Below are 287,387 nucleotides of genomic sequence, written 5' to 3' on the forward strand. Positions count from 1 at the left end.
GCTCCTATCTGAAGGAAATCCATCTCTCAGCTGGTGGCCTGACCCCCAAGTTTTTCTGCATGTCATACCCTTGTCTCACCCCTGTTTCTAAACAAAATATCTGTATCCATAAAAACAAAACAAATAATGTTTAACAATATCGGGTTCGGATGAGGAAATGGCACCAAAACCGGGGTTTGACATGGAAACGGGGGAACAAGGTGAAAAATGAAACTCTGACCCATTGATATTTTAATTCCAATTGCCCTGATTGTTTAACTTTCCCAGAGCCGTTGAGCAGACCTTTCACGCCACGGCGAACCCCGGTCTCGCTCTTTTATCGTGCAGAGTGATGAGACTTGAGCACCCCTGCCTGGGATTGTCTTGCAAATGGGCGTCTCTGCTGCGCACACTCACATACGCAGGTAAGTTTCTCTCCAGATGGGGAGGAGTTAACAACTCTACACCTGTCAGACACCTGTTAAGCTGCCTCAGCCAATCAGAAGAGAGCGTGGAAACTCTACTGCCAAGAAATAAATCTGGGCCGCTTTCAGAGGGAATCAAAACAGTCAACTCATCCGTGTTTCACTACTTAGCTGTCAGCCCGGCAGTCTGGATTACGAGAGAAGACGTCGGAGAGTTGAAATTAAAGAATCTTATTCCAGCACAACCGGACGTGAGACATGACCAAAGAGACTGAGTAAGTATTATTTCTATATTTTCCTCGAGATTACATTTAGTATATTCATTTTTCTTTAGCGGTTCTTTACTTTTTCTTTGACTTAGTTTGGATTTGTCTTAAATATTTTTCTGGGGGTTGAATATATTTCTGTGAGTTTCTGGGGACAAGCCCCCACTCCCCCTTTTCCCCTGTTTGCAACGAGATTGCATGTGAAGGATCCCTGATCTAAAAAGTGGGTGTTTTGCTGAGAAACTGATATGGACAGCTTTAAAGCATGCACACACACACACTCATACAAACAAATTCACAAAAAGTCAGGCCTGTGGTTGCAGTGTTGTCAGTCACCCAGGGGCCACCGAGCACAAAGGGGAGCAGGAAATAAGAATCTCCTCTTGAGGTGTCGGGCAGAGACAGAGGGCAATGACAGCATGTAATGCATTGAATTACATAATGGAGAAATCCTAGAAGATCCCCCGCTCCCCACCTTCACTACCCTCTCCCACCGTTGTGTAGAAAAAAAATCTGCACTTGCCAATGGAACCTTGTCTTTGTTTTAGTTGAGTTGCGTTTCGCTGCTGAGGATGGGACTGTGAAACAAGCACGACTTGGAAATCTGATCGTAGCCGTACAGTGTCATGAATCACATCAGGTTTTAAAACAATGAAATAAATGATTCTGCAGGCAAACCCCGTTTTAGGGAGAAATCCTTGGATTTGCCTCTACTGAGCTCACAAATACTGTCAGCACATCTGATTGGTCGTTTGTCCGAGGTAAAACTCATCTGGTGAATCAGAGTTCGAAGGGCTTTAAGTCACTGTCTGTCTTTTCCAAAAACGTCAAAACCCTCCAGATGGCAACTTCTCTTTAGGCTCCGAACAGCGAACCAGTGGTCCTCAATGACAGCATTCCCTTAATTGCTTTCCATCCCATTCAGATCTGTGCGGATGATTGTGCTCGGACCAGGTTTCTTTCCCATGCCTGAACGGATCTTTGTTTCTGTAACGCCGGCACCTTTTCGGGGATGTTACTTGTCTTTGTGGTTTTGCAATCGAAACCCTCTGCAAGTATGTGCGGTGCCCTGAGGCCCCGGCGCTGTTGTTACAATTCTGTCTTCCGTTTATGTTAATTTTCCCGCTGGACTCTGATTTGTTGCTCTTCCTCACACTTATCATGTTGTCAGTCTGACCCCCACTCTCTGATCCTCTGCATAGGACCCTAGGACTGGTCTTTCAGAGTGAGAACTTCAACTACAGCCGTTATAACACAAACATGATGAGCCCCTGGTCCAACCTGGATGGGCCTGTTACAGAGGACAGTCACCCCAAACCAAGACTTCACCCGGGAGACGACCTGGCGGCCTTGACTATGTTGTACGAACAGTGCAAGGTAAATGTTTGGCAGTTGTGGAAAAAAAGGAAATTCTGAATTCAATCTTCATTTTTATAGAAAATTAGTTATAAAACAGTCTTTGATTTATTATCTCCCCCCAGAGCCAGAAGGACCAGAAGACCTTCACCCGTAATAATAGCCTCTGCAGACCGACAGAAAGGTGAGTTTAGCCCGGACGAAATATATGTGTATGTATATATGTATATATGTGTGTGTGTCTTTTGTTGATGTGGTAAAAGAAAAGATGAAAATGAGCAAGGTCAGAAACAAGCGAGAAACTAATCCCTAAAACAAACACAAGTCAGCAGGGTCTGTGTTTGCCCCTCCACTCGTCTATCCTCCCTCTATCATCATCCGCACCATGCTTAAGGAGTTTCGCAACACTCGGACAGACAATTGTTTCTCCTCCACGCTGAGGTTTCTTGTGCCAACATCTAGCGAGGTGATGAGAAACGTCCATTGTCGGGGTGCAGTGTTGTTCCTTGCGACTCTTTAAACATTTAGCGGAGAAACTCAAATACAGAAAAGAGAAAAAAAACAAAGTTGATCAAGACACAAATACTGCCCGCCCTGACTCGGTTCAGTTTGCGGTAGCGGTGTGTGCACAGAGACACAAGACAAATGAAGTGGTTTTACCTACTGCTGTTGTTTACACAAACTGAATACAAATGGTGGACCAGGTTTCTGTGCTCCATTCAGCCTCTGTGGATTAACTGTGTGGAGTATCGTGCAGTAGCTGAAGTTTGCCCCGCCCCCACCAGGTCTTCATCCAACGACCTTGTCACACTGGAGAATTCTGCCAGCGTCATGAAAATCCTGTCAGAAAGCCCTCCGACCAACCATCTGATGGAGGTCCTCGCATCCAAGCCATTAGCCATCCCCGCCGCCGCCGCAGACACCTTCTCCCCCCTGACCAGCGTGGGGACCGAAACGTACGAGAAACAAGAGTTCCACAACCTCTTTGACTCCTTGCTGCTCAAGTGGCCAGAGACCAGCGCTTACCCCGAACACAGCAGCGAGGTAAGCCGCCGCATTTGAATGATGAGATGAGAGTCCTGCGGGGTCGGCTCCCACCTCTGACTCCCAGCCCTTGTGTTTCCTGCGGATGTCAGACTCCGTCTTACAGCGAACCCTTCCCCGAGAGTCACTCCAGCCCCGTGTATGCTGCTTCTCCGACCAAGAGGCTCAGCAACGAGTTCCAGTTCTCCCTTGGCGCCCCTGCAGCCATCCCCTGTAAATCCAGCCAACTGCCCATGGTCTACCTGAACAAGGGCCAGTTCTACCCCATCACCTTGCAGGGGGCGGATTGCGGCAACTGCCTCAGCGCCACTAAAGTCAAGGTGAGAGACAAAGATGTTTTCACGTATCTTTCGCTTTCCTATATCTGCATGTCGGTGAGCACATAAGCAATGAATCAGGAAGTTAGCGACTGTTGCCTTGTCCCTCTCCTAGCTGTTTTCATTGACATACATTGTTTGCATACTGCAGAGCCAAGCCTTCCCAAAAAGTTGTCCCTCCCTTGGAACAGCTCCTTGGTGACTAATATCCCTCGACACGCTGCACGTAGGACTGGTAAAACTTCCATGATCTGCCCTGTTTAATTTTCTTCTTGCTCTGATGCAATGAAGCCAGGGTTGCAAAGCTCGCTTTTACCAATTTGAGAAAAATTGGACGCACACGCCCTCAAAAAAAACAAAACACGGGGAGCTGACACTGACTGGGAGGGTGTTATTTAAAGACGAAGGCGACGATCCAGTTTTTTGTCATACCAATCTGAGAACAACACTACCCACAAACACACACTGACACACACACTGTCTCGCCGTAAATAACTGATGACAGTGCGAGGTAGAGATAAGGATTCTAGCCGATGAAGGAAGTGCGATTGCTCTTACAGGAGGATTTCTAGACCAATGAACTTAATCTTCTCTCGTTTTTTCTGTCCTCTTTCTCAACCTCAGACTGTTGTGATGGCTGTGTTTGAAAATGACAAGAGCCCAGAAATGCAGCTCCGCTTCTGGAATCACTGGCACGGGCGACAGCCAACGGCCAAACAGAGGGTCATTGACATCGGTACATTGTTGATACTCGAAAAGTCGCAGATGCACAGCAAACACCGTCCAGGGAGTTTTATTCCAATGTTGAAATGTTTTTTTTTCTTTCCTTTCTTTCCTAAACAGCTGATTACAAAGAAGGGTTTAACGGCATCAGCAACATCGAAGAGGTGGCTTTCAATGCTCTTTCCTTTGTATGGAACACCAATGAGGAGGCCAAGGTAAAAATACACACTCCCACAAGGACACACATATGCATACATCACTGTCAAATGTTCTGATTTTGAGTAGAACAGGTGGAGGATTTACAGGAAAAATAAAGGTGCAAAGGGACACTGAAAGAGGGAGTGGCTGAGCAGGGAGGGGAAGAATCCAAGCAATGTGTTTTGCCCCGAGGCTCCATCATTACAGCAGGCGAGAACTGTAGCGGCTAATTCTCACTTAGTGGGCCAAAAGAGCTTGGGTGGGGTCAAAAAACCCGCTGGGGGGCCAAGGGGAGCGGGTCAGCAGGGGATAATCCTGACTTGGGATTTATTGAGAGGATGAATAGCAAAAAAAAAAAAAAAAAAAAAAAAACAGCAGCGGAACATTCAAACTGTTTTCAAGTGATGGTTCCAGCCTCCAACTGTCACCTAGGACACTGAGGGAGAGATGCAATCCTAGGTTGCCAAAGGCACAATACCAGACTTTGTAGTCCCATGCTGAGGATGTTTGGTTTCTCTATCCGCAGGTGTTCATCGGCATCAACTCTCTGAGCACTGACTTCTCCTCGCAGAAGGGGGTCAAAGGCCTGCCGCTCACTCTCCAGATCGACACATACGACTTCAGCTCGGGATCCAACCAGCTCATAAACAGAGCTGCTTGCCAAGTCAAGATTTTCTGCGACAAGGTGTGACACCCGCGCTTTCTCCCGCCGCTGACGTCTGAATCTAACTGATGGAGTTACATTTTAACCGTGTGATTTTTGTTTTTTATTATTGTCCCCAGGGTGCTGAGAGGAAAATGCGTGATGAGGAGAGGAAGAGGAGCAAGAGGAGGGGAAAGTCTGCTAATGATGCTAATGGTGCGGCAATGCAAACAGCCAATTGTGAAATTTCTTGTGACATTAGACAACTCACACGGAGGTTGGAATCAGAATCAGATCATCCGCTCAAATAGGGACCTTTTTTTTCCAGCCAACAAATCTGTGGTGAGCAGCTCGGTGGGCGGTGACTGCACCTTCTTCCAAATCATGGATGACCATACCACCGTGCCGGTCTTCTTCATCCCAGAGGCCCATCTGTCCACCTTACAACGCTTGGTGGGTCCACCTACTTTTCATTACTACTGATGTGCCAAAGTGAGTCACGTCTCCCGCCGAAGGCAATGGGAGAGATACGTGAGCGGCAAGGAAGACTGTGGGAAAATATGTTGTGGGAAAAGGGGGTTGGGGAGAGGAGGCATCAGGGAAAGTGAAGGACACACACCAACAGGAGATCAGATGAGCTAACTGGAGTCGAAACTGGGCACGAATACAAGCTACTACTGCAACCGGCGCTAATCTTAGGTTATGGGGGCTTGCACACCTGAGCACCACCCTCATCCCCTTACTATTACACACACACACACACGCACACACACTTGCATAAACATCGAGGCGAGAGCTGTGTTCAGACAGGCCGTTTTTCCCATACTCCGGGATCTAGAGGGTGGGATAGAAACACAACTAGACGGTTGCAAGAGTGCGGTGGAGCACTTTCTAAAAGAAGTACATGTTGACGATGTGCCAAGTCTGAAGAGCGTGCGGAGGGTGAAAACAAACAAATGTCACAGCATCGCGGTGGACATTCGGGGAAAAATGAATTTTAACACATAAACAAACTGATGTATCACAATGACGTGCAACACGCTGTGAATGAGTGAGGATGACACATATAGGTGAGATGATAAAGAGTAGGATTGTTCCATCTAGGTCTACACGTTGCTCTGCGTTTCTCCAACGCTGAAGTTATGGGAAATGCAGTTTGAGAGCGACGATAACATTCCTCGTTGAAGTTATTTCACACAGACAATAGAGGGAAGCGGCCAGTGGGGTGTTATGCAATAGCTTTTATCTGCCACGCCCTAACTAATCAGATCGCTTGTCCTCTCCTTGTCTCCTCCAGGCCACTCTCGATGAGACTGACAGGTAAGCGACAACGTCAAACAAATCACTTTTGCAACATCGGCAACAATTCGGTCCCGACTAGAAATAACGTTTCGTCTTCGCCTGCTTTCCCTGCTGTCAGAAGCTCCATGAAGAGATTGTACCCGGACAGAGACCACACGGGCTCCCCCCCCAGTAAGCAGAGCCGCGGAGAAGATTCCCAGAGAGGTAGACCAAACATTTAGATTATTGCCGTTTCCTGAAACGGAAGCTATCACAATGGCTGTCACGAGCAAAGCAGGTTGCTGATGTTTCTTTTTCCTTCATAGTCTTAATGTACGTGAAGATGGGCAATGAAGAGGTGTTCGATGCGCTCATGCTGAACACGCCCACGCTGTCGGGCCTTCGAGAAGCAGTAAGTGGTGAACAATTACTCAAAAAAGCGCAGTCATTTTACCTCACAAACACGATACTGTCACACGTTAACAAACCGTCGTATAAATCGTGCTTGTGTTATCATTTTTGAGTGTCGTCTTCCGTTCGCCAGAGAGTCACGCTTGTGTCTATTTCTTCCTCAGATTTCAGAAAAATACGGCATGCAAGAGAACACCATTGGGAAAATCTACAAGAAATGCAAACGAGGGTGAGAATCTCATTGTTGTGGCACTCCAACAGCCATCTTGTCCGATTGTTTCGCGCTAACCTGATCGAGGAAAGTCCAGTTGAAGTGGTTAAATCTGCATGGATTCGGGGTTTTCTTCTAATATCATCTTCCTTTTGAGGAAGCTCATGTTGACAGACCGGGCAGGTCGGTTTGCCGGCCTCACCTCATGGAATGCATTAATTGCACCACCACCCTACCCCCAGCCAAAAGGGAAACAGGTGACTAAGAGAGGATGAAAAGACTTTGAAAGTCCTGCAGATGACTCACAGCTGATTGCGGTCCCAAATTTATGTTTACGGACACATTCGTCGGAGCATCTGACGGTTCGGCCACGCGGAGACAAAGCTCATGAGCAAGTGTAATTAGTTGTCCGGATAAAGCACCGATGGGAGTCGAAGCAAAGAATTTATCTATTTTCTCAACAGCAGCCAAACTCAGTTCTCGCTTTGTGGAAAAACACACCTGTAATTTGTTTTATTTATAAGACATTTTTAATGCCATATTTCCTGCTGCCTTGATGGAAGCTGTCACTGCTCAGGGAGCGACTAAGACAACAGGTCGGGTCACATTCTGCCGATGGTTCACTCCCTCCGTGTTTGAGTCTGGTCTTCAATCAGCCTTGTCCCCGCTGGCGTGAAAGCACAGCGGCTGGCTAATTCAGTCATTGCGGCTGTAAAGTTCCCGAAGCGGCGTTGTTGGGGAAGAACAGACCTGATTTACCATCACTGATGCAGCAGATAGGGCTACCTGCCGTTAACCTTCGACCTACATCTTGCAAACCAGTTGCGTGTCGTTCTTTCCATTTGTTGCTGTCGCTCGCCTCTATATTTGCGGAAATTTGTGTACTTTTGCCAAAATCATTCAACACGCTCTTTTAACAGGGACAATCTAGGGTTAGCCAGATATATTTGTGTGCTTCGTATTGTTTTCCTTGGCTGCTCGTTCCAGATCATTTCTGATAAGTGAGAAATGTGAAAGTCCAAAGAGCTGCCATGGTGGAATGAGCTATGAAAAGAAAAGAAAAGAAAAGCAATTTTGGAATTTAATTTATTACCTATACCTAACACTGGGGTAAAACTTGTATAGAACTTTACATATTTGGGAACCTGGTTGCGATAATAACCCCCACCGTGCCCAGTAGAACATCTCTGCCACATTTGGCTTTTAAAATATAATTGACTGCAAACGTAAACAGAGGATGTCTGAAAAGTACATAAAGAATCATAACAGTCGAAATGATAGACCATTGATATTATAGAGGGTGATGTATTCCTTGTGTAACTGAGTATCGGCTCCCGAGTACTCCAGTATCTATTGCCCCCCTGTTCCTCTCCCGGTAGCTGAGTATTTTAGAGAATGGTATAAACCACTCAGCTGTTGCGATCACCGGATTAAACTGCGCTTGTCTCTCCAGCATATTCGTCAACATGGACAACACCATCATCGAATACTACTCCAACCAGTCGGCGTTCCTCATTGAGATGTCCGAGGCGTCGGTGGGTCAGATCCAGATCACCCTCGTGGAAGTATGAAAAGAGGTCAGCAGGCCTTCGTGTCTTTGAAGGATGAAGCAAAAGCTGCCGGTTCGATTTGCGTTTTAAAGCACTGCCCCCCCAAAACTGAAGCTGCCCGGACCAGACGGAGGCCTGGTCCCAACCGACCGTCGTAGTTTTATTTTCACAATTTCACCAGAAGAAGTCAAAAACTGCTGCAAATGTCTTTGTAAATATCAGTCGCCCCCGGTTTGTGTGTTTTCATGATATGAATTTAATATTGTAAAGTAAAAGCAATTATGGCGATATGATACGAACTGCCTGTAAATATCAAGTGTACATAGATTTTTAATATGGCTGTGTTTTATGGACTCCCGTGTGCATATTGCTATAGATTTTTCATTCATCATAACATATTTCAATTTGTTTTTTTTCCACAAAATGTGCATGAATCCTGTGCAATTTTCAGTTCACTTTCCTTGCTGCTTTCATTGTATTTGTCATTTCTGACCCACGAGACGTCGGTGTGTTTTCTCACCCGCAGCCTGCAAAGAATCTTTTCACAGTTATGTGTTGTTCTTTAGGTTCCTGTTATTTTCATGTCAACAAAAAAGAGCAACCCGTCAGTGGGTTCTTTTTCATTCACATCCAAAGTCACACATTTCCCTCTATAAAACACACCGGACCAAGTGTTGGCCACTGTTTAGCCAGAGGTGTGGACATTTCCTGACTGTTTGGTGTAACCTGCTGTCAGCTGTATCCCCCCAGTCCTTGAGGTCTACCTATGAGTTTCATGGTATACACCTGTATGAGTGTGTGTAAAAAGTAAGAGGATTTTTTTCCTTATATTTTACGCATCATTTCAAAGCAAAAATATATCCCTGTGTTATTTCATTTCTATACTTTGACAATTCTGGATATATTGCCCTTCTTCTTTTTATACAAGAATAAAAACAACTGTGTAAAAGTTCTGCATCCATCTCTTGGTTCTTGGGCTTTGTGTGTGTGTGCGCGCGCGTGTGTGTGTGTGTGTGTGTGTGTGTGTGTGTGTGTGTGTGTGTGTGTGTGTGTGTGTGTGTGTGGAACAGTAACATTGGGTGAATTGCTTTGGGTGGAGTAGTGCATATTGAAAATAACTTGAAAACGCTTCATTAGTCTCATATTTGCAAATAAACCAAATGGGCTAATTTATATAGTATTATTTGTTATTATTATTATTATTTCTTTATTTTATTGATATATAAGCGATTATCACGTCATTGCAGCTATTCGCATGTTACCATTAGTGCTAACGTTATAAGCTTCCGCTAGTCCCTATCACACTCTTGTTGTTTATCACGCTCCTTCTCTCTTGCTCTCTCTTTTTTTCCTCTACTGGTCGAGGCAGAAGGCCGCTAACACTATCGCCAGGTGCTTGCTCATGGGAGAACTTTGGATTTTTCTGCCCCATCTTAAAGCATCTTAAAGTCTCATCAGATTTGCATATAAATAGAATCTGACTGCACGGCTATATTTGTAACTGGGTGTGTGTTCTTATGCACAAATATGCACAACAAAATAAAAACCAAAGAGCATTCGAAATAGAGAATCTCAGCACGTCGTCTTCTGGTTACAGTGGAAAAGCTCCTTGTCCTCGATAAAACGTAGACATCCTTCAGCTTATCACACTGAGAGGCACTCGCACACACACACACACACACACACACACACACACACACACACACACACACATGCAGAAAGTGAGACGGAGCAGCCAAGCGGTGGGAGGAAGGAAAGAGGGGGAAAAAAAAAAGGAGACGGACGCAAGGACGGACACAAACAGCGACACGGAGGGAATGAAGAGACAGGCACAGGTGAGAGGGAGGCAAAGATAGATGAGAGGGAATGAAGAGGTGGCTGCACCATCTGTTACATGTTAGACATGTTAGCTCTTCAAAGGGGAGCATGGAGACAGCCAGCGGTCGGCATTGAGATCCCCACATTACCTACTGAATGGTAAGTACCTGCGACTCCGGTGGCTGGGAGTTTGTGCACCTGCATTTCCCTCCAAACGTGCATTTGTCGAGGGACAGCTGGCGTGTTTGTTTCCGTGTCCCGCCGCATGTTTATCATTGTGTCCAGCCTCTGTGCCGTGCTGCCCTACACGTCCCTTCATAAATATCTCCTTGCCGTCTTGCCAATCAGATCGAGCCTCTTGATGAAGAACGCGAGGAAAACAGGAGAACGTGTCTTTGAATTCTGACCAGAAGAAAAACCCGCGGTACCAGTGAGACTCACCTCAGACCACAGGGAGGAAGTCAATGTCCTACAGCTGAGTCACCTTTCACATCTGTTCGTCTGCCCAACCCCCCCCCTCCAGAAAGAAAACCAAAGGAAAAATGAGAGAAAAAGAAAAAAAAAAAAAAAACTTCCCGAATATTATTCGACATGTTTAATTTACAAGAGCACAATATCATGTGACTGCATTATGTATTCATTTCCTCATCACTGTCTCATAGTACCTGATTGTGGTAGATATCGATTTCAAGCCTTGTCTAGACATTTTGCTCTCACATACACCTGTTACAGAACAATTTACTCAAGCGGTTTAATTCCTGTCAACCAAACTAGAGCAATTTCATATTCACACCTGTTGGTGTGAACACACATCCTCAACCCCTGCGCCCTTCTGCACGGTCAAGTGAACAACTGACATTTTCTGAAAAAAATCTGATATTGCATTGAATGTAGTTTTCAAATGGGTCAAGAGTGTTTTTTACTGCAGAGTAAAGAAATGGAACAAGGGTGCACATTTCAAGTCTCCTTGTTGATTTGTGGTCACTGGATGTGTGTGCGTCTGAGTATGTGTGTGTGTGTGTGTGTGTTTGTGTTTGTGTTTGTGTGTGTGTGTGTGTGTGTGTGTGTGTGTGCGTCAGTCTCATACCTCTGAGGCAATATGCCCTCCTTTGGACATGGCGTCCTTCGGAGACACTGTAAGCCGACTGACTTTGCATTCAGATACTTGTCCAACTTAATTACTAAGTAAATTCTTCAAGGTCATACCTGACTGTCAATCGTCGGGCTCGGAAGAACAAACAAAAAAACTACACAGACATGCAAACACACAGACGACATTCAGTCATTTGCGGGAATCTTGCCACGGCATGTCGACAAAAAACTTAAACTGGGTAAACAGAATCAGAATCTATATATTCAAATTTGGAATATGTAGAAGAACACACAAACATTCCTACAAACACACACACAAACACACATGCACACACGACACACACTCACACGCAGCGCATATGCCAAGGTTTGGATGTCTTCGTATCAGGTCGTACGTAGGTTGAAGCACTTCTTATTACAAACACAGCCACAAACATTGTCATGGTGAGCCTGACCAGGTTATTGTTTCCTAGCAACAGAGACGGCACGACCATCCGGTGTTTTCCTATCCGGAGCCGACGCCATGCTCTGCTTTCTTCAGCATATGTTTTTAGCTCCACTTCACACCTCATCTTTCTAACTCTCCCCGTTATGGCGTCCCGTTGTGAAATCTAACAGGATTTCTCTCTGTCTTTCTCTCCCTCTTTCTCTTTTCCTCTCAGTCAGAATGAAAAGTCCTTGGTCAAATCGGGGAGGTAAGGGATGGATTTCCACTTTGTGATACGCAGTGTTGGAATTGCTAGATTTAACGGCTGCTTTCTTTATAGATATACCTTAATAACATAATAAGAATAAATTCGTTTTTTTTTTTTTTGTTGTTTTTTTTGGCATTCCTTACTCACTAAAGGCTTTTTCATTTTGCAGAAATATTCCTGTGTTTTTCAGTTAAATCATCTGAAGAGTTATGGTGCAGACTCCAGCCTCTATGGTGATGGGGATCGTGTTTGCTCCGCTGGGACTGGTCCTCCTCTTCACGGCCGCCATCACCCCTCAGTGGAGAGAGGGGCAGGCGCGTCTGAGCGTGGCGGGACCGGGGTCCCTCCTCCGCTCTGGAACAAAGGGACCTGGAGCGGGGGTCAGATCCGGGTCAGCGGAGGCGCTGCTTCTACTTCGCTCTGACGGATTATGGGAGAGCTGCCTGCAGGTGCAGCACTCCGAGCTGAAGCAGTGCTGGCCTGTCAAAGGATCGTATCAAAAAGACCCCCACGTTCGTCTGGCGCAGGGCCTGGTGCTGACCTCCTTGTTCCTGTGCGGCACTGGCATCGTCCTCGCATGCATTGGGGTTCGATGCTGGACGGATCTACCGCTCAAAGGTGTGGCAGCTACGGGCGGACTCCTGGTGGTGACGGCTGGGCTGCTGAGCATGGCAGCGCTGGGCGTTTACACCCACAACCTTGGCAGGCTGGGGTTGGAGGACGCACAGCACGTGATCATGTACCCCAAATTCCCCCAGCTCACCCTGCGCCCGGCCGGTTCCCTTTACTTTGGGTGGCTGGGTTCGTTTTTGCAGGTGCTGGGAGGCGGCGCCCTGCTGTTCAGCTTCAAACGACCGCAATGCCCGACCTGCCCCCCCTGCTGCAAATGTCCAGAAATTAACAAGACGGACACCGATGTTTATGAAGTCAGCTGTTGAAAAAAAGGCCGTACAACCGCTTGTGAATCATACAGTATCGTAGCAAAGCTGCCGAGCTCTGTCCGTGAGTCACTTTATATCCGGTCATGAATTTCCTGCTGCCTTTGAATGCAAGAGTCACATTATGCAGCGCCCGTAGACATACCTTTAAAACTGTTTGCAAAAACATCCTTGTGTCCAAACTGTGAAATATATGTGATGCATCATCGGAGCAGGTGTTCAGGTGTCACTGTTTCTAGGATTAGAGATCTTCGGCAGTAGATGTACATGTCCGCACACAGGGATGCTAGACTTGTGAAGAACCTTTAATTTGAAATAGCTATTTTGACATGTAGATAATCGTCAGATAAATTTCTATATTTTTCTGTGAAAACATTCACTGTCTATTTATGCAGTTGACATTCGCAACAGCCATTCGTACCTTTGTTGACGCAGAGTGGGTCTTCTCTGATCCAATAAAATCAGTGGGAAGAAAATGATTTTGGAAAACGTATTGTCATTGGAATTTTGATATAAAGTTGTATTATGTGTTCATATTTGTGGTGCATTCGGCATTAAACAGCTCATTAAAATAAATGTGTTCTGCAGTTTTAATGTTAAAGCAAGGCGAGGTGTGTATTTGCATACATATGTGTGTTTATTAAGGACAAAGCCACGTTGTTCTTGAATGCATACATACATCTATTTGTGCAAAAGCTCTTTTGTTCCAGAGCAATTCAAAATCAGTCTCCACCCGAAGCTGAGAGGCTGACATGTCACTTTGGCCCACGCACGGCTGTTGTTTAATTGAAAAAGCTCTTTTGTGTGAGCAGCTCGTGTCGTTTGCTGTGACAACCGGGTGACACGCAGAATCTAAAAGTTCAATGTCACGTTCTGACGCTTCATGGGGTTGAGGTGCTTCAGCTCAATATGACAGAGGACTGCATTCGCGCAGGAGGAGCTTTCAACAGCTTGCCCAATAAAAAGGCCAGACGTTTCCGATATGCTAATGCAATAAGATGACAATTAGTCGGAAAACGTGTTGAATTTTGTTTTTCTCTGCAATTAAACCTTGTTGCCCTCCAGCTGAATAGCATGCAAGTAAGATGCTGAACTTTGTGAACTGCACGCTGTATAAACTATTTTCCTAAAGCAATTTCAAATGCAGTATGTCTACATTCTGGGTAGTTATGTAAGCACATTTTGAAATGGGGGGTCAGTTCTCAGAGACCAAAAAGGCCCTCAGCTCATCCTGTCATGTCTCACGAAGCCCAAGCTTGTTGAAAAGCTTATTCGCATCATCTTGAAAGTCATTTTGAAAGAAAATGTGTGCAGGGGGCACGGTGGAGCAGCGGTCCTCTCTTCCACCTCACAGCAACAAGGTTCCTGGTTGATTTCCATGCCTACATAGGTTTCCCTCAGGTTCTCTGGGTTCTTCCCACTGTCCACAAAGTTCTATGGAGAGCCCTGATTGTCCAGACACGTGAATGTGAGAGTGAAGGGTTGTTTTGTCTCTTCATGTGTCATGTGGTCCTGTGACAGGTGACCCGGTCCAGGAGGAACCCATTGGACTCCAGGCCCCCCCACAACCCGGCATGCGGGAGCGACCGCACAGAATTAATTATGAATTAATTAATTTTCCGAACAAGATTTTTTTTAAAACGTAGTTTTAATTCGTGACATCCTTAAATATATACAGCGTGGTAAAACTGTATTTACAAATAACATTAAAGAGGCACATCTTTCCTTGTGAAATCACCTCAGGAAATGTTTTTTTAAAAGAATCAAACAGGCTCTCCTTTCCCTACAGACACACGTCATTTAGAGATTTGTTCTTTTCTTATTAGAAAGTGTTCGCGATACAAGCTCCTGGGTTTCTTCTTTTGTAAAAAGAAAACAACGTGTTTGCTCAAAGCATTGATTTAATAGCTAATTTAACTTTAAATGTGAAGTCATTTGTAGCCGATTGTATGCAAAGTCTCTCTGTCGCGTTTCCAGTAAACAAGGCAACAAGGCATCGCTGCACTGGTTCTGATTGTTTAGGTGTGGCCTCAGATATAAAAGTAGTTCTCCGCAGCTTCTCCGCTCTCCACCATGGCGTTGAGCTGCTGGTTGATCGATTCCTGCAGCGATCCCAGCGAGAGCTCCAGCACAGGAGTGGTGTCTGCTGATGGAGAACCCTGAGGGATCTCCAGGAGCACATCGGAGGGCTCCGCATCCACCAACTGCTCGCCGTCGCAGAGGCTCAGTCTATACGCGCCTTTTGTCTCCGCAGTTGCCGTTTCCCTGGCAACTGTTTCCAAGGCAACATTATCAGAGGGCGTGTCCTGCACTGCGTCATTCCCTGCTTTTGAGGTCTTGATAGCGGCCAGTCTTGTGATTTCTTGGACTAGTTCCTCGTTGTGCTCCTTCCACTGTCGGTACTTGCAGGCCGTCAGATCGGAAACCTCCAGGATCTTGTCGATCTGCTGCAGTTCTGCCTCTTTGGCCTGCAGAGGGGAGGGACCTCACTCACTACGCTGATGCGCCCAGACCGGATAACCGTCCTAATCTTCCTTAACTTTGCACTTAACACTTAGTCGCACTGATTTGTATATTTATCCCAAATCAAAACACATCTTTGCAGGTATTTCCTATTACCTGACTCAATATCCATTTAAAACAGTAACATGGTGGTTTCTGGGTTACCAGCAATTTGGGAACTTCATCAGCTCTTTTCTTTTAATATTTTCAAGCCAGAGTGCCTTTGTCTTTTTTACTTCAGTTGGACTCGGTTATAGTCTATGCACTGTTACTGACTTTGAATTACAGCAGGATTATATCCATTCGTTTCTTTAAACACATATTTACTTAAAGAGGACTTGTCCTTGAGTCTTTTCACTTTCTTACAATTACTTGATGAACAAGCAAATTTCATTTTACTGCACTTTTTATCCAGCATTTCATTCCTGCAAAAAGACCTGTGATGACTGGCTTCTTAAGAAATAGTCCAAAAATGCCTAGGTTACCTTCAGGGTGCTCTGCATGGCCCGCAGTGTGTGAACTTTTTCATTGATGACGGGATTTTTGTTGCGCCGGATGAAAGATTTCCTGAAGTGGTCGTGAGTGAATGGCTGCTCCTCGCCCATCAGAGACACGCCTCCCTCCTTGATGTTGTTCAGCATCTGACCCATCTCATCCACAGGGGCACCTGCTCACATTGACCGTCATTGAAACATCAGACACACACACACTGGTAGTGTATTGGCCACCAGCTGATAAGTAAGATTATCCCCAGGGTAGATTGAAGACGACTGGATGTTACGGCGAGGACGCACCACATCCAAGCACCACATTGAAGCATTTATATCTGGAGCTTGAAAGGAGTCTCGACTGAAAATGAGGCATCACATACCCGCCGCTCTGCTGCCCTCTGTCACAGGACTCGACAACGGCACCTTGCCCACCTTCCCTTTGGGGCGAGGCAGGGTGTTGGACTGCACCTTCTGGGAGACGCCGTTGAATGAACGCTTCAGTCGCATTCGATATCTCGTGAACTAAGTCTGAGTGACCTTTTCTTCACACCGACCTTAATTCTCCTGCGGGGTGAAGGAGATCCCTCGCTCTCTGATTCAGTCTCACTGTAGCACTCTGTTGACATACAATATGTTTAATGAAGTAAGTTACATGAACGCAACAGATTTTGCATAAAGACGCAGTAAATCATCATAGATTTTCCCACAGGTCCCTCATCTGCCTGCTGTTTTGAAAGATAATATTACTATTTAACATCATTTGTTTGTACTTTAAAAGATACTGTCAAGTGATTTCACCTTTGATTTCATACGCTCAGATACATTTTAATTGTTTTCCATTTAAATTGGCCTCCGGTCTTTAATTTCAACATAGGGGAGGCCACATCCTCTTCAATCTGACTGCCAATCTGTTTTAATCACATTGTGGGATTTGAAAAATATATTAAATTGTCATCATATAGTTGACAATATGTGATGACCCATTGCGTATGTACACTTTTTTTTACTATATCAGTGCACTGCCATGCCGTTAATACTGCAAAAGTATTTAAAGTTCACTGAACAGTATATACAAGTAATATAAAAGTAGAAGTCATACATGACCGGGTGTCACCGTGTAAACGTACCTTCTTCACTGTCTGGATCTGTGTGGAGGGGCTTGTGCTTCCGTATGGCTGATATGAGGCAGTTGATCCACCTGAGGAGAGGACACACAGCGCATGAGGTTCTCCACAGCAAACTGCAGAGGGCAGTGCAGATCAGCATCTTGGATCAACTCCGAAGCGCCGAAGTTCCGATCTCCTCCAGAAGCCAGTCGGTCTCGCGGGCCGAAAACTTCAGAAACACTTCAGAGAGATTAAGATCTCCGAGCAGATGAATCCCCGACGCTACTTACTTGCTCATGTCGTTGACATTTTCAGCGGCGAAGAAGAAGTTTTTAAATCGCTGGTGGCACATTTGGAACACACTGGTGGAGAGGGAAAAGATGAAAATCAGGAATGAATTGAATAAAAGACACACTTACAGGCAATAATCAAAGAGGGGGTGATGGAGATAGTCGATGAGCACGTTTTACAAATGTCTGACCTTTTTTTTTTTTACTTTGTTTAATTGTTTTTATTTTATTTTATTTTTTTAAAACCTGGATTTTTTTTGTATATGTCTGTACAGTGTCCTTCAGGGTCGAATAAGGTGCCTTAAATCAAAATTATTATCATTGTTATTACAGACCTAGGTTGATGTCCAGCTTGATAGATTGATAGATTATTCAATATAAATATCTAGTTTTTATTTATGCATTCTTGACACAAATGTAATAGTAAAATTAATAAAAATATCCCCCGCAACTCCAGGAAGACGATGGATGGATAATGTAATGATAACAATGCGTAGCACGTTGGCTAGCATGTTCTCACAGTAGCCCCTCGCCAGTTTCTCACTGTAAGCCTCAGTCCAGCAGGGCATGCACTGCATGCTTGGGGATCAAAGTTATATTTTGGCCCGAGCCAGCAGACGTCCAATCACAAAGCACCCGGGGAATGTTAATGCGGACGTATGAGGGGGCCAATCGGGGGGTTTTCAGAAGCCTGACCAGCAAACGTGAGTTGATTAAACATCAGCTTGATGGGGGAAAAAAAGGAAAATCAGCTTCAACTGCACCCAATGGTTAATTTGTGTAAGACTCAAAATAACAAAGAGGGATTGAACATTTTATACAAAGGGAATCTGTGGCTTGTTTCAAATCAAGGTGTCATAGGCGGATGCCTGAAGAACCCACACAGAGTGAACTCATGCTTACTATTTTCTCTTGTGCTCCCCGGCGCTCTCTATGTCGTAGCTTGCTATATTGACAATACCCTCAGCCTTCTCATCCTGTAAGAAACACACACACACACACACACACACACACACAGGTGTTGTGATTCCATCCAAGCTGTGTCCACCAGGGTGTTTGGAGGAGCAAGGCTTCCCCGTCCCTGTCCTCACCTGCGGGCTGGTGTACCAGTACAAGCAGGGCCCCTTAAGGACGAACCAGAAGCGCTGCCACTTTTGGGCGATGAAGACACTGGTATCTTTTCGCTTCTTCCACAGCCAGCCATCGCAGTCTGGGCGACCAAGCTCTCGACAGGACACGCGCCGCCGGCTGAGCCCTGCAAAACAGGGGTGTCCAAATACGGGTCAGATCGAGGGCAACCGCAGTGGAGCTGAAGAGTATTGTCGGGTCTCTTTTACATTTACATGAATTCCGTTCACATGACTTACCTTTATAGGAAGTCTTCTTTGGGTCCTTATTTCCCTAAAAATAGAAACCAATCCATTTAATGTCAGAAGTGCTCATTCAAACCCTCAAACATTTCAGAAAAAAGGGGGTCATCTTACCATGTGTCCCACCATCTCAGGACATGAAACAATGCTCGCCCTGTCCTGGTTGGCTCCTGGAGGAGACGACCTCCTGAAGGATCCCAGGGGCGAAGGGCTTCTGCGTCTGTTTCTCCTGGTTGCAGGGGAGAGCCTTGAGCCGTCCGAACCCCCGACCTCTCCTGCAAGCACACACACACGTGATAAAAGTACATATAAATAAAGCACTATGGGCAGATTAACAGCGATAAACCAGGACTGACGTGTCTTCTAGCAAAGCCTTTGAATGTAGGGAATGTGATGTAACATCCAGTCACACACTGGTGCAATTAGGAGCAAGCAGAGTTTCTGTATCATCCAAGATTGGCAAGGGCAGAGACGGGCGAAGGGAGCAAATCACTGACCCCTTGCTTGCTTGCCTTCCTTCCTTTATTCATTATCCAACTATCTATCTGTCGTATCCTCGCTGCAAGAAGGAACGTTACCGCTAGTCCTTCATTCCACCAGCTGTCAGTGTTCAATACAATAAGCATGTAAACACTTTTTCAGCATGTAATAAATTGCCAATCCTGCTCACAAGCATCCAAAAATGCTCTTTTTTGGCACTACCCTACTACTGCGATCCCATTTTGACGCCCCCCCCCCACCTCTAGTTACCACTCTTAACAACAATATTTAAATGAATGTAATATCTATACATCCTCCAGGACACCTTATTCATAATAATTTCATTTTTTCAACCCACACCTGCTGTACAGCGGTTATTTCTGTAATTCTCTGTAAAAGGCATTTCTTTTGCTTTTTTCAAATTTTGTTTTCTATTATTTATATTGTACATAGACTGTTCATTTATGGCGGCCACCCTTATTTGTATACGCCTCTCTATTACCACTTTTCTATCACTACCACTACTTTTCTATTCACACTTTTCTACACTGAAATATGCTGCTGTGACAACTGAATTCTATCTGAACTTATCCAGCTTATCCTGCACCCAGAGATCCAACCATTCACCCCCTCATTCGCACGCCATATAGACTAACATTCATTCACTCTCTTATTCACGCGTTATGTGGAGACATACAGCCATTCACTCTGTCATCAAGAAGGCAGAAATGTGCCCTCCTGCTCCAGCTCCTCACTATGGTATGAAAATGAGTGGTTACATCACACAGCACACTCACTTCAAACCATTTTTTTAAAGGTGCGCACCCTCGTCCGTCTCCTCGTCCAAACCACACGTACGCATGTACACAGGAATGTGCGTGTGTGTTTACGCTGATGAGGACCATCTGAGTTTAAAATCCTCTGGGGAGTAATCCTGAATGTACTCTCTGGATTATTCAGCCGGATATTTTGTTTTAAACAAACAAGCTGCTCCTCTTCCTCGACCGAGACCTGCAGCAGCTTTGGTTTGAGCTTTTCACCAAGGGAGGTGAGCCGAGCCCCCTCCCCCCAGAGGAGGCTCAGTGAATATTACAGGATTTATTACTGTGGATATCATAAGGATCTTTTGTCAAAGAAAACAAAAATTAGCTAGTTAGTGACAGAAAGTCACGAGATACAAAAGATTTTTGAAACATTTTTTCTTCTGTAACAAATACATTTCTCGCACGGCTTTCACAAGATTTTGATATCAAAGAAGCCGTTAGGAAGGTTACGGGTTAAACGCGGAGCGTTTCCTCCATCCCGCACATTTTAAGATAATATTTTGTGTAATGCCTACCTGGTGCTGACAGCGGCGAGAGCCTGCCCGGCTGGTTGGGATCTGCGACGAGCGTGAGCCGCCCCTCGAGCTCCCTGTCAGAAGACAACTCTGACTCCTCCTGTCCCATAGGCGCCTGCTGAACCTCGGGCCCCTGGATGGCTCTCCTGGAAAGGCAGGCGTACGGGGACAAGTTGTGGAAAGTTGGCGCAGATAAATAACACACAGAAATGAAACGGTGGCTTCTATGAATTTCAAGGTGAAAGCAGTTGCGAGAGCATGAGGGGAACATGTAGTGGGATGTTATAGCCTGTGTATTTCCACAGGAATATCTGACTGGCACTTCACTTCCATCCGCCTGAGTGTGCCTGTTCTCCATCACCCCCAAGTTGCTCTTTCTGCCTTCACTCCCTCTCTCATTTCTCTTTTCCGCTCCTTGTTGGAATCTTGGTGCATCCGTCAACCGCCCCCACCCGTCTCTCTCCCCGATCTCGTCAGCTATGCGGCGGCTGGGCGTGCTTCGTGGAATTTGTGGCATTTGCGCTGTGACTTCATCGCTAACCTACCAGGCCCTGGCAGATTAACAAGGTCAGAAGGTACGTGGGAGGTCCATTCCAGGAAACGACTGCAACTCCCTCCTTGCCGGTGCCCCGGCGATGACCATCAGGCCTCTGGAGCTTAATCAAAAAGCGGCCTGGTGTTCAACCGTCCCAAATTCTCCCACACAACTCCCCTTCTTATGTCCCTACAATGGCTCCCGGTAGCCGCCCGCATCAAGTTCAAGTCCCTGGTGCTCGCCTACCGGGCAGTGAAGGGGACAGACCCATCTTATCTCCAGGTTATGGTCAAGCCACATGTCCCTACCCGTCCCGTCCGATCTGCCAGCTCTGGGCGACCGTCCACCCCATCACTCAGGCTGCCGATCGGACCGGTCTCGGCTCTTCTCGGTCTTGGCTCCTCAGTGGTGGAATGAACTCCCGAAAAAGGTCAGAACAGCGGGGTCACTGCCCATCTTTTGCCGTGAGCTGAAAACGTACCTCTTCACCAAGCACTACCCTACTAATCGCACTTAGCCCCCAACCCTCCCACCAAAAAAAAAAAATTGTGTGTATATATGTATGTATATGGTGCTGAGATGGCTATTTGGTTGAGTGGTCACTTCTGACTTCCGACTACTGGTACTTGGGATCTTCTGTGACTGAATTGCACTTCTTGTAAGTCGCTTTGGATAAAAGCGTCTGCAAAATGACTGAAACGTAATGTAAAATGAGGAGATGCCCAACCTGCTTTGCCAACATCCATACAGACTTGCCATGTTTGTGCGAAAGTAGCCAGTTCACGGAGATGATGGTTATTTTTAATCACATGTACAGGAAACAAAACGAACTGTAACTCAAGATGGCAGCCAGCGGGAGGAACAAAAGGTGTTTTTGTTTGTCAACAAAAAAAGGTCTAGATCTTTTACAAATAACTGTAAGTGTATTACAATTCTCTCTATAGTTTAAAATGATGAATAATTAACGAATGCTGGTTGAGGATAAGGGAAATTTGCCTGACACTTTCTTAGAGAGCTGATACCTCATTTGATTCTGAGACATTGCTACATTAAACATAAATGTTAACTTATTTTACAAACACAAATACATATATAAATTCAAAATCTTTTGATATACTGTAATATGCAAAGTTTTACATTAATATTGTTTATTGATTTCCAGCTGTTATTGGGCGACAGGTAGGGGTCACACCCTAGACTGCACTTTGATAGTGTAAGGTGTGAAAGTGCCCTACAAGTGGAGACCTACCAGAGTAAATGTACTGTATGTACGTACATGATAATCCACTTTGCACTAACTGTATGCATTGCATGCCAGGGCTGAACTCATTTCACAAAAATAATTTGATGACGAGTGATTTCGCTCACCTAAAAGACAAAGACCTCACAGAGGCCGCGACCCTCTCAAATATGGAGTGCCTCGGATTCTCTTCCTCCCCCTCCTCTTCCTCCGATTTCTCTTCCGCCTCTTCTGTCTGCGTGTGTCAAGAATCAGCAGATACGCAAACATGTGAGTGTCGAATCTCTGTGTGCATTTCAAGTCTCGGGGCAAAAACATGAATTTGGTCTGGTTTTCGATGACAGTAGTCTTCTACATCCGCGCGGTTTAACATCTGAAAAAAAAATTACAGACTCTCACAGAAAGCAGGAAATCCTATAAGGGCAGAGCAACTTGACACACACGGACGATTGAAGGCTTCTTGTGTGTGTTCCTTTGCTCTTCGGCGTGCCCTGGGTCCGAGGTTTCGTGTGGCGCCGGTCACGAGGGGGAGGGGAGGGTAAAATCAGAGCGTTTGTTAGCACTCCTCTCAAATGTAGTAAATCATACTGCGTGTGTATGTGTGAATCGGGAACAAAAAGCAGTTGGCATAGCAACCGCTGAGTGCCTGCTTACGGGAACAAATAGCAAGACGTCTCCGGCTCCAGGGTCTAACTATCAAGAGCTTAAAGCAAATGGAAGATTTTAACAGTTATAAAGGCGAGTTAACACTCATACATATATATATATATATATATATATATATGAATGATTGGTTGGACTAAAGAAGTGAATGGAGAAGGTCTTGAATGGCACCTCACCTGTGCAGGTGAGACTGGCAGGTTGGATTGTTTGTGCCGGCCGGCCCCCGGGATCTTCTTCAACACCAGAGTCACCCCACCAGGATTTTCCTGCAGCTTCTTGAGCAGATTGGCTCGGCTCCAGCCCACCTGCCGCATCACAACCCAGGGTTTGTTTTTTTTTCTTTCTAGAACGTACTTCAAACTGACGGGCATCTCGCTGTCCATGGTCAAAACTCACCACTATCTGGTTATTGACTTGGATCACTTCATCGCCAGCCAGAATCTTCTCATAGACATCAGACGTGGGCTGGAGAGGAACAAGAAAACGAAATGAGCCCATTGATTATGATTTTATTTGAGGCGGGGTACGTATGCTGTGCAAGTTTGCTATGCCAGAAACTACAATATTCGGAACTTTCTTTGAACGAGCACTTGAGGATATCAAAAAGTCATCTCTTCGCTGACATCATGAAAAACCTGCCTCCTCATCCCCGCCTGCGGACACTGATGGTTCCTCCTCCACTCGTCTCAATACAAACGCCACGTCTCCAATTATCTCCAGCCTCTCAGTTAAACATTCTTCTCCAGCGGTCTAATTTTGTTTTACTTAGTTTTTTGTTTTTTTTTTGTAATCGGATTAAATACAATCAACAATATTTATAACAATATAAATCATGAGACTAGTCCTACCACAATTTGGCATCGGTGAGCGTATGGCAGCTGTGATTGGCTGAGAGATGGGGTTCACCCTGGATCCATCACAGACCCACATATAGACATACAGTAGTCCCTTGTTTATCGCGGGGGTTACATTCCAAAACAAGACACGATAAATGAAAATCCGCGAAGTAGCGATCATATTATTAACCGTTTTGATGACTACTGATGCCGTCATTGTGGCCTATGGCAGCGAAGCTGCTCCTTTGCTTGCAAGATGTCGAGAAGTTGCACTTTTTCTACGATGGTTAGCATCTTCCTTTGCAGCTCAGGTTCAGTGCCAGATACCTTAGAAGGTGCAGAATGTTTGGGCGACATAGTCGAGGATTAAATAAATTATAAAACTTTAACGGATAAATCACAAAAACACAACTCTGTGGAGTAACGCTATGAGCAGCAATCACATGTTGAAGTGAAATGGATAAAGCGAGAAGCTGAATGCATGCTATGCGCAGGAGACGCAGAGAATGATGCTATGTTTGCTGAGCAGGTCAGAGCCCAGGAAACAGAACACCAGGCTCTGGTTGGTCCCCACCCAGGAAAATGCTTATTTCGCAGTAAAAAAAAATGTAATTAATAAATATATAAAATACATTTATGCTGCAAAAAAACAATGGTATAGTGGATAATCCGCAATATAAAATTAGTTAAAAAATCAGTGATACAGTGAGGCAACTCGCGAGTTGGTGAGTGACTAATGTACCACCATTCACACCTCACAGAGAGACATATGAATATCCTGCGTGTTTTTGGATTGTGAGAGGGAACTGGAGAAACCAGAGGAAACCCAAGCAGACTCGGGGGAGAACATTGAGACGCGGCGTGGAAAGGTTGGTTCCCTATAGGAATCTAACCAAAAACCTTCCTGCTGTGAGGCGGAGCGCTAAACACTGCGCCGCGGTGAGACAAGTACTTATTTGATTGCGGATAATCTATATTTCTATCCACGTTGACCTTCGAAATACACGGTTCTGTTCAGATTTGTTGCCTAAATCGAATTGACTCTTCTTGGCCGCAGAAAGTACAAGGATGTGAGAGTGTTTTGTAAATAGATCCTTTGAGCTGATTACTTTATAAAATGCTCTTTCATCAACTTCAAAATGAAAGAACAGTGGAATGTGGAGAGAAATCTGTGCACCGCTGTTTGATTTCTGTTCACAGATCATTAAAGTCACATTAAAGTAATTAAAGTTACAAAAACTAAACTTGGTCCTAAACTGAAATTAGATCCTAATTTCTCAGGATGAAGCTAACGCGTCCTGGCTGCCGTTGTGGAAAGATTTGGTTTTGCAAAAGTTTTCCCGCTACATCAATTATCTTATACACATGTCATGAAGCTACAGGTGTTAACTTGAATCTTTCATCCACTCATACATTTATTATCTCTGCCACTTGTACCTGGAGAGCCCTGAGGAACCCCACGCAGACACGGAGAGAACGTTGAAACTCCACACAGAAAGCCCTTCCCCCCAGTGGGAATCCAACCAGGGACCCTCTTGCTAAGTGCTAACCGCTGCACGACCATGCCATCCACATCTGAAGCGATTTGGAAAAAGACTTGAAACGAAGTTTATTGGATCCCTGACGAATACGAAACCACCTGACTGTGGTTAAACGCGGAGTACAATGGGATGCTGAGGTCGTGGTGTTCAAACAGTGCGCGGACATGTCACTTTTTGTGAAGACAGAATAAGTAAACAAATGGAGGTTTATAGCGAAAGATACGAGGACTTGTAGCTGTTCTTAATGTTCTCACAAAGGACAGTGAACCCTATTCGGAGTTCACTTTTTCATCTTGGGTTTATGAGAATGGGGAGGTGGGGGGTTTTGGGTATAAGTACCGAAACGGCGACGCCAAGCAGCGAGCGGTTCAGGGATGAGTCAACCGAATAAGAAGTGAAGCAAAGATAGGAGTCTGACCTCAGCAGCCGTCCCAGACACATAGTGGTTAATGGAACCCGTGGACGTGATCTCGATGCCCTGAGATGGAGAAAAATACAGCGCATGGAACTATGAAGTTCAAATACATAGCCATTATTTCAGTTATTCATTTCACATTTTCAGGATGCAGCATTGACATGCTAATGTATGTTTCCTCGGCACATTTATCCTAATCATTGTGGGAGTGGAGAACAAACCTGCCTTAGATCTGTGTTTGGTTTGTCACAAGAGATGCAGTTATCTATTTATCACATGTGCACATAAATATATATAAATAAATATATATATTTTTTTTAATCTTTCAGAGAAAAGCAGGTCTGCCCGGAGGAGTGAGCCTTGCAGACGAGTGTGTGCTATTTCAAGATTTGAAAGAAAAATTATAATCAGCAGCTTGTGGCCACTTCATCTCCTAACTAATTACTTTTACATGGCGCCGGCTTTTGCCTTCAGCCTGAGCTGCTCTTAACATTGAGTAAAATTAGGTGATATTTGCTCTCTCTTAAAAGGAAACCTGCAGACAAATCCAATTTTGCATCTGGGACACAAACAGGAGGCACATGAGGCTTCACCAGGGGCTAAAAATGATAACACGTTTCAGAAAGCTGTAGATGGCGACGTGCACAAAGAAAGGCGGACGCTATTATCGTCTAATAAGTGAGATTTCACCTAATGAGATGAGTATTTAAAAGAGAACGAAACATGGAAATTATATTAAGTAAAATTGCTGGGCACGGACTCAAGGGGGAAAAAGACGGTGGATAATGTTGTGAAAGGAGCTCTAATGATTGTACGTACTCTACCGCCTGCAGATTAACCAAGGAGATGGCAAGAACAGCGAGGTTATTATCAACAGGCATGTGCAATGAGGGGGCTCGAGGAGATGCCGAGTACAAGCGGAACTTTAAGTTAGCCGGAGGAAGGCGAGAGCAGAACTAAACGATGATGTAAATTCACTGGTTGATGAAGGATGAGTGAAGAAAATACACACCGAGATCATATTGATGGACGGGGACACTGACAGATTGTTCAGGAGGCGTTGGAGCCCCCGAGCTGTGAGAGCTTTTTAAAACTATAGTGCTAAGGAGTCCTTTTAATCCAGTGTTGGGGGTTAACGGGAAGCCATCGTTTATTATGATAATCGCCGGCTCTTGGGCCAGTCAAAGCTGAGCTGACAAATGGTCTCAGCTGTCCATTTGGAGGAGTGCAAAAGTTGTCATTACCAGCTGATCACCAGGAGACACGGGCACTAGGTCGACACTCTCAAGCTGAGCGGTGTGGGTCAGGAGAGCAGCGGGGCTGGTATTCAGAACCTCATCGCAAACCGCCACCAACTGACGGCACTGAAAAAAAACCATGATTTAGTGAGAGGACAGGTCAGCACACACTACGTTTGATAATCGCTCCTTGCGAGACACATAAAACGCCAGGACTTTTGGTAGACACTTGGACTGACAGAAGACCCTAAGACTTACAGTAGACCCTTGAACTTGCAATGGACCCGAGGACTTCTAATAGACTCTGGGACTTAAAGTAGATCCTTGGACTGACAGTATACTCTTGGACTGACAATAGACCCTAGGACGTACTATGAACCCTAGGACTTACAATGAACCCTTGGACTTACAGTAGACTCTAGCACTGACAGTACACCCAAGGTACAGTTACGTATAAAAAAACATATGTATGAAACTACTTACCACTGCAATAATGTCCTTTTCCTTTTCATAGACGGTTGAATCCTGTTGGAATGAAAAGACGGGTAGCGTCATCAGACCACTCAAAACCAACCGCAGCCTTCATAGAGATATTTGTCAATGATACTCGGCACAAAATGGTATAATCTTCCTTATGCCGTGAATCAAGAGGTAAAAGCCTGCAGAGAACCAGAGGCACCAGAGGCGGCCACTCCAGGCTTTTCTGAGAAGTAGGTTATATTATTAGTACCCTTTGTCTCCCTGTACTTGAACTGGGAGTCAGAGGCCCAGTGACACATCCGTCAACTAGTGGTGCGAAAGTGGACGTGAGCGAGGAAGATTGAAATACTCACTTCTCTGTCAATATTAGATTATTTTTCTTTTGCAATGGAAGCAAACAGAATACCAAGCAGATGTAGCTTGTACCACATACTTCACTGAGATGAGTAACAAAGGAGACTTCTGTTCCAGTTGCAGGGCTTCCTAACCGTAGGTATCTGCTTTTCGCTGGCACATTAAATACTATCAAAATGAAGATAAGGCCGGCTGCATATTTCAAAGCCCATGACAGAACAAAAATAAAAGCTGCTTTTTGAACGGCGCACCTTATCTCTTTTCCCTCACACTGAGAAGGTTCCCGGCAGGATCCCGACTGTGGCTTTTCTTTGCAACATTTGCAGGTTCTCCACACGCATTTTAAATTCACCAGAAGAAAATATTGATCCCATCTGATGGTTTTTGGTGACAAAGCAAGGCAAAGATACACCGGAAGAGCTAAAAACACCTTATCGGTCTTCTACTCTCTTAATGCTGAGGAGATATATATAATAGAAAGATATGAATTTCTTGCCTTTAACGTTCACTTACTCTCAGCATTCGCACTAATCTCCATGAGTTGAAAGCCCTAATCTTGGATTCCTCAGAGAAAGGTTATCTACTCTGAGGATCATCCAGGGAGTCTCACCAGCTTCCTTCAAAACCATGGGCTGAGACATGAAATAGGACGGCTGGAGGTCAGGAGGGTACGGATTTCACAGCACAGAACGGTTTGTTGCCACATCCCACATACTATTTTCATGCCGATTTACAGGGCCTGGTGATGAGGTAGATTACGTCAAGGATTTTAAAGGGGAGTCGACCTTTGAAATCCCTTGTGAAATGTACCAATGGCTTGAACATGCTCGGATGTCTAGGCTAATTTTGAGCGATGACACAATGCTGAATGAACGGGGTGACGAGGGAACGCTATGTTTACGCTGGCTGCTCTGCTCAACGTGTCTGTCTGTGTCTGTTTGTTTGTGTTTGTTGTGCCTTTAGATTTTTGAGCTGCTGCACTAGCCCTGATTTACACCGACACCGTGAAATGGCTCGGGGGGAGGAAGACGACACCTTCAAGAGGTCCTCCAAGTCTGCACCGACCAAGCCGGGAAGCTAACATCGTCAGGGATTGCAAGTTGACAAACACATAAGGGGATCTTCCTTTTCGATGGCTAACTTTCTTTAACCTTCAGGCACCACCACCTCCGGAGGAGCATATAAAGAACTGCAAAAAAAAACCTGGAGCTACAAATTTGTTGTTTCGCCGGAAACAACAAATGTTGGAACAAAACAAAGACAGACAGACTGTAGCTACAGGATGTTCTCCACCATTAAAGCCGCAGAGCACAGAGTTTACTCTTATTTTTATCTATACTGGTAGGGTCTTATCTATACCACTTATCTACCAGTCAGGGTCGCTGCAATGCCGGAGCCTATCCCAGCTGTCATTGGGCGAGAGGCGGGGGAACCCCTGGACCGGTCAATCACAGGCCCAAAAAAAAGAGACAAACAACCATTCACCCTCTCATTCACAAGTTAGGGGTTTCCAATGAACCCTCTGCATGTTTTGGGACTGTGGGCAAGGAATGCCACACAGACGCAGGGAGAACATGGAATCCATGTCAGAATCCAACCAGGGACCTTCGTGCTGTGAGGCGGAGGCGCAAACCAGCTTTATACAGATATCCAGAAAACAACCAACAATGATAATAATATCTCGGGTTTCAGAGAAAATGCCACTTCTTGCCTCCTACTGACTCTCCTGGCTTTTTCCTCTCTGGCTTTTTTTTTTGTGTTAATTTCACCATGTGTTTCTTCTCTGACAAAGGCTAAAAGTAGAAAACACCTCAGTATTCTGTTGCACTAACATTCCCGCAACACCAACTCTGATCCAGAACAGGAAATTATCAATCATGACGTCGCGTGGGGTTGGAGACAGGAACTCTTCTGTCCTGATGGGCTTGCCGAACAAATCCACACTTCTCCTATTTAGCCTTGTAAAATCTAAAATACTCACTCGGAGGGAACCAAATTCTGGGGAGGAGAGAGGAGGAGGACAGCCTCCGGCGTGTTCATGCAAAACTCCGCTGCTCTTGGTTTTCCCAAGACACGCACCGCAACATTTTGCTCGACAACATCTGCCACTGTTTCAAAAGAAGCCCTCTGGTTGTGCAGGTTTCTAAAATATACCCGTCGGACCGGGAACGGCTGTGTCAGATGAACCACTTGCAAGGAAACATCAAGAACAACGGGGGGGTGATAGGATGCACATTTAGTGACACGCACAGGTGTGAAACCAGTTCAGAAGCTGTTAAACCACAATCTGTTTTGCAGCACATTTAAGCCACACACACTTCCAGACACAGACATTCTCCTCGGGTCACGTTAGTGCCAGATTAAGGTTAAGTAACTTGAACCTTAATCTACCGCTTACAGCCTCCCATGCCAGGCAATCCTCTTGAAAATGGAGACTCCCGCAGTAAAAACAGACATGATGTACATCACGGTTTGAGCCACGACTATGACCAATTCATTTGTAATCAAGGCTAAAAGTGGTTATTCAGTTTAAGAATCGATGGATTTCAACGTAAACTCGGATGTTAAGCTTGCTCATCGATACCATACTGATCGGATCGGTGTTGTGTTCCTTTGCGCGACTTAATCAGTGACGACCTGCAGCCAAAAACGGATCTCCCTTCAGTTGTCAAGGCAACGGAGACAATCTACGTGGGTGTTACATTCTGACAAAACACACACACCAAAACACAAACACAAAACAAGACGGCACGGGCGGCACACGTGGACTCAGAAGCACCTACTGTAAGCCTCAGCCGGACAAACGGGTCTTTATCCTGCTGTCTTTGCGACCGGCAACTTTGAGTCCTTGTTCCGAAGCTGCGTGGGTGAGCGTCTGACCGAGGGAAGCTGGATCGCACGCTCGTGTGGTGACACACTTAGATACCGTCGCTTTCTCCCCAGGTCACAGGATGGCTATAAAAAGCCTGGTATAGATGTTAGCTCTCTAACACTTGCCGCTCGTCTTTCCCGTCCTCTTTTCCTCCTCGTCCTACCGAAGCCCCGCAGGGTTTCTTTATCCAAAAGCAGCCGAAACTGTGGCTCCACCACTGTTTAACAAAACCTCTATTATCCGAGCCATATTCTTCATCACTTTATCTTCACACAACGCTCTAAGCGTCTATTATGCCCCACTCTGGAACAGGAAAAGTTCAAACTAGGGTTAAAGCTGAACGTGTGCCATACGTTTCAGGCACTTCTCATTTTAACAGCTCATTTTAAGCTCACATACCTTAGGATTAGACCTGCAGGTGATTTGTTGTTCTGATAAATCCAAGAAAATGGTGGCGTTCTCCTCCCTGCCGCCCGGTCACAGGCTCGGCTCAGGGCAGACAGAGCCCAAGCTCCGGCAAAACTCGAGACTCCACAACTTCTGGTGACAGTTCCCAACAACACCAGCTGACTACTGACCTTGATCACCCTCAGGGAGCGGCAACACGGCAACACTCACACACACTGACAAAGAGTAAATAAGAGTCCTTTCTTCACTCTGAGACATGTGGTGCGCACTCAGCGGGAGCGAAAAAAAAAAAAAAAAAAGCAGGGACAGTGAGTAGACTGTGGCTGATAAAACGAATCGCGGCTAATGTGTGACCTGTAATGAGGGCGATTCACCAAAATGTGTCGCAAGTCGGTGATGCAGTCCACACTCACAGCGTAAGCGCATTCTTGCAGGTTGATAATGCTATGATGACAGCTGGATGGGCAATCTGTTCGCATTTCATATTATCTCCTCCACTCACCTCACAATCTGACCTTTATGCTCAGCGGTGCAGGGCGGACGGGTTAAAAGAGTATAGATGCAGCACCTGACAGCGTATCAAAAAAGTCATTTCACTTCCTCTTGCTTCAGGTTGGCACTTTCCAGATGATATGCTTGAGGGAGGAAGTGCGAAAATGAGCTGTTCGTCAGTTTCCACTTTAACAAGCAACTTTGTGAGCTGAGCCTTCAGTTGTTAGAATGAAATGAGCCCTCGCTCCGTCAAACACACAAGTCAAAAACAGGAACCGCACCAACAATAGGCAGCCATTACTAACCAATGGACCTCCGAGATGCCCGTCAACAACACGCTTTCTGCTCAGTCGTCACTTAGAAGCCAGGCGGGCACGCTCTGATTCAGCCGACAGATCGGGAGCAAAACATCCCATAAGAGTCAGCGAGCTACACCCGCTGCCTGAAACCACCACTTCCTTCCTTCCTTCCTTCCTTCCTTCCTTCCTTCCTTCCTTCCTTCCAGGCAGGTCGTTCCACATCTCCAGACCTAAGGGGGTCTTCTGACCACGAACCTCCGTTTGTCTTCCTCTGAGGGTCACCTGAACAGGTCGCCCATAGAAACTCCAAGATCTGCCTTCCACGATGAATATCAAATGGAAAGACCTTTTATTTTCCTTTCTTGCATGTGAGGGTAGAGGTCAGCTCGTCCCAAACATCCTCTTACACATTGAAGTGGCGCAAAAGAGTTGAATTAATTAACACGTTCAAATAAACAAGATCGGGGAAAGTGACAAAAGGAATTTGTGGCCGGGGCGGGAACCTGCTTCATGTCCCACTTTCAAATACCGTTCCTTTTATTCACCACGGTGCAGTGAATATAACAGGCTCGTCGAGAAAAGCCCCGGGTTCTCGTCCCGCCTCCCTTTCGCAGGGCCGGAGGCGACGCTCAATTTCCTCATCCATTCTCTGAATGAATTCCCTTGCACGCCAAGAAATTGCAGCATTCCCTTTTTTTTTTATTTTGCAGGCTTTTTTTCCCTCACCCCAGAATCTGGGATGGACTTCCTACGTGAGCTAAAGAGGATGCGTCGATGGTCATTTCAGGTAAAGTAGACACATACCAGCGCATGAGAAAACATCCCACGCGTTTCAAGCCGACACAAAAGGATAAATCAAGGTCAAGCTGCGGGGAATTATCCGAGATAAGAGGTGAGGGCCGTACCTGTCGTGCTGGGCTGCCATCCAGAAGTGACTAAGGCAACCTATATATACACTGACTACACTGCTTACCGTCTCTCTGCATTTCCCTTATTGCCCATCATCGTCACGCTACCCCTCCACGCCGTCCCCGAGTCTTCTCTTCATCCGTCGCTTCTGCCAGGCTTTCTAGCTCGTGTGGAAAAGCCTCTCTCTCTCTCTCTCTCTCTCTCTCTCTTTCCGGACACGAAGCTGTGTTTGGAAGTGAGCGCTGCCGTCCGAGTCAGAAGTCATTTGACGTGAGACTTTTCTGTCCCCCCTCCTTCTTTCTCTCTCTTCCTCTTTGATTCGCGGCCCGCGCACGTTCCTCCCTCCCACAGCCAGAAACACCACAACCGGGCCTTCCCCACTCTGACTACCTGTGACCACTTCGCTCCTTTCCCCTCATGAATATCTCCATGTCTGCACATCCGGCCTTTTGCCGTCCAGAAGGCTCGGCCTGACGCTTTCTGCCCCTTGTCTCTGCTGCTGCCAGACCGAGAAGCCTTTGAGGCAGAGCTGCCTTCAAATATGCCAGGAATGTAAAGATAAAGAAAACGTGCATTACCCGGGTGAAGCCGGGGGGGACGCAGGGAGCGTGTTTGTGCTTTGGCTGCCATCCCTGTGTTTCGCAGTTAGTAGGAAAACAGAGGTAGTTGTTCTTCTGAGGAACAGGCGTGTTTGACAACACGTTCGGCGTTTCCTCTCGACAAAGGAAGTGTCAAACAGAATAAACCAACCTTGTGCACAATCTCTGCTAGCGTTCTGCAGCCGCTGAAGATCTCCTTGCTGGAGGTGCAGCTGCTGAGCTGGGAAAACTGGTATCTGAGGAGACTGGTTTCAGTTAAGAGGCCAGAAGGACTCGCCTTCGGGTCAATTCAAAGATTGCAATTCCAAATCCGAGAGGACCAAATCATTCAGGTGACAAATCGTGTTAACACCATCATCGTCACGGTACTTTTTTATACCTGACAGAGAAAAATAGAACATCAAGTGTGCGGGCCGGTTAGATAACTCCTCTTCACAGACCTGTTGAGCAAAGAGAAGAGTCCTTTGGCGGAGGCGATGAGTTCCACCACCACCTGCAGAACCACACATGGCAGCTTGGTGGCGGCCCGCCCGTCGTAGCTGTTCAAGCGCCAGCGGCTCTGGATCCCCATCTGCAGGGTGTGAGCGACAGCTCGCAACTTCTCGGTCAGACTCTGCAAGCTCTCCCCGCCGATGCCGTACGTCTACGGAGCACACAAAGGGGAAAATCAGAGCACAGATCTCCGCTTGGAAGGTCAATGGATAAATGAATGAATGAATGAAATCTTTAAAAAGAACGATAACTATGTGCCGGGATTTTCTCAATGAGGTGATTCATAATCACTGACATACAAGAGAGATGAAGTGAAGGACACTGCTTTTACTGTATGTACATACGTATGTTTCACCAGAAACAAGTCACAATCATAAAGTGACAAAGTTGTTGTCCATCATCCCAAGTCTCAATTAAAGGTAATTAAGCAACCAAAGATGATAAATGGCTGTTTTTTTAACAACAACAAGAAAAAACTCAGCCGCACATTGATTCTGGATCCCATTTTTTAGATTCCAGATTCAAAGTGTTTATTGCCACATGAACAGTGTAGAAAGTTTATAGTGTTTATAGTGTTTCCCTATACAGTGAAACTCCTATGTTACTGTCCACAGTGCATTTAGATATGTATTGATAAGAAATAATGATAGTGTAAATATTATCATAAATATGAACAGTGTTGGCAGTGCAATAAGACATTTGAGTGCAGCTTGGTGTGCAACTCACAAAGTGCAAATGCAGTTTAATCGGGCAGCAGTTCCATGATGAGTGCAGCACTGACTGTGCCGAATGTAAGGTGCAGAAAAAAAGAAGAATGAGTGTTTAAGAATCTGAATTAAGCTGTCCAGTCGATTGTCTTGCTCCTCTAAATTGCTCAGGAGTTTTTACATTATTTTTTCCGGTTATCTTTTGGACTCTTTGGGTAAATCCCGAACAGCCTTCCTCTCTGAGCGAGGCTTAATCGAGAAACGCCAAAGCCAGCAGGGTTCCAGCCTGGGCGGAGAAACAGTCTGCGGACGGTAGGCTTCGGCTTCAGCGGCTTAAACCACTTGTCCCTGAAGTGACTGCTAAAGTAACCCAAACAGTGATTAGATTGAACCACTGTTTATCTAAACATCTGAAGCTCAGATTCTTGTGTAAGAAGTTGGGGGGAAGTGCACGCCGGGGATCACGAGAAAGTTCCAGTTTAATCCTTTACATTGAGTGTACAGCGAACACATATGCCTTGCTCCCCCCCGCCGCCCATCTTAATGCCCTGTGAAACCCAAACACTGCGCTTATTCATGGAAACAACCATCAGACACTCACATGGAAAAGACCAAACACATTCAAGTACACGGTTACATAATTAAGTGCTGCGTTGTTGAGAAGGCCATGAAACATTCATGGCCACTCATTGACGGGGGGCTTGTTCCAGCAGGTAAATGTCCAATGACAAAGCCCAGCAGGACCGAACCTCTTGACCGATGACGAGTGCGTCACGACATTAACCTGCTCCGTCCGCGGCGGCTGATTTAATGGAATTCGGCTGTACTCAGTCCCAGCATAATGGAGCTTTTATCTCTATCAAGATAAGGGATGTCGGGATTTAAGCGCTGTTTAAGTGTAGTTCCCTATGAGATCAATATTTTCATTTTCCGCCATTTCTAATGTAGCTTCAGAGGTCAAAAATACCTGCCTACTGTCTGTTAGGCCTTAAGGGGGGCTTTACAATATAATGTATAGATGATTATTACGATTAGATTGGAATATCAATTCTGAATTTGTCTTCCACATCCATCTATTAAAGTATCGATAGAGGAAATCAGTAAACAATGAAGGAAACCGCCATTAAATGCTATAAGAAACAAACTTGAACTCACCAAAGTGTTTGGGAGAGGTTTGTGAAAAATGCAACACCAGAAATATCAGAAGATCATTTAACTAATAATAAAATCAAATTCCTTCATTGATTTGTTTTTTTTCTATCTATCTATCTATCTATCTATCTATCTATCTATCTATCTATCTATCTATCTATCTATCTATCTATCTATCTATCTATCTATCTATCTATCTAAAATCCTATCAATTATTTGATATTATTGATTTTTCAATCTTTCTGACAGAATCCAAAATTCAGTGGAACAGCTCAGTCAGTGTGAAACCCAACAATAACAATGAAAAAATAAATAAATCATTTTCTTCAAGTGAAGAAGATTAGGATACAATTCATTCAGTGTCTGTACCGCCTGTCAGGGAGGCTGTGAGTCAGAAGAGATAACCGGCGAGCTGCCAAGCTGCACGGCGGGGGGGTTAGGACTTGAAGGACTTGTACTGCAATAAGACTTGGATATAGTGGGTTGATGTACATAAGACTGTCCAAGTCCTCCTGGTTCCATGATGCATACAAGGGATAAAACAACCAACTGGGTGCAGAAATAGTGCTTCAATGTGAAAGCGGCCTTCGAAAGGTGACTGGCCCCCCTAGTCAAAGATCCTCGGATCTGCGCAGCATCGCCGTGGGCACATATTGTACACAAAGAAGTTCAATTCCACCTCCCCCCCTCACCAAAGAGCAAAGCTTCTCAACGGCCTCCAGGATCAGCTCCTGATGCCCGATCTTGTACACCCCCAGCTTCTCCAGTTCCTGCGAGGTCAACTGCAGAAGCTCCAACCCCGACAGATGCCACTCGGAGACGTGGTAGTGATGCAAAGGGGCGTCCAAACCTAGCAGCGGGAAACAAGCACAGGATGGATTCAAATATATGGGCCAAAATATCACATTTTCATTCATTATCTATACCCATTATTTTGCACGCAGGTTTGAAGGATTCACATCATATAAACATTCATGCTGTCAATCAAACATATTACATCTTCTTCTTCTTCTTCTTTTGGCTTTTCCCTTCAGGGGTAACCACAGTGAATCAACCCTCTCCATCTAACCCTGTTCTCTGCATCCTCTTCTCTCACAACAATTACCTTCTTATCCTCTCCCGCTACATCCGAACACGCCTTCCTCCTCTCCTTCTTTGACCTACAGTAGCCCAGTTTCCATTGGTTCAAGTTTTACGCCGGATGCCCTTCCTGACATAACCCTCTGCATTTATCCGAGCTTGGGACCGGCTCAGGGAGACACCGACCCGTGCCGCCCTGAGGATGCATTATTCAAACATATTACATACAGTATATAAATATGACTGCTCTCCAACCGTACTGCATCACTGAACTGCCCCCCCCCCCCACACACACAGTACCACATAATACAACACTATTTTAGCAACTATCTATTTATTTATGCATTATTTGATGTCCGTTTCAACCTGTTTTTGTATAGCACAACTTATCTCTACATTTCCTGTTGTAAATTATGTTCACAGTTTACATTTAATGTGGATATCCATCTGAATGATATGCACATAGCACCTAATTTGGAAATCACCTGTATATAATGGCGCTCATTTATTCTATCTGCACTTGTGGTCCAATGGTAAACTGCGTTTCGTTGCCCCGTACTCAATAAAGTTGAATGAATAGAATAAAAATGAACAACGATACGGCCTTACTTTCAAAGTATATACGCATTCTGATTTTAGGATTTCCCCTCTCACTCTTAATCTCTGCAACCGTATTATACACAGTCACGAAATAACTAAATTCTAGTCGTGATAAGAGGAAAATTGTAAACATAACATATAAGCAGATGGACAGGAAGTGAGAGTTCGATATAAATTCGAAACAAACAAAAAGTCGAGCAGGAAATTGCGCACGGTTAAAATATCTCTCTCCCTTTGGAAGAAAAACAAGGTGGGGTTAAAGTACTTGGAAAAGGTTTCTGGTCGAGTTCCCCTAAATCTGGTGGTTTACTACACAGAAAGACGTGAAAAGGCATTCCGGAAGGAAAATGGAGCTTCCAATGTGTAATTATATGTAATAGATTACTTTATTGTAAGGTGCGACATGGGAGAAGGGCCGTGCACGGAGGGCCTGGGATTACCAGCTCCGTGCACGCAACATGTCTTGGCACTGATCGGAATAAGTGGCTCCTCGGGTCAGCACTTCCTCATTCCGCGTCCAAGAAGAAGACGATTTGCGAGGCGCGTCTATCCCGACTCCGAGCCGCCGCCGCCGCCGCCGCCGCCGCCGCGGCCGCGGCCCGCAAGCGGCCGGGGCCTGCGCTGGGGAGCGGGTGGCGCGGCGGTCCTCACCTTGCAGCCAGCCGCCGACTCTCTCCGCGCTCCACGCCGCGATCGGCTCCATGCTGGGCGCGCTGCTCCAGTCGCTTCTGCAGCTCCGCGCCGGCCTGGCGGACCTCTCCCTCTCCGGGCTCCTGGAAGACGGAAGCGCCGAGCCGGACGCGCGGCGCGCCTCCCCGCAGGTACAGGTGAGAGTCCCCCTGCTGTCAGCTCGGAGAGCGGAACTGTCAGGCGGACAGACCCCTCCCACCCTATCCCGGGAAGCCTTCTCACCTGGACGGAGCGTGTGTTGGTTTTCATGCACGGTCATGCCAGGAGGAGCGTGGATAAATCAATGCTTGCACAACAGCATCCTGTGAAGGAGTCTGAACGCACGCTGAAATTTTGTTATTTGATTGCGTCTTTTTAAGTTCATAAACCGTCACAAGATTTGAGGGGGGAGTTTAAGCAGATGTAATCCTCTTGGCCGCTGTAGAAGCTGCTCTCCTGGGAATTCTCAGGAAACTGTTCCTGTTTTAACATCTGACCTGTAGTGACCTCGGGATCCCAGCGTGAGAAAGCTGCTTCTCACACAGTTTACGCAGCATTTAGGGAATACGTGTGTATAGATAAACACGGCAGGTGACGGCGGAGACCTGAAGGAACCCAGCGCTCATTTGGGGTTTCACCATTGAGGTCCACGGTCTTCAGGTGGATATACAGTAAAACCTCGGTTTAAAAATGCTTCTAAACCTACAAAAAGAGAGTAAGATCAAATTTTGAGTCAAGCCAAGTAACTCACAGGCTTTTTGTGTTTACCTCACTCAGCCCTCCTGTTACAATGCTTTTTTTCGGTAAATTGATGGACCTGCACGCAGACACAAGACTCTGGACCAAAAGAAATAGTTTTCAGAAAGGAAGAGTTTACTTAGTACAGTTACTTGGCGGGTTGGGAGAACTCCGGTAGCAGGGGAACAGCCGGACGTTGGGAGAACTCCGGCATCCAAACTCGAACGAGGGAAAAGTCCAGCCCGGCAAACACTGACGACAGGCGAAGGACGCGACTGGTTAGGGATGGCGTGGGAGACCGAGAGAAATTACGCGTATGACCCGGGAATCAGTGAAACCAAAGCTCCGGCCACGGCCAGCCGTTCGCTCTGAACATGAGCCTAACCTTAACAGAAATGTGATTGTTTTTATGGATCAATTATAGACAGCTTGCTGGAGATAGCATTAGCATTAGCGAGGGTCTCGTATGCGAGACGGCGTTACCTTTGCTGATTTAGTGAAGAAAACCCCGTACTGGCAGGAAGAGAAAGAACACCAGAGACACAGCAATTATTAAGGTTATCTCTAATTCCTTCCAGTATTTTTCCTTTCGATTAGTTTCAAAAGAGTGCAGAATATAAAATATACAGGTACATATGCACATACACACACATACATTTGTACAGGTTGCTTAGAATAAAGAACCTATTTTGAAGTGAAGGTATAACATGATGTGTGCGTGTATGCGTATGTATGTGTGCGTGTGTGTGTGTGTGTGAGAGAGAGAGAGAGAGGGCTTGCAGAGAGTCTCTCCAGCCGATGCAGTCAGTAAATAAACCCATACATGGAGGGAGTGAATAGGGTTGGCTTCAAAGCGGCTCACGACTGAAAGTTCCCTCTGAGTAAATGGCAAAGCTGGCGGAGAGGCCTCGGGCAGCTGCCCTCTGATATCTGGCACCCCCTGCTGTTGCTCCCTTTGGAGCGGCGCGTGCGGCGAATGGAGCGCCAAGGGGTCAGCGGCACAGGGGCGAGTCAGATGTGAGGCTCACATCTGCACTGGGCTGCCGGGAACCTGCCGTCACATGGACGACTCTTTCACCCAGAAGACATTGGCAGCAAGATTAAACATGTACTATTCAAAACCTGTATCATTTTAATTCTATATATGCATATTTTTAATACATTCAGTTTCTTAATGTAAGTCCTATTTCTATTCTCAAATATACAGTATAATTCTTTTGCTTCTTTTGCTTTGTTATTAAAGCATCGATGGAGGAAATCAGTAAACAATGAAGGAAACCGCCATTAAATGCTATAAGAAACAAACTTGAACTCACCAAAGTGTTTGGGAGAGGTTTGTGAAAAATGCCACACTAGAAGTATCAGAAGATCATTTAACTAATTACAAAATCAAATTCCTTCATTGATTTAATTTTCTATCTATCTATCTATCTATCTATCTATCTATCTATCTATCTATCTATCTATCTATCTATCTATCTATCTATCTATCTATCTATCTATCTATCTATCTATCTATCTATCTATCTATCTATCTATAACAGTAGAATATGGCTCTTTTTGATTAATACAAGTTAAGTCATATAACGACATGAGATTTTTGTTTTGTTTGTTGGATTTTTGTGTTGTTGGGGATATGTATAATGATCAGAAGATATATTGGTTTTCCTGAATGAGTCAGACTTGGAAAGCGCTTAGTACACATTTCTGTCATTTTCAAACCTAGAAACATCATTTACTCAGCAAGAGTGTAATATTTTGTTTTCTGAGAAACGTGAATTGAGCGGGAGAGCTGAAGCTGTCTGATGTTATGCAAGAGGGAACGTGCCGGGATCGTAGGAAAGGCACGGAAAATAACCGGGTGCCAATGAGTCACTCAAGCCGCTCTCAGGTAAAATTAATTGAGCTGCAAAATTCCTGTCCAGTGACGCCTGAGCGCCCTGCGCTCCCACTCACCCGGGTGCAGCACACCAACCCTGCATCGGCACGATGCACGTAAAGCCAGATGGAAACTACGACAGATTCTACAAGTTCGGTCATCTATTTGGAGCAGTGATGACGAAGAAAGTTTCTCCCCTGGCTTTTTTTTTTGTTGCATTCCTGGCGTTTGGTTGGAGGGCAGGCTCACCCCTGTATCATAGACTGTTTGTCCTTTTTAACCTTTTTAAACTTTTAAGCTTTTAATTATTTCATACTTGTGCATGGAGTGTCAGGAATCCATGTTTTTGCCTGCATTCCCTTTATTTTGTAAATTTCATTATCTTTGAAGCTGTAAGGTTGACTTTTGTTGCTTGTATTGTAATAAAAAAAAAAAGAAAAACACCTTCTGCTTGCGGTGAGATCCTGCCCAGCCCAGAATACCTGAGATACAAACTCAGGTTCCAGCATGTCACTCTGCTTACATACACATAATCAAGCCCCTGACATTTCTAACTTCAGCCTGCGCTGGGCTCCTCCACACAGGACCGCCAGAATCCACCGGCAACATGAAATCGTACATCTGCTCTGCCTTTGCTTTTTCTCCATCCAATTGACAAATGGTGGAACTGCTAATGTTTGAAATACAATAACCCTCTCTGTTCATCATTGTGATTTCTAACCTTGAGACCATCACCTTCACGTCCATTAAATCACCTTGAAGATGGTGTTGATTCTCACAGACTAAGAATCAACACACTGCGTATTAGATTCATCATGGAGATGAGGCCTTCGGGGATCCCGGCTCCGTCCAAGCGCTTCGTTTTATCGCTGTCTTTACCTTTGACTCCTCCCTGAACTCGTTTGAATGCCCCGTCTTTTTCCTTTTCACAATGTAGCAGCAAACAATGAAACCTCTGGAATGAACTCTGTCTGTCATCCTTGTTATGAAAACTAGCTCCGGCAAACAAACTTTTATACTATACTAAACGCAACAAATACATCACAGGAGTTTCACATACTTTCATCAACACTTTGCAGTGGAAAGCTGCTGCAGCTTAGCTGGCAGAGTGAGTCTTGTCCTGTCGGAAGGCCAGCAATTTGATTCTCAGCTCCTCCAATCTAAAATGTCCTTGGACGACACGATATCATGATATCAGTGTGAAAGCAATCTACTGCAAGTGCAGTATAAGCCGAGACCATTCCATGGTGTCATACATCGTGTGTATGCCACGCCACCCATACACCTTAAGATGGAAAATATCTTTGTCCTACCATGCAATGTTTTTTCAGAGCCTCTACAATTTCAGTCCATCTCTCTTTCTTTTCAACTCAGTGCAGAATTGACATTGTCCAAGCCGGGCTGGTCTGCTCACAGCTCATGTCCTTCGTTCCGGTTCATCCTTACAGCAAGAAATACCGTCTCTGTCACTAATATCGAACTGGTGATTATTTGTCTACCAGGTTTCCTTTTCACGTTTTTGTTGGAGCTCATTTATTGGTTGTTGATTGTGTCACATCACTGGAAAAACTGGAAAACCTGGGATGTCAGATGTGTTTGATATGGTCATAAGCCCAAGACTAGGAAAAGACTGACCTATGATTGCTAAGATTAACACCTAACACTTAATGACTGAGATGACAGGAGCGCACTGCGACTCCAGTAAGACTTCAGAATTCCTTCCAACTTTAAGTTTCAAGTCTGCAACTGTGAAAATTATTAAAAGTCAGCCCAGCATTAGCTTGTCTCAGTTGTCTGCACGCAACAACCGTATTGTACTTCTTGAACTCATACGAGTGGCTCGTGTGTGTTTGTGTGTGTGTGTGTGTGTGTGTGTGCAGTCTGAGTTGTCCCGTTAAGTGTGACCGTCTCTATGGTCGACCCTCCGGTTCCAGCCCTCCCTCAACCCTGTGCACAGGACCGATGGCGTCGGTGACGAGTGAGTGCGTAATGAAATATCGGGCCTAGCTGGGGTTCGATCTGTGCGAAATTGAAGATGTCACAATATGTATCGGTATCGGGACAGATGGGTTCAGACTCCACTGTCTCACTTTTCCACCATGAATCCTATAATCAAGAGTAGGAGATACACTTCACAAAGAATATCCATCCCATAATTGTATGTATCTTGGGAATGCATTTGAGGTATGCAATAGCAGAAATGCTTTTTGTGTCCAGTAAATCCTAAGGTGCGGTGCTTGTGCACTCTGTGTTTGCAGGATGTGGATGTCTGGTAGCTGTTCTGTGAGTTAATGTAATATGTTTTGTTACAGAATCAGGTTGTCTTAGTTTTTTATAGCCCCAAAATATTTATCTGAAAGGGAACATTATTTATAAAGTGAGTCCTGTGGTATTTGATTTCAAATTTGTTGCAGACTATGTGTCCTAAGTGGAGGGTCCTTTTCACTGTGGACCCAATATTTTAACAGTCTCATCCTGTTTCTGAGCACTTTTTTTTTGAGTCAGCGCAGGAAGACTCTGTAACTGCCTTTTTTAATTAGGATGGCACAATTCATCATTACTTATCCATTCCGGAGAGAAGGAGAGTATTGTCAGTGGTCAGTCAGACCCCGGACTTCATCTCTCAAGGCAGATCACCTCCTGCATGGGATCAGCCTTGTGTTCCATTGTTTTTTCTTCAATCTGAATTGATGGACGGAGTGTTTCTTTGTTGATGTATCACACCATATGGTTGAGGATAGAGCAAAACAAAGCCTGGGCGCCAGAATGGTCTCGCTCCTGCAGGATAGAGTTGTTGTTGCAGGATAGAGGCGTTGTTTGCACACCTGCTTCTTCTCCATCCGAACTCGATGGGCTCCAAGAGGAGCTCCTTCAGTAGGTGCTTCACTGCTGAGCTTACAATGGGACTTGTAGCTTCAGCCAATCCATGTTGGATACTTTATATTGTATACTGTGATAGTCGGACACTAGGCTGCAGCAAAGTGAGCGCTCAAGGAGTGGATAATGTACATGTTACGGATACATATGTCTGTTAAAGATAGTAAATATCAATGGATCACAAGAAAAGCGATGGTTATAAATAAACAGATGCATTTTTGAAATGCTAATTGAGCACAGCCTACTTGGCCCCATTATTTTCAGCATGCATGTTTTTGCATATTAATGGCACCGTTATTTATTTTAGAGGAGGGACATGCTTATGCAAGATTTATTGATTTACCCTCTGCACACGGGGCGCTTATCAAACAGAAAAAAATTGAAAATTGAATCAGACACAATGTATTTATTGGTACCAACCTCTTTACTCTAGCTCATTTTCATGTGGCTTCTTAAATGCATAAAGATAACTAGACAACTGTTAATCTTCTGTAGACCCTCATCCACACACACACACACAGACATATAATCATACACATATACACATACACGTACACTCACACACACACAACCAATTGCATGCTAAGTCAATATAACAGCAGCCCAGGGTGCAATTTTGGTCCACTGTAAATGTAAGGCCAGTAAGACGGAGTCATATTAGCCATAATGCTTCATGTCAGGCCGATGATGGGGGTTGTGTGTCTCTCCGGTGTCTCTGTCCCTGATTTCCCGCCGGTCTCTGAGTCATCAGTGTCACGTGGATTGTCATAAGGAGAAAAGGCTCCCTGCAGACACCGACAGTGGCTGTGTCACTCCGCGTTGGTGACGATAGACATTACGTTCACCGGATCTCCCCGGGTGCTGCTGCAGGACCGTCTGCAAAGATCTGAGTTAAAAACGCTTCGTGCCGTTGGACATCTTGACATGACTTTTCACCCCGCTCATCGTCTGCCACTCTCCCACGTTACAGTCACAGGAATGTTCAGACTGAGAACGGTCAGTCCCTTATATCACAAGGCAGGAGCTATAAAATGTGATATATATTCACCATCAATCCTCGCAGGAGCGACGGAAACAGCTTTGGTCGGATACATAATGGATATGGGAGGTAAAGGAAAGAGGGGATGTTTTACAGCGCAATACAACAATAATACAGGATAAGTGCAGTGGAAGACAGAAAACAATCATTAATATGGCAACACAATATGACAAAGGCCAGTGCAGCCTCGTGAAGTGTTTGCTGCTTATTCATCACCGGCGGTGAACGTGACGGTTACTTCCACTGTTACGTCAACCGTCTTCACAAGCCGCACCTTGCGATGGCAGAAAAGGGGATTAAAAGCTAACAGCTGACATTTCATTATTGGCGATGATGTCCGCGGCACGTTCTGCGGCAAATCGTCCAAAATGGGCCGTGGGCGACCAAACCTGAGCGTCAGGTGGGCAAGTTTATTGCCAACGGCCTGCAACATAAAGTTCAAGTGTCACAGATGTTGAGCGGGCGGCGTGTGATTGCGCAGGACGCTGCTTGTTTCGCTCTCCACTTTCAATCACGATTGACCGCCATCTTCCTCGCCGCCATTGGCGATTTTGCTCGCCGAATAGGATTCATCAATGAAACGTGTCATCAATTGTCTACTGGAGTGGTCCCTCACTTTTGTTCCCTACAATTGCCCCACCCACCCTCATTTTAATGTGAATCAAAATTGTATGCAATGTTTGGTGATGTAATTTGATGCTTCCCAGTTGCCATTAGTAACAAAACGTGTTGGAGAGCAAAATGCACTTAGCTCTGAATAAAGCAGAGAAGTGTTGAGGGAGGAAGGGTACGTTGAGAGGGCTGTTGTCAATGAAAAGACGGACGCGTCCACTTGACGCGCGCACACACACACACACACACACACACACACACACACACACACACACACACACACACACACACACACACGGCACTGGTCACAACTTAAATGCAACTCCCCTTATTTGCTATTCTCCGTAGTTAACGTAATGCATGCGTTGTGTGTGATGTATTTTTCCAGCAGTGTGTTTTGAGACCCAGAGGATGTGATGTGTGTGTTTGTGTGTGTATGTGTGTGTGGGGGGGGGGGCATTTTAGAGACGTCAGGAAACATAAAGTGTCAGCTGGTGATGACAGGCGTGGAGGTTGGACATGCACCTGCTGCACACAACCGTGGAGGGGGGGAGGAAAAAGCAGGCCGTCCATTGATGCAAGGCTCCATCTGCATGACGTATTTGCAGTTCGTGCGTGAGCCGGACGGTGGCGCGGCTGCAGCGGCGTGGAGTGGGGTGGGGTGGAGGGGTTGAAAACCTTCCTGGAGTCCGCCAATGGCAGCTCGAGTTGGAAGCTGCCCGGAACCTACTACACTGATCCCTGCACGCATCGATCGCACTTGTGGGGAACCTGACGCACGGTCACACACACACTGGGAGGACTACGTGGATCCGACGCGACGCCGATTGTAAGGACAGCGGGAACTTTGGCTCATTAACGAGGGTTGCAGAGCAGAGCCTTGCAAGAGGAGGTGGGACCCGACCGCTCTCCTCTTCCGCTGTCAGAAGAGCCGAGCAGCCGAGGCTCTCACCTGGAGGAGCGAGCGTGTTCATGGTGTTTCCAGCCGGATTACCACTTTCCCCGCGTGTTTTCCGGCCACAGACTAAGGGATTACCCGTCCGCGCACGAAGCTTCCCTCCCGGCTGCGCGTCCCGTCCTTCCGGCAGAGACAAGCGCCGAGAAGATCCGCTCCATCCGAGGACCGGAGACCGAATTTCACCGAGAAGCGAGGACCCCCTCCCCGGCCCCGGTGCCGCCGCCACCCCTCCCCCGCCAGCATGCCTCTCGCACAGATCGCGGAGCCGTGGCCCACCATGGAGCTGGTGCAGCTCGAAACCGAGGTAATGGGAAGTGGGAAAAGAGAAAATGTTTTCTCCCCAAAAAAAAAAAACAAAAAAAATCACACTGATCGATTGCTGAACTGATCGCGGGTCGATAATGCACCGTGCGTAAAGTGACGGTCCGGACGCGGATGCAGGCAATCATTGCGGCGCCGGGGCCTCCGCTCAGCCAATCAGCGGCCGGCTCTCGGCTTCCTTTTATTTTAGTGAAGTTTTAGGAATCCTGCCTTTTTTTTATTATTATTTTCTTTTCTTACGTCAACTCCGAGGGGAGGAAGGAAAGAAGGAAGGAAAGTGTGCGGGATTAGAAGTTCACCACCTTTTCCTTGGGATTACCAGCCCTCTTTTAGGAGCCACAGTCTGCAGTCTGTCAGCTGCTGAGCTGCAAATGTATGTATAAACATGTCCAGAATGTGTGTCAGGGGAGAAATATGAAATAGGAAATAGTTGGGCCACAGTTGGGCCAGGAGTGCACCGTGCGCAGTTGGGGCACGGTGGAGCCCGGGGTTCTTCCATTGTATGAAAGACCGAGGTGTTTAAATCAGGATTTTAATTGTATTAAATGAAGGAAATGTGTGACCTCCAGTGCAAAACCGCGACCACCTGTTCAGTCAGGGATCTGCATGGAGGCAACCTGTTGCCCCGAGCCCCCCCCCCCCCCCCCCCCCCCCCCATTTTTTCTTTTTCATATCCACACACTGGGCCGGCTGCAGCCATCGGCTCCCTTGCATTATGCATGTGAAAGCTGCACGCTCGGTGTCCGATCCCTGTGATGAATGGCCCCCATCTTCAAAAGTTACACCATGTCTTCGATCAAATTAACTCAATAAATTAATAAACAAACCCTCTTTCTAGCCCCCCCATCATCTCGAGTGATATTCTAAAGGCCAGTGGGTGAGGTGGCGGAAGGGAAGTAATAAAACGGCTTGCATGATACGACTGAGTTGACTACAGCTCTCAGAATGTGAATTTGATCATCAAGAGTGCAGAGATGATTCATGACCCTCCAAACAGATGAATCTTGAGGTGATGTGGCCTCTAGTTGTACTCTCATTGCCATGGAGACCAGGCTGCGCTCATTCAGCCTCAGTACCTTCTCATTGTCAACGTGGATGATCCCCCCCCAAGCTTGGACCGTTTACGGTGTTTCGCAGCAAGTGAGCCCACTGTGGTTTTTATCGCAACGGACCAGATGGCGCGTGATCCCGCGAAGAGTGTTCGGTAATTTCTGTTATAAAAAAAAAAAAAACAAAGATCCACAGATAGCACTTCTGTGTACAGCAGGTTATTTATTGTGAGAGGAAAACGCAGCCTCAACGTGGCTGTCAGTCCTTCCCTGCTGCAGCCCAGGGTGGGATCCAGGCCATTTGTCTCTGACGCCCGTCCAACGGCCGTGGCGCTCACCAGTTCCCCGATGATGATGATGATGATGATGATGACGGCGCTCAAGGCTAAGATTGATTGGTCAGAAAGTGCGAATACGGTCGCCTGGCCTTGCGAGGGGAGGGCAGGGCAAGATCCATATAACAGAAAGAGTTTCATTCAATTGGGTTTTTATTTATTACATTTTTTGAAAGATGATAAATTGCCAGTTCATTCACTGTAAATCAAGTTTCGTCATTCTTCGTGATGTCGCTGTCCGATGATATTTGATTGTGTGTATCCCAGCCCTCTGTGGGGGGGAACTGTGGGCCGCTGGGCGGCTGTGGGCTCGGCACGTTGTGTTTCTATCAGAAGGTCGGAGGGCCGATCTCCGGCTCCTTCTGCCATCGCCGTGCCAATGAGTTAACGGGATCCAGTGTAAAGTGTTGAATCTGCAAGGTGGGAAAGCGTTCCTTATATTTGCAGCCGCAGAATTACTGAATGATAGCATCGTTAGTTTTCGTCCGCACCGTCCTTTTGGTGTTTGCGTGCGGAAGCAGAGGAGGTGTTCGAGAGAGAGCGGCGGAGCCATCTTTGCTCCTGACGCTGCCGTAAACGAACGCGTGCAGGAAGGGAGGGCTAGCAAAGATGAATTTGCTGATTCCTTCTTCATTTACCGTGAAATCATATCTGGATTAGCCGATCCCATGTGAATCATCCATCTCAGATGACTCAGCACCGACTGCGGCGACCGCGGGGCATTGCCAGGTTGTTCGAGGTCCTTGAAGATCTGAATCCCGCCGTGGTCAAACGTTCTACTGTGTATCGGCCTTTTTCTCCGTTCCTCCCATTTCCAGGTCTAGAACCCAAGTGTCTGGGCCTTTGTGAGCATGTTTTAATCTCATAATGAGAATTAAGTTCTGTGTCGGCGTGAAGCAGCCTGGATTTATTGAGCAGGGTGGTGCAGGCCCAGATGGTGAAGACCGTGGAAAGAAACCTGGCAGAGCTCAAACTACTTCCCTGATTATTATGTAATCCGTTGTACGCGAGAGAGAACAGGGTTAATAAATGGAATGTATGCCGTGTTTGTGATGGAGGCGTGGTGAACACTGCAGATACGAGTGCTTTTGTAAGTGAGCGAGCACGCCGAGGTACTGCTCGTACTCAGACCTTTATCTTGAGTGGAGGTTTAGCAGCAGCTAATCTGGGTGTGACCTGTGGAACACCTGAGCAGGACAGCAGCGCAGACATGTGATAACACGGCCCTGAGACTGATAACTGGCCACAGAAGGTGAACAACCCCCTTTTTTTTTTTTTTTTAAATGGTGCTCGTGAAGATGAGATTCCTGCTGCGTTCGGATCCCGCCCTGATGTCCTATTCGTTACAGGAACAAATGCATTAGCGGTTGTCTGCCCCTGTTTTAAGAATATCTGGTTTAACCCGATACGGAGAGCCATGAAGCTTCAGTCAAATGCCACTGCTGGGAGAAGCAGTGAGAGACGCCGTTGTCGAAGAGCGATTTCAATGGTGCTCGCGCAGAACGCGCATGGTGTGCGTGTATCGGCAGCGGACTGTCAGGGGAAAAAAAAAACCTCAAGAAATCGCCCATCCCTGATTTCTCACAGAGCGTGGCGCCAAAATTGGATTCGAGATTGATCCATTTGCACACATGGCGAATTATGAGGTTGAAGGAAATAACTGAATGCATACAACTTTTAGCATTTTTGTGAGTGTGCTGGATATACTGTTTGTCATTGCCGCAGGTATGGCACAGTATGCGATTTTATCGACAAATCATGCAACTTTGGAAATGGGCAATGTTAATGTAATGTGTAGCACTTAACAACACTAAATTGACATTAGGAATGATAATTATTTTTCATTTTAGTCATCTAGATCATTGTAAAACAGGAAAGGAAAGCCCAGACTGTCAGCAAGTTGACTTCCGTGAAACATTTTACAAAGTACACACTTGTGTGTAGTGTAGCTGAGCAGCGTAGAGCAGATCAGGCTGTAGTAGATCGTACTTCTGCGTGCTGGTGCGGGCAAGCCTCAGATTTTTTCCAACATCCGTCACTTTAACCTTGACTTCCCGATGGCTTGTAACATTGCACCACTTGGAAGTCGTCCGAAGAGCTCACAAAACAGGGCGACAGGTGAATCGGTGAAGCGGCTGTCTATCATCGTCGCCATGGAGCGCGGCTCAACCCTTAGCCAGACAAAATTCTGGTTTTCAGATTTTTCCATTGAGTAAAGCCGCCATTGTGGGTTTTGCCTCCTCTTTGAGTTCTATTGAACTGCCTCAACACGGGGCCTCCATTGTTTTGAACTAAAAATGGCTTTCTCGCGGTTCTCACATCCAACGCAAAGAGAAGGGTCAATACAGCTGGCTCAGCTAGAAGCACCTAGTTTGAAGACCGATTGTGGAGTCATTCAGTAAGAATCCCGCTGCCTTTTTAAAAGCGACACACATGATGGAAGTGGATTTTTTCCCAACGATAATTTCCTCCGTCTCAGTGTTGCTGACGTTAATGACAAACCTTCAGCGAGGCTGTTTGTTTTCTGGTTGCGAACTGCGGAGGACTTTGTTAATGTGACCTGCTGGTAATACTCAGTAAGACACCGGGAAATTTAGGCAGACAGGCAAAAGGATGGTTATTGTATTACTTTGTTGCTTGGATACGCGGCAATGCAATCTGACGTTTAAAACACAGACTTATCAGCCCATCACATATAGAAGTAGTGCTCTTTGATTGCATAATCACATGGGTGAATCCTGTGGGAAATTAAAAGTGCTTGTGTGTAGCCTGGTAAATATAATTGGTCCGGAAACCTGTTTACATTTAAAAATTCTCCCCCGTTGGACTCCCTTGATTGTTTTTTTTATTTTTCCATAGGTGTTTTGGTGCAGGACAACTCATAAAGAACTGCGCCTTTTATTGCAAATTACCCTAATTCATTCGTTGATTCATCATGCAGCGTATTTATATAGCTAGTTGTGTGTGTGTGTGTGTATGTGTGTGTGTGTGTGTGTGTGTGTGTGTGTGTGCATGCATGCCTGTGCTCTCATTGACGGAGCCCAGGGGAGGGGGGGCACCATTAACTGGGCCGCTTGGATCGGCCGTGGCAGCTAATGAGGTTGAAATGTGTTGAACAGTGACGGTGGGACAACATTGCTGAGCCTGCATTAACACGCACACACACAAACACACACAATCTTGGACGGTTTTGTTGCGTGTTGGTCATCACCATGTTGGATTGATCAAAACCAGATTATGTATACTGAAAGAACGGAAGGAGGCAAGAAATTGGAATGAAGTGTCGACTATAAAGTTTTGCAAGAACAAGACATTGAATATTCCCTTTGTGATATTGAGATGGCTGATTCCAAAACGTAAGTGTAAACTGTACTGCTTTACTTAATTGTGTCATGTCTTGAACCCGTGATGTTTTGTAGCTACTGGGTTTAGTAGAACAAGAAAGCGCGTGCACAGAAGACACAAATGCATTTCTGCAACAGTTTTTTCCTGTCTGAGTCCATCCTGCTGAGAAGCTCCTCTCGTTTCAGTGTGCAAAAAGCTTGCAAAGCTGGTCTTTTGTCATCGTTTGCCTCCCCCAGCATCGCACACTGTACAGCTCTTCTGTTTTGGGTCTGATATTCAAGGCCACTGTTTGTCATTGTGTGTCGACCGCCAGTCTTATTTTGCAAACGTCTGCAGGAAGGGAGGCGGAAGAGACCATTGAGGAAGTGACCTCTTGGTCGCCCTCCTGTTGAAAACCAAAGCGAGATGTGGAAGAAAGGAAGGTTTAAATCGTTGTCTTATTGGATTAGATTAGATAGCAGTGTCTTTCATCGCACGTGTATTTTCACAGGGACATCATTCTATACACGGTCAAACACAGCTTAAAAGGTTGGCTGAAATAATGTGGTCAAGCGAGAACCTCATCCTCCCCCAGTCAGTGCCAATCCCTATTTTTAGTCATATGGGACTTTTTTCTGAACAAAAGATGATCACAGATGCATTAGAAATGGAGACATGCGGCGTCCGCAGGGACGCCTTTTCAAAGTCTCCTTTTGGCAGCATTATATGCGGTAAAAGATGTCATTATATGCGTCGATGAAGAGTCTTTCATAGCTAACTTAAATTATCCTTGATGATACCGAACCTTTTGGAGGCACCGCACATCGTGCGGATGTGTTGTGAACATAGGCAAGGTTTACTCGAAGGTTGTTGCATATAAAGCGTCAAAAACATGCCATTGACCAAAACACAAGGAAAACTTGAGAGCTTTTCGGTGTTGCTGTAGCGCCAGTTATTCAGTCATTCTGTTTCACTCAGCAGCCTCAAATGTAGTGTCCATTTTGGACTCAAGCAAAAAAAGGTCGAGTCCCATGGATTCCACTGAAGGATTTTTTTTCCTATTTTCTGCATATCATTGAGTTAGTGACCCTCTAGATTCGCTCGGACAGTTGGTTGCTGTTCACGTGACTGTCTTCAAATCACAGAGGCACAAGTGGCAAAGGAACTGGAACCAAGTGACAGAAGTCCAGAAGTTGATCTTCACAAAGTGGTTTCTGACCTGTCAAAAACGAAGGTGCCCGGATTTAAACTAGACGTAGATTTTGTCCCCCCGCCTTATCTTGTTAAAATTTTTAGACGCATTTTAAAAAAGCTCATTCTTACCTCTTTCCGCTCGCAGACCTCCCCCTATCCTTCACATGAAAGTGGCCTCATAGGTCACGGGATCGATTCTTATGTTCTGTCTCTGAAACTCATTTTCAAAGCCAGAGGTGAGATTTCTTTTCCCCAGTGGCATCTCAGTGCACGCTCGACTCCTTTAGATACTTTCTAACGCAGCGATATGTATGAAGCTTTCACACATGGCAGCATGGCTTTATTTTATTATCTCTTTTATGCGTCTTGATTTTGTCGATGATTCTAAAACTGTATCAATAAAAGGGATGCTACATATATAAGCTTTACTACTCATGACGAATCCTCTCAAATAGAGGATTATTTTGGTGTTTAAAACTCTTAGTCTGGCCAGTGTTTGGATGAATAGGATGATATCTCCACATCTTCGTCAGTGTTCAACAAGATGACTGGTTACAAACAAAACAAAAAAAAACTTTAAATGACATTTCGGGTGGCACGGTGGTCCTCCTGTGTTCAGCGCTCCCGCCTCGCAGCAAGAAGGTCCCTGGTTGGATTCCGCCAGGTTGCCTCTCCCTGTCGAGTCTCCATGTTCTCCGGTTTCCTCTTGCACTCCAAAAAGTCGTTCAATGAAGACCCTGTATTGTCCAGACATGTGAATGAGAGGGTGAATGGTTGCGTCTCTGTTTATGCGGGCCGGTTATCGACTGGTGACATGTTGAGGGTGAATCCTGCCTCTTGCCCAAGCTAGGATCAACTCACGACCCCCAACACTACCTTTACTGCAGGATAAGCTGTTGAGATAATTAAGAAATTAATGAATGAATGAATTGCAGCTCAACTTTTTTCCTGCCGTCACTATCAGGATGGGGAAAAATGTCATCCCTGCTTTGGTTTGTGGTCCCCTTTGAACCATGAAAAGCAAACACCGCAGCGTTCAATCATCAGGAAATTAGGAAAAAAAACACTTCCAAATAAACAAAAAACATCTTATGGTCTGTCTGGAAATCCCCCCCCCCCCCCCCCCCCAAAATAAATAACCTCAATAATCCCATGATAATTTATAACAACCTGATCCCTGCAGCCAGTGAGTCTTGTATGTTGTTTGAGCTGTGAATCCTATTTGGATTATTTTCATATTTTTGGCCTCAATGTGCCACAAATGGAACAGAACAGCCGTTTTTCTGCAGAGGGCATAGCCTGATCTCTACATCTCTGGATCCTCTGCGTGTGTCGATGTCATGAGTCAGCAATACTAGATGTATTTTTACCCATTCCTCGCTCTGTGTTCAGAGCAAGCATTGACGGGAAATCGGAATACGACTTGACATCACGGCCGATACCGTGACAAATAATTTAAAGGGTATAAAAATAAAAAGCAATCCAAACACACCTATTGTCTTACAAATAGCAATAATTAGCCTTTTTCAAGACGGCTTCCCTCCTGCACGTTGGATGGCAGATGAAGGGAAGGAGGCGCACTTGTGTGTCAACCCTAGATTAATAGGTCTGCCAGCGAAGGAGCAATGCTCTGGATGCCTCGGTCTGTTGCCGCCCACGCAGTCTTGCTTTAGTCTCACCCTCCGGCCCCCCTTTCCCTTAATACATTCAAACACATAGGGAACATGTGTTTTCTCACATTCACTGACTGTTTCTCACGTCTGTTCTCTTGACAGAATGGACAGAGCACCACCGAGGATGGAGTCACGTCTGCTGTCAAGGTATTTTTTTTTTACATCTCCACAAAAGCCCCGGCTGTGTATTTCTGATTGTACATGTGCGTGAGGGCCAGAAGGCCAAAGGTGTGCTTGATTTATTCAATCAGCGTGTGAATTGGCAGCCCGCGGGGGGGATCAGGCGGCAAAGAGAGGTGAATAGTCTGCCATTAAGGCAGCACGCGGCTACCGGTCCAACATAACCGGGCTTCGCTCATGTTGCGTGGATTCACCTGCCTGCGTGTCAGTTTGCAAATGCACAAACGATGGCAAGTAAAGACGGCAAAGTCGATCGGGATGCTTGAGTCTTGACTGAACACAGCACATTATTGTCCTGTCCTGTCCTGAACCCTGATCTGATTTCCTATTAATCCTCAGCTGTGTAGCAGAAGAGAAGGAAATGTTCTTCCGCTTTGCAGCTCTGTTTTTTTTTTTTTTTTTCGTTTTTGTTTTTTTTTTTGTCTCGTCCGTGTCTGAAGAGCAGTTCTCACAGAGGAACATTTCTTTCCGCTCAGAACAATGTCCTTTGGCGTTGAAGGAGTGCTGAAGGGGTTTTTAGCGGGGGATGTGGGTGGAGGGGGTTCCAGTTAATTCCGTCGGCACTCTTGCCCTGTTCTCAGTTTGTGTAGTGGTAAATAGCACGGCCCTAAAAATCCAATAGATAAATATATAAAAGCTATGTGGATAATGATAGTACTTAAGAGGCGCTCGGGCCGGAAAATCACAAACATGTCACAGGTTTGATGCAAAACTGGAGAACATCTTAATGATTTATAGCTCTTCTGGTTCATTACTATATAATTTCTGAGGACAGTTCACAGTTGCCGTTGGAGAAACAAGCATGTTGCCTGTCTTTCTCCTTAAGATCCAAACACATTGGTGCACTCTTTCATTCATTTGGAGATGATTTGCTAAATGGACTGCCATCGTTTTGTTATCTAATGACATTGAGAGTCTGCCTCTATTATAATACCTCTAATCCACTTCATAGGTCTGGGTTAATGTGATGGACGAATCAGTTTTGTCATGCCGAGTGAGCGCTGGATGCGGAGGTTGGCACTCACAGCAAGAAAGTTCAGCCTCTCACACCTAAAGACTAGTTTTTAGAGTTTTAAGCCTTGTCTCAGACTAGGCTGAGACTGACATGAAACAGAAGGTGTATCTAAACATCTAAAGCGTGAAAAGATTCGGAAAAGCTAGATTTTTTTTTCCCACCATGCGATGTTTTCAGTTGGTATTTGCAGAGCCTCTGCTGAGGATGATTTGGACGTCGTTCTTGTACATCCGTACCCCCAACCGTCTTTGCCGCTAATTTTGCTCTGGGAATTGTTTGTCTACCAGGTTTCCTTTTTCCCTCTTTATTGCAGCTCAACTATTGGCTGCTGATTGTGTTATGTCACTGTAAAGCCTGAAAAACTTGCAATAAGTTTGATATTGTCGTAAGACCAAGACTAGGAATAGACTGATCTAAGACTGTTCTAAAAAAACCTTAAGATTACCACCTTTCACTTCATAACCGAGATGACGGGAGTGCTCTGTGACTCCAGCAAGGCTCAGTTTGAAGTCTGCAACTTAAAGAGTAAGCTCAGCATTATGCAGAGTTTGCATGATCTCATGTCTGCGTGGGTTTTCTACAGGCTCCCTGCTTTCCTTCCCGCAGTCCGAAACCATGCATAAGTTAATGGAGGGTGTGAAAGTTTGTCCGATTATGCGAATGTGCGCTCCATCGGCCCCCATCCCTCACCCAGCAGCCATAGCAGCGCAGAGAATGCTGCAGAGATGAACTGCCGCGGGCTATTTCTACATTTGTCTCTATCAGATATTGTCACAGGATGGTTTTAATATAAGGAGGTAGTCAGTTTGTAACAGGTGCCGATTCCTGGTTATCGTGATCGATCTTTAGCCGGCTGCACCATGCCGGCAGGATAGTCTTATCCAGGCGCGACGACAATCAATGCAGAGTAATGGTAGGAATCTGATCGCGCCCGATGGTATCTGCTCCAGCCAAGGGTGCCACCTGGCTCCGGCAGACCTGATGGAAGGAGTGGAAATGGAAGGGCGATTGGTGCAGGGTTGCATAGGAACCCGGACCTGTGGTGAGATAACGTGCCCGTTTGTTTGGTCTGTACTCTGCAAAAAACATCATGACACCGTTAAGCCATCTCCTGTCTCATAACCTCTCTCTTTTCCAGCCTCTCTCGCTCCGCACATTGTGTACAGAGCATACCATCAGCCAGTAGTTCTACTATTGTTCCTGCCATTCTTTGTCTAAGCCATTAACCAAATAATAAGGGCAGCTGTGATAGAAAATGCATCCTGGCATGGAGCTGACTCAGCTGTCTCTTCTACCTTTTAACCACCCTTTGCCTTTATTTTGTTTGTCTGGTTCATGGAAAAAAATGTCAATAAAGAAGCTGCCAGCAAGGCATAATAGCACTCACTGGGGCATCAGCAGTTCACAACATTTCACGGGGATTTAACTAAATTCCTTTTTGAAGTCATTTATGTTACATATTGGGATTTCTGGAGGAAAATGAACAAGCAAGGCAGGCTGTGGTTGTATACAATATGGCAGAGTTTGCATGTGAAAATAGTCTTTTAGATGCACAGCATGGATGCAGATTTCACTGTGCTTCGGGAGCAAAGATACTCGTTCGTCCATTCGTTAGTTTTTAAAATTGAAATTTAATAAATGTACAATTCTGAAGGAGCCATCTGAAGGTTACTTTAAATAGCATTGCTGAACTATTGTAACAACCTTTTGAATAACTGAACCAAATCGAAGTAGATTTGAATATTTTTTTTATATTTTTTCGAAATTATTTTATCTTTGTCTTTTCGTATTCATCACATCTCTCTCTGTGAATATTTCTTGAAAGGATAAAAGCTTTAAAAAAAGAAATAACTATTTCCAATGCATTTTCCATGAATAGCAGCCGGAGATCTGCTGATCAGCCATGACAGCCCTCCCACCTGAGAGGTTTGATGTGTTTTGCTGCAGGGGTGATGATATTACCAGCCTGCTGCTTGTCAATAAGCGCCGGGCGTTCGATAACAGCCTTTCACGCATGTGTGGAAATTGGTTTACATGCAGAAACATAACACTAACTTCATTGCGTTCAATAATTTTGGTAGGGAAATTACAGGAACCGACAACTGTGGCGTCAGCCCACAGGTTCCTGGGGCAGGGGCCGTACCCGGACATCAGATTCTTACGAAACGGGAACCGTTGCCGAAATCTGATTTGCTCCTGTACAGCCGTATTGGTCTATATTATTAGAACTGCGAAGGTCTCAAGAGAGTAATGTATCACACTTAACAGATTTGTCCGAGCCGCACTCTTTGCAAATAACATCACATCTAACTTAATCTTTCACCCAAAAAAAAGAGGAAAAGTTGATCGAGATCTTTCTTCCATGACCTTTAATGAGTTTATACCAAAAAGGGATGGCTAAGCTGCTCTAAAAGAGAAAAAAAAAACTTATATGATTGGGTCAAGAAAAGTACATAATAATAATATTTACCCTGCACATATTTTAAATTAGTCTAACAAGCTGCCGGACATTATGTGGCAGAGTTTGGATCACCTAAAAACAGTACCGGTTGTTTCAGTGTAACAGTTTGTGCAATACGCAGCTACTTCTGGTAATTTTCTCCCATTTAGAGAGGATGAAACAGAGATTAGAATGTGTGAAAATATTATACAATATCTTAAATATCAATCGGGAAACAGAATCTTACAAGAGACTTTCAAGATTGTGGCCTCATGTGAATGGTTGGATGCCTATATTTGATGGATCAATGAGTGGATGAATTGTTGTATGTTTCTATAACGCATGTTGTCAATCCAAGGGGAAGCGAAGTACATGATAATGATTATTCACGAAAGGGAACGGTATACAGTATGTGTGCTTTTATAGAGTCATCTCATATCTTAGTTGCACTTCAGTATAAACTCCTACCTTGTAAGCCTGAGGGCAGGATGACGGCAGAGGTAATTCATTTTCCGTCAGCGTTAGAGACATCTTTGTTTTTATTTTTGCAGCCTTAAGTGCAGGTAATGTTTTTCTTTTGCTACTTCTAGTAGCTGAGCACTGTGGAACAGAGGCAGCTGCAAGGAAACTGAGCTTAAATGCGAGGAAAGGAAGTGGCACAATATATGAAGTAGATGCGGACTGTGTCTAAAACCTGGAGGTGATCAGTGTATTCTGAGATCTTGCGCTGTATCTTTGTGTTTTTCTGCCTGTTTCGGTCCGCGAGAGAGTTCAATGCAGCTTGGTGTCGAGCATCTCAGGGACTGATTAAATATTTACCAGCAGGGACAGCGTGTGGGCAGTGGTTGCGGCATACATGAAGATCTTCTTGACCTCTGGGCTACCTTAGGGCTGACAAGTCGGGAAACAGGAAAGTCACCCCCCTACCCTCCAACCCCAGCCGTTTGTGTAACCGTAAGCTTCGGTCTGTGCTCATTACATTACATTACATTACATTACATTGCATTTGGCAGACGCTTTTATCCAAAGCGACTTACAATAGAGGACATAGGGACTGTAAATACACTTGCAAATACACGATGCACAGGAAATATAAAGAACAGTAAGCTTGGGTTAGTGAGTTTTTTTTTTTTTTTTGGACAAAGACATACACAAACGTACACACACACACACACACTGCATAGCCTAACTTGCTGCCTAACCTCATCTGGGGCATCAGCACAGTAAAAAGTCCTGAAAGAGAACAGTTTTTACCTGTTTCTTGAAGGTTGAGATAGATGATGTGAGTCTTGTTGCTTCTGGGAGTTTGTTCCACCACTGAGGTAGTAGAACTGAGAACAGTTTTGCCTGAGATCGCTTAGAGCGAGCAAAAGGTACTGCTAGTAGGTTTGTATTAGAACATGCTCATGCATGTTGTTGGCATGAAAGTTTCCCTTTTTTCTCCCTACAGACATGGTTGAGTACTTGGGTTATGTGGCATTATCTCTCACCACACTCTCTCACACACACATGCAGCAGAAAGACAAAGCCGTCCCGTTCGATTCTCTTATTATCAGTGCATGTAAAATCCTGCAAATCCTGCTGGATAAATAGAAGATTATATGTAGGCGATCGTCCACGTGACTCAACACATGGACGTATCAACTATACGTGGATGCAGCTCAAACCTCCTCGACCTCAAGCTAAAGCCTCGTCTGGAGGTCATAATGGTACGGCATTAGCTTTGGAACATCGTTGCATTCTAGATGTTAGAATATCTTAGCACAGCGGTGTAATACAACTACCAACATGTACGTCTTTACCCTTGAGCAAAACATTGGTTCGAAATAATGGAGTTATTTCCTGACCGCTGCATGCTCTTTGAGAGATGAGTTAACAAATTTAAGAGTATTTCATCCAAAGACAAACCTCCTCTGTTCCCTCCAAAGTAAGTCCTTTCATTTGTCTGAGGTGAAAGAAGTCACCTTGTTTGGCCACTTTTCTTCTTAAATTGACAGATAGAGACCTTGAGGGCATCCAGACTTTGGGGTAGGAACAGGGGGGTCGTTTGTTCTCTCCAGCCAATCGCTTATTCGGTTCAAATGTTCCTCTCGAGTGACTCGGATTTGACTCCATCAACAAAATGCCCTTCCAGCTGTAATTAAAAATGCAAAAAATAAATCTCCTCATTCATCTTAACTGCATCTCGACTGCGTAGAAAACAGACCTCACTTTGTTCCGTGATAATTTCACCCTAATTATATAAAACCTATTAATTATATCAATTCTGGAAATTCCAAACGCTTGTCTGTTTTATGTGCAGGGTGATTACACTTCACTGTATGTGTATATTACCGTGGAAGACACAAATTGCGGGATAGCATTGCATGTGGTTCATATCGGTATTGTGTGTTTCGTCGACCTACAAAACCTTGGCATTTTAATTCTAGAGAGGAAATGCCATTTTAAGTTTGGATGTTATGGACGGATCTTATTTTTGGAATGACCGAGTGAGACCGAGTGAGGGAAAGCCAGCACGACGGTCACCCCAAGATTTACTTTTAAGAAGACAGGACGCCGCTTCTGACTGCTCTGTAAGACGAGGTAAACTGTTCAAATTCCTAGAAGAGTGACTGTATCCTGGGTCAGAGCCGCATGGTTATTTTAGGATGTTGTGGGGTTATACTGTAAAAAAATAATCATAAAATGCAGCCGTACTCTTTGATGAGTACGTCGAAAGGGTCGTCAAATGTGACGCAGGTCACACGCATGTTTACGCCGCTACGATAATGAGGCCACATGTGGCCCAAACCACCTCCGGCTTTGGTCAGTGACCGGCTGCCAGTGATTTCCCGAGTGCTTTCACTTGTTCGTTTACTAGATTGTGACTGGATGGTTTTGGATCCAGTCCATCGGGAGGACTTTTGAACCAAACCCAAAGCTGATTTCTCCTCCTTCCCCTCTCATCTTTCTCTTGAACAATAGATTTATTGTCACTATCCATCAGTTACAATCTACCTCCCTAAGTCACAGAGTATGACTCATGGTTTTATGGTAAAGCTGTTGAAAACTATTTTGCAGTACTCTGCTGCTTTCCAACTACTACAACAGATTCAAATGATTCAAATGTATAGAAATATTTGCATGCAGCTCATTTTTAATAGTGTGGTATTTCTGTTTGTAGTAGGTTTTTTTTTGGTCAAAGGCTACTAAATAAAAAGCGTGACATCCATGTTGGAGGTCCATCCATAGTGTTCGGGTGCCATGTTGGTGTCCAGGTCTGCGCTGCTCTTGTGGTTTCCGATAAAGGGCGACTCTAGGGATGTGATGGTGGTTCATTCATTCACCGGCCACTTCAGTCTCTGTCCTGATCTCTACTGATGACGCTGCTACATTCGGTCTTTTCGTACAGCTCTGCATTTGTGGTCTTGTTTGGCAGAAAGATTTGACCACTCCTTCTCAAGCAGTTTTTGTGAAATGCAGCAACTTGGCTATTCTACTCTTGCTTTTGTAGATCTTCACCTTGGTTCTGATTGAGTACCGTTTGAACTTTCAAATATTCTCGTTTGGAAAAGGCATTTTGACAGTCTGTCTCTAAAGTCTCAGCTGGAACCCCTGGCCGTCGCTTACCCTGCTACCCTGGTAGACAAATACATCCATTTCCTCATGCTGTTGATTGTTGACTGTGCTGTGCTGGTTCTGGAGGGTTGATAAGCAAAAGGAAGTTACTCAACCTTAACTTCCTCCGGCAGATCAGAAATCAATTTTTTTTTTTTTCCTGCACTGAAGATACATGCTGTCGGATATGCATGGCCAGAAAGCTGCCGTGAATTCTCCTTCGGCCTCCTGGAGAAGAAAAGCATGAAACTTTCATCAGAAAGCAAAGCATTACAACTTAGCGGCTGTTGAACCGTAATTTCTACCTCAACCTATATTTTACTTATTTTTTATCAGAAAGTTTGAAATGGAGTGTAAAATCCAGCCGCCGGTAGTAACATACTATATGCTCATCCGCTTGGTTAAGATCCCACCAAGCAAAGGCTTGTATTAACAAGGTTTGCTTGAAAAAAAACACGTTACATTCCAGTGCAGGGGTTAGAGGGAGGGCTTTGCACCGGAGAGCAGGGCAGGGAGCTGTTTCTGACTGATTGTACCTCCTCTGGCCGCAGAATGCGGCCCGGCATTTCATGTGTTAACCGTCCTGTCTCAGCGTCTGAAGCGCTGCTGCGGAGTGTCTTCAGCTGTGGTATCGCACACAGGCCGACCCGGAGGAATTTGAACGGATTCCAGGGCGGCGACGTGCTTCTGCTCCTCCTGCTGCCAGAAACCACAAATCCAGCCATATAACTTTAATGCATCTTGCCTTTTTTCTTTTTTTTTTTTTTTTTGCATCTTTGTATACGCATTTTATGACTTGGACGCAGTGCGTCAGTGTGGTAAACAAAATTTCAACACTGTTGTGGTGATGGGAAGCGCTGATTGCAGCACTGCAGCGCACACTCTGAGGGGAACAGACACATCACAGATGTGGCTCGTGTACGTGTATGCAGTCACTTGGCCATTAGAGCAGCACACGTGCGCAAATACGGTCCATGTGTCCTAAAAAGTGTTGAAAATAATTTATGAATAATCTTGAAACACAGATATGTGACTTCCCCTTATGTGTCTCTTATTTTTAGACAGTTTTTTTGTTATTGTGCTGCGCAATACAATTAAATCAAGGTGCATCTCCAGTCTGTTGTCTCGTACATGCTGACACTCCACCCGCGTGTACACACACACACACACACACACACACACACACACACACACACAAAATTCAGCGAAATATACCTCATTATAAACTAAATGTAAGGGTACAGAAGTAAGGCCCAGTCATAATTTTCAAAATTCACATTTACATTGAATATTGCTCATTGGGGCAGCAGTATTAATGCATGTTAAGATGGTGTGTATGTATGTGAAGGTGTGTGTGTGTGTGTGGATAGATTGATTGATGTGAATTGTATGTGCAGACATAAGGATCTCTTGAACTCAACCTTGTTGCTTTTTGAGCCCTTTATTATCTATGATAAAATTGGAGGAGGTAGAGCAAGGTGAAGACCTGTTTCCACTGCATCCATTTCACTGTAGAGCTGCCAGATGAACCTCGTGGCCTGATAAGCGGTATATTTTATTGCCTGGCCATCGATGGCCCATGGCCGCATGCAGGCAGAGAAAATGCTGGGTTTCTTTCTCCTGGTGAAATTAGGATTTAACCGTCTCTATGTTTCTTTCTTTTTGTCCTCACTTGACTCTTGAGTTAACGCGTGTACATGAAATGACTGTCGGGCAGGATTATGTGCTCAGCTCAGAGTTGACAGAGTTTATTAGTCATTGTAGTCAAAAAAAAGGCCCACTGCTTCCTTTGTTGCTTTTATATATTTGGCAGCATCACAGCACTTCGAACAGTAGCGAAGATTTTCATTTCCTGGTGTGTCATTGATTACCTTCAAGCCCGCTTCTTTGGCGATGGCGGAAGGATTGCCCAAATGGGTTGGCATGCCAGGCGCTCGAAGTGGCTGCAAGATGCGCAAAATGTCTCACTTTATTCAACAGAGCATGTCAATGACAAACAGGTTTGTGAAATTGATCAGAATTATGTTTTTTTTCTTAAATAGGCAGAATCAGAATAATCATAATCAGAAAAAATGTTATTTGTCCCCAGGGGGCAATTGGGAGGCACATGGGGTCGCAGGATCAAATTGTGAACATTTTTCATATCTCAAATATAATTTCAAATAAGGAGAAGGTTGTTTTGAAGAAATCTTTCAAGAGACATTTTTTCCCGGTTATATTCAGACTTGAACTTTTTTCATTTGTCTCTGACACCCAAATTATAGTTGATATATCAACCTCCAAGGCGTGGGAATGGATGTGGCCTATTTGTTTGGGACTGAAATGTTTTCAATAATAAACTCACAGCCGAGAACGCCACAGCCAGCGTGATTGTACTTGAGTGGGATGTTTAAAGTTGGTTGATCCAGACATTTTAGACCCCATATTTAATTGGCAGTATTTTCCTTGTAATTGGGCGGGGGTCGCTCTGGTATCTCAGCCGCATTCCACTTCAGTTGTGAACCCTCCCTTTGCCGGTGCCATCAATTCACCTGAAATGCGTGCCAATGGAACTTATACGGGAAGCACAAATTGTCCTTAAGGCTGAGGGAACCTCAGTCTGGTCACCTTTCGACTCCCTGAGGGTTATGTGCCACTGACATCGGCTCATCTCCCTGGCAGAGATGAGCCGATGTCGCCGCCTCCCATTGGGGACTGACCGGTAAATGGATGGAGTTGCAATGGATGGTGAATTAGACGCAAGGAAAGGGGACGCCTTTCTGGATGAGAACAAATTCAAAGTTGTTTTTACAGAATTTCCATTTCGGAGAAGACCACAGGAAAAAGAGAGAAGAAGAGCGACCTTTTACGTCATCCATCTTTGTCAGAATATTTATACAAGACTCGTCTCGATTCACACAGAATCTCACTGATGAAGAATTCAATGGACGACGGAAACAGTCCAGAATTTACGCTTGTGTGAATTCTCTCTTCTATATTTGTGTTTTCTACTGACATGGCAGTACTTTTTGTGTCGCTCCTTAAACTGCCCCACTGAGGGGTTCATACTATCTGTGTAATTCAATTAAACCGTGTTAGATCTTTGTCCGAATTTGCATCATCACAAATGCCAATTCCCTGGTATAACCACAATGTAAATGGGAAGTCAGTGGCCAGCAGAAGGTATTTCTTGTATGATTTACACGATGCAGAATTCTCTGTAATTGTGTCACATTTGAGATTCTCCCTGAAGGTTTTATTAGAACAGTTTTTACCAGATTGCAGAAAATGGCTCCAGCTGTGAGAGGGTTTGCAAGTGGTTTAATTGCTTTGGGATTTGACTGGTTTGCAGTTTTTGTGCTTTTTTTTTTTTTTTTATAAGTTACTTAACAATTCTCCCTGCACATTTGGAGCTGGGTAACTCTTCAGCTGTATGCAGGTGGATGGGGGTGGGGGGTGATAGGCATACTCCAAATACCTCCAAATATTTTTTTAGAAAAAATCTGCCAAAAATGCAAGTCTTTATCTTCCTTTATTGCCAGGCAGTCAGACATGATGGTACTTTCAAGAGCATTTGAATACATGAATATCCTGTGTGGGTAGCTTGTGTTCTCCCCATGTCTGCAGGGGCTCCTCCGGGTTCTCCAGTTTCCTCCCCACAGTCCCAAAACAAGCAAGAGGTTCTTTGGAGACCCTGAATTACACAGATGTGTTAATGAATGGTTGTATGAATGATTAAATGAATGGTTGTACTTCTACTTGATGTGAGAATGACAATGCGAATGGTTGTACATCTCTGTATAACACAACATTACATTTTAAGATAATCATTGCGAAGGCTCATTTTAGCTATTTTTTGCAAATGTAGAAGCATTGCATTTTCCTTTGATCATAATACCATAGAAATGAATCTGGATAAAGATAGTGTGAACATTTGGGAGAAAAAAGCAAGAAAACACAATTGTGTGTATTTGATTAATGGTCGGTGAGGCTACAAACAGTATGAGTGCACTAGTATCGGTGGCGCTGATGGTTAATAGTGGTGGAAATGTTGGGACAAGGCCAGTAGTATTGGCGTCAACAAGCTTCTTGAATTTGTCTAAAATGCCAGTTATTCCCCTTACTGTCAATAGCTGCCTCAACCGTTTCCGTCACTGCCTCTTGTCTTTTAATTTATGACAGTGACATTTAACACGTCGATCCCGAATCTTCTTTTTGGAGCAGCGTGACACTGCCGGCCGCCATTTGTTTTATTGGACGATCCGTCACCTCCGAGAGTGGAAACAGCCTCTGGGTTCTGTCAGTGTTGCACACTTAGTGGGCCGAGGTGTGCCGATAACAGGGAGGGAACCCTGGTGACGCATGTACCTACGCACACGCCCCGTAAATGAGAAAAACCACCAGAGCTTGAAGATGCCTTCTATTCCCCTCCCCGCTCCCTTCCCAAGTCCTTCTGCTCTGCACATCGCAGTACATCATCCGCCTCACCTACACATCACCCTGGCCTCGTCAGCGCCGCTCCACGGTACTGCACCCAAGTGGAATTCATCATGACGTTGTGGAGCCTAAACACGGCCCGGCTATTCAGCCAGTTGTTAGGCGAGTGTCCCCGGCTGACCTTCCCCTTTTTATCCTCCTTGTTTTTGCTGAAGTGTCGCAGCAGGACATGGCAGGAGACTTTAAAAAAAAAAAAAAAACATAAAAAAAGGAAAAAATTCCACCAGATTCTGAATGTTGATATCTCAGCCAGGCCGGACATTCTCTCGGAAGACTTTTTTTTTTTCCCCCCCAAATCCGTGAATAGTTGACACTTTGTTTGGTTAATCTGTCATGTATAAATAGTTTTAAGTGCTCCTAGGTGGTTAGCCAGAGTTAGTCACACGCACAAGTGAATGGAAAATCAGCACCATCACGCAAGCTAGATGGACTTTGCTCGAACACACAACCCCCGCGTGCAATCTACCGGGTACAATAAAGCAATCTGCCAACTAGCCTATCTATATGTAGACACACACACACACACACACACACACACACGCACAAACAACCTCTCACATCTGATCAATTATGAGTCACGCAGTTTGCATTTAGTGATCTTTTCAATTTTTTTTTAATTCAAATAAAGAAAACATAATAGTGCCTCAATCTTATCAGTAGCTAACAGATCATGTTATAATTGTTTCTACAAGCGTGCGTGCGTGCGTGCGTGCGTGCGTGCGTGCGTGCGTGCGTGCGTGCGCATGCAGTGGTTGGTGTTTGATTGAAACGCCTGTCCGCCGGCTGCACTCTTTATCTGCCATGATCATCAGCAGAATCTGATGTTAATGTTCAAGAGAAGCTTAGGTGACCCATGGTGCACGTGCGTACACACACACACACACATACACACACACACAGTGGCTTTGAAATGGTTTATTGCTCAATTATTCAGCCTGGCTCTGTGCTTGAAGGAGGCAATAAATCTTGGCTTCTATTTTTCACAATATAACGTCCAGCAGTTTCACTACCTCTTTTAGCTTAACAACTTTGTAGTTGACCCTTCTGCTCATTCACCGAGACCCAAAGTCCTGAGTTTACGGGCTGGGACGCCGTCTCCGCAGTCATTTAGGATGGTTCATTTTCCCTGCCCTCGCCGAAATTAGATTTGACGATGATGTGCTGAAGATCAGTGTTGTGACCACGGCTCCAAATGTGTGACTTCACCCAAGGACATCCTGGAGAAAGTGACCTTTGTTAACGATAAGTTACGTTGCTTTTGGAGCTACAGTGCAACGTCACACGAGATCCTCTGTTAATTTCTAACTTAAACGTCTTACACGTTTTAAACTTGTGAATGTATTGACCACATGTTAGCACTAATTAATAGCCTAATGATGGATAAATTCTGATTCAGGAGCTGTCCTTGGTATCCAGAATGAACTGAGAAATTGTATGACAGTTATTCTCACATTGACATACAGATATTGATTCGAGTGAGCTGAGTGACATACTTTATTTTTTTCAAAATATGTATATTTGTGGCTGATAAGGTGCTGCAGTTTTTACCAGATGCCCTGATTTGCGTAATCTATAAGTCTACCAAGGAATTTCGGGATAGGCTCAAGCCACTGTTCATAGATAATGAATGAATGAAAAAGTAGAAGGAAAGGCAAATTCTAAGAATGGATATTCACATTGTGACTCTTTATCGCTTCAGTATTCCAATACTGATGCTATACATAGTTGCACACTAATGGGCATGCAATCGGTCCAGTCCCTTTTTCTGTCTGATCGCCTCGGTGCCTTTTTCTTTCTCTTTAGCTGCTCTGAAAGCAGAGGAAGCAGTTGCGTCTGTGGGAAAAGTCTCATTCATTCTTTCACCAACACGGTGAGGACGGCAGAGGTTCAGAGACCGAACATGTCACAATGAAAATTGTAGCAGGTTGCCGTAAATGGATTTTGACATTTGCCAGAAGCACAGAATTTACCGACGATTGTTAAAAGAGTGCCGCTTTCAAAGAGTGAACTGTGCACATCAGCTCCAAACAACTTGATATGGCGGTTTCAATGTCCCTGAGTTGAATGTAACCTTTCAGACTGCAATTATCTTCATCTCAGATTCATGTTCCATCCATCTATTCAATACATCCACTCTTCAATTTATTAATGGCTGCTGTTGTCATGGGTACTGTGTCCTCAGCCTCTCAATGCATGTTTGCAACTTGAGCCAGTGGGAGGTGAAAGGGTTTTGATGTATACAAACGCACGGGGAACGGATCTTGAGCCGTGTCCAAAAAATCCATCTGTGCGCATTGCGTTCTTCCCCAGGAGACAAACTTTGTCTGCAGGATGATCGAGCGCGGCGCCATCTGTCACGCAGGCGACACGAGACTCTGTCACGGTCACATCCGCCCGACACGAAAGGTCTCTGATATTAGAATCACGAGCCACAACAGCAGGCTTTAAAGGTCAGTGTACAATGTAACTTACATAGTGAATGTAAATGTATTCCGTCGACAAACTGTGTGTGTGAAAGGACAGAGGTGCGTGCACAGCTCGTGATGATGGAGGTTTGCAGATGTTGCCTGGAAGCGTCATTCAAGAGATGTTTCCTCTTTCTGTATGGCCTTGCCATTTTTTTTTTCTCACAAAGCAGGCGCCTGAGGATGGAGAAAGAAAAGGCAGTTGCCATAGTTTCACACTTTTCCCTCTCTGGGTTGAAGAAGAATACTGTTACAACCATTTCCCATTCTTATCCATTATTGTCCTCATTAATGTGGGTGCTGATGTTTATTCCTTCTCCTGTTTGTGTTCTACCACACCACTCTTCATTTATTTCATCCAATACATTATTCCCTTTGCATTTTTCTTTTTTTCCTCTCTCTCTCAGCCGTGTTGTATCTGAGAGTGTACAACCTCTCGCACCGGTTGCCATGACAGCAGTGTCATTTGTTGGGAGAAGAAAATATAGAATTTCAATAACACAGTTTAAGTGCGTCTTGTACTTAATTAATTGGAAAATCCAGAGGGATTTCTGAACACGTGCTGTGATTTACCTCACTGCTCTTTGAACAGCTCCTTTTAAATATTTGCCGGGTTACTTTTATTTGTTTCTTTCCCCTGAGTGGCAACAGGCTTCCACCTGTTGCAGCGAGCATTACAGAATCCCCTTGGCTAAGCATCGAGGCTTAAGACACAGAATATGGACAGGAATGGCTCACAATTTTCATTCTAAATGCTGGACGGTTGTGATCCCTGTCAATCACATCTCTAGCCTGTGCAGATCGTCTGTATTTACACGCGGGCTCCGAAGCACTTTCGTCACGTAATACGACAACGTCACCGATGGTGACGCTCTTTATGCTTTGTATTCCATGAATCACATTACACTCCGCTATCTCCATTCTTCCCTGCTCTGCAAAATACTGTCAAAGAGAAGCTGTTGGTTAAGGTAGTAATCCACAGGTTAGTTAAAGGCTTGGTGATCTTGCATTTGGAGGTGTGATAAATCAGCGTAGCCTCACCTTTTCAATCATGTACGTGTTCATTTGTGACACTTTTAAGTCCTCTATCTATCCAAGACCTTCATTTCCTTGTGCCATCTTGTAACATTTTCAAAAACGAACGCAGCTCACAAAGCAGTACCACCAGAAGTTGTAGGGGGCAGCGCTAAAGTGCAACGAGCGAAAGGAACAGAGAAGAAGACAACATGGCATTGATTAAACCAAGGAGAAGAATTCTTCGTCCATGACATGCCATGCATACGGCCGGCACGTACTGCGCTGTACATTATTACAGCTCCTCCGCCATCGCTGCAGTTATTGTCTGAAATGGAAAATGTAACTTGAAAGTGAGGTCTGCACTGTCCTCTAGCGGATGGATTGCTTAACAACCATGACAACGTAAAGCACGGTGGTGTTTGACTAGCTTATTGGGCCTTTAGTTGAGCCTTGTGACGCTGTTCCCCCTCCAGTGGTGCAGGTCCATATTTGATGGGCGCTGACCCTTGTACCACCTTTGACATCTCATTTCAGTTTAATGGATGAGTGAGAAGTAACTGATAACGCCGAACCGCTGCTGCAAAAATTCCACGCAAATTGATTGCTGTAGCTCCAGAGCAGCAGCAGAGTAACCCGAAACCCTTCTGGATCCTCTGTAGGAACCCCAAAATCACCAAAGTTCCATAAATCTAGACCCGACAGGATCCTGGTGACTCAGTTGGTCGGTCGCACTAGGTTGGCGGTTCGATCCCCCGCTCCTTCTGTCCGCTTGCGGTAGCTTCCTTGGGTGAGATGCTGAAGCCCTTCAGATGGTCTGGTGGGCACCTTGCATGGCACCCATCCTTATGTGAATGGGTGAATGCGAAATCTAGCGCAAATCACTTCAAAAGCCGAAGCTGACGAAAGCACCTTTTTCCCCCAACGGGGATTTGAATTTACAGCTAAAACAGACCGTAAAAGACACACAACCTTGCTATGAGCACACTGGTTGTTGATCACTGTTTATTTATGGTTGATATATTAATGTTCAGCTTCAATAAGCACAGTAATATTCAGATTCTTTGTACTTGGGTGATAAGTTTAATCAAAATATCAGATGTTAAATAAAGCCATTTACTTACGGTTTATCTTTAGCAAACTGCATGTATTTGTGAATCACTGCAATGTTTCCTGCATCTTATCATAAAGAACAGAGTGCTGTGGCAAGAAAAAACACAATTTTTCTCCCTATCCGTGTGTTCGGAGCGAGAGATTGTGGATGGCGGCTCGGCTTCTATCTGATGAAAGAGGAGAAGGTGGGACAGGGGAAGTATTGACAGAGTCACGTAGTGGCTATTTTAGTCCGATCTATCCAATGCAGAGATTTTAAACTATGAGAGCCGGCTTGGTCACGCGAGGGAGACTGGAGATCAGCGAAGAGAGCCGTCGGGTGTCGTTATTGTCTTTACATCCGTGGGGCTTTGCGTCCCTGCAGGTCATTGTCTCCCTATATTCCCCCGCATTACATCGCAGCGCTGAGTTTCCACTGCAACCGGACAGCTAAGTTTAAGCTCTGATGACCTCATCATCTGTGCTGTCCTCTCCGGCTCTGACTTTACTGCTCCCACTTATCTGGATCCCTCTCATTTGTTCTCCCATGTTGCTCTGGGTTCGATCCGTCCCTTGCAGATACTTTAGGTGTCAAAATGACTTTGTGTCAACTCGTATTGCCCTTAACTGCCTTTCATCCTGCTGCTAGCCGTGCTCACGCTATTAATATTACACATGCCAACACAGGATTTCCTGTATCGTACATGCTAATCCTGCGCTATGCTGGTAGATTTCCTGCAACGTCCGCGCTAATCCCGTTCTACACTGGTAGATTTCCTGTGGTACCCACCTTCAACTCGTCCGTGGCATTTCATATGAACTGCAAACTGACAAATTTTTTTTTTTGCAGTTAACATTTAAACTTCCTATTTTCCAAATCCTTCCACAACAGTGACTAATGCACTGATCGCAGCCCTGATTGTCATGACTGCTAATATCAAAAGCAAACGGTGGATTCCCTTACGATCTAACGTGAGCTTTTCTTTCACAAACTTCCCCTTTGTCTCCTCACAGCTGCTGCTCAGATTAAAATCCCACGACTCGTTGGGATTAAAGAGACTGCTCCGACAAAGCGGGCTCGAGTCGTCTTTGCGTGCGAGGTCTTTAATGACTATCTTTAGCATTGCTCGCTTGTTATGATCAGTTTATTAATGCTGCTCACAAAAAGTCAGCGTTTTTTGTTTTTTTTTTCTGTGGATTTCTCACTATAAAATCTCTTTTCTGTTGGTTTGCAAAATGCACCTGCAAATATCCACGCAAAGGTCTGATTCCCTTCATCTCTGCTCTCCCCAGTGTGTTTTCTTTTTGTCATAGCCTGTCAGCCATGTCACAGCTGGTGTTGCTAGAGAGCGAGGGGAGGAAAGTGTTCCAGCAAGTGGGAAATGACAAAATGAAACTGGACAGAGGGAGGTGTTTTATAGCAACAGCCTGTTCAACAAACTGAAAAAAATATATTAGTGAATGGGAAAGAGGCTGGCTAAATGAATGACTCAGCTCTGAAATGTGCTGCAGAAGCCTTTGCACCGTATCCTCTGGGAGATTTGTAAGGAAATCTGGTAGATGGAAACAGTCCTCTTCCTCCCCTGATGGACTTTTGTGCTTAATTGAAAACACGTCCAGACGCAAGTTCTGAGAAGCATAAACAAAAACCTGGGACTCTCATGAGAGAAATCACCCTGGAGCTGCAACAAGGCACATGTTCATGTAATATCTATCATCTTTTGATTGAATAGCAAACTATTTTAACAAGCGCTCGGTCAGTTTCTGGAACAGAAAATCTCCAACTTCCTCCACGATTCTTGACATCTCAGTGACGTATCTTCGGGTCGCGGTTTAGTGGAGCTGTAAACACCCCAGTGCTGATCCGAGCAGCGCATTACCGATACTCTTTGGACCCGCAGCCCGCAACAATACCAACATCCTCCTTGAGCTGTAAATGTTTATGATGCACAAGTATCACCTTTTGGCCCCGTCGTGTGATTTCCGTTGTATCCTGAGTGATACTTCAGACAGCCTCTTTATCATTTCACACGTTTTTGGTCACGCAGACAAAATCTAGAGCGGGGTATTTGTTTTCACAGTTACACGGCTACAGGTTTGCTGAGGTGGATGTTTAAACTGCTGTCTACATGTGTACACTGTTCATTTTCTCTGCGCTCCCTTTTCCCTCATTCAAGGCTGTCACACAGTTTTCACAGGCTGCCTCCATTTTTCCAGGAAAAGGGAGTACGAGGTGGTGAGTGAAAGTGCCGGGTGTTGTAAGGGACCCTTTTTAACTTAGGGGGCCGTGAGCCATTTGGTCCTGTATTTACCTCCCCTGAACCTTCTGGATCTCCTCGACCCGCTCGGGACTTGACCGCCCTCTGTAACGTTGTCTACCTCTGACACTCTTTTCCCTGCTCCAATGGACGCGACCGAAGTCAGAAGCTACCCAGAAGGGGCCGAAGCCAACAGCCTGAACATGTCCTTACTTGGATAAATCTCTCTCCAGCACGAACAGCCCCGGTCGCTGGAAGACCTGCACTGGCCCCGTGTGTCCATGACGAGGCATTACATCCGTTCACGCTCCCACAGGGGTGCCCTTTCTCCTCGAGGTCTGGGGCGTCGCCAGTTTAGCGTGTACTGACTTAAGCAGGTTGTGCGATAGACCGACTGGGTGTGTGATAGTGACATTTTTATAAAAACGGAAAACTTCCCCAAATAGTGACCGCCTTTGAGATGATGTCATCCCGGAGGGAAATGCGAAGCGTAAATTGAAATTGCAACATCTCGACAGCGGGCGAACCCCCCAAACACTCACACACAAGGTCCTCAGTGTGACCTCACTAGGAATATTCTCATCTGATTTGTTACTTCTTCCACGCGCTTCCTGCGCCTTGAATTCCACCATCAATTGGTCCTCGTCCCTCCCGCTCTCAGCCAACGAGGAAAATGCTTCTAACAGCAACTTCCTGGAGCCGTTCCCTCCTCCTCTTTCCTCGACAAGTCTGCCGCTCACATCTTTATAACTTGACTTCCTATTTCAGTGTGGGTGTGTTGCTGCATGTTTCACTGTGGTGTTGCACACAACATCATTGCACACAACAACTCCGATACAAATGGTGTGAATTTGAGAGACTAGAGCGCGGCAGAGTCACTGACACCGGTGACAGCATCAGTGACATGGACGTAGCCGCACAAAATCATGTGGAGGCTCCTATTTCGCACCAAAACCCGCACAAAAGAGGCAAGTCGCTACTTTTTTCCTTTTTGCAATGCGCGGCTCAGAGCGAGTACGTACGATGTAGGGATTGTCGTGTGAATGTTTTGTATTTGAGTGTGATATTTTGGGTTTTCTTTTGTGGGAGTTACTGAGTGAACTCCTGCTGAGGTGTGAAGCGGAAACACAAGAGGACATGTTTGTTGTCTTGGACCAAAAACATACCATGACGACTATACGTGGTTCATGTAAACTGCAAGTTCGGTCTTTCTTCCCGTTTCTTTCCTCCCACATGGCCAGCACCTCTACAGCTAAATCTTCCACCTTAGGAATTCTTCTGAAACGCAGCCAATCCAACAGAATCGGGAGATGTTAGCGCTCCGGCTCGCTTTCCGCCATCGAAGCTTTTCGACATAACGCTGATGTTTTTCGTCCCTGCGGCCGTCGGGTGTAAATCAGCCCGGCGGTGGCAGGTGATAAGGAAGGAAGGGAGATCTGTGTGAGAAAAGAGGAAACAAGACATTTAACGAAAGAGACGTTTCCTGTCACCACCATGACAACCATCTACCATCTTGTCATTTTCTGTTCCAATCCGTGTGTGTCTGAGTGTGTTAGTAGGGTTCTGCATACACATTTAAGGTACATCTAATACCTTAATGCCAATTGCACCTCTACATTTGATGCAATTCCTCTCGTAATATTGACTTCTCCATTCCAACCTAACCACACCAGAAAGCGTCACAAATCACCTGGATACAGAAGGACTTTGCCAGTATTAGGACCCAGGTAAGCTCAGACTCTTCCCACAAGCTACCCATCACCCTTTCCTTCGGCCGGCTTGCATCAACTTTGCTCCAGCTGCTTATCTTAAGTGAATTGTTAATCAACAACCCAATCCAAAGTGTATTTATTCGTTCAGAAGTTCAGAAGTTGAGGGGTATTTGTAAGGAGGTTCAGAGTGAGGGAGAGTCAGGGGGCAGTTTAGAAGCTGTGGCTGTTTCAGAGACAGGATGAGAAATAGACCATAATAAGAGGGAAAAGAGGGACATGCCTGGACATAGACAGGAAAATCATGAGTCATCTGAATCATCCCTGTTTCCACTTGAGAGGGGGATACCTCACACCAGGTCCTCTTGTCTTGTCTCCCAGCTTCCACTCTGCAAGATAAGATAGGAATTGAATCATGACACCAAACAGCGAGCATCAATCACAATCTGCCTTTCTGTTTTTTCTGTTTAGCTATGTTTGGGTGGGGGGGGGGTCTTCCTTCTTCCTCTGCAGACGCTGAGAACTCGTCAGGGTAACTTTGCACGCAGAAACAGGAGACAGTGGAAATAGCGAGGAGCATAATGAAGATCTAGAGATGCCTTCAGAGAGCATAGTAGATCGAAATGAGGAAGGCGTGCGCGTGTGTTATCATGGATGGGACAGTCAGGCAGATCTTCTGTCAATGTTGACATAGAGGAAGGGGAAGAGAAGGGTCAACCTAGTCCGCCTGCTGACCCTCCACCTGTTTGAAAGGAAAGCAGTCCTGACAGGCAAATCTGCTCATTGCAGTGGCTGCAGACCAGAAGACAACAGCACATATGCTTTACCTTTACCGTGGAAGCCCTGGATAGTAAGATCAACTGAACATCTTGGTTACATTTCGCTTCTCACTGGAGGTTTTTACACGGAAGTGCGGTCTTAAAGTCATCATTCTCAAGAGTGGAGTTGCGCAGCTGCGTCTGCACATCGCTTGTTGTTTGGAAATCACATGTATCTACTGGTTTCCTGTTGTCAAACAGAGCCACAGGGTTTCATGATCTGATGTGGTAGAATACACTGAATAATATTAACCAACTATACATGGTTGAAACATCCTTTTTAAGATAATGTCCATCTTTTTTTCGTGGCGTATTGCTCAGTATTTTTACGGGTATTGTACTGGGTCCCCAGCAACTTCAGATGACACTAACTGATGTCCCAGCGCTTTTGTGTTTTGTGATTCGGTGTACTTCTAATGGCTCTCCTGTTTCGAGTGGTTCGGTATTCATGTTCGGTCAGGTACGTTTGGGAGTTACAAAACCTGAGAAGGTGTTTCAGACCTCCTGAGTGGGAAGTATATTGAGTGACAATGAAATGTATGTAGATCTCATTACAAACCTTGTGCTTTGAATTTGGAAACAAGTGCAGAAAGTCCTGGGTGTGTTCTGCAGGTGTCTGTGAGCTGCACTGAATGTTTGTGTTTTGTAGCTGCAGCAGTGCCGGCCCTCCACCCTGCACATATGGCCTCTTGAAATTGTCAGCAGAAAGTAGGGTGTGACTCAACTTTCTGCCAAAATAAAGAAAAAGGAACCACCCATGGGTATTTTGCATTGCAGATTTTTAAAGGTCCAACCACAGTTTATCAAAAGTGGTTCAAATTTCTCTAAATGCAATGCTGCAACCCACTTTTCTGCACTTCCCTTTCATCTTTGTTGTTCCACCACAGTTGGAAGAGTTAAGAAAAATATATGTATAAAAAAAAAACAATCTTTTTGCCTTCTCTGCTAAGCAAAGCATCCTTGATAGGGCTCACCAGAACTACGTTAGAAATACACAAAAGCTACTCGTGTCCCCGTCAATTTGAGGGGACACCATCAATCTAAGATAGGCTATCCATCAAATGATTTTTGCTATTTTTGTCATTTCCACTTTTCTTGAATATGCATACCTTGCCTATTCTGTAATTTTTTTTCTTTGCATCTCTGACTGTTTTGTTTTTTTCCCCACACTTTTAAAGGATGATGATGACATCAAGGAGATCAACATTACCCACGTGGTCAAAGAAGGCTCTGAAAAAGCCGATGCCTCTCAGTTTGAGCTCCTCAAAGTCCTGGGACAGGGATCCTTCGGCAAGGTGACGCACGGTTGCTTTCCCAACTGTCAGCTTCTCCCGACTGTGCTGGTGTATTCTCCCTCGTCTTCTGCTCCGTCGGACTGGAACCCTGTGCTTTGTGTGCCTTTTCAATGCAGGTTTTCCTGGTGCGAAAGGTGACCCCTCCCGATGCCAACCAGCTGTACGCCATGAAGGTCCTGAAGAAGGCCACACTCAAAGGTAAAGGGCGGCGGTACACTAATTGAAGAACACATGTTTTGGGGCATTTAAGGTACATAAACTGACTCAAATGAGTCAATTCTGCTCACGCTCATCCTACAGTGAGAGACCGGGTGAGGACCAAGATGGAGAGGAACATCTTAGCAGATGTCAACCATCCATTTATTGTCAAACTGCACTATGGTAGGTCCAGACGGATATCCACTTTGCTTACTTATTGAGTTTGCCGATTTCACTTGTTTTGAACGTTTTCTGTGTTTGGGTATGCAGCATTCCAGACTGAGGGGAAGTTATACTTGATCCTGGACTTTCTCAGAGGTGGAGATCTGTTCACCAGACTTTCTAAAGAGGTACACAATGTTCAGACAAGTGCGGTACGCGCTCCCTCGCCAACAAGTACCTGCCGCTTCAATCCTGTGTTTGTCTCTGCTTCGCAGGTGATGTTCACGGAGGAGGATGTGAAGTTTTATCTGGCAGAGCTGGCGCTGGGACTGGACCACCTCCACAGCCTGGGCATCATTTACAGAGACCTCAAGCCAGAGAAGTAAGATGCAACTGACTCGATGGAAGACAATATAAATCAAAATTTGTGACCCCTTTTCTTCAGAATCCTTCACAATTACACTGACATTCTGGGAGAATAAAACGCATCCACAATGGAATTATGATGGTTCTTGTGGTCTTGATAAAAAAGCCTGTGATTGCTTCGGAGCTGCTCCCTCACAAGGTGTTTGTTTACCAGAAGTGAATGGAAGGTTACTTACTAAGAGCCCGGGGCAAACAGCAGTGTTAATTTTTTATTTACTCCTTTCAAAAAAACAATCTCAAGGGAAGTGTCCAGGTGGGAATGATTTTCTTTTTCCCTGCCATTTATAAGAGCGTTTCCCAACTCAAACCAGAATTCATATCATTGTACCAATGATGATTTTCAAGTCTGTTTATTATTATTTTTATGCTAATTTTGCACAATTTTGTTGTCCTCCCCTAGTATCCTCCTGGATGAGGAGGGACATATCAAGCTTACAGGTGGGTCTCTGCTACTCTGTTCATTGTTCATCTTTTTTAATAGCCAACGACCAGATCTCTATCTGAACAGGAATGTGTGTGCGTGTGTGTGGAGATGAGCATATGAGGTGGAGGTGAACATATAACCATATGTTCACCTTGTCAATTATTGACCGTTTTACATGTTTTCCAAAGCTCAGTCTAAGCTCTTAAAGAAAACCCGAACCGTGCTGATTATCTCCAAAGACAAGAAAGCCGGAATATAGTGAAACATTATCGGTGTATGACGGTCGTTGAACTTTTTGACTGACAAGCTGCTTTCCTGTCATAGTGATTTAATGTGCCACATACGGTATCGTTTTTAGATTTCGGATTGTGCAAAGAGGCCATAGATCACCATGAGAAGGCCTATTCCTTCTGCGGTACGGTGGAGTACATGGCTCCGGAGGTCGTCAACAGACAGGGGCACACCCACAGCGCCGATTGGTGGTCATTTGGTGTACTGATGGTGAGGAAAGGCAGTGCACGGGTCATTCAGCAGGAGCTGTGCTTCCCTGCTTGTGCCCTGAAGTAACGGCTGTATATTCTCTCCTCCAGTTTGAAATGTTGACGGGATCACTGCCGTTCCAGGGGAAGGACCGCAAAGAAACTATGAACCTGATTTTGAAGTGGGTAAACTTGGTGTGCCACAAGCCAACGCGGTTGTGGCGATGTTTCCAAATGCCTCACGTGTTGTGTAGTGAAGTAACGGAGACTGTGTGTGTGTGTGTGTGTGTGTGTGTGTTTGTGTGTGTGTTTTCTCCTTCAGAGCGCGCCTGGGAATGCCTCAGTTCCTGAGCGCTGAGGCCCAGTCTCTACTCAGGGCTCTGTTCAAGAGGAATCCTGCCAACAGACTGGGTGAGTGTCGGCTCATGAAAACCACCTGAGACCGCGCTTGCACCGTATGATTTCTTGAGGCATTTCATGTTGATCATCCAGAGATCAAATCACAGACCTAAGGGAGCCAGGATTGTTGGATTGCCGTTAAGTAAAAAGAATTGGCCGAGTTTCCAGTTCATGAGTTAATATTTACAGAAATATTGGACGGTCTGATAGAAACTGTTTCAGCTCTCTGGTCCACATTTGAAGTCAGAAAGCCTTCAAATTCACATTGAAAATTTTTGAGTTGACTTAGAAGGGACGAGGTGAAAACCAAGTTGGAGTTAAAATCCAGGCCTGCGTTATTAATGGGAAGACATTGAAAAAAACATCATCTTTCTCAATTATACTTTGGGAAAATACGCTATACAATGGCACTGTAGTGGATTTGATTGACAGCACAGCGGTCACCATGTCCACCTCACATCAAGAAGGTCCCTGATTGGATTCCCACAACGGGATCCTTCTGTGTGGACTCTCCATGTTCTCCCAGAGGGGCTCCTCCCGGTTCTCCGAGTTCTTCCTACAGTCCAAATACATGCAGGAAGTTTATTGGAGACCCTTAATTGCGCTGACATGTGAATGAAAGAGTGAATGGTTGGATGTTTCTACGTCACTTGTGATCCGTTACATTTGTTGATAAGCTGTATAGATAATGAATGGATGGATAATTTGATTTGAAATCACAATCTTCATTCAGTCACTGTGTATGGACAGCTGATGTCTCTCAGGAAAAAATGTACAGCGAAATCCTAAAATCTAAAAGTATATAATATTGAGACATGACGTGTGTGTGTGTGTTTTTCACAGTGGCATGTCTGTGAAAGATTGTGATCGTCCGATGGAATCGGGTGGATTATTTGATTTCCGCCTCATCGTTGTTGTTGTTCCCTTGGCAGGCTCCGGGGCAGACTGTGCGGAAGAGATCAAGCGACACGGGTTTTTCTCCACCATCGACTGGAACGTTAGTACCAGGCTGTTTTTCCACAAAGACACAGTTTGACTTTTTCCTTTATCCCCGTGAGACGGGGATCGACTGTCGCGATTAAAAGTCCACCACCGCTTTCAGAAACTCTTCCGCCGAGAGGTCAAGCCTCCGTTTCGACCGGCAGTGGCGCGTCCAGACGACACATTCTACTTCGACTCGGAGTTCACCTCCCGCACACCTAAAGGTGAAAGATGTCTAGCACCCTTAAGACATCTCACTACTGTATATGGCTAGCATTTGTGAACTTGCATCGTGACCAAGAAAACTTTACTCATAATCCCTTAGACTCTCCCGGTGTGCCCCCAAGTGCCGGAGCCCACCAGCTCTTCAGAGGATTTAGCTTCATCGCGTCCACTCTGCTGGAGGAGGAAGGTTCAGTGGAGCCGGTGCGGCCGCCGCCGCACCCAGTGGTCCAGGTAAGCAGCAGGCAGGAGATTGTAGACACGTGCAAGAAGATATTGGCCCAGTGAGGGACATGTGGAGTCTTAAATCACATGTAAGAATGTAGACACAAGGTTATCCTCCAAAAGTATGCTAATTTCTTGTAGCTGCATAAGTAGTACAATATGTGTATAGTACTATTTATGTGTTACATATTATGTGTTCTTTATATACACTGCTCAAAAAAATAAAGGGAACACTTAAAAAACACATCCTAGATCTAGATGAATGAAATATTCTTATAAAATACTTTGCTCTTTACACAGTTGAATGTGCTGACAACAAAATCACACAAAAATGATCCATGGAAATCAATTGTATCAACCCATGGAGGTCTGGATTAGGAATCACACTCAAAATTAAAGTGTAAAAACAAACTCCAGGCTGATCCAACTTTGATGTAATGTCCTTAAAACAAGTCAAAATGAATCTGTGTTGCTTCCTGAGGGGACACTATGATTTCACAGAAGTGTGATTGACTTGGAGTTACATTGTGCTGTTCAAGTGTTCCCTTTATTTTTTTGAGCAGTATATATATATATATATATATATATATACACACATATATATATATATGTGTGTGTGTGTGTGTGTGTGTGTGTGTGTGTGTGTGTATGTGTGTGTGTGTGTGTAAATATAGTTATACATATGTATATATGTGTGTGTTTATTTGCAGATATATATGAGATGAACTTTATTTATCCCGAAGGGAATTGTTGTGCCAGAGTTTCAAGTAGTAGTAGTAGTAGTAGTATATATATATATATATGTATATATATGTATATATATATACACACACACATATATTATATACATATATTTGTGTATATTTAAACATATATGTGTGTATATACATATGTGAAATATATTTACATACGTATATATGTGTGTGTATGTATATATATATATACATATATATAAATGTGCATGTATGTGTGTGTGTGTGTTTGTGTGTATATATATGTTCCATAAACCACATATGGTTTGACAGCTCGTCTCCTCATCCTCTAATCCTCTCCATCCCTGCAGCAGCTGCATGGGAAGAACTTGTTGTTCAGCGACGGCTACGTGTTGAAAGAGGACATCGGCATGGGCTCCTTCTCAGTTTGTAAACGATGCGTCCACAAAACCACCAACACCGAATACGCTGTGAAGGTACCAGTACGCAGATTGAACGCGTGAAACCCCCCTCTCCTTGATACTTTTCTGCAAGCGGGTTTACAACTCATCTTGACAGTTGGTGATTCTATGATTGACAGATGATTGATAAGACCAGTACAGACCCCTCAGAGGAGATTGAGATCCTCCTTAGATACGGACAGCATCCCAATATCATAACACTGAAGGATGTGAGTACTAAGAGGTGCAGATGAACATCCCAGATGTGCACCGAGTGTCGCGGGTAGTGTTGTGATGATGCTCGTGCATCCTCGCCTCAGGTGTACGACATCGGCAAGCAGGTTTACCTGGTGACGGAGCTGATGCGCGGCGGCGAGCTGCTCGATCGCATCCTCAAGCAGAAGTTCTTCTCGGAGAGGGAGGCCAGCGCCGTGCTTCACACCATCACGAAGACAGTGGGGTATCTGCACTCCCAGGGGGTGAGGATGGCCATGTATTATCTGCCTGCATTCTGATTTTTAGGATGTTATTATTAATTGATATCCACTAAACAACAACTATGTGTACTTTCGGAGTACATTTTCCAACGTTATCAGGAGGGCAGTGTCTTTTTGGCTGGAGCCATTTAGGAGTCTATCCATCCAAATTTACAATGCATCATTGTAATGTTACATGTTATTATTTCAATCTTTTAAGCAATCACAACAGTTAACATTCAGCATATAGTAGAACCTCAGCTTACGAACGCCCCTCATCGCGAACAAATCGGCCTACAAGCAGAGTTTTCAATTGGATTTTGAATCGAGCTGTGAACAAGCCACAGTGCACGAGCACAGAAACAAACGCTGTCTGCATTGTAGTGTAGTGGCAGTCGTGCTTTTTGTGCTTTTCTTTCTTGGGAAGTTAGACCTCCTTATGACTCCCAAAAAAGTTAAGAGTGCCGTTGCTGATGGTTTTACGAAGAAGTTAAGCAGTACAGTCGACCCAAAGAAACAAATAATCGCAAAAGAGAGTGGAGTTCATGTTACAGATCTCGCCAAGCACTTGGACATGGCAAAGTCAACTATCTGTATATTAAGAGGTACAAAGATGCGCTAAAGACCACTGATGTGGCACCTTAGCGAAGCAAAGGTCTCGAGTCTTTGAAGAAATAGAAAAGTTATCGTTAGTGTGGATCAATGACAGACAGCTTGCAAGAGATAGCATAAGCAAGGGTTTTATATACAAGAAAGCTTTACTTTTTGGGATTTAGTGAAAGACGCGCAGAGTACAAGTACAAGTGCTGGCAAGAAGAGAAAGAATGCCAGAAACACAGTAATACTTAAGGTTGTCTTCAATTCCTCTCCGTGTTTTTGCCACAAATGAAAAACAAAAAGAGTGTAGTATAGTTTTTGGGGCTGGAGAGCAGATTAATGGGATTTTCACTGATTCCAATGAGAAACATTGATTCAGCGCGCAAACGGAGTCAAAGAACTAATTCAATACAGAAGCCGATATTCTATTGTATTCATATGATTACACAGGTAAACGTGGCATACGTACTGCATGGTTTGGACTTTCAAGCTCATTGGCCTTTCCGTGTCGTGACTACCTTCTCCTTCCCCAGGTGGTGCACAGAGACCTGAAACCCAGCAACATTCTCTATGTCGACGAGTCCGGAAACCCCGACTCCATCCGTATCTGCGACTTTGGCTTTGCAAAGCAGCTGCGCGCCAACAACGGGCTGCTGATGACTCCGTGCTACACCGCCAATTTTGTTGCTCCCGAGGTGAGCGCAGAAGAGAAGAAAAGAGAAGAGAAGAGATGTTTTTCTCCAGATAGTTTTGGAGACTGGAATGAACAAGTTGTGTTTATTTCTTGTCCCGATTATAGGTGTTGAAGCGTCAGGGCTACGATGAAGGATGTGACATCTGGAGTCTGGGGGTCTTACTGTACACCATGCTGGCGGGGTAAATGGCAATATTCAAAATCTTGTCTCCAACAGACGTTTCTTTGTGCGGCTCATCTTGATAGGTGCCGTTCATTTTCCTCTCATCCAGTTTTACTCCATTCGCTAACGGACCTGAGGATACGCCAAATGAGATCCTGAACAGAATAGGCAATGGCCACTTCAGCCTGACTGGAGGCAACTGGGACACCGTGTCTGATTCCGCCAAGGTAGAACTCTAAACTGAGCTGACAGCTCGGTGTCTCCAGTCCCCCAAGCATTGACTCTAACTATGTTATGCCTTGACTTGGTCCTCCTTTTAGGACCTTGTCTCCAAGATGCTTCATGTGGACCCTCACCAGAGACTGACTGCCAAGCAGGTCCTCAAACATCCCTGGATTGTCCAGAGAGACAAGTTACCCAACAGCCAACTCCCACACCAGGACCCAAAACTGGTGAAGGTAACAGAGCATCCATGTTTATTTATATATATATATATATATATATATACAGTATCAATACATTTAAAGTTCTAAAACCCCAAAAATATGCAATTTGGGGGGTTTTATATATATATGATTGTATATATATTGTTATATTTATATATATATATGATTGTATATATTATTTATTTTATTTATTTATTGCATTTTATTTTTACTCCACTGAATATCAAGGATGATCTGATCTTTCAGATCATGGTCAATCAGGGCTTTGCCGATCAAAGGGTATCCATTTATTGGCACTAGATGTTCTGCTGCTGAGGCAGATGTGCTATAAGGAAAATGCCCGCCCAAAAGCATCACTGGGCAAATATCAGTTTCATTACAATATCAATAAAATATCAATTGATAGATGTTACATGGAAAATTTAATGTAGCTCAATGTGATCAATTAAAGTGATCAAGATTAAGATGATTATCATCATCCTCAAACATCTTGGCCAGTGAGACGCTACCAAGTTCTTTCTTTCCGTGCAGGGCGCAATGGCTGCTACCTACTCTGCACTGAAGAACTCCCAACCAACCCCAGAGCTCAAGCCCATCGAGAGCTCCTTCTTAGCCCAGAGGCGTGTCAAGAAGCTTCCGTCCACCTCTCTGTAGAGACTAGAACCAACACCCTGCTCACTAGAGACTGCACCAAACCGCATCTCCCGGCTCCAACCTCCCAGACGGCTTGCTTGGGGACCTCCAGCCAAGGATACAGACTATGGTTCCCCCATCTTTTGACATCCCACTCTTGCTACCATCCTCCTTGTTCAGGCACGTCGGCTGCCGTTTTCCGATGTCCCCGGGCCATCGGACGATTGTGAAGGTTGATGGGGTTGGGGGCGGGGATGAAGCCAAAAATGGGTGCAGGTTTTTGGCAGACACGTCAGTGCCGTGTGAGTGTGCATGTGTGTGAGTGGTTCATGCATGACTCGCCAAAGAGCGGGTGCAGCCACGTTATTAAGATGATGAAAAATTTCTCTCCTCATGATCGTTGTGATTGGTTGTCATTCAGCTTGCTGCACGCCTCGCCGTCTGCCTGGTCCGTTGTCAGTCTCCCTGTTGTTTTTGTAAAATTGACAAGCTTTATATTGCCAGTTCGTGCTGCCAAATCAGCCTGTGCCGACAGCACGAGACCACAGTACTGTCCGAATGCTGTTAAATGTTTCGAAAGCGCATTATTGATATTTAACATTTCTGCCATAAATGCCTCTCCTCAGCTTGGGTACAACCACAACACGTGGATTCTGGGAAACGTCAGATGTTTTCCTTTTCTGTTAATGTCAGCCTGTGGTTGTTTTGTGTGTGTGTGCGTGTGTGTGTGTGTGTGTGTGTGTGTGTCTGAGTGCGTGCGTGAGAGAGACAGAGACAAGGGAGCAGCTGCATGACTTGCAAAGTGTGTGTGCGTGCGCGCTGCACTGTCATGTGCATTGTCAGTGGCGTGATGTCATGTGACGTCCTCTTTTTCTCTCCTCCGTTCCGACACTTGATCAACCAGCTGGCGGCCACGTGAGATGTCCATTATTTTTTATGACTTTAAAAATAGTATAAAGAAAAATAAAAAAAAACTAGGTGGCTTTCTGTGAAAGAAACTTGACCAAGATCTAGTGTGGCATGCGTAAAACTATATTTGCTTTGTTTTCTTGTTTCTTTTCTGTTTCAGGGTTCTCATTTTGTTTCATATGGGGTAACGTTTCCTGTGTTGGCTGCACTGCTGTTGTTTTGCTTTCAGTTTTGTCCGCAGAAAGAACATCGATCTGTAGAGTTCAAATAAATAAATAAATGGATTATAAAAAAGAAAAACTTCTACGGATTTAACATTAAAGGGAGGCGAGGCTGATCGTCTTTACGGAACTGAGCGCTCCGACCGCAGCTTCTCTCTCCCTTTAAAAATATTTGTCAAGTCACTGGTTGTGAATATCACGAAGCAGTGTTGTGTTTAACTTCTTGTTCATGATATTTGGATTTATTTCTCATTTAATTTACAAAAAAAAAACTAAACAAAAGGAAAAAGTCTGAAATGTGTAAGTGGCTCCACCGGGTAGGGCTCGCTCCCGGCCTTAAAGTGAGTCAGAATGTCTTTACACTGAAAAACACACAGAGACAAATCAAAAAGTTTTCGAAGGGAAGATGCGTATGGCTACATGACCTGCGAACCAGCTGTCTTACCTCAAAGGGGATCAAAGTTATAGAGTCATTGTTTGGTGGCAAATTATCCCTTCTCTGTCATAATCTGTGGTAAAAAAAAAAAAAAGAAAGAAAGAAAATAACCTATTGTATGATAGAGATGACAATTTTTATATCCTAAAGATATTAAAGACTCAGTTGCTACAACAGCAGTCTCTCCTTTTCCTTCTTTGTCATCCTCCTCCGGCATCTAAGCCTCAAACAAAAGTTTTCATCAATTTTAAGGTGATCCTGGACTTATTTAGCCTCCTTCATTGTTTCCTCCTCCACTCTGGACGTGCATGGTCTAGTTCTCAGTAGGTTTTGACTTTGTGATTTGCAGACCTTTATCTTTAATTACAATTCAATGCATCTGAATGGGATTCAGGTTCAAAGCAGCAGAAAACAAACACAAATGAAGACTAGGCTTGCTTTCGTGTGCACGAGCATGACCCTGTTAAAAGAGGGTTTGTGGATTATCTTGAGTTGTTGGCCATGGTTTCCATAAGGGGAATAAAGCAATGTTGTCAGTGTGTGCTGTATACTTTCCTTGCGTTCAAGAGAGCCTGAGGTAAAATTAATGAATAAATCAAAATGAAAAATGAAGTAGTTAAAAACACCCTACGGATAACCGTGCACTGAAATATGCATGTGATTATACAAGCTGCACACGGGCATTCAGGGTTTTGAAAAAAATTAAGCTATATATATATATATATATATATATATAGATGTGTGTGCTGCGGCCATCTTATCCCGAGTCCCCGAGCTCTTTCACTTTGCAGGTTGCAGGGGTGTGGATGTTATATTGCATATTGTCCAACATTTCTTTCATGAATATTAAAGGTGTAATTGTGGCATTTCAGCCATCACCCTCCCTCTTCTGGTCCCCCGGCCCTTGGCCTGGCATGTTTCCTTCTCTGGTCACTGGAGGGAGACAAAGTTTTTTTTTTTGTTTTGTTTTTTTTAAGTAAAACTAAAATAAATCCAGGCCAAGCGCCAGTGATCTGTTCTCACAGCAACATTGTATCTATTCAACCTGCCGTGTGTTCAACCCACCTATTTGATCTTGTCTATTTACATGCCACTTTAACCAGGCAGCTGTTGCTGTCCTGTGAAAGCACGGGACGGCACACCATGTTCCATCTGTACTTTGATAAATTTGATGAAAATGAATGTGTATTTACTTACACAACGGTGGCATGGGGACTTCTTGCGTCTGGACTCTTCGTGGTAGCATTTCACCGGTTGTGAACACCATCAAACCACTAGCCATGTGGGCAGAATCTGGTTAACTTGTATTTCCATGCAGTACTACCTTCCTCCACCGCACTGCTCCCTTACATAGCCATCACACACCTCTCTAGAATGAGGTTGTCATTTTTTTTTTCCTCCCTTAAAATTGAATCTACCAGAAGTCTACTGCAGTGGATACATCCTCCCCGTCAGAATAAATTCTGAGATGATTCTGTTTAGATGTGCTCCCTCAGCGTCTCCAACACATATGTGAAAGTCACATTCCTCTGAGTGACTTCCTGATGCGTGCGGACTGACAAAGCAGAGAAATTAGCTTGCTGGAATGGATTATTATAGAGTGGTGAAAAACCAAACACATCATCTGAATCCTACAAATCGATCAGTTTTTCTCAAACATGAATGCAAAAAGAAACCTGTGTGATATTTACAAAGCGCTGATCTAAGATCAGTCATCAATGCAGTGAGAGCTTCTTTGGATTGTCATATCATTGCTGGGGTGTAAATATCCTATCTGGAAAAGTAGCAAATATTGAGATAGACGTTAGGAAAAATGAGGTGGAGACTTAAAATGTATCTAATGTAATTAATTAAAAATGAATGAATGAAAGATCCTGACTGGCCAAGTCATGCTGTCCCGGTGATACATCTACAACGCCCAACTCAGCACATAAATTTATAGTTTGAGCATAAAACAGACTCACAATGTAAAGGTCCACAGATGGTATCTCTCCACACACACTCACATCAAATACACACCACAGATTAAAGTAATCTGCAACACAAATGGCAATAGGGAGAGATTTGGGACGGGCTGTCATCACAAATTGGTGTAAAAGGCAGACATTTATTCAATTTTTGAAGGACCCAGCAAGTTAGTCTAACTTGTCGAAGGTTCTGATCAAGTACTTGTTTGAGCCTGTCAAAACATTCATGTCATTGTGTGCATACACACACACACACACACACACACACACACACACACACACACACACATGCATACACACATCCTGCTGCAAAGATATTTGTCAATGAGTGTGGCGAGTGCATCTGTGCGTGCAGTACTGTAAACACCACATGGGATTAGTTTGGAGCGAGCAGGGAATCTTGCGCAATCAACATAATCTTCCAAAAATGGGGATCATGTTAATAATTCCCAGCCAAAGCATCTCATATTGATTCTCTGAATCTTTACATCCTTACTCAATACTTTAGGAAATGTAATAACACCTCATCACAAGAGCTGTATGACACAATACTTCAAGTTCTGTTTATTTTTCAAAATTTTAGAACTTCATGGTACCAATGATATTCAGTGTTTTTCGCACACAATGCTAACATCCTACGTATGAAAAACTCAAAATTAGATAACATTTTGCATCCCGCTTCTCTCCCATAACTAAGTAAATATTATATATGAAGAATAAAATAACTAACTTTTATATGCTTTTGGTTTTATTGTCATATAAGGAATGTATGAAAGGGAGCTGTGTATCCCAGTATTACATTACATTACATTACATTGCATTGCATTTGGCAGACACTTTTATCCAAAGCGACTTACAATAGATATACCAGTACTCTAGTATATAGTTACTAGTTATTTTTCCTTAACACAACCATAACTTTAATAGCACAATATCTTTTTTGATTGCCGGGAAAACAATACAATTTGGTATTTATACAGAATTAAATGAAAGTGGCTCATGTATTCTATGGAAGACGTGACAGAATAAGGACTGCTGTACTGGTCTACGAGTAAGTGCAATGTTATTAAAAATGAATAAAAGGATTGTAGCAGGATGACAGTCTTTGTACTGTTTATATGTCAACATCCTCATCGGTGAAACTGCATCAGCAGTACAAAGTGTGTGAGCAAAGTGGACACTCAGATCGGACTCGTATACAAACAAATGGCCTCCAACAAGCTAAAAGATCCACTGTTCTTTGAGGGTGATAGCTCTTCAGCTGCTATTTAAAGCATCACTTCTGGGTGGTGCAATGCATCAGGGTAATACTGTACTTTCCACTCCTGTGTGTGTGTGTGTGTGTGTGTGTGTGTCTGTCTGTCTGTGTGCGCGTGTGCGTGCGCGAGCTCGAGCTCAAAGTCGATCTGAGTGCACTTATCTTGTATCTTACATCACACTAGGATTATATCATGTGTGCGATGCTTTTTCAACTTCGGTCAATATGTTTCCAGACAGGAAATGCAATGCTCTTTTGTTTATTAACGATTATTAAAGCAACAGAAAGGGGAAGGAAACAAGGGTGAGGGACCAAAAAGGGAAAATGCTAAAGACAAATGTGGAAAACATTCATGTCTTAAGTGGTTTTAAACCTTTATGCTTCAACTGCTACACTTTCAGCTATTGATTATGATATTTAGATATTAGAATCCTAAAGGTACTGAAATATTGTTTTACACACAGCATTAGGAAAGATGATCAACTAGATACACTGTAATATACAGATTCTAAATAGCCACACTCGAGGAAGCACCGGCAAAAACTAGGTACTGCTATGCAGTGGCTGGTATGCAGCATCATATGTACATACATACACCATATGGCCAAAAGTATTCACTCACCTGCCTTGACTCACATATGAACTTAAGTGACATCCCATTCCTAATCCAGGGTTCAGTATGACGTCGTCCCAACCTTTGCAGCTATAACAGCTTCATTTCTTCTGGGAAGGCTGTCCACAAGGTTCAGGAGTGTGTTATGGGAAATATTGATCATTCTTCCAGAAGCTCATTTATGAGATCCCTCTCTGATGTTGGATGAGAAGGCCTGGCTCTCAGTCTCCACTCTAATTCATCCTAAAGGTGTTCTGTTGGGTTGATGTCAGGACTCTGTGCAGGCCAGTCAAGTTCATCCACACCAGGCGGTCATCCATGTCTTCCTTTGTGCACTGGTACACACTCATGTTGGAAAAGGAAGGGGCCAGCTTCAATCTGTTCCCACAAAGTTGGAAATATGGAATTGTCCAAAATGTCTTGGTATACTGAAGTTTTCAGAGTTCCTTTCACTGGAACTAAGGGGCCAATTGCAGCGCCTGAAAACAACCTCACACCATAATCCCCCCTGTCACCAGAATTCACACTTGCCACAATGCAGTCAGACACATACTATTCTCCTGGCAATCGCCAAACCCGGACTCATTCACCAGATTGCCAGATGGAGAAGCGCAATTCATCACTCCAGAGAGCATATCTCCACTGCTCTAGAATCCAGTGGGGGCGAGCTTTACACCACTGCATCCAACACTTTGTATTGCACCTGGTGATATTTGGCTTGGATTCAATTGGTCAACCATGGACATACATTCTATGAGGCTCTCTGCACGCTGTCTTTGGGCTAATCTGAAGGCCACATGAAGTTTGGAGGCCTGTAGCGATTGACTCTGCAGAAAGTTGGGGACCTCTTTGCACTCTTCCCAAACACTTCCATGTTCTTATAATGCAGCTGACAGTTGACTGTGGAATATTCAGGAGCAAGGAAATTTCACTTCTGGATTTGTTACACGGGTGGCATCTCATTACAGTTCCACACTGGAATTCATTGAGCTCCTGAGGGCAACCCATTCTTTCACAAATGTTTGTAAAAACAATCTGCATGCCGAGTGTGCTTGGTTTCATACATTTGTGGTCATGGAAGTGATTGGAACACCTGGTTCCGATTATTTATAAGGCTGCAAAAAAAAATAACAAGACTGCATGGACTCTACCCTTGGTAACCTGCCATCAATTAAGCAGTTAAAAGGTCTGGAGTTGATTCCAGGTGTGGCGTTTGCATTTGGAAGCTGCTGCTGTGAACACACAACATGCGGTCAAAGGAGCTCTCAATGGAAGTGAAAGAGACCATCCTGAGGCTGAAGAAAAGAAGAAATCCATCAGAGAGATAGCAGAAATGTTAGGAGTGGCCAAATCAAACGTTTGGTACATTCTGAGAAAAAAAGAGTGCCCGGGTGAGCTTGGGAACTCAAAAAAGCCTGGACGTCCACAGACGACAACAGTGGTGGATGATTTCAGAATCGTTTCCATGGTGAAGAAAACCCCCTTCACAACATCCACTCAAGTCAAGAACCTTTTCCAGGAAGTAGGTCTATCAGTATCTAAGTCTACTATAAAGAGAAGACTTCATGAGAGCAAATACAAATGATTCACCACGTGGCGCAAACCATTCATCAGCCTCAAAAATAGAAAGCCCATTTGACTTGAAAGCAGTAGAATATTCTGCAATGACCGAGTCAATCACCAGATATCAACCCAATCGAGCATGCATTTACTTGCCCAAGACAAAACTTAAAGCAGAAAGACCCACAAACAAGCAACAACTGAAGAAAGCAGCAGGAATGGCCTGGCAAAACATCACAAAGGAGGCAAAGGAGGAAACACGGCGTTTCATGATGTCCATGGGTTCCAGACTTCAGGCAGTCATTGCCTGCAAATCAACAAAAGATTGAAAAGTAACATTTTACTTAGGGTTATGTTTATTTGTCCAATTACTACCACATTGTAGTATCCAGTGTGGTGGCATGCAGAGCTTGAATCATGAAGATTGTGTCAAAGTCCAAATATTTCTGGGTCTGACTGTAAATACATAAATGCATTAACATTCATTCATTCGTACATAGATGAAGAGTTATTCATACACAAATACATACATACATGTACAATCATTCATTCATTCAAACGTACATACATTGATACATACATAAAGACATTCACATTTGCATACATTCATATAACAATTCATACCTGCCTACATACACATATATATACACACATACAATCATTCATTCCTTCATGCAGACATATAAATATTCATACCTGCAAATATAAACAAGCACAATCATTTTTGCATATGATAGGTAAGAAAGTTTGATGCATAAACACTCACAGCCATTATTGATAAAAATAATGTATTAACACCCGACCTGTGAGTGAGCTTTGACAGATGCAAAATGCAGTCGAAGAATTCTACACCAGTCCTTTTTCATGTCTGTTTTCAAAGAGCACACCGTGACCAACCTTTTTCAAATGGCACAACCGCAGAACAACTTATAATGTTGGATTATTTAAAACTGTTTTTTTTTTTTCTTTGTGTGATTTACGTGTTCTCGAATTTTCTTCCCAAACCCTTTAGAGTGAATCCACACATGTGTGTTACTTTCCTTGATTTTGTATCTGTACGTTGCCGAAAAAAAAAAAAACAGGTAGTCTCACAGACAGATGGAGATATATGGCTTACGGGAAGACTGGGAGCTGTAAAATAGGTCAAAGAAGGGGGGTCATTGTGAGAGGGAAGGAGTGCTGCGAATCATGATAATATTGTGCAGGAAGGTGATAAAGAGAGAGTGAAACTGGAGCATCACCCCTCCCCTCCTGTTTTAGCCATCTGAAATCAAGACAAGTTGCCATGGGCAACCATCCGAGTGATAAAGAGGGAGAAACAGGGAAATGGAGATGCCAGCTGGTAATAGGGGATGGAAAAAAAAAAAAGAGTGAGAGAAAACGCTGGGTGCCAAACAGCATCCGCGAATGGATGGATGACCGTCCTTCCACAAATCTTGCCCTCACTCTGTTTTGCTTCGCTGAGCAAAGCCGATCGAGGCAGAGCTTCCAGATGACGACAAAGCAAAACAGTCAAGTGGCAGGAACGACAGCCTGCCAGCATCGGTGGCGGAGAGGCAAGCTGCCCAATCACCAGCTGACATGCTCATGACTTCAGCAGCCAATGAACTGCCGGGAAGCTCCTCCCCTACACAACCACTCAGGAGCAGAGACGGCAGCGGCCGAGCTCAGATCTCTTATTAATGAATGGAGCGGATTCCAGGCAGCATCACCGCATATCTCTGCGCTCTCAGCTTGGCTTCGCTCTACGCTGACACGGGATAGCAGGTGGGAACGGTCGCAGCGATAGAGGACGGTGGGAAAAAAACGCACCGGTCATGAAAGGACGACAAAGGCACACGGACACCCACGATGAGGACATACCTGAGGAGGACATGGCTGCGGCGACTCAAAATACAAAACCAGATCCTGATGTTCGCCCGCCGGATCTATCGTCATCGTCGTCTCCACCTCGTGCCATGCCACCTTCCGTATCTTCGTCCGCTCTCCTTGCAATGGCCTCTCCGGCGACCAGGCGCTCCATTTCCATGGGGGACTTCAAGAGGGTGACAGGGGCGCTGCTGGCCGGTTCCGAACCCGCGTCAACCTCGGCCACGGCCCCGTCATCCAAGCTGGTCACCCCCAGCTCCAGCATGGAGTTCGAGGCAGCTCGGCGGCGCCTTCTGGAGGTGGAGGAGCGTCAGCGCGTGATCAGAGAGATGGAGCGCCGGCTTGAGGAGCTCAGGGAAGTGTTTGTCCGCTCCGAGCAGGAGGTGGTAGTTCATGGCGAGCTGGTGTCGCGGATATCTGGCGCGGCGCAGCAAGGGGAGCTGTACGTGGCGGAGAACAGCCAGCGGCTGAAGAAAGGCCTGAAGTTCAAGAAACACCGACCCACGATCATCTTCTCCTCCATGCTCGGACTTCGAACATGCCTGCCCTGGCCTGTGAAGCTCAAATAGAAGAGTAAAGTGCAATGTTTCCGCTATCACTTTCCAAAGGCGCTTCACTCAACGGGAGGACACACCTCCATCTTCTTTCGGTATCGCTCACTGATACGGCTGCTCTCCAGGTCTCACCTTTCTGCTCTTGTATCCTTGAGGCTGGTCCTTTGGGTTTTTAGACGTGCCTGCAATAATCGACAACGTTAGCAAGGAGCTCAGAGTGCGTCCGTGAGGAACTGCTGGGCAAGCAAACCAATCAAGCTACTGCTGTTGCGCAGTGTTGTCATCACGACTCCATTGTTCTACCGGATACTTGGTCGCTGGAGGATTCGCATTGCTTCAAACTCAGCTTGGGTACAAGAGATTGTTTTCATGATATACGGATTGAGTCATTTTCTTTTTATGTAATATGCAAGAGAACGTGATGTCTCCTCTTCACTCAAGGAGCGAGGAGGGCTTGAGGGTAGGGTAGTCGGAGGAAAGTGCATTGAGCGGTCTGCTTCCCCAACCTGATCTGGAGGACGTGATGGGGACTGATAGAGAAGTGTAGCTGTGCCATAAGGTGCTGCAATGTTATATAAAAGTGACGATGCAGAGACGGCACGGACTGAAAATGAGAGAATGCAAAGACCGAACTCGTGCCTTGGCTCCCCTGGTTCCACTCACCCACTGCCACAGCTCACGTTTTCTGGCAGCGTTTAGGAAAAAATAAATTAGAGGAGTAGAGTTCACGCTGGGACAATGCACCTGTGGCCTCATTTTATTTAGTCACCTAGCAACCGCTTACTGCTCTAAATCCACGTCCACAAAGAATGTATCCACTTTTAACTTTGCTACCACTGGATGGCCAACGATATAGTGGCGAAAATCTCTGGCGTTCTATTACAAATATACTGATCCGGCTGCGTGAACAAAAAAACGACAACAAAAAAAGAAAAAAACCAGCTCATTCTAGAAGGTCATCATTTTTGAAATCATTAGGGCTTGCAATTAAGTTAAGCTGTGACAGCGTGCTTGGAGAATTCATCTGGAAGAGAGGCGCGGCGGGACATTAATAGAATCCATTCAGCTTTTTGCAGCAAGTAAAGCATAGATAGGTCATATACTGTATGTATACATATATATAAGCTGTGTGTGTGTGAGTGTGCTGGGCCGAGATGATATTCTTCGATGGATTGCAAAACCTCCCACACACATTCATGTAGTTCTCCCACACGCACATGTGACCCGATTTCCAAATTTAGCTCGCACTCGTATGCCGACGTCTCCTTCCTCCTCACACCTCATTCTCTCCGGAGCAGGAAAATTCGAAGAATCTGCCGTTCAGCCGCCCCTCCCATCCATCGCTTCAACCGTGTGCTCATACCGAGGGTATCTATTCCCAGCATTTGAAGGTTACGGTGTTTCAGCTCTGCCTCGCTCGCAGATTTGAGAGAATGTTGGCAACTGTCTACGTATGCTGCATTTTCCTAAAGGAGCTCAACTTTGTCAATGTGGAATCCCTCACGGTGCTTTGTTTGCTCATGAGTGACGACTGAGGGAGACTCATCACTGGGACACCGATGCTTTTTGCTGTATAACTCTTGAATATCCATTAAGTCGTCACGCATGCTGAGATTTTCTGACGTTGTATGTATTATCGGAATGTCACCATCTCATTTGAGATGAATCGAGGCTTCTGTTTCCTCATCGATGGCGGTATTCTATTACTCTGGCGCAAGGCGGCCTGTGTCAGGGACCCCGCGGGCGGGCCTGAAGATGAATAGTAAAGCGCTGCATCTAAAATGCGGTGAAGGACTGTATCCGCATGAGCAAATGAAAATAATGACTGTACAAATTCAATGGGACGGTTTCTCGACAACAAATTTAAGGGCTCAAAGAATCGGTTTTGTTAGTTTGGCGGTCGGACTACAGTTGTAATCTCACAGGTGTTGCTGAGTGAATTGGGTCAGTGATTTCCTGCGATTTTGGACGACCTTACAATTAAACGCTTCACAGGTAACTCCGCGTCACTGAGGGAAGGCTCGCTTGTCATCTTTGCACATTCTAACCAAACCGTAACACAGTTGAAAGAGTGTCCAGATTAGAAGGTTCTAGTAAGCCTTACACCTCTATCCATTGTTATGCGTTAAGAGCTGGTGTTACTGCTAAATACCAACAGGCTAATATATTGCTTTTTATGCCTTATGCAATAGCAAGGACAATTATAATGGAGAAAAACAAACGACAAGGGTGATGTTAAAATCATCTCTTGCACAGCTGTGAAAACGCTCCTTTTGGGTTTTTATGAGAAGATGTTTCCCAAAGATCTCTGGGCCCACTTGCAGAATGAATGTAGAATTTTCTTGCATTATTATTATCATTAGTATTATGTTTATTTGAATGTTTACCATAACACTGGATGTAATCTTTTGTATCATTTGTGAGTTTTAAACCTTTGCGTTGTCTCCAATTTCTTTGCCTCTAAAGAAAAACGAAAGATAATGCAAACGTGACTCTGCGATAACTTTGACATGTTTGTAAAACACCAAATAATTCTAGTCTGTGGAGTGGTCTAATATTTTAACCCTTTCTTTCTAATAGTTCATTAGCTTTAACCGCAGTATACGTCTGTAGGCCGATTAGTTGATGTTAGCACGAATGTTACACTTTGGTTTTACTCAGTAATTGTAGGTAAGCAGTCAGTTGGCTTTCAGTTTCAAATTTGCAGCTTTTGCATAAATTAAAGAGCCTTAATTCCAAATTATCCTCCGCGTTTATTGCAGTATGTGTGTGGATTTTAAGAGGAATGAAAATCAGCCGTAGTTGTTCCCAAACCTTTATAACACACTTCAAACACTTCTGGAAAGACATCCCTCTGTAACAGAAACTACGAATGTTCTATTTTACATTTACATTATCTGGAAATGCAGTTGAGCAGAAAACAACTGTGTGCAAAACAGAGGGAAGAGTCTTGTAAAATACACTAAGTTATTAAATAAACTTGCATGAAATACTGCAGAGTTTGGATTGAATGTTTGTTTTTGTTTGATTTTTTTATCGTGTAACATGATATATCTGCAGGCAGGAACTGTATAACTGGAAATACAACCCTCCTCCAAGACGTCATTATAGTGAGCCTGGATTTGCAAAGTTACATTAAGCTGATGTTTTTCGCTGTGACTCACTTAATGGCAGGCATTAACCTTTTGATGGGGTTTTGGTCAGGCTTGTCTAAATGGGAAAATAACAGAATATCCTTTATGTGATATTTTTAGAGAGCGCAGATGGCGATGCAAACTTAAAAAAAAAAATACTAATGACCAAAGCCATGTTTATGTGAATCCTGAGATTAGCAAAAGGCTTCGCTCTGCATCTCATGGATTATTATTATATTCCAAAGCATTTACATTAATGTTGTAGTCTTTATGAATGGGAGAGGTCCCGATTGTTGATTACAAAAAGCGAAGGCATTGGCTGCGAGCATGTACGCCGAGCTGACGAGAGGAGGAATAGCTCCGTCAGCCAACGGGCTGCTAGCCAAGTGGTGCGTTATGTAAGTGACAGGTTGGAATTTCGTCATCCTAGGTTCAGGAAATATTTAGGCAGACGACATGATGGGATGTGGAGAATGTACAGAGACCTGAGAGATGAAGGAAGAGCTTCGAAAATGAAGAGTTATTTATAAGGGCAACTGTCAGAATGTGAACCACTGAAACTATATGCTGTGATTGTAGAAGTATTTCAATAATACTATCAAAAATAGCTATGCGGGGGTGGCACAGTCACACAGTGGTCAGCACATCTGCCTCACAGCCAGAAGGTCCCTTGTTGGATTCCCACAGGAGGGCATTTCTGTGTGGAGTCTCTAGGTTCTCCTCATGTCTGTGAGGGGCTCCTCCAACAGTCCAAAAACATGCAGGAGGTTCACCGGAGCCCCTACATTGTCCAGATGTGTGAATGAATGGGTGTCTCGATATATGTGAATGGGAGGATGAATGGTTGGATGTCTCTGTATGTCTCCCTGTGATTGGTCCAGGATAAACCTCACCTCTTGCCCAATGACACATGGATCGGCTCCAGCACCCCCGAGACCCGGAGTGCAGGATACGTGGTATTGATAATAAATGAATGAATAACTAGATGTTCCTCTCCAGCCTGCACATAGTGGACTCCTGACTTTTAGCATTGTGGTCATGGCTGTATACTTGTAATTTAACATCTAAAATAAACCAGGGTGAACAATCCTATAGTTATGTATATATATATATATATGTGTGTGTGTGTATATATATATATATATATATATACACATATACATACACGCATACATATATAGACATATAGACATATATATGCATACGTATATACACACACACACACACATATATATGTACATGTATATATACACATACATATATACATACACATACACACACACACATATATATATATATATATACACACACATATATATGGGGTTTATATAAATATCTACATACATACATATGGGTTTATATATATATATACACACACACACACATATGCATAAATATATATATATACACACATACGCATACATAAACTTACATGTACAAATATATACACATATGCATAAATATATATATATATATATATATACACACACACACACATACGCATACATATACATACATGAACAAATATATACATATATGCATAAAAAAAAATATATATATATGTATATATATATACATATATATATACCACTGAATGGTGTTGATTCAACATTCTGGGCCCAGAAAAAGGTGTACGGTGTACGGAAGACCCGGGCAACAGATCTTGGCTGGGAAAAGAGTCCAAGATCAGCAGCAAACCGACTGAATAATTTAAAAGGATGTGCAGCTTCAACTGAGAGCAAGGCACTCAGGGCATCTTTTCCCTTTAAGCTGCACATCTGTCTGCTGCTCTCACTCCCCCGACAGGAAGCCATCACATGCTGCTTGTCAGTTCCCTGTGCAGTTCTATTCAGGATTATGTAAAATACTCACTAAGAAGGGGTGTTCCTTGTTATATTGATGTACAAGATCTTGTTTGTACAATTGTACACCTCTCGGGTCCATCACACAACGCATTTCTGCATTCGTCTGCTCATTTCCATCTCTGTGACCAGACAACTGAAGCAGGGACTGACAGCTTGCCGCCTCTCCCGTGTTCGTAATCAAGTAAACACCTGCTGCCGGCCTGCCTTTGGCCGTCACTGTCAATGTTTGTTTCCAATTAAATGAAATGAGAGCCGCTCTAAATGCAGCTTTCTCCTCTCGCGCTAAGGATGGAGATGGGAGGGAAAATAGCGACATTAAAAATCGCAACATCTGTTCATAATACGCCTTTAAACATGCAAAATGCAAGGAAAAACAAGACAGATATACACATCTGTGGATATATTTAGACAAGTATTTACACAGAACGGCGCGCAATTACATGAAATGTTACTTTACAGGAGATTTTACTGGAACAGAAAATGAGCAGTTACATCCAAACTCCCACGTCTTCCCTTAACATTCCTAAATCCTGGATTCTTCTCTTTATGTACAGTAAGTGCAAGTGCGCTGGTGTGTGTCTGCTGTGATACCACCTCGCCTCCAGTGACAGAGCTCACTAAACACACAGTTGCAGGGGGGGTGCTGTTATTAACGGCTGCCCTCCACATACCATTTTCTGGTGAAACGGGGAAGAATCCTTCTTCCTGACACTCTGCCGTTACTTCTGGGAAGGAGGGCCTCTGGGGGCCGCCACCTCCTACCAGGAGGAAACTGGAGCCGCGGGCGGCCCTGGTGCCAGCTGGCTGTGCCCAGAATCAGCGGCGTTCAGGTTTCAGATCACTCCCGTGTTTCCCGGCTGGCCGGCGACAGACTGGCAGGCACTAAAAGCACTTAGACGCCGAGCAGCACATCGTGACTTAAACGAATACGTGGCTGTATTTGTTTTAGTCTCAGAAAAGCAGCTTCTACATGTTTACGTCCCTTTAGATTTAAAGTGCCTTAAATGGTTTTGCTCCAAAGGTGAGTTTTTTTTGCACCAATGCAGGAATTCTACACTGCTTAGACACACAACATGCGAATGTGCCGTGGATGGTTTGCTGCTGGCGCCGTTGTGATCAAAACCAACAATGCATTTGGACTTTTCAATAACGTCTCGTGGTTTTAAGCCTCCAGGAAAACACGTCGGGGGTTAAAAAAACCAACGGGGGGGAAAGGTCCCTGGGCTGGAGGGCGTACTGCGGTGGAACATATGCTGTACGTTCCCCGGGTAATTTGGAGGGCGGGTGTGTAAAAGATAAAACAAATGTTCTCAGTTGCAGCGAATCTCCTCACTGAGCTGTTTCGAATCTGCTCAAAATGGTCCCAGCTCAAGCGGATTCAGGTTGCATCCAGGAAAAGCAGGCCCCGTCGATAAAATCCAAACTTCCAGAGGGTAATATTTTCCAGAAAACCATCCTCTGCTGGTTTGCCTCCCCGAATATCACTGTTCTGTTAGTTTGTGAACGTAGTTGACGGGGAACGTCCCATTCCTGGACGAGTCTCCTTCAATGTGACCAACCTGGAATAAATAATAGACTTTAAAAAGGGGAAAATTTTAAATGTTCCACCTTGCAACAGCGGCGCTGACATTCATGTCATGATAGTTTATAGTTACACTTACCCACCAGTGGGGGTCATTGGAGGCCGTGACCACAATGATCTCATCCTTTAGAAAGGCGAGCTGTTCCGAGCTGACGGCTCGATATTCCGCCAGGGCCTTGACCCGCCGGGGATGAGGCCTGCTGCCCGAGACCTGTGCAGAACACGTAACACCGTTTCTCACTTTCAATCGTCGTACGCCGAGCTGAAGATACGCAGAGAGCTCCTTCGTGGGTATACCATGGCATTCCTGCGGGGTCGGGGGGCAGAGGCGGGAGATGATGATGGCGCCGGTGCCGGAGCCGCGCACAGGACCGGGTTGGTCCCCACTAAACTGCAGTAGAGCTCCTCCTGGCTTCCCACGCAGCCGGGAGACAAAAGCCCACACTTCCCCTGGCTGCCTCCGCCACTGCTGGTCCGGCGGTATGACGTCGTCTTCTCCGAGCTGGAAAAGCAACGCTGCTTCCTAAGAAGGGTTCGATGAGCGGGGGATTGTTTCGACAAAACGCGACCTTACCTGACGGGTCCTATGTGGTTCGGAGAAGTGTTGATTCGAGATGAAGAACCGGCATAGGGCGGGCTTTCCAAAGTCTGCCTCTGTCCTCTGGGCGGTCCAGCCTGTCCGTGGGGAGATCGTAGAGTTCTAATGCCGTGGCCCGGAGCATCTGCGGCGGCTACGGAGGGAGAGCCATGTTTTATCTGCGTCTGCGGGCTGGAAGACTGGGAGGCCGGGGTGGAGCAGTGCCGGGAGGGCGGGTTGACCTCCTGTGTTGTTACTGAGATCTGCGGGTCCGAGCAGCCTGAGGAGGGAACGATTCAGTGATTCAATCACTCTTCTTGCTACGATACTTTAAATTCATCCATCCATCCGTCTTCTGCTGCTTATCCTGCACTCAGGGTTTCTGGGATGCTGGAGCCGAGAGCAGCTGACACCCTGGATCCGTCACATTACAGGGACACATGTAGAGACATTCAACAATTCACACGTCACATAAAGACGCGCTAACATTCACCACCGTACTTTTGCTTGTTTCCAGTCCATTTCATCTGCTCATCCACTCCTGTGACTCAGGGGTCCATTCATGAAAACATCATTCTTGACATCCGGTTTCTAATCACCGACTCAGCCACAATTCTGAATGATATGACGAGTGAAGGAGGACCACTGCCTCCGCAGGCTCCGCTTACCCCTCTGAATGGATTTTGCGGGCAGCGGCGGTGGCAGCGATGCTCCAGAGGGGGCACTGTTGGCCGGAGGATTCCTGTAGAGGAAGTCCAGGTTCTCGTAGGTCTGACAGGGCCTGCTGCCCGCGCCGCCCCCAGCGGCCACGCTCCAGCGTGCAAAGGAAGCTGCACCCCCTCCATTTGAGGGCAGGGGAGAACGGTTTTTAGGCAAAGGGCTCACCTGGAAAGGGTGGAGATGCTTAATTTATGTGCGGAGAGGAAACGATGTGCGGAGAGAATGAGGTGGTTGAGGACGTTCACCCTTTCATCCAAGTCATCTTCACTGTCGTAAAGCTCCTGAGACAGAGTCTCCCACATGAACTCCACGTGAATCTGAGAGTTGAACTTGCCACTCTGGGCCAGCTCCAACTAAAACACACACACACACACACACACACACACACACACAGAAGAGGAAGTGAGGAGATAGAGATACTGTTATCTGCAGACCAGACTTCTCCAGTGTTACACACTCAGTCATGACCAGACACAACAGACTGCTATTTTACCGCAAGTGGAACCATTTGAAATATGACAATAAAAACAAAATAGAACCAAGAGTGGAAAATATATACGGTATATTTTTTTAATTCTGTGAAGATGAGTTGTCTGTAGCTTTTTGTCTTCAGGTTAACCCGTGTGTGTTTTTCTAGGCTGTACGCAACGGGACTGTAAAGCAGCACGATGTTACAGCAGCCAGGTCTGACACAGCAGGTCAGGTGGCCACTCACTAAATAAATCTAGTTTATGAATAATGTGCCGAGGGACCTGACGAAGATAGGACTCTTTTTCCACGGAGTCTGCCCAGCATCCTTGCGCAGGGAGTTATTCTAGGGTAGGGTTTCAGTGACGGCGGGGTGGGGGGTGTCCCTTTTTTGGCTCCTCGGCTAAAGAGTTTCTCTTGCGTCTGGACACTGCGTTTCTTCAGCCGAGTCGGGATTTGACAGGACTCGTAATGAAAATGTGAAATCAAAACGAGGAGGGAAACGTGGGCCTCACCAACTCGACGCACTGTGAATGCTGCAGCCTCCTGGCGATGTCCAGGGCCGTCTCTCCAGCGGAGTTGACTGTGTGTGATAGATAATAGATTGTAATAGATTACTGAGGTGACAGCACATCGTGATGACAAGGAAGTACAGTCAGTGATCCAAAGTACCCGTGTGCAGAGCTGCCTTTGCCTTCAGCAACAATTTGAGGGATTCAGGCTTGTGGTGGAGGACACTGTAGTGCAGAGCTGTGTTTCCTTCTGTAGTCCTCTTCTCCAGACAGTTGCTGAGAACACACACATAAACTATATTAACCTACGCAGGCACACTTTTCCAGCATGCATCCTCTTCTCTCAAACCAACTAACTTCTAGTCCTCTTGCCCTTCATCCACAAACCTCCTCTCTTGTCTTCCTCTAGTCCTCCAACCCAAGCACCCTGATCTTCACCATCCCTTTTCTGTCCAGGTCCAAACCATCTCAAATTGACTTGTTTCTCCTGAACATCTACCATGTGTAGATGTCATCTACACGTTTATCATCATCTTCATCACACATGACTCTCCTTCAGCTGTTCATACTGTAATTTTGGCAGAGCAGATGCGTTGACAAAAACTATGCGTTCTGACGTAATGTGTATTTCACGCAGTGGCCACTGGGAGAGTTCAGTGAGTTTCCGAAAACCAATACAAACTGTCCTTGAGCCTGTGAGGCGCATTATCCCGACCACTAATTCTCTGAAATGTCTGTTTTCATACAATAAAACGCCACGTAAAAATACCTGGCAAGCTGAGTGGACTGATTAACCAACATCCTTTTAGTCACTTATTTCCCGGAATCCTAAAAACACTGAAAATGAACTGGCTGAGGGGGAAAACAAAAAGATAGTAAAAATAAATAAATAAAAAACATGATTACAACCATAAGCACGCTTTCTGAAATAAACTGAAAAAACCAATAGGAAGTGATAAAGACTTACCTGCAGATATCAAAGTTTGAACATTTTTAATATCACCCAGCCTTATTTATTGACTTTGAAATTCCCTGATTTTCCCCCCCAGGAACGTTCTGACCTCGCAATCGCTGTGTGAATGTCTGACCTGTTCTGGCACAGGAAATCCACCAGCGCCAGAGAGCTTCTTTCTTCCAGACGCACAGCGAGATGGAGGGCCGTCTCTTTGATCCCCTTCAGCAAGGAAAAAAAAATAGGGGTCAAATTATTGAAGAGATGTTCTCTCTGTTTTGGTTTTTATTTTATTTTGTTTTTGGCTTCTGCACTGTCTATCAGTTTCTTGTGCAACAATTTGCGTGCATTGAAGGTAAGTGAGCGATCTCCCCAGCTCTGAGCTCCACATTTATATATAAAATATATATGTATGTGTGTAATACATGACAGAAAATCAACCTAAAAGAAAGCACAGAGGCATTTGCCTAATTCAATGAACATGTCTTGCTTGTCCTCAGGAGACGCGAGCTCTGACCCCAAAGCTGAAATAATAAACGAGGGGCTGACCAGCATTAACACATTACAGTGCACGCACACACACACACACACACACACACACACACACACACACACACACACACACACACACACACACACACACACACACACACACACACACACACACACACACACACACACACACACACACACACGCACGCGTCGGATGCTCTTTTTTTAGAATGAGGGTGTTTCAATGCAAGATGTAGAGGCTTTAAGGGATATTGCAGATGAGAAAAAAAGAGGGTTGGGGAGGGGCGGTACATTCTTGATTAAAATGTGTTGGGAGTGTCTCAGGCTACCCACACACCCTCACACACAGACACACATAAGGATAACTAAAGCATAAATCACATTCTGAAACCCTGCAGACACCTCCTACGGATTCCTGGAGATCGAACGGTGGTTTGAAGTCACGTGTGGCACGTTAGTTTTAGGGATCGAGGGTGATCTGCAAAGATCTATGATGCATTGAAGTTTCACATCTATATTCAGTGCGCTACATTCACAGGTGGAGTCAACAGGGATTACTGTGATCAAACATCTGGTTCCGAATATTCATATCTGGATGAATTGATTCTTTAGAAATAAAAGGTTTGACGTTTAACATTTAATTGATATTTTCTAATCACGGCTGCAATTCAGAAGTGATGGGAAACGTAGATCTTTTATTTTTCTCAGGTCGGTTTCTTGGGAAACATCTGTGTTCTGAATGTTGTTGACGGCTGACCTTTTGTCCTGTTTCAACCTTTAACCCTCACACACACACACACACACACACATACCATGGCTCGATTACTGGCTAAAGCAGGTGGCTGTTCTTTGTACGCGCTATATGCATGATCCAGCCGAAATGTTAACAAAATCCAGTTCTCAAATTGAATAGCAGCTGATATGGACGTCCTTTGGAGACGCAACCCCTCCCTGTGACTTCAGCCGATGACGTCACATCAGAAGGCCTGGCCCGCCGTCTCCATGGTAATTCATCCCGAAGGTGTTCGCCGGGGTTTGGGTCGAGGCTCTCCTCTGCAAAACTCACTCAGCCGCGTCCTAATGGATGGTGGATTGTACACCGGGGTCCAATCATGATGGGCGAGAACCCCCCCGAAATGTTCCCATGAAGAAGGAAGCATAAAGTTGTCAAAGTTGTTTAGTGTCTGTTCTGAATCACTAAGATCCCCCTTGCCGGACCGAGAGGTCATAATCCCTACAGAAAATTATCCCCTTACTATTTTTACTCCTTCACCAAAAAATTTACAGTTCGCATAATATAGCTGAGGAAGGAACTTTCTCCTAGCATTTAACGAACCAAAACGTACTGCTCAGACCCCTCTGGGGAGACACCTGATTGGTCAGCGACAGCGTGCTGGACCTGACACCATGGCATTATGCTTGTTAAGACATTCACTAACCATTCACTCATTCTCATCGACCATGTAGGTTCGGTCATGTTTTCAGATTGTGGGAGGAAACCGCAGAACCCGGAGGACATTTCATTCTTCTTCATGCATCAATCCTGCAGTCCTGCAGTTCGGTTATCCTGCACTCAGGGTTGCGGGGATGCCGGAGTCACTACCGGCTGTCATTGGGCGAGTGGCGAGGCTCGCCCTGGATCCGGTGCCGGTCGATCACAGGGCGACATATAGAGACATGCTAACGTTCACCCTCTCATTCACCGATCGGGGCAATTTACGGTCAACTGAACCTCCGGCATGGAGCATGGGAGGAATCTGATGAGGAAGAGGGAATCTGTGGCATTGAAGGCTTGGAAAGTCTAATCAAAAAAAGTTGTACTTTGCATGTTCAGCTGCAGATCTGCCCGGCCAAGACATGATAACCTCTTTGCATGCACACAACTTTTACCCTACAAGGACATGAACATGTAGATCAAGAGATCAGGTTCATATTCACACAAATCACACAGCTCTTATTACCACTACATTCCCAAAAGGAACTCATTTAGAACAAGACGGTTTAAATCCACTGCTGGAGAACGGCGATCACCTGTTCATCTGGCGCTGTCAACGGTCTGGCGAGCTCCGCCCCCTCAGCGTACAGCTGCAGAAGAAAAGCGAGATCTCGACTTTTCACAGCGTCATAGAGCCGGCAGGGATCCGCCTCCTCTCGCCGCAGGACGTACTTCCGCTCGGCATACTTGGCGACGATGTATTCTTTTCGGGCGTTCCTGGTGGGTGAGGAGGGATTATTACAAATTCAACTGCAGTCGTGAATTTTTTCTTCTTTTTTTTTTAAATGACTCACATGTCACTTTGTGGCAACGGTTTCACGGAGTCAGTCGGCAGCGAAGCCTCCATGATGTCATTGAATCTGGTGTTGCCAATACTGACGGCCAGCTGCCCACAAAGACACGGACATTTACGCAAAGAAAAGACAATTACGTAAATCAATTCAATAAATGACCGGCGGCTGCTTGTGGTACCAGGAGCTCCGAGGTGCTCAGCAGATCCAGGGTTAGAGACTGGATCCTGGAGTAGTGAACCCCCAGCTCTCTGTGGATCCCCGAGCACTCTATACAGGTCAGGATGCCCAGGTTGGTCGACAGCCATGTCGGCGCTGAGATGAATGCAAGAAATTTTTCAAGACACTATTAAAAAGTGGAAATCCAAAGGCTTAGGATTGCGAATTTAGTGATGAACCGGTGTTGGGGACCTGGAGCACCGCAGTCGGCGCAGGCCTCGTTGCCTGGCATGTGGAGAAGCCCCGCGATGACATTTCGGGAAAGTTCCTGAAGCCCGCTGTCCTGGAGATGGAGCTGGTCTCCTCCCAGCGCCGTATTCAGGGCCTCCTCCTTGCTGTTCTGAAGCACGGACATCCATCTTCAGGAGAAAACGGGGAGGGAGAAGGGTACGGCGACGTTAACATTAAGGGCGTTCATGTTTCCCCTGGACCAGTCGCAAGTCAATCACACGGCCACGTCTAGAATTAACCATTCACCCTATCATTCGCACGTCATAAAAACACAAAGAAGTATTAACCTCTGGTTCACCTCACAAAGAGACATTCAAGCATTCAGCCTCTCCTTCACATGCCTAAAATCCATTTTTGATGTGAAACCTTCGATACTGATGTGATGGGAAACAACAAGAGAATCGAGCAGATACTGTTTTTCCTGTCAGGGAAGCAGCGGGCAGCGGCACTGAGCCCGAGACCTCTGCTCTTCCTCGCTGCACAACATCCAACTCCATATGGCCCCGAAAACTCTTGACATCAAAGAGTCAAAAGACCCACACACATGTGCACATGCATGTACACACACGCACGCACGCACACACACACACACACACACACACACACACACACTCACACACATGGGAAGAGCAGAAAACCCAAAAGACACCCCTCTGTATCCTCCAACAGCAAGAGTCCCGGCCTGGATTCTGGGGTTTGAGGGAGGGAGACAGAGAGAGAGAAGAGGGAAGGCGAGAGAAACAGAGGGAGAGAGAGCGAGAGAGGGATATCTCCCGCCCAGCAGCAGCTGGGCCAAAGGGGCTCTTCAGGGAAAGCTTTTTCCATTCAGCACCACAACTTTCTCTCGCTTTTTCTCTGCACGTTCTTCTCCTCCTCCATCCATTTTTAAAACCGCTTCACACCGAATGGTTTGGTTCCTCTCCTGCGTGTCTTTCATTTTTAAAATGTATCTTGAAAAATCAGGATGTGTTCAAAACACAAACACACACACAAGAGGATAAGTTGAAGATGGGCGCTTACATCACGCATTCCTGCTCGTCCTCTGCCTGGAAATGGTACGTCCGATTATCTGGGGAGGGGAAGAGTCACAGTTTGAGAGTGATGCATTTAATCGGCTGGACACGGGAAGGAATACGGCTCTGGTTAGCAGAGGGATGATGAAATCATCAAAAATAAGTGAAATTTGGCTCTTTTCTATTTGTTAGTGGTAACATGCAACGGTTCATACAGCTGCACCATACGGGGTCAAAGGTCAGAGATGAACCTACGCGTGACCAGGTCAAAGGTCCTCCTGTCCTCTGGGTTTGGTCGCACCTGACAGGTCAGGAGGTTCAACTTGGCCGGCGGTCTATTGATCTGCTCTCACACACACAGACGCACACGCCGGTGATTACTTGACAGGTCAGCAGACAAAAATAATCGCAGCCTTTGGCAGACGGCGGTTAACCCGGGCGGCGCCTGGTGTGACTCCTCACCGTGCTGTGAGAGATGGTCAGGCAGCCAAATTTGACTCCACACTTCCTCTTCTGCCACACCTTTCGGATCCTGCAGGACGAAACCCCACAGGTGATTTCCGGCCGCCATCTCTTAACACTTCTTTTATCATCTTGTCTCAACCAGGGGGGAAAAGGTCGAGAAGAAGTTCTGCTTTGTGTCCCCGGCTTCTCCCGACCACATCCACCTCTATGTAATAGCTGTATCTGCATTTCAGAGGCGTGTGTGCGTGCATGACGAAACACTTGGACCCGTCCAGCGAGCACATCTGCCAACAAGCTCCGTGGAAGGGGCCCCGACTCGGATCCTCCTCTCACTGTAATGAAGAGCAGCTGGGGCCGACGGCGCTTGCTTAGCCGGCCTCTCGGCTCGCCGCTGCCTTCGAGCGTGCACTTACGATATTATCATGTGTGAGCGGCTGATAAATTTTTCAGAAACATTTCAGTGTTGATCGATTGATCGATCGGTCACGGGGCCGCTGGAATCAATGCATTTACACACCCGTCGCTCTTTTTGAGCAGGAAACCAGATTTCTCCGTGCCGTACTTCTTGTTGCCTTGCGGCTGGTGGATGCTGTACCCATTCCCGGAGTTCTTCCTGTTTAAGTACTCCTGGGATACGACAAAAAAAAAAAAAAAAAAGGAGCACGAGATTGTTATTCAAATATCTAGAACTGAATTGCAAAACAACATCATCAATCTGAGTAATAACTTTGTAGTGACAGTATTCCACACAAACAATGGTTGCAGCATTGGGTTCTGGCTTGAGTACCTCCTTTCCTTCCATTTGCAGAAGCATTCTGAGAGAATCTCTGAGCTGAGTGAGTTTTTTCACCTCCTCGTCCTGATCCAGACGAACCTACAGCAGAACCAAACGCCATGAATGCCAGAACGGCCTCTTGCAAAGACGGAAAAAGACGGAAAATAAAGCCGGTCGGAAGAACAGCATGTTTTGTTCGAGTTCATTAGCTCACGGGGAACGTTTTCTGGATTTGATTCCCAAACCTGGGCGTGGAAAAGAAAATGGCTTTGTGTAAAGCTCCAGATAACGCAGAGCAGAGCTCAGAACTAGTGTGTGTCCGTCCTTTGTGCTTTTTATTACAGTAGCAGAGTGACTAGTCTTTTGTGCAACACAACTTTCAGCATTTTTCCTCAGCGCAGATTTCCTGGAGCCTGGGATGTGGCATGCCTGTGCAGAACCGTTCTGCACATGCAGAACAAGAAAAACGTGTCGCGCTCCTCACGTCTAGGCAGCATGCTTCCAGCGGTCTGTTCGGGGGGGGATAAGCCAGCCTCGGGGGACAGGGGATGGTCATGTTTATTTAATACACATAGGTATTGGACAGGTAATGATGGGTCTATGGTGCTAATATGCAATTGGTGTTTGGCTGGAATACAAAACAAAAAAAAAAAAAAAAAACACTTACTATAACATTTCATGGAAAAATATCTAAAAGCCAGAAATGATGATGTTTAATTTCCAACAAGAGCTGAGGTCAAATCCAGTTTGCTTTCGTGAGATTCCCCCACCATTTCAATAAGCAAAAGTTTCTGAGGTTGGTTGGATCTAGAGGGTGGAAACACTCAGGTGGTTTGGCTGCTGTAACGGCATATGGGGTCTGAGAAATCTGAGAAGAAGGTTTATAGTAACGTTCCTGGATATGTACGACTCATTCATTCATTTCATTCATTATCTGCCCCACGGGCGCTGACCTTAGCAGGGACTGCTAACAGGCCAACATATAGAGACACGCTACCCGTCACCCTCTCATTCGCACGTCATATAAAGATAAACTGTCCAAGCAGGGATCTTCTTGCTGTGAAGTGGAAACGGTAACCACTGCACCACCGTGCCGCCCCGATGAGGTCATTCATTTCCCAATATCCATGATGGGTGAAAGCCTCAAAAAGTGAACGCATTTAATAAAACTTGATCACGGAGCCACGATTGCAGAGACGAACAAGCATTCACCCTCACACGCACGCGGGCAGTTTAGGGTCTCCAACATGAACATGCTTTTGGACTGCGGTAGGAAACCGGAGAACCCAGAGGAAACCTCTGAGAACGTGCAGACCCCACACAGAAAGGTCGGAAAAGAACCGCGGATCTTCTTGCCGAGAGGCAGACGCGTTACTAATGTATGACACTGTTTTCTTCATTAGTTTGGCTAGGGAGCAAGTTGTCAGACAAATAAGCAATTAGGTGTGCGTCTGATAGGCAGGTAGTGCACTGAGAGACATGTAAACACCGATAAAGTACATAACTCGAGGTGTTTACCGTATGGACGGAGGTGGCGAGCTTCTCGATAAAAGGTGCCAGATTCTCGGCAGCTTTCAGTCCATCCTGGAAGAAGCTGAAATTCGGAAAAGAGATGAAAGAGGCGACGCAGCGTCGTTACGGCGTTTCAGTCCGAACATCTGAGTTTGAAGCGATCAAGAACATCACATGCCCGAGCTGCAGAAGCAATACATACCCGCATGAAACCACCGCCATGACTCAGGTCAGTTAATGATTCACCGTAGTAGAATTTGGAAGGAAAGGAAAGGAAAAGCAAAGGGCTTCGCTAGATGAACTACATAACAGCGGCAGACACTGACCTGAGCTGTGCTTGAAAATACTTGATGAGGCTCTGGAGAAGATCAGGTCCCTGACGTACCTTCAGCTCCTGGATCTTCAGCAGATACTAAAAAAAAAGTTTTAAAAAGAAGCTTAAAGAGAGAGTGGAAATGTCGGAATTTTCCAAGAGAAACCAGAAGTGGCCCGCAAAACCTGGAGCCTGTGTTTGGAAATAAGGCACATCACGTCTTAAAGCCTTATTGTGAGGCGGCCGGCGCTCACAGAAGCAGCAGAGCCTCGTGCAGAAATCACAATCGCTTGGTTTTCTCAAGCAGGAACTTCAATGTTACACAGACTCTTATTCCTTAAATGGAGAGAAACTCTGGAGCAGGTTCTTTTCCAGAGGAGGAAACGATTCCCTTCCAAGACTCAAACTCTTATCTATTAGTCTTTGTACATCTGAGACAGTGGTTTACGCTCTTAGTATAGATGTGTGTGTGTGTGTGTGTGTGTGTGTGTGGGTGGGTGCGTGCAACAAGTGGTAATCCCATCACCTCGGCCTTGCCGCTTCATCTCAGCAGCTGGTCTCAGTTAGCATTTGAAGGCAGCAGTCAGACTTAAAGAGATCTATGTCACATTCACTGTCAGATAACAGCAGAAAGCACATCGAGTCCAGATTAAACATAAGGGGTGAAAATAAAACTTTTCTAAAACCACTCTAGTCAAAGACGGCAACTGCAAATCCCATGTGGCCACCACAAGTGTGTGCATCTTTAGCTTGGATATTACACATTAGTTCACGTAATGGGAAACACAACATCGACATCAAAAGAGGCCTGTCTGACTTTTAAGTTAAAGAAAAAAAGCCACTTCTTAAGAGCCATAATTTGAGAGCATTGATTGATCATAACCATTAGATCGGAAACAAATAGCTCTACGATGTTTATTTACTTTGATGCAAGAAACGCCGCCGTGGTGGAGGACGGGTCGGCGTTGGGCAGCGGCTGTCTTTAGCCCTAACAGACGGTGCATCTTCAGCACATTGAAGTACACAACATCTGGATTCCACCGACGTGTGACGGGATCACTGTGTTTCAATAGGCGATAGATAATATCAAGAGGTATTTTAGTCTAGTAATTAATAGCCACTTTCACAACGTAGGGACTTTTTGTAGTTCTCAGAACCTTTTCAGGAACAAGGTCTTTACTTTGAGTATTCAGACAGCAGGGGAACCAGGTTACCGCCTCCAACGCCGGGTCTTTTTATGGTTCCATAGGAACTCATAAGCCACAGTCATTTCCAGATACTTCTTGTGTGCCGCGGAGTGTCATTTCGATAAATTTGGTGATTACTGGTCAGTTGCTTTCTTGCGACAAAACGTCCGGTGCCGTCGAGAAGAGATCCGAGCTCTTCTGGCCTGCTGCCCACAGAGGGGTTTCCAAGACTCACAGTGACGTCGATATTTTGGCCGGAATAAGTGAGACGTTAGGTAACGACTAACAGGGGTTCTTCACACGGTGAAGCCGCGCAGGGAGAAGATGGATACACTGTAACCCATCTGATGGACAATGGTTATCATTCTATGAATGCTGTGGTAGCTTCCACCTCCATGTTATCTGAGTCGCCATCCTCTTCTTGTTTGCACTGTTTTTTTTTTTTTGAGTGCGCAACTTAAAGTGCATGTTGCAGACACCGTGGTCCCTTACCGCCTCTGGGAATGCAAAACTAATGGTTCCCCTGGAGGAGGGGAGTTCCAAGAACAAACCAGTTCTCAGAGCTGTTGTCCTCAAGCAGCTGCTGCCTGTTGGTTTTGGGCACTCAAACTCCGCAGCTATCGCTCTGTGTGTTCTCACGTGTCCTTTACTTGTTGCGGGTAAACGACATTCACGCTAATCGCACTAAACGAGACGTGACCAGCCTGAGCTCCGACGCATCAGATCCCCCTGTTTTTACATCCCTCCGCTTTCACGTACGGGTCAAATAGCGGTTTCACAACCAATTACGATCCATTCCGACACTCAGAAAGAGATTTTCCCCGCTTTAGAAGCAGCTAAGAAGATTCAACAGGTATTATCTTGGCTTTCCCTTCAACCATGGATGAAATATAGATTTGACTCGGTGGACCACCCGTGCAGGCTAAACAGGCGGGCCTCAGGTATGTGGAAGGTGCCCAGGTCTGCTGTTTTCTCTGGCTCTCGTTCCTCACCTCACACATCTGCAGCTGAAAGGTCCTCCTCTCTCGCTCCATGTCTTCCCCTCCTTCGGACCCCTCCGTCCTGATCAGCCCCAGCTGCCTCGTCTTCTCCCTCCGCTCCTTCTCCGACTTCCCTCTGATGGCAGCGCGGGGGACGAAAACAAAGAAACGGGGGAAGGAATTAAAACAAGATGGCGAAGGGGGGGGGGGGGGGGGGGGGGTCACGGAGACGAATTGAAGACATTAATTGTTAAACCTGAGTCACTGTTCTTGAGCAAGCATCCGTCTCACCCCTCCCACTTAGGCTCTTGATTTGTTTCAGATTATTGGGGTGAATGAGAGCCTCCATGGCAGTGCAGAGTCATTATATAACACGTAACCGCTGGCAGGATGAGAGCGATTTGTTGCAAATTGAAAGTGTCTCGGTTTGGTTTGCCAGCGATGTAGCGGACAATCGCTGCAAGAACCGGGCTGTCGTCCCATTAACCTCTGCAGTTACCAAGTAAAAGACCGGGAATGACGACAGATGGGACTTTCCTAAAGTCTCTCTGGCCTCGGACTCACATTAATCAAAAAATGAAAATGCAGAATTACATTTTGATGTCGTACTCCTTCCAGCTCCTTTCCATTTGCTTCTTGAGCTCCTGGAGGAGAAAGGAAGAAAGAAAAGGATATTTAGCTGAGGCGCTAACAGGCCACTTCCTTGTGGAGGAGGGAGGCATCATCCGGGCAGGGAATGACAGTTTGTTAAATTGTCAGAGGGCAAAGTACAGCAGGTGAACTATCTGTTTACAACAGGACAGTGACAGAGTTTTTTCCATGAGTCTCCACCAGCTCGGTGTGGATTTCTATGTATTATATTTGGACAGCTGCACAGGGCTGGTACACTTGGTGCTTTTTGGTGTTATTTCCAAACTGACTGGTTTCATTAAAAACACAATTATACGCCTGATGCGTTCACTCACTAGTCTGCCATCACGGAGCTCTGACTTCAGGACGTTCTCCAAGGGAAACGCCATGATGTTGTTGAGGTTTTGTACCTATAGCGTGTGAGAGAAGGGTTAATGGTGAAATGAGAATCACGTTTGTTAATCGGAAAAAATACCCCACGTGAAATATGGATCCTGGACGAAAACACCCGGCACGCCACATAAATAACATCAAACCAGTTCAGAGCGTGGACCGCGGCGCTGACCTTGACGTATTTGCACAGCGACCTCGTCCCAGTGTTTTGTTTGGCAAGCAGAGAGCTTAGTTCAACGACACAAGGAGTTCTGAAACAGCAAATTTCCTGAAGCCGGAGTGTCAACACGGCCAAACATGACTCAGCCTCGGCGCGGGCGTCGCTGAATGTCCACCAGATTGAATTACACATTAAACCTGTGTTTACGGCTGATCTCTCTCTGCCTTTGGGATTTGCCTTCTATTCACGTGTGCGAGGCCCAGGAGACCCAGGATGGAGAGTCACAAGCGGAGAGCATCAGAGTTCACCTACACAAGGAAATTGTCGCAGGGAGGGTTTAGAATTCTGGATTTGGATGCGCAAACATGGAATTAAGCTCGTGCTTTTTTTGGTGCGGGCCCAATGTGCGTGCACGCGCACATACACACGCACACCTTCCACATGTGCGTTATCAAAATGTGCCATATCGAAATGACTTTTTCAAAATGTCAGATCAATGTCTTCCTTCCATGTGTCCTGTGTTTCACTGTCGAGTCTATCCTCACCAGAGTTTCATTCAGATTGTTGTGCGGTTTTGGATTTTCTAGTTGAGACAGCGCATTTTTAGAAAAAAAAGAAAAAGAAAAGAAAAGCAACTTCTTCTTTGCTTTCTCTTTCCTGGAAAACCCTCCCCTCTTTGCTCACCAGATTTTTTAAGAGAGCAGTGACTTCTCTTGTGAACACGGCCAGGTTGAGGAAGCCTGTGGAGACTTCGTTGTTGTCCTGAGTTAGGTGGCTGTTTCCCAAGTTCTCCAGCACCTCAATGTACTGCTCTTTGTTCTCCACGTGCGCTGAAAAACAGGAGATATGCACGCATGGCATCAGGGAACAACGTCGGTTCAGCTAAGGCACAGCACTAACAAAAGGAAAGGGCTACATGTGGGATAGATTAGCATTTGGTTTCCGCCCATGCCGGTGCAGGAGGCAGCCGTGCAAACACACCCGTGTTTCTCTAAGACATGAAAGGTAACTTAACTAAAGGGTGATTTCAAATTAGGTGGATTTATAAAAAAAAAAAAAAAAAAAAAAAAAAAAAAAAAACACTAGAAATGTCTGCTGATAACCAAAATGTATCAAAAAGATGCACATCTAAATAACATTAACACTCCAACTGTCTACATAGCTTTTATTGGAAATGTCTGCAAAAAAACTCAGACATTTGACACATATGGGTTGAAAACACGTATTAAACAGTAAAAGGAACGTATGGCTGTGCCCCCAGCAGACTAAACAGAAATAAGCAGAGAAAGTGCAGCGGGTTAATATTTCCGCTTTGGGCAAACGCAACGCGGTGCGCTGACACGGCTCGCACAGCGGGGCGAACGGTGGGAAAAACACACCGGCGCACGGGTGGATATTAGCGCTGGGAGGCTATGACACACTGTAAGGCGGAGGAGGATCCGACCGGCCGCGCCGGTTGTTGGTAATCCAATCCACCAAGGAGTGTATGTGGATCGGACGCAGGTGGCTCGCAGAGGGATGACTCCAGCAAGGCTTTAACTACACAATCCCAACAGAGTAACTCTTTCAACTTCTCTGCCAGGACACACACAGACTCGCAGGCCACAACATCTTGGCAGAAATATAGCTTCAAGTAGCTTATGGGAATAGAGGTCGAAAAAATAAGAGGGCAACCTCGCGTGTGTGTGTGTGTGTTCACATGTGTGACCAAGTAACAGCCAAACGTAGGGGGGAGGAGCAGGCACACAGCTGTGGCCGTCTCTGTGGCAGTGAGTCACACTGTGGATTAGCATCGGCACTGATTGAGGGTTTCAAAAACATAATGAGTGAATCCATCATCGTATTACTGGAACAAACCTACGCAATTCCCCTCAGATACAGACTAAGGGAAGGGGAAAGTCGCCGCCACTTTCTCGACCCCCGTGCCCCCGGTCAGGTTGTTTTCCTAACAACGGCTCTTTGACTCACTCGTGCTCTGAATAATGACTTAACGCATGAAATCGGAGGTGGCCGCGTTGGCAGGCTCTGAGAAAACAACTCCAGGATATGTCAACCAGTTCCTCTGCTTCTCCAATGCATTTTTGAGGTGAACACTCACGCCATGTGCACGTTCCCTCCAGAGAGAGAGAGGGCAAGGTTGAAAATAATACTGACGCAGATGGGCAAGCACACACGTACGCACGCACACGCACACACACACACACACACACACACACACACACACACACACACCGCTCACGAAGGTCTGCCAAATCACAATAAACTGAGGGCCTTGTTGATGAAACCAGAAATACCATTTACCTGAAGAGACACTCAAAACAGAACCACCAACTCCACATGTATGTAAACACAATCAGACGGGCCCCGTAACAAGGGGCCTCTCTCATAAACACCGCTGCCCACATCAGGACGGTGATATCATCTGAGCCGGCCTTGTGCAGTGAATCATGTGGAGGCTCCCCTGTCGATGGGACAGGCCCGCCTTTTATTTCAAAAGCAGCTGCTTTGACATAACTTAGGAGCAATATTTTATCCAGATCGCGTCAACGGTGCCGTTTGAATATGGATTCCACAGATTGTTGGGTCGGGCATTTCACGGCAAGGACTTCTGGGGATCTGCCGGTGTGAGACAGACTCAAAGTACTCCGGTGCTCACGCAGTCCTATAACATACGGGAGGTTCACAAACGGACAAAAGATAGCAGGCATAGGGTCCAGCCCCTCCCCCCGAAATCCTAACTGCAGGATAAGCGGTACAGATAATGAATATTGCTTGAATGATGCAAACTCCACTTTGTTGCTTTGCTAAATTTTCGAATATACCGTCATGGACAAAAGTCCACTTTCAAAGCAGTGGGCAGGAGAACTCGCGCTTTCAACATGTCAGCAGAAGGGAGGTCGAGGAGGACCTTGAAGGAAACGGGAGGAGAGGAAACACTCACTGATTCCAGAGTTGTGGATGGCCTTGATCATTTTCTTCATCCTCAACAGAGTCGTGTGATCCACCTCCAGAGACTAAAAAAAGGAAATGACACCAGCTTTGATTTGCAAAATTGAAATTGCCTCCTATCTCTTGGGTGAGGATACATGTATTAATACCGTATAGGCGCAATAATATAATGCATTATTAAAAGCAACCTGGACACCTCGACACACTTCCTGCTGATCAAATAGCCAGTTGGGAGTGTCTGTAACACAGCTGAACAAAATACACTCAGACGGTTTCTGTATGTTTGGGTTGTGTGCTTTTTACTTTCAAGGTCTACCTGATGTATTTGTTGGGATTATTATTCCCACAGTGTGTGACTAAGGCAGCCAGGTGAGTCACAGCGACGACACATAAGACAACGGCAAAAAAAAAATATGATGCCATCAATTTTCTTGTCTGGCTGTCAGTTTCGCTTGCTCTAAAGGCGCTTTCTCAGAGGGAGACGAGAGCATGGAAGCCTTAGTATTGCAGCATTCCAGACAGGCTTCAGCCTCGACATGCATCTCCGTTGATGCGCCTTCACCGAGTCTCCAATCAGAAGCGGTGCCTAGAACTTCTCATTTCAGTTTAGACATTTAGAATGAACCCAATTAGAAAGGATCTGTATTTTCCTTTTTCGGCACAAGGTAGGTTACTAAAGTGAAAACAGGCCACGATGCAAATTCTGGACGTTACAATCCTGCAGGGGAAATGGGTTTTGTATCATACACCTTACAAAAACATCACAAACAAGCACTTCATGAATTTCCATAATTGAAAAAAAAAACAATGCTAACCCCTTCAAAAAAAAAATGACAATGAAAAAAAAAAGTTATACACAATTTGGATGGATAATGAAAATATCTCAAAGACTGCAGCTCCACTTCGACAAAACAATCTTTCTTTAAGAGGGATAAGGATTATCTAGACAATAGTTTTGCAGGTTATATTAATCTTTTTAATACAGGTTCAGCCTCTAAAATGATGAGCCCGTTGTGAGGAAAATGCACCATGTGACCAGTTCCATGGAACCCAGGGGCCGAATGTGTGCAAGCATTGAGCTTCGCTACTGAAAGCTCCCGTCTGAATATCGGGATGGAATTATGGAAAAATCTGGGGTGCGAGACGGCAAGGTAACAGCACCTGCTTCATTCCCCTCACAGGGGCCGCTTGTTTCCCGGAGCGCCGACACTCCACCTATTTGTCACCAGAAATAGCTTTAATGAAGCAGTAATCCGGACTAACGGAGACTCCTCACAGCCAGACGGGTTGTTTACTCGCCCCCAGGTCGAGTCCACACCCCGAGTGCGAGTTCACTAATTAAAAGGTGGCACGAGGGAACCAGCAGTGTGACGCCAGAGACAATGAGTAGGGACAGGATTCGGAGACGTGGTTGTTTACTTTTTTCCCTTGCTCAGGCATTTGTTTACAGATGGGGAGGGCAAACGGCGGATGCGTGTCGGTGCTGATCTGTGACGCGTCAGTTGACTTTTGCAAAATAAAACCCGGGCACTGGGACAAACAAGCAGACCAGGCAAAGGCAGTTGACACCAGAGTGTGTTCTTGTGTGTCGGGGTTGAGGTCGCCGGCAGTCAGAGGCGCGTGGTTCACCACTAACGGTCCAGTTTAATATTTCACCCCAGCGTGATCTATCATATCTGACCTGCTTTCGTTTTTGGACGCCAAAATCGTTGGAAACAGAGGGAGCCGCCAACGGTGGTTTGACAGCAACAGGAAGTAAAACATCTTCTTCCTGATTGTCTCTTAATCATTGTCTCTAACAGGGAGTAATAAGTAACAAGCAGCAGATTGCATGTGTGTGTGTGTGTGTGTGTGTCTATGACCATACATTACCCTAGTTATTTTATCACACATGTCCCCTTTGAGCAGGCTGACTATATTGGTGTGTTATTTATTGGTGTGCAAACCCATTTGTCTGTGTGTGTGTGTGTGTGTATGCATGCGCGTGTGCAGGATTCCAGCCCGTCCCTCCCAAGAGCAGCTATTCAAGCTATGTATTTTCCAGCGTGTCGCGACCATAAATAAGAACATATGACATGATAAATACATCAGACAGCTGTCTCGGGCTGCTTTCTTTGCAGAGCCCCGAGCCGGGGCTCCATCCATTTGGGCTCAATAAAAACCCAGTTTCAACATGGAAAGAGCCTTCTAATGAAGCCCAGATGACTTTATGAAAACACGTATCGGACGTGTTCAGATAGCCAGTCTGTTGATTTTGCATTTTTGCATGAAAAAAAGGGTTTTCTTTTTTTTTTTCTTTAAAAAAAAAAAAAATTCTTTACTTTTATGAATGAATAAATGGAAAATTCTGCTTCTAAGCTTGTTTTCATTGAGTCCTCATTGAATGTATCATGAGTGCATCATCACTTGTTTGTACCCCCCCCGTTGCGTCAGCTGGCTTATTCTCCAGGATTTGACCCGGTCAAAGCTCTTCATCACACATTCAGATGTTTAGTGTATTTTGGCATTTCTCCCTCCGCGCTCTTCAGACTGGATGCGACGCAATCGCAATGTGAACCCACAGCCCGGATCCAAAGCTGGCTGCCCCGAAGCTGTTTGCAGAGTTGGATCATTTGTTTGAAACTGCAGCTTCCCTCTGCTCAGTCCTCAGCCTGGGAGGGTTCGACCCCACAGACACACAGGGTGTCAAACCTACAAAACTCAAAGATTTCTTTGCAAACACTGACAAATGTGCAATGACAAATAACACTGATGCAATGGTCTCCTCTCTCCTTGTGCTTTGGTGAGAGTCCTGGAAGCCGCCCTAAAACTCACTATTCAAAGTGAGGACACAGAAAACCCAAGCTGCCAGAAAAATTTCATTGTAAGGCTACAGAACTCTCAAAAAACCTGCAAATCATGCTTTTAAAAAGGGAGTCGGAGCCTCTCTCCAGAGCATATCCACATTCTGTCTGTTCTTTGCACCTGCTTCTCCAAACTTTGCTTGGTGTTTTCCACCTCTGGGCTGCTGTAGAGTCACAAACGGAAACCTTGTGTGTCAGAGACACACTCTCCCCCTGCACTGCGCTCACCTGGAAACTATGCTGTTCAAAGGAGAGGGGGGGCGGCTGTGTGTGTGTGTGTGTGTGTGTGTGTGTGTGTGTGTGTGTGTGTGTTAAAGCCAGCTTAGAAGCGGTCTATAGGTGTGTGCAGAGCTGCACGGACGGTATGTGAGCTCGCAAAAAGGTAAACAAGGGCGAAAAGGTGGAGCCGTCGGTCTGTCTCACCCACCTCCTCCACGGCGGAGACCGTGTTCCGACAGTCGCTCATCCTGGACTGGAAGCCCGACGTTCCCGGAGAAGACAGATCCTCGTGGGTCAGGACCACGAAGTCCGCAATGCTGATGCGCTCCGGCATGTTTGAAGGGGTGTAGGGGGATTCGGTCACTGCGGACGGAGGGACGCCAAACTTTCACGGGCGTGCGTAAATTCCATCTGAAGTGAGTGTGTGTGTGTGTGTGTGTGTGTGTGTGTGTGTGTGGGTGGGTGTGTGGGGGTGGATGTAAGTTGTCCAGTAAAACAAAACAAAAACAAAATCCCCAGGCAGATCCGTGGAGCCGTGACCGACTTCAGCGTCGACCTCGCGAATCTGGAGGTGGAGGCGGGAGCTGCGGCGCTATTGTGCGCCAGTGGAGGGAGGAGGAGGGCGCGCACACGCACACGCACACACACATTGGCGTCACGTGGGAACGGTGGCGCACTGTTTTGGCACACTATGAGAGAGAGAGAGAGAAAGAGACATAGAGAGAGAGAGGGAGGCACACTCCTGCTTTTCACCCGCGCTCCTCTTTTCCATGCAAGTCTGCGGAGGGTGTGCATGGTGGTCGCCATGGAAACCCCTGAAAGCTTCATTCACACACTGCAACAATCCGGCCCTTGAGTACATTTTTTTTTTCATGTTTATCCTCCTCCTCTTTTTGCACCTTCATCCTTTGTGTGTGTGTGTGTGTGTGTGTGTGTGTGTGTGTGCGCGCGCGCAAAGCAAATCTGCTTCCTCTTCCCGTTCCCATGACAAAACACACATTCTGAATTCCAGCTCTTCTTTCTGGAAGGGAGAGAAAGGAGAGGTGCTGGAGAGGTGGAAACCCTCGCCACAGGCTCGTCACTGTCGAGGCTTATCGCCGACCTTTGCCCCCCTGGGGAGGAGGGGGAGGTGAGGTGCAGAGAGGTGATTCCAGGAAGCACCAGGAAGCCTCATATTTGCGCACAGAAACTTCGAATTTCTCTTCGACTTTGTGAAAACACACCAAAGTTCACACGAGGAACATGTGTGTGGAAGTTCGGAGGGGCACCGCAAGAAAAAAAAAAACGTCAAACCGGGCGAACGCCCTCTGAGCCGGATCGTTCCACGAAGCCTCACCTGTCTCTCTTGACGACGAGAGATGCGGGAACCACCCCGTGGTGGATTCGAGCGGTTTTGCCCCGTATAGGTGTTGCTTTGCGGGATGTGCGACAAATGTCTGCCTGCGTGCATCGTTTCTGCAGGCTGATGTAATGCAGCCTCTCCGAGCGCCAACAATACCCTCCTTCAGATTCTTTGCCCCCCTTCCTTTCCCATCGGCCCCCCCGACCCTCCCTTTGTAAAGAAGCGCGGCCTTTGTGCAGTCGCCAGCCGTCAGGCCCGGCGCTGCTGTGAAACCGAGCGGACCGGTTTGCGACGCTGGCAATACAGGAGAGAGGAAGGCAGGAGGGGATTTCACAGGAGAATAATTTGCGGAAGAGGAGAGATTTTGGATGATAGAAGACAGGATGTGGAGATAAAAAAACCCGCTCTATGTAAACACAACCTGAAGTGACTCATTTCATTTCACTCTTTGTCTCCACCCGTTTCCTTCCTCCCAAACACATCCATCCACCGCTCTCGGTGTCCTCGTCGTCCTCTCTTATCTGCTCATTTCGTATCTCTTTTGAGCCAAGTTGCCCCGCCGAGAGTGACGCTGTGACTTCCAAACAAGTGAAATCCACTGCGCCTCGCCAGCTAGCTTTTCCTCCGCGGCACGCACACATACGGACACACAGCGCAGCAGAGAGGTTGGCGGGACGCCTTCCAGTAAAGATTATAGCTGCCAGGATTTCCACGCTGCTTCCCAGCAGCCCAGAGAAATACGCAAGGTCCGGCACCCCCCCTTACGCCCCCCAAACGTTTCCCCTCCCCCTTGCTTGTTGACTCAGCTCCACAAGCTCTGCTATCAATTTACTACCCATGTCAAGGCATGAGGCCCAGGCTTACCGTAAAATAACCCCCCCACTCCGACTCGGTCAACCAAAAATGAGAGGACGGCAGACAGAGAGCAGGCAAGGAGCCTGTTTTATTCTCTCTCCGAAGTGTTTTGAACAAAGTGTTGGAAGGCGGCCTACGTCAGTGACATGCACAGCTGCAGCCACTTGGAGGTAATGCAAAGAGAGCTGTCACTTTTCTCTAATGGAATACAGTGTACCCTCGCTACTTTGCATTTTTTTTTTTCTTTTCAGTTTTCGAGATTTATCATTCCTTGACTCTTTTTTTGCGCTTTTTGAATTTTTCGTGATGAAATGGCCTAAAAAGAAAAAAACGGTTAAAAATAAATTTAATTAAATTGAATTAGTAAATGAAATTAAAATTATTTTTTTATAAAATAAATAAAATTCGAGATCTCCTTTGCTTCTTTTTCTTCTTCCTTCGGCTTTTTCCTTCAGGGGTCGCCACAGCGAATCAACTTTCTCCATCTAACTCTATTCTCCGTATCCTCCTCTCTCACACCAACTACCTTCATATCCTCTCTCACTACGTCCATAAATCTTCTCTTTGGTCTCCCCCGAGACCTCTTGCCTGGCAGCTCCAATTCCAGCATCCATCTACCAATATATTCACTATCCCTCCTTTGTACATGAGGGAACCATCTCAGTCTGGCTTCTCTGACCTTCTCTCCAAAACATCTTACATGTGGTGTTCCTCTGATAGACTCATTCCTGATCCTATCCATCCTGGTCACTCCCAAAGAGAACCTTCGCATCTTCATCTCTGAGATCTCTGACTCCTGTCTCTTTGTCTTTCATTCCTCTCCTTTCCAGAGCATACCTCCACCTCTCTAGAATTTCCGCTACCTGTTTTCTGCTCTCACTACAGATCACAATGTCATCTGCAAACTTCATGGTCCATGGAGATTCCTGTCTAACATCATCCGTCACCCTGTCCATCACCACTGCAAACAAGAAGTGGGTCAGAGCTGATCCCTGATGGAATCCTACCTTCACCTTGAACCTCTCTGTTACCCCCACAGCACACTGCACCACTGTTTCACAGCTAGCATACATGTCCTGCACCAGTCTAACATACTTCTCTGCCACTTTGTGAAACAAAGATACCCAGGATTGCAGTCTCACTCCTACCATTGTACCAACGCGAGATCTTATATGGAATAACAACACGCTCTACTGTGCCCTCTATGCCAAAAGTCTAAAAATCTACCCAAAAGTCTGGTTTAGATCCCAAGCGTAGTACCTAGATGCTAACTATTGCTGAAAAGTTAAAACTTGATACATTAAAGGAGGGCAGAAGTTTTGGTGAAGCTGGCCGCCATCACACCATTAATGTATCTACAGTTCGCTTCATTAACAAAGACGAGGCTCACATTCGGAAGACAGTGACCGTAAGCTTCAGTAAAATGGCAAGAGCTCTCATTTGCTCTGCGGTGCCTGATCAGTATTCATCGCCACAGCTACTGTGCAGCAAATTCCTCATCATTCAAGTTTCAGAGCAGCAAGGTCTTTTCAACGGGTACCCTAAACAATCATTTATTAAGAATATAAAATCTTATTTCTTTTCCAATAAATTTCCATAAATAATTTCTATTTACTTTCTATTTAATATGATTTTAATTTACTAATTAATTGTACATTTTGTGTTGTATTTCAATTTTTATTGTCTGTTACAATTATCCAAAAGTGTTTCGCGTACTGTATAAGAGTGCGGGAAGCATAATGCAGTCAATGGTGGGTTGATAACAGTTTGTGGGATGTTCGTGAAGAGTTAGGTGAGGTTCGTTGAGGGTTAATATATCTGGAAACACCATCGAAATGATCAAGTCTCTTCTTGGCAGAAATACACTTTTCGCGGGGGGTCTTGGAACGTAACTCCCGCTAAAAGTGTGGGTACACTGCACTGGCCCAGGAACCCCAATAAGATATAAATCCCCCCCCATCAGAAAATAAGATGATCAAAATTTTGCAGAGGTTTGGCCTCCCAGACAAAAGGTTGTCGGACTTGTTTGTGAATCAGCATGACGCATGATCCCATCCCTTCAGACGTCAACAAGTAATGCTGTCACAGTTACTTCTCTGTTCCTTGTCCCAGATCTGAAGAGGGAATTACTTCATGTTACTTTTGTTAACTTTGAGATCATTTTTTTTTGTGTGTCGAATAGAAGCCCATTTTCGCTCGAAAACAACATCACAAACACCTCTCCAGCATGTCAGGCTCAACCTGCCCGGGGAAAGAATCTAAGACTCCAATGCAAACAAACATTGCAGACGCCCACAGCTTAATATGGCAGCATGTGTGTGTGTGTGTGTGTGTGTGTGTGTGTTTTTGCCCTGCACGCCCTGCAAAGAAAACTAAAACCAACAATAGTCATGAAAAAGCATTTACCCTTAATGCAAGTAATAATAACTGTCTTAGAGAAGAATGCCTGGCAGTGTTGTGGCAGAAACGGCCTCTGCGAATCAGTGACCTCTGACCCTTGCCGCTCCAGTGCACAAAGATGGATTTGTGCAAATGGCGATTTAAAAAGGGCCGGATCTACCACGTCTTCTTCAGTCTGCGGCCTCTTGGTTGGCCTGACGCACCGAGGAGAGCCAGGCCACTCTTTGTGGTCCGGCGGCATCCGTCATTGTAGTTTACATGTTAAACACATATGAGCCTATTACGCAATTAGCAATAATGGGCACTGAATGTTCGCCAGAGCGGGAATTTGCAGGAAACGCGTTCCTTTTTTCTTTCTATATGTTGTTTGTTTGTGGCTTGTCCTCTGAAAGCATCCCTTGTTTCACTGCGGCCAAGCGTTTTGCTTACTGATGCCAATCACACTGCCGCCCTGGAGGCACTTCATGACGTAACATCAGTAAATAGTGCAGTACCTATACCAGTATATACTGTATACACACACACACACACACACACACACACACAAATGGAGAGCAGTTGTTAAAAAGTGCATCCCTCTGATCCTGAATGAAGCGTTCCACGGTGACCCGCTGAACTTTGACCTTCTGGAAGTCCAGGACTTTTTGTCAGCTTGTTTCCAAAGCAACTCTCACACAAAGGACTACGTGTGTGTGTGTGTGTGTGTGTCTTTTTGTCTGAATGTGCAGAGTTAGGGCCTCGTCACACTCGACATCAACCTGTTCTCTCCGGTCAGGGAAAAATGTCACTGTTCATCATATCAGTAAAGCTCAGGAGTCTGCAGTCCAGATGTGTCCAGAAAACAAAAATGTCATTCAACAAAAAAAAAAAAAAAAAAAAGAAGAAAAGGATGGATCCAATTCCAGGCCATATGTAAGGCATGCATCATTCATGCACACATTAAGTTCAAAAAAAGAAGATATGTGCCTTAGAATGTAGTTGTGCTTTTATATGAGCAACAACAAGGATCTGGTAGTTAAAAACTTATACAAATATAGCCTGATCCCTTGTGTAAACCATGGCTTCGGTATTTATTCAGTTTCAAACGGACCACACAATATCATCAAATATTAAGTGCTGCATGTCATACAAGCACAGCTTGACCTTCTTCACAAAGACCTGTATGATGTTGAAAAAAACATCTGAAAAATAGGTATAAATACAAAACCATTTATGTACAATTACCAGAAAAATAATGCTCATTGTATAAAAACAACATACTACATATTCTGAATTCATTTTTCTAAAACTAAACTTAAAAAAAAAAAACCCACTCAAACACACAAGGAGGCCTGTTTCCCAAATTATCAAATACACACCCAAACACACATTTTTCAAGTTTTGTTAGGACAGGACACGGTTAGCTTATCTCTGCAACGAGACGGGAAGCTGAGAACACAGTTATGGAATTCACACTTCCATATTCTACACACACACACAAAAAAAAAAAAAAGCCCCATGAAACATTGAACAGATAAGAGTCAGTGCTGCATTGAGCTCAGCTGGAAGTTCTACCACAGTATGTGGGAAATGAGTTGACGGGCTTCCCATCTGAACGGCTTGGATTATTCCTCAACGCTTCGGGCTCAGAACGGGTAAACACACTAGAATTAAACCTTGATTACAAAAGTTACTGTCCCTCCTACTGCGATACGGCAATGGAAACACAACTGGCATCTTAATCATCTAAGATAATCTATTAAGAATAATTTATTAAAAAAAATATATATATATCACGTCACAAAGAGGATTGGAAATAAAGCTTCCAAAGACCTGCTGATCACCGACACCCAAACATGAAATCGTGTCGGAGATCCTAAAACCTTCCAAATGTCCCTCCTCTTCTTGGTAGGCTGATGCTCAGCGACTATCCAGTGACAGGATTGTGTAAAGCCGCTCGGCAGTTAAAGCTGTGGCGGTAAGAGTCTGCCCCCTACGGGCTGCAAAGCGTGTCGCAAACATTTGAGACCTTGGAAAATACCTGAGATAACACGCTAGGAGCAGTGCCTAGCACATGAAAGCACCTCGGTAATGAAACAGCCCCACAAAGTATTTCAAAGATTAAAATTGGGAACAATCCCAGAACGCCTGCTGGTTTGAGAACAGCAATAATAAGACAATATTTAAAAAAAAATTAAATAGAGAAAACGCATTTTTCTCGTTAGTCACAGCAGGGGTCTTCTACTCATAATGCAATGGAAGTGCAATGTAAGCATTTTTACATCAAGAGAATAGTTTTCTTTGTATAAATGCCAAACTCTGAAAGTTGCAAGGCCCGACCCCTGCTGCGCGACCTCCGATCACTAACTACCTCGAGCGTTTGTTTGCCAGTTGAAGTCGGCGACACATAAATGAAGAAACGAAGAGAAGGTCCTCTTGTAAACAATTTGATTAAAGCAACGACTTCATGCGGAGGAATTGGCTGGAAGACTGTAAACGCCATTGTTTTCTATTGGTCAGTCTCACTTCCCCTTATGTACAACGGACTATTTTATACAATTAAAGAAGGGTCATCCTCCTTCTGGATCAGTGCCATTTGAAAGAGATGGCTTGGTAGTGTAACGTCCCCGCGCCCATCGTCTCGGTTCTACAACAGATCTCCCAAGTTGTAGGTATCAAAGAAATCTGACACTCCGTCGCCGTCCTCCAGACTCCAGAGGTAGTCGCTGTGATCCAGGGTCGGGGAGAAGCTGACGAAGGAGGCGTTGGCGTCCGCCGAGAACGATGTGCCGGGGAGCTGGTCCTCCGTGATCTGCAGCAGGCTGGGCGGCAGGCCGAGCAGACCCTCCACGTCCAGGAGAGTGGAGGCGGGAGCGGACGTGGATGCGTCCGCTGCATTTCAGAAAAGGACATAGAAGGGTCAGAAGAAGAATAAGGACAAGAGAAAAGCTCAACTTCATATGCATGATCGTGGGTGTGATCATTGTGATAATCCTTGTTCTTTCATGCAATCAATAAATAATTCATGTACAATATGATTTATTTCAGTGCATTCACAGAGGTTGTATCTGTAAATACTAAGCTGCAGAGCTTTTGAATAGACTTTTAAATAAAGCCTTGAGTCTCACCTCGCAAATCTGGCTTTTTCAGACAAAGCGTTTCTTTAATCTATACACACTGCACCCCAGGTCCTCTGACAAACCATAACACACGACACAGACATTCCCAGTGTCCGGACAGAAGCCCAGAGAGCAGAAGATTAACATTATGAGTGTGATTTTGTGGATTTTTATGTGCACATTCTGATCCGTGCCATTTGAGATTTGTCTTAAAATATTTACAGTTATATTCATTGATAGTTTTATATTCATAGATAGGAAAAGCAGTTAAACGAGCACTGTGGTAAAAGATGCTCTGCCTGAAATGGGAAACAGGGCTATCTGTGGTGCTGCATTTCAGCCACTGAGTGGCGCCACTCAGAATACTAAGTGAGGAACAGGGAAGATTTCGGAGGCAGAGGATTGCTTCACAGTGACCGGGCAAGACGACTGATTACATTTGCTGCAGTGAACGTGTGAATTTGACTATTTTGTATGAACTTGCATATCTTTTTATTGCTCGTACAACTTTTTCAATGTTAATGCCTAGAAAACTGACCATGTTCACTCAATAATGTTTTCATTTATGTAGGCAGAACATTTAGTGCATTGAATGTTATGGAATTTGGGAATACTTTTACAATGCTGACTAGACAGATCATAATGAATTTTGCCAAAAAAAAGGATGTATAATAGATTTGGAGCACAAAAGAATTGTTAGTGCAGTTATTGCTTGTTCTGTAAATAATAGTGCCGTCACCATGTGAACTCTCTCACTAAACATTTTGCAGCAGGTTTAACCCTCTCAGGCTCAAATTAAGTTGTAGTTGCAGGAAAAATCTGATATTTGGCTGTCGCAAATCTGCAACATCTGCCTGGAGAAGGTTAACACTTAAAATGCAGGGAGTTGTAGGTCATGTCTATTTCTATTTTGATTTAGAATCTGCCATTAAAACAGAATTAAAACAGTAACAAAAGCAGATTCTTCATCAGTTGATTGACTTTGTATATGTATGTGTGTGTGTGTGTGTTATTGAACATGCGCGCATTTCTTGCAATTGATTCCTCCCACAGTCTCAATGTCTGCCTCCCCTCCACCAAGGCCTGTTTTCACTTTCCCAAAACACACGACTATTCATTCCTGTTCCGGCTCCAAACTTAAATGAGGTCCTGACATTTGGGCAGTGATGTAATTCTGACGTCTGGCACACAAACCTTGCTCTTTCCCCATGTGAAAACAAAGACGTCTACTGCAGAGCGAGATCGTCCTCGGGAGTTTAGTTTGACATTAAATATATGCATTTGTTACTGACAGGGCACTGATGCATAATAGTTTGCCTGTTGTGTGTTTCTGTGTTGGCGGTGGGGGAATGAGAATACTTTGCTTGTTTTTGGTGACACTTATGCAGGTGTCGCTTTGAAACAAGCAAGCCATTTGTGTTTCATTGTAATGGAATTAACAAGCATTTATCTATTCATTATCTATAGCAGTCATCCTGCTGTCTGAGTTGTGGATGGGCTAGAGACTATTCCAGCTGTCATTGGGCGAAAGACCGGGTTCACCCTGGACCGGCCCATCACAGGGACACATATATAGTGGGGCGAAAAAGTATTTATTCAGCCACAAATTGTGCAAGTTCTCTCACTTAAAAAGATTAGAGAGGCCTGTAGTTTTCATCCTAGGCACACTTCAACTATGAGAGACAGAATAAGAACAAAAAAAATCCAGAAAATCATGTCTGAAAATAACTTCTATTTTTGTCTGATTTTCAAAGAATTCATTTGCAAATTATGGTAGAAAATAAGTGTTTGGTTACCAACAAACAAGCAAGATTTCTGGCTCTCACAGACCTCTAACTTATTTTTTATAAGGTTCCTTCGTCCTCCACACGTTGCCTGTATTAATGATACCTGTTTGAACTGGTTATCGGTGTAAAAGACACCCGTCCAACCTCAAACAACGTCAAACTGTCACACCCCAAACTCCCAACTCACTATGGCCAAGACTAAAGAGCTGTCAAAGCACACCAGAAACAAAATTGTAGACCTGCACCAGGCTGGGAAGACTGAATCTAGAATTGGTAAGCAACTTGGTGAGAAGAAATCAATGATGGGAGCAATTACTAGAAAATGGAAGACACAAAAGACCACTGATAATCTCCCTCCATCCAGGGCTCAACGCAAGATCTCACCTGTGGGGTCAAAATGATTGCAACAACAGTGAGCAAAAATCCCAGAACCACACAGGGGGACCGAGTGAAGGACCTGCAGAGAGCTGAGACCAAAGTAACAAAGGCTACCATTAGTGACACACTACGCTGCCAGGGACTCAAATCCTGCAGTACCAGGCGTGTCCCTTTGCTTAAGTCAGTACATGTCCAGGCCCGTCTGAAGGTTGCTAGAGAGCATTTGGATGATCCAGAAGAAGATTGGGAGAATGTCCTAAGGTCCAATGATACCAAAATTGAATTTTCTGGTAAAAACTCAACTAGTCATTTTAGGAGGAGAACGAATGCTGAGTTGCATCCAAATAACACCATACCTGCTGTGAAGCATGGTGGTGGAAACATCAGGCTTTGGGCTGCTTTTCTCCAAAGGGACCAGGACTGAAGCGTGTAAAGGAAAGAATGAACGGGGCCTATATCATGAGATTTTGAGTGAAAACCTCCTTCCATCAGCAAGGGCATTCAAGATGAAACGTGGCTGGGTCTTTCAGCATGACAATGATCCCAAAAACACTGCCCGGGCAACGAAGGAGTGGCTTCAGAAGAAGCATTTCAAGGTCCTGGAGTGGCCTAGCCAGATCTCAACCCCACAAAAAAAACTTTGGAGGGAGTTGAAAGTTGGTGTTGCCCAGCAACAGCCCCACAACATCACTGTTCTCCAGGAGATCTGCATGGAGGAATGGGCTAAATACCAGCGACAGCATGAAAACCTTGTGAAGAGTTACAGAAAATGTTTGACCTCTGTCATTGCCGACAAAGGGTATATAACAAAGTTTTTCTCAAATATTTATTTTCCACCATAATTTGTAAATAAATTCTTTAAAAATCAGACATGGGATTTTCTCCCCTCATAGTTGAAGTGTACCTATGACGAAAATTACAGGCCTCTCATCTTTAAGTGGGAGAACTTGAACAATTGGTGGCTAACTAAATTCTTTTTTGCGCTACTGTATGTAGGGGTCTACACACACACACACACACACACACACACACACACACACACACACACACACACACACACACACACACACACACACACACACACACACACACACACACACACACACACACACACACACACACACACACACACACAAGCGTTATGAATCTTCTCACGCTCTTATTAACCTTTCCCACAATCTTAGAAACACTTCCTATACCCTTAAAGGAGTAGTGATCCCAAGGTGAGATACTGAATGTATGCTCTGTGCAGGATATACAGAGAATGATGCTACAGTCGCTGACTGAATCGGGCTCCACGATGCAGAACACTATGCTTCGATTTGTTACAACCCTAGAAAATGCTTATTTTACCTTAGGAATAATTGGAATGAAAGTACAGAATACTACATTTATACCACAGAAACCTGTGGTAGAGCAAAAACATCTGCAGTATTAAGCCCTTTCGCAAATTTTCAAAAAAGGGATTTTTAATCTGCCATACCATTTTATATCTTTTATATCTATTTTTTGATATAACATAATTTTATATCAAAGATTAAAAATTGGCAATACAGTGACACCGCGAAAGGTGAACTGCGGTATGACGAGGGACGGACGTACAAACATTCACAAGTCTGGACAATGTATGGTTATAGGGTCTCCATTGAACCTCCTGCATGTTTTTGGATTATGTGATCATCTTACTTTCCACATGGTCACTTTTGACGCTGAGGCCCAGCTGCGCCGTAGGGGTTCCCTCCAGCGCTGCCCTGGGCTGCGGAGACTCCTTTTTGGGAGTGACAGAGGTTTTAACAGGACTGGCATCCTCAAGCCCCTCCTCCGGACACAGGTAAACCTCAATGGGACCGTTTTTGCTCTTCAGGTAGATCTGCAACGATCCCTGCCACGGCGATAAGGAAGGTAAAAACGACTCATGCATGAACTTATAAACATATGATTAAAGGTTAGCCGGAAAAGACAGGACCTCAGAACAGGGGCAAATTAGAAGTTATGTAACAACGTGTTCTCACCTCTGCTGTGTCTGGAACTTCCAGCTTTGTCTCCGCGGGGGCCTTGACGGCGATGACGGTCTGGTCTTTGAGAGTGGCGATGGACTGGATGTCCTGGTACATCACATAGCCCAACTTATAGCGTGAGGTCAAGGGGTAACGACAGCAGCACATGGAAAGCATGTTTAGTTTGACACGCGAGTTCATCTGCACGATGGCGAGGAAGGATATTTTTGATTGTCTTTGTGCTCAGTGAGCTGTTTGAGTTGCACGGTGCTGGAGTGGATCAGGTCATTCAGGCACCTCTCCGCTCTCTCCAGGTCGGAAAGTTCTTTCCTCAGGGCGCACGCCTTTGCCCCTCCACCCGCGCCGCCCTCAAACACATCCCCAACTCTAGGAAAACACAGGAGAACTGGCTTGAGTTGTTTTCCCACTGCAAAAAAAATGCAGTGCGTAACAACCAAATATCATTCCACATAACTTCTGTGTAAAGTCAACTTTATTGTCAATTTTGCTGCATGTACTGGACATACAGAGGAATCAAGAAGACGTTTCTCACAATCCCATGGTGACATGAAATTAACAAAATAATAATAACAGAGTGCAATTTAAATAGTAGAGTGTAGCATGACATGAAACAGTGAGCATTAAAGTATTAGCTATAAAGTATTAAGTGCAGGCAGATACCAACTGCTGGTGAGGTGAAAAGATGATAGACATTTGACAGCATGAGAGAGAGTAGCAGTAGAGGTTTTAGAGGTGTTTTTTTTTGTTGTTTTTTTTATTCTTGTCCCGTCCGTCCATGACCTGGATGACTGAGAACCTCGACAGATGTGTTTGTTTTTTTTTTAATCTGACACAGATGCATTAGTCCTCCCTTTTTACCATCATGCTCACTGCACACACATCGATCACAACACAGCTGGATGGAAAGGTCTACTAAAACAGTTGACTGACATTATCGGGGCTCTGTCTTACTCTTCTCTTGTATTTGTACTCACAACCACTGGATGTTGTTCTTGGACTTCTTTCTGATCAGCTGCACTCCTTCCAGGACGTTTGTGATGTCGTATATCCGTCTCTTTTGGACTTCCAGGACCTCGGTGGCCCAGTTGAGGTCGAGGACACCGTCGGGAGACTCAGCAATCAAGCCAACAAACTTCTTGGTGAGGAGGCCCAGAGAAGTGTCGTACCGCGTCCGCTCGCCCGGAGACTTTGGCGCTGGGAGCGAAAACACAAGCAGGAGTTACAGAGCAGGGCCTGTGTAGGTGCTTTCACCTGGAAGATGTCAGTCGATTACTTGCATATGTGAGACTAACATAGGATGGAGGATTTCTGGTTTTAAGTGGCATTTGTAAAACTACCTAGATTATGTTTTAGGAGAAAATATCCTAATTGCTGTTTCGCCACAATGCACCCATGGTAAGCTTTTGCTACACTTGGTGAAGCTTGTAAAGTCATTTACAATGTCAGGTTTCAAAACCAATGTTCTACACAGCCATGAGAGGAATGTTAAAAATGTAGCCCTGTCACTGAATCAGTGTAGTTTGTACGATCCCCGATGGTAACGCAAAACGCCCGGCTGTCCACTCACTCTTTGGACTCGGTATTCGTGCCGCTGCAACGCAGGCTTTGCCTTTCGGCGTGCGAAACTCCTGCAGATAAAGAGGGTCCTCCAAGTCCAGCTTTCTTTTGGCCTGTAGAGACAGAAGTTGGCAGATACGTTGGGGGAAAATAACACAAGCCAAGAGCTGATACTATGAAGTTGTTTTCCATGACATATCCGTCGTAGGAATAAATAATGGTTTTACTCTGGGGCTCATCCCCTGTTGTTTGTCCTGAGCTGGAAACAATTGTCTGTCCCGCTGGCTTTAAAAATCCCCATTGACTTTAAATAATAGCAAGTTAAGACTTAAGTCATGGAATTGTGACATCAATGCTGGCAAACGTGTTAAAGAAAGGGCTGTTGAAAAGTGCTGTGTCATAAATGTGCCAACAGCCCTCGAGTGCAGGAACAAAGCATCCCCTCACACTTTCCCAAGCAATTCAAGAGGACTAATCTGAGTGTGTGCATGTGTGAGAGTGTGTGTGAGCGTGTTTGAGCTGGGTAATTGTCCCCCTGCAAAATGCCAGGAAATCACTGGAATCACTCAATGACCTCTTCTCCCCCTGAAAACTCTCCCTCTTTTCCCTTTTCTTTTCCACTCAGCCAAACGCAGATTCAATAGAACGTTCGGCAGATTTATGACTTATTAAATACGATTTAATTTAAATGCATCGACATTTATTGCAAAAGTACACGTGTACTTCAGACTGCAATATGAAATTAGCATATTTTATTTATAGTAGAAATTTCCAAATGGAAACCTTCAAGTTGCACTGTGACAGCTGACACTAATTTGCTCATAATCTTAAAATGTTTTTCAATTCATAAGCCTTGCGGCACGAGTTTATTTTGTTTGCTTGCAGTTGGTGTTTTGTTTGGAAAATGAGACGGATGTTATTCGATCCAAAGGGTTTGCTCACATTTTCTGCTGAAAATAAAGTTGGTTCTTGAGCTCCGCATTCAACGCGAGTTACATCTCGTTGGGATTTCTTTGATTTTAACAACAATTAATTTGGCTCGGTTGGCGTCCCCCCAGTCGGCAATTCAATTCCCGGTTCCTCATATCTGCATGTAGAAGTGTTCTTTGACAAGACACTGAATAAGCTACATAAGGAGTGACCCTTTAACCATCCACTGCTTTTGCCCTTAAATGAAGCGATGTTGTTGCAACATGGATGGAAATCCCAGTGAGAGTAAAACTCCTGTTTTCCCTCGAGCGAGACATCCTCAAACATCCGTGTGAGACAGCCGCTAACCTCTGTGTCGGATGTTGGGTTTCAGATTGCACGGGCCTCTAAGCATTCATGCGGTCAGACCTGCAGCAGATACCAGTATCTCAGTGAGGGGCAAATATCTGCCAGTAAAGATGCTGTATCCATAAACACCAACAGGAGCACCTCCCTGAGTGGCAGTTTGCGCCTCCCCCTCGGTCGTTTCCTCTGACGTGAAAGAGACATGCTAATTTTGCGACGGCGCAACTGGTCGACATCATTTTAAGGCAGGCAGACGGAGCAGCAAAAGGACAGTCGAAGACGACGTCAATGACAAGATTGACTCCTGCTGTCAAAATCTTGCTGTATCCACTGAGCTGCTGTCTGAGGTCTCACAAAAGTCTCGGGTCTGTTCAATATACAATCAATATCGACCAATTAGATACAAAAGAGGCTTTGGTTTGCATCCAAGAATAGAAGAATCTCAAAAACCGACATCTGGAACAAAGGTCAGGGAATCGAGCAGTGAATGCTCATTTGGTAGCATCCGTGACGGAAGCAAGTTCACTTTTACTCAGACACGGACGTCAATTCAGCTTCTTTTTGAACTCAAGAGTCTTTGGCACAAATCCCTCTACTCTCTGCAGTCCGGTTGGATAACCCTCGGCATTGACTAGTTCAGCGATGGGAAACACATTCAAGTGACCAAAGTGATGTATGAATATGCCTGTATGTGAAAAATTAAAGGCCCTTTGTCTGGTGGCTGCTCTCGGACATGTCCACCTGTCTCAGACCGGCGACATCTGGAGCAGCGCAGCAAATGCGCCGGTGAGTGCCTGACCCGATTCTAATCCCAGCAATTTACGCAAATGAAAGACACAGGCCTGACTGGGGACCCCGGCTCCTGTTGGGACCTCTCTTGGAATTGCAAAACTACTCGCAACTCCAAGTACGTTACAAGACTTTTCACAAGACTGCAAGAATATCAAACGGCAGAATGGAAGAGTCTGCACCCATGCTAGCAGATGTGTGAGGCAGGGGCACTTCGAGCATGCCGATGTACACATAACAACAATGCTAAGATGATTATGTTAAGCAGGAAATCCACATTCACCTAGATCGGCACGTCAGCATGCTAAATGAAGGAATTACCAACTCCAGGGCTGATAAGGATGTTAGTTGGGGCTTTGCTTTCAAAAAACAATTTGGACAAATTTGTTTATATTTCTTCAGAAAACCACAAAAGCAAACATTGTAGCAGAACTACATACAACCGGGGGCATCACAATATACACTGGTGTATGTTATCAAAAGATAATACTTTATGGATCCCCATAGAGGAAATTTGGGTATCGCAGAAGCACAGGGCAGAGGACAGGGTATCACACGACATTGAACAATAATAATAAATTAAAACATTAAAAAGAACAGAGAAAAGAACTGTGCAAGGCTAAAAATGAACAAACTATTATGTGAGGACTCCAGTAAAGTGACATGGGTGAGTGTTGCAGGCAGTGGCCAGTGGTACAGATGCGACTACAGCCAGTCAGTCTGATAACCGTGGGCATAAAGAGAGAGAAATCCAGCTTGTGGAAACTTGATCAGCTTTGACTTCCTTTATACATTCGTAGTATGTTTTTGATTTTCTTGGTTATGTTATAGATACAAGACGGGTAAGAATAATATCAATGCTGCACATTGACATTGACCCTGTCTGATCGACCCATGCTTAGTTTCTTTAAAGAATCTCTGTTTAAAGCTACAGGGGCTGAAAGACGAACTGGAAAATACCTAGGTAAACTGTTCTTCCCTTCGCTTATCTGCAGGGCCAAGATGCACGCCCCTCACGTTTGCCCAAGCCTCGTCCGGTTTGTCCTGTTAGACCACGCAGCTCCACACAGCTCCTTCTGTTTGCTTTACATTCTTTGCACGGTTCCTGCAAACTTTACTATTGTCTCTATACATCTAGATGATACTTTGTCATGCTCACAGTTGTGGTCACGTGATGTACTGCTGCAACCAGGGACCATCAACACACCTGGCCTGTCCGACCACACGAGACAATGCCCAAGGCAGGTTACAGTATGCCTCAACCACACCCCCGCGAGTCAATAACAATAACTGCATTAACGATGATTTTGTCAACTTGCCTCCAGAAGTTAAAAAACAAACATGAATGATAGGATCTAGTGTTTGGGGGTTTGGTAGTGCAAGTGAGGCTGCTCATGCAAGACTCCACCTATGGACTAAATTGTGCTTCAGGGATGGCTCTGGAAATGCGCACAGTCGGTGTGGTGGCTAACATGACTCCAGCAATGGGACATGAGAAAAACAGTTGAGATAAGAAGTATAGGAATATTGTTTAATTCCCAGGTATCAGAGAGGACCATTCATGAGTACTCTTGAATTTTTGGCACCAAACTGAACTAACGTAAACCTGGAAACTCACAGGCATGACATTAGCGGGGACCGAGTGTGACGGCAATGAGTCAAAGTGACATTTTCTTCAAGCAAATCTGGCGGGCTTGTGTCCCAAACAGTCAAATGCGAAAATTTTTCAGAACAACATTCAAATTTCCCCGGACTTTGGAGGCGAGGCCTTGAGCAACACATGATCATCCTACAAGGACACAGCGGCACAAACACTGCGGCAAATGCCGATTTGCATTTTACTGCACTTGGCATGTTTTCGAGCAGGACACCGCAGCTTTATTCAGCAATAATAGGTCAAACATAACTCTTGCTGCTGGATATGATATGCACTCGATCTAGGGGTAGAGTAAAAGTTCGTTGATCAAAAGCAGTGAAACTTATTGAGCAGGAAGGGTTTAGTTCAGCTTGAAGGAAGTGGGACACACATGATGAGGCAGGCATTTTGTTCTCTGTCCTCATTCTCAGGAGTCAAGATGATGAGTCAGCAGCCCACAGAAGACTCACCCCTGTACTCACGTACTGAGATGTAAACACGTGTAAATCGGTGTCTAAACAAACAATAGACCATGTGCATAAGGCCCTATAGACGTGCAAAGATAACATCTAAATATATTAATTAAATATTCATTTAACACCAGTGCATAGGTGTCAAAGCCTGGCCAGTGAGGGTGGAGAAGAAAGAAAAAAAAAATCAGTGTGGTTTATTTTATATAGATTTAAATGTTAGCATTTGAGAAAGCTTTATTGTGCAAGCTGGTCTTGCACGAATCTGGATGAGTCATGACATCACGCCCTGCAGTTAGTTGTTCCATTTCATAATGTTAGACATCGGTTTTGTCACAGTGTACAGCTTCACCAGCACAATGAAATCTTGAAACGTCTTCCAACTGAGGGCTGGCACCATTCCGATATTTCGCAATTTAAAAGGATATTAATATTACCCTTATTTCAGTCTTTCAACCTCACTTTGTGCAACCGCACAATCCCAAAACACCTGTCTGCAAAATAAAATCCAATCAAGTTAACTGCCTCACTTTATCCCTCATGTTGGTTATTCGGCAATGCACACACACACACACACAATGCACACACACAACTGGCAAGGATGCTAAATCAAAGCAGGTGTCGATATCTCTCTGCCTTTGTCCTGACAGTTTGTCTATTTTACATGTGTCTGCCAAACAGAAGCCCCTGAGCTCAAGAGGATCTCCTAGACACGGTTTCAGCATCGCTGACTTTCTGGAAACCTTAAAATGTCTTGGTCGCGCATGAAATGTCATTTTTTTAAAAAAATTTTTTTATGTCTTTTGCACCAGTGCATTTTAATTCATTTCTTTTTGGCAAGGTGCCTCCAGTATTATCACTCTGGCGAGTGGTGTTTTGCAAATTATTGCGTGACTCTCGCACCTCACGGTTAGTAAAGGAGACAAATGAACCCGATCAAATCATATCATCCATTCATTCAACCATCCATGCCGGCAGCGCCAACACGCAACTTGGTAGAATGGAAGAACACAACGCAGATTCAGACTACATTTACCGTCGCATCATCGGCCAGGTGGCAGCTTCTCTCTCACTTTACTTACATCCAACTAATCCTCTTCTGAGACTTATTGGTGAATCGGGGCCCGAGGGCGGGGGGTTAACTAAGATTTGAAGACCCCGCACACACTAACCCCTAACCCTGTCAGCCGACTAGATCCATGAGCATCTACAAGATCTACATTTAAAATGAAAATCGACACAGTTTTGCTCCACTACTTCTGTCCGTGGTTTACGTCCATCCTGTTTCGACCTGACTGTGACCCCGAGCAGGCAGCATAGGTCCTGCAGGGCCTGGAGGATGAGTGGAACAGGAGCAGGTGCCGTGCAGACACACATGCTACCAACAGCTGGAAGGAGGATCATGGAAGGGGGGGGGGGCAGCCATTCCCGCGCCATTTCCGACCTCCACAAACTGCATCATTCTTCCATTCACCAGCAGTAGAAGCTGCATTTCCTAACAACACGACTATCGCCGCTGCTCCTCCGAGGGGGGGCGCTTAGCCTTCCTCTTCTCAAGAAAGGGGCCCCGAACATTGTTCAAACACTAGCTGTAACCCTTGGCCCCACAAACACACACGCACACACACACCGCCCGGCGTGGACAGGCTTCTGATGCACTGAGAGAAAAGATGTCACACCTAGGAGGACGAAGAAGAGGACATGAAGAAGGAAAGATTTTTTTGATTTTTTAGAAAACAAGTTGTTTACATGTGGAGACATGGTAACAAAGGCATTAATAAACTTAGTGAAGGATTATTGTAAACTCTAGCAGTCCTTGTTGGGACCCCATTGGTCTAAAAATGTGCTCATATTCCCTGTGGCCTTGTGGAAGGTGAACTCCAACTTCAACCTTGCCTTCACGTTTCACTTCCACAAGGTCACAATGTCCAGTTGAGGGGCAAAATGCAATATGTCCCCGAGTTACATAAAGGAGGAGAAAAAGTAGGGGGAAGAAGAGAACAAAAAAGAAAAGGAGGAGAAGAAGACGACGAAGGAGGAGGAGTGGGGGGACATTCAATGTTTTCCACCAGATGGAAGATATTCTGGACTCATAACTTCAGACGTGTGTGTGTGTGTGTGTGTGTGTCATTGTTTACCGGCAGCCGCCCGGTGGATGATCTCCCGGGCTTGGCCTCGGGTCCATGGGGGGTGGAGTACAAGCTGTGGGCTCTTTGTTCGGCCGCGGCCGTGTTGCCGATCTGGGTGAAGTACCCGGCCGGCACCGAGCTCCCTGGCGGGCTGGAGACTCCTCTGCCGAAGAACTCGGTCTTCACGGCTCCAGCGGACATAAGGAGCATCTTCTGCTGGGAGCCGGGGAGCCCGGCGGCCGGGGACGCGCCTTGGGGGGGCAGCCGCAACATCTGCCTCCACGGTTCGATCCGTCAGGAGTCCGAAACGAAAAGGAACACGCGTTCAAACACACACACACACACACACACACACACACACACACACACACACACACACACACACACACACACACACACACACACACACACACACACACACACACACACACACACACACACTTGGACTGTCACGCCGGCGCTGCGGGTCTTTGTCCGTCCGCCCGAGTCCGGACTAACCCGTCTCAGAAGTTCCAGAGAGGCGCGTGGGTTGTCCGGGACGGACGCCCGTTTCTTCGTCGGTCGAGCTCGTCCCGAGCTGCCGGTTCCCGGTTCCACCGATTTGGAGTCCGAGCCGGTCCGAGGGGCGTCTAGCTCCGAGCCGCGCTGCTCGTTCAAAGAGGGAGCGGAGGGACAGGGGGGACACGGAGCGGACACGGAGGGGAAGTTTAGCGCCAAAGTTCGTCGCGCGAAGATCTCCCGCGGTTGGAGCTCGACTCTGATTGGCTGACGGCACGTTCGGCTTGTCTCATTTGCATAAAGCAGTTGTCCGCGCGCGAGCGGGACTCTCTTAAAGGGACAGGAGCCTCCGCTTCTCCCCGCAGCTCCACCTGCTCTCTGCAACACTCCAGTGCTACAAACAGGCGACAAAATGCAGCATTGACCCAAACTTCGATTATTATTATTATTATTATTGTGTGAATCATCTGGGGAATGAGCTTACCCCACAAAATGACCTGCAGGGAATTACAGTATTGGAAATCCGCAAAGACGTATATAAAAGTTTATGACGTTCAATGCAAGTTGGACAAGTGTTTGATGTTTGCTAAGTCAATGGCATTTTTGGTTTATCAAGAAAATAGATAAACACTAACATATATTAGATGACACTAATTTTCCTTACTCTCATGTTATCTATGTATGTATGTATGTATGTATGTAAGTATGTATGTATTCAGTCATGCGCGCAGTGTATTTGTATGTATGTATTCATGCATCCAGTTTTTATACAGGAAAATATTTATTCATATATGTATCATGGAGAATTTAGGCCAGGGATATTGATTATTTTTAGCTGTTTTTGCATTCCCATCCACACTTTCACATTTGCCATTACTCTATGCTATTTCATTTAATTTCATTTCATTTTATTTCACGTGGACACAACAATAAAGTAATTTTGAAAACTTGATACTTAAGTGCTTTTGTGCCGATAAAGCTGCGTGTGATGGGGTTTGACGTCGCAGTGTGAGAATAAGCAGCGAAGAAGGGTATTTTCAGAAGTTATCTCATTGAATGAAAGGGAAGGACACCATTTGCTGACACTAGGGAAAGTATCCGGGGGCGATGCCGCTGGTAGCAGGGTGTCACCAGAGATAGCAGACTATTTGATAATTGGATTCACTCACGACCACTCTTGCTTATTGGCTCAGAGGAGATATTGAAAGAAAACAGCCCCACCCCCATCCATAGCAACCAGAACAAGCCATATGACATGACCTCATTGGCCAAAGCGCAGAAGACTCCTACCAAGTCCTTTGTCATCCTTGAATTTGAAATACATATGAGGAGAATTGTGTCACCGTGCAACCATTCGTTTATAGCAATTAAAATCACGAAAGGCTGTCGGTGGAGATGTTCTGTTGTGCACATGTTACATGGATTAGACACTGGAAAAGCAAATATAGTCCCGGATATCTCGACATGGCGCGGCTCAAACGGCCGACCCTCTTACTCTTCCTGTTTTACTACCGCATGCGACCGAGCAATCAGTGATGTGTCACAATCCAGAGTCACGAGGGACTCCTTTGTTTAGTTGTAGGAAACTGGCAAATAGATAAAGGCGGTTAAGCGTATGACATTTATTAAAATAATGGATATGCTTTGCGGGCTTTTGAAGGCCACATCGAACAAGGCGCCGGCCTGGATTTGGACCCGGGGGCGGCAAATAGGAGGTGCTCACGTCTAGTGCTGACGTGGTCCGAGAAAGACAAAGGACACACCAGGCCGAGCTTGAAATTCAACTGACAGTTATTGAAATTGTGAATCAATGAAGCCCCTTCTTATTTGTCGTTGTGGGAGTTGAACGTGACAGTGGACTCTGGTTTACAAGTTGATAGTTGCAATTGTCAAACATGTCAGATTAATAGGAACACTGAAGGCATGACCTGCACAGTGGTTGGTTTTGCCACCCAAGGACAAAGGTGAACTCGTAACCATTCTTGGCATGGTCAACTATCTGTCGAAATTTGCCCCCATGCTATCTGACATTAATGCACCTCTGCAACATCTGTTGAAAGAGTCCAGTGAGTTTGTTTGGGATACACAGCATGACGAAGCATTTAGAAAAATGAAAGACCTTGTAACACGCGAGCCAGGCCCCGTTCTTGCTTTCTATGACCCCAAGAAAGAACTGAGGCTACAGGTCGACGCTTCAAAGTATGGTCTAGGAGCGACTCTGCTACAAGAAGGTAAGCCCATCGGCTATGCATCCAGATCTCTCACAGACAGTGAAGTGAACTACGCACAGATCGAGAAAGAGCTATATGCCATCTTGTTCGGATGCAAGCGTTTTCACCAGTATGCGTATGGGCGTCAGGTCATCGTGGAAAGTGACCACAGGCCACTAGAATTCATTCTTTGCAAGCCTCTCACTGCAGCTCCTCCGAGGTTGCAACGAATGATTCTCCAGTTGCAGAGATACGATTTCAGCATCATTCACACACCAGGCAGAGACATCCCTCTCACAGATGCTCTCTCAAGGAAATCACTCCCTGACCCTGATGACAGCCTCAAGGAAGGTATGGATTTGCATGTGCATACAGTGTACCAAAGCTTACCCGTCAGTGACTCAAAACTGAAACTGATACAAGAAGAAACAGAAAGGAACCCTCAACTGACACTTCTGAAAAGGACAATTCAAGATGGATTGCCTGAGGAGAAGAAACAGTGCCCTCTGCGCATTGCGGAATACTGGAACTATCGTGACGAACTGTCTCACATAAACAATATCCTTTTTAAAGGGGAGAAGATAATAGTGCCAGAGTCACCCCGCACAGAGATGCTATCCAAAATTCACATAGGCCATATGGGAACAGAAAAGTACAAGCAAAGAGCTCGTGACATAGTGTTCTGGCCAGGGATGAATATACAAATAGAAGACATGGAAGACATTGGAGCACAGACCAGCAAACACCAAGGAGCCCATGATCAGCCACCTGATCCCCAACAGGCCATGGCAAGCGGTTGCTACCGATCTTTTCACCTGGAACAACGACAACTACATTGTTACCGTTGACTACTACAGCAGATATTTTGAGTTGGACAAACTGCACAACACCACTTCGACAACAGTAATACACAAACTCAAAGCATCGTTCGTAAGGCATGGTATTCCTGAACTTGTGATCTCAGACAACGGCCCACAATACACAAGCAAGGAGTTTGAGGCATTTGCAAATACGTGGGAGTTCAAACACGTAACCTCAAGTCCACACTACCCACAGAGCAATGGTCTTGCAGAGAAAGCTGTCCACATCGCCAAGACACTTATGGAAAAGGCCAAAGTTGATCACAAGGATCCTTATTTGAGTCTACTTGAATACCGCAATACAACCATTGACAATTTCAAATCACCGGCCCAGCTGCTGATGAGCCGACGCCTGAACTCAATTCTGCCATGCACCTCTCACCAGCTAAAACCAAAAGCGGTAAGCCACAAAGCTACTCATAGCATCAGAGCCTCTCGCCAAAGCTACCAAAAGAAATATTATGATAGATCCTCAAAGCCACTCTCAGCTCTTCATCCAGGACAAATGATTCGCTTTCGGGACAATGGACGTTGGAAACCAGCTGTTGTTGTGAGTGCAGCAGACAGTGCCAGATCATACAACATCCAAACACCAGACGGAGTTCAGTACAGGAGAAATCGTCGCCACCTGATGGACTCTGAAGAAACCGTTCCCACTTGTGACCACTATGAAGTTCAGCATGTACCTGAAGGGACTGACTGTAACTCGAAGTCACCACCAACTACTAGCTACCATACTCGTTCTGGCCGTGAGGTCAAACCTAGAGTCATTTAGATCTCTAGCCTTTGTCTATGTTTACCCGACATTTTCAGTCTATTTGGATAATTGTTTAGTGTTGTATACAGGCCACTTTTACTATACTCTATTTTGTTCCGCCGTAAGCTTTACCACAGAGACTTAGTGCTTCCTTTAAAAGAAGGCGGATGTAATATTCCGTAGGTATATATTGTTGCCTTAATGTTGATGTCATAAGGTTTTTGGTGCCTTAATGTTGATGTCATAAGGTTGATGCCTTAGTGTTGATCCTTTAATGTTGAGCCTTTAATGTTGATGATACGTATACTAAATAAGCGGTATCCTCCAACCGATATTGGGGCTTCTTCTTCTTATTCTCACTCTGGAATGTGCTCTGCCATTAAAGCCTACACCCGTTCTAACGTCCCACGGATCGTTCTTGTACACACGGTACATTTCTCAAACCGAGAAACATTACACATACCAAGGCCTGAAGCAGGTTTGAAGTTCGGTGAACCTGAATTCGAGGTTGAGATGTTACGCAACTATATATAAATATAGTGCATGATATTCGGGATCTTCAAATTCAAAGCGTAAGCTGTTGTGTCGCTTTCCGGTTCCGGCTGCTGTCAGATGGGAAGACACTGAATGTTAATAGAACAGCGCCATCTTGTGGCAATTACTGGTACCGGCACTTTAATAACAAGGTTTGAAAAACATTAAATTATAACTTAAAATATGTTTGGAGTAAAATCAAAATGATATTTGAAAATCAAAATGATAAATGATTGTTACTGCACAATAAACAATCGATAACGATAAGCTTTAAATGCTTGTGTGGCTTATCAAAGGGATCATTGGCACATTGAGCGCGCATTCAGAAAAAAAACACAATCTGTAAACGGTCAATAAAATCAGTCGCTTTTCAAATCGAATATAGAAGACAAACATGTTATCTCGATGTGTTGAGAAAAGAGTCGCTGAGAACTCGAATACAGACATGAAGTTCCCGGTGGGCACACAAGGTGGAGCAGTTTATTCAATGTGTGAGCGAGTATCTGTGAAATGTATGTTTTAATTGGCCTGTTTTTACTTGTATGGTCATTTTTTGTTATTTATTTTCGTCATTTTTCTTCACAAACATGTGCACCTATACTGACACATTTAATCACTGTATGTACAGGATGTTCATCGCTTTGCAAAGGGATTTCAGCAGATGAACATATGATTCCATCAGTTGTCTTCAGATGTCGAAGGAAAGGTCAGAGCAGCTGCTCGGCCGCCTTTCAATGACATAACATCCTCTTTTCAGTGAGTTTAGCAACTTCGGTGATTGTGAGCAGAAAAAAATAGAAGCACGCTCAGGAACTCCCCTTTGTTTGATTTCCAGCCACCCGACCTCAAGATTCATCTGAACACATCCTGTCGTATCAGCGTTTCATCACAATTCACCCTCCGACGACAGCATGAACAAATGCCACCCGTTTAAAAAAAAAAATAGAGGACGTTTGGAGCCGTTTCACATCTGTTGTTTATTCAATTACATAAGAACATACAAAGCCAACTTTACAATAAGGAGTTTATGAAACTCACAGCACGTTGTCTGTAGAAATAGTACAATCCCTACAAACCTTTACAATTCACTCTAGTATAGAGTTCTGATTATATCTATGAAAAACTAAACTGTCACCCCCCCCCCAAAAAAAAAAAAAATTAAAAATAATATAACAAAAACATCCACTCATGCCTCACATACCCACAGCAGATATGTACACATTCGCATGAAATTGTAACAGTTTCCAAATTACTAGAAAACTATTGTGGGGTGGAGGGAGGGGGAAGGTATAATGCAGGGGTTGAGTATGTGAGATGAGGTGAGACGATGTATAGAAATGGTACAAGTTGGGTGTGGATAAATACTGCGGAGTTCACCCCCACCCCCTGCAATGTTGCGTGGAATGCAACGCAAACAGGGAAGAGAAAGGGAGGGAGGGGGGAACCGGTAGTTCTACTTCTAGCTACGGGAGGGGGGTATCCCAGGTTTGCAGAGCGGAGCTGGTCGTGGTGAGTTTCCAAATCCTCAAATCCTTCTTTTTTTTTTTTTTTTGCTTTGGTGTGTTGATTTGTCTTCTCAAAGACGGGAGTCCCGTGCACCGCCAGGAAACAGTCCGCTCTGTTCCTTTCTTTTTTTTTTTTTTCTTCTTGTTGTTCATATTTCTCATTATTCTCTTATTCCTCAAACCCCTCCGCCTTCTCCTCCATCTTCTCCCTCTCTCCCAAATACCTATCCCACCCTTTTTCTGCCCCTCTTGTCCTCTTGCCCGGAGTGAAGTGGAGACATGTGTTTCCCTGCACCTGCGTGGAGAGAAAGGAAGAAAAGTGAAGTCAGATCTCTCCCTCCAGCTCTCCCTCCTCCTCCTCCTCCTCCCTCCCTCCCTCCCTGCAGAGGGGAGCAGACAGACTGGCGCCGAGCATGGAACTTTCATTAACCCCAGGCAGATAGCAATGAATCCGCTACACATTCACGGGGCCTGTCTAATTAGCGGGCATGGTGAATGTGGAGAGCAGGGAGACCTCCGCTCCCCCAACACATCAATGCCGACACTATTCTCAACGGCATTTCTAGAACTTTAAGTTATTTCACAAAACAAAACAAGACACATCTCTCTCTCTTTCTCTCAGTGTCTCTCCCCCTCTCCTCTCCCCTCCTCTCCCTCACAGCTGGACAGGGGTAGTCCCGCAGATAAGACCGTTTTCCGCGCACACTGTCTTGTGATTTTTCTTTCTTTTTTTTTATCTGCAAACGCATGGAAATACGCACCGAGTGTCTCGCAGGGGTCCTCAGTGGCACAACCGACCCCCGTCTTTGGAGAAATTCCGAGTGAGGTCCGCAGTCTGGATGGAGAGCAGAAAAAGAAAGAGGTGCTTAAGGATCTTGCAACATCCGCGCTGTATGTATCTCTCTCTCTCTATATATAGAGAGAGAGATATGTTATAGATAGATAGATAGATAGATAGATAGATAGATAGATAGATAGATAGATAGATAGATAGATAGATAGATAGATATGTATATATATTCATTCAGATATGGGTTTGTTGACGAGCCTCCGACTGACAGGCGGCGTCTCCCCTCACCTTTATGGCCAGGACGACCTCCGGCGCGGCGGCCGCATCCCCGGCCTCCAGTGCGATCTGCAGGTCGAAGATGTAGTCGATGACGTGCTGCAGGATCTCCACCTGACTGACGGACTTGTTCTGGGGAATGCTGGGCACCAGCTCCTTCAGTTTGGAGTAGCAGTCGTTCATGTCGCACAGGGCGCCCGAAGGCTCCTCCAGGAACGGGTGCTTGTTCCGGCCGATGGCGATGCTCTGCTCCGAGATGCAGCACACGGCCTGGTAGCAGCTCCGCACCGAGCGGACGGGGCTGATGGCTTTCATGGCGGAATTTGGAAAATAAAAATGATAAAATAAAGCAAAATTAGAAAAAAAAAAAACAGGCAACACCGGCGAGGGTTTTAGAGAGCGTCGAGTGTAACACCGTCCTCTTCCTGGGAAGCGCTTTCACCGCCAGACCGACGTACAGTTAGTTTTTATATACCACGCGATTGGATACGCCCCCGACCTCGCACCGGGCTCTGATTGGCCGATGCAGGGAGGAGCTCATGTCCCATTGGCCAGTTGCCCCTCGGTGGAGGAATCGGAAAGAATGAGGAAATTGGACTTGGATGCCTGAAGGGGATTGTCAATCAATTACCTCAGTTAGTTACCCCCTTTCAGGTGGTGGAATTTATTTGCAATAGATAGCAAAGTCCTAAAGTAGGGGGGATCAAGGAAGATGCCCCCCCTGGAAAACAATAATAACAATAATAACCACAGTAAATAAAAAACAATTGATTACTTTACATCCCCTTGTTGAAATGCATTCACTAACGCTCTCTGTCCTCCTCCTCCTACTGCTAGTACTACTACTGCTACTATTACTGCTACTCTTATGACTACTACATCTGCTACTGCTACTGCCACAGCTGCTGCTAGTTCCTAAATCTAAAATTTAATCAAATCCCCCCCGTGGGCCTCTCAGTCATTATAATCTACAGAGTTGATGGATAGATAGATAGATAGATAGATAGATAGATAGATAGATAGATAGATAGATAGATAGATAGATAGATAGATAGATAGATAGATAGATGAAAAATCAAATATGATGTAGGGCAAACGTCACAGGAGGGCTGACACGGTTCATTAACAAACTGTTATTAACATCATGTAACATAATGAGCAATACAATGCTTGGATGAGAATGAGGCGGCAGAGGACCGTGTGTGTGTGTGTGTGTGTGTGTGTGTGTGTGTGTGTGTGTGTGTGTGTGTGCAGATACACTTCTTGTAATCTATCGCGCCTCCAGCTCAGCTCCAGTATCAAGGGCACTCCGGCTGTTTTCGAAGGTCTGACCGTTGAAGATAAAGGCTGTTTCGGGATAAATACATTTTCAGGACGCATCAAAGCGCGTCCCGTTCTGCTCCTATTTGTGTCTTATTTTCCCCTTTTCTCACAATCCTGTTTTGTGGAGGAATGCAGGCCCGGGCCAGCTGTGTGTCCTATCCCGGCCCAGCTGTGTTGATCTAACGCGCCAGTCCCAGACATGCTGGCGCCAGCCTCCCGACGTCATCCATTCACCCCGACGCGCACTCCCCTCTCTGGCAGACGGCCCGCCCTCCCCGCTCCGCCCGCACGGGAGGGAGGAGGGTGTTGCGTGTGTCCGTTTGTGTGTGTGTGTGTGTGTGCGCGGAGGCGCTCGACGAGCTGATTGGTCAGTCCGGCTCTGTCCGTCGTGCGCACACGCACCGCGAGATAACGCTTGAATGTTCATGCGAAAAAAAAAAAAAAAACCATCACAATGAAAAGTTCCCACTGTCAGCGCCGGTTCGTGAACGTTTCATTTGGAGGACCTAAAACGCTGGTTGGAGGCAGAGCGGAGGGGGATGGTGCGTTCACGGCGCCCTCCAGCGCCACGGACGGGGCGGTCGAGCCGGCCGGGGGGCAGATGAGCCGTGAGACAGGGGCCCGGGACCCGGGGCCAACGAGGGGGGCTATTTTGGACACATATTGTGCGGGCGGCGCGCAGAATCCAAACAAGACTTTGACCTTACATGTCTTTTTTTTTTTTTTTTTTCCCAATCTTCCAGGTCTGGTGGGAAACGCTTGTTTGCTTTCGCTGAGCGGCCAGAGCCGCGTTTGGGGGATTAAACGGGTGTCAGGAGCCGTTGTTATTTTTATTTTGAAGAGCTGTCCCAAAAAAAATGCAAACAGGACGTGTCGCCTGGATTCCTGCCGCATACATCTGTGGGACACACACACACAAACACACACACACATACGCACACAGTCACACACTACCAGACACACATCCACTAGTGTGTTTGGGCAGGGATCAGGTGCTTGTCGCAAAGGCCCCGGACACAATCGGGTCTCTCTTTCAATGGATGGGAGAATTCCGAGCCTGGCGTCAGTGAGTCTGCCTCTCGCCCATGCAGCCTCCTCTCCTCCAGCCCTCCCTCCCTCTCTCACTCTCTCTCTCTCTCTCTCTTTCTTTCTCTCTCTCTCTCTCTCCCACTCCTCCGTGCAGCTGGACGCAGACAATCAAGCCATCAACAATCGCCATGCATAATTATCAGCCCCCCCCCTTCTCCTCTTCTTCTCCTCTTCTCCATTTGCACTCAATTAAATTTCAGCCACGCATGTCGTATTGACAGCCAAATTAGAGAAATATTATTACATAATAATGAGCATAAACATCTGTCCTCTTCCAATGGGTCGGATCAGAGTGTCATGCAAGAAGGGGCACCTCAGGCCGACACACACAAACACACACACACACACACACGGGGAGGAATACTGATAAATCCAATAAGCCACATTGTCAACGGGAGATATTTTCACATGGATGTTTAACGGCGCCGCAAAACTTAATTATTTGGATCGCTGGTGTCAGCCATGACTCCTTCTCCTCCGGCCGCTATCTGTATTATTGTCTTCATGGAAGGAGCCACAGTGTTCGGGCAGCTTTGAACAGCCCACGGTATCTACAGCTTTTCTTCTTGCCGACCCGCGCCGCAACTTGACATTTGCCGCGAGACGTCCTCTCGCACAGGATGCCTTTCATGCGTCCGTTGCTTGAGTCTAAGCATCATTATGCAGAAATTCATGCACCTCGCTTTTGCTGATGAGAAGGAGCCTCACGGGGTCAAGTATGAAATTGCTCACATGCATACTTCACTGATTTATTCGCCGACCCACCAAGAGTCCATTGTGACCACAGAAGTCACATCAAATCCCACGTTGTTAGATAAGAGTGTATCCGCGTAGCTGGCCCATCGTGATCTACAGCAGCTCCGTCACAGCGGGAGAGTGAAAGTCATTGGACTATATCTGACTGCTGAGACCAAATGCGGTCACAAAGACAGTAAACTTCCAAATATAGACAGGAAGTGACTTTTCCATTGAGGACCAACCATTGAGGAGAAACTGCTGTACGTGAGCCTCCGACCGAGGTGGGGCAACACAAAGCCCACTCCTCCATCAGTTTGTGTACTTTTTGCAGCGTCATTGGTTAAATCGAATCCACTCTTTGCTAGGGTGAGTGTTAAATCTGGAATTTTCCACAAAAAAGAAGAGACTGCCCATGGTTACCAGTAGTCCAGACGATGTCATCGCTCTGAACATCCCATGGTGGAAGACCTCTGATACCAAGCACTCCACAGCATCAGTGTTGTGTTATTATGTGAAGGTTCTTGCAGAGAGGCGGTCAGTCAGCAGCACTTTTCGGATATATACTGGGTTCGTTAATCAATCAACCATCACTTGCATCATGGGTAGTTAATACAGACGGTTGGTGACTGACATTCAAAAATGAAATTAATGAATGACGTTCAACAACAGATATTTGTCATAAAGTTCAAGTGCGTTATCAGATTCAAGAAACACAAAGTAACACTGCTACATCTGTTACGTGCAGAGTAGCATCCGTAAATAGCACAATAACACCTGTTGGTGGTTGTGGTTCCCCCAATGTGGACACCATGGCAACCAGAGTTGACAGACAGATGTACTGTCACTTCTTTTTTGGAGTTTATTGATTGGTTAATCTGTTTCCTGGGATATTCTGATGGAAATGGGAAGTGAGGTTTATGGTTCCTTAAGGGTCCACCTCAAAACAATACCAAAAACAAAAGGGGTCGTGAAGAAGTGCTTTGGTTTTTAGATAGTGTGACTACACGGTGTGGGAGTTGAGCTTTTTCCAATAAACTCATATCAGGGGGCTCTGCCCTTGTCCTGTAGTTGGAATATTCTCCCGGGCTATCCGTGGAGGAATCAATGGACGCCGTCCGGCAGGTGGCGCAACAGCACTGATGCCTTTGCTTCGGGGTGCGGTCCAGCGATTGAACAGCCAGCTGTTGGTCACACCATTGTTTTGTTGTTTTCAACGGCCGTGGCCGAAACTGACCGTTCTTCCTCCGCCGTTCGAGCAGGTCAAACATCTGGCCCTGTGGGATGTATAAATTAATATTTTCCTCATTATCAACACTTTATGAACAACATCACCCGCACTGGCCTGCTTATATGCCGTAAAGTCGCACACTGATGGCAGTGGTTGGCGATCGGCTGATGTTCTTGGATAGCAGATGTCAACAGTTTTAGGATCTGTAACAGAGCCACATCAAGTAGATGAAAGAGTCTCAGCTCTAAAGAGACCAGTGGTGCTGACGTTTGCACTCTTGAAGGAACGCTTTTCTTGCTAAGCTCTCTTCCGCCATACACATCGATTTGCTGACTCCTTTGGAAAAGCGACTCTGAGAACACATTCGCTCACCAGTGGCCAAACATCAACAGTCAAATATGCTGGTTTCGAATACCAACAGCCAAAAAGTTCAATTTATTAGAAGAGTAGCGAACCCATCATTTTGGCAGAAGAGTGGGTCGAGTCTAGAAATGACTAGATCCCACCATGAGGAAGTGAGCAAAGCAGTAAATGTCATCTAACCATTTAGGACAACACAAAGCCACTTTTAGCATTAATTGCTATTAGAAGTACATTTTAAGGAGACATGAATAAGAGAGATCAGGACATAGGAGGTAAATGCTGATGTTATTTATATCTCTGTATTTTTGCTTTCACCTTTTGATTGACCTTGCGTGCACTAATGAGCCGCACCAGTGCAAAGGGTCTTCCCTCCTATGCACCAGTCATCTGTCAGACAAAGTGTTTTGTGGCAAGTTTCAAGCCCATCATTTGGCCGAGGCACAAGAATCACGAGGCGATGCATCGGTCAACCGTTACCGGCGCTCGCTCCCTGATGTTGGTTTGTCTTCGCCCCATCTTGCCCTTCTTTCTCTTGGCAGCCAAAGCTGCATATCACGGCCAACATCTGGTGTGGACAATGGAGCAAGAATGGAATTGTGTTTTAAATTTGCTCTATTAACACAGCTGTCAGCCAGACCACACTGCCAAGCCGCTGCAGTACTGATAAAAATCATTATTTGCGATTTAGGAGTGGAACAAAAATCAACAAAAGCTCTACTTTATGAATTCTGCAATATTGACTTTTCACTAATTCAAAGACACATAAAATCATTTCAGGTCGCAACTGTCAAGTGTTGGAAGATGCAGATGGTCGCTCAAACTAGCAACTACAACCTACACTAGAACTGCGGAAGTGATGGCGAAGCCCAAAACAATAAGGAAATTATTTAAATAAATGGTTGTATGTCTCTATACCTGATAGCTTGATAATGCCAAATTGTATACATACTGTTATGTATCACTCTTAATTGCTCTCGCAAGATTGCCTTAATTCAGCATCACTCTAGAATGTTTCAATTATTAGAATTCTGAGAGAGGTGTTGAAGTGAGAGAGAGCATCGGACCAGGGGAACAAGATGGAGATACGGACGAGGAGATAGGACAGACAGACGGGACTGTGGGAGAGACCGGAGGGCAGAGGACAAAAAGGAGAGGGGGACGCTCAGGCTGCCAAAGAAAGAAAGAATGGGTAAAAGAAAGAAAGAAAGAAAGAAAGAAAGAAAGAAAGAAAGAAAGAAAGAAAGACAGGAAATCTGACGTTTTCGGCTGCAGGGGTTCAGCTGGTCAGATTTCACAGAGGCGCAAAGACAGAGGCCATTAGATCCCCGGTGGGTATCTCTGCACCTGTGTGTGTGTGTGTGTGTGTGTGTGTGTGTGTGTGTGTGAGAGACGTATTTCTAGGTCAAGTGGGTCCCTGAAGTCTAAGATGAACTGCAGTGACATTTTCCTTCTGATACTGTATTCTTTGAAACACTGCTTCCTTTTCTCCACATTCACTCGCACACATACATACACACACACACACACACACACACACACAAACACACACGCACACACACACGCACACACACACACACACACACAGACATCACTTCTTTTGTGCTGATGATGAAGCGTAACAGTGGGGACTGAGATTTGATACACAGCTGATTCCTTCACGGACACACACACACACACACACACACACACACACACACACACACACACACACACACACACTTACCCTTTCCTAATCTGGGTCAGTGGTGCCTCTCTTGGTCACCCCTGGCGGAGCCCTCCAGACGGAGGGGGCAGAGTGGGAGAGGAGTGGTCTGGGATCCCAGTGACCTGATTAGAAGCTCTCACAAGGACTACACAAGAACCGAGGTCCGTCAAGCACACACACACACACACACACACACACACACACACATTTATCTGATCTGCTCGTCACAGAGCTCCTGAGGTCCGTGTTCTGTCATGAGCAGGTAGAAGCCTGTCTTGCGAGGCTCTTCTCCCTCTCCAGGCCGCGCACTGCGTCTTGCAAACGCTCAGGGAAAATGAACTCGCCGCCAGCTGGTCATCTCTGCATTGACACATTCAGCTGGGCATCGAGGAGGGGGTTCTTAGGGGGGGTTACGTTTGAATAACCACACCTATGGTTTCACAAAGGTTGAGACGCTCCAGTGTGTTTCACTCACGCGTTTGTGGGCTGATAAAAATATTGATGTATTATTGTTGTGTTATTTATAATCTCTTGGACTAATAGCCAATCATGACTCACTCTTAAGGAAAGTAGCCATTCCAGGAAATGCCTGCATCTGTTTAGTTGTGTCTGGTCTGTGTGTATTGTATTATGGACATTTCCTGCTAACATTCTCTGGCATTTACTGAAAATATCTCCCAACGGCCAAGAGTCTGGTCTAAGAGGAGGGTCAAAGATTTCTAAAAATGTTGAATCCCCTGATCATCTGGGGGAGACGAATGCGTCCCGTTACATCTGATCTCGCTGAACTCAAGCCGACGGGCTTCGGAAAAAAGGAAAATAAAAAATGAAAAAAAAAACGGATTTCAAAGTGTCGCCGTACTGGCAATTTTCCAGACTGATGTGTGTTGATTTTTCTGGACTGAAATCTGGAAATATATTTGTCACTGGAGAGTGTAACTCAAAATACATGAAGAAGCACGTGCCTGCTAGTACATTCATAAACACTGTACTACGTCACTGAACACTTGTACAGACTCATCATCTTTTACTGAGGCAGATGCCATTGAGTAGAAACAACATATGCATTCTCAATTTAATGAATTACAATATACCTTTATGTAGCGAACAGTTGTATGTCTTTATGTGATGCATGAATGAAAGGGTGAATGATATGGTCCTATTTTCAACTGGCAAGCAGTGCAGGGTGAGCACCGCCTCTCGCTCAGTGACAGCTGGGATAGACTCCAGCCCCCCTGTGACCCTGACCACAGGATAAGCAGTATAGATAGTGAATGAATGAATAACCCTCCGGTTATTCTTCCCGCTGCAACAATTGGGTGCTTGATTTTGGTGATTCATGTAGAATAATACGTGTCCAGATTTCACCATCTTTTTGAAAGTGTGAATTATGTCAACTAAGAATTCGATTTAAGAGGCCCGCGTTTGAACACACACGCATGCACACACACACACACATACACACACACACCATGACCCTGTGTGCAAGATAAGTGGTGCAGATTATTCATCTTGGATTCTTATTATGAGTGAGATATACAAACGTGGAAGAACAGCGAGATAAAAGATACTTCAGGGAAAGTGAAAAGTGAGGCAACAGAGTGTGGCAGGGTCGGAGACGGTGGGGTCCAAAAGGTAATTCAGATGAGCACTTCAAACACCGCTGATAAGCTCCACAGAGATGGACGCAAAGCAGATCTTCTGGCCAAAACATGGCAGGCCACATGGAGTCCAGTTCCGGGGGGGGGGGGGGCGAAACCGCTGACCATGCTGTTTTTTGAATCTGTACGCGGCACTTTTTTGCTGTTTTCCATGTGGGTTTAACGCTGGAAGCCCTCTGCGAAACATCGCTTTACTCATTTTGTGTTAAAAATGGTAAATGGCGCGGTTTCAGCTGAAGGAAATGCGACAGACAAGCCATGACAACGTCTGTTGTCAATCAAACCGGTGTGTGTTCATTCTCATCACAACAGCCCTGTAATGACTGTTTAACAGCCCGGGTGCTGCTCACCTGTGTCAACGCGCAGAGTGACTGAGTTAATTATTGCCCTCCAGACGTCTGCGAGGGGTAAGAAAGACAGGGAGATTACAGAGGACAAACTGAAGATTAGATAAACAAAGAAAGTACCTCTGTCTTCCACGGGGACAAATTGATATCCAGATTAATGTTCCATTCTTTCGGTGAAAAGCCGCAGATAACGCAGATGAATCTGCGCCGTGATTCACGCTCCTTTTGAATAATGCTCAAAAATTACTTTTCTGTTCGTGCCAGATGTGCCTCCCCCCCTCCCGTTAAGAAGGCAGATGATTCCACCCTCCCGAACCAACATCAACACTCCAATGTTGGGCTAACCTCCTGGTGACTTTGCCGCAGCATCTGGCAAACGTTAGGCTTCACCTGAACCCACCCTCTCTGCTGTAATCAGCGCGGCCAACGTACAGATGAGGCTCCGTGTGGCAAAGCTTAGTGTGTATTGGTGCGATCATGTATGTTCTCCTGCACGTGTGTGGTATGCGCTCTGGGGACAAAGCCCTGACGGCTGCATTTTCATAAAGACAATCGCTCGTGTCGGGACGGGAACCAAAGAAGCCGGTGCACGCACAGCAGGGATGCCCTTCTTACGGCGTACACAATAACCATCCCACCTCCGGAGAAACACCGCGCCTGGCGTGCCTCGCGAACGCAAAGCAGCGACGGCGTGCCGCACACGTAGCCGAGATGGCTCCGTGCATCCTTTTGTCAGCGGCGACCGATAAGCAAAGGAGGAAAGCTGAAATAGACAAGACCTACAAGACAATAACGACACACTCCCTGCACAGCTGGCATATTTTCTGAGAAGCTATTTCCTGTTAAAATTCTGACAAGGGAATAATGATGGCTTTGATTGGGCCCCAGTTAACGGGAGGCACTTCCTGTTCCTTTGTATTGGTTTCATTGTGAGGCGATGGGGTGGGAGGGAGCGAAGCGGGCGAGACAGGGTTCGAGGGAAACAGCTGCTGGAGATGACACAGTCGAGAACATCCCCGTGACCCCCCCCCCCCCCCCCCCCCACACACACACACACACAAACACACACATATACACACACGTATATCACACATAACCAAACCTGGGAATTGAGCTGTAACCTGATTTCTCAGCCGCTGACTCAGTTGAATTGAAACTGAGTACATGTGGGGAAGGCTGAGGCATCACTCTTGCAATTCCAGTATCACGGTGAAACATTTACCGACAGGCTCAGGGGAGTCATCACCTTTGAGGCAATAATGGAATCTCGAGTTTAATAAGACTGATGGTTTCTGTTTTTGGTGTCTCCGGTGCAGACTGATGCCAAACGGCAGTCGGTTGTGGGTCATTCTTGGAATGAACGAACAGCTGACCTTCATCTCAACATCCTCATCTGCTCTGTGAACATGTCTTTATCACCGACTGCTAAAGTAAAACTAAAAGTAAAAGAACCCTGGCTGAAAATTACCCGATATACTGTCAGCAGGTTAACTGTGGTGAACTCATGCATTTGAATGAGGGCTGGTTTGCCCTCAAAGAAGACTCAAGCTATAGACTGTGTCAACTTTCAATCAGCGAAAGCTGAATCTCACTCAGTACATCTGCAGCTCATCCATCCCATTCTGGGTATATAATATTCAACCTCTTTTAGTATCTATTGGTTGCCTTTAACCTCAAATGCAATTCTCTGCCTCTCAATGAATACAGTTGTAAGTTTGTATTGCTGGAATTTTGTAGTCCTATGTAATTTTTGCTATAATTCTTTTAAGGCGAATGTCATGAGACATGTGATGTGGGATCTGTGAGTATTTTATTATTTTTCTTTTTTCCTGCATACAGAGACATACAGAGATGCATCGTTTTTCATTGTGCTCCTGAGCGAAGACAATAACGACATTTATTACTTCATTCCGTCTCCATATATATGTATATATATATATATATATTAATCCATCTCTTTCTATTTATATAACTCCACCTTATTCTGTACATATGTATTATATCCATCCTATCCTGTATATATATATATATATATATATATGTGTGTGTATGTGTGCAAAAATATATACATATATGTATATATATACATATATGTGTGTCTTTGTATGTATATCAATCATCTCAATCATCTCTGTGTATATGTACCAATATATATTCTATTCATCACTTTGTGTGTGTATTTATATGTATATATGTATACATATATATACATATATATGTATATCTTCACATTCTTTTTATATAGTATCCATCTCATTCTGTACATATAAACAATATCCATTCTATATGTGTGTGTATATATATATACATATATGAGATGGCTATATAATTATGTATACGAATAGAACAGGATGGATATTTCATATATATATAGACATAGAACGAGATGGTTTATAAATATATACAGAATGGATGAATTGATGTCTTTATTGCTCAGGAACACATGAATATTGTCTTACTCTGTTTCTATATTCTGTTTATATATCTATTCCTGCGCTGATACCAATCGTAGGTTATGCTCCCTCTTATAATGCATCTATCTTTTACCACACCACTGCAGTGGAAATATACGGCTCCAACAACAGTAATTAAGTGAATGTTATTTACAGCCAAGTATTTTACACACAGTGTAACAGTAGTTGTGTTTTTGTTTCCTTACTTTTGAAAGGCTAAGGTTATTTGTTGCATCCGTCCTCGTCGTCTGCACGCGTTGAGGCAAAGCGCCGCCTCGATAAAGGAAGGCCTGTGGTTTCCACTTAATTGCTGAAAAAGCAGATATACTCGATGCTTAGAAAATCTCTCATAATTCCGGTTCACCTTGGCTTTGGTGTGCCTGTTACTTTTCTCCTGGCAAGATGTCATCCACTCATGTGCAGGTATTTGAAAATACACACACACACACACACACACACACACACACACACACACACACACATTTATTCTCTCATACATACACACCCATGTTTTCTATATGAGTGAGGTTTTCCATTATTGTTTCTGCAGAGATCTCAGGTTGCTCTGCTTCCTGCCACAGACAGGGTTTCGCCACAGACAATAAGTAGTGTACATCTCTGCGCTGCATTGAAGCTGGTAACTAGGAAAGCATCGGCAAAACACCCACGCAGACAAATCTACCACAGAGACAGATGTATGAACACAAATGTTTTCAATCAGAAGCAGCTTGTATTGAACAACTGACATGTGACTGCTCCAACCTTCATATCTTCACTTGTCTAGGGCTCTGTCCCTTCCTTCTCCTCATCTGTGTGTTTACTCTCCTCCTGATTCCCACCCAACCCAACATTAGTTATTTTGTCTATTTTAGACACTCTCAGTTTTAGATTATATATATTTCTCTTTCCTGTCTGGGTCCATGAGGCCAACATTGTTGTCACAGTGCCGGGCTCACGGACCCAGACAGTGTTGTTTTTGACAAAGCTTAGAGTTAGGGCTGTTTCAGGATTGCTGGGAACCATCCGGTAGATATGTTGCTGTAGAAAGTGGTTCCCAGGGTTCGCCCATAATGCATTGGGCTCTTTTCCTCCTATTTTACCAAACACTCATTATGGCTTTCATAATATCATAATTGTATAAATCCATAATATATAGTACAGCTGGCGTTATCTTATAATTATGGGGCTTCATTGGAAGCTTCTGACCCCTTTGAGTCACAACAGGAATGAATGAATTGAATGTGTCTTTAGTCATTTACAAATATATGTATATATATTCATCATCATCATTATTATTTTGACTAGTCTGACTAGTTTGCACAGCATAAATTCTATGAGTAACAACAACACAAAAGGCAAATAACTCCCGCACCTCTGTCACGTGACACTTGTCAAAGCAATTGTTAAACTAGTCGACACGAGGCTCTATGGCCAGGGTCAAAGGTCATCAGCTCTCATAAGATACCGTCCTTCGAAATGAAAATCGATTAATCTTTCAGAATGCTTCAGCTTCACTGCCTCCTTTCAAATGGGAATTCTTCTCCTCATCCATTAAGGTGGTACATCTCCTCCTCCAGCTCCCTCCCTCCCTCACGCATCATCCAAAGGACACAGCCACTTCGGTGAATTCTACGAGATCCAGTGGGGGAGTGTTTGTGTGTGCGTGTGTGTCTGGGCGCAGCAGGGGTCACACCATGAAATTAGGTTGCATGTCGAGCCTAATTGAACTCAGGGTCGCCGACGTGCATTGCTGACTGTAAAAGCGGGCTTGCATATCTTAACGTTGCTGATAAGAACGCGCGTGAACTAATTTAGAAAAGTAGATCTAAACTGAATAAACATCTGGGCGGCAATTAGACGTGTGAAGAGCAGATAACATTTAATGGCTTCGGGTGTCCTTTCACTGTACGGGAAAAAAACAGCTGAACCAGGGTCAACTGATTGATGATGGTCGTAAAAACAGATAAATAAAAACCAGGCCCAATCTTATATCAGTATACCATGGAGATGCTGACATCTAGATTTCATCGCAAGACGTATTAAAAGCAGCAGTCACGAGGCCAGAAAATCCTGATGTAAACATCGGCAGAGCCTAAAGCTGATCTTTGTCACTTCTCTTAATGTTGGCTGTCAGCTGCTGTAACATGCAACAGACCGCAAATATTTTGTAACTCAATTTTATACATTTGACACCCAAAATAGAAGCTCCTTTACAGCTGTGAATGAAAACCAGCCGCATCCAAACCACTCAGAGTCCACTCTGTGTCCACACATGCACACGCACGCACACACACACACACACACACACACACACACACACACACACACACACACACACACACGCACACACACACACACACACACGCACACACACAGACATCACTTCTTTTGTGCTGATGATGAAGTGTAACAGTGATTTGTTGTTTATCTATTCAAAGGTCACAGTAGGTAGCGATTGGGGATTTTCAAACAGCTGCTAAATCCACTTTGTTGTAATTAGAGCACTTACCAGTTCGCCAATGTGAAGCGCATTAGTGCAGTCACTTCTACACAATTAAGACTTGTTTCATCTTAACTGTGAGCCTCAACTGTGAGCCGACGTCTCTGATATCTCATTCAGAGGCAGGTATTTCCTAAGAGGATTTAAAATGTTTGCAAAGTTCTTCCCAGCCACCTTTAGCCACAATGAGCTAGACGGACGGAAAACAGTGTACATTCTGCACTGGAGTAGGAGTGGAGACGCTGGTTTAGTTAATAAACTGCTTAAAGAAAAAGTTCAATTTCTACACAAGAAAAAATATTTGCTTGCAGGCTCTGAGATGAACTAAAACATATTATATTTGCTATTTCTGACAAATATATATAACATATATATATATATATATATATATATATATATATATATAACATTTTTCTTTTGCTCATGCAGTAAGTGCAACATTTTCACATTCGTCCTCTGCAGTTGAATCTCCATTGAGACTGTTATGTCACATTTGCGGTGTTTAACCGGCTGATGGGCCCCGAGGTATTATGTTCAAAACGCCTGCATTTAAAATAATATTCATATTATTATAATTCCCCTAAAAGGCAAAGGCTGAATGAAACTTTAACTGCCAAATTAAAAATTCCAAATAATGCTGAAGTGCACCTCATATGGTTGACTTTAATAAAAAAGTTAGCTCTGCACGCTTCTAGATTCTACATTTAATGGTGAAGACCTGACAGAGGTGATCAAGACGAACGTTAACAAATTCAACCTTGATGATTAGTGATAAAATAATCTTGTGATGACGCAGCCGTGTCCTGCACGGGCCTGGCAAAAACAATTTCTGCGCTGATCTACTCAGTTCATGCTCGCCGATGATGGGAAAGTGTACGTCATCACTCTAACGCATTTATGATACAAATGTGCTCATTGGTTTATAAAGGCTCTGCTTGCGTGTTCTTTATTACGGACGTCTGCAGCCTGACCTTTGCCTGGGTCGTTTAACCTCCAGTGCTTTCAGATCCCTGCTTAGGCAGTTGGGAAACTGTGTGTGTGTGTGTGTGCGTGTGTGTGTTTGACATCTGTGCTCTCGCAACGTTCTGGAGAACTTCTGCCTGCTCGCAATGAAAAAAAAACTCAATAAACACTCTTGTTTGTTTTCACTTTGCTGCACACTCTGATTATCATCTGCTTTCTTGCTCACACTGACATCTACATGATAAATTCTCAGGGACTGTCAGCTCCTCGCGGGTTCCCCGTCAGATTCTTTGCCCCCTCTGCAGAGGAACACCGGAACTACATTCCATCGCACGCAAATGGTGTCAACTCAAGATTACAGAGCCGGTAAATGAAGGAGAATTGGAACACTTGTTTGTCGGCTCCCCCGCAAAAACATTTAGTCAGCGGATCTACGTATCAGACAGAGTCTAATTCAAATTCTCTCATTTCTCTTTTTCGCGGTCCACTGTGAGGATTCTCACTACGTCTTGTTTTAGCCGGACCAACTTTTAGGAAAAAGTGCGCGCCGAGGCCACTGTGATAACATTGCCGGAAATCAGAGACCCTCAATTTCAGCCGTCTCTCTATTTGAACTCGCCGGGGTCCCCGGTTCAGCACACAGGGCCCCCTTTTCGTCTCCTCCCATCCCTCTCTCTTTCCTCTATCTCTTCCTTTCTCGCTCTACCCCCCAGCTAAGATCCCCACAGCTGCGCAGACCAGGTGCGTTCCGCCCCAACACACACACACATACACACACACACACACACACAAACACACACACGCACGCACGCACGTGTGCGCACACGCACACACCCTCACACCCACCAACGGACACAGCAGGAAATGCTTAATACTAGTTTTAGAATGATGCCACTATGCCAGTTTGACGAGGAGGCTGCAAGATCTGTGTTGAGAGAAGGGAGCGGAGAGAAGATAGGAGACAATGGGAAGTCGTGCGTTGGAGTTGACTGGAAAGGAAGACGACGGAGAGAAATTCGGGTTCACTGCAACCGAAGGTCCGTTTCAAGGAACTCAACGCAGACTCCGAAAAACGCCGTGCTTCCAAGTTAGCTCTCTCCAGGGATGGTGGAGGAGAAGGGACCGTGTGTGTGCGTGTGACTGTGTATGCATGTATGACTTTATGTGTGGGTGGATGCACATGTGTTCTTATAAAAAAAAAAAAAAAAAAAAAAAAAAAAAAAAAAAAAAGAAAAGTACCAGTTATTTTGGTCTGTGGCTCACCACAGCTCACACTCTCCCCCGTCTTGTACTCATCTCACATGGCCCCGGAAGGAGAAAGAGGAGACGATGAAGATGAGAGCGTTCAAGACAAAGGCGAATGAGCGGGAGGAGAAGGGGCTGAGGAGGAACATGTCGCCGAAGAACGCGTTCTCCGCGTTCTCCGCTTTTCCCCGGCGGTCCGAAAAGATAACGGAGCTTCATTGGAGACCCTGAATTGTCCAGATGTGTAAATGAGAGGGTGATTGAACACAGGTCTTGAAATGACCCTTGAATGGCTGCATGTCATTATGGGAGGTATGAACGAGAAAATAAATAGTTTAATGTCTCTATATGGCGTGGGAGTAAGAAGGTGAATGGTTGTTCGTCTCTGAATGCGGCCCTGTGATTGGCAGGCCGGTCCAGGTCCTCTCGTCGAATGACAGCTGGGAAAGATTCCAGTTACTCTGACTTAAAGATTAGCGGTATTAGATAATGAATGACTGAATGGATCAGAAAATCTCCATTTCTCCCGCCAACCTCACGAACCCGACAAGCCCAGACCCCGAATGAAGAGGACATGACCTCGTGTATTCAGATCACGGTAAATGAGGTCACAGCTCCTGCGATTCAATTCAACGTGAGTTAGATTTTGCAACGAGGCCAATTTGGCGCGCCAGATAAAGTAAATAAAAAAAAAAACTGTACATTTTTCATTGTTTCAGCCTTTTGTTAGTTGGGTTCACGTGTTGTTAAACCGAGGTAAACCATACCCTGTGGTAAATTAGAGGTCAAGCGGAAGAGCTCTCCAGTGGAAAGAGTCCGTTACAATTGATACACTTGCACGTCATTGTGATGGAAACTCGAAACAGCCACAACACACATCAAGCACGCAAACACGAATGTACGCGGGACACATCAAAACTACACACCGCTGTGTGGTCACACACTTGCTTCAGACCTTTCACTCGATGACACCCAGGACAGAGTTTCCATCTACCGGCGGATGTTTTTTGAGGCCAGTTTCTCTTTGAATGAGAAGAAGAAAAAAGAAAAAAGAAAGAAAAACATGCACGTCTTCAGCCAGATGGGTGAAACCTTCGGTTATTTTAGACTCAGTCATCTGCTGGCTATCTGAGCCCTTTCATAGTGTTTGTCTGAGGCCCGTGAGAATTAGGTATGTGAAGGTAAGACACAGAGAGTGTATGCTACACGTGTGAATGCAAGCACACACACACACACACACACACACACACACACACACACACACACACACACAGTGTGTAGGCGTGTGAGAGCAGCTGTGTGGAGGAGCATCAGACAGCTTCCTCCTGGTACAGCCAGCATCATATCTCCTTCATTCTTCCTCCACAGAAGAAGTCTTCCCGTCATTTTCTATTTCCTTCGGCCACTTAGGGTTTCAGAAACATGCTGCCGCCGTGCTGCCTTACAAAACTCTGGTTTTCCCCTCTCCAATGGAATGGCGACACATCAGCATTTTTCACCTGAGAGCCCAAATGTTGCACAATGCTTTCCTGTGTCATCTCTAACGGGGCTTTCAAAACTTGACGCAGAAGGACGGAGGAGATAAAGAAGGCGATGGAACGACGGATAAAGGTGTTTTGGAAATGTAACTGGGGTCTGCTTTGTATTTATGGCAAACGTGGAACATTGTAAAAATGCAACGTTTGGCTGTTGAGCAACCCGTTCTCGGTGGCTTTATTGGGAAATAAAGGATGTGCAGCTTTCCGAGCCAAGGGTGATGAAATGTTCCCCAACTGCAATGCAGGCACCGTGGCATCTTTCTGTTTTACATTCATTTTCAGTTTTCTTTTTGACACACGGCCTCCCCTGGTCTCCTTCCCGGCCAACATTCCACCGGCTTCTTCTGTCCTCCTACGGTAGAAGGCAGATATTTTTTCAAACCTCCTCTGATAAACGGCGACTGTGATAGAGAGATGCCGCAGTTATTTGCGCGTTTCCTGTGTGTCATGTGGTGTTTCGAGCTAGCTAGCACGGCTGACACACAAGCTCCCAGGTGCAGGGTGTCACAACGTGGGCCCGCCGCCAGAAAGCCAGTGGGCCGGCGAGCCAGCCAACTAGATCCTGCAGCACGTGCTGCCCTCCGCCGCTGCTCTTAACCCATTGCTATTCCCCGCTGGAAAGGAGAAACTGGCGTGTGACATTTTTATTTGGGGGGGGGGGATCTCTGTTTGAACACGTGCGAGAGAGCGAGGCTTCGAGCCACTCCGAAGAGAGTTGCGTCAAACTAAAAGTTTGAAGAGTCACAGCTGAGACACGGATGCTCCCGTGGTCGAGGGTGGAAGCGCTACATCTGAATATTGTGTGTATTTCTTCTTCCGAAGTGCATGAGTCAGGCCATATTAAGAGAAGAGATCACGAGTGTAACCAGCGTACACCAGGCGCAACAGGGTTTGCCCTCTCCCCCAGCTAGCTCCCAGGCTGCAGATGCATCAACCCAGACAAGGCTGCACTTCTCTGGGCAACACAGAGAGACTGCTGTGCTCCGGTTCCTGGAGCCCTGATGCTCTGATTGAGGCCCTGCGCCCGTGCAGGAACCAGAGGGAGGGGAAGGGTGAGCGAGGGAGGGGATACGAACACATCTGGCATCTGCGAAGCCGCGCCGACGACGCTCGTGCCGTCAGGAGAGAAATGGATGGAGGGTATAGGAAAGAAAGCGTTTTTTCTCACACGAGGACGACGCCACGCACGCCAACAGACGCCCGGTTGTTTCCCCGCTACCTCGAAAATATAGAAAAGTCAATATGTGAGAGGAGAAGCATCACACCAAGTCTCCAGCTGGCAGGACAGTAGGAGCGCAAAAACAGAACACAACGCTGCTCCATTGTTCCATTTATAATTCACAAAACAATACAGTGGAGTCGTTCGGTGTCTAAAAAAAAATAATGACTTTGCTGCCTATGGCGGCATCGAGATAGGAAGCCGCATCAAACAATGGCGCTTTCAATTAGGCTAAAAGACACACTGCTGAATGTGGATAAGGACTTTAACGAAGAACTCCAGGGCAGGATACGCGGCAAGAGAGAACGCAAGAGAGAACATATCAGACTGCAAGAAATGTGTGTGGGTGCAAAACTCTGCAAGGTGAATTTGTGTTTTTGCGTGGGCGTTGCCTTTTATATCGGGCGGCAGCGGGGGACTGGGTTGAAGTAGTGGAGCGGGACGTACGTGTTTCCGAATGTGCGAGTAGGTACGAACCAGTCCTCTCGGAATGACCCCCATACCCAAGCCTGATTTACCACTCCTAATTTCGCTTAAAAGCGAAATAATTTGATGAGCAGCAGCGGATGTTCATAGGGGTGTAAAAAATGTCCGGGTCGTGTTATAGATGCGAGATGCGTCTGGTCTGGATGTGGCATAGGCTGTGGCAGTGAGCTGCAGCGGTATGCGGTCTGTGACCAGCTGTGGGGCCATTAAAGGCCCATCTGCAGACAATAGGCTCTGTCTGAGGGGCTCACACAGCCTGGTTCCTGTCCTGCCCTGCCTCGCTGCATTTGTGTATGGATGCGTGTACGAGAGTACCACGCGTTTCCATCCCCCTTCGCAATCAAACAAATTAGAAAACACCCCTTTACTCAAACTGCTACTGCTTGATGAGGAGTCACAGTCAAGGTCCTCGAGCGAATCTTGGCATCCTCGCGGATGGTCTAATAAAGTTTGCTTCTCTGTGTTATGTGTTAATTCTCCGCAATATCGCTGGGTCGATGCGGAACGGCTGATTTAGATCAAGATTGAATGTTTCACGGCGGCGTCCGTTGCAAATTCAGGAAACGCGGGTCGCTTTATTGAAGGATGTCTCATCTGACGTGATGTAGCACATCTGCATGCAAAATAAGAGGCGATGGAAAGAGCTAGCCGTCCCTACCACACACCGCTAAGTGTGGTTTGATCAAGCAAGCCACAACTTCACATGCCCCAACACACACACACACACACACACACACACACACACACACACACACACACACACACACACACACACACACACACACACATACCCACGGCTGCTGCATGTAGACACATGCAAAAATATCTGCCCCAATACAGAAATAGGCCCCAAGAGGTTGCACCTGCACCTGTGCCCTGGTCCACACCTACACACAGGTGTCAGGATGTGACACACACAGACAGAGAAAGCAAGATAGAGGAGAAGGTGGGGGTTGAAGCAAAGCGGGTGAATCACAAAACTGTGGTCGACCAAAGAACTTTTTTGTAGATATGATCTGACTATTTTTGAGCGTAACCATGTGTGTGATTTTCATTTTTTAAAATAGACGCTCAGGTTGAACCGTTAAACTTTAATTCCTCATTAAGTGCCGATAATGCAAGATATTTTTCACATTATTTTCAAATTTTTGCATCTTTATTACAAAAGAAAGAGAGCTCGAGTGATATTTCACAAGTGTCTCATTCCGCAATTGGTGATGACTGATCTCTGGTACTCGGTTCTCATACGTCCCCTCACAAATGAGGCAGAAGTAATCTTAAAAACTGGCTAAGCTTTACCGCGCATGAATGCATGATCAGAGCAACACACGCACACACACACAAACACACACACCAAAGTTTATCGGAACTTAATCTAATTCTTTCAAAAGCTACATGCAACAGAAACGCTTGATTCTGGTCAACATGTGTTTTAATTTGCAATTAAACATTAATATCAAATCAATCCATTAACACGGTATCTGAGATATAATCACATGCTGATCTCTGAGGTTCGAATCTCACATTATTTTTTTTTTTTTACTACTTTGTTTGACTTCTCATCTACATCACATTAGGAGATGCTGTCAGAAGAGGCTGCCCTCCTGCATACATTGAGATATGTCGCCATCTAGTGGAAAGTTCCCGGTTGTAGCTCGAATGCATCAAAATTTGTCGAGCATTTTCATCTAAATTGCAAAGTAACTGATGTTGTTAGTCGGTTTAAAGAGGCGGGTCTTTGGTTTCACACAACCACTTATTTTCACATCCATGCCAAAAGGTCAGGACAAACAGTGAGGATTTAATAACCGAGCAGCACGGCGGTGCAGTGGTTAGCGTTTCCACCTTGCGGCAAGAAGGTCCCTGGTTGGATTTCGACCTTGAATGCACGAATGAGTGAATTTAATAAATTCAAATAGCTCTAAAGCCTACGGAGCTGATCTGTCACCCTATTATGAAAGGACCCTATTTACACTGCAGTTCCCTGTAACGTGTGGTGACTTTTACCTTGAACTACTTGTCTGCCCCAGCCGAAATTCCTTTAGGAGACCGGGGTGAGCTGGGGGCAGCTCTGCGACGAACAGCCTGCATTGTGGCGGGTGTATCGGTCAGACCGACAGGGACGCTCACTCGCCTGGAATAGACGTCACGTTCGACCACATGTCCTGCAATACCTCGCGGTGCACGGTGTAAGTGAGTGCACTTTTTGCAGCCTAGATGGCGGGCCAATCATCAGCCTCGCCATTTGTTCACTGGATTATTGTGCGACGGGGCAAATTAAAGCGGTGATCAGTCATGGGATAATCCACAGGCTCCCGCTTCTCACATCAAAAACTTTCCCCGCTGCTCAGCAGGAGAGCAGCGACCGCGGGGGCCCGGACTCCGAGGGTTTCAATGACTCATGTGAAGATAATGTTGACTGCAGAAGCTGCAGGAGAGCCCCCTCTTCCCCGAATCTCGCTAGTCAGAGCAGAATTACCATGACAGACAGACCCATGTGAGAACCTCCGCCCATCATGTGATAGTACCTCCTTATAGTTCATCCTTCCCATCGAGGGGACACGAGACCCCCAGGCCCTTCAGGCCACAATAGCCTTTGGGCACCTTCTTAAGGTACTGCTGATGATGATCCTCAGCATAGTAAAACTCTTGGGCTTCCAGGATTTCAGTCGTGATGGGGCCGTGACCCTTTTTATCCAGCTCCTGGGAACAAAACAAACCAAACACTGTTATTAATAGAGAACATGTATCTGTTTCTAGAAATGATTTTCTAGAAAAGCCTCTCCATTAAAGCTCCTCTCCATCCGTTTCTCCATCGGAGGGGACGTGGTTTCAAAAAACATGCACTGGATTATTAATTCAGATTATTTGAATTGCCCGGACGTAAATGAAAGAGTGAACGGTTGGCCGTCTCTGTACGTGGCCCTATGACCGACCGACCGGCTCTCAACCCCGCCTCTCGTCCAATGACAGATAGCCTCCCTGCTAATTCATTCAAATGTTAGTAAATAATGGGATGCCTCGTACTCCAGTGCATGCAGTGCAACACGGGCTGAAACACCAACATCGAGAGTACCTGTTACGTTTTGCTCGGATAAATGAATAGGCAATGCGAATATGCAATATGTTACAATATTGAGATGTACACGGTGTAGCCATTGTGTCCCGAACCTGCAGAGACAAGCTGACACTCACTATGACCCCTTCCTTTCACAAAGGGACGCTGTTTTTCACTTGGCCTGTCAACGGCTGATATTCTGTGCATAAGAATGGCCTTGTGACGTGCAATATTGTCCCGGATATCCAGACTACATTTTCCAAATCTCCCGTCCCCCTGACACGGACTGCGACTGAGAGAGCTGTAATTGGAATTTATGAAAAACACGATGATGGTGAAAGTTCAAAATCTGCTCCCGAGCCATTGCTTGACTTGATCCGGCTGTTCATTTTCTTCAGTCGGGCTCCGGCTTGTTTTCCAAGAGACGGTGCTCATCTTCAGGTGATTGTACGACGCGGCTGTTTTGCCTCGCTAGACCTATAAAATACACATTGAAGCATTTCCTCAGGTCTTTTAACCCCCCCCCCCAAAAAAGCACACCTGTTAAATGCTGTTTTATTCCGCTGCGTGTCGGATGTGAACTTTTCAATACCTCGCACTGATACAGTAAAGAGTTTCTGCTCCTTAACAAGAAAAGCAGGGTGATGGAGTGACAGAAGAAAGGAACATCTTTTCTTTTCTTTTTGTAGCGCAGCTCGCCTCCGTGGCTCTCTCTGTGGGACCCAGCATCAAAGAGGATCCGCTCTCTTTGAGAACTCCTTAAGACACTTTGGTACTAACGCTTTGGTAAACGCCACGAGAGGAGGCTTCAAACGCGCTCGGAAAAAAAAGTGCACGTTTAAATACACAGGAAACACACACTGATGATGGTATCAAAGGTCCACATTGGACTGCTGGGGTCGCTTTCTCCGTCTGATACCGCCGGGGCCCCTCTGGATCTCGGCTCTTGAGAGCTGACAGAACAACAAGTTGGCGGTGCAGCCGGACCGGCTCTGGGCGACAAGTCTGCCCCTCAGAATGGCGCAGCGGGGGGGCCGGGGGCTCTGCTTTGCGGGGGCGGCGACCGGCTGAGGTTCAGCGGCGGCTGGCAAACAGAAGCCCCAGACGCGTACCTTTTTTCAAATAATGCACTCGAAAGCAATTTGGAAGGGCTTTTATGCCATTTGGTGCTGTCACTTCACTGCCTGCGGAGGGCAGGATATTAACGCTGTAACGCACGCGATGGAGCTTTCACAGACAGGGAAATCAAAATGATAAAAAACTGAATTTATCAAGTAATATAATAAGGTTGATATTATAACAGACCAGCTTTAGATACGACACGTACCACATTATTCCCATTATATCCTTAACTTCTCCAATGGGCTGCTCCCTTTGGGGGCCACAGCCAATCATCTGCCTCCATCCAATTCTCTGCACATTCCTTTCTCACACCAACTAACTTCATGTCCTTTCTGGTCTTCCTCCAGACTTCCTGCACGGCAGCTCCAATCCCAGCATCCTTTTATCCAGATCTTCACAATCCCTCCTCTTTCCATGTCCAAAACACCTCAGTCTGACTTTATCTCCAGAAGATCTAACATCATCCAACTCTCCGTCCTCCTCACTCCGAAAGCGAACCTCCTCACGTTCACCTCCAGCTCTGCCTCCTGTCTGTCTTCTCCTCAGTGTTTCCAAACCAGACAGAGTCTCTGGTCTCACCTTCGTCTTTTCCACTCATTCTGGCTGATACTCTACTTATCACCCCTGACATTTTCCTCCACCTGCTTGAACCTGTTTCTTCACCTCTTGTCCTCCCTCTTCCCTGCTCTGGCCTGTTGACCCCCGGTACTCACTTATTATCGCTCAAGTTGCCGTTATTGGACTAGGAAGAGGGGGAACAAAGGGCCGTGAGTGAATAATTGATTTTAAATTTTGCCAAGCAGGTGGCACATATTCATCTATCCGGGTTTTCTCGAAACTCCCCACAGATGTTTCTCATGAGAAAACCCGAGGTGGTACTAAGGTCCATTACTCAAACTGAGGCAGGTTCTTTCTACCTGGTGCAGCAGTGTGTGTGGCTGATCTTGTTTTTTTCCTTCTGTGTCCATATGTGTGTGTGTGTGTCTGCCCATGCAACATGTGTTTCTTCAGGCACCTGCTGCGGCAGATGTTGTTTGCAATGCTGTTTTTTCACAAGTCCATTTTATCTCAGCACAGCTTTTTTTTCTCTTTCGCGGTGGAGATGGAGCGGAGGACTGTGCTCAGGATCCCAATAAAGGTCTGAGCAGCCACGCCACATGTAAATTATCTTCCTCCATCTGACCCAGGATCCACTTCTCACACACTCACTTCCTGCCCTCTACCCCTCCATCCATGCCCTCGGCACTCTTCTACCCAGATCTTCACCATCTCTCCTCTGACCATGTCTATGTCCTCTGTCCAAAATGCCGACATTAAAAAAAAAAAAAGCAGTAAAATTGCGAATCTTTCACCTAAATCCACATTAAATCACTGAGCAAAAACATTTAAATTACACACATCAATAAAGTGGAAATGTTTTATTTAAAAGTGAATTAGAATTGATTCATTCATTCATTATCTGGGGGCTGTGGCAGGGTGGCCGTGTGATGTGTGGGCGTCCGCCAATCGGAAGGTTCGATTCCCGCCGCTTGCTGTCCGCATCCCAAAGTGTCCTTGGGCAAGACGCAAAAGACCGAGTCACTCTGGACGGTCAGGACAGGTCAGTGCCCTGCTCTGCTGCCAGCGGTGTGTTTGTGAAGGTTTGTGTGTCTCTATATGACGTGGAATGAGAGGGAGACTTATTTGTCTTGTTATGACATATAAATGAGAGGGTGGATGGTTACACGTCTGTCTGTGTGGAGTCTCCGTGCTCTCCCCGTGTCTGCATGGGGTTCCTCCGAGTTCCTCCCGCAGTCCACATGCAGGAGGTTCATCGGAGACCCTGAATTGTCCAGACGTATGAACGAGAGGGTGAATAGTTGTGTCTCTTTATAAGTCATATGAATGAGCAGGAGAACAGTCACGTGTCTCCATAGGTAGCGTGAACGAGAAAGGTTGTCTCGCCCGATGACAGTTGGGATAGAGTGCAAGAGCGGTATAGAGAATGAATGAATCAATGAAATAAAACCCAGGTCATTAATGTGACTTAAAAACCTGCTGATTATTTCTATCCATTTAAAGTAAATAACATTTTCAGCCCGTGCAAGAACTTCCGAGCACGCGAACGCCTTTCCCGGTGACCTGAGCTGGCCGGCTCTGACCACACGGAGGCAGTGTGGCTCTGGATATGCCAGTGCTGGGAGGCGTTGCAGTGGAGTCCGTAAATCAAAGCTCCGCATCCCACAGAGAAGCTGAGGCAGCAGCTGACCTCCGAGTCCTCGGCTGCTGCTACAATGTGAGGGTTCTGATCTCCCAGTAGGAAGGACTCAACATCCACAATCCACAAGGCCCTCGACACAAAACACACACTATTCGCTGGATTTATCTTTTCAATGCAGTCTGCAAGGCGCGCGCGCGCGTGTGTGTGTGTGTGTGTGTGTGTGTGTGGTTACCCTGCCTACATCCAGTAGTGTTATAGCCAACCGATGATGGGCGCAGAGCCTGACACTCTGTGGCCTAATTAATCAGTGATCACTACAAAACCGCAGGAGTCGCCGACCCTCTGGGGCAGGGAACGCTTCATGCTAGAGCACAACATCCAAGGAAATAACCCCCCCCCTCCCCGCCGCCCCGACAACCCTGCGCCGCTACCTCGCTCCACATCCAGTCCTCCACAGCAGTCACAACACGGCGGCCATTTTAGATCTATAAATCAGAATGCATGGCGTCACACCACTGTGTATCACCTTATGTGGCTTTGCTCTGTCTCTCTCTCACACACACACACACACACACACACACACACACACACACACACACACGCACGCACACACACACACACACGCACGCACACATACTGCAGCAACAGCGAAGGAATGTAGGAAGAAAGACTGGAAGGATGTGTAGGGTGCAAAGATTTTTTTTTTACAGGGGAAGTGGTGTAAATGAAATATGAGCGCCTTTGGGCGACTGATGCTCAGATAAAATACAATCTGTGAACGTGTGTGTGTGCAAAAACATCGAGCAGCGAAATAAAACCAACCTAGAATTTCAAAAACTGGGGTTAAAAGCAAGTTCATTTGGGGCCCGGCTTATTGATATCAGTTAATGTTAGGGTTCAGGAGCCATGCTTCAATGCTGTGCCCTTCAAAGTGACAAAAATGACGTGTGCATGTGTGTGTGCATGTGTGTGTGTGTGTCCGCGCGCCGCTGAGCTCACTCAGCGCGGCCAGCCCTTCTTTTCTTCATGCTTGTCGGAAATACTTCCCTGTCAAAGACATGGCCGAACGGGTGTATTTCTACCTCTCTCTCTCTCTCTCTCTCACTCTCCGGTTGAAGCGAACCGCAGCTTCGTGCTCCGCGGTCCTCCCTGCTCTCCAGCCAAGCGCAAGAGCCCCCTCTTGCCATTGCTAGAGAGACGGCCACGGGACACAAATAGGACGTGACACCCCGAGAAAGGGTGGAGGAGGAGGAGGAGGCCGTACTCCCGTTTCTACCCCGCTGTCTTGTCTTCCCCCTCGCCGGCTCTCTCCGAGGGCCTACAGCGGCAGAGCGGTGGGGAAGAGACGCGCACTGACGCGGAGTTTGTGACACAAGATGACTCACAGTGAAGACATTTGAAAACGGATACGACCTTAATTTGGTGATTTATGTAATGCTCCCCCTCCCCCCGCTTCGGTCCGCTGCTGATTTGACTGAATCCGTGGCTGATTTCGGATTATTCGTAGAAAACGCCGCGGATTTTTGCGAACGAGGCCGCAGATCCCCTGCTGCTGCCACTTGCACCAGAGCAGTTGACCTCTACAGTTTAAATCCCAGATTTAATTAATAGCTGTAACGTATTTTACCAAGTTCATAATTCAGTATCCAGATCTGACATTTCCAGTATCATAAAAATTTCAAGTGTGCAGGCTTTACCTAAACCTTTTCTTTTAAACTTCAAAATTCAGAAAGTCAACATTTTGCAGATTAATGAAGCCAGAGGGCTCAAAACGGCCCCCCAAAAAATACTGACTTTTTGTCCGAAAAAACCCGCGGACAAGCCGGATGCGACGCTTATCGAACTGTCGGCACCTGCCCCTCGGTGACCCCGGGGACGGAGGGAGAGACGGCACTGAAGGGATGGACGGAGATGTGGAAAAGAGGGGGATGCGGCATCGCTTATTCCTGTGAAGTTTGGCAAAATGAACTTAAAACATTCATGCGCGTCTGTTTGCGCGCGTGAGCCGAAAGATGCATTTCATGTGTTAGAGTTTGCTTTTTTTTTTTTTTTCCTGCTCGACTCGGTTCATCCCTCCCTCCCTCTCTCTCTCTCTGGCGGCGCGGGTCAGGCATCCATTTTAGCTGGGCTCTAATCATCAGCGAGTGTTCCTACATTTTGTGAGTGAGGAAGCCAACGCACTTTGGAGGGGAGATGATGCACACACTTTAGTCTGCCGGCGCGGCACAAACCCCTCCTGCAGCGGGAAATATCTATAATTTACACCCCCCCTAAAAAAAAAAGCATGAAAACAAGCCATTGTTTCTTGTTTTCTGATTTTTAAACTTCCCGCTAGATGAGAGCCGATGAGATTTTGCCCAGGTGCTATCACACGAACTGAAACCTCTCATTCGTTGCTGTCGTAACTCGCGTCGAGTCGGGGTATATTTAGACGAAATGGAACAAAACAGAACCAAAAAAAAAAAAAAAAACAGAAAAGGACGTGGAGAGAAACTGGAGTGTGAGAAGAGTTGGAAGCTTAAAATTGACTTTTGAAAACTCGACCCCCTCTCCGAATAAGAGAACTGACCTTGTGTGACTGGAAGGAAACCTGCTGATGCTATGCTCGGTTAGAACAACCCCCGAGCCTCTCCTCCAGACTTCTGCCCCCCCCCTTTTTTCCCCAGCCATCATCTGCCCACCCTCGGCACCCTCCCCTCCATCTCTCAAGCTTATTAAGTTAGGATGCCTTATCAGAGGGCACACTCAACCCTCTAAGGCCCGACTCACGTTATGTCCATGAGCACACACAATATTCAAGTTGGCTTGATAAAAACCCATTGTTCACACAAGCGTGTGTGAGGGGGTGCACTCACTCACGCACACACACACACACACACACACGGAGAAAATCACAATGCACCCACTATTTTGTCTAACCCTTACCCATCTTTATACCACCATCTTGATCAACTCCTCTACTCCCCGCCGCTTGCTCTGGGGAGACATGTTTAAACTGGGAGAGAGGAGGAGGAAGAGGAGAAGAGAAAGATGGGGGAGACGGAGAGAGAGAGAGAGAGAGAGAGAGAAATAGATGCACTCCTCCTCTGTGCTCTGCTGCCACAGCGGCTTGGCTACAGAAACCTTTGATGTTCTGCAAATTTCAAATTTCATTATAGAGAACCCCCTTCTCTCCCTCCTCCCCCTTCCCTCTCCGCCCCCCCCTCCCTCTCTGCTCTCGCGCTTAAACAAGCTTTTCTGCTGCCCCCCCATCCTCAAGCCCCCCAATGCAGAAGTTAAGAAACTGAAAGCCCTGCAGAACAGACTTTTCGTACGGGTTAATTATTCATTGGGCTGCGAGTCTATGTGCCAAATGTATGTCTGTGTGTGTGTGTGTGTGAGTGAGTGTGTGTGTACACGTGAGTACATGTGAGTCATGGGCTGGCAATGGGGTGGAATGTGGATTTTGTGATGCCTGTCTTATCTGTGGATGTCTTAGATCACCTCCACCCACTCTCTTTTGTCACTTTAGAGAACGCGCACTCGGCTCGTCTTGACGGAGAGTGTTGGCCTCTTAAAATAAAATGCAAACACGCACATGTGTGCACGCGCACGCAATGTAGGTAGGTGTACAGAAGGACGTACACTTTGAGCACCGAAGATGCCATTTTTTTCAAGCCAAGCGCTCGGGAGACTCGCCGTCATTGCAGCGAGGCAACCATTTCAGGGGCGGGAAGCTGCCATTTTGGTCGGGAGCGAGTCAGCAGCTCTTTGAGAAGACGGGAGCTCCCGGTGGCCCTCGGATGGAGCCGGGGCGCCATCGGAGGGGATGACAGATCGGTGGCGTCAGCAGTGTCGGCAGGGAGACGGAGGGGGGAATGCAGATATTTGTAAATGTGTGTTTTTGGAGAGTCTGCTATGACGGCGCACAAGGTAGAATGGCTCCGATATTGCCACATCGGTGGCGGAGATTGTGCACGCCGCGGCTTAGCTCCCACACCCCAAAAACATCTACTGAAAACACCGGCACTCTGAGATGTCCTCACTAATCGCACGTTCACGCACAAACAAAAAGGTCATTACTGGAGCAGCGCTGAAAACACTCGGCGACAGATGAGGGCTGTGACCAATCAATTTCACTATGGATCACTGTGTCCATTGTTATTATAATTAATTTGTTTTTAGTGGTCTATTAGATGCCAAAAATAAAGGCTGCAAAAAAGGCCCACTGGTGTTCGTGAATCTCTCTTTGTCAACAGGAGGGTAATAAAGTGTTTGCAAAACTTTAAGATGACTGAATGCGTCTAACGACCCTTTAGCCCACTATCAAAATAGCTGCCATTTAGTAAATTTAGTAACCTTATTCATGAATTACTGCATCTCTGACACAGACACGTCCTCTTAGGACGACCAAATGATCTGAAAATGATTTTTCAACAGTATTTCAGCACCGGTCAAATCCAAGTCTGTTCATAAAATCTGAGACATTAAAGCGGCATATATCCACATTACACTGATGTCAATCATATCTCAGTTTTAAAAACAAACATAGGATCGAACATGCACGAAGAAATCCGATGACTAGGAAAAGACAGGCCATCTTCATGCACACATTTCACAGATAACTTCAGCGCCGCCAGAAGTGCTAAATATCCATATAAAGGGGTGGTGCAGTATCTTTTTTGTGATATCGTGATAGTCGTATAGTAAAATTTCTCTGGTTATGGATGATTACCACATGTACCGGTGTGTTCCTTGGTCCGTTCATCTAATACACGGAACGACAGCTGTGTTCCCTGTAGTTTATGCGGGGCCAAAAGGGGGCCTGGCTTATTAACCTGGGCGTTTTCTATGTGGATAGGTCCGGGAGGGCGGGGGTCACCATCGGTTGATAGCCTGTCAGTCTTGCCCCTCTGATCTGATTACCTCCCCATTTTCTTCCCTTTGGGTTCCTCCCTTCCAACCCTGGTCCCAGCTGCCGTTCCCCCTGTCACCCCTGACCCCAGCCCAAGGCCAAGGTTGGGAGGTTGTTGTCACGGCGACCCGGCAACCCAGTCACCGCTGACCCCAGGCGCCCTAAGTAACCATGACGATCGAAATGCGCTTCCTCCCGCCCCGTGCCGGCCTACCCGTGAATGCTATTTGGAGAGACAAACCGAATTGATGAAGGACCAACGGATAGGTGGAGCGATGGAGGCCCTGATGGATGGAACAAAAGGGAGACGTGTGCGCCGTTGAAAAAGAATATTTAGAAATGACCTCGCCCACCCGCCTCTGCTCTCTCAGAGCGAGCGCTGCGGAGAGAGAGAGAGGGCGAAAATGTAGATGGGATCAACCAAACAAAGGTGGCTTTACTTAACTAAACAGCGTCCAACTCTGAAAGAGGTCACCACTCAAGAGAGAGGTTTTCAATTGTTATTGAAATAAATGTGACGTCTCCACCATGCAGTTTAAAACTGCCCAACGGCTGGAAAAGGTTGTTTTTGTTGAAAATAAAATTCTCCCGGCCCACAACCGAACGTCAGGGATGAAAACTTAATTTCACAAGACTTCCCATCTGACAAAAGTGGCGTGCGTGCCACAGCCTCTTCATCCCTTTTAGAAAAGTGAATGTAAACTAAGATCACAAGAGTTCCCACATGCATTCCCCCCGCAGAGACAAAATTCAAAATGTTTTCTCTACTTTTCCAACAACCAGTGATCACATTTTTAAACAACTTAATAACCTGTCTCCCCTTAATATGTGTGTGAGTGTGTGTGTGTGTGTGTTTTACCTGCTGGTAGATCAGTTTGCTGTTCAACGCAAGTGCCTGTTGAGCGGGGCTGGATGTGTAAATGGCCGAACGATACTGAGTGCCACAGTCGTTCTGCTGCCTCATTCCTTCGGATATAAACACACACACACACACACACAAACACACACACACACACACAAATGAGTCTCACCCTTTCCTCTAATAGAACTCCATATCCATTTAGAAGATTTTCACGATTATGTCGTCATCTGACATCTTCAATTCACACATCGCGCCAGATTGAGGACTCTTATTAGGGGAGCCGTGTGGAGCGGCATGGAGTTAGATGGTCTCATGTAGGTGGGTGCTTTTTGCTATTCTTTGTCATCTATGCGGGACTGTCAGAATTTTCATCAGCTTTACATCAGGGTGTTTGGAGGACCAGTGTACCTTCATTAGGAGGCCAAACAGCTGCCGTCACTTGTATGCTTCTCCGAAGATGCAATCGTGAGCGGCTTTGACATCCATGTGTTCACCCTTGGTAGGCCTCCCTTCACTTCATCTCCCACTCAACCTTTGTTTCTCCGTTTTACCACTCAATTACATACTTTCTTTTATCGGTCCTTCAAAACCCTTCTTTGATATTTGGCTTCACCCAACAGCCTGGAGCAAAACCTGCAAACGCTGGTTTGACTTGTTGGGGGAAAAGAAACTGTTTTCCCTCCAGAACCTTCCGCTGTTTCTTCATTTGGACGACCAGCTGGTCAGCAATCGCAGATAGGGATTCGGACCGTTCTCCCGCGTGAGCTCTGAACTTCTATGTATGCAATGTTTTTTTTTGTTTATTTTTTATTATGCAACACTTGCATGATGTGTTTGGCGGCGGCTATGTATTCCCCGCCTTTCTGAATACATTTTCCCATCGTAGTCCCGGATTTGCTTGGCAAAACAAGCCAGGAACCACCGTTATTTTCGACCAAAACGGCATCATATTGCCCAAAAAGAAAAATAATTTCAATTCAAGCAGTAGAAATACCAACCCGGTCTTAACGGGAATAAGAGTCCCTAAGGAATTAAAAAGTTCTGTTCGAGCATTGATCACAAGGAAAACGGCAAGAAATAAGGTTTGGTAAATAGTGAAACCAAGGTTATCCTGGCATTACCAGGACAGGCTGGAGGCAGGAGTCCAAACCAGCTGAATTGGATATGAATTTGGCCTTCAAAGCAGCCACCGCCCTGCCTGTTGAACACCTGGGCACATCCCCATCTGGGCGTCCAGCTGAGGGACCGCGTTGGGAGTTTGTAATGTGACTTTAGAAGAGGTCTCTAGAATATATCAGACACCCCGTTGCGGGTGATGATGTCGCGGCCATAGATGGTTTGCCGAGGAAACAATAGACATGGTCTTTCAGTTGAGGAACGACGCACACACTTTCAACCAGATGCAGGGCCTCGTAGAGACTCCGCACTTCACGAATGCGCTGCGGTCCACTTCCTGTAAACGCCACATGACAATTGCGGGCTCGGAGCTTGTTGTTGTTTTGCTTTGCCCCTGGATTCAGGCCACGGTTCTCTTGCTCCTTTCATCGGACGCTGCAGGGCTGCGGCGTTAAGAAGTCATAGCCCAGCTTCGGGTTGTCTGGGGTTCTACGGACCTCTGTGCAACCGAGGAGACGGTTTCAATCACCCCCTGGGAAATATGTTTAAAGGCAATCCCACAGATTTTTGTCGAGATCACTCATTTTGGAAAAAAGCAGTGAACGGCAAAAACAGATCGCTTCAAAATTTTACAACTGAATCAAACTTCCGCCTTCCTTTCTCCGGTGTGCGTCCGCTGCTCGGCCCGCTGTCCAATTTGTAACCCCTTTGTTTGTGCTTCCATCCCCAACATCCGTCCCTGTAGTGCTGGATGTCAGCCATCTTGCCCCCAGCACTGTTGTTCAGTGACAAGGCTAATGGTGAACCGCCATAAAAAGGCCACTGAGCCGCTCAGCCATTGGCTGTCGCCAGAGCCTTTAATCTGATTGGCCAGGCTGCAGAGGTCTTGTAGCTTGGCAGTTCCCTCTGACCTTCCCTGCAAAAAACCCAGAGGTTTCAGCACAAACACACTTTTAAACACACGACACGTGCATGTAATTTTGCTAATTACAACAACTTCAAACCTAATGGCGTTCTGCTGTTCAAAAATCTGTTTTAATGCAAAAAAAAAAAAAAAAAAATTACACCATATAGGTTAATATTCAATATCCTTCACGCACAAAAAAGAAAGACAGCAAAAAATGTTTCATCACAAAGAGAAAAGTCAAGAGGCGTACACCCTTGAGCAGTAATTGTTGGAAGCAGCCATTAAGATTCATCCCATCTTCAGAGATCCCTCCACCATCAGAAGTGGAGTTAGTCCCTAATCAAAATATTAAAACCACCCAAAGCATCGGCCTAGCTTTTGATTATTCTAACTCCAGATCCATTCCCTGAAGAATTGAGTCCTCAAAGAACTACAACGGCGATAAATACAACCCCCCCAAAAAACTCTGGTTCTCCTCTCTCTCTCTCTTTCTCTCTTTCCCTCTCCCCCCCAATCCTCTCTCTCCATTTTTAACAGCCCCCTTCGTTATTTTCTCCATCCATCAAAGGCAGCAGTAATTATTAATGAGAGCCTCCCTGTTCTCTCTGCATTATGCATGAGACTTGCTTCTGAAAGCAGAGGGTAATGGGGGGTGGACAGAAGGGGAGGGGCTACGGGGGTCACACACACACACGCGTGTGCCTACTCGATGCACACGCACACACACACACGCACACAAACACACACAACCTCCCGGGGTCACTGACCTGCACCCGCAAATGCAAAAATGTTAATTAACCCGCCCCTTGTCGAATAAATAAATAAATAAAGAAAAGAAATAAAGTAACCCCTCCGTACTTGAGAGACAAATGGAGGCCAGAATCAGAGTGAATGGGAGGAACGCCGCCGCTCTCCCAGGGAGTCTGACCTCCTTCCAACCGACATTCGGGCACAAAGATGGAGGCTACAACGGACGCGCATAGCTTCAAAACCCACCGAGATTTTCTGCAACTGAATCTAGTGCCTGGGGAAAAAAAAAAACAACCACCCCCGTTTGGCTTATTGCTGTCGGTCAAAGCCGAAAGAAGACAACTATTCCCCTGACTTCCAACTCCACCTTCCCTCCTTCCAATGAGTTTGACGTTCCCTCTGTGGTCGCGTCTCGGTTTCACTTTATGGGGTGGGCTTCGGTCAAAGGCGAAAATACAGAACAAAACAGAAAACATAAAAAGATGCACGGACTAAAAAGCAAAAGGCATGCCGGCTGCAGCGGGAAACAGGCAAGGTGGAGGGGAGGGAGATGTTCAAGTGTAACGTTTTACTTTATGCATTTGGAACACAAAGGAGTGCAAACATTCATTCATTATCTGTATCACTTATCCCACATTCAGGGTTGGAGGGGATTGGAGCATATCCTAGCTGCCAATGGGCAAAAGGCAAAATCATTCACCCTCTCTTTCCCATGTCATATAGAGGCCTAAAGCCATTCACCCTCTCATCCACACGTATGGACAATTCAGAGTCTCCAGTGAACCTCCTGCATGTGTTCAGAGGGTGGGAGAAATACGTAGAATGCGGAGAAACCCCACGCAAACACAGGCAGAGCATAGAGACTCCACACGGAGAGGAATCAAACCGGTGACCTTCTTGCTGGGAGGCGGAAGCGCTAACCGCGGCGCTTGAGCGCAAACAACCAGCAGTTAAAGGGACGATATAATAACCCCAAGATTTGTCCGGTTATTGTAATTCCTATCAACTTCAGAAACGATAAGTGACATTTCTCTTCTTTTCGGTTGAGAATTCTTCCCTCTTCATTCACCTGCAGTCATGTTTGCCATCATTGCATATTTTTCTTTTTTTAACTCCCAGGTATAACCCTGCCCATGAGAATTGCGGGCACTGAGAGGCCACCGATCACCGCGTCGACCGTGTTGTCAAAATGCACACAACAAATTAAATAATGGTGTAATGGCTGATAGCGGCAGTCCTTGTGTATGCGTGCGTGCGTGTGTGTGTGTGTGTGTGTGTGTTTGTGATAGTAGACTGTGCCGTGCCCTGCGGTCCCACTACGACCGTGTGCGTGCCAACAGAGCCCTCTTCTCCTCTCCTCTCTCAGCTGCTATTTTTGCCCTGGTCTTATGTAAGCTGCTCCTGATGCGCTGGAGACAGAGGCAGAGCTCCGAGTCGGGATGGTGCGAGCATCCCCGGAGGACACGCACGAATATCCGCTCGCACGTGCAAACACATGAGTGCATGCACGTTCCATGTTCGAGCGGAGGGAGTGTGTGACATTTGCAAGCATACAGAGCAAAAAAAAAAAAAAAAAAAAAAAAAAGCATGAGCCGCTGCACCCGCTGTCAGATGGAGAGGACAGGTAGTGCACGGGCAAACCTACAGCAGGAGGCTGTTGACACAGCAACGTGGATGTGAGCGCCGTGGACGCCGTGAAGATTACAGCCATGACTACGGTCATCTATTATTAAAAATCTTTTCTCTCTCCCTCTCCCCCATGAGGTGTTCTCCTTTCTCCCGTAGCTTCGCCCTCACACTCGATCACTTCACGGAACCGGGAATGCTGTCGGAGCGCCGGGACTCGGGCGGCCATGCCGTTGATTCTCGTCTGGTTCCGAGCCTAACGGGCAGACAGAGCTCTTCCCCCTCTGGCTCGCACTTGGGTTCAATTCTTTAGAGGGATCTGTGATGTAGCGTAAACACAACCATACTATATTCGCTCGTATCTTTCGGAGCATAATTGTTTTCTATCGCTCCAAAGGCGGTTGTAAAATCTCCTGTAAAAACAGTTTTGTGCAATTTCCCTGTTGGATGATCTTTGACGTTTACAGGCCCACAATCAATATTTCGCATTAATTCACCATAAACTCTACGTTTTCTAATTCTTCCTTAGCCGTTAAGCAGCAGTCAGGTGATATTTCAGAGCAAACACCTTTCACACCGGGTTTTCAACTTTCCTCAGCTAAATTTCTTCATAGTTTTGGCTGTCGTTTCGGTCAGCGTGATGTATTAATGTGGGTTCGAAAACATTTTTGCTTTATTTTCCCCGTGCCATCCATTAACTTTGCTGAAATGTCCATCTATTGGTACCATCAATCAGGCGCAGAGCCTCCTTTAATAATACTGATGTTCAGTTTTTATTGAAAGGAGAGCTTTTAAATGGTCAGTGTGAGCTGGTAGATTGTGTACAACCCGATTCAGTATTCCACCGCATGACTTATAACGGGGTTAACCGCTGAAATCTGGCTCCTCTTCGTTGCACTAAGTCTACTTCAATCATTGCTCATTCAGTGCGAAGCATTTCAAAGAGCCTAGTCTATATCTTAAAGTAGTCTAATAAACGCGTTTGCTTTAATTTGAAAAACCATATATTTTCAACATTTAATGCAATTGAATGGACGCGCAGAAAATCCTCCCCCCCCGTGCCGCACACACACACACACGTGCCACGCAATCTCCATAAATTACGTCCGTCAGCGCGCGTGCGGGCGTAATAACTGACACTCGGTAATGAGTGCGGCACTCTCAGCCAACCAGAGGAGAGGGCTTCCACGTGTGGGGGTGGCGGAGGTCACAGGTTAGGGGTCAAGGTCATCTCCCGTGAGGTTTGGCCTTAGATGGCAGGATACCCCCTAAATTGAGGGATGGGGTGACACGAGGTGACACGGGGGGAGCCCCAAGAGGGAATTGGCGTGTGTCGCGGCCAGCTGGGGTGAAAACACATGTACAGCGGAATTATCATTCTAATTTCAGCTGTCTGAAAATAACCGCCGGCAGCATGACGTGGCATGCATGAGGCGGTGCTTGATTCTGGGGTTCTTTACGTCCAAACTGATGCAAATCTATTTTGCATTCCCTACTTTTCAAACCCTTTGGAGCCAATGGCTCGCAGCTGAGACGTGTTTACGAGCCTCTCATAAGTGCAGATGTGATCCGAGTACAGGCTTTTTAGCACGTCCTAGTTGTGCATCCCTGATTGGTGGCTATTGGCGTTTCCCTGTGAATCCTGTTTACTGACGCAGCATCCACAACTCATACCATAAATAGTGTATGGCCTCCAAAATAGAGAGAACGAGGGAAGGGGAAGGGAGAGGAAGAAAGACGGGGAAACAAAGAAAAGCCTTGATTGTTAAGATGAACAGCAGCGGCGGGGGAGGAGGCGATGGAAGAGCGGGGATGAGGGGGAAGGGAGGATGAGGAGCAGGGAGGAGAGAGTGACTAAGAGATAAAAGAGGAGCGAGTGGATGTGAGAGTGTTTGTGTGATGAGCGGATGGCCTCGGGGAACGGTTGACTCACTGCGCCGCTCTGCGGATGTGCTGACGGGCTCCGGGCCGTTTGTTCACGCACTTGCCCATCCGCTCAGCTCGCTGCAAAGAGGACAGGGCTGGAGGTGCAGGTGAGGTGGGCACAATGGTGATGGAGCAATGGGGGAGGAGGGAGCGGATGACACAGCGGATGACTGAGGACTGAGAAAAGAATGTGGGAAATGGCTGAGGAAATAAAGAACCGGCGGCGAAATATTAAAAACATGAAATTTGAAAGAGACTTGATGTTTAGATGGGTGGAAGAAAGCAGAAGGAACAGAAAGAGATTATTAGTTGGAGGTTAAGCAGAATGCTGAGATGAGGGTGCCTGCAAGGTGAGGAACAGCCCGCAAAGCTGTCATTTGCAATATCCTGGGTTTGTGTCATCAAATCGCTGTGTACAAGCGGGCGGATGGAAGGAAGAAACCCATCAGGAGTATTATTCTACAAGAATGTGAACGGGACCTGCAACACACGCGCGAACGGCAAGACGTTTTCACGTGTGACGCGTCGAATCGTACGCATGAACTCGACGGCGGCAGATAACCGGCGTCGTACTTTGACACGCGGCAGACACTTTGACTGCTTCAGCATTTCCGTGCACGAGTGTGTGACATGCTACCGTAGAGTTGTCATTACGCAGACATAAGAATCTTATAATATGAGACTGCGTTGAATGGGGGGTCTTTATGCAACATCCCAGGGAAGCCAGGAGATTGAGACTAGCGTTGCTGAATATGGAAAGAGGACACACAGCAAAGGCTGCTGGGAGTTTCTGATTGGCTGTTAATGTTGCTATCCAGGCCCGGATTGGTGGAGCTGACGCAGCCCGACATCACGTTGTCGGGACTAAACCCTTTTGAACTGAGGCAAAGCAGTGAGGCACAGATCTCAACACACACACACACACACACACTCACACACAACCCATGGAGATACATGCATACCCACATTAAAAAGACTGTATGCAACTGAGTGTGTATCCATTTGACAGCTCCACACGTCCATCAACATCCTGGGTTTATTAGTCAGGATGGCTCTTGATTTGTGACAGACGGAAACAGAATATGTGATGTTCCTTGGTGTGTCTGCGTGTCTGAGCGCGATGATCTCGGTGGAAAGGAAAGGTGCAAACTTCACTAATGTCTCTATTCTCTATTAAGCCAATCTCTAAGGTGGACAGAAAAAAAATTAAAAAATGGAGCTTAAGCACGCGTGAAGGCACAGCCAGCGGGCCACATCACGCCACATTTGTCAAATCAGAGGAATTTCTGCTGCACGTGAACCAAGAATTGGTGAAGAGCGAGGAGGCAGGGATTCATATTTAAGTCACGCGCAGGGAGAAATGCTCCAAGTGTAAAATGCACATGCAAGTTTATGCCTAGTTTAGAACATGTCACCTGTTCTAAACTGGGACCCCCCAAAAAAAATAAAAATAAAACAGCGACAACTCCACACAGCGCATTGACAATAAGCTGCATGCCATAAATAAAACATGAGAGGAGACGAGGCTGTGAGTCAGGGGAAATGCATGACTACTCTTCTGGCCTGGCTGCCTTTGCCCCGCGGCGTGTCGGCTCCTCTCTGCCCGCGCCTTTGCCCACAGTAAGACGTCTCCCTGCCCTGGGCTCCGGTGAGCGCCGGAGGAATATCTCCCAATTTGGGCGATGTCGCTCCTTCACTTCGAGGTAGCTTCATGAGAAAATCCCACCCCGGTGTGGATTTGGCCGACGTGGAAGCGCTCAGGTTTGCACCTGTGCCCATCAGGTTATGTGTGCGGCGAGCGGAAGATGCCAAAAACATGGCTGACATTGAGTGTATTTAGGTCACACGGTGAATGTTAGAGCAGCTTTCACAAATACAAAAGATATGACGGAATTAATGTTTCCGACGTCACTCTGTGCATGCCGTGTGTGTGTGTGTGTGTGTGTGTGTGTGTGTGTGCATGTGTTAATGCTGTTTTTATGACTGACGACAGGGCCCATGAATCTTTGATCCACTTCTCTAAGATGTCATACGCCTGCCCATATTCCATGTGAGTGAGCAGAGTGGCTCTCGCTCTCTCTCTCTCACCCTGTTCAGTACCACATCTCCACATACATGCCAACACTTTCTTCCTTTCCTGTGTCCTCCCGGTGCATTAATGTTCTTACATCACCTCTTGCGGTGAGCGGAGAAAGCAGGAGGTACCAGGAGATAGAGATGGGGAGTTGAGGGGTTTTTGCCATGGATGGGGGTGGGGGAACACGCATGTCATCACACAGGAAAGACGTGAGGACGCGCGAATGCATTCACAAAGGCAGGGGAAGAGTATGGACTGTTTGGAGTCTGGTTTCTGCAAGTAAAAAAAAAAAACAACTTCTAGATAACTTTTGAAAACTTTTTAAAAAATTCTTGGCAAAGTCAAAAATCAATTCAGCATTTTTCCTTGAGGGATTTGACACGGACTTAAAATGCACTAAGTGCCAAAATAACAAAATCTGTTTTTTTCTACCCAGATATCGATTTTCAGCAGTCAGAAGGCCGGATGTGAGGAAGACGACACGAGACCGGTTTACGTCGGGAAGACATGCAAATTCGCCAACGTGGAGTGAGGCCTTCGCAGTTTGGGCTGGAACGTGCGGTACACTGGTGTCTCTCTCCATGGATGGCTGGATCTCAGACACATTAACACTGTCTGGCATTGACTTACACCCATGAGACCTCCCCCCAACGCACACGTATGCACACGTCTGAGCATCATCCTTCTGCTCCAATACACCCGCTGCCCTTCGGGATGGGTCTTATTTTTGGGGGCGACTTTTTGGCTTTGTGTGTGTGTGTGTGTGTGTGTGTGTGTGTGGTAGAGAGCGTGTCCACGTGAAAGTTGTTACCTTGCGTGGGGTTGTGACTCTCCCAGAAGCGCTTCAGCAGCTCCTGGAGGCTGATGTATTTCGGGGAGAATACCACCCTCACTACCTCGGCATGTCCTGTCAGACCTGAAGGAAACACACACACACGCACACCTGCATGAATAGCGTTATTCTTCTGATGACTGACCGACCCGCTGTCACCATTGTGGCCTCGGCTCCCAGAAGCTAATCGGGAGCGTCGTCTTTTTGGACGAAACCCCGAAGGAATGTTCCTGCACGAGTCCTGTCAGTGAGCACATGTGTAGCCATCGGGTCCAAAGAGAGCAGTGTTATTGCTTTGGGCACAATGGGAGAAAAAGTCAACCGCAGCCAGAGCAAGATGAAATAGTGGAGGTTGGAGCTACCAAAGGCACACAGACAGTCGCTCCTGTCTGCAGCTGCCAGGACCACAAAGCTTCAACAAACCGCCCCCAGGCATTCTCAAGCTGAGGGCTACGATGGGGCCTCGTGAAGGTGCATCTGCTCAGACACATTTACAGCGGAGAGAGTACACTAACACATTTCACCGCAGGTACAGGCCGGCAATAAATACGGATACGGAAGTCGTTTGGGGGCTCGATTCACACACGCACCAGAGACCTGATCTTAAATAACCCAAAAAACAAATCGCAGAACTATAAAAAGTCCTCTAGGACCAGACCGGGTGTCAGATGGTCTTTGTCCAACTGGTTGAAGTCTATTCAGAGCTGAAATGTGCAAAAACATTGCGCCCGTCTGTCATGCGAGCGGAAGGAGAAGGCGATCCTGGGATGATGGCATGAGATGTCAGGAGGAGAGGGAAGAAGGTGACATTGAGGACGCCCGTCTGCGCCGGCCAATGCCGGAATGGTCACAGAAAGTCAGGAAATCCTGGCAGGTCTGCAGGTGATTACCTTTCGCAGCCTGAGCAGGAACTGTTTGCCGCTGGGGGTTTGTAAAGCTTTCCTAAATTTGGTTTTCTGTTATGGTTGGTGAATTGTGTTTTATTTGAGCCTGCCAAGAGGAGAATTTCTGCCCCAAATAAAGGCTCTATCTATCCATTTATCTGAGTAAGCATCCATGAGACCACACAACTGAGCTGATTACTTCAGGGAGGAAATCAGGAAGAGCACGTAACTGTAAAAATGAAAAGTATTCACACTCAGTAGTTGGAGGAGTGTGGGCCTTGTTGCAGAATGGTGAATAGCAACATTCATTCTTTGACATATTCTAAAAGGACACATTCCAGGGAAAGCATCGTCTTCATGGGTCGCCGCAGCCTCTCACCTCCCTCCATCCAAACCCATTATCTGCATCTTCTTCTCTCACATCAACTAACTTCAAGTCCTCTTTCCCTCCATTTGTAAACCTTCTCTGTCTGGCAGTTCCAACCTCGGCATTCCTTCTACCAAAATCTTCCCCATCCCTCCTCTGTCCATGTCCAAACCCTTCTCACTCTCCAGAACATCTAAATCGTCGGACTCCTGATTCCTGGTCCTATCCATCCTCCAGCTCTGCTTCCTGTCCTCAGTGCCTCTGTCTCTGAATCGTACCGCATCGCTGGTCTTAAAACAGGACTGAAACCAGTGAGTGAAATGGTCACAGAGGTGGGAGGGAGTTTGCCTGAACATAAACTTGGTGTTGGAAGATCAGGCTGACAGCAGAGATGTTGGTTTTAAGAGTCCACTGTTGTCTTCCTAGGATTCCTCTCTGCCGCGGTCCTGTCCGTCAGGGCTTGCAGACCCATCTCCAATAGCGGGCATCGCCAAGGGGCCAAATGTTCGCTTCAAGCTCTGCTGTTTGCACAAATGCTTTCCCTCACTGTGTCAAGCAACCTGTGAGATCCCGAACCTAATGACTGCCTCTTTGCCATTTCTAAAATGTTAGTATTTTGTAATAAATGGCGCCATTTATAAGTGCAGACAGCGCTGTCAGGGCCGCTGCAGTGTGATGCTGTAGAATATGCTGACGTATCCAGTTTCACAAACACCCGTGTCCCGCTCTCCATAACTTCTTCTGTCCGAGCTCCAGGGTGTGCAGACTGAAGGTTTCAAGTTATTATTAATAAGACGACCACTAATCGTGTCTTTAACAGGAGGACGCAAAGGCTCCTACATCCAGCAGGAGCCTTTGTCGGATCTTTGGGCTGTAGAGGAAGAGGCTCTCCAGATGTTCACAGCACTGGTCTTACCTCGGGCACAGTTCCTCGGTTCAGTTAGAGACCAGCGTACAGCTGATGAGACCGGCTGGGGCTCACGTGGACACAATGTGCATTGGCCCACATTGGGCTCAGTTTTGTTTTTTTTTTCACAGCTAATCTGATATTTTAAGCAAAACCGACATAAATTAGATAGAATGGGTCCGGATTGAAAATGCTTATTGATGAGATAATGTTCATTTCTGAGACGGGCGTCCTCTCAGGATCAATATAACTATACCTAACCTCTCCTTTGTCACCGATCCACGAAACTGCCCGTCCTTCCACCCTCTCCTGGCTTCGCTGACAGTTCCATCAACCCCTTCATTCCGTCTATCTATCCGTCTGTCTCTCTGACTGTTCTGCACTGGCTGTGTTGACAGCTCCTCGGTCTAATGCCATCACAGTGTTCTGCTCCGTCATGGGCACTGAAGCAACACCTACACTCCCCCTCAGCCAGTGGACAGGTGAGCATTGTTCCTCATCGCTCTGTCCCTCTCAAATTTTCTTTCCCACCGAAAGTTTATTTGACTCGTTCCCTCGCTCGCCACGGTTCTCCATCTTTGTTTTCTCCTCGTCCGTCCTTCTCCGCTGCTGTTTTCTTTCATAGTTTTCATCTCGGCGTTGACGGCAGAAGAAACATACACTCCTTTGAAAGGCTGTGCTCAGAATACCTGCCGGTCATAAGTTTCACGCCCCCCCCCCCCCCCCCCCCCCCCCCCCCCCCCCCCCCCCCCCCCCCCCCCCCCCATGTCTTGCGTGCACCTCGACTTTCCGCATTTCAGCAACGATGTGCTGGCTGAAAATCGAGAGCTGTGCGCGCACACAGGACTGAAACATAACTGTGCGTCTTCATTTGAATTATACATCAACGCCCTACATGAATCTATTAAGAGTCTTTTGATGGGGAAAATTGAAAGGAACCAATCCAGAGATGTGGACAGGTAGCCAAAGATTTCCAAACACTTTGAAATCAAATGTAGTGAATTTAGGACTGGTTTCTCCAGCGAACTGTTTGCCAAATGATAGTCTCAGGGAATGAATCCCATTTATGGCACATTATACACAGTAACCTCTGCTGAAAAACGCTGCAGTACAGCACAGCACAGAGCCCAATCCTTACAAGTAGGTCATGGGTGGGTGGGGATGGGGGGGCAGCCCATCTGGAGCAGCGCATTCGGAGAAGTTGACTGCAGATGAAGGAAGGCTGAGAGAGGATGGGAGAGCTCTACTTAAAACATGCTATCAGATGGTTTCTTTTTTCCTTTGCATATTCTGGTCTTTGAACCCTGACTGATCTCAAAGCGGAGTGTCCTGCCAACTTCAACTGCTCAAAGGGAATTGAGTGTGATTGGTCAATATGAATGAAAATACAGAAGGTGTGCAAACATCAAAATGACCTAGTAAGTGCACACGCACACACACGCACACACACACACACACACACACACACACACACACACGGGAAACGTGCATTACCTGAGCAGACCTCTTCGTATGTCGGGTTAGGTGTAAAGCCCCCAGCGTAGCCCGCCTGCGTAGAGAAGACTCCTGAAAGCCTCCAGAAAAGCCTCTCGGCTCCCCAGAAACATCCCATACCTGCAGATCGGCAAACATCAATTGTCTGTTAATACAGCGCGATGAATTCCATTTTGCTTCATTTTGAAATTGAAGACATGATTGTACCAAACATGATGGTCTCCATGCCTTCCGGGAAAGGCTCAATAGTCGGATTCCCAGTGACTGCGTGCCTGTCTGAGAGAGGAAACAGCACGTGGAGGAGAAACCTTTTCCGAACAATGTACTTTGGCATTAGCAATTATACTTTGAAGAGACCCGACGGAGGCTTCGACCGAGCCTTGTAAGTCATCATTTCATTACGGGTCAAACAGGGGGGGCAGATCAACTTCAGTTGTCTCTGTGCAGAGAGACATGTATGATATTACACCCCTTTGATCAGCGTTCTACCCGCCCGGTCTTGCCTTAAATACCAACAAATAGAAAACACAGTTAATTATGTGATTTCTTTGACGTACTGTGCTAAACCTATCACGCCGGGTGTGTGCAGAGCCAACCACTATGAAGTGGAGAATCTTCCCCACATCATGAATAACACAGAATGTAAAAACAACAACAAAAAGAAAACATAGTGTTGGGTAAGGGGATGAAGGGGGGCTACTGACAACTGTGCTGCATGGAATTAACACGTTAAACAGGAAGCCAGAGTGTCTAGCTGTGTATATAGGTGTGCATGTGTGTCTGTGTTGTCCACAGATAAGTGAGGAGGATTAGGGTTTAAGAAGACTGAGGTGACTTAGCGCACAAATCTCTACTAAGCAAGGCTGGTTTGTACTGCAACCACTAATATTAGTCTGCAGATAAACGGGCCACAGGGTACACTATGAGCTTAGGCACACACCGATAATGGACGCTTACACTGAGGTCAACGTGCACTGGCTCCCCAGCCAATCTGAGATGTGGTTAGTGACACTGTCTTCAACATATGCGCTCTGAGGTCCAGCAGGCTTTAATGGAGATTCGCTAAATGATGCCTTTCATTAACCACTGGGTAAGAGTCATGTGTTGCCTGCGTTCTATTCAAGATTGACCGATTAGAGTGAAAGGCGGCTCAGTGGCGCGGCGGCTTGTGCCGCGCAGCAAGAAGGTCTCTGGTTAGACTCCATGTGTGGAGTCTCCATGTCTCTGCGTGTCTGCAAGGGTCTCCTGAGGTTCCTCTCGCAGTCCAAAAACACGAGAAGACCCGAAAATGCCTTATAGTGTGAGTGCGAGGTTGAAATGTTGTATGTCTCTATATGATGTGTGAATGAGGGAGTGAACGGTTGACCGCCTTGATATGGCGGGAGAACGGGTGAGTGACATACGATGAACGAGCGAGTCAACGGCTGGATGTCTCAACCGGCGAGCAGCCGATGCTGAACCCCGCCTATTGTCCAACGCCAGCTGAGATAGGCTCCGGCGGCCTCGGGACCCCGAGTCCAGGACAATTGGTATTGATGATAAATTAATGAATGAGTGATTAGACTGAACACAATAAAAAGAAAGAAAAACAGTACCTCAGCTGATAATGACTGTAAGGCCACTGTAAGGCAACAATGTGACATCTCACCATGTTTGTGCGCACTAGCAGATTGGAGTTGTATAAGGGGCACCTGATGTGTTGGGAGCCTGGCTGCCCTCGCACAGGCCACTCCTGCCCTCCTGTTGTGCAGCAGTTCTGTCTTTTAACAGCGGGTCGTATCGCTCTGCCAGGTCATATTCACGGGCGCAGTCTGCTGCAGGAAGTACTGGCAAAAACTATTCCTGTTAAAGATGCTAACTCAAGGTGGTAGTAAGAGTGGAAGAAATCTTCACCCTCCCTCCGCTTGCACTCTTGTCTTCTGTTTCTGGCCACAGTGATAAAAAGTAGTGAAGGTGCCAAATCACTCGGTGAAAGAGGGGCTAGTGTGTGATGGCGGGGGAGGAGTGGGAGGAGGAGAGATAAGCCTGCCAAAACAATAAAAGGAGTAAATAGCCAGTGAGAAGCAACAGATGAGGGTATAACAGAGAGGCAGAGAAGGATTGTTTTGGCTTTCAGATTGCCATGCCTTTGGGCGCAACATAAAAAGATATGACACTCGGTCCAAAGATGAATGCAGGGAAAACAAACAAGCAAGCAAATAAACAAACAAATAAACAAACAAATTTAAAAGAATAAGAGGCCAAAGCGAGGACGGCCAAAGATTCGCTGATACGGATCTAGAGAAGACAACTCGGACAACTCCCTGCCCTCTCTGCACCCGCTCCGAATCTACGGTCCACTTTCCCGTCATGCCTCGCTCTCTCCTCGCAAACACGCGCCGCTTGCATGCACACGAGCGTGCAATCGGCCAGCCCATCGCTCGCAGACCAACCTCTGCTTTGGGTATTTTTTCCCATGGAGCAGCTGGCAGAGGTCCAGATGGTGCCAGGCTTGCTCCTTTCAGTGTGCCTAGCCCAGCGGCCCCCCCACACTCCCCTCCGTCCGACCTCCTCCTCCCCGCCAGCCCTGCACTCACACCCCATTCTGCCAGAGTATTTCCTGACCTAACACACACAGGCACCAAGAAAGAAACTGGCTGAATACCCTCACTGTGCTGCCTGGCTCCCCCACCAAGAGAAAATAACAGACAACGAAAAAACGAGGCAATGAGGGAAACGGACCGGGCTCACAAAAGACGAAACCGGACCGATTATGGGGAAAAGGATTCGCGCGAAGGAATGTTCCGACTCGGACGAGATATGGGCGTAATTTCTTTTGTTGGCGTCCGTCGTGTAGGCTATCCGAAAGGCTATTCGGTGCGGCAGGAGTCAAAGCGGAATACGTCGGTCACCTTTTGTTGCTTTTAGTCTGGTGATCGTAGGCGGCTGGACCAGAACCAAAACATCGCGCCCGGTGTCTCGCTTCTCTCTGTATCATGGTTACATCACTCAAGGGTAAAACTATCCGGCACTTAGCGGATAATAAAGTCCAGTTTGATTTGTTTTCGTGGGCATCGAGGCTAAATCACCCTCCGTTTTTTTTTTTCACCCGTGGTCCCGTCTTTCTCGCCCGTAAAAAAAACAAAGTCCAGGCACTGCTGCCCCCTCACGCAGAAACACGGGAGCGGCGCTATCCCCGGATGCCAAAACCTGTGATGGAAAGGTCGATTTTCAGGCTGCTCTGCTTATTTCCTTCCAAAAATCCACTCTCTTCCTCTTCCCTCCCTCTTGCTATTCCTCTTCCTAGCCTCACACAGGTTGGCAACGAGTTAGGCACGAGTCGTCGGAGGAGGCTGTTGCTTTATACTGGTGCCAACTGCCCTCTGCTGTATGGGAGGATGGTTCAGGGCGAGGATGAGCGGGCTATTGGGAAGGAGGGGTGGAAAGAGGCAAGGTTGGAGGAAGGTGGTTAGGAAACAGAACGAGCTAAATTAAGAATACAATGTGGCTGCGGTGGCGTTATTAACACACATTGGTTTGACGCCTCTAGCATACATTGAAATGCGCCCTTTGTCGTAAGCCGGCGAAACTGTCTAGACTTTGGAAAGCGGCGGGTTCCAGCCATCCAGGGATTCCATACATTCCACATCCGGGCGACGGAGACAGTTGCTATGGGGAGGACTACTCGCTATACCACGTTGCCTCTAGCGAGATGGGAGGCACATTCTTTCAGGTGCAAACTAAAACATCTTCGGAGGCGGCAGCCACCTGGTCAGCTTAAATAAATAAATGCACCCTCTTTAAAAAATGAAGCCAAGGGCGTGTACCTTGTGATTTGTGAGCTCAGCTTTGAACGTATGCCAAACCATCGCGGTCCAAAATGAAATGGGTAACGTCTATTAAACGGTGATGCTTTTGAACGCTACAGCCGTGCTGTTATTGAGAAAAAGAACGCAGTTTGTACCCCCTCCTGGATTGTCATGGGTTTTAAAGCGCCGCGACTCAACAGCATGGCTCAGACTTCCACACACTGGAGAAAAAGGGAAGTCAATACACAGTCAGTCAGACAGCAAGGTGTGAACCACTGATTTACATTTCTCAGTTTGCTAATTTTAGGTTACCACTGTGGTTCTCCACTACAAATGCTCCAGTCGCCACCCATTTTTGAATGCATCCCCCCCCACACACACACACACATGTACACACTAGAAAAGTATGAGACAAAAATAGGAGTTTGATATGGCCGACAGACGGTCCGCCCTCCTCAACAGCAACTTCAAAATAACTGCTTCATGTTCACATTTCTCCAAATATTGTATGCAAAAACAACTTAGCCTAATATATAATATTCAAATAAATGATCATATTAATGTATCATAGTTTTTGACAGAGTCCCATCCTGAACCACCCAGCAGTTAAAATCATATCGCCAAAACCATTGGAGCGTTGATGTTTCGATTACCATGTACAGGCACTAATATCAGTACTATGCAAAAGTCCCAATCAGATTTCAGATCAGAGGAATAAACTATATATTTTTTAGCTGCAGAAGTGGTGCAATCGATTTGTGGGAGGAATAAATCTATAATTGATGTAAAATAAGGGCAGATTGTGCATTTTCAAAAAAACATTTTTTTACAAATTGCAACTGCAAAAGCCCAGCAGTTTGCTGGGATCTTGGTTTTCAAGTTGGAAAATCTGCGAGCAGACCACGGATCTCAGAGGAGCAGAAGAACCAGCGCGGGGAAAAACCCAAGAACACTGACCCGTGTCCTTTTAGAGTTCACAGAGCTTTACACAAAATAAATAAGGAGTTGTGTTTTTGATGCTCGTCTTTCTTTCTTCGTCCACACACATACATATGTCGAATAGCTTTTAACACCTTGCGAGCTTTAAAGTGCTTTTAAAGAGCAACTTTGGTTTAGCGTCTTGCCTGAGGACACTTCGGCATGCAGGCAGAAGGCAGGGATCAAACCGCCAACCTTCTGACTGGAGGGACGCCCCTGATGACAACTGCGCCACAGCTCAGGATACATAAATAAATGTACGTTGCGTGTAATAGGACTTTTTTATGGATAATTTTTGTCGGCATAAACAAGTTCAAACATTAGTACTCTACGATCCGGTTTCTCACCGTGGGGAGTGTAACACAAACGGACTGACATGAACCATATAAGAGATTCATTGCAAAGAACGCCAAAAATCTCCGGGTCGTTTCACAAGCTGGGATCGAGAATGAAATCAGCCCATTTGCAAGCACTTGAGTTTTTTTTTCCTCAACTCTGATCAAAGGCCGAATGCGAAACAACTGCAAATTAGGGAAGTCAACCCAGCATGGACTGTGGGAGAGAAAGAGAGAAAAGAGAGAACGTGTGGAGCTATTCGGAAGTGTAGAGCTACAACACCCAACTTTTTAATTGAAAACTTAACATGTTGGACCTAGCATTATACGCATCCCCGGGGATTTTGTCACAGGTGAACGAGCTCCAAACACAGGTGTTGACATACTCCAGATTCAAAGGTGACTTAAATAGAGAACGGGAGGCTGTCCCGGCCAACATTTGGTCTGTTTAAGCAGCGTGCACACAAAGGTAAGCGAAATGGGAGAACATTTTCTAGCCTTCAGGGTGTTCCAAGTACAGGTGGGATATTAGGTATTTGGTACTTATGGTCCCATTAAACCGAGATGTTGCCAGGTATGATAAAATTCACATCAGCAGCTTTTTCAGACTCCGTACAACCATACTGGTTACTGGAGAGGAGCTGCAAAGGTGGAACAATAGCTGCTTTTGGACACAACAGTTCTAAGAACTATTATTTTCCAGGAACTCCCCTGCTCCAGGGGGACCTTTCAGATTTGCAATCCCACAGGCAGTGAGGGAGCACGGTATGGCGCCGGTGTCTTCGACGTGCACCTTAAGCGCCACACTCCAAAACAAAAAATGATAGCTATCATGTACCACATGGTGGAAATAATAATCATGGACTATCAGATGAATTGAAGAGTTTTTATCTTTTCCCTGAACTGCTGTGGCAAGAGCAAACCCCGCACTTATTCAGGCCAAAATGCTTATGTTCCCCTGCGAGCGCTGGAAAAACCCTCTGTGGCTCTGCAGGCCAGAAGACCATGGACCTCCTTTCGCCTCCATTTCTTGCTTTATCCAATTTGTCGCAAGAAAGCAGCTGACCAGTGACCAGAGTGCTTTTTAAAAACATGGCGCTCTGCTGTCCTGGCAATGGTTGTGGCTTACACATTCCACTAATCACCAAGCACCTACGTCTTATGAGTTCCTATGGAGCCGTATAAAAGGCTCTGCCTTAGAGTAGGAGCTGAAAGAGTTCTAGGAGCTGAAGTCGGTGGTTCCTGGTTCCCATGCTGTCTGACTGCATGAAAAAATGGCCTAGTTCCGGTAAAGGTTCGAGGAAATGCAAAAAGTTACGAAACCGGCAAATGAAAATAGTGTAGCGGGTCACGAATGCTTTCTGTGGGATTTTGGGGCTGCTGGGAATTTTGTCGGTGTGGCTTTGGGTGCAAGGAATTCTGTTTTATTTTTACCTGGAATCGAGCGTAAACAGTTAGTTGTATTGCAGGCTTGTGTGGCGTGGTTGTGGCCAACAACAGCTATTGCTTATTAAACGGACGTTTTACCGTCAACCAAGTGTTTTCCCTGACTAAAACGCTACAATACAGACAATCACGCAGGCGTTTTAATGTCAAGACCCCCGACAACCAACCCGGCCCACTGGATCACGCTGCCGCACACAAGCAAAGCTCTTAGCCATGAAACCTTCCTTTGTGCAGTTTCTTCTTCCACCATTTGTGTACCGTTTTCTTCCTTCGGTGCACATCGGAAGTCCCAAACAGCAAGGGCATCTGGACAAACCGGTAATGAGGAAAACAACAAAGAAATAATTCAAAAAATATATCTTCACCGTGAAGCTGCTTCCAAGAGTTATAGTGAAGCATGTAACAGAGATTGATTCTGGTCAGCTGACCTCCCCCATCCTGTTTGGAAGAAATATTGGCAGTCTATCCTGCACTGCCTCAAAATAATAGCTACTGTGCTCCTACCATGTAGCAATCTGCCACTGGATCATTCTCGCCAAGGTCACGGAGTACATTATACAGGCTGGAGAGACGGCGAGAGAGAGGAAACCAAAGACTCCGAGACATCTTAACAATGAACGAGGAGCTTCCTGGACGAGGCCGGAGGGCCAGAAACAACTTTCAAAATAAATGATCCTCATTTTAGACGGGGGACAAATGCCTGCCTGCATGTACATGTACTGTGCAGGGCATATGAAGAGACAGTCTTCGCCATCCCTAAATCACTCATGCTTACTGGCCCACACCAGCAAACAGAGGCACGGTACACCAAGACACAACTCACACATATACACTCTAGAGCAACCCCATCCCCACCTAAGCTGCCCCCCGCGGTGAAAGGGGAGGAACAGATTTCTGCCATGCGGCGTCTCCGAGCTGCTCCGACAGACGGAGCAGGAACTTACGACGGGGCGGAGCCTTTCATGCGCATAATGCCCAGATGGGCCTCTGGACGCTGCGGCAAATGCTTCCTCCGATGCACTCATACCCGGCTCCCACGATGCACAGCGCGGACCATCCGGGCCGTCCCCCTCTCGAGCACCGCATTCAAGTCGCCTCCAGTTTCTGCCTTGTTACTTTTAGTAATAAGATGAAAAGTGAATGAAAGGCTGGACAAAGTAAGGCAATACACACCAGGAAGAAATGAGATTATCTGAAACTTTAGAAATGCAACTTGTCCAGAAAACATTGTCCTGTAAACAATCCTGCATAACAATGCTCTGCAGTATTTGGGGCGGACAGGCGCAGTATGCAATAGCCTCAAGTTACATAAACAAACTGCACCCACATCAGATAACAACAGTGTCCATATAATCACGTTTTAAGGAGTACCGTACACAAAATACATACATCACGGTTTGCGATCGACGAGCGCATCGGGTGCAGTTTACGCCATGACGTCCATTATGGCCTGCTTTGGCACAAACACTCCAGGATTCTTCAGTTCACCCATGAGGAACCTCTGAGTTTGAATCAAACCGCTGGCTGAAGGTCTGTGGCTCGTCCTTTCGGACGATACCAACCGGAAACCCAGTCGAACGTCAGTCGCCTGTGAAATGGCGTTCATCGGTGGCTCCAGCCGAAGCTTCGTAACTTGTAAAAGACCGGTTTGATTTACATAACAGGTAACACGTTTACGTTTTCGCTCATTCTCAATGCTGCCTATCCTGCACCCAGGGATGCTGGAGTCTATCCCAGCTATGATCGGGCGAGGGACGGGATTCGCCCCGGACCGGTCGATCACAGGGACACAAATGGAGACGAAAAACCATTCACACTTCTTCGCACGTGAACCTCCTGCATGCTTTTGGACTGTGGGAGGAACCCGTGCGGTTCCTGAGAGAACATGCTGACTCCACAGAGGCCCTCTTGTGGGAATCCAACTACAGACCTTCTGCGAAGCGCTTTGGCACCACCGTGCCCCCATCCTGATTTTTTTTTTAAATTCATAACATCACATTTGCATCATTTGGAGGTAAACAGAATAAAAACAAGAGGAAATTAGTTGCAGGAAAAAACAAAGAGAGTCTTGTTGGTTGCAGAGGCACACTGACCCAACTGCCACACTTGGAAAGCCTGGAAAGTTGCTTTTTTGGGTGGGGGGGGACAGCATCTTCATCACATCCTCCGTGTTTATCTACGGTTGGTGCATGGAAACCTACACACACACACACACACACACACACACACACACACACACACACACGCGAGAGAACCACGTGGTCGGATCCCGTCCGTGGACCTCAGCCGTTCTCCTTTTTACCTGCCACGGCCATTCTCTCGCTCCTCCCCCGCAGCGCGCAGTCCCTGCTCGGCGGCTTAGTCCAGCGGGACATGGCTGGAGCGGCGAACTGAGGCGGGCGGCTGGGACGCGTCTCACCGCGGGGACTGAGGGTGAGAGGGGGGAGGGAGGGAGGGAGGGAGGGAGGCAGGGGGTTGGGGGTGGGGAGGAGCGGCGGCGGCGAAAAAGCCATCGATATGAATATTCATCGTGCGTGGGCGACGCCGTGCGCGGCATAATAACTAGTCAAGAGGTTAATATGACTCTGGCACAAAAAAGCCCACGATGCATCGTGTGCAGGAGACAAATTCAATTTAAAGAAATATGCTATTAAATAAAATAAAATAAAATAAAGGCGCACGCGTTTTTTTGTTGTTTTTTAATGTTTGTTTGTTTTTTTTGCGGCGTGCGTGAATTTCGCGTCGGGTGGACCGCCAAGCGCGGCAGTGCATCCCGCATAATGCAAGTAGTACAAAACAATGCAAAGAAAAAAGCAACCTGGGATTTGCTGGGGATGAACATGACATGTTTAATATGGGAATATGCAAATCCATGCATTCAATGTGAATCATCGCGATTCCCCTTACAGATCTATAGAGTTTGACTTCTGGACGCAGGCCCTCCCTCCGAAGGCCTTTGTCCACACTCAGCTTTACAAACCGCCTGATGTGTTGAATATTCAGTGGGGCTTGGAAGTAATTAAAATTCATTCATTCATCCCGCACATACACAACCATTCACTCTGTCATTCACACGTCAAGGCCCCGATCAACCTCATGCATGTATTTTTGACTATGGAAGGAAACACAAACATGGAGACTTCTCACAAAAAGGCCTCTGTTGGAATCAAACTAGGAACCTTCTTGCCGCGAGGCCGAAGAACCTACAACTATTTGTAATTTTTGTCTCATATGATGTTCACGAGCCTGCCGCTGCACAGAGAACAACTGACCCACGACAGGGAGAGGTGGAGTAGACGGATCGCCGCAGGAGCCGATTCTTCGGTGAGAGCCGCTGAACCCAAACAGCAGGGAAGATGCCTGGCGGAGAAATGTAAAGGTGGCAAACAGAAAGTTTTCAGTATTTTTTTTTCCACTTTTTTCTTTTCCCCATTTTTAAGCTTTGTTATTGTCGCTGACTGGAGTGTCTGGTGTGGAGCGTACCGCAACAGCCGTTGCTGCCAGAGCTCAGAGGCCCGCCGTGCAAATAGTTTTTTATACCAGCCGTCCATGTCTGCTTTTTGTCACGCAGCGTCACAGGATTTAAGAAAAAAAAAGCAGCTTGTGCAGAGCACTTCTTAAAATTTCAATTTAAATCATATATTCTTGGTCGAATGCAAAAACAGTCTGGAAGTGTCCGTGCGAACACTATCCAAAATGGTGACGCCCAAAGTGAGTTGTAGGAATAAGACGAAAAACACTTATGACTATTAGAGGACCTCCAGTTTATGAACTGCGAGGGAAGTTACAGATATTAAGATATTAAATATCACTCTGATGTGTCAAAGCGATATTGAGGAACAATCTGATGTACATGTTGAACCGGAAGCATGCGTGTGGATACGTGGAGTCGCAATAACAACCGGTGGAAAGCATCTGCACCTGGAGGAATGCACCTTTTTCACATGTTCACACACACTCATCCAGCGATGGTGGCCGAGCTGCCTTGCAAGGCGCTGAGGTCAGAGGTCAGGAATTCACATTTTTGAATAGTCATAATTATATGGCCTGTCATTTAGAGGCTGGAATGGGCAGAATTAGGTTTCCGATTTGAGTGACGGCTAATGGCTGCGGTGGTTGGTGCCTCCGCCTTCTTGCAAAAAGGGCCCTGGTTGGATTCCTTTCTCTGTGGAGCCTCTTGTGTGGGTTTCTTTCGGGTTCTCCACTTTCCTCCCAGAGTCCAAAAGGTTCAGTGGAGTCCTGGTCTTCATCTCTTGCAGAAAAAGATAGCCCGGTCCTGTGAGGGTTTTTCCACCATTCCCAGCATATGTCGGCTTAGGTTTAAATGTCGCAAAGTGCGCATTTCAAGAGACAAGGAAGTCCTATCAACCAGTGGGACAGCAGTGTAACCCCACGAGTTCGTGCCAGGGTGGGATTGAGCCCTGCAAAGTTGATTCCCAGGAAAATCCCAGAGACACAAGCTTAAAACATCAGTTGACCAAAAAGCACTAGAAATCATGTAGTGAACACCAGAAGATGCATAAAACTCCCACTCGGTATCAGCCCCTCTCTTGGTCTCCAGCTCTTCTGATGATCTATTGCTGAATGTCAACAAAAAATACCCCAAATATTAACTGGAAGTGTTGTGCAAGGCTCAGAGGCTGAGGCAGCTCAGGTCACACTCGGGACGAGTTCCTCAATCTTCTTCGTGACAAAGTGAATCAATCTTAATGACGATTATTTACCTGTAGACGCTTAACGTATCCTTGTATACACTCTGAACCATTCAGTCCACAAGTGACAAAAAAAGATGGAGGGCATTGTTCCTGTACTAAGAGCCAGAATAACATCACATCCCGCTGCAACTCCCCCCTTCCCACTCTCTCTATCTTCCTCTTTCTCTCACTTATCTGCCAGGGAAATGAAGCTCAATCACCTGCGGAGGAGCTGAGGGCAGCACGGGGGACTTTGCAATGCAAATGCCAGGTAATTACCCGCGAGCTAGGGGAGTGGAAGCACACATGTGAAAATGGAGCAGGCGCTGGGGGGGGGCACAGAACGCCTAGTTCACATGCCTGTTGATGCCGGTGATTGTGGTGTTTTGGGTTATATGGGAGACGTGGGGGGAGAAGAATGGGAAGAGGGTTCTGGAAATGTGAGGGGAACCAGAGGAATGCATGGCAGAAGTATGAAGCATGTGGAGACCCTCCCCCCCCCAACACACACACACGTAGTGTCTTCCTCACGGTGGAGATTGAGTTTCGTTCAAAAAACAAAAATAAAAAAAAATCCAGGAAGTATAACGAGCTTTTGCAAGATACAACTTTTCAAAACTATTTGTGCCTGCACACGTGTGTCTGTCTCTTTATTGGTGTCTGTGGTAGTGTATGCGTGTCCATATGTCTATCAATGTGCGGCCAAGTTTCGTTGAATTTGTGGGATCTGCTCGCCATACATGAAGGACACGGTCTTTGTGCCTCCAAAACACTGCAAACCAGAGATTTGAGTGGTCGTTTTAAGGCCGGATATAGGATTGGGGTTGGGGGGCTATGACGAGGAGCTCAGCTGTCATGTAAAAGGTGATTATAAGGGGTGTGTGTGTTCCTCTAAATGGCTGCCTGATGCTTAGGGTTCAGGGTTAGGGATTCGGATCAAAACAGCCGAGAGATGACTCGGAATGAATGAATGAATGTGAATGCAAAGACAGCAACCCTTCTTCTCTGTGTGTGTGTGTGTGTTTTGCACATACAAGTGTCTGGGCACTCCAGTGTTTGCAGGCACGTATGTCCGCGAGCCATTGTGGCCCCACTCTCTAATGGGCGCTTGTGCTGTGCGGTGGGTGATTGCGGCGCGGCCGCGTGTGCAGCCTGCATGTGCAGCCTGCGTGTCGTGGCAGAGGATTTAGCGAGTACGCCAGCTTGCAGCTGTTTGATTGTCAGCGAGTCGGAGCGGGGAGGGGGTGCAGATGTGGATGAGAATCAAAGAGATTATGAAATGACCTGAAATTGAACAAAGCAGTGAATTCCAACAGAGTATCACAGAAGTGGGTAATATTCCGGGTTTGGACGGTTCAAGGTATTTCCGATGAGGCAGAAGGGATTTGTCGTGTGTTGTGTTACTTTTATTTTTTACGGTGCGAGATGCTCGCGGGCTAAAGTGTGACCGGAGCAGTTTGCGCCTCGACTCAATGGCTGCCTCTGATTAACATCTGAACAGAGCAGGAGTTGGCCAACCAGAAAACCGCTCTGGCTATTTAGCGTAATTGTGGCATTGCTTAAGTCTCACTTTGCTTAATTAGAATAAGAAATCATGCCGCCTCGTTGTTTTTCGAAGGGCCCTCCATCCACACTCCTGAGCAGGTGGGATTGTGAGATGGCGTGAAAAAAAACACAAAGGGCCTGATTGCTGCACAAGAGATTGCGGCGAGTTGAAAAGGAACGTGTTGCTCTTCTGGGAGTCAGAACGAAAAAAAGCAACAATTCGCAAGAAAGGCAAACTTAACAAATTGTCGCTTACGAGTCAGCCCCGTTATTAATGAGAAACACTCGCCGACACAGAAAAACAGGGATGGACGCCAAACGTATGCGATGAGAAAACCACCATTTCTTCCCTGTGCTCCACTGCCTCTGGGCTTGCGTGTTTCTGTGTGTGTGTGTGTGTGTGTGTGTGTGTGTGTTTAACTCTATTAGTAGGTATCACAGCTGGTAAACCTTTCCATTTGACCGAATCACTGGATGTGACGTGCCTGGTTCAGACAGGTCACGCAGTTTTATTTAATAAGACGAAATGTATGTAATTCAGCGCGAGAACCTGGCACTACACATGTGATTTGTTTGTGAAGGATGTACAGTGTGTGTGCTGCCGATGGCGTGATGGCAACATTGTTGTGTGTTTAAGTGAGATAATGAAACGCCGACGAGGGGAGACACTGTAGGGTGGGATTGGGGAGTTGGGGGGGGGGGGGGTCTTCTCTATATGTTATTGAGTTGTTGTCCCCAACAAAGTACACAGAGTTTTATGCTATGCCCCATATTGTCTTGCGAGGAGACGCCTCGCTCCCAAACCACTAGCATTTTTATAAAAAACAGCTAAGCAAAAGCAAATCATATCAATATAAAGATCGTCTCTGAATGGACATTTCTATTTAAATCAATCACGGAAAAAAACAATCAATAGCAACCGAAAAAGAGTATTCAACACAAAAATATATTAAATTTCATAGAGTTTCATTATTAATACTGGGATTCGTGATGGATGAATATCCATCCGTCTATCCATCCATCGTCTGCCACTTATCCTGCACTCAGGGTCGCGGGGGATGCTGGAACCTAGGATGAATATAAAATGTGGAAAGTATTTTTTTTTTTTTTTTTTTATCAACCATGAAATAACGTCTGCTTTTGGCCATAAGATAAACTCTGCGCCTTTCCTCTGCTTCAAATCTAATAACAGATAAAAATGAGATATAAGATGAATAACATATTCACAGTTTTGAGAATGAATGTCATGCATCCCGGCTCCTCCTAGTGTGTCAAAACGTTGCTGAGCAAGCCGCTGGTGGATGGCGGCCTACTGCATCATGGTTCATCCATGATGAGTTAATTGCAGAGAACAAATTTCCCCATTAGGGATTAATAAAGGATAAATGATCAGTTTTAAGATATTACTTTAACATTTTTTTTACTAAGCCGCTTTGTATGGCAGGGCTTACTATGAACTGCACGTGTATTGTTTGCATTAGTTAGACAAATAAATGTCAATTGAAACACTTTGATAATGTGTGAAATAAAGAAAAGGAAATGATCAATTCAAGGACACTTACATTTGAAACTACATTTCTGTAAAAACTTAAAGTAAATGCTGTATTTGCATGTTATTATAACACAAGTGTGTGTACAGTATGTTCCATAACCAACTCATTGAATTTGTGATGTGCAGATCTTGAAATATTTTTGTATCATTGTTATTAACATTATTATCTCAGACAATTAATTTATATTGGAAGTAATAAGCCTTCCTATTGAAGACTGATATGAGCAAAAACAGAGAAGATAGAAAGCAAGAGTTGAACTGAATTAGAGGAGTGAGGCTACATAACGTGGGTCCACTTCCTCTTCTTCATGCTCTGGCACTCCATCCATGCTAAGAGTGGTCGGGCTAAGCCACTCTTGCCCTACATACAGCCTAAACAGCAGATTACTGACTGTCCCTCTTAATCCCATGCACCAGGGCATGTGCCACTGTCACCATGCACCAACCCCGCCGCTGCCACCACCGCCCGCCGCAGCGCCTGCTGTTCAGTTAGCTTTGCATCCCCATTACCCGAGATCTCTTTACTCTGGTCGCTGTTGACGGGAAGCCGAGGCATTAAAGTGTGATTCTCTCGGAATTTATTTATCTATCTCTCTCGCCGACCTTCGGAGGCCCCTCTCACCCACCTCCCTCCCCCCCCTCGCTCGCCCTCTCCCATAGTTAACCTCATCATGACCACCTGGCATGGGACAGCTTCCTCTGGTCCTTCAGCCTCACCTAAACCACCAGTCCTTGAGATTAGGGTTAATCTGGACCTTGTGTCATCCTGTATCTATCCACCACCCCCACAGCCCATTCTTTCCTCCCTCCCTTCCTCCCTCCTCCTTACCAAAGAGGCTTTGGTTTAAAATCCTTTATTGTGAACCCCCGCTCCCCTTGCAGTGTCTTTCTGCCTGCTGCCAACTGCAACTTTTCCTCCTGCGCCAGATCCTCCGCCAATCCTTTAACAGATACTGGTAGAACCTGTCCCCAATCTTTGGTGTTGAGGAGATGTGAGGAAAGGATGCATTTCATTGTCTTTCTTTCTTTCTTTCTTTCTTTCTTTCTTTCTTTCTTTCTTTTTTTCTTCCAATATATTTAGAAGCCCAAACCGCATTTTTGCAAATACGCTTTGGTGAAATAAAAATGTGGGTTACACGAGCGCACGGCGACACACGTCTGTATCTGGTGAGCGTGCATACTGTATCCGGGCTCGCTATAATGGAATGTGCGCAGTGGTGTAATTGTGCTCTTGTGCATGTTTTGTGCACGCCCGTGATTATTTGAGAGCGCTTTATACGGCCAAGAGATTTAGATGAGAGAATTCATCTTCCACTCTGCTGTCCCGATCACCCCAGCCTCCCCCCATGTGCATTTAACCAGCTGTGCTATACCCGTCCCCTCACCCTGAGGACAAAGTGAAGGCACGGAGGCCCGAGTTAGACGAGGAGACTTCACAATAGTGCAGACAGCAAAGATGCATAGAAAATGGAGACACAAAAAAGGGGGGAAAAGATACAAAGTGCTAAAGCCCCTTTTCATTTTTTTGTCTCAGGAAATAAATGGCATATTCTCCCTCAAGCAAAGTCTCCTTTCTTGTGTTGAAAAGCCAGGAAAAAGCACTTGGCGGGGGCCAGAAACTGGTAGAATTGAGAGTGAGAGGTAGGGAGGCAGGGAGATATGTAGGCCAGAAATAGTCCCATTGTGAGGAGCCGAGTAAGACCCCTGAGCGCAAGAACCTGCCGGAGCAGGAAAATCCCACAGAAGATCAGTTGGATGGAACACAAGGGGCTAAGCGTGGAGATCCCGGTGTAATCTATGGCTACCAGGTTGTTGTTAAAAGTCTCACACACACAAACACACACACACACACACACACACACACACACACACACACACACACACACACAACGTGACTCCCGGTCGTATCAGACACACAATGAACGGACCCGTAATTCAAACATTCATCATTGCAGCCTCATGGAGATGTTGCTCGTGCAGCAGACTGAATGTGCACGCCGACGGCCTTCTCAAGGGGGTCGGCGTGCACGTGAGAGTCAGGGAGGAGGAAAGGCGAGGGCAACCTGCACGGCGAGAAGAGCTGATCAGCAGGCGGGTTGGAGAGAGAGCGAGAGCGACGGAAATAAGTTAGAAATTGAGGAGAGAAGCAAGGAATGCGCAAAGTGAGACAGTGAGAGACAAAGATATACTGCTGTCAGGTGATAAACCACGGTCAGAGGAGGAAGATCTACCTTCACTTCCTCTTCTGTTACAATTATATGAAAAATAATTACCCCCCTACATAAAAAGAATTAAAAAAAAAAAAGAATTGTCACATTACACCGCCTTGAATTTCAATTCTGGATTCCTCTGAGACAGAATGATCATCCTGGTGCAGTTCAGGAAAATCTCATTAGCCGCAGTGATATTGTCTACATTCACATGTCAGCATCTCTGTTTAGGAGGTGGAATGAAATAAATGAACAATCATCGAAAATAAAAGACGATGGAAAAGAAGAGGAAGTCACACTCTGAATACAGTTCCACCTTCTTTACCGGGAGCCTTTTAAAGACGCACCTCCGGTCCAAACAGAATGCTGGATGCCAACTCGTGCAGACCTAACCGGGTTACAAACGTACTGTGGTCCAGTGGTTTAGTCACGCTTATTGCTGAAAATTACAAGGCTACAAAATTGATTTACCTTATTCCTTTAGTCGACGGCGATCACAAAGATGGCCCGTTATTACGGCGGGGCCGCGAGTGTTATCGCACGTGTTAATCAGGAAATATGTGGGGCATGTATTTTAATTACATTATCTTTTTTTTTTAAAGACAAAGGCCTTAAAAAAGCGCTCGTAGCGCTTCGCCAACACAGAGAGAGCAGCTGCAGCCGCATCAAACCCCGACTCGGAGCGGGCGCGTCGTTGTTGATGCTGACATTTGTGTTTCCATATTTTTTTGGGCGAATATATTACCGTTCAGTCATTTAACAGTACAGTACGGCCCATATTATATACACCATGTTTTCTTTGATACCATGTGCCCCAAAGCAAATCGCTCGTGTTCAAACAATAATATCTGAACATGAGAGAAATGGTGCAAAATGGGAAGTAGGTCACATAGCAATTTATTTGACAAAAGGGGATGGGGGTGGGGAACTAGGGCATGGCGTATGCAGAGGCAAGAGCGAAAGGGAAGGATTTTGGAAACACAGATCAGATCATGTGCGGTTGAGCGTCGTGCGCGTGTTTAAATGTGTCAGGTCCCGAAGTGAAGCCGCATCCCGCTCACACTTCACCGAGACGCAGGCGGGTCCGCGCAAGAGGGTAGGAATGTGTACGAGGCAATAAAATGGGATTGTGTTTTAGTGTCTGTTAAATTAAACACACACACACACACACACACACACACACATCAGAGGCTCCATTGCTCACTACAGTGAAACTGATATTAAGGTTACTGGACCATATCAGTACATCTGACGCGGAGTGTCAGCAGCATTGATCAGCTGTCAATGAGTGGCCCTGCCGCTCCCCTCCCTCAGCCCGCCAGACATATCAGTGGGCCACGTCTGCACTTCTTATATCTCCGCATGTAATTGAAAAAAAAAAACTAAAAGTAAAGAAAAAAAATTCCAAATAATGCGCTGTGACTGAATTAAATTCTGAAATTCTGACTGAGCATCATGACACAACAGCAGCGTCCCTTTTTCTCTTTCCTCTCCTGACCCACGGCTCAGAGCGCTGAACCTTCTTCAGATGCACACGTGTTTGTCTCCGGTTTCACTTGCCTACAAGTCACAACAGAATTCACGCAATGATTTTATTCATTGCTGATTTGTAGCCTACATAAAGCACATCCTGGTTGAAGGTGCAGAGGTTTGCAATAAGACAGAGGGTGTCATTTTTATCTGTTCTAAAATAAATATCCACAATTAATCCGTGTGTCGCACGGGACGCGCTCCTCCGAAAGTGTCACAACACACAAAAAAATGATATGATCAAAATATATATTTTGATAACAGCCCCTCACTAAATGAATAGGTTTTTAAATATCAAACTCAATGTTCTAAATGAATAACCTTGAAAACAAGCTCCGGTGGAGTGTTACGTGGACGTATATTTATGTGTGTGTCTCCACTCGGCAGCGTCTCGACAATCTGTGCAGAGTGCGCCGAGGATCTGCAAAGCCACATTAACACATGAGCAAGGCTCTGGAGCACCAGTCTTTTCTAATGACTCGATAATCCGACCCAAATGTCGCCTGCTTGCTAATCTCTCCATCGGATTACCAAACTAGGGACGAGCACCGTCTATTTGTCTCGACCTGTCTCTCTGTCTCCCTGTCTGTCTGGCTGTTCCGGCGTGTCTCTCTTGCTACCGTCTCGCTTCTCCTCCTTGTGTTTCTCCATAGGGTGAAAACTCCCCACTCGCCTGGCTTCCCAATCCCAGCTGCCTGCTGGTCGGGCTGGAGGCGCCGTGCGTTCGGCTGCTCTCATCCTCGCGCGTACGTCTTTGACATGGAAGACAGCAAGGAGGAAAAATGCAAAATGCAGAACCTGTCCGTCTTCATAATGAAACGCACAACAATGTATATGTGTAGACATACATGCTCTGATTGAATTTTACATCCAGAAATTATAATATATTTGAATAAACGCACAATCAAAAATTAAAAAAAAAGGGGGTGTTAATTGGTGTCTCTTTTCAAATTTGATTCCTCACTGAATTCCTCAGAGTCGCCTGCAATCTTACAATGTCCTTTACGTGACGAAATCTAAATTAAGATTCCATATATTTACTTAAAATCGGGCTGCTTTTTTTTGCCTTCTGGGCCCCGACAAAATGTCTTTTTGATTTTAGTGAAAGCACTCCACTTCTGCTCGAGAGTGTGTGTGTGTGTGTGTGTGTGTACCATGCGATATCTGCGCTGTGTTTGCGGAGACGCGTCTCTGACGAATACACTGCGGCTCAAACCTCAGCCGACAGCTTGCAAGAACTTTTGACATTTAGCTTATCAAAAAGTGCCGGACTCGACCGATGCTGAGGGGACGAGTCCCGGATCATCTCCGGTCGACGCAGCTCCACAGACAGGACCAGACACTGATTCGGGTTCAAGTGAAAAATAAGAAATGAAAGTCTGGGACTTTTCATCCCATCGCGATATCAAAATAGATATTTTATACTTTTGCTAAAGATCAAAGCGTGTGAGGCGCGTGTCAAATCGCTGCCGAGGCGTCTCTTTAGCCTCCGTGTTTTGGTAATGCCTGGTAAATGTCACACCTCCGGCAGCGACTGCAAACCGCACGCTTCCAACATTGGGCCAGAATTTGCAGCTGCAGCAATAAAGATAAACCTTCTACACTGGTATCATTCCGATCGGCTTGTGGTTGTTTCTGAAAACATCCAAGGAACATGGATACACTTATGGCTGAAGATAACGATGGAACCGGTAATTCATCAAGGGTCTACCTGCGTAGGTCGTTGTGTTTTCTATGCAAAAATATTTTGAAATACAATATGATAGCTACGAGCAGGAGTACTGGGATGAGCTAAGTGGTGTAGTGAGGCATGAGATGGCTGAGAGCAATGGAGGGCTTGAGGGAGCAGGAGATGGAAAAATGATGGGTGAAAAAAAAAAGTGGCGATTCGGGCCGCGGTATGTCCAGTGCTGTCAGCGGACGGGTGTGTGTTTGTATGAGAGCAAGAAGGGAGGGGGGGGGTTCTGCCGCTGTCCATTTCCTGGGATCAGCTGATGGCTGCGGATGATGGAGCAGAGAGGGGTCAAGGGTCAAAGCCTTGCATTGTCAGCCTCGCCCTGCTATCCCATGGGGGTGCCCCCCCCCCCTTCTCTCGGCTTCTGCCTCTTCCATCCATCCCTGCTGTCTGCTGCACATTTACATACATTTATCCACTCTGTGCATCACCGCGGACCGCCGGTTGAGAGGATGCATCCCACATATTACCGGCTGACTCCCGCTGCAGCTCGCACCGCTGCAGCCGAGGCGTTCGATGTGAAGCTGTCATGAAGGATTTTTAATTTCCTCCCTCTCGGGTGCATGATAGGTATGACACATGAGTGGGCTCTATATGTGAGTAACAATATATGTTGAGTACATGCACATCTGTCTGTGTGTGTGTGTGTGTGTGTGTGTGTGTGTGTGTGTGTGTGTGTGTGTGTTATGGAAGACAAGACAATCCTACCCCTGCATACTGGGCCTACACCCCCCCCCCACTAACACACACACACACACACACACACCTCCCCCACTTTGCCTGTGTAATCCCTGCCAGCTGGCCCCGATGGCTAATCCCTCTGCACTGATCAGATAGGCCACGCATCCAGTACGGGACAGGAGAGGGACAGGGGCAGATAGGGGCGGAACGCTCCGAGAGTGTGTCTGCATGCACGAGTGTGTGTATGGGGTGGGGGTGGTGTCGACCAGAAAGCATAAATTGAAGCCCGTGCCTTTGCCTCGGTGCAGTGTGTCTGTGTGTGAGCCAGTTGCCTGTTCCTCCTTGTCCGTCCATCCCTCCTCTCTTTCCTTCTCCTCCTTCTCCCTCGGATCCTCATACATATATACCTCCACGGTTCATATATGTATATTTTACACCTTGGGCTTTTTGTCTTCCTTTTTGGTTTTGTCCTGAACACATCCAAATGGATTTTTCTGATGTTGGTGACTGGGTTGAAATTAGCTGATTTTTTTTTTCGTTTTTGCTACCCTTCCTCCTATTCCCTTGACTGCATGCGTGACACCTGCCTGCCTGCCTCCCGTTCCTTCAGCCCCCTTGTACGCCATCCCACCACCCCCTGTGTGCCTACTCCCCTGATCTTCCCAACCCACAAGGACCTTCACAGGATGGAGCTGCGCAATCACAGCTACAACTACGGCAACAAGAAATAACAAAAAACCAGGACCAAGGACCAGAAGGAGGAAATACTCTGCAGCTCTGTTATTTTTTTTTTAAACCTCACCGTTAGGGAGGAAGGATCTTAAAAAAAAAAAAAAAAAAAAAAAAAATCCATTCTGTGCTTTGGTATTTTGTAGGCAAAAAGAGAGGAATCAAGCACAATGGTATAAAAGACAGGAATTGAAACGATTAAGATTGTCTTTTGGATTTGATGGCAAAAGAGCTAAATTATGTTTGTGATTGGTGCCATTTATCAGCTTCCACTGATAATAAACGGCTGAATTGTGCAGGTAGTTCTTAATCAGGACATCGACTGTTGTTATTTTTGATCCTGTTTTTCATTCTGTACATGGCTGTAGTTGCATGCACAGAGTGCAGAGAGAGAGAGAGAGAGAGGGAGAGAGAGAGAGAAAACAGTAGAGATGGAGAGTAGGAGGGAGGGAGGGTAAGCGGGACATAACGACATAGCTTTACCAACTGTAATGAAGACCTCCTTGGTCTGATAAAACATGCCAAGCCTCCTGACCGAGAACGTCGGACTCACTGCCATGCTGAGGATAGAGGATAGCCGTGCATCGCAGTGTGTACTCATAAATACCCGGTCGCCATCCTTTGTTTTGCTCTGAGGGTAAGATGGTCTGCAGGAATGGTAGCGATCAGGTAGCCGGGCTGCTGTCTTTATGGTGCAACAAAGGTAGCTTTTGCTTGCTTGCTCTATCTCACTCCCTGTTTCTCTGTTATTCTCTATCTGCCATGCCTTCTAATGATGTGTGTATCCTGAATGCCTTAAAAGTGTGGATGCTGACGTGAGGATCGCCAGACGTATATTTTTATGTGTTCACGTTTCGTTGGCGGAACCCCTCTCGTGCACACCCGAAGAACGCATGCATTCATTTATACACTCAATCTGATATGACATCCTTTTGGGTTTTTTTTTTCCCTCTTGTGTGTGTTTACTTGTGAATTGTCTATACAGAAAACTGTTTTCATTGCAAAACCAGGATGCATGTTGGTGGTGGGATTAGCATGTACTTTGACGTGTGAGGGGAATGCATATCCGCCTCTGTGTCCACAGGGAAGACGGATCACCGGTGGGAAAACAGGAATAAAAAGTCAAATATGGATGGACTGACAGCAAGTCAAATAGGAAGTGATTCTGACTAGCATGCATGATGAATTCTGAAGAGTCACACGCACATGTCCTACCATGGGTTGGTGGGAGGAGATAGGGGGAGGGGGAATTGCTAAAAGTAGGTTTGAGTAATGGGCGAGCGCGGTATTTGGAAATGGCCATTTTGGAAGTTTCGGTTTGAGCTCTTTGTGTTCACAGTGGACCTTGATTTAATTTCAATACAATTAAGGCACGCGGTGAATGCCAAGAGAGAAGCCACAGTCTTCGCTCACCTGAGAGGATAAACGTGTGCGTAGCCAGCAAGTGACGGCAAACATAACCACAGATGGACTCCGTTCACTCCGATCCCTGTAGATTAACAAGGAGTGACACGAATAGTCAAAGCCTGTTAGAGAATAGTGACACAACACTATTTCACATATGACCCAAACATCCAACATAATGTAGGTTTCCACTTTGTTTTTATTTTTTTTGATAATATCAGAAGTGGTAGAGCTGCAGGCAGCATACAACCATTGGCCCTCTGGATAAATGGACAGAGGGATCTCACCAGGGAGACTGACCATGCGGTGACAGAGGGCCACTTCAAAGGTCTGTGTGTTTGCGCTTGAACGTACACTCCCAAAAGTGAGAGGGGAAATGGTTAGAACCCCAAAAGAGGGGTACTGGTGTAAGGGAATGATAATTTCATTTTATCATCACAAACCCCCGGGCCCGGCATCATTGAAACGCGTGAAGTTTCAATTTGCTTCACTGAAATAATCGCGAACGCACCAAAAAACACCCGACTGTGTTTGTGAAATTGTGAATTTCCGTATCATATTTTAATGTTTTGGGTTTTTTTTTTCTGTCATGCGAAAAATCTCAATAAAGATGAGAGTTCATGGATCAAATTTCTGATTGTGCTGATGTGAGATTTGTGTTCGGAAAGTTTGAAAGAAAAATAAGTAAATTAAAAAAAAAAAAAGAGCACATCAGGTTATTTAAACAATGAGCCACAGTTTCCCTGCTTCCGTCTCTGAGCTGCATCCAATGGTTCTGGCAGTGTTTCGCTGCAGGCACTTTGGCAATGGAAATGAAGTTGACCTAAATTTATATATGCGAAAATAAAACAGTAGATTTCTGCAATTCTGCACGTACTTGTGGACGGTCTGCTAGAGTATGAACGTATGTGTATTATGTGTATATAGCCGTGTTTAATATTGGTGGAATGGGGATGGGGGAGAAAAATCCTGCAAAGCAAATCATAGATCCTACTTCAGTATGAAAACAGACAAATATTAAAGGGCATTTTCCTCCTGCAATACAGCTGAGCCGCAGCCAAGCAACGCCTCCTGATGTTTTGATTTCTTTATTGCCTGTCAGCCCCGTACAACCGTAGGGAGCAGAGGGCAAGTGTGCCGTATATATACATATATATACATATATATGTATGCTGAGACAGAGGTCATCAACTGTTTCCAGGCATCCCTGACGACACGTTGTGCATTTTCAAAATTCTCAATAGAAACAAGGGGGGGGGGGGGGGGGGTCATTCGCAAGAAGTCAATGATCCAGGACCCCTGGCAACAGAGAGCAGGTGATTGCATGTACGGCGCCCCACAAGATCCAAGCATTCATCATCATGACATATTATTATTCCCAAATAGCCTCATTTCCTAGCTGCTATTGCTCTCAGTTATGATGCAAAATAATGCTAATAAACTGATGACAGTTGTGGAATCATAAACCCTACATCTAGAGGGGATGGAGAGAAATATTAGATTGAAACAGATGAAATGTTTTCATCTCATTTCTACATAAACTGGGTACATTGGATGTGGACTTGAGTGCACACAAAGGGGCTCCGTGGTAACATGAATGGAACCGACAACCATTTCAGCGCCCTCAACATTTCAACGTTTCTAAACGCCCGGTGAAATATTCCACCTTCCAATCTTTAAAATGTATTTACGCATTTAATGGGCAGGCTTTGGAAACAAAACGCAGGAAGAGAAAAAGGAGTAACCTAATTTAGTCATGTAAATAGAGGTCGGGTCGGCGACATGGTGAAGCGTCACTAATGGAAGAAAGAGATGGATGCCTTATGATAATGAAGGGAAAATAAAGCAGAACCATGACCTTGCAGTGCAGAATGAACCCACAGACACCACGGTTGCGTGTATGTGTTTGTGTGAGATTGGCTAAATAATACATCTAATATATTCAATTTGTATTAAAAGCAATGTAGAATCCCATATGTATATATTTCATAAACTGTTTGTTATACACACGCACAAGGTCACATGGGTTTATTTTCTTTGTGCATATATAGCACTGATGAAGATGCTACACAATGAACTCACACAATTATCGAATGGAGGACATTTTCCCCTCACCAGACAGCGTCCAGCTTTGGGATGGCGATGCTGACCTGCCACCCTCATCCTTGCCCCTTTTTACACTTTCTCCCAACGGTCCCATTTCCCCTTTCTCCTTCAACGCCTCGATCGCTCCATCAGCCTCTGCCTCCCTCTTTACGGCTGTTCATTTGCATCCCGGGGATGGGGGGGGGCAATGTGGGGTCCCCGGAGACGCACAGATAAGGGTCACGGGAGATTCCCCGAAGGCAGTGTTTTCTACGCACCCACAGCACAGACATGACACCCTCCCCCTCCTGTCCTCCCGCCCTCCCCACACACCCAAGCCCACTGTCATGATTCTACTGTCTCATTTTTTGCAGACACCAGGAATGGCTCGACTGCCATAAACCGAATCCAAACCCGTGGATTTTTGGGCTCCTGGCTTTCAGGGTCCCAAGTCACATTGAAACAGGCCTAGCTTTTCAAACGGCAGCAGTTGGAGGGTGCTGCAGGAATGAAACGCTGTTCCTGGAACCACTTCACAAATCTGATAATTTTGTATTTCAAACTGATAACGTGAATAACTGTCCGTGGATTCACAGCGGAATGGGACAATCACACCCTCCCAAGCTTGCAAATTTGGAAAGTTAAAATAAATTTCTGCCAATTGATAATACTTCAATAATGCACTCGTTTTTCCTACAAGAGACCGACAAAGGTTCCACATGGGACCCTCGGACGAGTCTGGAAAAAAAGTAGTGGGTCTCTATCGCCATCTGGTGGTCATCACATTTACCACAGGTGTACTGATGACAGGAGAAAATGGCGGACTGCTGTTTGTCCCCTCTGAAAAACAAACAAAAAAATAAAAGGTGCAAAGACCTTTTGCGAAAAGCTGTTTTGCAAAATTTCATTCTGTCAAGCTCCATGTTAAATCTGCGTCACACGTTTACTTACCGGTTAGCAGTCTAGTTAAAGATCATTCAAGGAAAATTCACATGTATACACACGCACACAGGAGAAAACAGTCTAGACAATCCACATACACGAAAATAAAATATACAAAAAATTAAACAAATTATACTTAAATATCAACACTTAGAACTTATACATGCAAAGAGCGACAAAATGAAACAGATAATTAAACACGTCACTTTGTGGAGCATTTTTTATTATGCCACAAATAAAAGCCAGTAGTTTCAGAAAGAGAACCTTGCGTTGTTTTTTTTTCTCCTTTTGTTTTTTCCTCTTTTGTTTTAAACTCACCAACAAAGACATTCTGAAAATAGTCAAAGCTGATTGTGATTTCAGTTGGTTGAGCGGTCAATAATGGATGATGGTGGAAGTGACCGACGAGAACGTTTGGAAAAGCGTGGGGGGGGGGGGGGGGTTGCAGAAGTGACAACTGAAGATGGGACAAGGGGTGGACAGGCTGATGTGATGGGCAGCAGAAAAACATTCATCCATGGGGGGAGGGGGGACAGGTGAGAATGCACAGGTGTGCTGCTTTACAGTCAAACAAGGGGAATGCACACCAGTTCTGCTTAATATACCACATTTATTACTTTTGAACCGATTAATAGAAAGAGCGGGGGTATGCCACTCGCATCACTGTCTTTAGAAAAAGGGATATTCCAAAAAAAAAAAGAAAAAAAAAGGAAAGCAGCCCGTTGTAAAGATGAATTAACTTGTCAAAGGGAAAAGAAAGAGGGTAAATTCATAAGTTCACTGAAGACTGTTACTGGGCCCCATTTTTTAGACCTTAAAATTAGACACCGAACAAGGCTTATCACTGTCACCTTTCCACTGCTTTCAAACTCCAGACCCCATCCTGACTATATTCCTCCCCAGATCCTCACCACCCTGTCTTACCCACACAATCTGTCCAGCACATGCGGAAAACAAAACAGAGGGGTATTTTGAGCATCTGCAATCTTCTCCAAACAAAATGAGAACAAAAACACATGGCAAGATAGTGATTCTGCAGCAGGTTTAGCGAACACCCACATATGATGAAAATCCACAGATGAACAAACTCCACTGGGTCCTGGTTGAAGATTTGAGTATCCTCAGAAAACAGGTAGTGGTGGGTTTTACAAATAAAATGAGACAAACGGCCCATTTCTGACTTTAGGACATTGTTTTAAGCCAACACAACAAATATCTACTGGATTTGTGTGTTTGTGTGAGAATTATAGACTTGCTTTTGGACCATAAGAACAAAAGAAAAAAGATGATCCTTTGTTTAAAAAGGAAAAAAGCAGCATACAAGGGGAAAAGCATATGTAGTGGAATGGGGTTGGGCAAAAAAAAAAAGAAAAAAAAAATTCACCTAAAGGATGCTATCATTTAGTTGTAGTCCTATGAATAATCGTTTCCTTTTCTTTTTACTACAAGTTCGAAGTAAGTCTTTAAAGTCAAAAGAAAGAGTCTTCATTTAGTTTTTTTGTCCGTGGTTAATTCCTCACCCCTATTAGAATTTCTTAGAGATCTGGATGTAATGATGCAATGGGGTGGACAGGCGTTAAGGAGGCCATTGCAGTCTTTTGACAAAAAGCCCCAACTGTTACTTGATTCGTCCTTGGCGCTCCTGAAACACAATCAGAGGGAGGAAATTAGACACAACACTTAGCTAAAACTTGCACATTACAATTAACCAGGATGAGGCTAAGTGTCCTGCTCCATTGATTTAGAGAGCCAGAAGTTCACATGCCATGACAGCATTGGACGTTTGGTGCATCATGTACAGGGCAGATTGGTGAATGCCGATCTCTGCGACAAACAACCCACGCTTGACGTGAACACATTACAAGCTATAAATGCGGCTCATTCTGATACCAGTGTCTGAGAATCCTCTGATGCCGGCTTCAAATATGAGTTGCGTAGGCATGCAAGTTATGCAACAATGTCATAATATACTAACCCTGAAATAGGATTACGTAAATTTAAATTTAGCTACCTGTCTTATCTGACTAATTGAACAGGAAGTGTGTTTTTTTGAATTCTGAAAATATAGTCTAACTCTACACAGGAGGGTAACAATTTTTCCCCTGACAGCGAAGAAAAATCATTTGGGTCATACAGAATTCATGTTGGCTATATTCAAGTACATTTCAGCCAATACAAGCTATAGGTCAGTAGGCAATGTCTAATGTAGACACTACAAAGTTAGACGGCCAGCATTCCCTTTATGTGCTCATATTTAACATAGTGTGCAACCTGTGCTGTCATAAATGATGCAATCACACATAAATAGTTCTTGAAATTCTACAAAGCACTTAAAGAACACCCATGCATATGTGGAAATTTCATCTTCACCTTAGAAAAATTGATAATTTGTCTAAAAAGCTCTAGTGTATTTGAGTAAAAATACCTTGGTATTGAAATGTCTAAAGCTTTCATGACTTAATATGAACACCACCATCTCCTCCTGTGACCTTAGCCAAGGAAAATTACCTGAATCCTGTAATGACTCCTGTTACTTGGGTTGCTGGGATATGGCTCATTGCCTTGGACCTCCACCTGTTTAAATAAAAGAGTGAAAACTGAAGGCAATGGCATCAATTTCATTTCTAAAAAAGCTCACCTGAGCTTGAATCTTATCTCCAAAAAATCTGATCAAAGGTTATATCAAAATATAGCAGCAAAAAAAGCCCCTTAAACCTACCAGGCTAACAGCTGCAATATCCTAAATCAGATGAAACCAATAACCTTATATGGACAAGTCAATTTTCCAATAAGAAAATTCACACCAATTATCTCTTATTACTATAGAATTATTCTGCTTGCATGACAGCTACATGCGTTTGATTCATTTGCTGTCATCCCGAGCATGGAAACAAAAGCAAAAATCTATGCCATATTAACTAATTTTCTTTTTAAAAGATACCTGTCGACTAATTTACATTTAGCAGCAGCACAATTTGTAGCAACAACTTTCTTTTACAGGGCAAAATGTTAGTCAAACAAATGGATGGACAAGTCTACTGGGAGCTGTCGTGTTGACTGGTAGGAAAGCTTAAGAGTAAAATATGCATGTCAATCACCTTAGTTATCATCCAGACCATAAGGAAACCCATATACCCAAACAAACGGCATGGGAATGTCTTGAATACAATGAATTGCTTCACATTACAGAGGGATGTGCTGCCTTCAATGAGCCCAAGAGTGTATGATGCACACATCCCACAACATCACTTAGAAGCATGTTGTCTCATCTAGCTCCTAGCAATAGAAAGCATTTCATAACTTGCAACAGGTAATGCAGTGAGCCTCTTGGACGAAGTGTGGGTCAAATACAAAGCTGAGCAACAGCTACTGCACTTATGCTTGATAAACAAAACACACCCAAGTTTGTAACCAGACCAAGTCTACCTCTTCAAAAAGGTTTGACTAGTGTGCAAATGCTGCATTCACACATTCACCAGAAAACCAGGTACAAAGCAGAAACAGACAGGTTTGAAAAGGTGCTGAAAATTGAGAAAATAAGTTTACAGAAAATTAAAACCTTGTTCCTCTGACAAGTCATATAAAATACTGTATTGTTGAAGGCAATTTCCTGATAGCGTTTAAAACCAACAACTTGTCTTGGCATGACATTTAAACATATCACTCTGAGGTAGAATAATCACATTGCTTGTATGACAGTACAGAAACAAAAAAAACAATAGTTGAGTCCAGTTGTGTGCTATTGATGCTAATGTTGTGTCCCCACCCAAAAATTTTAGAGGTTCACATGTATCCACTGACAAAGATGTCCATTGCATGTTATATTTGACTTCATGTGAAAAAGAACAAACTATTCTATCACCACTTTCTGCACCTCCAAAAATAGTGAAGCAAAAAAAAAAAAAAAAAAAAAAAACAGAATGGAAAAAAAATTGCAACATAAGCTTCTATATACAATCCCAGTTTCAATTCAGATATGAACTCAAGGAGATTGATTTCTAAATTGAAATACAATTAGTATAGGTGGGGACAAAACCAAAAACCAAAAACTCAAAGTTGTAAATGCACAAACCTCTGGGGTTGCAACAGTAGACAAAACACTAAGTGAATACCCCCTCTTTTTAAAAACCAGGTGGATATTTGATTAAACAAGGAACTGTTCCTCCATGAATAATGCGTGACTTGTTTTTATAATGAAAAAAGTGACCCCTTAAAACAGCTGGAACTTACCCTCAGATAAAAGAAAAATATTACATTTATTAATATGGTACAACTAGAAAATTAAATGATTTGCAGGCTAAATGGCTGCAGCATGCCTAACTGAGGATGAACCTGTGATATGTACTGGGCTATTGGGCAACGCAAACAAATATTACAATATATTTAGAGGAAGTCGATCTGACATGATCTGGAAAAAGGTAGCTGATTCAACAGTGTTTGCATTTCTCCTGCAACAAAAACAAACAATGATGGCACTTTTTACTGCTTTGGCTCAGAGTGAGCAACTATGGACGATGCTTAAATGCCCCAGGTTTGCACTTCAATGTTTCTTGTACTAGTGGTATTCCTATTTAGCTAGTGTCAGGTCTTGTGAGAAACTGAGTGAACGCCTCAACTGTGGATGTTCATGCATTTTTCTTTTTGTTTCCAAAGTAACAAGCATAGCGAAGCTAATATTATCGTGCAAGGTTTAGTCAGACCATTTGTTTTATGGAGGATTTGAATTTAATTTCTTGGTTACCTTTTTAACACACTCTTCCTCCTCCTGACGCTTCTCATAATGAGAAAAGTCATCGAAGATAGAAGTGGTATGTTTATATCCAGCGATGATCTTAAGCACCTGCCTGGCCTTATCCAGTGGAACCTCTTGTGTGTCCCGAGAATTGGTCACTGGCTTGTTTTCGTTGTTCTCCAGTCGGATGTGTCTAAGCTGACTGTTAGGAACGTCCTTTACAAAGATCCAGCGCACATCAAAACGACCCTTCCACTTGTCCTGTGACCACACGCCAGCAGACGTGTTATAGTCCACGGGGGAGCGCATCTCCGCTACACCACAGAAGTGCCCACTTCCATTGACACTGAACAGAAGATAAAGTGGCCCTTTGCCCCCCAAAGAGCGATAGGCTGCATCAAGCCTCTTGTTACCATGCTCTGTGCTGCACCAAATGTTATACTTGATGGAGCGGTGGATGTCATCCTCGGAGTAGCTCTTGATAATAAACACCCGGCCCTGTTTGGGGTTCCAGTCAAAGTCCTTGGGGTTGTAATTGTTGACCATACGCAACTTCTCTAAGACTGGATGAGGCTCAGATGCAACCCCGGGAACCACTCCCACACCAGAAGAAGTGGGAGGTGACTGGCCCATTCCACTTCCACTTGCATCCCCAAATCCATTGGCTCGGTTCCGTGGAGGAACCCAGCGAGTCGGCTGGGAAGACTGTTGTTGGCTTGGGGGAGGACCCTGGGAGAGAGTAGGCTGGGGCATCTGAGCCATACCAGATTGCCCACTAGGTGGAATCTGATGCTGCCCCATCTGGGAGACAGGGGGTACCAGCTGTCCATTGCTGAGGGGCATTTGTGGGTTCCCAACAGCAGTAGCTCCAGGCTGTGGAGAAGCCTGATTGGGTGGTTGCCCATTGCTGGGAATAGGGGGCACCTGCTGAGGTGTGGCAGCCTTAGGCATAGTACCCTTGTTGTCCCAAGTGCCGATGTCCATGTTATGTTTAATGGGCGGAGGTGGCAAATTGGCACCAGCCATGCCACCCTTGGTTTTCAGCTTCGGTTGAGGCTTAGCTGGCTTGCTGGCAATGTCCGCCCAGGAGGCAGGCTTGGCAGGGGCAATTGAGACAGGAGGCATGCTTGGGGGTCCAACAGATGATACAGGTCCAAGAGGACCCCCACCAGGTAATCCAGAGCCAACCACCTTAGGAGTCATGTCCCCATTACCCCCAGGAGCAGCACCACCAATCTTGAGCCCTGCCATAGCCTGGTCAAGGCTGTTCATACCAGGTGCCTTGTTAAGGGGTTCGTTGGCAGCAGGTGCAAATGGAGACTGTCCGTCAATCATGGCACCCCCAAGTGAACTGGGTGCATAAGCATAACTGCTGCTGTAGCCAGAGCTCTGCGGTGTCCCCGACTGTCCCTGAGAGCTGCTACTGCCCCATGCTGAGAAGTCGATGCCACTTGGGAAGAAGTTGAAGCCATGCTGGCCCAGGAACGGGTTGCTTCCCAGTGGACCTGGCCCACCAAACATAGCGTCTGGGATGTAGTGGGGCTCCCCATTGCTTAGCTGTCCATAGGAGGCCAGGTAAGGCATTGGAGGGTCCCCACCTGTGGACCATGCTGCCTCATTTAGGGAGTAGGAAAATCCTATGGAGGGGCTGTAGTAGCTGGGCATGTACGAATCCGACATGGCCGTATAGGCATTGCTCTAGAGGGGAGGGAAAAAAAAATCATTAGAAAATCTTATGTGATAACAATCTTTATAGGTTATTTTCTTAAGTTAAAAACAATACAGCCATTAATATAGTTTGGGAAATAAAAATTCACAGCATTCAAAAGTGAAAAAAAAATTCAACAGTCCTTATAGCTTCACTTCTTGACAATCAAAAAACTATACCGAATAGTATTGGAAAGGATAGGTCTTGGACAATGGGATTCTGTACTCTTTTTAGTGTAGGAAAATAGCTACTTCCATTCACTTTCTGTACAGTTCACTTGAGTGTTTGAAAAACACTACTGCAATCAAGAAGACTGCATCTACTAGACAGCAAAGAAAAACACTATTCAAGTCCAGTGGAAAAAAAGTTACAGAAAAGGCCAAGTAAATTCATTTGGCAGACAAGAACAACAATAGGCCCTAAGACCACTGAAGCAGAGCTTCTCTATTATGTATTTTAGTCTTTTGGAGGGAAACGTCTCAAAATCCAGCTATGTCTATGAAACATGAAAGAGCACTAGAATATACACACTTCATAGATTAAATCAATCAATGTCAGTGACTTGCTGTACAAACAAATTTTCTGCTAATGTCAGTTAATAATTCACATATCATGGTCAAAGCTTTTATAATTGACCTGGGTCACTGCTCTTGTGAATTTATGAGTGACTGTTCAACATGTTTATTTTCAATCTAAGAGATTTTTAAAAACAAACATCCAAACCAGAAAGTACAAGTCTAGTCAAAAATTTACTTTCAGCACAACATCCATCACTTTGTGTGAATATTCAAACAAAGAAATTGTTATCCACTGGTGCAATTTGCGATCGCTTCCTGAAAACCAACAGGCGGCACTAATTAATCTTACCTGTCTGGCCTGAGTATTCAGGTAAGGCTCGAATTCATCATCATTCAAAGTATCCTTTTGGGTCACAGCTCCGTTTTGCACTGGAAGACAACAACACTGATGTAAACAGAGCATTGATTTGGAAACCATGTGAGTGGCGGGGGAAGGATTATCTGGGCATTCCTAATGGGTGTCACTGAATAATCCATTTTTACGAGAGTATACGCATCTAAATGTCAACATGTTTTCCATTACCCGAGTTCGTTGGGGAGTAATCGAAAATCCAAAAAAAACAAAATACGCTTGTCACAAATAAGGATCACTCAAGACACCTGAGAACCTGATATAAAATTATGCTACTTGTGTTACTTCAATAACAACAGCTAAGTTGTGACCGTGCCCAAAACTTTTACTTCGAATTCTTCCGTTCTACCTGACGGTCCGGGGTTTACGACGGGGGATTTCTAGACGGAAACACTTGTGATTAAAATGGTATTTCCTATTGTGGTCTGAGAAGTGCGGCGACGAGAACACGCAGGGGCCTTTTGGACACAGGAAAAGCATGTCGGAAGACGTGTCATTTTGGGTTAACTAAGCAACCAGCTAGCGTTAGCATGCATTGCTAGTTGGTTAGCCGCATGAAGTGGGCAGCGTCGAGATGTTAACGAGCGCCAAGACTCCTTTCACCATGACGAACTTGGCTAACATTAGCCGAATCAGCAAGCGTGCTAGGCTGGCACCTGTAGCAAAATACCGAGGGAGCGCTGTAACAGAACGGCGGACTTTTCTCGGAGAGAATGTTCATAATTCGGGTCGCACATTTGCCACTGCAATTAAAGACGTCAACAGTAACCCGAGAAATTGAGTTTGAATGTGTCTTATCGTACTGCCTTTGCTAGCAGTTAGCAAGGATTCTACGGTAGACTTAACAAGAGCTGTGTAAACGGTAATAAGGACCAGTGGGCTAGGGGTTAAGAGCAGCCTTGATGGGCATAATGTTTTAAATCCCAACGAGGAGGCACTCACAGTGATGTTTATAATGCTAACGCCGACGGGCCCGCCGGGGCAAACGGCTCCGCCGAGCAATCGCATCCGCGCACGCAAGATTCCGAAGCGCACCGCACGTAAAAGATCCGCATTCTATCCGTACGGCGCCATGGGGACAATGCTGGCCCTTACCTTTATTTCCTTGGCCTTTCGGTCTCTGGATTGGGTCCAGGTGATTCATGAAGGTTTGATTTATGAGAAGAGAGGAAGGGGAAAAAATAGATGAAGAGATATATTTTCAGCAGTCAGTTCCTTTAGCAGGTGGTCAGGCCTACTGAGCCACGGCCGTTGCCTCGGAGCTAAGCTATCCTCGCTAGCCGTCGCGATGCTGAGAAATTCGGCCCTCGTAAATGTTCAGAAAATACCTCTCTTTACCTGTTCAAGAAGGCTGCTGGCTGACATGTCTTTCCCCCCCGGAGCCTGTGTAAATGTATATACACCTAAATAAAAGCGGCAGGGCGTAAAATGTGTCTAGCTATTGAAGAGTTTCAGCCAAGCGCCCCCGTCTCCCTACAGAGCCTGGTCTCTACACAATGGCGGGCTGCAGTTTGCCTGACAGACTCCTCTCAACATGGCTGGGCGGCCTCGTCGACCCGCGGAGGGATTTATGCTTTGGCGGACACACGCCCCCCAACGGCGCGGAGGAGCGACTCACGGCCAGGCGCCGGCCGACGCGCCCACCCTGCCGCCCGTTGGACTCCTTAAAGTGTCTTGGCTGCGGCTCGACGGTGAACATTTCACAACGTCCATCATCGATTGTTTCGTCTCAGCATTGCGATTCCAAGCGAGTAGCGAGCTGTTTATTCTGCCCTGAGCTGAATTAACCGTTCCCCCGCAGGTAAAAGCCGCCACTCTAAAGCACACAAACACCACCTGAGCAGTCTGTCAGCTCAAACACTGACTTGGAATTAGAAAGAGAGAAATGTGAAATGAAAAATAATCAAATAATTTTTTTGAGGGCCCATTTTAAATCAGTTGTGTCCTCATAGGGGGGCATGCTCCACCTTCCCTTTGTGACTTCACAGCTAACCGTCTAGCTTGATTTTTTTGGCTAGATAGCCATCAAGCTAGCTAAATTAATATATGTTATCAATTCCCAAGTGGAAATTAAATTGTCAAAGCAGCCAAGTATCTCAAAAATGCAATAAAGCGGGAAAAATGTAAAGACAAAAGCAAGACAATTGCTTTGGCTCACTTGTTCTGTGCTTGGGAATTTGTACTTGTTGGAAACAATTCAGAGAAGGTTTCCAAATTTAATTTTGATGATTTTAACGATAATGTCAGCTATCCATCATGACCTGTCCCTCTCATGACCTGTACCACTCACTGCAGTTTATCCCAGCTGACATTGTGCAGGTGGCGGGATTCACTGTGGACTGGGGCCCCAGATAGCATCACACAACCATTCATCCTCATTCATGTCACATTGAGACGTACTATTCACATGTCTTGACAATTTAGCCTCTCCAATGAACCTCCTGCATGTTTTTGGACCGCGGGAAGAAACCAGAGAACCTGGCCAAAACACATGCAGACACAGGACAACATGTAGGTCCCACACGGAAAGGAATCGAACCGGAGACGGTCTTGCTTTGAAGCACTAACCACAGCTACACCGCCATATCGTGCTAATGTTATATATGACGTTGCAAATGAGAAGGGGTGAGAAATGTCACGAGATGTCATGAAGGAATGGAGTGGGGAGCTGGAACTGTGTCTACGAGGTCTATTTTTGTGGCGTAATCGGGTCAAGGATAAGCTGGTGTACGGATCACCAGTCTGTTCAGGCAGACCCAGACTTTATGCACCATCAAACTTTCACAGCGAGCTTTAGAGCCATTCGAACTACAGCAAGTGCTCTTCAGTGAGAGCGGAGGAATATCATGGGATTTTTGGGTTGCAGATTATGGAATCGGCTCATGAGAACATTGGGATAGCTACTGTATTTAGGCAGGCAGTCACAACAGGCATGCTGGGAAACAAAGTCAGCAGGAAAACCCCCTTTTTTTTCCCTGGATGTCACATCAAATAGCAACAGATTTATGGATGAATGTGACAGAGGTTTTGCAATAATGGTGTGGCCCGTTAATCTAAATTTTGATTTTTTTTTCCTTTTCTAAAATCCTGTTCACTTTGTACCAAACTGCATATCATCAGTGTAACAGGCTGTATATTTACTTTCTTATTGCTGGATCACCAAACTCTCCACCTCCTATCAAAAACACCTTTTAATGGAGAGCTGATTGTCTAGCTTTAAATTAACTCAAGTTGAATTCCTTGTCGTTGTCATAAGAATGTGGTGAACAGGCAAACTGCAGTATTCTCTATCAATTCTATATCAACACGTCAAAGCATCAAGAAGCATGAAGTGTGTGTGTGTGTGTGTGTGGGGGGGTGTTGTTCACTATATCAAAACTTGATCAAGAACAGGAACATGTTCTTTTCTAACAGCTTCGAGCACATTCCATCACGACTGAAGGGAAGACAGAGATTCGACAAAAGTAGCAGTCAAAAAGAGGACGGTCGAAAATCAACATCAAAAGTCAGGAAAAGGGAAAGGAGTGTTGGGAAAGGTCATCACAGTGGTACAAGGAACGGAATGAGATGGTGAAAGGGTGACATTTGAATTCAGTTGAGAGCAGAGAAAGAATTATGAGGAGTAGACTGACAACACAAAGAGCACATAATGATGTAGAGGCTGAGGACAGGTCACAGTCCTCTCAGCTTTTCACAACGGCAAACTCCACGACAGAACTTTATCTGAGACGGTATATCATGATCTTTTAACATGCACAAACAAAGTTTGTGAAATAGCAACATTCGTAGAAATGCTATTGTATGGAGAGTGCTCAGGGTGCGAAATGCAATATGAGTTTAAGATGTAGAATGAGCAGTCAGTGAAAGCTGAGGTTTAAGATGGATGGGGCGGGAGAAGATGAAAAAAGAAAACTAGATTTGATTAATGACTTATACATCAGTGTGTTCTTAGACGGACGAAAAAGGAACTCTGTGTTTGTAGAAATGCATTCCCAAGTCACAACCAACTTCCACAAAATCTCAACAGAGGAAAATTTTAGTACTCCATTATTCATCTTGGTGTCTTGTATAGCCCAGATGACCATCTGGCATATTGCTTTCTGTTTACTGTCAGCTGTCTAATATCAGCTAATGGTGCTGTGTTGCATGTGTCAGGAGCTTGTGCACAGCTTTTGCAAATGTAATTCTCTTGTTTTTTTGGGGACAATGAGAAAGAATTATTAATCATTGTGAAATCTCATGACAACTGGATGCGACTTTTTCTCTTGAAGATGATCAACCAGGACCTGCATGAAAGACAATTGTCATAGACAAAGAATTTGTATATTTTGATTACTTGGTGGTTTAATTTCCCGATACATAGAGATGAAAATATTGAGGTTATCTTTTGGAGTCGGGAGGATGGAGGGGATCAGGAATGAGTCTGTCAGAGGGCCAGCACATGTTAGATGTTCTGGACATGGAGAGAGGAGGGATGGTGAGGATCTGGGTAGGAGGATGCTGAGGTTGGAACTGCCAGGCAGGACGTCTAGAGGAAGAACAGAGAGGAGATTTGTGGATGGAGGGAAAGAGGACGTTAATCCAGTTGGTGTGAGAGACAGGGATGCGGAGAATAGGGTTGGATGGAGGGAGCTGATTGGCTGTGGTGACCCCTGAAGGGAGCAGCCTAAAGGAAGAGATGAAGAAATAACACTACACACACCTGCTTACGCAAGCACATACAAACACACGCAACAACAACAAAAATCTAGCAAGGTTTACAAAAGCCTCAATAAATGTTGTTTATGAAACAGCTCCAACAAGACACACCTGTGCAAATGTTGGAATTCTAACCTAAAGGGAAGCATTTGTTGCAATGCATCGTTATGATTGGTGTGAGTTCCAGTCGTCTTTTTTTTTTTTTGGATGGCTCAAGTGAAGATTACGCAGCAGGCCCGACTCTGCCACTAGGTGGACCCCTGCAGCCATTTTTTTGGAGTGGTACTTGAGGCAAGGAGGTGAGATCATGGGAAAACTGTGGCGTGCAACTGTCATGTATGATGGACAAACCACAGAAAACTGTATTCACCTTGAGGTCTAATGCCCTCCATGCACTTTTCAAAAACAAACAATAAATGGTTCTGAGGCCTCGCTCCTGAGCCTTACATGCCGGTATTTTGCCAGGTTTGGCATGAATCCCACCAAACCTCTGTAGCCAATACATTGATTAGAGGTAACGTTCCTCAGTTTTTCAGCTTGTCTACATGGTCTTCGTATGAATCCACCAAATATTCCCTACTAACATGGAAAGAAATAAAAGATTACTCTCAGGGTATCATTTATTTTGGTTCTCTAGACCTTTGTGTGCATCTCTTTTTCCTTGATGGTCTTGAAATAGCTATTTTAGAATATCAACGCCCATCAACACGCAGCTACTGTAGTTATCGTTTTCAGGGCCAAAGGTTGGTCAGCTGGCATGTGACTGAATTGCACCTAAGAACATATGACACAGGGCCAGGAATAACCCCACCCTCGGAGTCACATAAACACACACTTGCACACATCCAAGCCCTGCAGGGGTGAATATGTGAGAAGAACATGATGTAGATCACAAGTTCTATTCCCCTCCAGGGGTTGATTTTGTTCAAAATTCATATTCAAAACAAACCATATCGTGTGATGATGTAAGAGACAGGAGACCTATTAGGCAGCTGTGTGTCTGCGGACCTGAATGACTTGTAAGAAAGGTGACTGTACGAAAAGCTTTTTCCGTTTTCACACTGAAGTCTGTGATACTTCGTCTCTTTAAAAACATAGCGCGCACTTGCAGAAACCTGCACTCGTCAGTTAGATTTGGTTCGCAAGGACTTCAAGGATTGGGAAAACATTTATAATTTCTCTCCCCAAAGCAAGCAGGTAGTTACAATAATCATGAGTCAGTTGACTTTTAAACATAGAGGTCATGACATTTAACATAGGAAAAATTAAATCAGCTTTTACTTTCGAAGAAATGGTGAGAAAGCAAATCATTTTCTAATAAAAAGAAGAACATGTAGAATCAGCCATGTTTTTCTGTGGGGTTTACTCTATTCAGGGTTTTTTACCCAAAGAGCAAAATATTTGTGGTTCACAAAGAAATCTAGGATACTATCACATTCAGCAAATACACTGCGATAAATGACACCGATATCAAGTATCGTTATTTCTTCTATATTAAATTATATTTTAGTTTCATTACGACCACTGGATGACAACAGAAGAACAACCAAAAAGGGAAAATCGTAAGTGATCTATAGTATTTCAGGCGTGTAGTTTCATTTGCCGTAATTCTCTGGTCGCCGGATTCGTATTAGCTTTGCGAATGGAAGTGTTTTCTAAGAGGCTCTAAATATCTGCAAAATAGGAGTGCAAAACAGAAGCTTTTTAGTCCATACGCTCAACTGAAATAGGAACTTCTTTGAAAAAGCGACTATGGCTTTGTAATGCATGTGTTGGAGGTGGTAAAACATATACATAGGAGTGAGAATAGAGAGCAAATGACAGCATTAGTCAGTTTCTGGAGTCATAGCAGAAGTTTGACATCTGAAACACGCCCAGGACAGTAGCATGCATGCACGTATCATATTCCTCCTTTCAACCCACAATCATTTTTGGGTGCTTGACTTTTTCTCCCAGGGGCTTGTTGACTGGTGCCGGTCAGACAGGTGGCGTTGCACGAAGCAGAGCTGGCCACTCACCAGCCAATAAAAATAGCTGCGGTCTCCATGATGTCACCGGTGAATAAATCATAGAACTCCTGACTGCAGAGCAGGAAAAAAAAAAGATCAGAAATAAAAAGATGGGGCGGCGTAGATGATGCACCCTCCTTACGCATTTGTGTTAGAATTGTTAGAATAACAAAGGCAGTATTTACCGTCACGCTGGTATTCATGCAAAGTCCATTTTCTGCATACGCACTATTTCGTCATGTCTGCAAGTTTGGAGGTATCAACACCGCTTCAGCAACAGCGGGATATAAAACGCTGTCTGCAGTTGCCAGAAAGGGTGTATAAACTAAAGCCGGAGGCTGATCTCACTCCCATACCTGGCATTCTGAAGCCACAACACCATGCAGCCGATGTGGAACCCGATCAGTCGTAAATCTTCCCTCTTTGACCATGTGACGGGCCGAATTTGTGATTCTGCCCTCCTTCCATCCTCAACATCGCCGTCTCCCTGCCCACTGCCACCCACTGTGCCCTGCAGCCCCCCCTGCTCCCAACAGCCAGGCACAGTGAGCGCAAGTGTGAGACAGGAGGGTGACAATCCTGGAGTACGCATCATCCATGTGTTTGAGTGTCTTCCTTTGCCTTTGGATGTGCGTCCATATGCATGTGCGTAAATTTGTGATTGTGTGTGTGCATAACTCAAGTGACCCGGCTACGCTTTTGGCAGTAGGGCACTTTCAGTAATAAGATGTCAGGAATGTAGCACTTGTCAGCCTCTCTGAGGATGCAGTTAATTCACATTCTGCCCGTCTCAGGAGGCTACCTTTTAATAAAGCATGTTTGTTATTTACCAGAGTCTCCTTGCTTGTTTTTTTCCCTGCTAAAATGGGATACGACACCTTTTGGATATTTTTGTGGGCCTGTGTATTTTGTGAAAAGATGAAAGAATGACTGAAAATCACAGTACTCACTCGGTGAACAGCGACCGTTCGGATTTCTAATCCTCAAAAGTCTTTCAGACATTTTTTTAAGAAAGACAATTAAAAACACACATCGTTACTAAATTTGTCGAAGAAAATATTGACTCACTCCCGCCTTAGAGCAAGAAGGTCTCTGGTTGGATTCTGACAGGGGGCTTTTCTGTGTGGAATTTTGGTAATGAAATAAAAGCAGAAATTAAAATTAATTATTTTATTTATTCATTATCTATACCGCATACCCAGCACTCAGGGTCGCGGAGGTTTGCAGGAGCCTATCCCAGCTGTTATTAGGCGAGAAACGGGGTCTGCCCTGGCCCGGTCGCTATTCGATCACAGGGCAACATATAGAGAACTACAACCGTTCACACGTCAAATAGACATACAAACATTCAAGCTCATATTCACAATGTCACATAGAGACATATAACCAAATAAATCTCTCACCAACAAGTCATGCAGACATACCACCATTCAACCTCTAATTCACATTTCTGGACAATTCAAGGTCTCCAATGAACCTCCTGCATGTTTTTTGGACTTTGGGGAGGAACCCGGAGAGCCTGGAGGTAAACCCATGCAGATGCGGGGAGATTGTTGAGTCACCACAGAGAGGCCCCCATGTCCTGGTCTGAATCTAACCAGGGACCCTTTTGTTGTGCGGAGGAAGTCCTAAACACTGCACTACCATGCCACCTATATCCAAATTCTTTTCTTTTAAGAATCTTTATGGGGGAAAAATGATATTGTGATTCACTAAAAACAACTTTAAGTCATTGAAATTAAGTCATTAAGTCAAAATGTTAACCCTGTCAAGACCCTCCGACAAACCATGGCACATGGGAGACAGTATTTTTTACAATGATTTAGTCTGATAACACTGCTAGTATTTTCACAAATACCATGAAATAATGTACTCATTTACACACGTGTTACATGCACTCAGCATTCCATTGTAAAATACAAACGTGCAAAGCATGCAAGGAGATGAATTCTTAACGTGTGTATCTAAAAAAAAAATTGCATGGCTTGGAATTTGGAACATGATGTAGGGTATTTCATCCATACCTAAATCAAAAATCATTTGCCTATTTTGGTGTTGTCTTTGGTGAAGGCACTGGATCCCTGGGGTTCAGGTTATCTGTGCGGACAAAGTGGGAGTTGTTTCAGGAAGAAAATAACTGCACACTTGCACATTCTGTCACCCAGGATTTATTACAAACATTTGTGTAGAAGGATGAACAAGTTGGGCCTGTCCATATGTGGTCCTTTGTGTGTGTGTGTGTGTGTGTGTGTGTGTGTGTGTGTGTGTGAGTTTGAGAGTGTGTGTGTGCGCGTGTAAGTGTTTCCGATGACACACAGTGACGATTTTGAACAGCTGAGATTAGTTCGTGTGCAACTGGACAACGGGGCAGCTGTACATCTCTTAGATTCACTCACATGCATGTGCACACACACACACACACACGCACACAAGCATATAAACAACGGTGGAATCCTAAGGTCCGACCCCCTTGGGATGAAGCCAGACTGAGACCTTAATAAAGGGCTTGTTGTTTCAGGAGGTTGCTCATGGTTTCAGGATTATATGTCGGCAAACCCAACTTTACAGTCCAACAGAAGCCAACTGACTGCCAACAGGACCATTTGCATTAGCTCACTCTATTTATGCATTCTTCAAATATGTAATTGTCCAAACAGTTGACAAGTGGATATGTTGGGTTTTGCATACAATGTGCCGTCTGTTTCCATTACAGAGAATAAACTATTAATGGTGGAGCTGCAATGGGGATAGTGGTCTAAATAAAACCAGGTTGCCATTACTATCCCAACTGGCCCTGCAACATCTCAGCCAATGGGAGACTTTGCCTGTTTAGACATCTTTTGAGAGAGGCAGGGCTTAAATGAGTGGCGGGGTCACAAGGAGTGATGTAACCTATGTTTATTTTCAGCATATACACGTAAATGTAGACACACACACACACACACACACACACACACACACACTTGTACATACTGTTCCTCAAATGCAAAGATTTTAGCATGCATATAATGTTGAAATTGAGCCGCGCGCCGAAACGAGGGACCGAGTTTTGAGTCAGCCGAGTCTTTGCCAGCGGCTCTGCAAACCCACTGCCTTTGCTTACCCAACTCCAAATGGCAAATGCTGTCATGTGAAGCAGGGAAACCGAATATAGAAAAGGTATAACAAAGTGGAGGAGACAGAGACAGAAAGAGTGACACAGACAGAGAGAAATGTAGTCATGGCCATTAATACATAGCGGCCTCTCTTCCCTTCCGTCAGCTGCAGCTGTTGATCACGCTGGTGTAACAGGGAGCTTTCTGGCATTGCATCATTCTCCTTCTCCCTGACTCCTGCCCCGCATATCCCTGCTGGTATATAGATCTATGAGCCTATTATGCGCTCCATGCGAGCCGAATGGTCAAAGTATGATCTGGGAACTAATGATATAGTTTCTAAACGTTTCATTCGCTGTATTTTCCATTTAAATAAACTGACTGATTTGCACAGTTTGACAATATTCATATCACAGTGCTGAGTTTGCACGTTCACGCTGTAAATTCGGACGTCGGGACGTTGACACACTTTCCTCGAGTCGGTGCGTACGCCACTGTTTATGAGCGTGTTCAATTCATTAGCGTGCCGATCCGTAGTTATTCATACTATGTGTTGTGTAGGCATAGCAAGATGTTGGTCATGTTCTCCATTTGGAGAACGCAGGAGGGAGACGATGTAACTTCCCAAGGAGCTCGTCCGCTAGCATACATCAGAGACATTCCACCTCATCTGACACTCGTCCATGGAATTCTGCAAATTTTCCACACTATTCTCACAGGCATTCTGAAGTGCCTGTCAAAAAGACTGGCATAAACACCAGGCACCTGTAAAACCCGAAACAAGGGAGCCGCAAGAGAAACGGGGCTCCTCTTTTAGCAGAGTATCAAACCCGTCGAGCGGATTAATCGCTGGATTTTCTCTCTTCTTTTCATACGAACACATATGATGCACTACATGGAGAGTAATTATGTGTGCGCACGCCTGTGTGTGTGTGAAAATATGTTTCTGTTTGCACTGCTGATAGGTGATAATTTGCCATAGATTTGTGCAGAGGTCCTTACTCGTCCATGTCGGTATGACCAGTGTATGCAACCTATAGTTGACACCTACGTGTCATTCTGGGAACACACTAAATACTTCAGATGGCTTGGAGGTTTACTTGGCAACCGATGGCTGTTTTAAGACCATGGATACACGTTCGGCTTGGACGTGTTCAACGGGAGAAAAGAATTTCAAAAAAGGGGAAAAACCGGACAATAAGGGCTACGTTGTCGTCTCGAGGCACGCCCGGTTAAATCTTTACTTTAAACTAGAATAAAACAGTGGTGGGTATCATTCCAGGTCTTCTAGGACGCACCGTCTATATCCATAACCTTTACATTTTCAGAGGTCTCAGAAAGGTTACAACAATATATAAGATGTCTTTGGGCTTCTGTGCAAATCCATAATCCTGCTTGATTTTTTTTGATTCTTTTGTTGGGGTTGGGCGATGGAGATGGGAGGGGTTGATTCAGAGGCGTCCAGCACAGGACACCCTCATGCTCGCTCTATAACCCGTAACACATTTTGCAGCCGCAGCTGTCGCGGCGCGCACAGGGGGGAGGGGAGGGGGGAGAGAGGTGCGCTTCTTCTGGTGGGGGTGGAAGTGAGTTTGGGGTTTGGGGGGGTGGGAAGGGGATGGGGTGGGGGGGCTGTGTCCATGCTGGCGCAGAGTTTTTCACACCGATCAGCGATCACCGGGGCAGATTGTGTGCTGCGAGGAAACGGAATGCTGTCGCTCTTTCCCCCGGAGAGGTTGGATTCAGCAGAGCAGTGAGGAAGCCGCTCGTCTACCATGAGCTGTCTGGATGTTATGTACCCAGCCTATGGACATTACGCACCGTACGCACCGACCGCCGCTGCTTTTATCAACAGTTTGCAGGTACGAAAGAAGCAAATATTCAAACATTTCTGTGTTTATCACCTATTTTTCTATTTTCTCCGTGAGCGTGGAGTGGAAGTTGAGCTGAGGAACGAGTAGGTAAACGGACAGTTTGTGCGTAAAGGCCAGCTGCCGCAATGGGAAAAGTGAGGTTTCTGATTTCAGTTCATTTTTTGTAAATTTGCTTTTTTTTCTGAGTCACGTCCGTCCCTGTTCCTCCTCTGCAGCTCACACCTTAATGCACACACACTCCTGCTGTCACACGGATAGGAAACGTAGTGTTGGTGGTTTGATAGTCAGCATCAGCGCACCTCAGATCAGATAAACTTTTGTTGTCTCGTGAGCAAAATTCCTGTTAGGACACCAATACAGTGCAGCTGCTTTTTCCACACACCCGACATACCTGAATGAACCTCCCTGCCCCTAATGGCGACCCGCTCTCCTCGCAGGCACCCACCGGCTTGACCAGCGCTTCGCCTCAGTCTCGGGATTTTATGGACACTCCCAGGGGTCCTGAGGGGATGTCAGGGGCCCAAGGCACAGGTGGATCCACGTCTTCCTCCTCCTCGTCCTCATCTTCCTCTTCATCCTACGCACCTTCGGCGCAGCGGCCGAACGAGGGCCCCAGAGACAAGCCAGAGGCCCCCGAGGCAGAGTACCTGACTTCTCGCTGTGTCCTCTTTACCTACTACCAGGGAGATATCAGTAGTGTGGTTGATGAGCATTTTTCAAGGGCCCTCAGCTCCTACATGGACCGAGAGGGCAAGCGCCGGGCATCAGACCCGCAGGGCACAGGTATACCACACACGTCCACGGGTAGGGTCATCAATACGTCTTCACCTGTTTCAGAATCAAACTTCGCATTTGCACATTGACTTAACCGTCTTCGTCTTTGCACAGCTGATCACAATGTTCGTCTAAATGTTCGGAGTCAGGATTTAGGATGAACATTTATGGCTTCTTGCTGCAGCACCTCATGATTCTTGATTGAACGGTTTTCCAGTTTCCATTCCAGTTTTGTGTCAGCTGCTGCTAATAATAATAGCTATAATAATAATAATAATAATAATAATAATGATCCAATCTGATTGTCATCGCGCAAGTTAGTAGTTTACAAATGAACAGATGTGACGAAGAGTTGCACAAATGAGACCGAAAACAAGTCGGGCAAGCTAGTCTTTATATCCTTGACACCCTGGCACTTTAATGAGGTCTATTTATTTGCATGCAGGCGCCACGGTTGTCTTCGCGATGCGTGTTCTGACTTCGGCGGCCTCACGGGTTGACAGTTCCGCCAAGCAGTCCGCTGCAGAAAAGGTGATTTCATCAGGTGATGCGACAAAGGCGCCGCTTTTTGACGGTTCCCTAGGGACATCGGGCTGTCAGAGGTCACGAGGGTCAGGGGCCGCTGGGTGTCAAATGGGACCTCTTAGGCTCTGGTTGGATTCAAGGTTTCGAGAAAAAACCCCGAAGTGAAATTATCAGTCCTTGATAGATTTAGTTAGATTTTGATTTATTTATAAAAAAAAGAAAATTAGAAATGAGTTCTTATTTAAATCGGTTTCGTCAGCGTTATTTCAATTGATGGGCAGGAGATCTTCTCTAGTGCAGATATGCGTATTTTGTTTTTATACAAACAAAATATCCAAAAATCCATTGAGAATATCATATCCAAGCAACATCATACTCTCCCCTGCATGTGTTCCACGAGGCCTGTAGCATTTAATCCTGCACAACGGCGTTTGGTCACTAACGCACTTCCTGCCTCACAACAGATTCTATGTTTATACATGGCCGTAAGCGCACAGCCACGTCGGTGTATCCCCTTCAAACATCTCTGTGACTCTCGCTCCAGTTTTTGCCCCACAATGGTTGCTCGGCCGCTCTCCTGCTGGTCAGATTTATACACACAGCCTGTGCGATAGTGTCAGGAGGAAACACTACCTCTCGGAGTGCCACATGGTGTCTCTTTTCAGAGGAATATCTAAATATAAAAGTCTACCGCTCCGCTGCTAAAAACATAATGGCTCGCTGACATTCTGTCAAGGGCGAGGAGGAGGGGGGAGCAGAAAAAACAACAGGTGGGGGTGCAAGAGACAGAAGAAAGGGTCAGTCGGCGCTCATGAACGGACAGAGTTGTGTGTGTGTGTGTGTGTGTATGTGTGCGTGCGCGCGCGCGTGCACATGTCTTTTAAGAAGTACCGAGCTGACATGAGAGTGAGAGATGTCACCACAGCCAGTGATTTAAGGCTCTGAGCCTCGGGCTCCCTGTAGATCAGACTGTCTGCCTTATATAGAATTCTGGGATATAGGGTCATCTCCCTCGCTCTCTCGCTCTTTTTCCCCCTCTCTCTGTCTGTAAGAATGTGGATGGGTTTATTTCGGAGTCTTGATGGGGCTAGTACTGCGTGACATTATGATCCAATGGGGAAGATATCTGGGCGTCAGGGTGTAGCAGTCATGTGAATGATCAACAATCTACCATGAGTTACGCGGCCGCAGCCTTTCCCGTTTGTCTCCATGAATCAAGGGATTGATTTCATCATTGTAACTCGGCCTATGAGTGACTCCCCTCCCTTCTCCCTCCCCCTTTAGATACCCCTTCACCGAGCAGTCGACGGAGTTTCCCCCCTTCCTTCTGGGACAGTAACTACTCTTCTCCCCAGAGTCGCTCCCACTGTGAGACGGGAGCGCCATCCTATTCCATGGACCCGTACGCGTCAGGGCTTCACCCTGGTTTACCGCATCCACACGCTCACCCTCATCCGCACGCTCATCCGCACTCTCATCCTCACCCACCGGAGAGTTGGGGCTACGCTCAGGCCCAGGCCTACGGGCCTCCTAGGCCCCTCCACGAACTGTATTCCCCGTCAGCTTTGGAGCCCCACTATGGGCCCCTGCTCATGCCGACGGTGCGACCGCCCCACTTGCCCACCTTGCCGAGCCACTACGAAGTAAGCAAGCTGGAGCCGACTGCCTCGTGGCCCAGCCTGCTTCCCCCAGGTGACGTCAGCCAGACACTTGCCCTTAACATGGACACAGGTGAATGGACCAGAATATGAAATGCTCTAACACACATTTAACGCGCCTTATTTACATGGCGAGAACGCGGCTTTTGTTGCGATACGACGAATGACCGTAACACGTTGGGGATGACTCTTGAGTTGATCCCCTCTGGAAACCTTAGAATATATACCAACACGCACGCAGTGATAATCAGAGGCGCTTTTTCCTCTCTCTTAAACAGGATGTTTGGCAAAAGTAGTCTCCATGACAACCTCCGTTCGCTATTGTCCTCCTCACTGTCTCCTTGTCCTCTTTTCTCAGGCCTCCAGCAGCACAAGAAAGGCAAGGAGCTGTACTGGTTCTAACGAGCCCTTCAGTCACATTGACCAGCCACATTACCAGATCCAATTAGTCCTTGGACCTGCTCTGCTATTGAAGAAGCGTGTCCCCCTATCCTCCCCGCACACACCATCCCCATCCATCCGCCCGCCGCTCCTGTCCTCTCCTGCCAGTATTCAGCCCTGCTCCAGGTTGACATGTGTGCACCATGGAGATAAAGCAGTGAGGAGGGGGGAGGGGAGGGGGTACATGTGTGCCGCTGTTCATAATCTGTAATTTTGCTCCCTCTTTCTCATCTCCCTCACTGTGTCGCTCTCCCAGTTCCTCTCTGGAGGGTGGTGGGGGTGTCGGGGGTGGGGATTCGGGGGGCGGAGGGGGGCAGACCTTGGCAAAGTCCGAGCTGCGGTGACCTGTTTGGACTGGGTAAGACAGGATCACAACGGACTCCGGCAGAGGACGGGGAGATAGAGGGATGAATGGGGGGGAGGAAGGGGGTTGGGGGGGCGGGGGATGAGAAACAGCATGCTCCAGCATCCCTGGTTATCTCCGTCTCTCGCCTTCTGTTTGATTCAGCCGCCGTCACCTACGTGGTCACGGCCTGAAAAATCAACAATGATAGCAATTATGGCAGTTTATCCCTGTGACTGAAATCAAGATTTTTTTTTGTTATTGTATTAATTTACTCTCTGAAATAAAGTGTTTCTATTTATTGGTGAAATTGTGCATTTCTAAGATGTTTGGTTAGGCCAGTGTTTCTGTATTTGGGTTATCCTCCCCAGGGAGATATTAGAGATGACCATACCACACGTTTTGGTACGACGTCTAATGTCCCGCGGGGGAGAAACCTGCTCTGTTTCCTTTTTTTTCTTTCTTTCCGTTGGAAAATGAAGACCATTTCTTAAAAGAACAAAAGAAAAAGTTCACCGGGAGTTTGCTCTGAGGATTACACCGCATTGGATTTTTCTTCTTTGAATTTGTCCCGTTTTAGCTCTTTTTCTCTCTATGTCTTTTTTTTTTTCTTTCTCGCTGGGATAGGACCGTCTAAATCATTACGGGATATTTCCTTAGTGTCATTTCTCTTTTTTTCTGTGTCTAGAATGATTGTGATGTCAATAAATATTTTTATGGTAAATTTCCCACTTTTCCTAAATGCATTTTGCAAAAATATTAAAACCGACATCCCGGCCAGAGGGACTGAAGGCACAGTGTAAATATAACAGATGAATGGCGTCAACCATGAAGCTGTTTACTATTAGATCACACTCCTATTTTACTCGCCGGTGCTCAGCGTGTTGATATTTCAGTAAGCGCGTGAATCCAAGAGAAGCACAACCAGATCTGATCAAGGTTGCTACATGACTCCTTTTATTTAAAAGGCCTTCCATTTGCATTCCGGCTCGCATTCACACTTTGTCACCTATAAAGTGGAAACGAGTAGTGAATGCCAGCAATGTGAAACCAGAGACGCGGCCAGCCATCTCAGCTATGCACCAAATGTTGCTGTGTTATTGATCCAATAATCAGATTATGTACTAAGGTATGCCAGTCTGGGCCACTGTCACAATTTAGCGGCTGTTATGTGTGACTCCCACCAGAGCGCAGCCAACTATGTAATTGGCTCTAAGCTGAGGAAACATGGAGTAATGAAATTAGTTCATAAAGTCTAGCATTGCTTTTCGGTTTCCCGTGCCAAGAATCTCGCTGCCACTTCACGCTGCTATTGTCACCGGGTCTCCTGTTTCTTCATTTCTGACAGGAATCCCCGAGAGAGACAGAGAGAGAGAGCGAGCACGCCGTCGTTTTACACTGATCATTGAGACAAACCAAATATTGGATTAGAAGTTGCCATATTTGCCATGCATCATGTAGAAACAGAAGGAAATGAAAGTGCATTTGGTACAATATATATATATGTATATATATATATATACATATATATATATATACATATATATATATTGCATCCACCAACTGTGAGAGTTGGTGGATGCAAAGCAGATGGTACAGAAAAATTATTAGCATGTAATTAGATAAGCACCAGAGAATTCACTACCAAAGCGCTGCACTCCTGGAGCAGAGTTATCGAAATGCTGCCCTCTCCTGCTCTGCAGAGCAGCACTGCAACGGCAGAGACAGGAGACGCCTGATCACGGCCAATAGTTCAACATTTAGAAAGTCATTCAGAGCCAGATCCGCGAGCGTCTGGCGGCGGCTATCAGTTGGTCAGCCCATGACTTGAAATTTGATTTGATGGAGAAGGTGTTCGTAAAGGCGCTGGCATTCCAAATGTTGTGATCCTCATCGAGGGACGGGAGAGTTTTCACTCTGGGTGTTAACAAGCGTCCCTGCCACAGTGTCCATGTTTTGCCATCTGTCTGTACTGAAACTAGTTATGTAAACCTGCATTCATGCTTAATCAGAGTGTTTGGCCAAAGCGGTCTCCATGACAACCTCTCTTCGCTATTGTCGTCTTCGTTGTCCCCTCAATACGTTTTCAGTTAAATCTGTGCAGAACAAGTCATGACAACAACTAATGTGAATATATGGATTGCAATTTTAACAGATTGGCGCGTTTCCGTGTCACAACAAGAAGTTCCCTGATTGGATTCCCACGAGGGGTCTGGAGTCAATGTTCTCCCAGTTTTTAATGTGAGAACTGGCATAAATAACCATTGTCCGAGCACTGTCGGCAGTTCGATAAACAAAAGAATGAATAATATGCCGGAATAGTGAGAAAACACAGGCATCTGCCCTCTCCATCGTGTTGTAGGCTAATATCCGTGAACCCAAAGGCCTGTGTGTCACAGTTTAAGAATGAACATTGAACTTGTTAAACAATCGTAAAGTTAAGTTACATCTCTTTGTGTCCATCGGTCTTGAAAACCACTGTTACTATGGTTTTTCCATCACGTGCGCTGTTTTTGAGCTTTGTGGGTTTTTAATGTAGTCTCATTTTATTATTTAAATACCTTTTATTGTCTCAGAACACACCACTGACTCCACAGGTTTATGGAAAGGACTGAACACAGGTCAAGACATGACACAAATCGGCAGAGTGCGTTTGCATCTATAAAAAAAAAATGAGCCTAGCTCTCAGTTTTTTATCTCTGTTTTTATGAACTGCAGTGCGTTGTGACTTGAAGGTCTCATGACGGACGGACAGGGCGACATGGGCGGACAGCCAGAATGCAGGAGCAGTGCTATCAGCCGGTTATTGTTCAAATAATTTATATTTGGTCCATTCTGGCTCTTGAAATGAGATTCGTTCAATTGAACCGTGCACATTAGAAATTGTGTTATCAAGTGGCAGGGGAGATGCTTCTTTTACGAAATGACACAAACACCATTTTGTTAGTTAACAGAAGATTTCTGTTCATGCGTTTACAACACGCTTTTTAACTCCATCGACAGAAACAGTTCAGCGACTTGACCCTGACTGTTGGACGACATAAGCCCTCTGGTGGAGTCACCGTGTGTGTGAGTGGTGTAAAAGCTCAGCCGGTCATCAGGTCAGGTTACCAAGAACCAACTGCATGCAACTAGAGATAATGCAGTTCACTGACAGCATAAAACACCCAGGGTTAGTCAGGAAAAAGTTGACATGACAAAAGAACGTAGGCCGGATGATAACAGGATGCAGAGACAGCAAGAATTACTGGCAATGGAAAGGAATGGAGCCGGATGTAGCGGAGCGATGACAGCACTCAGCGCGCACATTTGGAAATGTCGAGATGTCGACGTCAAAACATTTCAGATTCAGAACGTCAAAATTTACACATAAAGTATTGGATTCCAAGGGTCCTGAAGCTAACTGTAAAAGTCTGGTTTCCAAATGATCAGCGGATTACTTTAACTAAAGACAGTGTTGTTCGAGGAAAAATGGGGAGTCGGTGACGCCCACATTTCTGAGAAGTTAAGCGTTCTCAACAGCCTGAGTTTGTTTCACCAAGAACAAGTGAGGTGTGTGCATGTTTACGGTCGCTGCTTAGTGCTTTTGGCTTTTGTTCTTTTGGGAAATACCCCCTTATTTCAAGTTGTTTTTTCATATATATGCGATGCGTGGTGTGTAACACATATGTATGGGGGCGGAACTCAAACAATTCTTCACCTTGCTGGTTTCACACTGCACGGAAAATGTTACCGTAGAATAAATCGAATGAATAATCACAAACAGACACAAAAGGAGGGACACACCCACACTCCCTTATGAGTAACTGACAGCCACCTGACCGAGCACACATTAAGTCATAAAAAAAAAAGAGACATATAAGAACATCCTGACGCAGATCGCCATCACCCGCAGGTAGTTGCAACACATCCTTTACCGCACACGCACAGAGGCAGGTAAACTGCACACACACACCGCTCCTCACTACAAAGAAGGAATAGAATTGTTCGACGGCGAGTTTAAGACAGAGATTCCCTGAGGCAGGGGATATTTCAATGTGTCTGTATGAAGTTTTGTGCGAGTTGCTCAAATCCATGATCTCACGCGTCACCCAGGATGAAGCTGCTGGTGGTTCTGGCCGCCGCTCTGGCCTCGGCCTGCTGCGCCGACATCTCTCTGGAAGACCTCGAGTTCCACGCCTGGAAACTGCGGTTTGGTGAGGCGGTAACACTTGAATGCAGTCGCACAAACCCGGAGGCCTTTGTCGCCCCTCGAGCGAATGAAGAGAAATCTCAGCCGGATTTGATTTCATTCACAGGAAAATCATACCTGTCTGCGTCAGAGGAGGCTCATCGCAAACAAGTATGGGTCAGCAATCGGAAACTGGTGCTCTTGCACAACATCCTGGCCGATCAGGGCATCAAGTCCTACCGCCTTGGCATGAACTACTTTGCTGATCTGGTAACTCGCGAAAGAAAACTTTCGGTTTCACGAAGGAAGGAAACAACCTTTTTGTTTGCGATTTCGGTCGGGGAGCCTAAAGTACTGTTTTCCCACGGCAGGAAAATAAAGAGTACCGACACCAGATTTTGTGCCTGTCCGTCTTCAACACCTCTCTGCCCCGCAGCGGCTCAGCCTTCCTCCGCCTGCCGGAGGGATCTGAACTGCCGCACACGGTCGACTGGAGGCACAAAGGCTATGTGACTGGCGTGAAGGATCAGAAGCAGTGCGGCTCCTGCTGGGCCTTCAGCACAGTATGTACAAAAAATCCTCATGTCCTGATGCGATGCCGGAATCTGGACTCCGATGTTGTTTATTTTTCTTTTAACTCGTTTGACTTCTCCCTCACATAGACTGGCTCAATGGAGGGCCAGAACTTCAGAAAGACGGGGAAGCTGGTGTCTCTCAGTGAACAGCAGCTGGTCGACTGCTCCGGCAAGTACGGCAACATGGGCTGCATGGGAGGCCTCATGGACAACGCTTTCAAGTACATCCAAGAAAATGGAGGAATAGACACGGAGGAGTCTTATCCGTACACTGCTCAGGTGAGCAAAGGGTATTTGTAGGCAGTGCAGACGTCGAGTGACAAATCGGTTAATCCAATGTTATTAAAACACGAGGCTGCGCTGGTTCGCACTTGTGCCGCAACCTTCTTGGTTCCGACAGGGAGCCAAGAAGGTGGGGGTTTTCTGATTTACTCCCACTGTCCAAAAACATGCAGGACTTGCACCGGGGACCCTAAATTGAAAAGACGTGTGAATGACACGGTGAACGGTTGCGTGACAGCTGCGATACCCACCCTGAGTGCTGGATAAGCGGTACTGGTGAAGGATGAATGAGTGAATTTAACATGATTTAAGCTGAATAAATATACATTTTTACATCATACTATTTTTTCCAATTGGCTTGATTCTATGTTGTTGCTCTGTTGTGGTTGATTTATACGATGCTTTTTGCTTCATTTTTTAAATCTCTTGAAAACTGTTTTTTTAAGGCTCAGTTATTATAAGAAAATAATAAGAAATAATAATAAAAATCTTATAATTGGTAAAGCCTATGAATGATGTGCAACACTGCTATCTTGTGGACAAATATAGACATAATCCAGGAGGAAGCATAAGGCATTTGGCTTTTGTAAAGATACGAAAAATTAACAGCTCAAATTTCCATGGCTGGTCATCAAAAAGCCAACTCCTCTCTCGTCTCTGACAGGACGGTCAGTGCCAATATAACCCCGCTACCGTCGGCGCCAACTGCACAGGCTACGTGGACGTGAAAATGGGCGATGAAAACGCCCTGATGGAGGCAGTGGCTACGGTTGGACCGGTGTCGGTCGCCATCGATGCCGCTCATGAATCGTTCCAGCTCTACGAATCTGGTGAAAACCACTACGTTCGTCTGCCCCCCGTGGAGCGAACCTCCTCTAACCCGACGCTTGTGTGTGCTCAAAGGGGTGTATGACGAGCCAGAGTGCAGCAGCTCTGACTTGGACCACGGCGTACTGGCTGTGGGTTACGGCACTGAAAATGGAAATGACTACTGGTTGGTGAAGAACAGGTGAACTATTCTGACTTCATTTCATCCCATATTGTCGTCGCGGTGAATATTACTCTTCGTTCCTATTCAGCCATGTGGAGTTGCTAATGTGTGTGTTCTTCCAGCTGGGGTCTACAGTGGGGAGATGGGGGATATATCATGATGACCAGGAACAAACAAAACCAATGTGGCATTGCTACCGCAGCCAGCTACCCCCTGGTCTGAACCGGTGAGAAAACACCAAGGTTCCTTGCCGTCATCCATCATCTTTTCTTTCCAAGATTCAATTAACAAGTTCTTCTATTGGATTCACAGGACCAGCGCTTTTCTCGGAGCACAACTAGTTTCCCAAGAGACGTTTTTCAATGCCGTTTATACTTTTGTGTTGCGGTGAGTTTTAACAAGTTTCCCATGCCATATCCTGTGATTGTGAAAAAATATTGGCAAAAGAGATTGTCTGTGGAAGAAAACGCAAAGCAGACAAATAAAAGGTGAACATTGTGTGAGCCTGAAATTTTTTGTGGTAAAACCTAAAGTGATAATTTCATCCAACCCTGGTGTTCTCTATGGGGTTTTTACTAACGTGATCGTACACTTGGAAAATTCTGCATTATGAAAAACCTTAAAGTGGCGCTGGTATAGGGGAGCATGGTGGTGCAGTGATCCCTGGTTGGATTCCCAAACGGGGCCCGCATGAGTTTCCTCCAGCCTCTCCGGTTTCTGCCCGCAGACAAGAAATATTCAGGAGGTTCACTGGAGAGCCTCAAATCATCCAGACGTGTGAATGAGTGAGATAATGATTTAATGTTTCTATATGACGGCTGGGATAGACTCCAGCCACCACGCGACCCTGACCAAATTGATCATAGATGAATGAATGAATGCTGCTTGTAAACATAGGTCTTGTACTTGTCTTATATTAGTGGGCTTGTACCTATCGATTTTTTTGCACTCGCAGAATTCAAATTGGACGTCGGAAAAAAAAATTAAGGGTCTCACTGGAGTCTTACTGGAGTTGCAGTGGTCCTGCCATCATGGAACAGTGACATTAAGCATCAGCCGTTGTCATAGAAATGACAGACAATTGACATCAGCAGTGTTTTCCGCCTGATTCGGTAATTTTAAAATGATGAAATAACCTTAAATGGCTTTCACTCTGCCATTCAGAGAAATCCTGTTTGAAATCCTAAAGGTTTACATAATTTAATCCACTAACTTCAGGTACTTGGTTCCAGTACAATTAAACACAAAGAATTAGCCAATGTCCAATACCAATGTGAGTTTTTTAAATCCTCAATACCTTTATGTTATTTGAGGGTATTTTGTAATCCTTCAGGTTTATATGGTTTATCCGGCTGAAAGGCAGGGCATTAATCTTACATGTATATTGAAGTGTGGGCGCTCTACTCTTCTTTATTCTTCTCCGGCCCATAAAACCCAACTCCAGCGGATACATTCACAATGTTTGAAATGATTCTCTTTATTCAGAACCGGCTATTCATAGCAGGTTGGCTTTCAGTTTACTGCCGGCAGTAAACGCTAAAACAAGTTCAGTAAACCAATCTGGCTTTGTTTAGTCTGGGAACTAATTCACAGATGACGTTGCAATCCTGAGGTAGGCCAGATGGATCTGTGTTATTAAAATATTATTAATTACTCCGCTGTAATTAAAAAAATCCTGTTGGTGTAATCTGTGTGCCTTTAATTCGACATGATGTCTTTTGGCAGCTTTTGACTCGAAGCGTAGAAACTGCTCCGGAGGACCAGCTAAAGGCTCACGTTTTAGGGTTCTAATTGGCACGTGTGACAAAACGTGACCTCGACGCCTTCCCGTATCTTCGGGTGACGCGGGGCCGGCGAAAAACAGCCGGTAATTGAAAGAGCTAATTAAACGATTCTCCTGAATTCTCATCGCGCCGACTGAACTCGTTTCGTTTGAAGACGTCTGGCTCCTCATTTGAGAAAGGCTTCTTCAGTTCCGATGAAAAGCGGTCGGGGCGTTTCTGGTTTACAGGTGCCAAGGATGGGGGCGGATGGGTCGCCTGAATCGGCTCATTATGATAATGTGCGCGTCAGTGGGGAAAGAAAGGAAAGAATTTTGGCGCCGTTTGAAATCGGGGCTAGTTCGCACACACACACACACACACACAAACACATACACACAAACACACACATGCCGGCTGAGCTGTAGGGGGCAGATGGGCGCGGGTGAATCGGTGATTGTCAATCTGTCCTGCGATCGATGTGAGCATCAAGTCATATGTGGCTGAAAGGCCGTGTCCGAGGCCGCCGCCTCCGTTTAATGACGTTCTCTTTTCATAAAGATGGCCTCTTTCAAACCATCCATCCTCTACGGTTAGAATGCTGACGTCGCAGTCTTCGAAGGAGCGGTCCTTGTCCTTGGAAAGTAAATGGACCGCGGAGTACAGACCTCAGGAGGTGTTGGGCCATCAGTTTGCGCAGGAGGCCGGCACACTCCTCCTGCACAAGGTTGCGCCTGGGTTTTCTGCCCTTGACATGAGCCGGCTTCTGAACCCGCCTGTCGGCAGTTAAGAATTCTTCCAAGACTTTCTTCACCGGATTGCAATTTCCCAGTATTTGTTGTCATCCTTGGTTTTCTCTGTCCTGTTTATTTTGTCCGTCTTGGTTTCGAACAAAGGCCCGATGAGGAATTTTAAGGTCTTCTGTCAGGCGAGAGCAGTGTGACAATTCCCGCCAATGGGGCATGAATGATTATCTAGTTATGTCATCAGTAGTCCGTTTATTTGGCGTGTTACAAAGGAGGAGGCTGTAAGAGGCTGGGGAGAGCAAATTATGAAAAAGCTTCCAGAACGAGGCGAAGGGAGACAGAAGGAGGGTGAGCGAGAGGTGAGGCAAATTAATTGGTTTTGCTAAATCCTCCTCAAGCAGCGGTAGCCAGTGCAGTTTGACAAAAGGCCATTACTGGTAATCAATTAAAATCAGTTTTACTCTTCCCAAGGAAACCAATTAACCAATTTAATTTGTAAATTTTTTTTTGATTCACAGCAAGACCGCGGCACAGCAGCACGTGGATATTCAAATTGCATCCCCGCAGAGAGGGACACGCGAGAACCCTCAGATATTCTGTCGTAACAAACAAAGTTATCGATCAAAACCGAGAGCGATTCGGAGAAGAGCGGGAAAAGGCAATAACTCCAAGAGCCTTCAGGGATTACTAAAAAAAATGACTGACTTTTAATACTTGCGAGCAATGCCTTTTTACATAATATCAGGTATGGTTGAGCGTTTGAGCAGTTTCCTCTGCAGCTAAGGCGCCTTTGCCTCACTAGATGGCAGCAAATGACCATGGATGGTCGTCGAGGCGGCTGAGAACTCACCCGACTGACCTGAATCATTAGAAGGGTGACTTAGTCACAGGCCGAGCAGAGATTCATGCGCCGTTTTCCAAAAATGCCTGCCACCCATTCACATGCGGGAGAGCAAACACAATACACCAAAATAATGCTTTGTCGATGATACGATCGAAAAACGTTATTAGATCTGCCTTTCGGAGGTCAGGTTGGACACCGTCGCGCCTCTGCCAGCGGTAAACAGTGTCTGAGTGCTAGTGTGACGACATAGAAGCGTTTCTCCATCTGCAGTACCTCTCTGGGAGAGTGTCGTCCTCCGCATTTGTGTTGCACATTCATTTGAGCTGTGTGTGTGTGTGTGTATGTGCGGGCTCGTCGTCGTAAGGGTTAACAAGTATGACTGTTGCAGAGGAGGTGTGGATGATTTCACAGATGCAGACACGTGTCAATAAAATGAACTCTGATGAAGAAATATTAACCCGTGGGGAAAAGCGGTAATCCATTCTTACGGCTGTATCGAGCACATTTTAATATTTCCTCCTTTACCTTCCAAGGCCTCTTTCTCTCCCGTCTCATTTCATCTGTCAGTCGTCCCCGAGCCAGCTGCATTTCTTGGACAGCAGTCCTGGCTGTGGTCTGAGAGAGGCGAGTGAAGCTAAACGTTTGAGAGAAACAGCTCTGGCAAGGCCAATTACACCCAAACAAAGCACTTTGCATGTTATTGTGTTAGGGATTCATGCTTGATTGACTGAATGGGTTCTAATGAGGCTGGGGAACAACGTGCAGGAAAGGAAGAAACACTCCTCGGTTTCCCTGATGGGTTGATTCACCCACGCAACGGTGTATACACAAACACTTACAGGTACACAATCTCCGCTGCACTGCCGCGATGCAAAGGCATACAATTCCATTTGTATGCAAACACACAGTGCGATACACACATGCTCAGCAATCAGCAGCTCCTTTGCACATTATAGCTAACGTGTGTGTGTGTGTGTGTGTGCATGTGCAGGGATAGTAGATGGAGAGGAGATAATGGAAAGGTAACTTCCCGTATTGCCTCTGCAAACTCTCCGACTCCCACTGGCATCCATTAATAGTAACACATCACTAGACGGCGCTGGATGGATATAGCAGCAGATGGATTGGTAAAACGTACATCAGTGGCAAAGAGATGTTGTGCTGGAGATAGACCCATATAACAGATGTTAATTTTATTACACCGATGTGCTGGGCTTCAACTCCATTAAGTTCTTATCTTCAAACTTCTTTTTTTTACTCTCTTTCCCTCCCTCCCTCTGTTTTTGTGAAATTTAGTTGAATGTGAGATAACTTGCCACAGGCAATGGAAGTGATAGATGCCAGCATCATGTATGCAAGATTACTGTACTGTAACACATATAGGACATCATGTATTACATGCATATCACTGCTAACAACATGGATGTGGGATACACACATGGGATATGACACACACACACACACACACACACACACTCACACATATTTGTAGACCACAAAATTTCTAGAAAGACAATGCAAAAATGTTTTGATCGCATAGATATACATGCATAGATATTCCCAGGTCCGGTGCATTTATCTATAACATCACTACAATATGTAAGAGACACAATGCTACCTCTTCAGCTCGCCCTGCACATAAGCATGTATAGGAATAAAATGGAGTCGCTGAACAAGATGTCATGTGATGTATATCGTTAAAAAATGTGTGTAAGCTATATAAAAAAACACATAGAAGGATGTGAATCTGAGAGGATAGAAGAGGCTTTGGGTTCCAGTAGAACCACGTGACGTCACGTTTACAGTGGTTCGTATTAGCCTCCCAAGAATACCTTTTCTTGTCTCGCAATATTAGGGAGACGTCAAGAAATACCTGAATATGCTGCATGATGTATCCTCTAAACATGTGACCTGGGATTGTCACGTACGTGTATTTGTCACCCTCTCATCTGCCCACCTTTATGACAACTTCCACATGGGGCAGTGACCCCATTCCTGCAATTCCTGTTTTTCGTGCTTGCCCAGGTATGTGGGTTAAATTCCAGTGTCCACCAGTTGTGTGTTTGCCCATTACCACATTTGTTTATCCGGCCTGCTATCTATTCCTTTTCTCCCTTGCCTGACCTATTCCTCGCACTGCCTTCCCCCCTCCATCAACAGTAAGAGGTAATTAGGCAATTAAAGCCTAATTAAATGAGTCTTTGGAGAGGGCAGGTCTTGGGCAGCTTCATGAATGTGAAGGAGAGGCGTGTTTATTTGCGTCTTTCGTGAGCTTTCTCATTCTCCCCCGACCGACAGAGTAAAAGCATCGAGGTTACGGATGGCTCGAGGAACCCAACGGAGATTATTTTATTTACAGAGTGTGCTCGTACGGAGAAGCAGGTAACCTAAAGCTACCGGCTTTGCTTTTCAGCCGCAGCGTATTTCTGTAAGTGTTGTCCGCCGACCCATTGTTTTGAAATTTGCAGACGCAGATCAAAAGGCCTGGCGCAGCCTGCCGGCCCTGAATCAAAGTCACGGATTAAGGTGGGTAAGGGAGGGATCCATGTTTATCCACGTGCATCCCCGAGTCCCTCTCACATCCCGATGCAAACAATCGCTGTGTGCACTTGTAGTCTGAAATAAAATCTTTACCCCTGATTTAAAGGACATTTACAATGCATTAGCTCTATGGTAATTACTAGAGACTCAATTAGAAGGAACCGCTGAAGACCAAGACCAAACTGGCGGGCTAAAGCTGAAACGCTAGTAAATGGATTTGGAGTTAATTTAGTGAGTCAGAGGGTGAAACAACCATCAGCGAGGCTGCAGCCGGCAAACCTGGGCTGATCTCCTCCATCCTCCGCACTCGATTGACATTCGGTTTCACTTTGGTTTGAGTGTTACAATTTAATTGCATTGGGAATTTGTATTTTCCCGGATGTGTGTTTTTGCAGGTGCACACATCATCTGTTCACAGTCACGTCGATGAGAATCCGGTATTTTGGCATCGCTGTACATTTACACGGGTGTAGAGGGCCTTTTCACGTTGTGGTACTGTTTTATTCATGGCTGTTTGTGTGTCTTTGTGCGCCTCCAGGTAGTCTGTGAGCTTATGCTGTGTCAGCCACGTCTCTCTTCATGGGCTTCGTCACGACCTCACCAGATACAAGATGATTCATTCTGATAATTACAAAAAGCAGGCAGGTTTTATCCAAATGGATCCAAGTAAAAAGTCAGTTCTTGGGCGTTTTCTGTTTCCGGTCCAGTCAAGCAGCCTCACAACTTGTTTCAAAAGCACATAAATCTGCACATTTTTCTCTAAAATCTTTACATCTACACATCCCGGCGTTCTCTTGTGCCATACTCTCTCCCTCTTTGAATCTGTGTGTGTGCACATTTTAGTATGCACGCAACCATTACATTTTTCCATCTTTATATTTTATCATCTCTTTACTCCCCCAGGCCTCAGTTGTTGAAAACACACTGAAATTGAAATACAAAAGGCAAAACTATTCAAATGGGTTTTGCTTTTATTTAAAATATAGGATGCCAATCCAAACCTGTTATGATTCTTTAAACAGGAAACAACCTGCTGCTTTATTTGCAGTTGTTTACCAACTAGATTGTTGAGTGTCATTTGTGTCCCTCAGCACAAGACAGACACGTTTGCAAGTTTTATTTTTGCAAAATTAAATGGATCATTAGCAATCACACATGCGCGCACACACAAACAGACACACACTCTTTGACAGTAAACTATAATTTCAGAGAAAAATTGGTTCTATACAGATATACGTTGAAGGATGTTTAGAAAAGATATGCCGACCAACTTGACAGATAGTTGAAGATGTTGAAATATCCAGGTGATGGACCAGGGAATGTACACATCCCTGTCTGTGTGTCAGACACGGATGCACATTATGATGAATACTTTGAGAGCTGCGAGCCTTGTATTACTTATTGATATTTAAATTCAGGAGAGTGTGTAGAGCGAGCAGATGGACTGCACTTCGTGGAATGTGTGGGTGGTACAAACTGCATGTGTGTGTGTGTGTGTGTGTGTGTGTGTGTCTGTCTGTCTCTGTGCCAGGATGTTGGCTCTTGTGTGCCTTGTTTGTGTTTGTAGGTGCGACGGCAGGGTTGGAGTAAGATTTGTTCGCCTGCATGAACCCGTGCAGCGTAGGACTATATATCTACAGCATAGAGAAAAGCCAAAGGCCCAGCAGTCAGCCACTTCTGTGATTTTATGAAGGTTAGAATGAGGGTTTGAGGAATAAATTACATCTTATGTCCTTGCAAAGATGCATGCATATATTTGCATGTGTGTGTATGTTTTTTCACATGTTATGAGCTGGCGAGTGGGTGAGACGCTGCATGTGGAAAGAAAAAGAGAGAGAGAGAGAGAGAGGGAGAGACACACTCCTTCAAAAGTCAGAATTTCATTGTTCATAACTGCGTGCAAAACTGAAGTTGAAGCTACATGGAAGGCTCATCGGATATCTATCGAGTAACCAAGGAAACTGACTTGCATTTAATCACATCCTCGAGAAGGTCCCTGGTTCGATTCTGACCAAAGGCCTTTTGCGTTTGCACGTTGTGTGTGGGGTTCCTCCGGGTTCTCGGGTTTCCTCCCACAGTTCAAACACATGCAGGGGTTTCATTGGAGAGCCTAAATTTGCCCAGACATGTGAATGAGAGGGTGAATGAGTGAACGTGGCCCTGTGATCGACTGGCGACCCGTCCGGGGTCGACCCCGAGTGCAGGATGAGCAGGATGGACAATGAATGAATGAATGCATGAGTGAATGAATAGTCTTAAGTTTCAGTACATTAATTTGTTTCCTAATCTCCATCTACTATTTAACAAAGAAAACTTTTATAAGCACAGTAATTAATCATGTTTCTTTAAAAAACGAAAATAAATAAATAACTCTAATACTTTAAATTCAAATCAAAGGATTTGAAAATGTCCGGACTGAAATCTTTGCTACCAGTGATACTGGCACGTGGAACAAAAGCAAAATATTTTCTTTCTTGATCCTATCCCCTACCCTATTAATTATTGATATCTTGACCTTTTTATTTCATTTTATTCTTCCTCCCATTTTCACGTTTAAGAATGATGAATGTACTTCAGCTTACATTCTATGGATAAATGAAATGTACATCCTATTGAGTCTTCAGGGAGTCTCGGTTTTATAATGCGCTCATTACTTAGTTATAACATTCATTGATTCATCACCTATAGAGCTGAGCCTGCAGTGAGGATCGCGGGGGGCCTGGAGCCTTTTCTACCTGTCTCCCTGTTCACCCTGGAACGGTCGCCAGTCGATCACAGGGTCACATTAAGAGACATGCAACCATTCACATGCCTGGGCCATTTGGTGTCTTTAATGAACCTCCTGCATGTTTTTATACCGTGGGAGGAATCCGGAGGAAACCCTTGCAAACAGAGGGAGAACATGGGAACTCCAGAAAGAAAGTCGTCGTCCCCCAATCAGAATCCAGACTGGGACCTTTCTGCTGCGAGGTGGAAGCGCTAACCACTGAGCCTCTGTGATTTTAACATTTTCTCTAAAGTTTTCATTGAATTGCGTGACCTACTATTTAACTACAACAAAATTGTCCTTTTTTGAAAAAAATAAATGAAAGACTGGAAGCGCTGAAGAATGATTTTCCCAGTTTGGAAATATTCGCCGCGTGGCAGCAAGATGCAGCGATGCTGCAAATACCACTGAATCTCTTCTGGTTTCACTCTATATGTTTGCTGGTAACACAGTTGACAGCAAGCATACAGTTGCAGCTGCTTTTAGCAGTTTATGGGAATGCCTACAAGAAGTCACTGATCAGGGACATTAACTAATTTCCTTTTGAATAGAATTCAAGCCAGGATCTGTTTTATTTCAGTTAAAAAGATGATTTGTGGACTTGAAAATGCATTCATACCGTTCTGACTTTATTCTCAGCCTGGCCGCACTATCAGAGAATCAGACGAGCTATTCTTTTTTTAGCTTGGCTTGAATGGTTTTGAGATATGCAGCAAAGAGACACATTATATAATAAGTCTGGGAAGCAGGTAGAAGCCATATTAATGCTTTCAATTCATTTTGCGTCATTTCTCTCCTCGCTATTATGCCATGCAAATATGATAGGCTCATGTGGGTCCGCCACCTAGGGGTCTCTTATCACCAGCCTTGAGATACCTGCGACTGTCTCAGCAATATTATGATTCCTCCATCACTACACACACACACACACACGGATATATACACACACACACTCCATGGATATATTGGGTTCAACTGGATGGGTTTTTATTTGTTTTATATGTATCTACTGAAGATTTGGATTCCATTTGACCACAGCTGAGTGCTGTGAAAATGAAAAGCTTTATCTCTCACAACCCCCTCAGGTCCAAAATTACATCCAGTCTTTAGCGGAGTTGAGCCTCGGCTCTTATGTAAAGGTCATACGTGACTATTAATGAGCCTTTGTTCGGCGTTCTGTCTCTGGTGTTTGCTAATTGAGCACCACGACTTTCCTTCTGTACCCTGGTTGCACACGCAGATGCAAGGAAAGACAGCTGACAAAGTGCCCCCCCGAGCCTTGCCGCTAACTACGTCAGCGTCGCTGAATGAAACCTGTGATGAGTACCGTGACAGTCACACACTCTCTGCTTTACCCGCCGTCACCACCCATCATGCACATTGCAATAGCCAATCAACTGTTCACACAAAGGGAGGAATTAGCATATTCACTGGCACAAAATCGCAGCCTTAATTGCAGCTGCAATGAGGCTCTTCGCTCTCTGTGTTTTTCCCCCACTTTCGCTGTCACCAGCCTCTTTAAGTGCACCCCCCCTGACCTGTTAGTCCTCTATTTTTCTCCTCTTCCAATCAGCGGGTCTTCATCAGAAGGCTATTGTGCGGGCTAATGTTACGAAGAGCAAAGAGCAAGCTAGGGGTCGCCGTTGCATTTGACATTCTGCACTTCACGAACAGAAATTGTTTTTTTTTGTTTCAGATGATGCTCTTGGCATCGGTGCAATGGACCCAGGCTGTTGTGGAGTACGACAAAACCGTCCCGATTCCACGTGCACCGAGGATGGAGCTCAGACAATCACCACTTGTGCAGATGTTAACATCCGAAATGTGCAACAATGACACCAGAAATATCAAACTGGAGGAATAATGACATTGTGGAAAGTAGAGTCAGGTGTAAGGCCAGGTTATGTCCTGCTTCCTGTTCTACCCAATTCCCTCCAGTCTGACCCGTACAAAGTCCTGCTGAGAAATACACATCTGAAAGGTGACAGCGGCCCTCATGCAAGCATTTATCAATGTTTTCATCTGAAAGCGCCTTCAAACTGCTCTCTGGAACGCACTTAAAAGTAATTAATTCATCATCTATACCAATCATCTGGCAATCAAGGTCACGGTGGTGGGGGGGATTGGAGGGGCTGAAGCCTAACCCTGCTGTCATTGGGTGAGAGGCGGGGGAGAAAAATGTAACCATTCACCCACTCATTCACACGTCATATAGAAATTCAACCACTCTCCCATCTGAACAATTTCAGGCTTCCAAAGGACCTCCGGCATGTTTTTGGGCCGTGGAAGGACTGCGCATGTCTCTATCTGTGGCCTTATGTTCGACTGGTGGCAGGGGACAGGCTCCAGCCCCCCCAAACCGACCCTGTGTGCAGAATGAGCAGTTTAGAGAATGAATGAATGAATGAATGAATGTTCATCTCGTGCGGTCCGATAACAGGGTAACATGCTGGCAATGACAGGTAAACAGCAGGGTAAGGGGTCGGCCGCTGGCGTCATCAAGGATCTGTTCATTTTATGTGCCAAATCCTGCAGTTCAGTGTATAAAGCTGCTGGTTTTAAGTGATGTAACATTGTGTTACATTTCAGTTACAAAGCTGAATTGCCTGTTCAGCGGGTCGAAATGAACGATTCACTTTTTGCATACATAAGTTAAATGGAAACGTCTGCTTGTAATTTCCATATAACTTGTGTTTTCCTTTGCTATCAACCTTGCTGCACTCAAAGTTATTGAACGGCTAAGTATATGATAAAAGTAATCGGAAGTAAACTTGCAATTATAGTGGCAAAGGAAATATCTTCTCTCAGATCTTCCACATCCGTATACCCCAGCTGCCGGGGCCAGGGGTTATGAGCATCAAAGAGGATCATCTTGTGTCTTTCAACTTTTGTTCTAATATAATTCAATTTTTTTTTTTTTTTTTTTGCCTCAAGCCGTTGAGTTGTAAGATTGTAATCTGTATGCGACCCGCCGCCGGTCCTGAACGTGCAGGGTCTCCCTTTTGGCCCATCACTCTGTTTTTATCTCTCTGTTTGCGTTCCTTCTGAATTTTTTTTTTATGTTGACAGCGTAGCGACAGCCCACATACCCCTCCTCCACCCGCACTGTTGCTATTGAGCGTGTTTCTTTCCGCATGCGTCTTGTATCGCCTCAAATGATTCATCTTCATCATTTGCTCCTGTTTGCTTGTCACTGCGGCTTAACTGCAACCCCTCCCCCGCCCGACGCTCTGCATTTCTTTCATTGACTTTTCTTTTTGTTTTCTATTTTTATGCTAATTAAAGTCTGCACAGAGCAAGGCGGGGCAGACTTTGAAGAAAACCTGAAACGAGAATCGAAGGAGTCTTCCCTGCTCCACCTTGCTCCTCACCTGTAATTAATGGAAAGGGTATGCATGTCTGTGCTATTTCCTCGCATTGCACCTCTTTACACCTTTGCAGACTTTTTACACGATTCCCCCATTAAAATAGGTCTTGAAAAGTAGCAGTGTGAACTAGATGTGATTATACTCCAAGTCAACCCTTCCTTCACACTCCTACCTGCTCCGCAAACTCGTCTTTCAAAGACCCCCAGTTCTGCTCTGACATATTCATGCAAGTATTCCCGCACAATATAGAGCTTGTCTGCCGCCTAACTCTGTTATCGTCGCTGTGCTCACACATTTATCTGTGCTAACACTGTCACATGGCTTTATCTCTTTTCCTATACAGTGTCACAGTTGTGGTGTGTCTGCCTGCCTCTGTTGCTGCTCGTAGCTTCTCTCCAAGCATTGCTACTGTGGCAACTGTGTTTATTCTGCCAGTCAAAGATGAGGCATAGACAGAATCAGTCATCCTTGTGTTGTGGAGAAACTGAGCAGATATGTGCATGTGTGTGTGTGTGGGGGGGGGGGGGGTCGCATTTCAAACTGTAAAGAGTCCCAGGTGGTTTACATAGTTGTATCTTAGATAAACCGAGGTCTTGACTGCTGTTATGCAGAATTCCCGTCAGTTGGAATACTCAATTTGATGTGCTAAGAGGAGTTTGAGACACCAACACAACTGAAGTAAGTCACATCCACCAGGAAAAGGCAACTGCAGGTTCAGCATCTAGCAACTTACCGGCGTCAGCGTCTACTGCTGAGTAATTAATCCACTTATTACATTGAAGACTGCTTCGGGAAAAGAAAAAAAAAAAAGAAACTCATGCAGAAAATGTTAATTCAGGTTTGCAGACTTTGTTAAAATCCCTCTTTCGCATTGCTGCATTTGACATTATATTTGAAAAAAAAAAAAAACGGTATATTTATATATACCATGGAAAGTCCGTAAAGAAACTAAAGCAAGCATGGTTCAGGTATTTTTGCACATTTGGTTTAAGTTCCCCTGCAGTCAAAAATACGCCTGACATCTTACCCCTGAAGCTGTTGAATGATGGACGAAAAGATTTGACACAAGACAAATGGTTTCACATCCATTGAAAAGCATTTCTCTCTTTGCTCCCTGAAATCAGATGAAGTGACTCGTTGCCACAAAGCCCTGCAACTCGACCTGAATGGCATTCTTTGCCATGGCAGGCAATTTTTCCCGTCCGGTCGACCCAATTCCTTACATTTTGAGGCTCTTGAATTTATTAGAATTTTACCGGCCATATGTCACACAGGGTGGCTTCTTCCGAGCGGCAAGAAGGTCTCAGGTTGGATTCCCATGGGGGGCCTGAACAGTCTCCATATGAATGAGAGGGCCAACGGTTGCATGCCTCAATCTGATGTATGAATGTGAAAGTGAATGGTTGTATGTCTAAACATGTGGCTCCTGTGATCCATTGAGGTTGAACCCCGCCTGTCACCCCGTGACAGATGGGATTGACTCCGGCCGCACCATAACCCTGATTGAAGGATATTGATAATGAATGAATGGATGATATTTCACTCAAGTGAATGGAGAAAACACCCGGAATCAGCCTCTCATCTCCCGCTGGTTTTATACCCACCGATTTTCACAGTCACAGACTTAAAACTGAAAGTCAGAAGGAAATCTTGGGAGCGTTACAGGACTCACAGCACGATCCCTTCATCTCAGGCATCAAATGTAAGGTGGAAATCTTACGGTCTTAGAGCTGCCATAGATAAGTCTTTTCCAAATCTTGGGTTTACGACAATATGAAATGTGTTCAATGTTAGCGCAAGTCTTTCAGTCTTTACGGTGACAAACAAAATAGATGAGCTTTAACAAAACCGGAAAAGGAAACCTGGTAGACAAACAATCCTGTTTCCAATGACTGTTAGAGCATTATTGGCAGCAGAGATGGTATTTGTTGGCAGTACGAAGGAACAGGAACGGTGAAGGGCGTCACTATCAGTACGGAGCGTTCAGAGAGAGAAGCGGACAGCGGAGCTGTGGGCAGAACAGCCTGGCTTGTACGATGTCAACTCTCCACAGGGCGGAGAAAGAAAAGCACTGGACGGAAATAGCAGAGGCTCCGCAAATACCCATGGGAAATATTGCATGGTGGGACACATTGCTGCAAGAATCTGGTTGTGGTCTTGGAATTAGTGACCCTGCAAGATTCACATCTCAGTCCGCAGTCGCAGGGACTTATAACTATAATAACGAGTCTTTGGATGTGTGCAGGGAGGAATTTTTTTCAAAATCTTTTCAAAGTCTTTGACATATGTGTGGCATAAAGCGTCAGATGGAGTTCGTAACGATCCGTAAAGAATAGCATGTCGAGTCCAGAGCTGGTGAAGCTGATGAACTAACACAGGTGACCTACAGTGAGAGGAAAAGTCACACTGACAGGCTTCAATGGCACAATATCACGGAAGAACAAACTGAACAAATAAATTAGGAAATAACTGACTCTCTCTCTCTCTCTCTCCCGTCTCTCTCTCTCATATATCAAATATTCAGAAGTCATTGCACTTGCTATTCAATGATATCTCTTTTCCCCGATCCAACCGGAAAAGCTGGAATAGCCATGTTATCGAACTTATAGGTAACTCATAAAACATGTTTATTTCGCGAACGTATATACTCGTATCTTCCCATTCATTAAAATCCCTGTAACTTAAAATCCCAGATGCTGCTTGAATTCCGCCTGACTACGCAGTGCAGTTATTGAAAAACTTTGAAGGAGAAATTCCACGTACTGTGTTTCTCCTGAGGGGCTGCATTACACAGAAGACATTAAATCCCTTAATTAATTAAGTACATTATGCTGAGTTACAATATCACGGTTATCACATATCAACAATTATTATTCCATGGTCCTATAAGTACCTCAAAGCTCTGTTTATCCTCGAATCACATGGACGAGCTCATGGGTGTATGATACCTTGTGACTGTGACCATGGTATTTTGAGATGGCTGGATTATGGACGGGTGTAAACACGTAGGCCTTTGAAACGCTCCGCTCATGGTGGGGGATCCGCCGCCTCTTTTCATCTGCTGTCTCTTTGATCGAGTCGCGGCTGGGAGAAATCCCTCGTGAAACGACTCTGCAACTAACCTGTCCAAATTACTTAATGTGTTATCCGTGTACAACATTTGTTATGATTACAGCACAAGACAACAGCGTCTGTAATTGAACTGTAAATTTATTCCGCTTGTCGCAGAATAGTACGGGGAGAATACGTAATCCCCTTCCCCGTCATCCCCACTGGCGGGTTAATGGCGTAATAAAATGGCAAGATTTGAGTATGAAAGTAATTGTAAACCAGGCGGACATTTATTGGAGACATTACCCAAAACACATCTCCTTAAATTATTGCTTTAGTGCAGCATTAAAAAAGAAAAACAAAAAAAAAAAACATAACAATGTGGGACGTAAAACAAAACCATGGCAGTTTCTTTTTAACCTTTATAAAATCCGACTCTTGCCGAAAATTCTCGATGTGCACTGTATCTCATAGCAAAAAATACCCTTTTTTTTGCAATAATAATTCTTGACAGGGTTTCTGGTCTGGAGCTAAAGGCTCATTAGAACACACTAACCAGTCCCGGGTAGAAAAGATGCATGGCTGCTACCGGTCTTTAATAAAGGATGGACTAATTGGCTAATTACATTCATAGACGGCGCTCATGAGTGCCTTGCTTATGGACCTCATTTCAAAGGGCCGGCACTTAGAATGCATGGTGAATAACCGGGGTCACGCTTAAGGAGGCTCGCTGTATAATGAATATGCAACCACACAGTGAGCGCAGGTACACCCAGACACTGACACACACTGACATGTAAAGGCTGCTGGCAGGACCGGGGGCAGAGGCATCCCATCATTAAGCTCTTTAAGGAAAACGCCTTCATTAACACGCTTTGATCTGAAACTCCAAATAGACTCGGCCCATCTTCCCGGGGAATCGCTTTGAATAAAGATGTTCCGCGCGAGACGGCAGATTTGCCACACAATCGGTCTTTGTTCTGCGCCGCTTCAATAGTTATCAGGTTGACAACCTATTTTGAGGAGAATGACATTCTGCTCTAACAGCTGAAATGGGTCACCAATGTGAGCGAGATGAAGTGGAGACAGGAGAGCTGCAGGATGGAATGGAGAGCTGGATGAAATAAAAAAAAAAAGGAGAGAGCAACAAAGGAGTAAAGCTGACCTAACAGGAAAACTTTGACAGGGACCCAACGCGGCAGGCGGCGGAGGTGTAGGACTGACACTGGAACCAAGCGCACGATCATTCATCACCGTGGCAACTCCGCCTGTCAGCCCCGCAAGCCGAGGGACGGCAAAGGCGATGCCGGGGCAGATGGAGCGGGAGAGGAGGCACAGAGTCCTCCATCAGTGGACCATGGTCTCAGACGGAGACAGGAGAACGGCCAGGATATGCACTGTCACACACAAGCGCGCACACACATGGCGGCGAAAATAGAGGCTAAAGCGTGCATTGACCGATGGCCCTCTCTGTCCCTCTGTCCACCCTGCAGACCAGCTGTCTGGAGCGAGCAGGGACAACACATCCATCATCACACTCCTCCGGTCTCAGAGTCCTCGACACAGGCAGGCGTAATGTGCATGTACGTGTGTGTGTGTGTGTGTGTGTGTGTGTGTGCGCGCACTCATTTGGTGAGTAAGATGAGCCTTTCCTGTCTGTGTATTCCACAAGTTTTCCTTGACGAGATGTGTGTGAAGACAAAAAGGAGCGCTCAGAACATGAATGTTTTTCATCTCATATCCTTGTTGTGTTATTTACCGCAGCTAACAAGTATTGAAGTGTACGGGAACGTTTATATAATGCGATGTTTACTTTCACGCCCTTGCCGGGGGAATCGTTGATTAACATTTCATCTGGCAAGTTTGTGTTTCGCTACAAAACAAAGTGTTGTCAGAAAACGCAATCATGCAAATCTTAAAGCTAATCAATAATAATCAAAATTCCCGGGGTATAGCCCCGGTCTTAATTTCAGAACCACATCAAATTCACAATAACACTGATTATAATAATCATCGGCTTGTTGTCAAAAGATTAAGGGTACACAAACAAACTGTCGGCGGATAGATTAACAAGTGGGCAAATAACCACGCTGGCATTACGGCATCGTATTCAATTCAATAATTGCTCGTCTGTGACAAAAAGCCCTATGAAACGGGGCTGGCAGAGTTCAAAGTCCCTCGGGAGATGCTATTGTGGGGTTGCGAGTAATTAAGAAACAGGGTTTGAATGATATGTGACTGAACTGTTGTTGTTTTCAGATAATTGCGCTGATTTTATAAATCACCAACAACGCGCTGCGCAGGTGCTTCCATTTCCTTCAATTACTTCAATCTACTGGGGAGTTGGTTTCGTGGGAGGAGACTTCTCGATTTGATTTAATTCGATTTGTACCCTACGGGTCCCGGCACTGTGATTCAATACGATATGAAAACGGAACTCCATTTCCAGTGCGGGGGGAAACCATCGGAGTGTTTTTGCTCTCCAGGACGGCGGATGTTTGGTGAATCACGGCATTAATGTCATTCAATATGCATTCAATCCAGGGTCCAATGATCCCCTGTAACAGTGTCCGATCTTCAAAGACCTCTGCGGCGAAGCGTCTCTCCTGTAGTGATTTCTCAAAACACAAACTCAGAATGGCGGATGCCGTGTATGTGTGTGTACGTTTGTGTATGTCTTTGTCAAAAAAAACAAACAAAAAAACAAAACAAAACAAACAAAAAAAAAAACACCTCACTAACCCAAGCTTACTCTTCTGTATATTTCCTGTGCATCGTGTATTTGCAAGTGTATTTGCAGTCCCTATGTCCTCTATTGTAAGTCGCTTTGGATAAAAGCGTCTGCCAAATGCAATGTAATGTAATGTAATATTACATGACACCACGCCAAAGGAGAAGAAAAAGGTGCTCACATAAACTTTTACCGCCATTTTTTCATGTCACAAATATAAAACCCAGTTACCGTGGGTGCCGAGCCACTCTGCAGGTGACTCTGCAGCTCGGTCCTTGACAGGGAACGCGTCAGACCCTCCCGCTGTTTATTATTCCAAGGGATCCGGCATTTCCTCCCCACTGCTGGCTCAACGTGGACGGGATGCGGGGCCTTTGATGGACGCGCAGCTGAACAAACGGCCGGAGATGGTTCACGTCTCAAGCAACAGAAGCTCCTCACCAGCTATCATCTAAATGTGCAGCGGGAGAAGATCTCAGTGGTCCCTCTAGAAGCCCGTCGGAGCTCAAGGGTTCTCTGAGTTTGCAAGCTAACAATTATAGCAAACAATTATAAAAGGAAGGATGTGATTGGTGGGACTTCAGGAAACAGGAGCTATTAAGTTTAAAGTAAAAGCAGAAATAAAAACAATCATCTGGTGACTTCAAGTTTAGATGCAAATGAAATATAATGCACAGGCCATTGCATCCATTGTAAACATTTCAGGAAGGAAAGAGTCGACAGCAAAGTAAAGTAAAGACGGGAAGATGAGTGTGAACATCTCACGCGCCCTCTCGGTCTGTTTGAGAAACTCCCTCTCCGCTGATTCCCCGGGCTGGAGGAAGAAGAGGGAAGAGATGGGGAATAGCATTCTAGAGATTACTGATTGTATGGACTGGGAGTATTAAAGATGTCAGGGGCTTTAAAATGGAAGGTAAAAGTAACAAGTAGTAGTTTTGTTTTTACTCCAATCTGGGGGATTCTACTTGGCAACAACCACATATGAAGCAAGTAAATAGATGTTTAAACCGCCAAACAAACAGCGCTGGATGTCTGCTCAGGGGACTTCTGTCTGCAAGTGAATCTGATATCTTTGAGGAGAGCAGTTTATTGCCCGTATTTGAATAGTTGATGGCCAATAGAATATTTAGGAGCCCGTTCTCGCGTAATCGATTCATGCCATCGATACTGAAGCGTTGCTCTCTGCGCGATGTTGCACGCTGGGAAATTATGAAGCCGAAGGCAAGCGAAAGGGAGGAGAGAAAAACAGGCAGCGAAATGTATCGAGGACGTTCGTGAAGTAAAAGGGGACAGGAGAGAATGTGAGAGAAGGTAATGCAGCCGAGGGGGGCACTGAACAGCATTAGCTACCTCAGATATGGCCTTAAGATAGACCAAAATTGGAGATTGTGGTCGTTATAGGAGATTGGTTGCAAAAGCACGATTTCAATGACTAAATAATGCAATAAGGCAATTACGGTCTCGCGACGACACAGTAAGCGGGGCCCTGCAACACTAGAATGCAGTTTCTGTTGGTAATTCAAAGCAACGAGTCTCAAGACCGTGCCAGAAGAGCTGCCGGACATCATCTTCGCAACTCAATACCGAGCCTACTCTATAATTCGCTACGCTTTGATGCATCATTGATTCGGTTTCCCCGATCTCAAGAGCGCACCTTATTGGTCAGAACACATCGTCAAGCAAGCGAGAGTGCGTCTTTCAAGTAGAGCAAGAGCCATGTAACACTCACGGGCCCATTAAAACTCTTAAAACACCAATTCAACAGCTCTCTGCGCAAGGATCACCGCTCGGGAAGAGCGAGGTGAGCCGACTGTAACAGCCTCCCTTCGCTCAACACTCCTTTGAGTAACAATCTGAGATAAATAAATGACCAGGGTCTGACAATCAATCTATCTATCCAACTATTATCATTCATTAAAATGAGTTAACATTTTGCGTCTTGTGGGTCAGTGGTCAGCACCTACGCCTCATCAGGCAGGGGGTTGCCTGTCGGATTCCCACACAGTCCTTCAATCCCGTCGCATCCCTCACTACAGGATAGGTGGAATAAAAACATTGAAAAATATGTTTATTATAATTATTGTTAATATCCTTTATTACACAATCATCATTATCTTTCCTGTCAAGTTAAGCAATCTGAGCTACATCTTGTCCGAAATCAACAACAAAAAAATCAACTGGAATGGGAATTAAACTTCTGCTTATATGGAAAGCATTATTAGTCGTCAATGCTTAAGTGATATAATGTGAAATATAAAGACAGGGGATGCCTGTCTTGATATTAATTCATTCATCACATTCTCTCACTCAGAGGGATTATGCCTTTTATTTGGTCTTCAATCTAAATGTTCTTCAGTTTGCTATGTTTTGTTGTGCCAGTTGCTCTCTGGTCTCACACACTTTATCCCAATATTCTCTTCCTCAAGGAAATGATTCAGCCATTATTATTCTTCATATGAAACCCCAGTCATTCTCTCAGACCAGTGTGGCCGTCATTTCCTTGACTAATATTCTCATTTATATGTTCTGTTGGGGACATAATGGGAAGCTAAATGCGGGCTGGCATTTTCGAAGACTTAAATAAGCACTGACAACTTACTGTATGCCAAACAGGGACAGGCGACAGACGACTTGACAGAGAAGATAATGAGACTGATTGGCATGATGTTCTCGTCCCTAATTGATTTAACGAGGGATTAATATTGCTGAATATTTGCGTGAACGATTATTATAATGTTTTGTAATGGTTCGGAAGAAAATGTGAACACATGGTTGCCTGTTGTCAGCTACCTGCTGTAAATGCGACGGTTGTGGAAAAATAATATCTGTTAGTATGGAGATCACATTCTGCTGATACGCCGCTTATTAGCCTCGAGCTCAGGATGGTCACAGTTCCAATTAGTAGTCAATGTGCCCTTTCCAGTGAACAACAGTCATTCCCTTCGCTGCTCTGTGAGTGTAGCTTTGTCTGAGTGGCAGTGACAGGCCGGCCACTGGTGGACCATCCACTGAGAGATGATAGATGGCTCTCAAGTGCAGGGTTGAAAAGAGGCAGATCAAATCTGTCTCTACCAATAGCTCAGCGTAAACCATCAACACCCTCCTACACACACACACACACACACACACACACACACACACACACACACATTTCAAAAACATCAGATTTAGGTGGACCATTTATTTGTGATTTCTCCTGCTTTAAGGCTGCGGTGCCTGCTTCATTTCACAAATACGACCTTTGACCTTCGTCATCTTGGCTCGGAGAAAATATATTGCCTTATTGGACCCTGATGCTTTACTTTGTTATTTGACTACTTGTTTTTATGGGCGTCTGTCTTACCAAACTTGATCACGGTGACATGATTTTTTTTCCACCTTTCCTGCTGTTAAACAGCAAGTTCCTGAGGAATTATTTTCATTAATTATTGTCAGGAGCCTCTGCATTGCAGATTTATATACATGTAATCCATGGAGTTGGCAGAGCATTTCCTGGTGCACTCCTTGGATTACGATAAGCTACAACACCACATTGCTGCTGCACCAGTGGAACACCAGAGTTTGTTTTCAAGAAGGACAGAATCCCAACCAGCAAAGACCTACTTATTTCCAAACTAATATTTCAGATAACTTATGGTTGTGACTCAGTACCCACAGAGGAAAAACACAGTTATATAAATGTTGAAACAGCAAGAACTGTCAGGTCATTGAAGAAAACTTGGTGGCGGCATTGCTGCAACCGAAGATAAGAGACAGCATACAGGTTTATAAGCCCTGAGCTCCGTCTGACAGGACCACTACCGCGACGTTATCTATGATGATGGCTGTGGAAAGCTGGAATCAGTACACGACTTGATGGGGCTTCCGATTGTTTACCTGCCAGGTCAGCAACTGTGGAAGGTCTTTGGTTGACTTGGTTTGCACATGATGTGTGCGAGACACCGGAGCCAAGTCCTTGGACATGAAAGATGTGGCAAGATAGACTTTTTGCTGTGCCTCTATGAATCATTGCCACACACGTTCCCAGTGAACCAACGGGAAGCTGCAAAATGGGGTTTGGGCCGAAGGAACAGTGCCACGGGAGGATTTACTGTGGTGACAGTTGCGAAGCACAAGCCTCGCGGTGAGTCGGACAGGCAATAGGATACATTTATATTCAAAACAGACAAGGGGTAACAGATATATGAACATGGGGGGAATTCTAAGCAGAAGTCTGTTTCAAGCAGAGTATGTGGGGCGTCGTTTGGACTGTTGATACTTCACCAAAAATTCCATCTTTCCCACAGTCGTACGGTAATCCTGGTTTAGTTGCCAGATTCTGGTATGGTCCTTGCAAATGAAATGCCACGACACATTTTAGTAGGTGACGTGCACCAGTGCTTTGTGTGTTCGCTTGCTGAAATATTTGCACATTCGGGGGCAACGATGCTGTAGATGAATGTCATAATGCAAAATTTAAGAAAATGACCCAGTGCCGTCTTGAGCGTTTTCCAATTATAACAATAACTGCACTCCAGGTAGCATTGAATTTTCTTAACGCCATTTGCATTTGCAAAGTGTTCCATCACACCCCTTGTTGATAACACGTTCTGCCCCCCCTTACTGTAACCACCGTGACAGAAACTGCAGACATTTAAAGCTAAAGGTTTGTTTTTCTCCTTTTCTGTTCTTTTTTTTTCCCTTGTAGGTCAGCTCATTCATCTGGAGGCCTGCTGAGACGTCAGAGCGGGGAACGGCTCAATCGATCAGGAAGTCTAACTGCCCTTTGCATTTGCTCGTGAGCGTGTGTACGCTTTTTGCTTTTTTTCTCCCCATTCATGTGCGCACATACAACTGATTTGACTTGAGCATTTTATTAACGGAACAGCAGCGACGGCCCGTATCTTTCACATCACTTTTCCTGCATCTCCCCTCCCACATCTATAGATGCAAAATCATTCTTCCCTAATCCTCTGCCATGTTTCTACGTTTGTGTTTTTAAATCCTCCTTTTTCCCATTACCAAACATTCTCTTGCCATCGTTGCACTCCTTTATTGACCCTCATACCAAATCCATCGCATCTTGCTTTTCCTCCCATTGACGGCTATAGTCTGCGTTTTAATATATATGTTTCATATTTTCGTGTTGACACTGTATGAGCACAGGAAGAGGTCAGCCACTAGGGATCGGAAACAACAATGATTCGCCTGCATTGGGTTCTTTGGTTGGAATCAAACCGCCAACCTTTCGATCGGAGGGACGCTCCACTCTACAAACTGAGCTTCAGCAGCCGATACATCACAATTCCTCAGCCGCACACAGAGAAAAACGCTGGCGTCCCTGGTAGGTAGGGAGGAAATGCAGATTTACTACACCGGCAGAACATCGGGTAAAAAGTTTTTTTTCTTTTAAACAAAATTTCGAGGCAAATTGTGTGTATTTTGCAAGCATTGGAAGAAGATACTCTGGCAGCTCCTTCCCGACACCTCATTGATAAAGGATGACTGACATTAATTAGGGAAGAGGAGTTAGCTAATATCAACTGAGGGATGGAGAATACGGTTTTCACAAGCCAGACTCTGCGTTCAAAAGTGACTGAAGACAATTAAAGACGATGTTGGCAACATAAATACAGTCAGTCGACAGCGGCTGTATGAGCTTCGCTTCCCTTTTCCCAGTGCGTGGACTCCCGTGCAATAACAATAATTCACCGGCCCCGAAAACTACAACAAAAACCAGAACTTCATTTATGAAGAAGAAATTGTTCAAGAGTATGTCAGTTTTAGCTCAGAAGATTTAGATTTTCTCTAGATTTTCCACAAAGTTGATCAGTTTCTGCTGTGAAAAATCATCTACCTGAAGGCGTCAGCAAAGTCGGCACAGAATGACAAAACACACCACACACTCGCATGTGACTCCTTCTAGTCAATCAATACCAGGCTGACTTTTAAGACCCTTCTCCTTCTTTCAACCGGGCTTGTGCGACAAGGTTGCGGCTCTGGGGATAATTTCTTTTTTATTGTGTCTCGCTGCTTTTGAGGAAATACACAATTCAATAAGGTTAAAGAGAGACGGGAGAGATTAGATAAGGAGAAGATGAGATAATTGTAGGATGGGGGGATAGAAGTGATGAGACAGGGAGATCCAGACAGGGAGAATGATTCGTGTGTGTGTGTGTGTGTGTGTGTGAGCACACTCTGGTTGAGGCCAAAACAGGCAAACAGGTAACACTACATTCTCATCTGTTCTTACATGCATTAACTCCTTCAAGCCTGTAGTGGTCCAAACAGAGTCAGGAACCCTGCTTCTTCCGACAAACAAATGATCACACACTGATTAATCCATTCATTACCTGGACCGGAGGCCATCCCAGCTGTCACTGGGTGAGAGGCAGGACTCACCCTGGATAAAACAGAGACCCTGAAAGAAACCCACACTCTTGTTGGACTCCAACCAGGAACCTTCTTCTCCACCACGCCAGCAAGATAATGCACCGTTAATGCTAAAATGAGATGTGATCATAACAGGATTTACTGGTCCTATCCATAATCAAAATGCCTGAAACACTTTCCCATTCCATTTTCACACGCCTGCACGTGCGATAGGTTGAGGCCATGATAGTGGATGCAAAGCATCAGCAGTCTCTCTGGAAACATCAGATTCTCATGAATTCCTGCGTGACTCTACTCCAAAAGTAAGACATGAGAACGAACCCCTGTCGGATCCTCACAGTATGAAATTAGATGAGATCTTCCGCTGATTAGGTATAGGCAAAAATTGCTAATTATGAATGAGTCTGAATTTAATCATCATTGCTTCCACGAGCCTAAATCCAAGTTTTCATTTAAACTTGTCTGTCAATATCACAACTGAAACCCAAACTCAGAGGGTCGCGATCTAACGTTCTCCCATTTGCCGTTCAGTCAGTCTGAATCTTTAACAGCAAGGCTGCGTGCTGGTATTAGATGTGTCCTTCAACCCTTCGGCAAATGAATGATGGCACACCTTGCCTGGGCCGCGTCTTCCTCTTTTGACCTGTGCAGAGTATGTTCAGGCTCCTCAGGTGTGCAAGAGCGTGCCCTGCAGCTCCGCACTATAATTTACAAAAGGAAGAGAGGAACAAATGCAACAATCCAACAAAAGCGAATACAGAGCTTGCCGGTATTTTTCTCCTTTTAAATGATACCTGTGTTTGTTCGCTGTTGCCGCGTTGGAGTGGGTGTGCCTCCAATTGGAAGGTTGACGGTTTGATTCCCGACTCCCCCGAATGAATGCCGAAGTGCCCTTGAGAAAAACGCAGACCCGTCCAGCTGCCGATCGCTTGTAAAGCGCTTTGAAACCATAACACAAGTAGAGACTCCTCTGAAAAACAACAGAGGTGATTTTGTCAAGGAACCAGGCCTAAGAGGAGTGAAAAAAAAATTAAAAAAAAAAGTATCAGCGTGACATATTGTATCTGTAATTGTGCAGCGTTGGTGAGGAAGGGAGAGTCAAATGACAAGCGCCCCTCGGCTATTTGGGTCGGACACGTGATGGCTTTTTCACTGATGTTTGACAGGTTGGGGGGCTGAAGGGCTTGTGAGTCTAGAACATGCTGGTTTGATTTTTTTCTTAAATTTGTTTTGGGATTTTCTTTTTGTTGACAGAGAATCATTTTTGAAATAGAAGAGGGGGACTGGCAGAATTAAATTTTATAAATTTTACAAAAGGTCAATTTCTATCCTGCTTTGTGTTGGAACAGAGCCTTTGCTGTGGACATATATGTGCGTGTTAATCAAAACGCCATTTATTGCTGGTGGGACAGTTTGGCAGAGACCTTTAAATGCAATAAAACACTTTTCTTGTTTTTTTCTTTGCATTTTGAAGCCGCTGAGATTGTTGGCTGCCCATGGATTTAAGCTTGGCGTCCTCCAAATCGGTGCAGGTTGAACATGACTATTGAACATGATATTCGTATCGTTGTCAGAGGTGAGGTGAGTGTTTACAGTGAAGCGCCCCCAGTATCACGGCAGCAGTGTATTTAGAGAAACAGGCCAGGCGATAGACAACATTAGGAGGACTCAAAGTGCTCTGCGAGATTGCCTCATTCACCAAATTGGTGACAGAGGCCTCCAACTGGAGTCCAAAATGGCCTTTAAGACACTTAGCCAACTTCCAACCCTCTAACAAGACCAATGATGTTGGTTTAACTATTAGAACACAATGATACACAAATATGTGCAAATTGAATATCCATACGGCGACACAGGACAAGGAACTAAATCATCGTACGAGACCCTACAACACCTGCGATGACTGAAACCCATCTCTTCTCCATTTGCCCCATCCCAGCGCTTCTTGTTCTAGACCTGACTTGGTGTTTGAGAGACCGATACAGCAGGCCTGAAACTTCAGAGCTAGTTGACTCTGATCAAATTTAGCTGAGTTTTAGCCAGATCTTGAGGAACATTTGTTTGTCAGAGAGACAGCACATGTGAGATGTTCGGAGATGTTGCTGAGTGAGACTGATATGGACAGAGGAGGGATGGTCAGATGGATGCTGAGATCAGATCTGCCATGCGGGAGGTCTGGAGGAAGACCATTGAGGAGATTTATGGACGTAGGGAAAGAGGGCATTGAGCTGGTTGATGTGAGAGAAGAAGATTAAGAGGAGTTGGTTAGATGGAGGCAGATGATTGGCTGTGGCTCCTCAGGGAAGCCGCCCAAGGAAAGGAAGATGCTAAATGGCTTGAGTCCAAGCATTCGGTTTGTATTGTCAATTATTTTGCATGTACACTATGTATCATTTGTGAGAACTTCAAGAGAAAAAGATTCTGATATTTGTATATTCATTCTTACATTTCTGTCAACTGACTCGTAATTTTAGACAATGAAAACGTATTTGGCAAGGCCCCGCTGAGCTGCGGCTCCTCGTCGAACCATTTTAGGCAAATCCCGAAGGAGATGCATTTTGAAACATTCCTTAAAATAACTAATCTGGGTGAATTTGCAGCCTTGGCACAGGTTTGCAACCAGTGAGTGCAGCTGAGATTAGAAATGTGGCAGATAAAGAGGCAGTAGACGGCTGGAGCCCATCAAATCGGCCCGAGAGTTAGTGAAATCACTTTGTCTGGGCCCCAGTGTGCAAATCACAGTTGCAGATTATACCAGTTCAATAAACAGCCTTGTGAATATTTCACAATAACTGGAACAGCTCGAGTGAGAAAGCAAAGAGGGAGTGAGAGAAACAACAACAACGGAAAAAAATATATAAATCTGTTTTTATCACAGAGTCTGTAAATTACTGATTCTGCAGACAGCTTGTTAGTTTCACCGCCTCTCCATCTCTTGTTTTTTTGGAGCAATTAAACCAGACAATTGCTCCCCTGGAATTGCCTGTCTGAAAAAGGCTTGATGCCAATATCCTCCTTTTGCTTTTACAGCCGCGGGCTAGCAGGCGCTCCTCAAATGCGATAACATGAATGGACAAACAATGGAGCTAAGTTTCTGCCAATCACCGTCACAGTCAATCCAACGCATCCGGCTCTCAGCTGCGGCTGTTGCAGGAAATGCAGAGCTGTAACTTTTTAGGAGAGGCGTGAATTTGACATTTGTTGATGCTGGGGAGACGCGTGTTTCAGCGTCGATCGCTGGCGAGAAATTTTTCCTCAACGCTTCTGCAAGGAGATAGGACAAAGACGGGAAAATGCTCAAAAGTGATCATGTCATTAAGTTTAACCTTTCCCGAGCACCTGAATCTGCTGACTGGCTTTTCCGCAACACCTTCTGTTTACTCAATTCTTGTTAGTGTGACGAAGACTGTGAAAGAAAAAAAAATTTTAAAAAAGAAACAATACTCTTTGACAGGACCCCACAACAGCTGTCAGAGGGATTCAGAAATAAAAAACAAAATGCGGCATTGTTTTGAGAAGTCTGTGTAGGAAAAAGAAACATTTTGTAGGTGGTGCCTGACCTGGGTACGGATGAGATACCAGACAGAAGCTATGACAGAACTGGGTTGATCGAAGGCTCTGGGAAAAGAATATTTTCAGGGAAAGTCGTCGAGGATCGCTCAGATGACGGGCTGATTTGAATATTAAATGATGTGAACTCTAAGTCAGTTAGTTTGCAGATTCCCTGCTGAAGCTCACGCGCATGCGCAGGACATAAATGCAGGGACCCGGCTCAGATTTTCTGTTTGCGTCCCATCCTCTCAGGGGTGGCTCTGCCAAAGTTATGACTACAGAAATGCTACACGTGGAGACAACAGGGCCTCTAAGAGTCTGTGCATTTGTTAGTGCAACAAAATTAGGACCTGGTTTGTGGCGTCAATCCAATGTGACCAACCCCCCCCCCCCCCCCCCCCCGCTAGACAAGAGCTTTTTTTGGCATTTCATTTTTCTGTGGAACTATGAGAAATAAACCCCAAATGTCCCCAGAGGGTTTAATCACATTTTCTACCAGTATGTATTGGTGTCTTGGTTCTCTTGGTTTCCAAACAAGACATTTGACATGATGTTATTTAATGAAGAAAGAGAAATGCCATTATTGTCACATACAGCTATACATAGCACAGAATCAGTGAAATGTTACCACTGCATCTGAAAAGGCAAATGTTGGTGCTTAACCAATCAGAGGGCCACATTTAGAGACATACAATCATTCACCTATCTGGACAATTTAAGATCTCCCATGCATGCTTTTGGACTGTGGGAGGAACCCACTGGGGGAGAACATGGAGACCTGATACATTCCCTGTGGGAATCCAACCAGGGACTCTCTTGCTGTGAGGTGGAAACACTAACCACAGCGCCACTGAGCCATATTTCAACATTACTTATTGCTATAGTACAGCGCCTTTGTGTCTTATGTGAAACATATCGGCGTTTTGTGAAATTGACATTCTTTTACATATCATTAGCCTGAAAGATTTAAAATTCTAGTAGGCTGAATTTGTCAAACTAGCTGCTGTTCTCCTGCAGGCATTGACGCTTGACATGTTACCTGGGTGGGAAATCTGCTGCGCTACCACCAACAACAGCAGATGCTTTAATAACTTTGGGTCTCTGACACTAAATCTGTCACTGGGTTTCACGCGAAAAACACATTTGAATAACCATCTGATCTCTGAACTCATCGCTAATTCAAATATCCTGTTTTCCTGCAACTGCCGTGACACGTCTTGGTGAAAATCAGATGGTCCTTCATGAAATTATGATGCATTAAAGTTCCTGCAAATCGGCTGAATGCTATCACTCCCACAAACAGGGATATAAATTCATACGTGCACAGCAGGTTGCAGCGCCAGCGGTGTTTGTCTAATCACTGGCGGAACAAACTCCATTTTCTACGGCAGAACCGCACACTGATATTTTTTATCGTGGTTATGCATCATACCTGATGAAAAAAAAGCAAGTGAATGGCGTAATACTTTAACATTAATGCAATAATTGTAATGCATTAGATTTAACCGCAGCTTTTAAGATAAAATGAACGCATAGATCAGAAACGCTGAGACTGTTAAGCCTAACACACGATCCGATACATCAGAGTTAGCAGCTGCTCTAAACCCACATTAGTTCAACTGTTTCCATTCGATGCCGCCAGTGACAAATGAAGAAAGGGAAACCTATTAAACCTGCTTTAGCTTGCACGAGTTTCCTGTTTCCTCGGCGAGCCTGCTCTTCTCAGGACCCGGACGTGCTCTATCTGCATTTTCCGTCGCTGTCTTCTGATGGAAGGCCGTCCGATCATCAAGACTGGTAGTTGCAAGTGAAATACATTTATAATATTTACCACAGAAACACCTGAGAGGCAAGTCTGAACAATTACTTTTAATTTAAGCGTGACAAATCTTCATGCATTTTATTTTAACACATTTAGGTCCAGGGCATTGATCAAAATTTAAATAAGAGAGAGCTTCCATTCATAATTTTTCCATTCTGTATCCAAACTGGGCGGCAAGGTGGCGGAGTGGTTGGCACTTCGGCCTCAATCGATTCCGACCAGGGGACCTCTCTGTGTGGAGTTTGCATGTTCTCCCCCGTGTCTGGGTGAGTTTAATAATAATAATAATAATACATAGGATTTGTACAGCGCTTTTCATGGTACTCAAAGATGCTTTACAAGTGATTCCACAGTCCAAAACATGCAGGTTAACTGGTAAAAATTGGGAAAATTGCCCTGAATGATTGAGTGAGTAAATGTTTTCTTGTCTATAGACGTGGCCCAGCAAATGACTGGCATCAATCAGTTCAGAGTGTACCCGCCTCTCGCCCGATGACAACTGAGATCCAGGGTCCAGCATCCCCCGCGAGCCTGAGTGCAGGATAAGCGGGAGAAGATGGAAGTTTGGATGAATCCAAACTATGATCCAACCCTGTATTACCGTAACCAAAGCAATGAGATGTCAGTCTAGGTGCAAAGGGTGTGCGCTCTAACTCTGCGGAGACGCGCTTGCTTAAAGCGGTCATTTTTGGCTGTGTGTATGGATATATACATGTCCCTATCGATCAACTCCTCTGAACACTCACATGCCAGTTTGATTATTAATCACAAACACTTTGTGCGTTATTTATAGAACCAGACCCACATCATGGAGGAAGTCCGGCGCCGTACAACCAGTGACATAATCTCTCGGAGCTCTGGGAGGTGTAGAGATTTCCAACGGCTCCCAGCGGACGGAGCAGGTGAATGACAGATGGAGCCTGTCCGACCAGCCTGCTGACCAGCTGGTTCCCCACTGCAGGGAGGCCGCTCGCGCTCTCTGCTAGGTCACTAATCCTCTTCTGCCACTTCCAGTCACAGCGCTGACCTCGCGATCCCACACTGGTTCCACAGTCACCTGCCCCTGATGACAGCACGCTTCCTTGCAGAGAAATGTCTCCATTGCGGCGTGAGGAAGTAAAACACGTGGGGAGTTTAAGGGCCGGGTAGCAGAAGGTTGGCGGATCAATCTCAGCTGGGAGTTGGCGATGTGATTTGTGACAGCATCATATTCCCTTACATGATTTTCTTTCCAGGGGCCTCCCGCTGTGCAACACGAAGCTCCCGCAGTTTCCACTGCAACATCTTGATCTCATGAGCTCTACCTTTGCTCCGTGCCATCCTTTCTGTTCATTCTCTCATGTATGACATTTTTCTATATCCCTTTTTTTTCCTCGCTACCTCTGCCAAGGGGATTATGCTTTAGGTGCATCAATACATTTATTTCTGCAAATATGCGCTCTTTCTCTCTCTCTCTCTCACAAAAATAAATAAAATCTTTGATTTTGTATAAACAGCCAATTTCAATGGGCTTATTCTTGACGAGGTTGGGTTTTTCTTATTTATGTCCGCTCTAAATCAGCACTGGCTTTTAGATTATTATTTTTTTTTTATTCTAAAAGCACCGCTTCAAAAAGTGAGACACCCCACGGGGGGTTTTAATGTAGTCAGTAGAAGCTCCAGGTGAGGACGAGAGAAATATACATGATGAAGAACCAGAAAATGAAACGAAACAAGAATCTATATGCGATCCACACATTAGCAGATATATTTGATGTTAGACGACTGACTCTTGACTGAAACAAGGGAAGATTCCATAAGATACAGAAAAATATACCTTTCTATGCCAATGTTAAATACCTGTGCGATGACAGCCTAATGTCTCGCTCGAGAAATCAGCACAGCATAGTGCGGGTTTTTTAAAATAGGACATACATGCAAAACAATAACAATAAAATCAGATATTTTACAGAGGAAGCAATGGGTCTCTAAAACCGTCTGTCCATGAAAGACACGGGCATCGGTAAACACCAGCATCCAGTAAAGCCATGTCCCCACGGTAAATCTCCAAGGGTAAAACATAGATGCGTGTCTTTGCTCGGAGCCGTAATGAAACCAGACGCACGGAGGAGGAAGAGCTACTACCGCGATCTATTTCCATTTCAAATGGCTTTGCCGGAGAATAATGGAGCCATCAACAGCCCTCTTTCCTCTGAGAAACGCACAAATAAAAATGGACCGGTGGAATTCATCACTTTCAAAACAGCTGCAATTGGGTTGGTGTGACAATATGTAAACGTGTTTTATATATTTTCACATTTTTGTTAATGAGATGTTAATTTTGATTATGCGATAACACCAATAGATGGTTTAAACAGATATAGAAAGTGCATACTTGTCTCACTAAAGCAAGACCTCTAGATGTATTTTGGCATTAACCAGGCTATGGTTGGAAACACAGAGCATTGAAAGGTTGGCTGTGTGACAAAGGACAGCAAATCTAATGTAAGATGGAAATCCAGTGTTTCCTCATCCCTACCTTGGAAGGTATTGCTTTAGTTATCAGTATGCAAGGTACTATTCAGCGTCCATCTAAATCTATTACCCTCTTCCCCATATGTTTGTTATCATCTCAGGGCTCCTCCTGCGCGCCGTCATCCAGATGCTTTGCCAGGAAAGGGTTGCATGGCTGATTCAGCCCTGCTTTTGGCTCGGGACGCAGGACAAAGTAGTTCGGCAGAGCAACGAGTGGTGAGGTGTGGGAGATAAAGAAGGTGGAGAATTTCATGCAATTGGACTCAGCAGGCCAGAGCAAGGGAGAGTGTGGAAAACCTCTGCAAGCAGGTTGCAACAAGTGGAATCAAGTGTTGTAGTGGTGGTTCCTGACAAAATTATTGGAGGGGGTAACTTTTGCAATGATCAATAAGGGCATCCATTAAATTGACAAATTAACTAATGACCAGACAATCGTCACAATTTACATTTTTCTTGTCAAAATTACAAAGCAATAGAACTTGTAACCGGGGGGCGAGATAAATAAACAAAGTGTTCCCTCTGGCTACCTAAGCTAAACCCTCGTTTATCTCGGGGATAACATTCCAAAACCAGCCGTGATAAATGAAAATCTACACAGTAGTGACCATAATTATATTTCATTATTTTTATAGATTTTAAAGCTTTATGACCTTCCCCACACTCCTATAAACCCTTATACAATCCACACAAACACAACACTGCAGAGTAACACTATGAGCAGCGTTCGCACATTGATGTGAAATGAACAAGGCCAGATGCTGAATTTTTGCTATGCGCGGCAGATGCAGAGAATGATGCTACCGACGCTGAGCCTCTCAGGATACCGGACACTGATTGTCAACACCCTAGAAAACGCCTATTTTGTCATAAAAGTAATTGAAATAAATATATAGAAATGCATTCGTAGTGCATATCCACAGTATCAACCGCATCTCTGCGGTATTATCCGCACTATAAAATTACTGCGAAAGGTGAACCATGACATGACGAGGGACGACTGCAGATGGAAGTGATGCCCTTCCTTGGCCCGAGCAGGTCGCGTGATGACGAAAGCACATACGTGCAAGCCCTAGGGAATGCACCGAAGTGTCTGTTTTTTGAATAAAAATCAATGATTCAACCTGACTGAAAATTTTCTGCCCCCAAAAAGGGGTGGTTCGCTATGGAACGGCACTGCACGCTGATTAAACGTTACATTCAAAGGCCGCTGCAATTGTCAGAATTGCTTCAACAGTGATAGAATGAGATTTTAAAAATTCCCTCCTTTGCTGTGCTTTGGTTGCGCGTCGCCCAGAACAAACCACCCCTGATCAGTTGGGATGAAAGAGTATCGGCCAGAATGAAAGCCAAGGTGTGGAAGATGGAGCTGAGAGCAACCATGACAGGGGCAAAGAAGAAAGGACTGAAGGCAGAGCTGGAGGCAGCAGAGATAGAGATTTAGAGGTTCTCTTTGGGAGTGAGAAGGATGGGGAAGATAAGGAATAAGTCCATCAAAGGGAAGGTACACGTTAGATGCTCTGAAGATAAAGTCAGACTGAGATGGTTTGGACATGCAAAGATGAGGGATGCTGGACATCTGGGTAGAAGGACGGTGAGGTTGGAACAGCAGGTGCTTGCATGTGGCCCCCTGTGGCTGAGCTGTGGCTGATTGGAAGCTCCTTCAGCCAACGGTTCATCCCGCCCTGGTGCAGAACTGAACGCTTCAGACACTCCTTTGTGCCCACGGCCATCAGACTGTACAACAGCAGTCTGGACGGCACACAACTCCGACCGGCCTGAGTGCATCTGTGCTGCTTCCGCAGTCTCACTACCTTACCCCATTCGCTATCTCACCCATTCACATCATATACTAACTCTGCTGTCTATCTTATCCTTGTTTGTCCCATCCCGCTCACATCCTGCCAATTTTTTTTTATTTATTTTAATCTTTTTTTTTTATTTTGTCACTATTTATTTTGTTTGGTTCTAGTTGTGTATTTTTCACCCTGGCTGTTCCTTGATGTTGTCCATTACCATCCCTGATGTTGTTGTTGTTGTCTATTTAGTCATGGATTTTTTTTTGTCTTGCAATCTTCTGTCTTCTGCCTGTCTATTTATATTTATATTCACATTTATTTCTTTTTTTGACATTATAACTGTTAAGCTGGTGTGACAAAGGCATTTCTCCTACAGGGATCAATAAAATTTATCTCATCTTATAGGAAGCTGGCCAAAGGAAAAGACGAGGATTGGTTTTGGTCCGGTTTGTTCATGTATCCTGAGGTCAACTACACTTTTCCACCTTAAAGGATGTTTTGATGTTCCTTCTGGACTTTGGAAATGTTCCTTGAGCCCCTCAGCAACGTGTCCCAGGACCAACAAACACCAGCAGCTCCCCTTTGTTTGACATTTACTGGTGGATGCATCCATTTAGAGTGTGGATACAATGAGACATCTTCTTCTTCTTCTTCTTCTTTCGGCTTTTCCCGTTAGGGGTCGCCACAGCGAGTCAACCTTAGAATGAGACGTCTAAGGGTTCCAAAATAGCAGCACTTTGCAATGATGTCATCTCATGACATTTATTTTCCCAACTCCAATAGACGGATTCCAATGGACTGCCAGTCCTTTCCTTTGACAAAAGAAGTATGACATTTACCTGAAATAGACTGGACCTGAGCTCTTCAACCATTTCACACCTTAGAGAAGCAGCAGATATGAAGGCTCCTGGTGTGGCCTCCTGTTCAGCAACTGCAGTGAATTGGCAATTTCCATCTTGTGCCGGGTCAAGCCATGCATTAAACTAGAGACTTATAGTCCTACACTTTCTCATGTGTGTTTCAGGGAGTTTAGATGAGGTTTTGTAGATGGATTTTTGTAGATTCCCAAGTGCCATTGGATGGCAAACACTGCCAAAGGGCTTATTCTTCTATTGTGCTTTTTCACACCCAGTGAGCACTTTGGATGGTGACAACAGGCTTAAAACTTCCTTGTGGATCCCCGTTAAGAGCTGCACAATAAAAAAATAAATTAAAAAAAAAAAAAAAAATAATAAATGAAAAAAAAATAAAATAAAAATGTTGCTGAAAGTTCACAAGATCATATGCCATATCTCTGCCTCTGCATTCCACGGGTCCTCTCTCCTTTTTATTTTTGGGACGGCCGGAACAACATGCAGTTATTCAGGCGACCATTAAGCCCATCAGCCTTGAACTCTTTTCTGTTCTTTTCCTTGAGTGCACTGTTTCTATGAGGAGGTCTACACTGATACCATATGTAAAACAGCCGCTATCGATCATCTTTTTACAGGCCTGATGCCGTCCCTGTCCTTCCTTGGCTCAGAAATGGGTCCAAATCCGGCCTTGTGGAGTTGATACACAGAATTATCCAGGATTCTTTGAAACTCATTAATTCCCGGGAATCGCTCATTAAGTCAATTATTCGGTTCCCCTACACCTGATCCCTTGGCATCACAGAGACATTTTATTTCTATGTCATCAACTCTTGACTTCAAAGTGACTTTTCTTTTCCCCAGCCCACAATGTCCTTCCATCCTGGCTTAGAGTATAGATTTGTATTCCTCTATAGCATGACTGGAGCACGTATGCTTTTCTTAGACGCCCCTCTCTTCACCCCCCCACTGGCATATTAAACTCTACCTTCAGTTTTCTCAGCTATGAATTCAAGAATTCTTCAAGCCCTGATAGCTTAAATACGGCCCTCATGGAAATTCAGTGCCTTCTATTCAAATATTTTTTTTTGTAAATAAAATGCAAATGCGCCCCGGCCAGCAGAGATAAAGTTGGGTTTAATGGGGTCCACATTATTAAGCCTGTTGCTTGTGTACATTTTCTCTCGTTTTTTTTCCAAAATTGATGCGCTCCCCTGGTCTATTTGGACAATTTACTCTAATATTTCCAGTAACTGCTGAAGTAACATCGCAAAGTCCGATGCAATGGCGTGGATTGAAAAGACCGTCGTGGTTTCTTTTGTCCAATGCGTGATTCATCAAGCTGTTCCCACACCTTGCAATGTGAGTTACAGCGTCATAGGAGCATTTACTAGAAGAAGAAGAAGACATGCCTCTGTCACACACAGTTATACATAGAGCCCGACATCAGCGAAATTTGACTACTGCATTTAACCCATCATGGATGAACCATGAGCAGAAGGCGGCTGAGGAACAGCGCAAGAAGGGGCAATTAGGGGTTCAGTGTCTTGCTCAACAACTCTTCGACAGGTTAGGAGGAACTGGGTTACAAATGGACACAATTGAAGGTAAAGAAGGAAGCTCTGACACAAACAGGAAAGCAAATGATGGCAAATAGCTCAGTCACTATCAAAAGCAGTTACGCACAAACTCGACTTCCAGGGTTGATATGTGGATATTTTTGAGGCGTGTATGTTGATGAACTGTGCGGTGCCATTTAGGTATGTCTGTTGCTTAAAGGTATATTGTGTATTTGTATCAGGTAAGTGAATGAAAAAGAAAGAAAAACAGACAATGTTGATTTTGTCTTTAAACTCGGTAGTCATCTCCTGCACTTTTACCAGCAAAATCTATTATTATTTATTTATTTCTTTTTTTTAAAATGAGGTATTTTTAAATCGCGCAGTTTGAGAGACAACTCGGCTCTCGTGGAAAATAGATTAATCTCTAATGGTGGTTTCCTCTCATCCAATGGAAAAGGTCGTTTTGCAATATTTCTTTCACAACTGTGCAAAGAAAATCAACAAAATTCAGAAAGGTAGTTCTTACAAAGCCAGCGAAGCTCTTGCAGAATAGCATAGACGACTTGCAGTAATGTCTCCCATCGACAGCAGAGGGTGGCAACTGGTTCGGTAGCAGGGGTGAGGGGCCACTCAAGGACAAATGCTTACCAACCAGTCTTGTTTAATCAACTATGAACGACAAACCAACAGCCCGGGCATTAGCGCTGACAAACACAAGAGCTGATTTTTGAGAATAATGATGAGCGTGCAAACACACATCCACGAATGCAGCCTTAAAAAAAAAAAAAAAAAAAATTGAAAAAACACCCATGAGCTCTCCAAGTCCAGAGCCAGGCACTCATTAGCTTTTACATAACTGTCTGCGTCTCCCTGCATGCCAAATGTGCTGGGGATGGCTTCTGAGGGGGATAACGAGCTGTGTTAGCTGGGAGTCATTTTAGGGGCACCACGGAAAAAAACATCTTTAATTATGGATAAGAAAGATTGCCTTGTCTCACAGGGAATGTCAGACCCTTCCAAAAACATGTTTCAAGCACACAGAGCGTCATGGTTTATTCGAGGATGGATCGTACGGCGCTTGTGTTTTTCATGGGTTTTCACGGCCCACTGGGCTATCCTCATTATCGCATCACGTCTCCAAATGTGATGCCCCGAACCAGAGAGCCTTTGCCGAGAGACCCGACGGGATTTCTGATAAGTCAGACGCTATGAGTCACACGTATATAAATGTTTTTAAGACGATTGTTGTGTCGGTCACGTCAACCGTCTCGGATTTAATTTGAGACTTTTTTTTTTTGTTCGATAATGAACATACAATAAAATGTCTCATAATTAGTCATTGCAGTTGTCTCTCTGGATGAAGATAACACTCATCACAGCATCTATCAAAATCTCCTGAGGAAAATATAACCCTCCACCTGAACGGACTTCTCCAGGCTGACTTCATCTATAATTCACCAGGAGCCAACACCCTCTCAAGGGCATGTCTGAAGCTTTACCTTCAACAAACACCAAAAGGAGGACTCTTACAACTCAATTTATGGAGTTCACACGGGCCCTACACTATTCACCTTCAAGCTACAGAGACCTGGAATGAAAGGGTGCTCAACCATGGCTGCGTGCACCTTCACCCATAAAAAACTCCATTTTAATTCATAACACAGGGGAACATAAATGCACCTCTATTAAACGGGAAATTGTATGGGGGGGGAAACAAAATCGCACTTAGCCACAAGCAAGATTAAGCAGCGTACGGAGGAGAACTCAAAGGACAATTTAATTGAAATCTCTTAAGAAACTGAGAGAATGTACAGGAGCATTACAAGGGAAGAGAACATGTTTTTCTCACTGTTAGAATGTCATTTTTCAGTTCAAAGGAAAAGGTCATCCGCCACGATGCGGTTTTACCGCCATCGATGATTGGTTTTCAATCATTCATTAAAACCTGCCATGCTCCGAGGCATAAAGCTTTAAGAAACACACTTCCTTCCCTCCTCTCCGTCCGACCATCAGGTCTTTGCATTACTGCTTCGGGCTTGCCCCATTCCGTTTCATTACGCGGCGTCTAATTAAAGCTTCTGTGCGTCCGCCTGGACTCTCTCGGCGGTGAACATTCGGGTTTAAAACTCCGAGTGGCTCCAGTCAGGAGCTGAATTAAACAATCTGTCTGCTAATGGTGGATCTGTCTTTGTCCAAAATCCTGTATAAATATTGCCTACCTGACTCTCTGAAAGTGGCTCTTCTCCCTAATGTGCTCTCATTGATAACAGTCTTAGTTGGACTTGGTGCGATGCCCAGAATATTATGCTGCACCTTTCAATGCATCTGTCCCTTTTCACTGGCATGAGAACTGTGTTTTGTTGCCGTAAATAAAACCAGTCATGTAAGCCGCAAAGCGCTGAGAACGAACTGGCAGACACAGGGAAAAAAAAAATCATCAGGGAACACGTTGATGGAAATCCAAATAAAGTTAGAGGGAAGAGAAGCCCTGGATTCTCCAGGTCCTTCTGCTTATGAGCATTTTGTATACTGAAAAAAACAGCACTCTTAATCAGGAACTTGCTTGAAGTCTCCAGGTTTACGCAAGGATCAATCCCTGAATCCTGCAGAGGGGACTGAGCAGATATAAAACATATATATCGTCAACTTCCAAAAATAATCATTTGTTTGACCTAAATCAACTCCTCATTCAACATATGGCTCAGTTTTTTGTGTTTTTGGTAAAACTTGAAGAAAATGATTGAAGCGATTATTTAAGGAAGGTGACGATATTTGGGGCGCTCACTTCAATGGTGCTCTCTCTCTCTGACTGATGAGGATGGAAAGGAACAGGAATGAATCTATCAGGGGAACAGCACATGTTACATGTTTTGGAGAGAAGGTGAGAGAAGCCAGACTGAGATGGTTGGGTCACGTACAGAGGAGGGATAGTGGATATATTGGTAGACGGACACTGGAATTGGAGCTGCCAGGCGAGAGGTCTAGAGGAAGACCAAAGTGAATATTTATGGATGTATTGAGAGAGGATATGAAGTTATTTTGTGTGAGAGAAGATGACACAGGGTTAGATGAATAGGGTTAGATGGAGAAGGTTGATTCGCTTTGGCGACCCCTGAAGGGAAAAGTCGAAAGGAGAAGAAGAAGATATATGTATAGCGGTTGGCGCTTGTGCTTCATAGTAAGGAGATTCCTGGTTGGATTGCTACTGTCTGTGTGTGTTTTCTTCAGGTCATCCGGTTTCCTCCCACAGTCCAAAACATGCAGGACATTCAGTGGAAACCCTAAATTGTCCTGACGTGTGAAAGAGAGTGAACGGTTGCATGTCTCTGTATGTGGCCTTGTGATCGACCGGTCCAGGGCGAACCCTGCCTCTCGACCGATGACAGCTGGGATTGACTCCAGACGGTTCTATGTCTCTATATGACGTGTATGAATTAGTACTTCATGCTAAGTGGGACGTCTCTGGTTGCTCGGATCTGCCACCGATCTAAATAGTTGATCGATTGCAGATTTCATGCATTTGTATTTAAATACTTGGAATTTGATCGCTTATACAGATAACCCGAGGATGCTGTTTTGCTTTGCTCAGGATTGTAAAGTTAAGAAAGGCAGAAAAGTTGGCAGCATGCAGGAGACTCCACGCTGCCCGTGTGTGTGTGTGTGTGTGTGTGTGTGTGTGTGTGTGTGTGTGTGTGTGTGTGTGTGTGTGTGTGTGTGTGTGTGTGTGTGTGTGTGTGTGTCTGTGCGTGCGAGTGAATGTGTGAGGAGCAGAGGGTGAGACGGTTCAAAGCAATAAGACGTGTCTGAATCTCCCCGGCAGCTCAAGAATCCAACCGTGGGGTCAAAGAGGTTTCAGCCAGAGCCTCGGCCCTGAAGACTCAGCGAGAGGCTCCAGAAGCAGCGCCGTTGGTTTAAGAACTCGCTGAGAACTCATCCTTTTCTTAAATGGTTTTTCTTTGCCTGGAAAGTTGTCTTGCATTCCTCCACGGTCATGTTTACGGTTTGTAGGACACGCGACTGATGTCAAAACATGATAATTACAGATCTTTCAAAGTTATCGATCTCATTCCTTTTTTAAACAATGACGAAGCCGGTCGGTTTTATTTATCACCGATTCCTTGTCATCCCCTGGTCCATCAGCAGTTCTATTGATTGATTGACTGACACACAAACGGTTCACCCGAACCTATTAGGATCTTGTAATTGAACTGTGCCAAGTATTAATTGCTGATAATGTATTAATCGATCACATAATTTGTGTGGGCATGGGGTTTACCCCGAGGTGAAGCACCCAGAGAGCAAATTAGTCCAATCGCAAATCCATAATATTTTCTCTATGACCTTTAAGGGACGGTTTGACTAAAGCATGATTCTGCCTCTCCAACTGGAATGAAGTGTGGAGAAAACAGGTTCAATTTTTGTTATACATAAAAGCCTCACCCTCCCCCTGGCGTAAAAAAGAGCCTTCGCTAAAATCATAAGAGGAAAAGGAAAGGGTTGTAATAAAGTCTATCTTTCTGGAGAAGGGATTCTCTGCATTTTAAAACATTTCTTGCTTCCTCTAAAATGTCAGGATGTGGTGATGCTTTTCCAAATGCAATTGTTTTTCTTGATAACAAAAATCAAACCAACCTGCCTTGGATCTTTAAAAAAGTTGACTGCAGTGAAGGGAGTTGGACCGTGTTACATTCATGATTTTATTCGACTTTGGCCACTTGACCAATTAAATATGAATAAAATTAAAAAGTAACTGCAGAAGGTTTTGTGGAATGGATGAATTTGAACCCATTTTGACACAGTAAGCTTTATTCAGAGCCTATGCATCTCCACTGACCATCGCCTGATGGCAAACATTTTTTGTCAGCCATCATTTTTTTAGAAGTTGGTAAGTTTATTAATTCATTCATTCATTTTACCGCTCATCCTGCACTCCGGGTTACCCGGTTGCTGGAGTGTTTCCCAGCTGTCATTGGGCGCGACAATCCACAGGGCTATGCAAAGAGACCATTCACTTTGTCATTTACACATCTGGGCAATTTAGGGCAATGAACTTACCACATATTTTTGGACCGGGAGAGGAACACGGGGGAACCACACACAGAAAGGCCTTCCTGCTGTGAGGCGGAAGTGCGAACAGCTGCTATTTTCCATCTGACCGAATGAGCTGCACTAACATCTTGGGGGGGCAAAATGAGACATTTAATGAACTTAAAAACATACCACAGGGACTTGACCTGACTGGTGGTGAAGAAGGAGTGATGCTGGCTGTAATTGCTGAGAGGTGAGAAGGTCAGACACTGTCCGAGACGCCCGATAATGATGTTGCTAACTGCTTGAATATAACGGTCTGGAGAAAGGAGCTGACACAAATACTTGCTTTGTTGCCCAAATCAGATCTTACAATATTCAAAGTAAATGCTGCTGTACTGTCACTCAACTGTTGGCTCTACTAGTTCAAATTAGATCTTAATACTTTCCGTGACAGAAATTAAACACACACACATCTGCACGGGTACGATAGAAGCCATATTAAACATTGTTTCCAGTCAGGCACTCATTACCGCCAAGCGCTCACGTCA

General features: G+C 45.3%; 12 protein-coding genes and 1 long non-coding RNA gene across 29 annotated transcripts; 6 read left to right on the plus strand and 7 right to left on the minus strand.

The window, feature by feature from the left end:
* Positions 1-552: 552 nt before the first annotated feature.
* grhl3 (grainyhead-like transcription factor 3) lies at positions 553-9,335 on the plus strand. 2 transcript variants are annotated; one of them, XM_086157511.1, is made up of 15 exons: positions 553-679; positions 1,873-2,047; positions 2,152-2,210; positions 2,812-3,070; positions 3,163-3,390; positions 4,012-4,123; positions 4,231-4,325; positions 4,835-4,993; positions 5,092-5,167; positions 5,280-5,404; positions 6,249-6,271; positions 6,372-6,457; positions 6,559-6,644; positions 6,808-6,872; positions 8,308-9,335. In XM_086157511.1, the coding sequence occupies exons 1-15, from the start codon at positions 663-665 to the stop codon at positions 8,423-8,425; spliced, it is 1,683 nt and encodes a 560-aa protein (XP_086013637.1). In that variant the 5' UTR covers positions 553-662; the 3' UTR covers positions 8,426-9,335. The 2 variants fall into 2 exon arrangements, with proteins under 2 accessions (XP_086013637.1, XP_086013721.1); XM_086157595.1 differs by having other exon boundaries at positions 6,375-6,457.
* A 765-nt stretch (positions 9,336-10,100) lies between these two features.
* On the plus strand, positions 10,101-13,523 carry cldn23l (claudin 23-like). Of its 4 annotated transcripts, none has more exons than XM_086154474.1 (3): positions 10,101-10,381; positions 11,977-12,009; positions 12,179-13,523. In XM_086154474.1, exon 3 carries the CDS (start codon positions 12,219-12,221, stop codon positions 12,945-12,947), a length of 729 nt encoding a protein of 242 aa, XP_086010600.1. In that variant the 5' UTR covers positions 10,101-10,381; positions 11,977-12,009; positions 12,179-12,218; the 3' UTR covers positions 12,948-13,523. The 4 variants fall into 4 exon arrangements, with proteins under 4 accessions (XP_086010600.1, XP_086010607.1, XP_086010617.1 ...); XM_086154481.1 differs by having other exon boundaries at positions 12,200-13,523; XM_086154491.1 differs by having other exon boundaries at positions 10,134-10,381; positions 11,981-12,009.
* Positions 13,524-14,576: 1,053 nt separating this feature from the next.
* On the minus strand, positions 14,577-38,218 carry cnksr1 (connector enhancer of kinase suppressor of Ras 1). Of its 3 annotated transcripts, XM_086154406.1 has the most exons (21): positions 38,089-38,218; positions 36,450-36,607; positions 33,847-34,049; positions 33,558-33,642; positions 27,477-27,518; positions 27,000-27,119; positions 25,759-25,818; positions 23,360-23,428; positions 23,140-23,268; positions 22,429-22,535; positions 20,526-20,671; positions 18,821-18,981; positions 18,704-18,737; positions 18,428-18,591; positions 18,240-18,313; positions 17,337-17,408; positions 17,068-17,138; positions 16,495-16,556; positions 16,321-16,411; positions 15,935-16,116; positions 14,577-15,415 (listed from the first exon to the last, which is right to left on the minus strand). In XM_086154406.1, the coding sequence occupies exons 1-21, from the start codon at positions 38,138-38,140 to the stop codon at positions 14,978-14,980; spliced, it is 2,520 nt and encodes an 839-aa protein (XP_086010532.1). In that variant the 5' UTR covers positions 38,141-38,218; the 3' UTR covers positions 14,577-14,977. The 3 variants fall into 3 exon arrangements, with proteins under 3 accessions (XP_086010532.1, XP_086010541.1, XP_086010548.1); XM_086154415.1 differs by lacking the exons at positions 33,558-33,642; positions 36,450-36,607; positions 38,089-38,218 and having other exon boundaries at positions 33,847-33,968; XM_086154422.1 differs by lacking the exons at positions 33,558-33,642; positions 33,847-34,049; positions 36,450-36,607; positions 38,089-38,218 and adding an exon at positions 28,341-28,364.
* rps6ka1 (ribosomal protein S6 kinase a, polypeptide 1) lies at positions 38,133-85,877 on the plus strand. 4 transcript variants are annotated; one of them, XM_086154431.1, is made up of 22 exons: positions 38,133-38,264; positions 54,208-54,252; positions 76,348-76,464; positions 76,581-76,662; positions 76,765-76,845; positions 76,933-77,012; positions 77,100-77,206; positions 77,651-77,688; positions 78,033-78,175; positions 78,265-78,335; positions 78,476-78,564; positions 79,485-79,549; positions 79,655-79,757; positions 79,859-79,989; positions 81,044-81,169; positions 81,274-81,363; positions 81,454-81,612; positions 82,740-82,901; positions 83,006-83,082; positions 83,173-83,290; positions 83,384-83,521; positions 84,041-85,877. In XM_086154431.1, exons 1-22 carry the CDS (start codon positions 38,139-38,141, stop codon positions 84,161-84,163), a joined length of 2,271 nt encoding a protein of 756 aa, XP_086010557.1. In that variant the 5' UTR covers positions 38,133-38,138; the 3' UTR covers positions 84,164-85,877. The 4 variants fall into 4 exon arrangements, with proteins under 4 accessions (XP_086010557.1, XP_086010565.1, XP_086010572.1 ...); XM_086154439.1 differs by lacking the exon at positions 38,133-38,264 and adding an exon at positions 45,900-46,513; XM_086154446.1 differs by lacking the exons at positions 38,133-38,264; positions 54,208-54,252 and adding an exon at positions 73,463-73,610.
* Positions 85,878-92,451: 6,574 nt separating this feature from the next.
* Positions 92,452-96,622, plus strand: LOC147237815 (uncharacterized). The gene has a single exon (XM_086154501.1). It carries the CDS (start codon positions 92,924-92,926, stop codon positions 93,542-93,544), a length of 621 nt encoding a protein of 206 aa, XP_086010627.1. The 5' UTR covers positions 92,452-92,923; the 3' UTR covers positions 93,545-96,622.
* Positions 96,623-98,914: 2,292 nt separating this feature from the next.
* asap3 (ArfGAP with SH3 domain, ankyrin repeat and PH domain 3) lies at positions 98,915-120,570 on the minus strand. Of its 2 annotated transcripts, none has more exons than XM_086154514.1 (26): positions 120,236-120,570; positions 116,958-117,030; positions 114,701-114,846; positions 113,799-113,873; positions 113,428-113,477; positions 112,846-112,969; positions 110,680-110,765; positions 110,360-110,435; positions 108,854-108,940; positions 108,584-108,693; positions 108,064-108,133; positions 107,857-107,944; positions 107,609-107,657; positions 106,550-106,716; positions 106,320-106,453; positions 106,142-106,233; positions 105,884-106,064; positions 103,476-103,561; positions 102,548-102,663; positions 102,391-102,458; positions 101,653-101,760; positions 101,356-101,572; positions 100,685-100,967; positions 100,408-100,612; positions 100,190-100,321; positions 98,915-100,087 (listed from the first exon to the last, which is right to left on the minus strand). In XM_086154514.1, exons 1-26 carry the CDS (start codon positions 120,359-120,361, stop codon positions 100,010-100,012), a joined length of 3,027 nt encoding a protein of 1,008 aa, XP_086010640.1. In that variant the 5' UTR covers positions 120,362-120,570; the 3' UTR covers positions 98,915-100,009. The 2 variants fall into 2 exon arrangements, with proteins under 2 accessions (XP_086010640.1, XP_086010648.1); XM_086154522.1 differs by having other exon boundaries at positions 99,871-100,087; positions 100,194-100,321.
* A 5,104-nt stretch (positions 120,571-125,674) lies between these two features.
* Positions 125,675-140,420, minus strand: e2f2 (E2F transcription factor 2). Its single transcript, XM_086157668.1, has 7 exons — positions 139,771-140,420; positions 133,473-133,575; positions 132,880-133,099; positions 132,110-132,271; positions 131,900-132,014; positions 131,574-131,769; positions 125,675-127,495 (listed from the first exon to the last, which is right to left on the minus strand). The coding sequence occupies exons 1-7, from the start codon at positions 140,032-140,034 to the stop codon at positions 127,251-127,253; spliced, it is 1,305 nt and encodes a 434-aa protein (XP_086013794.1). The 5' UTR covers positions 140,035-140,420; the 3' UTR covers positions 125,675-127,250.
* A 5,158-nt stretch (positions 140,421-145,578) lies between these two features.
* id3 (inhibitor of DNA binding 3) lies at positions 145,579-147,646 on the minus strand. Its single transcript, XM_086154502.1, has 3 exons — positions 147,204-147,646; positions 146,887-146,960; positions 145,579-146,420 (listed from the first exon to the last, which is right to left on the minus strand). The coding sequence occupies exons 1-2, from the start codon at positions 147,504-147,506 to the stop codon at positions 146,907-146,909; spliced, it is 357 nt and encodes a 118-aa protein (XP_086010628.1). The 5' UTR covers positions 147,507-147,646; the 3' UTR covers positions 145,579-146,420; positions 146,887-146,906.
* Positions 147,647-167,293: 19,647 nt separating this feature from the next.
* On the minus strand, positions 167,294-200,027 carry msrab (methionine sulfoxide reductase Ab). Of its 4 annotated transcripts, XM_086154561.1 has the most exons (7): positions 193,963-193,982; positions 192,720-193,096; positions 191,279-191,347; positions 191,072-191,191; positions 187,399-187,503; positions 178,183-178,289; positions 167,294-168,752 (listed from the first exon to the last, which is right to left on the minus strand). In XM_086154561.1, exons 3-7 carry the CDS (start codon positions 191,295-191,297, stop codon positions 168,582-168,584), a joined length of 522 nt encoding a protein of 173 aa, XP_086010687.1. In that variant the 5' UTR covers positions 191,298-191,347; positions 192,720-193,096; positions 193,963-193,982; the 3' UTR covers positions 167,294-168,581. The 4 variants fall into 4 exon arrangements, with proteins under 4 accessions (XP_086010687.1, XP_086010660.1, XP_086010669.1 ...); XM_086154534.1 differs by lacking the exons at positions 192,720-193,096; positions 193,963-193,982 and adding an exon at positions 199,921-200,027; XM_086154543.1 differs by lacking the exon at positions 192,720-193,096 and having other exon boundaries at positions 193,963-194,319.
* A 16,904-nt stretch (positions 200,028-216,931) lies between these two features.
* On the minus strand, positions 216,932-225,605 carry ythdf2 (YTH N6-methyladenosine RNA binding protein F2). The gene is made up of 6 exons (XM_086154575.1): positions 225,434-225,605; positions 225,191-225,215; positions 224,033-224,112; positions 221,467-223,155; positions 219,234-219,299; positions 216,932-218,367 (listed from the first exon to the last, which is right to left on the minus strand). Exons 1-6 carry the CDS (start codon positions 225,458-225,460, stop codon positions 218,344-218,346), a joined length of 1,911 nt encoding a protein of 636 aa, XP_086010701.1. The 5' UTR covers positions 225,461-225,605; the 3' UTR covers positions 216,932-218,343.
* Positions 225,606-228,360: 2,755 nt separating this feature from the next.
* On the minus strand, positions 228,361-232,855 carry LOC147237821 (uncharacterized). 2 transcript variants are annotated; one of them, XR_015106772.1, is made up of 3 exons: positions 232,827-232,855; positions 230,717-230,874; positions 228,361-228,623 (listed from the first exon to the last, which is right to left on the minus strand). It is a non-coding gene; the product is annotated as an uncharacterized LOC147237821 (long non-coding RNA). The 2 variants fall into 2 exon arrangements; XR_015106768.1 differs by lacking the exon at positions 232,827-232,855 and adding an exon at positions 230,988-231,156.
* A 2,647-nt stretch (positions 232,856-235,502) lies between these two features.
* Positions 235,503-240,236, plus strand: vgll2b (vestigial-like family member 2b). 3 transcript variants are annotated; one of them, XM_086154598.1, is made up of 4 exons: positions 235,503-235,759; positions 236,209-236,554; positions 238,355-238,801; positions 239,087-240,236. In XM_086154598.1, the coding sequence occupies exons 1-4, from the start codon at positions 235,673-235,675 to the stop codon at positions 239,128-239,130; spliced, it is 924 nt and encodes a 307-aa protein (XP_086010724.1). In that variant the 5' UTR covers positions 235,503-235,672; the 3' UTR covers positions 239,131-240,236. The 3 variants fall into 3 exon arrangements, with proteins under 3 accessions (XP_086010724.1, XP_086010713.1, XP_086010734.1); XM_086154587.1 differs by having other exon boundaries at positions 235,537-235,759; positions 236,209-236,575; XM_086154608.1 differs by having other exon boundaries at positions 235,537-235,759; positions 236,209-236,575; positions 238,355-238,762; positions 239,087-239,441.
* Positions 240,237-243,435: 3,199 nt separating this feature from the next.
* ctsl.1 (cathepsin L.1) lies at positions 243,436-246,131 on the plus strand. Its single transcript, XM_086157681.1, has 9 exons — positions 243,436-243,448; positions 243,608-243,708; positions 243,811-243,953; positions 244,055-244,246; positions 244,346-244,537; positions 245,205-245,370; positions 245,444-245,549; positions 245,654-245,757; positions 245,844-246,131. Exons 2-8 carry the CDS (start codon positions 243,609-243,611, stop codon positions 245,751-245,753), a joined length of 999 nt encoding a protein of 332 aa, XP_086013807.1. The 5' UTR covers positions 243,436-243,448; position 243,608; the 3' UTR covers positions 245,754-245,757; positions 245,844-246,131.
* The last annotated feature ends 41,256 nt before the right edge of the window (positions 246,132-287,387 follow it).

Source organism: Fistularia commersonii, chromosome 1, assembly GCF_037954325.1.
Source record: "Fistularia commersonii isolate RoL2024-O1a breed Wild chromosome 1, RoL_Fcom_v1.0, whole genome shotgun sequence".
NCBI lineage: Eukaryota > Metazoa > Chordata > Actinopteri > Syngnathiformes > Fistulariidae > Fistularia > Fistularia commersonii.

Bases quoted from the DNA above. Each gene is read 5' to 3' on its own strand.
- ctsl.1 (XM_086157681.1), top strand. From the start codon at position 243,609: ATGAAGCTGCTGGTGGTTCTGGCCGCCGCTCTGGCCTCGGCCTGCTGC. The intron at 243,709-243,810 runs GTGAGGCGGTAA...TTTCATTCACAG, and splicing joins CGCCTGGAAACTGCGGTTTG to GAAAATCATACCTGTCTGCG. The intron at 245,550-245,653 runs GTGAACTATTCT...GTGTTCTTCCAG, and splicing joins TACTGGTTGGTGAAGAACAG to CTGGGGTCTACAGTGGGGAG.
- ythdf2 (XM_086154575.1), bottom strand. From the start codon at position 225,460: ATGTCAGCCAGCAGCCTTCTTGAACAG. The intron at 223,156-224,032 runs GTAAGATTAATT...CCTCCCCTCTAG, and splicing joins TGAATACTCAGGCCAGACAG to AGCAATGCCTATACGGCCAT. The intron at 218,368-219,233 runs GTAATTTTCCTT...ATTGTGTTTCAG, and splicing joins GGAGTCATTACAGGATTCAG to GAGCGCCAAGGACGAATCAA.
- e2f2 (XM_086157668.1), bottom strand. From the start codon at position 140,034: ATGTTGCGGCTGCCCCCCCAAGGCGCGTCCCCGGCCGCCGGGCTCCCC. The intron at 133,100-133,472 runs GTGAGTGGACAG...TTTCGCTCCCAG, and splicing joins ACGAATACCGAGTCCAAAGA to CGCCAAAGTCTCCGGGCGAG. The intron at 131,770-131,899 runs GTGAGAACACGT...TCGCCGTGGCAG, and splicing joins AAGTTCCAGACACAGCAGAG to GGATCGTTGCAGATCTACCT.
- LOC147237815 (XM_086154501.1), top strand. From the start codon at position 92,924: ATGAAAGGACGACAAAGGCACACGGACACCCACGATGAGGACATACCT.
- grhl3 (XM_086157511.1), top strand. The intron at 2,211-2,811 runs GTGAGTTTAGCC...CGCCCCCACCAG, and splicing joins CTCTGCAGACCGACAGAAAG to GTCTTCATCCAACGACCTTG. The intron at 4,326-4,834 runs GTAAAAATACAC...CTCTATCCGCAG, and splicing joins ACACCAATGAGGAGGCCAAG to GTGTTCATCGGCATCAACTC.
- asap3 (XM_086154514.1), bottom strand. From the start codon at position 120,361: ATGCCGGAGCGCATCAGCATTGCGGACTTCGTGGTCCTGACCCACGAG. The intron at 113,874-114,700 runs GTGAGCAAAGAG...CACACGCTATAG, and splicing joins CTGCTCTCTTAAAAAATCTG to GTACAAAACCTCAACAACAT. The intron at 100,088-100,189 runs GTAAGTGTAACT...TATTTATTCCAG, and splicing joins CCAATGACCCCCACTGGTGG to GTTGGTCACATTGAAGGAGA.
- id3 (XM_086154502.1), bottom strand. From the start codon at position 147,506: ATGAAAGCCATCAGCCCCGTCCGCTCGGTGCGGAGCTGCTACCAGGCC. The intron at 146,961-147,203 runs GTGAGGGGAGAC...CTCTCCATCCAG, and splicing joins AGGTCGTCCTGGCCATAAAG to ACTGCGGACCTCACTCGGAA.
- msrab (XM_086154534.1), bottom strand. From the start codon at position 199,993: ATGTCCCGCTGGACTAAGCCGCCGAGCAGGGACTGCGCGCTGCGGGGG. The intron at 187,504-191,071 runs GTAATGCACGTT...TGTTTCCTTCAG, and splicing joins ATACGAAGAGGTCTGCTCAG to GTCTGACAGGACATGCCGAG. The intron at 178,290-187,398 runs GTAACAACTTTC...TTATATCCGAAG, and splicing joins GAGTCACAACCCCACGCAAG to GAATGAGGCAGCAGAACGAC.
- cnksr1 (XM_086154406.1), bottom strand. From the start codon at position 38,140: ATGGAGCCGATCGCGGCGTGGAGCGCGGAGAGAGTCGGCGGCTGGCTG. The intron at 18,314-18,427 runs GTGAGGACAGGG...TGTTTCTTACAG, and splicing joins ACTGGTACACCAGCCCGCAG to GATGAGAAGGCTGAGGGTAT. The intron at 16,557-17,067 runs GTACGTTTACAC...GTATGTCAACAG, and splicing joins AGATCCAGACAGTGAAGAAG to AGTGCTACAGTGAGACTGAA.
- vgll2b (XM_086154587.1), top strand. From the start codon at position 235,673: ATGAGCTGTCTGGATGTTATGTACCCAGCCTATGGACATTACGCACCG. The intron at 235,760-236,208 runs GTACGAAAGAAG...CTCTCCTCGCAG, and splicing joins CTTTTATCAACAGTTTGCAG to GCACCCACCGGCTTGACCAG. The intron at 236,576-238,354 runs GTAGGGTCATCA...CTCCCCCTTTAG, and splicing joins TATACCACACACGTCCACGG to ATACCCCTTCACCGAGCAGT.
- rps6ka1 (XM_086154431.1), top strand. From the start codon at position 38,139: ATGCTGGGCGCGCTGCTCCAGTCGCTTCTGCAGCTCCGCGCCGGCCTG. The intron at 38,265-54,207 runs GTGAGAGTCCCC...TTCTCTTGACAG, and splicing joins GCGCCTCCCCGCAGGTACAG to AATGGACAGAGCACCACCGA. The intron at 77,013-77,099 runs GTACACAATGTT...TCTGCTTCGCAG, and splicing joins TCACCAGACTTTCTAAAGAG to GTGATGTTCACGGAGGAGGA.
- cldn23l (XM_086154474.1), top strand. From the start codon at position 12,219: ATGGTGCAGACTCCAGCCTCTATGGTGATGGGGATCGTGTTTGCTCCG.